We start from the raw sequence: 288,358 nt of genomic DNA on the forward strand, positions 1-288,358 counted from the left end.
GTTTTCACTGTAACCCAAGACCAACTCCTTAAGGCTTTCCTGGAGAAATTTGAGGCTGCAGATGTCACCCATCACTATACTGTACCCCAAAGTGTAAAACATAACATTTCCTGTTCCCACTAGGTGGCGCTGTCCTTGAGGTCAAATATGGCAGTTGAAATATGTTCAGGGGTGGAGCCTTATCATATGTGTTCACTTTGGTCAAGGTCAGAAAATGTATGACAAAATGAGAGGCAATAAGATTTTCATGGCGAGTCATCGAAATTCGCCATGGCGCCACGGCCTCATAGTATTGTGAAAACTCAAAAGCTCCGCAATTTAACATGGCACAAGGGTGTAGTTGACACTGACCAAATATGAAGGTTATGAAATCAAACCCCAAGGAGGAGTTCGCAAAAGTTCGAGGCATGGAAATGGCAAAATTAGAGCCAAAATGTCACCTTCTCTTCCAAATGGCGGACTTCCTGTTGGGTTTGCGTCAATGGGCCCACAGACTTTTTTGTTCGTCTTGGCATGATACACATGTGTGCCAAATTTCATACATGTAGCTCAAACCATGTGGTCGTAGGGCTGCATTTAACAAGGCATAGGTGGCGCTCTAGAGCCATTTCCCAGTGCTCATATGTAAAACCATTAAAATACAAAATTTTTCACCAGACCTGGCATGTGTGCAAAATTTCATGAGTTTTTGAGCATGTTTAGGCCCTCAAAAAGGCCCTTGTTTTGCCTGAATAATAATAATAATAATTAAAGCTGCAAGCAGCGTTATGAGGGCCCTCGCACCCCCGGCGCGTCGAGCCACGCCCAACACCTAAAACCAGCACGTCCGATCTGATGTCACATTGATGGAATTCATGCATTTAACCACCAGCTAACATTTCAACTCATTCATTCATGATTAGTTAGTCGTTCCACTAGGTGGCGCTCTAACCATTATGTACAAATGGCATAACAAACATTTCCGAGCTCGAGTCTCATCACACCTGAGACGTTTGGGAGAGATTGGACATTGTGTTTTTGAGTGACAGCAGATTACTGCTTTTTGGCGAGTGATTCAAACTCTAAGTGCCGCCATAACCACCCCGTTTCCCTGGACGTAAAAAGCTTCGCAATTTAACATCACAAAGGTCTTTAGATTCCACACACTGGAGATTGGTTCAATATGATGAAATCCCTTGGAGGAGTTCGTCAAAGAACGGTGCCTGGAAAGAGGGGAAAATGTCACAAAAATTACACATTAATTTTAAAATGGCTGACTTCCTGTTAGATTTGGGATATTGCTCCAAGAGACTTTTTTGTACATCTTGATATCTCCTATAAGCTTACCAGGTTTCAGACTCATACATAAAACACAGAGCTGGGGCTGATGTTTTGAAATATTGTAGGGGGCGCTGTGGAGCCATTTTGCGCTATTCAATGAAAATGATCACATAACAACAAAGCCTTAAGCACAATGGAGGTGTGTGCCAAATTTCAAGCCTCTATAAACTTTCCAAGCCCCTCAAAAGCCACTTCATTTTTCACGGTGAACAGCGTTGCCACCAGGGTGCGCCGTTCAGTTTAAAGTCACAATTTTTGCACTAAAGCATCATCAAGGACTGATGGTGATATTCACCGCTTTTGAGGTGGCCACTATGAACCTGTGAAAATCAGTACAACAAAGTGTAAGACATGACATTTCCTGTTCCCACTAGGTGGCGCTCTTCATATTCCTGACAATGGGCACATCAATCTGTTCAGGGCGGGTGTGACATCATGCCTGTAAAGTCTGGTACTAATCAGACTGGATTTCATGGAGTTATACTAATTTGTTTCTTCATGGCAAGATATCAAAGTTCGCCATGCTGCTGAGGTCACACCCTTTCGTGAAAAGCCACAGTTTTCACTGTACCCCAAGACCAACTCCTTAAGGCTTTCCTGGAGAAATTTGAGGCTGCAGATGTCACCCATCACTATACTGTACCCCAAAGTGTAAAACATGACATTTCCTGTTCCCACTAGGTGGCGCTGTCCTTGATGTCAAATATGGCAGTTGAAATATGTTCAGGGGTGGAGCCTTATCATATGTGTTCACTTTGGTCAAGGTCAGAAAATGTATGACAAAATGAGAGGCAATAAGATTTTCATGGCGAGTCATCGAAATTCGCCGTGGCGCCACGGCCTCATGGTATTGTGAAAACTCAAAAGCTCCGCAATTTAACATGGCACAAGGGTGTAGTTGGCACTGACCAAATATGAAGGTTATGAAATCAAACCCCAAGGAGGAGTTCGTTAAAGTTCGAGGCATGGAAACGGTAAAATCAGAGCCAAAATGTCACCTTCAATCCAAAATGGCGGACTTCCTGTTGGGTTTAGGACATTGCCATAATAGACTTTTTTGTTCGACTCTGAACGTTATATAGGTGTACCGACTTTCAAACATGTAGGTCATACCCATACCGGGGGCTCGCGTTTTTCATTTTTCTAGGTGGCGCTACTGAGCTAATTTTCCCTGGCCATGTCTGAGAACATTAAAATACGTAAATTTTCACCAGACCTGACGCGTGTGCAAAATTTCATGAGTTTTCGAGCATGTTTAGGCCCTCAAAAGGCCAATTCATTTGCCGAAATAATAATAATAATAATAATAATAATAAACAGAGCAATTACAATAGGGCCTTCGCACTGTCAGTGCTCGGGCCCTAATTAAAGCTGCAAGCAGCGTTATGAGGGCCCTCGCACCCCCGGCGTGTCGAGCCACGCCCAACACCTAAAACCAGCACGTCCGATCTCATGTCACATTGATGGAATTCATGCATTTAACCACCAGCTAACATTTCATTTGGTTCAACCATGAGTATAGTCGTCCCACTAGGTGGCGCTCTAACCATTATAGACAAAGGGCATAACAAACATTTCCGAGCTCGAGTCTCATCACGCCTGCGACCTTTGGGAGAGATTGGACTTTGTGTCTTTGAGTGACAGCAGATTACTGCTTTTTGGCCAGTGATTGAAACTCCACGTGCCGCCATGACCACCCCGTTTCCTTGAACGTAAAAAGCTTCGCAATTTAACATCACAAAGGTCTTTAGATTCCACACACTGGAGAATGGTTCAATATGATGAAATCCCTTGGAGGAGTTCGTCAAAGTATGAAGCCTGAAAAGAGGGGAAAATGTCGCCAAAATTGCACATTAATTTTAAAATGGCTGACTTCCTGTTGGATTTGGGATATTGCACCAAGAGACTTTTTTGTACATCTTGATATTTTCCATAAGCTTACCAGGTTTCAGACTCATAGATGAAACACAGAGCAGGGGCTGTTGTTTTGAAATTTTGTAGGGGGCGCTGTGGAGCAATTTCGCGCTATTCAATGAAAATGATCACATGACAACAAAGCCTTCATCCATTTGGAGGTGTGGGCCAAATTTCAAGCCTCTATAAACTTGCAAGCCCCTCAAAAGCCACTTCATCTTTCATGTTGAACAGCGTTGCCACCAGGGTGCGCCGTTCAGTTTAAAGTCACAATTTTTGCACTGAAGCATCACGAGGGACTGATGTTGATATTCACCGCTTTTGAGGTGGCCACGATGAACCTGTGAAAATCAGTACAACAAAATTAAAGCCATGACATTTCCTGTTGCCACTAGGTGGCGCTGTCCGTATTCCCGACAATGGGCACATCAATCTGTTCAGGGCGGGTCTGACATCATGCCTGTAAAGTCTGGTACTGAACAGACTGGATTTCATTGAGTTATACTAATTTGTTTCTTCATGGCGTGACATCAAAGTTCGCCATGCTGCTGGGGTCACACCCTTTTGCGAAAAGTCACAGTTTTCACTGTAACCCAAGACCAACTCCTTACGCCTTTCCTGGAGAAATTTGAGGCTGCAGGTGTCACCCATCACTATACTGTACCCCAAAGTGTAAAACATGACATTTCCTGTTCCCACTAGGTGGCGCTGTCCCTGGTGTCAAATATGGCAGTTGAAATATGTTCAGGGGTGGAGCCTTATCATATGTGTTCACTTTGGTCAAGGTCAGAAAATGTATGACAAAATGAGAGGCAATAAGATTTTCATGGCGAGTCATCGAAATTCGCCATGGCGCCACGGCCTCATAGTATTGTGAAAACTCAAAAGCTCCGCAATTTAACATGGCACAAGGGTGTAGTTGGCACTGACCAAATATGAAGGTTATGAAATCAAACCCCAAGGAGGAGTTCGTCAAAGTTCGAGGCATGGAAATGGTAAAATCAGAGCCAAAATGTCACCTTCAATCCAAAATGGCGGACTTCCTGTTGGGTTTAGGACATTGCCATAATAGACTTTTTTGTTCGACTCTGAACATTATATAGGTGTACCGACTTTCAAACTTGTAGGCCATACCCATACCGGGGGCTCGCGTTTTTCATTTTTCTAGGTGGCGCTACTGAGCTAATTTTCCCTGGCCATGTCTGAGAACATTAAAATACGTAAATTTTCACCAGACCTGACGCGTGTGCAAAATTTCATGAGTTTTCGAGCATGTTTAGGCCCTCAAACGGCCAATTCATTTGCCGAAATAATAATAATAATAATAATTAAAGCTGCAAGCAGCGTTATGAGGGCCCTCGCACCCCCGGCACGTCGAGCCACTGCCAACACCTAAAACCAGCACGTCCAATCTGATGTCACATTGATGGAATTCATGCATTTAACCACCAGCTAACATTTCAACTCATTCATTCATGATTAGCTAGTCGTTCCACTAGGTGGCACTCTAACCATTATGTACAAATGGCATAACAAACATTTCCGAACTCGAGTCTCATTATGCCTGCGACGTTTGGGTAAGATTGGACATTGTGTTTTTGAGTAACAGCAGATTACTGCGTTTTGGCGAGTGATTGAGAGTCTACGTGCCGCCATAACCACCCCGTTTCCCTGAACGTAAAAAGCTTCGCAATTTAACAACACAAAGGTCTTTGGATTCCACACACTGAAGAATAGTGCAATCTGATGAAATCCCTTGGAGGAGTTCGTCAAAGAACGATGCCTGAAAAGAGGGGAAAATGTTGCCAAAATTGCACATTAATTTTAAAATGGCTGACTTCCTGTTGGATTTGGGATATTGCTCCAAGAGACTTTTTTGTACATCTTGATATCTCCTATAAGCTTACCAGGTTTCAGACTCATAGATGAAACACAGAGCTGGGGCTGTGGTTTTGAAATTTCGTAGGGGGCGCTGTGGAGCCATTTCGCGCTATTCAATGAAAATGATCACATGACAACAAAGCCTTCATCCATTTGGAGGTGTGTGCCAAATTTCAAGCCTCTATAAACTTTCCAAGCCCCTCAAAAGCCACTTCATCTTTCATGATGAACCGCATTGCCACCAGGGTGCGCCGTTCAGTTTAAAGTCACAATTTTTGCACTGAAGCATCACGAGGGACTGATGGGGATATTCACCGCTTTTGAGGTGGCCACGATGAACCTGTGAAAATCAGTACAACAAAATTAAAGCCATGACATTTCCTGTTGCCACTAGGTGGCGCTGTCCGTATTTCCGACAATGGGCACATCAATCTGTTCAGGGCGGGTCTGACATCATGCCTGTAAAGTCTGGTACTGATCAGACTGGATTTCATTGAGTTATACTAATTTGTTTCTTCATGGCGTGACATCAAAGTTCGCCATGCTGCTGGGGTCACACCCTTTCGCGAAAACTCACAGTTTTCACTGTAACCCAAGACCAACTCCTTAAGGCTTTCCTGGAGAAATTTGAGGCTGCAGATGTCACCCATCACTATACTGTACCCCAAAGTGTAAAACATGACATTTCCTGTTCCCACTAGGTGGCGCTGTCCTTGATGTCAAATATGGCAGTTGAAATATGTTCAGGGGTGGAGCCTTATCATATGTGTGCTCTTTGGTCCAGATCGGAACATGTATGACAAAATGAGAGGCAATAAGATTTTCATGGCGAGTCATCGAAATTCGCCATGGCGCCACGGCCTCATAGTATTGTGAAAACTCAAAAGCTCCGCAATTTAACATGGCACAAGGGTATAGTTGACACTGTCCAAATTTGAAGTTTATAGGACCAAATCCCAAGGAGGAGTTCGTTAAAGTACAAGGCATGGAAATGGCAAAATTAGAGCCAAAATGTCACCTTCAATCCAAAATGGCGGACTTCCTGTTGGGTTTAGGACATTGCCATAATAGACTTTTTTGTTCGACTCTCAACGTTATATAGGTGTACCGACTTTCAAACATGTAGGTCATACCCATACCGGGGGCTCGCGTTTTTCATTTTTCTAGGTGGCGCTACTGAGCTAATTTTCCCTGGCCATGTCTGAGAACATTAAAATACGTAAATTTTCACCAGACCTGACGCGTGTGCAAAATTTCATGAGTTTTCGAGCATGTTTAGGCCCTCAAACGGCCAATTCATTTGCCGAAATAATAATAATAATAATAATAATAAACAGAGCAATTACAATAGGGCCTTCGCACTGTCAGTGCTCGGGCCCTAATAATAATTAAAGCTGCAAGCAGCGTTATGAGGGCCCTCGCACCCCCGGCACGTCGAGCCACGCCCAACACCTAAAACCAGCACCTCCGATCTGATGTCACATTGATGGAATTCATGCATTTAACCACCAGCTAACAATTCATCTCATTCAATCATGATTATAGTTGTCCCACTAGGTGGCGCTCTAACCATTACTGACAAATGGCATAACAAACATTTCCTAGCTCGAGTCTCATCACGCCTGTGACCTTTGGGAGAGATTGAACATTTTGATTTTGAGTGACAGCAGATTACTGCTTTTTGGCGAGTGATTGAAACTCCACGTGCCGCCATAACCAACCCATTTCCCTTAATGTAAAAAGCTTCGCAATTTAACATCACAAAGGTCTTTAGATTCCACACACAGGAGATTGCATCAATCTGATGAAATCCCTTGGAGGAGTACGTCAAAGAACGGTGCCTGAAAAGAGGGGAAAATGTTGCCAAAATTGCACATTAATTTTAAAATGGCTGACTTCCTGTTGGATTTGGGATATTGCTCCAAGAGACTTTTTTGTACATCTTGATATCTCCTATAAGCTTACCAGGTTTCAGAATCATACATAAAACACAGAGCAGGGGCTGTGGTTTTGAAATTTTGTAGGGGGCGCTGTGGAGCAATTTCGCGCTATTCAATGAAAATGATCACATGCCAACAAAGCCTTCATCCATTTGGAGGTGTGTGCCAAATTTCAAGCCTCTATAAACTTGCCAAGACCCTCAAAAGCCACTTCATGTTTCATGTTGAACAGCGTTGCCACCAGGGTTCGCCGTTCAGTTTAAAGTCACAATTTTTGCACTGAAGCATCACGAGGGACTGATGGTGATATTCACCGCTTTTGAGGTGGCCACGATGAACCTGTGAAAATCAGTACAACAAAATTAAAGCCATGACATTTCCTGTTGCCACTAGGTGGCGCTGTCCGTATTCCCGACAATGGGCACATCAATCTGTTCAGGGCGGGTCTGACATCATGCCTGTAAAGTCTGGTACTGATCAGACTGGATTTCATTGAGTTATACTAATTTGTTTCTTCATGGCGTGACATCAAAGTTCGCCATGCTGCTGGGGTCACACCCTTTTGCGAAAAGTCACAGTTTTCACTGTAACCCAAGACCAACTCCTTAAGGCTTTCCTGGAGAAATTTGAGGCTGCAGATGTCACCCATCACTATACTGTACCCCAAAGTGTAAAACATGACATTTCCTGTTCCCACTAGGTGGCGCTGTCCTTGATGTCAAATATGGCAGTTGAAATATGTTCAGGGGTGGAGCCTTATCATATGTGTGCTCTTTGGTCCAGATCGGAACATGTATGACAGAATGAGAGGCAATAAGATTTTCATGGCGAGTCATCAAAATTCGCCATGGCGCCACGGCCTCATAGTATTGTGAAAACTCAAAAGCTCCGCAATTTAACATGGCACAAGGGTGTAGTTGACACTGTCCAAATTTGAAGTTTATAGGACCAAATCCCAAGGAGGAGTTCGTTAAAGTACAAGGCATGGAAACGGTAAAATCAGACCCAAAATGTCACCTTCAATCCAAAATGGCTGACTTCCTGTTGGGTTTAGGACATTGCCATAATAGACTTTTTTGTTCGACTCTGAACGTTATATAGGTGTACCAACTTTCAAACATGTAGGTCATACCCATACCGGGGGCTCGCGTTTTTCATTTTTCTAGGTGGCGCTACTGAGCTAATTTTCCCTGGCCATGTCTGAGAACATTAAAATACGTAAATTTTCACCAGACCTGACGCGTGTGCAAAATTTCATGAGTTTTCGAGCATGTTTAGGCCCTCAAACGGCCAATTCATTTGCCGAAATAATAATAATAATAATAATTAAAGCTGCAAGCAGCGTTATGAGGGCCCTCGCACCCCCGGCGTGTCGAGCCATGCCCAACACCTGAAACCAGCATGTCCGATCTGATGTCACATTGATGGAATTCATGCATTTAACCACCAGTTAACATTTCATTTGGTTCAACCATGAGTATAGTCGTCCCACTAGGTGGCTCTCTAACCATTATAGACAAAGGGCATAACAAACATTTCCGAGCTCGAGTCTCATCACGCCTGTGACCTTTGGGAGAGATTGGACTTTGTGTCTTTGAGTGACAGCATATTACTGCTTTTTGGCGAGTGATTGAAACTCCACGTGCCGCCATGACCACCCCGTTTCCTTGAACGTAAAAAGCTTCGCAATTTAACATCACAAAGGTCTTTAGATTCCACACACTGGAGAATGGTTCAATATGATGAAATCCCTTGGAGGAGTTCGTCAAAGTATGAAGCCTGAAAAGAGGGGAAAATGTTGCCAAAATTACACATTAATTTTAAAATGGCTGACTTCCTGTTGGATTTGGGATATTGCTCCAAGAGACTTTTTTGTACATCTTGATATCTCCTATAAGCCTACCAGGTTTCAGATTCATACATAAAACACAGAGCAGGGGCTGTGGTTTTGAAATTTTGTAGGGGGCGCTGTGGAGCAATTTCGCGCTATTCAATGAAAATGATCACATGCCAACAAAGCCTTCATCCATTTGGAGGTGTGTGCCAAATTTCAAGCCTCTATAAACTTGCCAAGACCCTCAAAAGCCACTTCATCTTTCATGTTGAACAGCGTTGCCACCAGGGTGCGCCGTTCAGTTTAAACTCACAATTTTTGCACTGAAGCATCACGAGGGACTGATGGTGATATTCACCGCTTTTGAGGTGGCCAAGATGAACCTGTGAAAATCAGTACAACAAAATTAAAGCCATGACATTTCCTGTTGCCACTAGGTGGCGCTGTCCGTATTTCCGACAATGGGCACATCAATCTGTTCAGGGCGGGTCTGACATCATGCCTGTAAAGTCTGGTACTGATCAGACTGGATTTCATTGAGTTATACTAATTTGTTTCTTCATGGCGTGACATCAAAGTTCGCCATGCTGCTGGGGTCACACCCTTTCGCGAAAACTCACAGTTTTCACTGTTACCCAAGACCAACTCCTTAAGGCTTTCCTGGAGAAATTTGAGGCTGCAGATGTCACCCTTCACTATACTGTACCCCAAAGTGTAAAACATGACATTTCCTGTTCCCACTAGGTGGCGCTGTCCTTGAGGTCAAATATGGCAGTTGAAATATGTTCAGGGGTGGAGCCTTATCATATGTGTGCTCTTTGGTCCAGATTGGAACATGTATGACAGAATGAGAGGCAATAAGATTTTCATGGCGAGTCATCGAAATTCGCCATGGCGCCACGGCCTCATAGTATTGTGAAAACTCAAAAGCTCCGCAATTTAACATGGCACAAGGGTGTAGTTGACACTGTCCAAATTTGAAGCTTATACGACCAAATCCCAAGGAGGAGTTCGTTAAAGTACAAGGCATGGAAACGGTAAAATCAGAGCCAAAATGTCACCTTCAATCCAAAATGGCGGACTTCCTGTTGGGTTTGCGTCAATGGGCCCACAGACTTTTTTGTTCGTCTTGGCATGATACACATGTGTGCCAAATTTCATACATGTAGCTGAAACGATGTGGTCGTAGGGCTGCATTTAACAAGGCATAGGTGGCGCTCTAGAGCCATTTCCCAGTGCTCATATGTAAAACCATTAAAATACGTAAATTTTCACCAGACCTGACGCGTGCGCAAAATTTCCAGAGTTTTCGAGCATGTTTAGGCCCTCAAAAGGCCGATTCATTTGCCGAAATAATAATAATAATAATAATAAACAGAGCAATTACAATAGGGCCTTCGCACTGTCAGTGCTCGGGCCCTAATTAAAGCTGCAAGCAGCGTTATGAGGGCCCTCGCACCCCCGGCGCGTCGAGCCACGCCCAACACCTAAAACCAGCACGTCCGATCTGATGTCACATTGATGGAATTCATGCATTTAACCACCAGCTAACATTTCAACTCATTCATTCATGATTAGTTAGTCGTTCCACTAGGTGGGGCTCTAACCATTATGTACAAATGGCATAACAAACATTTCCGAGCTCGAGTCTCATCCCGCCTATGAGCTTTGGGAGAGATTGGACATTGTGTTTTTGAGTGACAGCAGATTACTGCTTTTTGGCGAGTGATTGAAACTCTACGTGCCGCCATGACCACCCCGTTTCCCTGAACGTAAAAAGCTTCGCAATTTAACATCACAAAGGTCTTTAGATTCCACACACTGGAGAATGGTTCAATATGATGAAATCCCTTGGAGGAGTTCGTCAAAGTATGAAGCCTGAAAAGAGGGGAAAATGTCGCCAAAATTGCACATTAATTTTAAAATGGCTGACTTCCTGTTGGATTTGGGATATTGCTCCAAGAGACTTTTTTGTACATCTTGATATCTCCTATAAGCCTACCAGGTTTCAGATTCATACATAAAACACAGAGCTGGGGCTGTGGTTTTGAAAATTTGTAGGGGGCGCTGTGGAGCCATTTTGGGATATTCAATGAAAATGATCGCATGACAACAAAGCCTTCATCACATTGGAGGTGTGTGCCAAATTTCAAGCCTCTATAAACTTGCCAAGACCCTCAAAAGCCACTTCATCTTTCATGGTGAACAGCGTTGCCACCAGGGTGCGCCGTTCAGTTTAAAGTCACAATTTTTGCACTGAAACATCACGAGGGACTGATGTTGATATTCACCGCTTTTCAGGTGGCCACGATGAACCTGTGAAAATCAGTACAACAAAGTGTAAGACATGACATTTCCTGTTCCCACTAGGTGGCGCTCTTCATATTCCTGAAAATGGGCACATCAATCTGTTCAGGGCGGGTCTGACATCACGCCTGTAAAGTCTGGTACTGATCAGACTGGATTTCATTGAGTTATACTAATTTGTTTCTTCATGGCGAGACATCAAAGTTCGCCATGCTGCTGGGGTCACACCGTTTCGCGAAAACTCACAGTTTTCACTGTACCCCAAGACCAACTCCTTAAGGCTTTCCTGGAGAAATATGAGGCTGCAGATGTCACCCATCACAATACTGTACCCCAAAGTGTAAAACATGACATTTCCTGTTCCCACTAGGTGGCGCTGGCCCTTATGTCAAATATGGCACTTGAAATATGTTCAGGGGTGGAGCCTTATCATATGTGTGCTCTTTGGTCAAGGTCAGAAAATGTATGACAAAATGAGAGGCAATAAGATTTTCATGGCGAGTCATCGAAATTCGCCATGGCGCCACGGCCTCATAGTATTGTGAAAACTCAAAAGCTCCGCAATTTAACATGGCACAAGGGTGTAGTTGACACTGTCCAAATTTGAAGTTTATGAAATGAAACCTCAAGGAGGAGTTCGCAAAAGTTCGAGGCATGGAAATGGCAAAATTAGAGCCAAAATGTCACCTTCTCTTCCAAATGGCGGACTTCCTGTTGGGTTTGCGTCAATGGGCCCACAGACTTTTTTGTTCGTCTTGGCATGATACACATGTGTGCCAAATTTCATACATGTAGCTCAAACGATGTGGTCGTAGGGCTGCATTTAACAAGGCATAGGTGGCGCTGTAGAGCCATTTCCCAGTGCTCATATGTAAAACCATTAAAATACAAAATTTTTCACCAGACCTGGCATGTGTGCAAAATTTCATGAGTTTTTGAGCATGTTTAGGCCCTCAAAAAGGCCCTTGTTTGGGGTGAATAATAATAATAATAATAATTAAAGCTGCAAGCAGCGTTATGAGGGCCCTCGCACCCCCGGCACGTCGAGCCACTGCCAACACCTCAAACCGGCACGTCCGATCTGATGTCACATTGATGGAATTCATGCATTTAACCACCAGCTAACATTTCAACTCATTCATTCATGATTTGTTAGTCGTTCCACTAGGTGGTGCTCTAACCATTATGTACAAATGGCATAACAAACACTTCCAAGCTCGAGTCTCATCACACCTGAGACGTTTGGGAGAGATTGGACATTGTGTTTTTGAGTGACAGCAGATTACTGCTTTTTGGCGAGTGATTCAAACTCTAAGTGCCGCCATAACCACCCCGTTTCCCTGGACGTAAAAAGCTTCGCAATTTAACATCACAAAGGTCTTTAGATTCCACAAACTGCAGATCGGTCCAATCTGATGAAATCCCTTGGAGGAGTTCGTCAAAGTACGGTGCCTGAAAAGATGGGAAAATGTTGCCAAAATTGCACATTAATTTTAAAATGGCTGACTTCCTGTTGGATTTTGGATATTGCTCCAAGAGACTTTTTTGTACATCTTGATATCTCCTATAAGCTTACTAGGTTTCAGACTCATACATAAAACACAGAGCTGGGGCTGTGGTTTTGAAATTTTGTAGGGGGCGCTGTGGAGCCATTTCGCGCTATTCAATAAAAATGATCACATGACAACAAAGCCTTCATCCATTTGGAGGGGTGTGCTAAATTTAAAGCCTCTATATACTATCCAAGCCCCTCAAAAGCCACTTCATCTTTCATGGTGGACCGCGTTGCCACCAGGGTGCGCCGTTCAGTTTAAAGTCACAATTTTTGCACTGAAGCATCACGAGGGACTGATGTTGATATTCACCGCTTTTGAGGTGGCCACGATGAACCTGTGAAAATCAGTACAAATAAATGAAAGCCATGACATTTCCTGTTGCCACTAGGTGGCGCTGTACGTATTCCCGACAATGGGCACATCAATCTGTTCAGGGCGGGTCTGACATCATGCCTGTAAAGTCTGGTACTGAACAGACTGGATTTCATTGAGTTATACTAATTTGTTTCTTCATGGCGTGACATCAAAGTTCGCCATGCTGCTGGGGTCACACCCTTTTGCGAAAAGTCACAGTTTTCACTGTAACCCAAGACCAACTCCTTAAGGCTTTCCTGGAGAAATTTGAGGCTGCAGGTGTCACCCATCACTATACTGTACCCCAAAGTGTAAAACATGACATTTCCTGTTCCCACTAGGTGGCGCTGTCCCTGGTGTCAAATATGGCAGTTGAAATATGTTCAGGGGTGGAGCCTTATCATATGTGTTCACTTTGGTCAAGGTCAGAAAATGTATGACAAAATGAGAGGCAATAAGATTTTCATGGCGAGTCATCGAAATTCGCCATGGCGCCACGGCCTCATAGTATTGTGAAAACTCAAAAGCTCCGCAATTTAACATGGCACAAGGGTGTAGTTGACACTGACCAAATATGAAGGTTATGAAATCAAACCCCAAGGAGGAGTTCGCAAAAGTTCGAGGCATGGAAATGGCAAAATTAGAGCCAAAATGTCACATTCTCTTCCAAATGGCGGACTTCCTGTTGGGTTTGCGTCAATGGGCCCACAGACTTTTTTGTTCGTCTTGGCATGATACACATGTGTGCCAAATTTCATACATGTAGCTCAAACGATGTGGTCGTAGGGATGCATTTAACAAGGCATAGGTGGCGCTCTAGAGCCATTTCCCAGTGCTCATATGTAAAACCATTAAAATACAAAATTTTTCACCAGACCTGGCATGTGTGCAAAATTTCATGAGTTTTTGAGCATGTTTAGGCCCTCAAAAAGGCCCTTGTTTGGGGTGAATAATAATAATAATAAGAAACGGAGCAGATACAATAGGGCCTTCGCACAGTCAGTGCTCGGGCCCTAATTAAAGCTGCAAGCAGCGTTATGAGGGCCCTCGCACCCCCGGCGCGTCGAGCCACGCCCAACACCTAAAACCAGCACCTCCGATCTGATGTCACATTGATGGAATTCATGCATTTAACCACCACCTAACATTTCAACTCATTCATTCATGATTAGTTAGTCGTTCCACTAGGTGGCACTCTAACCATTATGTACAAATGGAATAACAAACATTTCCGAGCTCGAGTCTCATCACGCCTATGAGCTTTGGGAGAGATTGGACATTGTGTCTTTGAGTGACAGCAGATTACTGCTTTTTGGCGAGTGATTGAAACTCTACGTGCCGCCATGACCACCCCGTTTCCCTGAACGTAAAAAGCTTCGCAATTTAACATCACAAAGGTCTTTAGATTCCACAGACTGGAGATTGGTTCAATATGATGAAATCCCTTGGAGGAGTTCGTCAAAGAATCATGCCTGAAAAGCGGGGAAAATGTTGCCAAAATTGCACATTAATTTTAAAATGGCTGACTTCCTGTTGGATTTGGGATATTGCTCCAAGAGACTTTTTTGTACATCTTGATATCTCCTATAAGCTTAGCAGGTTTCAGACTCATACATAAAACACAGAGCAGGGGCTGATATTTTGAAATATTGTAGGGGGCGCTGTGGAGCCATTTCGCGCTATTCAATGAAAATGATCACATGACAGCAAAGCCTTCATCACATTGGAGGTGTGTGCCAAATTTAAAGCCTCTATAAACTTTCCAAGCCCCTCAAAAGCCACTTCATCTTTCATATTGAACCGTGTTGCCACCAGGGTGCGCCGTTCAGTTTAAAGTCACAATTTTTGCACTGAAGCATCACGAGGGACTGATGGTGATATTCACCGCTTTTGAGGTGGCCACGATGAACCTGTGAAAATCAGTACAACAAAATGAAAGCCATGACATTTCCTGTTGCCACTAGGTGGCGCTGTCCGTATTTCCGACAATGGGCACATCAATCTGTTCAGGGCGGGTCTGACATCATGCCTGTAAAGTCTGGTACTGATCAGACTGGATTTCATTGAGTTATACTAATTTGTTTCTTCATGGCGTGACATCAAAGTTCGCCATGCTGCTGGGGTCACACCCTTTCGCGAAAACTCACAGTTTTCACTGTAACCCAAGACCAACTCCTTAAGGCTTTTCTGGAGAAATTTGAGGCTGCAGATGTCACCCATCACTATACTGTACCCCAAAGTGTAAAACATAACATTTCCTGTTCCCACTAGGTGGCGCTGTCCTTGAGGTCAAATATGGCAGTTGAAATATGTTCAGGGGTGGAGCCTTATCATATGTGTTCACTTTGGTCAAGGTCAGAAAATGTATGACAAAATGAGAGGCAATAAGATTTTCATGGCGAGTCATCGAAATTCGCCATGGCGCCACGGCCTCATAGTATTGTGAAAACTCAAAAGCTCCGCAATTTAACATGGCACAAGGGTGTAGTTGACACTGACCAAATATGAAGGTTATGAAATCAAACCCCAAGGAGGAGTTCGCAAAAGTTCGAGGCATGGAAATGGCAAAATTAGAGCCAAAATGTCACCTTCTCTTCCAAATGGCGGACTTCCTGTTGGGTTTGCGTCAATGGGCCCACTGACTTTTTTGTTCGTCTTGGCATGATACACATGTGTGCCAAATTTCATACATGTAGCTCAAACCATGTGGTCGTAGGGCTGCATTTAACAAGGCATAGGTGGCGCTCTAGAGCCATTTCCCAGTGCTCATATGTAAAACCATTAAAATACAAAATTTTTCACCAGACCTGGCATGTGTGCAAAATTTCATGAGTTTTTGAGCATGTTTAGGCCCTCAAAAAGGCCCTTGTTTCGCCTGAATAATAATAATAATAATAATTAAAGCTGCAAGCAGCGTTATGAGGGCCCTCGCACACCCGGCGTGTCAAGCCATGCCCAACACCTGAAACCAGCACGTCCGATCTGATGTCACATTGATGGAATTCATGCATTTAACCACCAGTTAACATTTCATTTGCTTCAACCATGAGTATAGTCGTCCCACTAGGTGGCGCTCTAACCATTATGTACAAATGGCATAACAAACATTTCCGAGCTCGAGTCTCATCACGCCTATGAGCTTTGGGAGAGATTGGACATTGTGTTTTTGAGTGACAGCATATTACTGCTTTTTGGCGAGTGATTCAAACTCTAAGTGCCACCATAACCACCCCGTTTCACTGAACGTAAAAAGCTTTGCAATTTAACATCACAAAGGTCTTTAGATTCCACACACTGGAGATTGGTTCAATATGATGAAATCCCTTGGAGGAGTTCGTCAAAGAACGGTGCCTGGAAAGAGGGGAAAATGTTGCCAAAATTACACATTAATATTAAAATGGCTGACTTCCTGTTGGATTTGGGATATTGCACCAAGAGACTTTTTTGTACATCTTGATATCTCCTATAAGCTTACCAGGTTTCAGAATCATACATAGAACACAGAGCAGGGGCTGTGGTTTTGAAATTTTGTAGGGGGCGCTGTGGAGCAATTTCGCGCTATTCAATGAAAATGATCACATGCCAACAAAGCCTTCATCCATTTGGAGGTGTGTGCCAAATTTCAAGCCTCTATAAACTTGCCAAGACCCTCAAAAGCCACTTCATCTTTCATGTTGAACAGCGTTGCCACCAGGGTGCGCCGTTCAGTTTAAACTCACAATTTTTGCACTGAAGCATCACGAGGGACTGATGGTGATATTCACCGCTTTTGAGGTGGCCAAGATGAACCTGTGAAAATCAGTACAACAAAATTAAAGCCATGACATTTCCTGTTGCCACTAGGTGGCGCTGTCCGTATTTCCGACAATGGGCACATCAATCTGTTCAGGGCGGGTCTGACATCATGCCTGTAAAGTCTGGTACTGATCAGACTGGATTTCATTGAGTTATACTAATTTGTTTCTTCATGGCGTGACATCAAAGTTCGCCATGCTGCTGGGGTCACACCCTTTCGCGAAAACTCACAGTTTTCACTGTAACCCAAGACCAACTCCTTAAGGCTTTCCTGGAGAAATTTGAGGCTGCAGATGTCACCCTTCACTATACTGTACCCCAAAGTGTAAAACATGACATTTCCTGTTCCCACTAGGTGGCGCTGTCCTTGAGGTCAAATATGGCAGTTGAAATATGTTCAGGGGTGGAGCCTTATCATATGTGTGCTCTTTGGTCCAGATTGGAACATGTATGACAGAATGAGAGGCAATAAGATTTTCATGGCGAGTCATCGAAATTCGCCATGGCGCCACGGCCTCATAGTATTGTGAAAACTCAAAAGCTCCGCAATTTAACATGGCACAAGGGTGTAGTTGACACTGTCCAAATATGAAGGTTATGAAATCAAACCCCAAGGAGGAGTTCGTCAAAGTTCGAGGCATGGAAATGGTAAAATCAGAGCCAAAATGTCACCTTCAATCCAAAATGGCGGACTTCCTGTTGGGTTTAGGACATTGCCATAATAGACTTTTTTGTTCGACTCTGAACATTATATAGGTGTACCGACTTTCAAACATGTAGGTCATACCCATACCGGGGGCTCGCGTTTTTCATTTTTCTAGGTGGCGCTACTGAGCTAATTTTCCCTGGCCATGTCTGAGAACATTAAAATACGTAAATTTTCACCAGACCTGAGGCGTGTGCAAAATTTCATGAGTTTTCGAGCATGTTTAGGCCCTCAAACGGCCAATTCATTTGCCGAAATAATAATAATAATAATAATTAAAGCTGCAAGCAGCGTTATGAGGGCCCTCGCACCCCCGGCGTGTCGAGCCATGCCCAACACCTGAAACCAGCATGTCCGATCTGATGTCACATTGATGGAATTCATGCATTTAACCACCAGTTAACATTTCATTTGGTTCAACCATGAGTATAGTCGTCCCACTAGGTGGCTCTCTAACCATTATAGACAAAGGGCATAACAAACATTTCCGAGCTCGAGTCTCATCACGCCTGTGACCTTTGGGAGAGATTGGACTTTGTGTCTTTGAGTGACAGCATATTACTGCTTTTTGGCGAGTGATTGAAACTCCACGTGCCGCCATGACCACCCCGTTTCCTTGAACGTAAAAAGCTTCGCAATTTAACATCACAAAGGTCTTTAGATTCCACACACTGGAGAATGGTTCAATATGATGAAATCCCTTGGAGGAGTTCGTCAAAGTATGAAGCCTGAAAAGAGGGGAAAATGTTGCCAAAATTACACATTAATTTTAAAATGGCTGACTTCCTGTTGGATTTGGGATATTGCTCCAAGAGACTTTTTTGTACATCTTGATATCTCCTATAAGCCTACCAGGTTTCAGATTCATACATAAAACACAGAGCAGGGGCTGTGGTTTTGAAATTTTGTAGGGGGCGCTGTGGAGCAATTTCGCGCTATTCAATGAAAATGATCACATGCCAACAAAGCCTTCATCCATTTGGAGGTGTGTGCCAAATTTCAAGCCTCTATAAACTTGCCAAGACCCTCAAAAGCCACTTCATCTTTCATGTTGAACAGCGTTGCCACCAGGGTGCGCCGTTCAGTTTAAACTCACAATTTTTGCACTGAAGCATCACGAGGGACTGATGGTGATATTCACCGCTTTTGAGGTGGCCAAGATGAACCTGTGAAAATCAGTACAACAAAATTAAAGCCATGACATTTCCTGTTGCCACTAGGTGGCGCTGTCCGTATTTCCGACAATGGGCACATCAATCTGTTCAGGGCGGGTCTGACATCATGCCTGTAAAGTCTGGTACTGATCAGACTGGATTTCATTGAGTTATACTAATTTGTTTCTTCATGGCGTGACATCAAAGTTCGCCATGCTGCTGGGGTCACACCCTTTCGCGAAAACTCACAGTTTTCACTGTTACCCAAGACCAACTCCTTAAGGCTTTCCTGGAGAAATTTGAGGCTGCAGATGTCACCCTTCACTATACTGTACCCCAAAGTGTAAAACATGACATTTCCTGTTCCCACTAGGTGGCGCTGTCCTTGAGGTCAAATATGGCAGTTGAAATATGTTCAGGGGTGGAGCCTTATCATATGTGTGCTCTTTGGTCCAGATTGGAACATGTATGACAGAATGAGAGGCAATAAGATTTTCATGGCGAGTCATCGAAATTCGCCATGGCGCCACGGCCTCATAGTATTGTGAAAACTCAAAAGCTCCGCAATTTAACATGGCACAAGGGTGTAGTTGACACTGTCCAAATTTGAAGCTTATACGACCAAATCCCAAGGAGGAGTTCGTTAAAGTACAAGGCATGGAAACGGTAAAATCAGAGCCAAAATGTCACCTTCAATCCAAAATGGCGGACTTCCTGTTGGGTTTGCGTCAATGGGCCCACAGACTTTTTTGTTCGTCTTGGCATGATACACATGTGTGCCAAATTTCATACATGTAGCTGAAACGATGTGGTCGTAGGGCTGCATTTAACAAGGCATAGGTGGCGCTCTAGAGCCATTTCCCAGTGCTCATATGTAAAACCATTAAAATACGTAAATTTTCACCAGACCTGACGCGTGCGCAAAATTTCCAGAGTTTTCGAGCATGTTTAGGCCCTCAAAAGGCCGATTCATTTGCCGAAATAATAATAATAATAATAATAAACAGAGCAATTACAATAGGGCCTTCGCACTGTCAGTGCTCGGGCCCTAATAATAATAATAAACAGAGCAATTACAATAGGGCCTTCGCACTGTCAGTGCTCGGGCCCTAATTAAAGCTGCAAGCAGCGTTATGAGGGCCCTCGCACCCCCGGCACGTCGAGCCACTGCCAACACCTCAAACCGGCACGTCCGATGTGATGTCACATTGATGGATTTCATGCTTTTAACCACCAGCTAACATTTCATCTTATTCAACCAGGATTATAGTCATGCCACTAGGTGGCGCTCTAACCATTATTGACAAATGGCATAACAAACATTTCCAAGCTCGAGTCTCATCACACCTGCGACCTTTGGGAGAGATTGGACATTTTGTTTTTAGTGACAGCAGATTACTGCTTTTTGCGAGTGATTGAAACTCTACGTGCCGCCATGACCACCCCGTTTCCCTGAACGGAAAAAGCTTCGCAATTTAACATCACAAAGGTCTTTAGATTCTACACACTGAAGAATGCTTCAATATGATGAAATCCCTTGGAGGAGTTCGTCAAAGTATGAGTCCTGAAAAGGGGGGAAAATGTCATCAAAATTACACATTAATTTTAAAATGGCTGACTTCCTGTTGGATTTGGGATATTGCGCCAAGAGACTTTTTTGTACATCTTGATATCTTACACAAGCTTACCAAGTGTCAGACTCATAGATGAAACACAGAGCAGGGGCTGATGTTTTGAAATATTGTAGGGGGCGCTGTGGAGCCATTTTGCGCTATTCAAGGAAAATGGTTACATAACAACAATGCCTTCATCCATTTGGAGGTGTGTGCCAAATTTCAAGCCTCTATAAACTTTCCAAGCCCCTCAAAAGCCACTTCATCTTTCATGATGAACCGCGTTGCCACCAGGGTGCGCCGTTCAGTTTAAAGTCACAATTTTTGCACTGAAGCATCACGAGGGACTGATGGTGATATTCACCGCTTTTGAGGTGGCCACGATCAACCTGTGAAAATCAGTACAACAAAGTTAAAGCCATGACATTTCCTGTTGCCACTAGGTGGCGCTGTCCGTATTTCCGACAATGGGCACATCAATCTGTTCAGGGCGGGTCTGACATCATGCCTGTAAAGTCTGGTACTGATCAGACTGGATTTCATTGAGTTATACTAATTTGTTTCTTCATGGCGTGACATCAAAGTTCGCCATGCTGCTGGGGTCACACCCTTTTGCAAAAAGTCACAGTTTTCACTGTAACCCAAGACCAACTCCTTAAGGCTTTCCTGGAGAAATTTGAGGCTGCAGATGTCACCCATCACTATACTGTACCCCAAAGTGTAAAACATGACATTTCTTGTTCCCACTAGGTGGCGCTGTCCTTGATGTCAAATATGGCAGTTGAAATATGTTCAGGGGTGGAGCCTTATCATATGTGTGCTCTTTGGTCCAGATCGGAACATGTATGACAGAATGAGAGGCAATAAGATTTTCATGGCGAGTCATCGAAATTCGCCGTGGCGCCACGGCCTCATAGTATTGTGAAAACTCAAAAGCTCCGCAATTTAACATGGCACAAGGGTGTAGTTGACACTGTCCAAATTTGAAGTTTATAGGACCAAATCCCAAGGAGGAGTTCGTTAAAGTACAAGGCATGGAAACGGTAAAATCAGACCCAAAATGTCACCTTCAATCCAAAATGGCGGACTTCCTGTTGGGTTTAGGACATTGCCATAATAGACTTTTTTGTTCGACTCTGAACGTTATATAGGTGTACCGACTTTCAAACTTGTAGGTCATACCCATACCGGGGGCTCGTGTTTTTAATTTTTCTAGGTGGCGCTACTGAGCTAATTTTCCCTGGCCATGTCTGGGAACATTAAAATACGTAAATTTTCACCAGACCTGACGCGTGTGCAAAATTTCATGAGTTTTCGAGCATGTTTAGGCCCTCAAACGGCCAATTCATTTGCCGGAATAATAATAATAATAATAATAATAATAATAATAATAAACAGAGCAATTACAATAGGGCCTTCGCACTGTCAGTGCTCGGGCCCTAATTAAAGCTGCAAGCAGCGTTATGAGGGCCCTCGCACCCTGGCGTGTCGAGCCACGCCCAACACCTAAAACCAGCACGTCCGATGTGATGTCACATTGATGGAATTCATGCATTTAATCACCAGCTAACATTTCATCTCATTGAACCATGATTATAGTCGTCCCACTAGGTGGCGCTCTAACTATTACCGACAAATGGCATAACAAACATTTCCGAGCTCGAGTCTCATCACACCTGCGACGTTTGGGAGAGATTGGATATTGTGTTTTTGAGTGACAGCAGATTACTGCTTTTTGGTGAGTGATTGAAACTCTAAGTGCCGCCATGACCACCCCGTTTCCCTGAACGTAAAAAGCTTCGCAATTTAACATCACAAAGGTCTTTAGATTCCACAAACTTCAGATCGGTCCAATCTGATGAAATCCCTTGGAGGAGTTCGTCAAAGTATGAAGCCTGAAAAGAGGGGGAAATGTCGCCAAAATTACACATTAATTTTAAAATGGCTGACTTCCTGTTGGATTTGGGATATTGCTCCAAGAGACTTTTTTGTACATCTTGATATCTCCTATAAGCCTACCAGGTTTCAGATTCATACATAAAACACAGAGCTGGGGCTGTGGTTTTGAAATTTTGTAGGGGGCGCTGTGGAGCCATTTTGGGATATTCAATGACAATTATCACATGACAACAAAGCCTTCGTCACATTGGAGGTGTGTGTCAAATTTCAAGCCTCTATACACTTGCCAAGACCCTCAAAAGCCACTTCATCTTTCATGGTGAACAGCGTTGCCACCAGGGTGCGCCGTTCAGTTTAAAGTCACAATTTTTGCACTGAAGCATCACGAGGGACTGATGGTGATATTCACCGCTTTTCAGGTGGCCACGATGAACCTGTGAAAATCAGTACAACAAAATGAAAGCCATGACATTTCCTGTTCCCACTAGGTGGCGCTGTCCGTATTTCCGACAATGGGCACATCAATCTGTTCAGGGCGGGTCTGACATCATGCCTGTAAAGTCTGGTACTGATCAGACTGGATTTCATTGAGTTATACTAATTTGTTTCTTCATGGCGTGACATCAAAGTTCGCCATGCTGCTGGGGTCACACCCTTTCGCGAAAACTCACAGTTTTCACTGTAACCCAAGACCAACTCCTTAAGGCTTTCCTGGAGAAATTTGAGGCTGCAGATGTCACCCATCACTATACTGTACCCCAAAGTGTAAAACATGACATTTCCTGTTCCCACTAGGTGGCGCTGTCCTTGATGTCAAATATGGCAGTTGAAATATGTTCAGGGGTGGAGCCTTATCATATGTGTTCACTTTGGTCAAGGTCAGAAAATGTATGACAAAATGAGAGGCAATAAGATTTTCATGGCGAGTCATCGAAATTCGCCATGGCGCCACGGCCTCATAGTATTGTGAAAACTCAAAAGCTCCGCAATTTAACATGGCACAAGGGTGTAGTTGACACTGTCCAAATTTGAAGGTTATGAAATGAAACCCCAAGGAGGAGTTCGTTAAAGTTCGAGGCATGGAAATGGCAAAATTAGAGCCAAAATGTCACCTTCTCTTCCAAATGGCGGACTTCCTGTTGGGTTTGCGTCAATGGGCCCACTGACTTTTTTGTTCGTCTTGGCATGATACACATGTGTGCCAAATTTCATACATGTAGCTCAAACGATGTGGTCGTAGGGCTGCATTTAACAAGGCATAGGTGGCGCTGTAGAGCCATTTCCCAGTGCTCATATGTAAAACCATTAAAATACAAAATTTTTCACCAGACCTGGCATGTGTGCAAAATTTCATGAGTTTTTGAGCATGTTTAGGCCCTCAAAAAGGCCCTTGTTTTGCCTGAATAATAATAATAATAATAATTAAAGCTGCAAGCAGCGTTATGAGGGCCCTCGCACCCCCGGCGTGTCGAGCCATGCCCAACACCTGAAACCAGCACGTCCGATCTGATGTCACATTGATGGAATTCATGCATTTAACCACCAGTTAACATTTCATTTGGTTCAACCATGAGTATAGTCGTCCCACTAGGTGGCGCTCTAACCATTATAGACAAAGGGCATAACAAACATTTCCGAGCTCGAGTCTCATCACGCCTGCGACCTTTGGGAGAGATTGGACTTTGTGTCTTTGAGTGACAGCATATTACTGCTTTTTGGCCAGTGATTGAAACTCCACATGCCGCCATGACCACCCCGTTTCCTTGAACGTAAAAAGCTTCGCAATTTAACATCACAAAGGTCTTTAGATTCCACACACTGGAGAATGGTTCAATATGATGAAATCCCTTGGAGGAGTTCGTCAAAGTATGAAGCCTGAAAAGAGGGGAAAATGTCGCCAAAATTACACATTAATTTTAAAATGGCTGACTTCCTGTTGGATTTGGGATATTGCTCCAAGAGACTTTTTTGTACATCTTGATATCTCCTATAAGCTTACCAGGTTTCAGAATCATACATAAAACACAGAGCAGGGGCTGATATTTTGAAATATTGTAGGGGGCGCTGTGGAGCCATTTCGCGCTATTCAATGAAAATGATCACATAACAACAATGCCTTCATCCATTTGGAGGTGTGTGCCAAATTTCAAGCCTCTATAAACTTTCCAAGCCCCTCAAAAGCCACTTCATCTTTCATGGTGGACCGCGTTGCCACCAGGGTGCGCCGTTCAGTTTAAAGTCACAATTTTTACACTGAAGCATCACGAGGGACTGATGGTGATATTCACCGCTTTTGAGGTGGCCACGATGAACCTGTGAAAATCAGTACAACAAAATTAAAGCCATGACATTTCCTGTTGCCACTAGGTGGCGCTCTTCATATTCCTGACAATGGGCACATCAATCTGTTCAGGGCGGGTCTGACATCATGCCTGTAAAGTCTGGTACTGATCAGACTGGATTTCATTGAGTTATACTAATTTGTTTCTTCATGGCGTGACATCAAAGTTCGCCATGCCGCAGGTGTCACACCCTTTTGCGAAAAGTCACAGTTTTCACTGTAACCCAAGACCAACTCCTTAAGGCTTTCCTGGAGAAATTTGAGGCTGCAGATGTCACCCATCACAATACTGTACCCCAAAGTGTAAAACATGACATTTCCTGTTCCCACTAGGTGGCGCTGTCCCTGATGTAAAATATGGCAGTTGAAATATGTTCAGGGATGGAGCCTTATCATATGTGTTCACTTTGGTCAAGGTCAGAAAATCTATGACAGAATGAGAGGCAATAAGATTTTCATGGCGAGTCATCGAAATTCGCCATGGCGCCACGGCCTCATGGTATTGTGAAAACTCAAAAGCTCCGCAATTTAACATGGCATAAGGGTGTAGTTGGCACTGACCAAATATGAAGGTTATGAAATCAAACCCCAAGGAGGAGTTCGTCAAAGTTCGAGGCATGGAAATGGTAAAATCAGACCCAAAATGTCACCTTCAATCCAAATTGGCGGACTTCCTGTTGGGTTTAGGACATTGCCATAATAGACTTTTTTGTTCGACTCTGAACATTATATAGGTGTACCGACTTTCAAACATGTAGGTCATACCCATACCGGGGGCTTGCGTTTTTCATTTTTCTAGGTGGCGCTACTGAGCTAATTTTCCCTGGCCATGTCTGAGAACATTAAAATACGTAAATTTTCACCAGACCTGACGCGTGTGCAAAATTTCATGAGTTTTCGAGCATGTTTAGGCCCTCAAACGGCCAATTCATTTGCCGAAATAATAATAATAATAATAATAATAATAATTAAAGCTGCAAGCAGCGTTATGAGGGCCCTCGCACCCCCGGCGCGTCGAGCCACGCCCAACACCTAAAACCAGCACCTCCGATCTGATGTCACATTGATGGAATTCATGCATTTAACCACCAGCTAACAATTCATCTCATTCAATCATGATTATAGTTGTCCCACTAGGTGGAGCTCTAACCATTACTGACAAATGGCATAACAAACATTTCCTAGCTCGAGTCTCATCACACCTGAGACGTTTGGGAGAGATTGGACATTGTGTTTTTGAGTGACAGCAGATTACTGCTTTTTGGCGAGTGATTCAAACTCTAAGTGCCACCATAACCACCCCGTTTCACTGAACGTAAAAAGCTTCGCAATTTAACATCACAAAGGTGTTTAGATTCCACACACTGGAGATTGGTTCAATATGATGAAATCCCTTGGAGGAGTTCGTCAAAGAACGGTGCCTGGAAAGAGGGGAAAATGTTGCCAAAATTACACATTAATTTTAAAATGGATGACTTCCTGTTGGATTTGGGATATTGCACCAAGAGACTTTTTTGTACATCTTGCTATCTCCTATAAGCTTACCAGGTTTCAGAATCATACATAGAACACAGAGCAGGGGCTGTGGTTTTGAAATTTTGTAGGGGGCGCTGTGGAGCAATTTTGCGCTATTCAATGAAAATGATCACATGCCAACAAAGCCTTCATCCATTTGGAGGTGTGTGCCAAATTTCAAGCCTCTATAAACTTGCCAAGACCCTCAAAAGCCACTTCATCTTTCATGTTGAACAGCGTTGCCACCAGGGTGCGCCGTTCAGTTTAAAGTCACAATTTTTGCACTGAAGCATCACGAGGGACTGATGGTGATATTCACCGCTTTTGAGGTGGCCAAGATGAACCTGTGAAAATCAGTACAACAAAATTAAAGCCATGACATTTCCTGTTGCCACTAGGTGGCGCTGTCCGTATTTCCGACAATGGGCACATCAATCTGTTCAGGGCGGGTCTGACATCATGCCTGTAAAGTCTGGTACTGATCAGACTGGATTTCATTGAGTTATACTAATTTGTTTCTTCATGGCGTGACATCAAAGTTCGCCACGCCGCTGGGGTCACACCCTTTTGCGAAAAGTCACAGTTTTCACTGTAACCCAAGACCAACTCCTTAAGGCTTTCCTGGAGAAATTTGAGGCTGCAGATGTCACCCATCACTATACTGTACCCCAAAGTGTAAAACATGACATTTCCTGTTCCCACTAGGTGGCGCTGTCCTTGATGTCAAATATGGCAGTTGAAATATGTTCAAGGGTGGAGCCTTATCATATGTGTGCTCTTTGGTCCAGATCGGAACATGTATGACAGAATGAGAGGCAATAAGATTTTCATGGCGAGTCATCAAAATTCGCCATGGCGCCACGGCCTCATACTATTGTGAAAACTCAAAAGCTCCGCAATTTAACATGGCACAAGGGTGTAGTTGACACTGTCCAAATTTGAAGTTTATAGGACCAAATCCCAAGGAGGAGTTCGTTAAAGTACAAGGCATGGAAACGGTAAAATCAGAGCCAAAATGTCACCTTCAATCCAAAATGGCGGACTTCCTGTTGGGTTTAGGACATTGCCATAATAGACTTTTTTGTTCGACTCTGAACGTTATATAGGTGTACCGACTTTCAAACATGTAGGTCATACCCATACCGGGGGCTCGCGTTTTTCATTTTTCTAGGTGGCGCTACTGAGCTAATTTTCCCTGGCCATGTCTGAGAACATTAAAATACGTAAATTTTCACCAGACCTGACGCGTGTGCAAAATTTCATGAGTTTTCGAGCATGTTTAGGCCCTCAAACGGCCAATTCATTTGCCGGAATAATAATAATAATAATAATAATAATAATAATAATAATAATAAACAGAGCAATTACAATAGGGCCTTCGCACTCTCAGTGCTCGGGCCCTAATTAAAGCTGCAAGCAGCGTTACGAGGGCCCTCGCACCCCCGGCGCGTCGAGCCAAGCCCAACACCTAAAACCAGCACCTCCGATCTGATGTCACATTGATGGAATTCATGCATTTAACCACCAGCTAACATTTCAAGTCATTCATTCATGATTAGTTAGTCGTTCCACTAGGTGGCGCTCTAACCATTATGTACAAATGGCATAACAATCACTTCCGAGCTCGAGTCTCATCACACCTGAGACGTTTGGGAGAGATTGGACATTGTGTTTTTGAGTGACAGCAGATTACTGCTTTTTGGCGAGTGATTCAAACTCTAAGTGCCACCATAACCACCCCGTTTCACTGAACGTAAAAAGCTTCGCAATTTAACATCACAAAGGTCTTTAGATTCCACACACTGGAGATTGGTTCAATATGATGAAATCCCTTGGAGGAGTTCGTCAAAGTATGAAGCCTGAAAAGAGGGGAAAATGTCGCCAAAATTACACATTAATTTTAAAATGGCTGACTTCCTGTTGGATTTGGGATATTGCTCCAAGAGACTTTTTTCTACATCTTGATATTTTCCATAAGCTTACCAGGTTTCAGACTCATAGATGAAACACAGAGCAGGGGCTGTGGTTTTGAAATTTTGTAGGGGGCGCTGTGGAGCAACTTCGCGCTATTCAATGAAAATGATCACATGCCAACAAAGCGTTCATCCATTTGGAGGTGTGTGCCAAATTTCAAGCCTCTATAAACTTGCCAAGACCCTCAAAAGCCACTTCATCTTTCATGTTGAACAGCGTTGCCACCAGGGTGCGCCGTTCAGTTTAAACTCACAATTTTTGCACTGAAGCATCACGAGGGACTGATGGTGATATTCACCGCTTTTGAGGTGGCCACGATGAACCTGTGAAAATCAGTACAACAAAATTAAAGCCATGACATTTCCTGTTGCCACTAGGTGGCGCTGTCCGTATTTCCGACAATGGGCACATCAATCTGTTCAGGGCGGGTCTGACATCATGCCTGTAAAGTCTGGTACTGATCAGACTGGATTTCATTGAGTTATACTAATTTGTTTCTTCATGGCGTGACATCAAAGTTCGCCATGCCGCTGGTGTCACACCCTTTTGCGAAAAGTCACAGTTTTCACTGTAACCCAAGACCAACTCCTTAAGGCTTTCCTGGAGAAATTTGAGGCTGCAGATGTCACCCATCACCATACTGTACCCCAAAGTGTAAAACATGACATTTCCTGTTCCCACTAGGTGGCGCTGTCCCTGATGTAAAATATGGCAGTTGAAATATGTTCAGGGATGGAGCCTTATCATATGTGTTCACTTTGGTCAAGGTCAGAAAATCTATGACAGAATGAGAGGCAATAAGATTTTCATGGCGAGTCATCGAAATTCGCCATGGCGCCACGGCCTCATGGTATTGTGAAAACTCAAAAGCTCCGCAATTTAACATGGCATAAGGGTGTAGTTGGCACTGACCAAATATGAAGGTTATGAAATCAAACCCCAAGGAGGAGTTCGTCAAAGTTCGAGGCATGGAAATGGTAAAATCAGAGCCAAAATGTCACCTTCAATCCAAAATGGCGGACTTCCTGTTGGGTTTAGGACATTGCCATAATAGACTTTTTTGTTCGACTCTGAACATTATATAGGTGTACCGACTTTCAAACATGTAGGTCATACCCATACCGGGGGCTCGCGTTTTTCATTTTTCTAGGTGGCGCTACTGAGCTAATTTTCCCTGGCCATGTCTGAGAACATTAAAATACGTAAATTTTCATCAGACCTGACGCGTGTGCAAAATTTCATGAGTTTTCGAGCATGTTTAGGCCCTCAAACGGCCAATTCATTTGCCGAAATAATAATAATAATAATAATAATAATAATAAACAGAGCAATTACAATAGGGCCTTCGCACTGTCAGTGCTCGGGCCCTAATAATAATAAGAAACGGAGCAGATACAATAGGGCCTTCGCACTCTCAGTGCTCGGGCCCTAATAATAATAATAATAATAATAATAATAATAATAATAATAAGAAACGGAGCAGATACAATAGGGCCTTCGCACTCTCGGTGCTCGGGCCCTAATTAAAGCTGCAAGCAGCGTTATGAGGGCCCTCGCACCCCCGGCGCGTCGAGCCACGCCCAACACCTAAAACCAGCACGTCCGATCTCATATCACATTGATGGAATTCATGCATTTAACCACCAGCTAACATTTCAACTCATTCATTCATGATTAGTTAGTCGTTCCACTAGGTGGCGCTCTAACCCTTATGCACAAATGGCATAACAAACATTTCCGAGCTCGAGTCTCATCACGCCTATGAGCTTTGGGAGAGATTGGACATTGTGTTTTTGAGTGACAGCAGATTACTGCTTTTTGGCGAGTGATTCAAACTCCACGTGCCGCCATGACCACCCCGTTTCACTGAACGTAAAAAACTTCGCAATTTAACATCACAAAGGTCTTTAGATTCCACACACTGGAGATTGGTTCAATATGATGAAATCCCTTGGAGGAGTTTGTCAAAGAACGGTGCCTGGAAAGAGGGGAAAATGTTGCCAAAATTGCACATTAATTTTAAAATGGCTGACTTCCTGTTGGATTTTGGATATTGCTCCAAGAGACTTTTTTGTACATCTTGATATCTCCTATAAGCTTACCAGGTTTAAGACTCATACATAAAACACAGAGCTGGGGCTGATGTTTTGAAATTTCGTAGGGGGCGCTGTGGAGCCATTTTGCGCTATTCAATGAAAATGATCACATAACAACAAAGCCTTATGCACATTGGAGGTGTGCGCCAAATTTCAAGACTTTTTAAACTTTCCAAGACCCTCAAAAGCCACTTCATCTTTCATGTTGAACAGCGTTGCCACCAGGGTGCGCCGTTCAGTTTAAACTCACAATTTTTGCACTGAAGCATCACGAGGGACTGATGGTGATATTCACCGCTTTTAAGGTGGCCAAGATGAACCTGTGAAAATCAGTACAACAAAATTAAAGCCATGACATTTCCTGTTGCCACTAGGTGGCGCTGTCCGTATTTCCGACAATGGGCACATCAATCTGTTCAGGGCGGGTCTGACATCATGCCTGTAAAGTCTGGTACTGATCAGACTGGATTTCATTGAGTTATACTAATTTGTTTCTTCATGGCGTGACATCAAAGTTCGCCATGCTGCTGGGGTCACACCCTTTTGCGAAAAGTCACAGTTTTCACTGTAACCCAAGACCAACTCCTTAAGGCTTTCCTGGAGAAATTTGAGGCTGCAGATGTCACCCATCACAATACTGTACCCCAAAGTGTAAAACATGACATTTCCTGTTCCCACTAGGTGGCGCTGTCCTTGATGTCAAATATGGCAGTTGAAATATGTTCAGGGGTGGAGCCTTATCATATGTGTGCTGTTTGGTCCAGATCGGAACATGTATGACAGAATGAGAGGCAATAAGATTTTCATGGCGAGTCATCGAAATTCGCCATGGCGCCACGGCCTCATAGTATTGTGAAAACTCAAAAGCTCCGCAATTTAACATGGCACAAGGGTGTAGTTGACACTGTCCAAATATGAAGTTTATAGGACCAAATCCCAAGGAGGAGTTCGTTAAAGTACAAGGCATGGAAACGGTAAAATCAGACCCAAAATGTCACCTTCAATCCAAAATGGCGGACTTCCTGTTGGGTTTAGGACATTGCCATAATAGACTTTTTTGTTCGACTCTGAACGTTATATAGGTGTACCGACTTTCAAACGTGTAGGTCATACCCATATCGGGGGCTCGCGTTTTTCATTTTTCTAGGTGGCGCTACTGAGCTAATTTTCCCTGGCCATGTCTGAGAACATTAAAATACGTAAATTTTCACCAGACCTGACGCGTGTGCAAAATTTCATGAGTTTTCAAGCATGTTTAGGCCCTCAAACGGCCAATTCATTTGCCGGAATAATAATAATAATAATAATTAAAGCTGCAAGCAGCGTTATGAGGGCCCTCGCACCCCCGGCGTGTCGAGCCATGCCCAACACCTGAAACCAGCATGTCCGATCTGATGTCACATTGATGGAATTCATGCATTTAACCACCAGTTAACATTTCATTTGGTTCAACCATGAGTATAGTCGTCCCACTAGGTGGCTCTCTAACCATTATAGACAAAGGGCATAACAAACATTTCCGAGCTCGAGTCTCATCACGCCTGTGACCTTTGGGAGAGATTGGACTTTGTGTCTTTGAGTGACAGCATATTACTGCTTTTTGGCGAGTGATTGAAACTCCACGTGCCGCCATGACCACCCCGTTTCCTTGAACGTAAAAAGCTTCGCAATTTAACATCACAAAGGTCTTTAGATTCCACACACTGGAGAATGGTTCAATATGATGAAATCCCTTGGAGGAGTTCGTCAAAGTATGAAGCCTGAAAAGAGGGGAAAATGTTGCCAAAATTACACATTAATTTTAAAATGGCTGACTTCCTGTTGGATTTGGGATATTGCTCCAAGAGACTTTTTTGTACATCTTGATATCTCCTATAAGCCTACCAGGTTTCAGATTCATACATAAAACACAGAGCAGGGGCTGTGGTTTTGAAATTTTGTAGGGGGCGCTGTGGAGCAATTTCGCGCTATTCAATGAAAATGATCACATGCCAACAAAGCCTTCATCCATTTGGAGGTGTGTGCCAAATTTCAAGCCTCTATAAACTTGCCAAGACCCTCAAAAGCCACTTCATCTTTCATGTTGAACAGCGTTGCCACCAGGGTGCGCCGTTCAGTTTAAACTCACAATTTTTGCACTGAAGCATCACGAGGGACTGATGGTGATATTCACCGCTTTTGAGGTGGCCAAGATGAACCTGTGAAAATCAGTACAACAAAATTAAAGCCATGACATTTCCTGTTGCCACTAGGTGGCGCTGTCCGTATTTCCGACAATGGGCACATCAATCTGTTCAGGGCGGGTCTGACATCATGCCTGTAAAGTCTGGTACTGATCAGACTGGATTTCATTGAGTTATACTAATTTGTTTCTTCATGGCGTGACATCAAAGTTCGCCATGCTGCTGGGGTCACACCCTTTCGCGAAAACTCACAGTTTTCACTGTTACCCAAGACCAACTCCTTAAGGCTTTCCTGGAGAAATTTGAGGCTGCAGATGTCACCCTTCACTATACTGTACCCCAAAGTGTAAAACATGACATTTCCTGTTCCCACTAGGTGGCGCTGTCCTTGAGGTCAAATATGGCAGTTGAAATATGTTCAGGGGTGGAGCCTTATCATATGTGTGCTCTTTGGTCCAGATTGGAACATGTATGACAGAATGAGAGGCAATAAGATTTTCATGGCGAGTCATCGAAATTCGCCATGGCGCCACGGCCTCATAGTATTGTGAAAACTCAAAAGCTCCGCAATTTAACATGGCACAAGGGTGTAGTTGACACTGACCAAATATGAAGGTTATGAAATCAAACCCCAAGGAGGAGTTCGCAAAAGTTCGAGGCATGGAAATGGCAAAATTAGAGCCAAAATGTCACATTCTCTTCCAAATGGCGGACTTCCTGTTGGGTTTGCGTCAATGGGCCCACAGACTTTTTTGTTCGTCTTGGCATGATACACATGTGTGCCAAATTTCATACATGTAGCTCAAACGATGTGGTCGTAGGGATGCATTTAACAAGGCATAGGTGGCGCTCTAGAGCCATTTCCCAGTGCTCATATGTAAAACCATTAAAATACAAAATTTTTCACCAGACCTGGCATGTGTGCAAAATTTCATGAGTTTTTGAGCATGTTTAGGCCCTCAAAAAGGCCCTTGTTTGGGGTGAATAATAATAATAATAAGAAACGGAGCAGATACAATAGGGCCTTCGCACAGTCAGTGCTCGGGCCCTAATTAAAGCTGCAAGCAGCGTTATGAGGGCCCTCGCACCCCCGGCGCGTCGAGCCACGCCCAACACCTAAAACCAGCACCTCCGATCTGATGTCACATTGATGGAATTCATGCATTTAACCACCACCTAACATTTCAACTCATTCATTCATGATTAGTTAGTCGTTCCACTAGGTGGCACTCTAACCATTATGTACAAATGGAATAACAAACATTTCCGAGCTCGAGTCTCATCACGCCTATGAGCTTTGGGAGAGATTGGACATTGTGTCTTTGAGTGACAGCAGATTACTGCTTTTTGGCGAGTGATTGAAACTCTACGTGCCGCCATGACCACCCCGTTTCCCTGAACGTAAAAAGCTTCGCAATTTAACATCACAAAGGTCTTTAGATTCCACAGACTGGAGATTGGTTCAATATGATGAAATCCCTTGGAGGAGTTCGTCAAAGAATCATGCCTGAAAAGCGGGGAAAATGTTGCCAAAATTGCACATTAATTTTAAAATGGCTGACTTCCTGTTGGATTTGGGATATTGCTCCAAGAGACTTTTTTGTACATCTTGATATCTCCTATAAGCTTAGCAGGTTTCAGACTCATACATAAAACACAGAGCAGGGGCTGATATTTTGAAATATTGTAGGGGGCGCTGTGGAGCCATTTCGCGCTATTCAATGAAAATGATCACATGACAGCAAAGCCTTCATCACATTGGAGGTGTGTGCCAAATTTAAAGCCTCTATAAACTTTCCAAGCCCCTCAAAAGCCACTTCATCTTTCATATTGAACCGTGTTGCCACCAGGGTGCGCCGTTCAGTTTAAAGTCACAATTTTTGCACTGAAGCATCACGAGGGACTGATGGTGATATTCACCGCTTTTGAGGTGGCCACGATGAACCTGTGAAAATCAGTACAACAAAATGAAAGCCATGACATTTCCTGTTGCCACTAGGTGGCGCTGTCCGTATTTCCGACAATGGGCACATCAATCTGTTCAGGGCGGGTCTGACATCATGCCTGTAAAGTCTGGTACTGATCAGACTGGATTTCATTGAGTTATACTAATTTGTTTCTTCATGGCGTGACATCAAAGTTCGCCATGCTGCTGGGGTCACACCCTTTCGCGAAAACTCACAGTTTTCACTGTAACCCAAGACCAACTCCTTAAGGCTTTTCTGGAGAAATTTGAGGCTGCAGATGTCACCCATCACTATACTGTACCCCAAAGTGTAAAACATAACATTTCCTGTTCCCACTAGGTGGCGCTGTCCTTGAGGTCAAATATGGCAGTTGAAATATGTTCAGGGGTGGAGCCTTATCATATGTGTTCACTTTGGTCAAGGTCAGAAAATGTATGACAAAATGAGAGGCAATAAGATTTTCATGGCGAGTCATCGAAATTCGCCATGGCGCCACGGCCTCATAGTATTGTGAAAACTCAAAAGCTCCGCAATTTAACATGGCACAAGGGTGTAGTTGACACTGACCAAATATGAAGGTTATGAAATCAAACCCCAAGGAGGAGTTCGCAAAAGTTCGAGGCATGGAAATGGCAAAATTAGAGCCAAAATGTCACCTTCTCTTCCAAATGGCGGACTTCCTGTTGGGTTTGCGTCAATGGGCCCACTGACTTTTTTGTTCGTCTTGGCATGATACACATGTGTGCCAAATTTCATACATGTAGCTCAAACCATGTGGTCGTAGGGCTGCATTTAACAAGGCATAGGTGGCGCTCTAGAGCCATTTCCCAGTGCTCATATGTAAAACCATTAAAATACAAAATTTTTCACCAGACCTGGCATGTGTGCAAAATTTCATGAGTTTTTGAGCATGTTTAGGCCCTCAAAAAGGCCCTTGTTTCGCCTGAATAATAATAATAATAATAATTAAAGCTGCAAGCAGCGTTATGAGGGCCCTCGCACACCCGGCGTGTCAAGCCATGCCCAACACCTGAAACCAGCACGTCCGATCTGATGTCACATTGATGGAATTCATGCATTTAACCACCAGTTAACATTTCATTTGCTTCAACCATGAGTATAGTCGTCCCACTAGGTGGCGCTCTAACCATTATGTACAAATGGCATAACAAACATTTCCGAGCTCGAGTCTCATCACGCCTATGAGCTTTGGGAGAGATTGGACATTGTGTTTTTGAGTGACAGCATATTACTGCTTTTTGGCGAGTGATTCAAACTCTAAGTGCCACCATAACCACCCCGTTTCACTGAACGTAAAAAGCTTTGCAATTTAACATCACAAAGGTCTTTAGATTCCACACACTGGAGATTGGTTCAATATGATGAAATCCCTTGGAGGAGTTCGTCAAAGAACGGTGCCTGGAAAGAGGGGAAAATGTTGCCAAAATTACACATTAATATTAAAATGGCTGACTTCCTGTTGGATTTGGGATATTGCACCAAGAGACTTTTTTGTACATCTTGATATCTCCTATAAGCTTACCAGGTTTCAGAATCATACATAGAACACAGAGCAGGGGCTGTGGTTTTGAAATTTTGTAGGGGGCGCTGTGGAGCAATTTCGCGCTATTCAATGAAAATGATCACATGCCAACAAAGCCTTCATCCATTTGGAGGTGTGTGCCAAATTTCAAGCCTCTATAAACTTGCCAAGACCCTCAAAAGCCACTTCATCTTTCATGTTGAACAGCGTTGCCACCAGGGTGCGCCGTTCAGTTTAAACTCACAATTTTTGCACTGAAGCATCACGAGGGACTGATGGTGATATTCACCGCTTTTGAGGTGGCCAAGATGAACCTGTGAAAATCAGTACAACAAAATTAAAGCCATGACATTTCCTGTTGCCACTAGGTGGCGCTGTCCGTATTTCCGACAATGGGCACATCAATCTGTTCAGGGCGGGTCTGACATCATGCCTGTAAAGTCTGGTACTGATCAGACTGGATTTCATTGAGTTATACTAATTTGTTTCTTCATGGCGTGACATCAAAGTTCGCCATGCTGCTGGGGTCACACCCTTTCGCGAAAACTCACAGTTTTCACTGTAACCCAAGACCAACTCCTTAAGGCTTTCCTGGAGAAATTTGAGGCTGCAGATGTCACCCTTCACTATACTGTACCCCAAAGTGTAAAACATGACATTTCCTGTTCCCACTAGGTGGCGCTGTCCTTGAGGTCAAATATGGCAGTTGAAATATGTTCAGGGGTGGAGCCTTATCATATGTGTGCTCTTTGGTCCAGATTGGAACATGTATGACAGAATGAGAGGCAATAAGATTTTCATGGCGAGTCATCGAAATTCGCCATGGCGCCACGGCCTCATAGTATTGTGAAAACTCAAAAGCTCCGCAATTTAACATGGCACAAGGGTGTAGTTGACACTGTCCAAATATGAAGGTTATGAAATCAAACCCCAAGGAGGAGTTCGTCAAAGTTCGAGGCATGGAAATGGTAAAATCAGAGCCAAAATGTCACCTTCAATCCAAAATGGCGGACTTCCTGTTGGGTTTAGGACATTGCCATAATAGACTTTTTTGTTCGACTCTGAACATTATATAGGTGTACCGACTTTCAAACATGTAGGTCATACCCATACCGGGGGCTCGCGTTTTTCATTTTTCTAGGTGGCGCTACTGAGCTAATTTTCCCTGGCCATGTCTGAGAACATTAAAATACGTAAATTTTCACCAGACCTGAGGCGTGTGCAAAATTTCATGAGTTTTCGAGCATGTTTAGGCCCTCAAACGGCCAATTCATTTGCCGAAATAATAATAATAATAATAATTAAAGCTGCAAGCAGCGTTATGAGGGCCCTCGCACCCCCGGCGTGTCGAGCCATGCCCAACACCTGAAACCAGCATGTCCGATCTGATGTCACATTGATGGAATTCATGCATTTAACCACCAGTTAACATTTCATTTGGTTCAACCATGAGTATAGTCGTCCCACTAGGTGGCTCTCTAACCATTATAGACAAAGGGCATAACAAACATTTCCGAGCTCGAGTCTCATCACGCCTGTGACCTTTGGGAGAGATTGGACTTTGTGTCTTTGAGTGACAGCATATTACTGCTTTTTGGCGAGTGATTGAAACTCCACGTGCCGCCATGACCACCCCGTTTCCTTGAACGTAAAAAGCTTCGCAATTTAACATCACAAAGGTCTTTAGATTCCACACACTGGAGAATGGTTCAATATGATGAAATCCCTTGGAGGAGTTCGTCAAAGTATGAAGCCTGAAAAGAGGGGAAAATGTTGCCAAAATTACACATTAATTTTAAAATGGCTGACTTCCTGTTGGATTTGGGATATTGCTCCAAGAGACTTTTTTGTACATCTTGATATCTCCTATAAGCCTACCAGGTTTCAGATTCATACATAAAACACAGAGCAGGGGCTGTGGTTTTGAAATTTTGTAGGGGGCGCTGTGGAGCAATTTCGCGCTATTCAATGAAAATGATCACATGCCAACAAAGCCTTCATCCATTTGGAGGTGTGTGCCAAATTTCAAGCCTCTATAAACTTGCCAAGACCCTCAAAAGCCACTTCATCTTTCATGTTGAACAGCGTTGCCACCAGGGTGCGCCGTTCAGTTTAAACTCACAATTTTTGCACTGAAGCATCACGAGGGACTGATGGTGATATTCACCGCTTTTGAGGTGGCCAAGATGAACCTGTGAAAATCAGTACAACAAAATTAAAGCCATGACATTTCCTGTTGCCACTAGGTGGCGCTGTCCGTATTTCCGACAATGGGCACATCAATCTGTTCAGGGCGGGTCTGACATCATGCCTGTAAAGTCTGGTACTGATCAGACTGGATTTCATTGAGTTATACTAATTTGTTTCTTCATGGCGTGACATCAAAGTTCGCCATGCTGCTGGGGTCACACCCTTTCGCGAAAACTCACAGTTTTCACTGTTACCCAAGACCAACTCCTTAAGGCTTTCCTGGAGAAATTTGAGGCTGCAGATGTCACCCTTCACTATACTGTACCCCAAAGTGTAAAACATGACATTTCCTGTTCCCACTAGGTGGCGCTGTCCTTGAGGTCAAATATGGCAGTTGAAATATGTTCAGGGGTGGAGCCTTATCATATGTGTGCTCTTTGGTCCAGATTGGAACATGTATGACAGAATGAGAGGCAATAAGATTTTCATGGCGAGTCATCGAAATTCGCCATGGCGCCACGGCCTCATAGTATTGTGAAAACTCAAAAGCTCCGCAATTTAACATGGCACAAGGGTGTAGTTGACACTGTCCAAATTTGAAGCTTATACGACCAAATCCCAAGGAGGAGTTCGTTAAAGTACAAGGCATGGAAACGGTAAAATCAGAGCCAAAATGTCACCTTCAATCCAAAATGGCGGACTTCCTGTTGGGTTTGCGTCAATGGGCCCACAGACTTTTTTGTTCGTCTTGGCATGATACACATGTGTGCCAAATTTCATACATGTAGCTGAAACGATGTGGTCGTAGGGCTGCATTTAACAAGGCATAGGTGGCGCTCTAGAGCCATTTCCCAGTGCTCATATGTAAAACCATTAAAATACGTAAATTTTCACCAGACCTGACGCGTGCGCAAAATTTCCAGAGTTTTCGAGCATGTTTAGGCCCTCAAAAGGCCGATTCATTTGCCGAAATAATAATAATAATAATAATAAACAGAGCAATTACAATAGGGCCTTCGCACTGTCAGTGCTCGGGCCCTAATAATAATAATAAACAGAGCAATTACAATAGGGCCTTCGCACTGTCAGTGCTCGGGCCCTAATTAAAGCTGCAAGCAGCGTTATGAGGGCCCTCGCACCCCCGGCACGTCGAGCCACTGCCAACACCTCAAACCGGCACGTCCGATGTGATGTCACATTGATGGATTTCATGCTTTTAACCACCAGCTAACATTTCATCTTATTCAACCAGGATTATAGTCATGCCACTAGGTGGCGCTCTAACCATTATTGACAAATGGCATAACAAACATTTCCAAGCTCGAGTCTCATCACACCTGCGACCTTTGGGAGAGATTGGACATTTTGTTTTTAGTGACAGCAGATTACTGCTTTTTGCGAGTGATTGAAACTCTACGTGCCGCCATGACCACCCCGTTTCCCTGAACGGAAAAAGCTTCGCAATTTAACATCACAAAGGTCTTTAGATTCTACACACTGAAGAATGCTTCAATATGATGAAATCCCTTGGAGGAGTTCGTCAAAGTATGAGTCCTGAAAAGGGGGGAAAATGTCATCAAAATTACACATTAATTTTAAAATGGCTGACTTCCTGTTGGATTTGGGATATTGCGCCAAGAGACTTTTTTGTACATCTTGATATCTTACACAAGCTTACCAAGTGTCAGACTCATAGATGAAACACAGAGCAGGGGCTGATGTTTTGAAATATTGTAGGGGGCGCTGTGGAGCCATTTTGCGCTATTCAAGGAAAATGGTTACATAACAACAATGCCTTCATCCATTTGGAGGTGTGTGCCAAATTTCAAGCCTCTATAAACTTTCCAAGCCCCTCAAAAGCCACTTCATCTTTCATGATGAACCGCGTTGCCACCAGGGTGCGCCGTTCAGTTTAAAGTCACAATTTTTGCACTGAAGCATCACGAGGGACTGATGGTGATATTCACCGCTTTTGAGGTGGCCACGATCAACCTGTGAAAATCAGTACAACAAAGTTAAAGCCATGACATTTCCTGTTGCCACTAGGTGGCGCTGTCCGTATTTCCGACAATGGGCACATCAATCTGTTCAGGGCGGGTCTGACATCATGCCTGTAAAGTCTGGTACTGATCAGACTGGATTTCATTGAGTTATACTAATTTGTTTCTTCATGGCGTGACATCAAAGTTCGCCATGCTGCTGGGGTCACACCCTTTTGCAAAAAGTCACAGTTTTCACTGTAACCCAAGACCAACTCCTTAAGGCTTTCCTGGAGAAATTTGAGGCTGCAGATGTCACCCATCACTATACTGTACCCCAAAGTGTAAAACATGACATTTCTTGTTCCCACTAGGTGGCGCTGTCCTTGATGTCAAATATGGCAGTTGAAATATGTTCAGGGGTGGAGCCTTATCATATGTGTGCTCTTTGGTCCAGATCGGAACATGTATGACAGAATGAGAGGCAATAAGATTTTCATGGCGAGTCATCGAAATTCGCCGTGGCGCCACGGCCTCATAGTATTGTGAAAACTCAAAAGCTCCGCAATTTAACATGGCACAAGGGTGTAGTTGACACTGTCCAAATTTGAAGTTTATAGGACCAAATCCCAAGGAGGAGTTCGTTAAAGTACAAGGCATGGAAACGGTAAAATCAGACCCAAAATGTCACCTTCAATCCAAAATGGCGGACTTCCTGTTGGGTTTAGGACATTGCCATAATAGACTTTTTTGTTCGACTCTGAACGTTATATAGGTGTACCGACTTTCAAACTTGTAGGTCATACCCATACCGGGGGCTCGTGTTTTTAATTTTTCTAGGTGGCGCTACTGAGCTAATTTTCCCTGGCCATGTCTGGGAACATTAAAATACGTAAATTTTCACCAGACCTGACGCGTGTGCAAAATTTCATGAGTTTTCGAGCATGTTTAGGCCCTCAAACGGCCAATTCATTTGCCGGAATAATAATAATAATAATAATAATAATAATAATAATAAACAGAGCAATTACAATAGGGCCTTCGCACTGTCAGTGCTCGGGCCCTAATTAAAGCTGCAAGCAGCGTTATGAGGGCCCTCGCACCCTGGCGTGTCGAGCCACGCCCAACACCTAAAACCAGCACGTCCGATGTGATGTCACATTGATGGAATTCATGCATTTAATCACCAGCTAACATTTCATCTCATTGAACCATGATTATAGTCGTCCCACTAGGTGGCGCTCTAACTATTACCGACAAATGGCATAACAAACATTTCCGAGCTCGAGTCTCATCACACCTGCGACGTTTGGGAGAGATTGGATATTGTGTTTTTGAGTGACAGCAGATTACTGCTTTTTGGTGAGTGATTGAAACTCTAAGTGCCGCCATGACCACCCCGTTTCCCTGAACGTAAAAAGCTTCGCAATTTAACATCACAAAGGTCTTTAGATTCCACAAACTTCAGATCGGTCCAATCTGATGAAATCCCTTGGAGGAGTTCGTCAAAGTATGAAGCCTGAAAAGAGGGGGAAATGTCGCCAAAATTACACATTAATTTTAAAATGGCTGACTTCCTGTTGGATTTGGGATATTGCTCCAAGAGACTTTTTTGTACATCTTGATATCTCCTATAAGCCTACCAGGTTTCAGATTCATACATAAAACACAGAGCTGGGGCTGTGGTTTTGAAATTTTGTAGGGGGCGCTGTGGAGCCATTTTGGGATATTCAATGACAATTATCACATGACAACAAAGCCTTCGTCACATTGGAGGTGTGTGTCAAATTTCAAGCCTCTATACACTTGCCAAGACCCTCAAAAGCCACTTCATCTTTCATGGTGAACAGCGTTGCCACCAGGGTGCGCCGTTCAGTTTAAAGTCACAATTTTTGCACTGAAGCATCACGAGGGACTGATGGTGATATTCACCGCTTTTCAGGTGGCCACGATGAACCTGTGAAAATCAGTACAACAAAATGAAAGCCATGACATTTCCTGTTCCCACTAGGTGGCGCTGTCCGTATTTCCGACAATGGGCACATCAATCTGTTCAGGGCGGGTCTGACATCATGCCTGTAAAGTCTGGTACTGATCAGACTGGATTTCATTGAGTTATACTAATTTGTTTCTTCATGGCGTGACATCAAAGTTCGCCATGCTGCTGGGGTCACACCCTTTCGCGAAAACTCACAGTTTTCACTGTAACCCAAGACCAACTCCTTAAGGCTTTCCTGGAGAAATTTGAGGCTGCAGATGTCACCCATCACTATACTGTACCCCAAAGTGTAAAACATGACATTTCCTGTTCCCACTAGGTGGCGCTGTCCTTGATGTCAAATATGGCAGTTGAAATATGTTCAGGGGTGGAGCCTTATCATATGTGTTCACTTTGGTCAAGGTCAGAAAATGTATGACAAAATGAGAGGCAATAAGATTTTCATGGCGAGTCATCGAAATTCGCCATGGCGCCACGGCCTCATAGTATTGTGAAAACTCAAAAGCTCCGCAATTTAACATGGCACAAGGGTGTAGTTGACACTGTCCAAATTTGAAGGTTATGAAATGAAACCCCAAGGAGGAGTTCGTTAAAGTTCGAGGCATGGAAATGGCAAAATTAGAGCCAAAATGTCACCTTCTCTTCCAAATGGCGGACTTCCTGTTGGGTTTGCGTCAATGGGCCCACTGACTTTTTTGTTCGTCTTGGCATGATACACATGTGTGCCAAATTTCATACATGTAGCTCAAACGATGTGGTCGTAGGGCTGCATTTAACAAGGCATAGGTGGCGCTGTAGAGCCATTTCCCAGTGCTCATATGTAAAACCATTAAAATACAAAATTTTTCACCAGACCTGGCATGTGTGCAAAATTTCATGAGTTTTTGAGCATGTTTAGGCCCTCAAAAAGGCCCTTGTTTTGCCTGAATAATAATAATAATAATAATTAAAGCTGCAAGCAGCGTTATGAGGGCCCTCGCACCCCCGGCGTGTCGAGCCATGCCCAACACCTGAAACCAGCACGTCCGATCTGATGTCACATTGATGGAATTCATGCATTTAACCACCAGTTAACATTTCATTTGGTTCAACCATGAGTATAGTCGTCCCACTAGGTGGCGCTCTAACCATTATAGACAAAGGGCATAACAAACATTTCCGAGCTCGAGTCTCATCACGCCTGCGACCTTTGGGAGAGATTGGACTTTGTGTCTTTGAGTGACAGCATATTACTGCTTTTTGGCCAGTGATTGAAACTCCACATGCCGCCATGACCACCCCGTTTCCTTGAACGTAAAAAGCTTCGCAATTTAACATCACAAAGGTCTTTAGATTCCACACACTGGAGAATGGTTCAATATGATGAAATCCCTTGGAGGAGTTCGTCAAAGTATGAAGCCTGAAAAGAGGGGAAAATGTCGCCAAAATTACACATTAATTTTAAAATGGCTGACTTCCTGTTGGATTTGGGATATTGCTCCAAGAGACTTTTTTGTACATCTTGATATCTCCTATAAGCTTACCAGGTTTCAGAATCATACATAAAACACAGAGCAGGGGCTGATATTTTGAAATATTGTAGGGGGCGCTGTGGAGCCATTTCGCGCTATTCAATGAAAATGATCACATAACAACAATGCCTTCATCCATTTGGAGGTGTGTGCCAAATTTCAAGCCTCTATAAACTTTCCAAGCCCCTCAAAAGCCACTTCATCTTTCATGGTGGACCGCGTTGCCACCAGGGTGCGCCGTTCAGTTTAAAGTCACAATTTTTACACTGAAGCATCACGAGGGACTGATGGTGATATTCACCGCTTTTGAGGTGGCCACGATGAACCTGTGAAAATCAGTACAACAAAATTAAAGCCATGACATTTCCTGTTGCCACTAGGTGGCGCTCTTCATATTCCTGACAATGGGCACATCAATCTGTTCAGGGCGGGTCTGACATCATGCCTGTAAAGTCTGGTACTGATCAGACTGGATTTCATTGAGTTATACTAATTTGTTTCTTCATGGCGTGACATCAAAGTTCGCCATGCCGCAGGTGTCACACCCTTTTGCGAAAAGTCACAGTTTTCACTGTAACCCAAGACCAACTCCTTAAGGCTTTCCTGGAGAAATTTGAGGCTGCAGATGTCACCCATCACAATACTGTACCCCAAAGTGTAAAACATGACATTTCCTGTTCCCACTAGGTGGCGCTGTCCCTGATGTAAAATATGGCAGTTGAAATATGTTCAGGGATGGAGCCTTATCATATGTGTTCACTTTGGTCAAGGTCAGAAAATCTATGACAGAATGAGAGGCAATAAGATTTTCATGGCGAGTCATCGAAATTCGCCATGGCGCCACGGCCTCATGGTATTGTGAAAACTCAAAAGCTCCGCAATTTAACATGGCATAAGGGTGTAGTTGGCACTGACCAAATATGAAGGTTATGAAATCAAACCCCAAGGAGGAGTTCGTCAAAGTTCGAGGCATGGAAATGGTAAAATCAGACCCAAAATGTCACCTTCAATCCAAATTGGCGGACTTCCTGTTGGGTTTAGGACATTGCCATAATAGACTTTTTTGTTCGACTCTGAACATTATATAGGTGTACCGACTTTCAAACATGTAGGTCATACCCATACCGGGGGCTTGCGTTTTTCATTTTTCTAGGTGGCGCTACTGAGCTAATTTTCCCTGGCCATGTCTGAGAACATTAAAATACGTAAATTTTCACCAGACCTGACGCGTGTGCAAAATTTCATGAGTTTTCGAGCATGTTTAGGCCCTCAAACGGCCAATTCATTTGCCGAAATAATAATAATAATAATAATAATAATAATTAAAGCTGCAAGCAGCGTTATGAGGGCCCTCGCACCCCCGGCGCGTCGAGCCACGCCCAACACCTAAAACCAGCACCTCCGATCTGATGTCACATTGATGGAATTCATGCATTTAACCACCAGCTAACAATTCATCTCATTCAATCATGATTATAGTTGTCCCACTAGGTGGAGCTCTAACCATTACTGACAAATGGCATAACAAACATTTCCTAGCTCGAGTCTCATCACACCTGAGACGTTTGGGAGAGATTGGACATTGTGTTTTTGAGTGACAGCAGATTACTGCTTTTTGGCGAGTGATTCAAACTCTAAGTGCCACCATAACCACCCCGTTTCACTGAACGTAAAAAGCTTCGCAATTTAACATCACAAAGGTGTTTAGATTCCACACACTGGAGATTGGTTCAATATGATGAAATCCCTTGGAGGAGTTCGTCAAAGAACGGTGCCTGGAAAGAGGGGAAAATGTTGCCAAAATTACACATTAATTTTAAAATGGATGACTTCCTGTTGGATTTGGGATATTGCACCAAGAGACTTTTTTGTACATCTTGCTATCTCCTATAAGCTTACCAGGTTTCAGAATCATACATAGAACACAGAGCAGGGGCTGTGGTTTTGAAATTTTGTAGGGGGCGCTGTGGAGCAATTTTGCGCTATTCAATGAAAATGATCACATGCCAACAAAGCCTTCATCCATTTGGAGGTGTGTGCCAAATTTCAAGCCTCTATAAACTTGCCAAGACCCTCAAAAGCCACTTCATCTTTCATGTTGAACAGCGTTGCCACCAGGGTGCGCCGTTCAGTTTAAAGTCACAATTTTTGCACTGAAGCATCACGAGGGACTGATGGTGATATTCACCGCTTTTGAGGTGGCCAAGATGAACCTGTGAAAATCAGTACAACAAAATTAAAGCCATGACATTTCCTGTTGCCACTAGGTGGCGCTGTCCGTATTTCCGACAATGGGCACATCAATCTGTTCAGGGCGGGTCTGACATCATGCCTGTAAAGTCTGGTACTGATCAGACTGGATTTCATTGAGTTATACTAATTTGTTTCTTCATGGCGTGACATCAAAGTTCGCCACGCCGCTGGGGTCACACCCTTTTGCGAAAAGTCACAGTTTTCACTGTAACCCAAGACCAACTCCTTAAGGCTTTCCTGGAGAAATTTGAGGCTGCAGATGTCACCCATCACTATACTGTACCCCAAAGTGTAAAACATGACATTTCCTGTTCCCACTAGGTGGCGCTGTCCTTGATGTCAAATATGGCAGTTGAAATATGTTCAAGGGTGGAGCCTTATCATATGTGTGCTCTTTGGTCCAGATCGGAACATGTATGACAGAATGAGAGGCAATAAGATTTTCATGGCGAGTCATCAAAATTCGCCATGGCGCCACGGCCTCATACTATTGTGAAAACTCAAAAGCTCCGCAATTTAACATGGCACAAGGGTGTAGTTGACACTGTCCAAATTTGAAGTTTATAGGACCAAATCCCAAGGAGGAGTTCGTTAAAGTACAAGGCATGGAAACGGTAAAATCAGAGCCAAAATGTCACCTTCAATCCAAAATGGCGGACTTCCTGTTGGGTTTAGGACATTGCCATAATAGACTTTTTTGTTCGACTCTGAACGTTATATAGGTGTACCGACTTTCAAACATGTAGGTCATACCCATACCGGGGGCTCGCGTTTTTCATTTTTCTAGGTGGCGCTACTGAGCTAATTTTCCCTGGCCATGTCTGAGAACATTAAAATACGTAAATTTTCACCAGACCTGACGCGTGTGCAAAATTTCATGAGTTTTCGAGCATGTTTAGGCCCTCAAACGGCCAATTCATTTGCCGGAATAATAATAATAATAATAATAATAATAATAATAATAATAATAAACAGAGCAATTACAATAGGGCCTTCGCACTCTCAGTGCTCGGGCCCTAATTAAAGCTGCAAGCAGCGTTACGAGGGCCCTCGCACCCCCGGCGCGTCGAGCCAAGCCCAACACCTAAAACCAGCACCTCCGATCTGATGTCACATTGATGGAATTCATGCATTTAACCACCAGCTAACATTTCAAGTCATTCATTCATGATTAGTTAGTCGTTCCACTAGGTGGCGCTCTAACCATTATGTACAAATGGCATAACAATCACTTCCGAGCTCGAGTCTCATCACACCTGAGACGTTTGGGAGAGATTGGACATTGTGTTTTTGAGTGACAGCAGATTACTGCTTTTTGGCGAGTGATTCAAACTCTAAGTGCCACCATAACCACCCCGTTTCACTGAACGTAAAAAGCTTCGCAATTTAACATCACAAAGGTCTTTAGATTCCACACACTGGAGATTGGTTCAATATGATGAAATCCCTTGGAGGAGTTCGTCAAAGTATGAAGCCTGAAAAGAGGGGAAAATGTCGCCAAAATTACACATTAATTTTAAAATGGCTGACTTCCTGTTGGATTTGGGATATTGCTCCAAGAGACTTTTTTCTACATCTTGATATTTTCCATAAGCTTACCAGGTTTCAGACTCATAGATGAAACACAGAGCAGGGGCTGTGGTTTTGAAATTTTGTAGGGGGCGCTGTGGAGCAACTTCGCGCTATTCAATGAAAATGATCACATGCCAACAAAGCGTTCATCCATTTGGAGGTGTGTGCCAAATTTCAAGCCTCTATAAACTTGCCAAGACCCTCAAAAGCCACTTCATCTTTCATGTTGAACAGCGTTGCCACCAGGGTGCGCCGTTCAGTTTAAACTCACAATTTTTGCACTGAAGCATCACGAGGGACTGATGGTGATATTCACCGCTTTTGAGGTGGCCACGATGAACCTGTGAAAATCAGTACAACAAAATTAAAGCCATGACATTTCCTGTTGCCACTAGGTGGCGCTGTCCGTATTTCCGACAATGGGCACATCAATCTGTTCAGGGCGGGTCTGACATCATGCCTGTAAAGTCTGGTACTGATCAGACTGGATTTCATTGAGTTATACTAATTTGTTTCTTCATGGCGTGACATCAAAGTTCGCCATGCCGCTGGTGTCACACCCTTTTGCGAAAAGTCACAGTTTTCACTGTAACCCAAGACCAACTCCTTAAGGCTTTCCTGGAGAAATTTGAGGCTGCAGATGTCACCCATCACCATACTGTACCCCAAAGTGTAAAACATGACATTTCCTGTTCCCACTAGGTGGCGCTGTCCCTGATGTAAAATATGGCAGTTGAAATATGTTCAGGGATGGAGCCTTATCATATGTGTTCACTTTGGTCAAGGTCAGAAAATCTATGACAGAATGAGAGGCAATAAGATTTTCATGGCGAGTCATCGAAATTCGCCATGGCGCCACGGCCTCATGGTATTGTGAAAACTCAAAAGCTCCGCAATTTAACATGGCATAAGGGTGTAGTTGGCACTGACCAAATATGAAGGTTATGAAATCAAACCCCAAGGAGGAGTTCGTCAAAGTTCGAGGCATGGAAATGGTAAAATCAGAGCCAAAATGTCACCTTCAATCCAAAATGGCGGACTTCCTGTTGGGTTTAGGACATTGCCATAATAGACTTTTTTGTTCGACTCTGAACATTATATAGGTGTACCGACTTTCAAACATGTAGGTCATACCCATACCGGGGGCTCGCGTTTTTCATTTTTCTAGGTGGCGCTACTGAGCTAATTTTCCCTGGCCATGTCTGAGAACATTAAAATACGTAAATTTTCATCAGACCTGACGCGTGTGCAAAATTTCATGAGTTTTCGAGCATGTTTAGGCCCTCAAACGGCCAATTCATTTGCCGAAATAATAATAATAATAATAATAATAATAATAAACAGAGCAATTACAATAGGGCCTTCGCACTGTCAGTGCTCGGGCCCTAATAATAATAAGAAACGGAGCAGATACAATAGGGCCTTCGCACTCTCAGTGCTCGGGCCCTAATAATAATAATAATAATAATAATAATAATAATAATAATAAGAAACGGAGCAGATACAATAGGGCCTTCGCACTCTCGGTGCTCGGGCCCTAATTAAAGCTGCAAGCAGCGTTATGAGGGCCCTCGCACCCCCGGCGCGTCGAGCCACGCCCAACACCTAAAACCAGCACGTCCGATCTCATATCACATTGATGGAATTCATGCATTTAACCACCAGCTAACATTTCAACTCATTCATTCATGATTAGTTAGTCGTTCCACTAGGTGGCGCTCTAACCCTTATGCACAAATGGCATAACAAACATTTCCGAGCTCGAGTCTCATCACGCCTATGAGCTTTGGGAGAGATTGGACATTGTGTTTTTGAGTGACAGCAGATTACTGCTTTTTGGCGAGTGATTCAAACTCCACGTGCCGCCATGACCACCCCGTTTCACTGAACGTAAAAAACTTCGCAATTTAACATCACAAAGGTCTTTAGATTCCACACACTGGAGATTGGTTCAATATGATGAAATCCCTTGGAGGAGTTTGTCAAAGAACGGTGCCTGGAAAGAGGGGAAAATGTTGCCAAAATTGCACATTAATTTTAAAATGGCTGACTTCCTGTTGGATTTTGGATATTGCTCCAAGAGACTTTTTTGTACATCTTGATATCTCCTATAAGCTTACCAGGTTTAAGACTCATACATAAAACACAGAGCTGGGGCTGATGTTTTGAAATTTCGTAGGGGGCGCTGTGGAGCCATTTTGCGCTATTCAATGAAAATGATCACATAACAACAAAGCCTTATGCACATTGGAGGTGTGCGCCAAATTTCAAGACTTTTTAAACTTTCCAAGACCCTCAAAAGCCACTTCATCTTTCATGTTGAACAGCGTTGCCACCAGGGTGCGCCGTTCAGTTTAAACTCACAATTTTTGCACTGAAGCATCACGAGGGACTGATGGTGATATTCACCGCTTTTAAGGTGGCCAAGATGAACCTGTGAAAATCAGTACAACAAAATTAAAGCCATGACATTTCCTGTTGCCACTAGGTGGCGCTGTCCGTATTTCCGACAATGGGCACATCAATCTGTTCAGGGCGGGTCTGACATCATGCCTGTAAAGTCTGGTACTGATCAGACTGGATTTCATTGAGTTATACTAATTTGTTTCTTCATGGCGTGACATCAAAGTTCGCCATGCTGCTGGGGTCACACCCTTTTGCGAAAAGTCACAGTTTTCACTGTAACCCAAGACCAACTCCTTAAGGCTTTCCTGGAGAAATTTGAGGCTGCAGATGTCACCCATCACAATACTGTACCCCAAAGTGTAAAACATGACATTTCCTGTTCCCACTAGGTGGCGCTGTCCTTGATGTCAAATATGGCAGTTGAAATATGTTCAGGGGTGGAGCCTTATCATATGTGTGCTGTTTGGTCCAGATCGGAACATGTATGACAGAATGAGAGGCAATAAGATTTTCATGGCGAGTCATCGAAATTCGCCATGGCGCCACGGCCTCATAGTATTGTGAAAACTCAAAAGCTCCGCAATTTAACATGGCACAAGGGTGTAGTTGACACTGTCCAAATATGAAGTTTATAGGACCAAATCCCAAGGAGGAGTTCGTTAAAGTACAAGGCATGGAAACGGTAAAATCAGACCCAAAATGTCACCTTCAATCCAAAATGGCGGACTTCCTGTTGGGTTTAGGACATTGCCATAATAGACTTTTTTGTTCGACTCTGAACGTTATATAGGTGTACCGACTTTCAAACGTGTAGGTCATACCCATATCGGGGGCTCGCGTTTTTCATTTTTCTAGGTGGCGCTACTGAGCTAATTTTCCCTGGCCATGTCTGAGAACATTAAAATACGTAAATTTTCACCAGACCTGACGCGTGTGCAAAATTTCATGAGTTTTCAAGCATGTTTAGGCCCTCAAACGGCCAATTCATTTGCCGGAATAATAATAATAATAATAATTAAAGCTGCAAGCAGCGTTATGAGGGCCCTCGCACCCCCGGCGTGTCGAGCCATGCCCAACACCTGAAACCAGCATGTCCGATCTGATGTCACATTGATGGAATTCATGCATTTAACCACCAGTTAACATTTCATTTGGTTCAACCATGAGTATAGTCGTCCCACTAGGTGGCTCTCTAACCATTATAGACAAAGGGCATAACAAACATTTCCGAGCTCGAGTCTCATCACGCCTGTGACCTTTGGGAGAGATTGGACTTTGTGTCTTTGAGTGACAGCATATTACTGCTTTTTGGCGAGTGATTGAAACTCCACGTGCCGCCATGACCACCCCGTTTCCTTGAACGTAAAAAGCTTCGCAATTTAACATCACAAAGGTCTTTAGATTCCACACACTGGAGAATGGTTCAATATGATGAAATCCCTTGGAGGAGTTCGTCAAAGTATGAAGCCTGAAAAGAGGGGAAAATGTTGCCAAAATTACACATTAATTTTAAAATGGCTGACTTCCTGTTGGATTTGGGATATTGCTCCAAGAGACTTTTTTGTACATCTTGATATCTCCTATAAGCCTACCAGGTTTCAGATTCATACATAAAACACAGAGCAGGGGCTGTGGTTTTGAAATTTTGTAGGGGGCGCTGTGGAGCAATTTCGCGCTATTCAATGAAAATGATCACATGCCAACAAAGCCTTCATCCATTTGGAGGTGTGTGCCAAATTTCAAGCCTCTATAAACTTGCCAAGACCCTCAAAAGCCACTTCATCTTTCATGTTGAACAGCGTTGCCACCAGGGTGCGCCGTTCAGTTTAAACTCACAATTTTTGCACTGAAGCATCACGAGGGACTGATGGTGATATTCACCGCTTTTGAGGTGGCCAAGATGAACCTGTGAAAATCAGTACAACAAAATTAAAGCCATGACATTTCCTGTTGCCACTAGGTGGCGCTGTCCGTATTTCCGACAATGGGCACATCAATCTGTTCAGGGCGGGTCTGACATCATGCCTGTAAAGTCTGGTACTGATCAGACTGGATTTCATTGAGTTATACTAATTTGTTTCTTCATGGCGTGACATCAAAGTTCGCCATGCTGCTGGGGTCACACCCTTTCGCGAAAACTCACAGTTTTCACTGTTACCCAAGACCAACTCCTTAAGGCTTTCCTGGAGAAATTTGAGGCTGCAGATGTCACCCTTCACTATACTGTACCCCAAAGTGTAAAACATGACATTTCCTGTTCCCACTAGGTGGCGCTGTCCTTGAGGTCAAATATGGCAGTTGAAATATGTTCAGGGGTGGAGCCTTATCATATGTGTGCTCTTTGGTCCAGATTGGAACATGTATGACAGAATGAGAGGCAATAAGATTTTCATGGCGAGTCATCGAAATTCGCCATGGCGCCACGGCCTCATAGTATTGTGAAAACTCAAAAGCTCCGCAATTTAACATGGCACAAGGGTGTAGTTGACACTGTCCAAATTTGAAGCTTATACGACCAAATCCCAAGGAGGAGTTCGTTAAAGTACAAGGCATGGAAACGGTAAAATCAGAGCCAAAATGTCACCTTCAATCCAAAATGGCGGACTTCCTGTTGGGTTTGCGTCAATGGGCCCACAGACTTTTTTGTTCGTCTTGGCATGATACACATGTGTGCCAAATTTCATACATGTAGCTGAAACGATGTGGTCGTAGGGCTGCATTTAACAAGGCATAGGTGGCGCTCTAGAGCCATTTCCCAGTGCTCATATGTAAAACCATTAAAATACGTAAATTTTCACCAGACCTGACGCGTGCGCAAAATTTCCAGAGTTTTCGAGCATGTTTAGGCCCTCAAAAGGCCGATTCATTTGCCGAAATAATAATAATAATAATAATAAACAGAGCAATTACAATAGGGCCTTCGCACTGTCAGTGCTCGGGCCCTAATTAAAGCTGCAAGCAGCGTTATGAGGGCCCTCGCACCCTGGCGTGTCGAGCCACGCCCAACACCTAAAACCAGCACGTCCGATGTGATGTCACATTGATGGAATTCATGCATTTAACCACCAGCTAACATTTCATTTGGTTCAACCATGAGTATAGTTGTCCCACTAGGTGGCGCTCTAACCATTATAGACAAAGGGCATAACAAACATTTCCGAGCTCGAGTCTCATCACGCCTGCGACCTTTGGGAGAGATTGGACTTTGTGTCTTTGAGTGACAGCATATTACTGCTTTTTGGCCAGTGATTGAAACTCCACGTGCCGCCATGACCACCCCGTTTCCTTGAACGTAAAAAGCTTCGCAATTTAACATCACAAAGGTCTTTAGATTCCACACACTGGAGAATGGTTCAATATGATGAAATCCCTTGGAGGAGTTCGTCAAAGTATGAAGCCTGAAAAGAGGGGAAAATGTCGCCAAAATTGCACATTAATTTTAAAATGGCTGACTTCCTGTTGGATTTGGGATATTGCTCCAAGAGACTTTTTTGTACATCTTGATATTTTTCATAAGCTTACCAGGTTTCAGACTCATAGATGAAACACAGAGCAGGGGCTGTTGTTTTGAAATTTTGTAGGGGGCGCTGTGGAGCAATTTCGCGCTATTCAATGAAAATGATCACATGACAACAAAGCCTTCATCCATTTGGAGGTGTGGGCCAAATTTCAAGCCTCTATAAACTTGCAAGCCCCTCAAAAGCCACTTCATCTTTCATGTTGAACAGCGTTGCCACCAGGGTGCGCCGTTCAGTTTAAAGTCACAATTTTTGCACTGAAGCATCACGAGGGACTGATGTTGATATTCACCGCTTTTGAGGTGGCCACGATGAACCTGTGAAAATCAGTACAACAAAATTAAAGCCATGACATTTCCTGTTGCCACTAGGTGGCGCTGTACGTATTCCCGACAATGGGCACATCAATCTGTTCAGGGCGGGTCTGACATCATGCCTGTAAAGTCTGGTGCTGAACAGACTGGATTTCATTGAGTTATACTAATTTGTTTCTTCATGGCGTGACATCAAAGTTCGCCATGCTGCTGGGGTCACACCCTTTTGCGAAAAGTCACAGTTTTCACTGTAACCCAAGACCAACTCCTTAAGGCTTTCCTGGAGAAATTTGAGGCTGCAGGTGTCACCCATCACTATACTGTACCCCAAAGTGTAAAACATGACATTTCCTGTTCCCACTAGGTGGCGCTGTCCCTGGTGTCAAATATGGCAGTTGAAATATGTTCAGGGGTGGAGCCTTATCATATGTGTTCACTTTGGTCAAGGTCAGAAAATGTATGACAAAATGAGAGGCAATAAGATTTTCATGGCGAGTCATCGAAATTCGCCATGGCGCCACGGCCTCATAGTATTGTGAAAACTCAAAAGCTCCGCAATTTAACATGGCACAAGGGTGTAGTTGACACTGTCCAAATTTGAAGTTTATAGGACCAAATCCCAAGGAGGAGTTCGTTAAAGTACAAGGCATGGAAACGGTAAAATCAGAGCCAAAATGTCACCTTCAATCCAAAATGGCGGACTTCCTGTTGGGTTTAGGACATTGCCATAATAGACTTTTTTGTTCGACTCTGAACGTTATAACGGTGTACCGACTTTCAAACTTGTAGGCCAAACCCATACCGGGGGCTCGCGTTTTTCAATTTTCTAGGTGGCGCTACTGAGCTAATTTTCCCTGGCCATGTCTGACAACATTAAAATACGTAAATTTTCACCAGACCTGACGCGTGTGCAAAATTTCATGAGTTTTCGAGCATGTTTAGGCCCTCAAACGGCCAATTCATTTGCCGAAATAATAATAATAATAATAATAATAATAATAATAATAATAATAATAAACAGAGCAATTACAATAGGGCCTTCGCACTGTCAGTGCTCGGGCCCTAATTAAAGCTGCAAGCAGCGTTATGAGGGCCCTCGCACCCCGGCGTGTCGAGCCACGCCCAACACCTAAAACCAGCACGTCCGATGTGATGTCACATTGATGGAATTCATGCATTTAACCACCAGCTAACAATTCAACTCATTCATTCATGATTAGTTAGTCGTTCCACTAGGTGGCGCTCTAACCATTATGTACAAATGGCATAACAAACACTTCCAAGCTCGAGTCTCATCACACCTGAGACGTTTGGGAGAGATTGGACATTGTGTTTTTGAGTGACAGCAGATTACTGCTTTTTGGCGAGTGATTCAAACTCTAAGTGCCACCATAACCACCCCGTTTCCCTGGACGTAAAAAGCTTCGCAATTTAACATCACAAAGGTCTTTAGATTCCACACACTGGAGAATGGTTCAATATGATGAAATCCCTTGGAGGAGTTCGTCAAAGTATGAAGCCTGAAAAGAGGGGAAAATGTCGCCAAAATTACACATTAATTTTAAAATGGCTGACTTCCTGTTGGATTTGGGATATTGCTCCAAGAGACTTTTTTGTACATCTTGATATTTTCCATAAGCTTACCAGGTTTCAGACTCATAGATGAAACACAGAGCTGGGGCTGATGTTTTGAAATTTTGTAGGGGGCGCTGTGGAGCAATTTCGCGCTATTCAATGAAAATGATCACATGACAACAAAGCCTACATCCATTTGGAGGTGTGTGCCAAATTTCAAGCCTCTATAAACTTTCCAAGCCCCTCAAAAGCCACTTCATCTTTCATGGTGAACCGCGTTGCCACCAGGGTGCGCCGTTCAGTTTAAAGTCACAATTTTTGCACTGAAGCATCACGAGGGACTGATGGTGATATTCACCGCTTTTGAGGTGGCCAAGATGAATCTGTGAAAATCAGTACAACAAAATTAAAGCCATGACATTTCCTGTTGCCACTAGGTGGCGCTGTCCGTATTTCCGACAATGGGCACATCAATCTGTTCAGGGCGGGTCTGACATCATGCCTGTAAAGTCTGGTACTGATCAGACTGGATTTCATTGAGTTATACTAATTTGTTTCTTCATGGCGTGACATCAAAGTTCGCCATGCTGCTGGGGTCACACCCATTCGCGAAAACTCACAGTTTTCACTGTAACCCAAGACCAACTCCTTAAGGCTTTTCTGGAGAAATTTGAGGCTGCAGATGTCACCCATCACTATACTGTACCCCAAAGTGTAAAACATGACATTTCCTGTTCCCACTAGGTGGCGCTGTCCCTTATGTCAAATATGGCAGTTGAAATATGTTCAGGGGTGGAGCCTTATCATATGTGTTCACTTTGGTCAAGGTCAGAAAATGTATGACAAAATGAGAGGCAATAAGATTTTCATGGCGAGTCATCGAAATTCGCCATGGCGCCACGGCCTCATAGTATTGTGAAAACTCAAAAGCTCCGCAATTTAACATGGCACAAGGGTGTAGTTGACACTGTCCAAATTTGAAGCTTATAGGACCAAATCCCAAGGAGGAGTTCGTTAAAGTTCGAGGCATGGAAACGGTAAAATCAGAGCCAAAATGTCACCTTCAATCCAAAATGGCGGACTTCCTGTTGGGTTTAGGACATTGCCATAATAGACTTTTTTGTTCGACTCTGAAAGTTATATAGGTGTACCGACTTTCAAACATGTAGGTCATACCCATACCGGGGGCTCGCGTTTTTCATTTTTCTAGGTGGCGCTACTGAGCTAATTTTCCCTGGCCATGTCTGAGAACATTAAAATACGTAAATTTTCACCAGACCTGACGCGTGTGCAAAATTTCATGAGTTTTCGAGTATGTTTAGGCCCTCAAACGGCCAATTCATTTGCCGAAATAATAATAATAATAATAATAATAATAATAATAATAATAAACAGAGCAATTACAATAGGGCCTTCGCACTGTCAGTGCTCGGGCCCTAATAATAATAATAATAATAATAATAAACAGAGCAATTACAATAGGGCCTTCGCACTATCAGTGCTCGGGCCCTAATAATAATAAACAGAGCAATTACAATAGGGCCTTCGCACTGTCAGTGCTCGGGCCCTAATAATAATAATAAACAGAGCAATTACAATAGGGCCTTCGCACTATCAGTGCTCGGGCCCTAATTAAAGCTGCAAGCAGCGTTATGAGGGCCCTCGCACCCCATCGCGTCGAGCTACGCCCAACACCTACAACCAGCACGTCCGATCTGATGTCACATTGATGAAATTCATGCATTCAACCACCAGCTAACATTTCATCTCATTCAACCATGATTATAGTCGTCCCACTAGGTGGCGCTCTAACCATTACTGACAAATGGCATAACAAACATTTCCCAGCTCGAGTCTCATCACGCCTGCGACCTTTGGGACATATTGGACATTTTGATTTTGAGTGACAGCAGATTACTGCTTTTTGGCGAGTGACTGAAACTCCACGTGCCGCCATGACCACCCCGTTTCGCTGAACGTAAAAAGCTTCGCAATTTAACATCACAAAGGTCTTTAGATTCCACACACTGGAGATTGGTTCAATATGATGAAATCCCTTGGAGGAGTTCGTCAAAGAACGGTGGCTGGAAAGAGGGGAAAATGTCACAAAAATTACACATTAATTTTAAAATGGCTGACTTCCTGTTGGATTTGGGATATTGCTCCAAGAGACTTTTTTGTACATCTTGATATCTCCTATAAGCTTACCAGGTTTCAGACTCATACATAAAACACAGAGCTGGGGCTTATGTTTTGAAATTTTGTAGGGGGCGCTGTGGAGCCATTTTGCGCTATTCAATGAAAATGATCACATAACAACAAAGCATTCATCACAATGGAGGTGTGCGCCAAATTTCAAGCCTCTATAAACTTTCCAAGCCCCTCAAAAGCCACTTCATTTTTCATGGTGAACAGCGTTGCCACCAGGGTGCGCCGTTCAGTTTAAAGTCACAATTTTTGCACTAAAGCATCATCAAGGACTGATGGTGATATTCACCGCTTTTGAGGTGGCCACTATGAACCTGTGAAAATCAGTACAACAAAGTGTAAGACATGACATTTCCTGTTCCCACTAGGTGGCGCTCTTCATATTCCTGACAATGGGCACATCAATCTGTTCAGGGCGGGTGTGACATCATGCCTGTAAAGTCTGGTACTAATCAGACTGGATTTCATGGAGTTATACTAATTTGTTTCTTCATGGCGAGATATCAAAGTTCGCCATGCTGCTGAGGTCACACCCTTTCGTGAAAAGCCACAGTTTTCACTGTACCCCAAGACCAACTCCTTAAGGCTTTCCTGGAGAAATTTGAGGCTGCAGATGTCACCCATCACTATACTGTACCCCAAAGTGTAAAACATGACATTTCCTGTTCCCACTAGGTGGCGCTGTCCTTGATGTCAAATATGGCAGTTGAAATATGTTCAGGGGTGGAGCCTTATCATATGTGTTCACTTTGGTCAAGGTCAGAAAATGTATGACAAAATGAGAGGCAATAAGATTTTCATGGCGAGTCATCGAAATTCGCCGTGGCGCCACGGCCTCATGGTATTGTGAAAACTCAAAAGCTCCGCAATTTAACATGGCACAAGGGTGTAGTTGGCACTGACCAAATATGAAGGTTATGAAATCAAACCCCAAGGAGGAGTTCGTTAAAGTTCGAGGCATGGAAACGGTAAAATCAGAGCCAAAATGTCACCTTCAATCCAAAATGGCGGACTTCCTGTTGGGTTTAGGACATTGCCATAATAGACTTTTTTGTTCGACTCTGAACGTTATATAGGTGTGCCGACTTTCAAACATGTAGGTCATACCCATATCGGGGGCTCGCGTTTTTCATTTTTCTAGGTGGCGCTACTGAGCTAATTTTCCCTGGCCATGTCTGGGAACATTAAAATACGTAAATTTTCACCAGACCTGACGCGTGTGCAAAATTTCATGAGTTTTCGAGCATGTTTAGGCCCTCAAACGGCCAATTCATTTGCCGAAATAATAATAATAATAATAATAATAATAATAATAATTAAAGCTGCAAGCAGCGTTATGAGGGCCCTCGCACCCCCGGCGCGTCGAGCCACGCCCAACACCTACAACCAGCACCTCCAATCTGATGTCACATTGATGAAATTCATGCATTTAACCACCAGCTAACATTTCAACTCATTCATTCATGATTAGCTAGTCGTTCCACTAGGTGGCACTCTAACCATTATGTACAAATGGCATAACAAACACTTCCGAACTCGAGTCTCATTATGCCTGCGACCTTTGGGTGAGATTGGACATTGTGTTTTTGAGTAACAGCAGATTATTGCGTTTTGGCGAGTGATTGAGAGTCTACGTGCCGCCATAACCACCCCGTTTCCTTGAACGTAAAAAGCTTCGCAATTTAACATCACAAAGGTCTTTAGATTCCACACACTGGAGAATGGTTCAATATGATGAAATCCCTTGGAGGAGTTCGTCAAAGTATGAAGCCTGAAAAGAGGGGAAAATGTCGCCAAAATTACACATTAATTTTAAAATGGCTGACTTCCTGTTGGATTTGGGATATTGCTCCAAGAGACTTTTTTGTACATCTTGATATTTTCCATAAGCTTACCAGGTTTCAGACTCATAGATGAAACACAGAGCTGGGGCTGACTTTTTGAAATTTTGTAGGGGGCGCTGTGGAGCAATTTCGCGCTATTCAATGAAAATGATCACATAACAACAAAGCCTACATCCATTTGGAGGTGTGTGCCAAATTTCAAGCCTCTATAAACTTTCCAAGCCCCTCAAAAGCCACTTCATCTTTCATGGTGAACCGCGTTGCCACCAGGGTGCGCCGTTCAGTTTAAAGTCACAATTTTTGCACTGAAGCATCACGAGGGACTGATGTTGATATTCACCGCTTTTGAGGTGGCCACGATGAACCTGTGAAAATCAGTACAACAAAATTAAAGCCATGACATTTCCTGTTGCCACTAGGTGGCGCTGTCCGTATTTCCGACAATGGGCACATCAATCTGTTCAGGGCGGGTCTGACATCATGCCTGTAAAGTCTGGTACTGATCAGACTGGATTTCATTGAGTTATACTAATTTGTTTCTTCATGGCGTGACATCAAAGTTCGCCATGCTGCTGGGGTCACACCCTTTTGCGAAAACTCACAGTTTTCACTGTAACCCAAGACCAACTCCTTAAGGCTTTTCTGGAGAAATTTGAGGCTGCAGATGTCACCCATCACTATACTGTACCCCAAAGTGTAAAACATGACATTTCCTGTTCCCACTAGGTGGCGCTGTCCTTGATGTCAAATATGGCAGTTGAAATATGTTCAGGGGTGGAGCCTTATCATATGTGTTCACTTTGGTCAAGGTCAGAAAATGTATGACAAAATGAGAGGCAATAAGATTTTCATGGCGAGTCATCGAAATTCGCCGTGGCGCCACGGCCTCATGGTATTGTGAAAACTCAAAAGCTCCGCAATTTAACATGGCACAAGGGTGTAGTTGGCACTGACCAAATATGAAGGTTATGAAATCAAACCCCAAGGAGGAGTTCGTTAAAGTTCGAGGCATGGAAACGGTAAAATCAGAGCCAAAATGTCACCTTCAATCCAAAATGGCGGACTTCCTGTTGGGTTTAGGACATTGCCATAATAGACTTTTTTGTTCGACTCTGAACGTTATATAGGTGTACCGACTTTCAAACATGTAGGTCATACCCATATCGGGGGCTCGCGTTTTTCATTTTTCTAGGTGGCGCTACTGAGCTAATTTTCCCTGGCCATGTCTGGGAACATTAAAATACGTAAATTTTCACCAGACCTGACGCGTGTGCAAAATTTCATGAGTTTTCGAGCATGTTTAGGCCCTCAAACAGCCAATTCATTTGCCGAAATAATAATAATAATAATAATAATAATAATAATAATAATAATAAACAGAGCAATTACAATAGGGCCTTCGCACTATCAGTGCTCGGGCCCTAATTAAAGCTGCAAGCAGCGTTATGAGGGCCCTCGCACCCCGGCGTGTCGAGCCACGCCCAACACCTGAAACCAGCACGTCCGATGTGATGTCACATTGATGGAATTCATGCATTTAACCACCAGCTAACATTTCATTTGGTTCAACCATGAGTATAGTCGTCCCACTAGGTGGCGCTCTAACCATTATAGACAAAGGGCATAACAAACATTTCCGAGCTCGAGTCTCATCACGCCTGCGACCTTTGGGAGAGATTGGACTTTGTGTCTTTGAGTGACAGCATATTACTGCTTTTTGGCGAGTGATTGAAACTCCACGTGCCGCCATGACCACCCCGTTTCCTTGAACGTAAAAAGCTTCGCAATTTAACATCACAAAGGTCTTTAGATTCCACACACTGGAGAATGGTTCAATATGATGAAATCCCTTGGAGGAGTTCGTCAAAGTATGAAGCCTGAAAAGAGGGGAAAATGTCGCCAAAATTGCACATTAATTTTAAAATGGCTGACTTCCTGTTGGATTTGGGATATTGCTCCAAGAGACTTTTTTGTACATCTTGATATTTTCCATAAGCTTACCAGGTTTCAGACTCATAGATGAAACACAGAGCAGGGGCTGTTGTTTTGAAATTTTGAAGGGGGCGCTGTGGAGCAATTTCGCGCTATTCAATGAAAATGATCACATGACAACAAAGCCTACATCCATTTGGAGGTGTGTGCCAAATTTCAAGCCTCTATAAACTTTCCAAGCCCCTCAAAAGCCACTTCATCTTTCATGGTGAACCGCGTTGCCACCAGGGTGCGCCGTTCAGTTTAAAGTCACAATTTTTGCACTGAAGCATCACGAGGGACTGATGTTGATATTCACCGCTTTTGAGGTGGCCACGATGAACCTGTGAAAATCAGTACAACAAAATTAAAGCCATGACATTTCCTGTTGCCACTAGGTGGCGCTGTCCGTATTTCCGACAATGGGCACATCAATCTGTTCAGGGCGGGTCTGACATCATGCCTGTAAAGTCTGGTACTGATCAGACTGGATTTCATTGAGTTAGACTAATTTGTTTCTTCATGGCGTGACATCAAAGTTCGCCATGCCGCTGGGGTCACACCCTTTTGCGAAAACTCACAGTTTTCACTGTAACCCAAGACCAACTCCTTAAGGCTTTCCTGGAGAAATTTGAGGCTGCAGATGTCACCCATCACAATACTGTACCCCAAAGTGTAAAACATGACATTTCCTGTTCCCACTAGGTGGCGCTGTCCCTGATGTAAAATATGGCAGTTGAAATATGTTCATGGGTGGAGCCTTATCATATGTGTTCACTTTGGTCAAGGTCAGAAAATCTATGACAGAATGAGAGGCAATAAGATTTTCATGGCGAGTCATCGAAATTCGCCGTGGCGCCACGGCCTCATGGTATTGTGAAAACTCAAAAGCTCCGCAATTTGACATGGCACAAGGGTGTAGTTGACACTGACCAAATATGAAGGTTATGAAATCAAACCCCAAGGAGGAGTTCGCAAAAGTTCGAGGCATGGAAATGGCAAAATTAGAGCCAAAATGTCACCTTCAATCCAAAATGGCGGACTTCCTGTTGGGTTTAGCACATTGCCATAATAGACTTTTTTGTTCGACTCTGTACGTTATATAGGTGTACCGACTTTCAAACATGTAGGTCATACCCATACCGGGGGCTCGCGTTTTTCATTTTTCTAGGTGGCGCTACTGAGCTAATTTTCCCTGGCCATGTCTGAGAACATTAAAATACGTAAATTTTCACCAGACCTGACGCGTGTGCAAAATTTCATGAGTTTTCGAGCATGTTTAGGCCCTCAAACGGCCAATTCATTTGCCGAAATAATAATAATAATAATAATAATAATAATAAACAGAGCAATTACAATAGGGCCTTCGCACTGTCAGTGCTCGGGCCCTAATAATAATAAACAGAGCAATTACAATAGGGCCTTCGCACTGTCAGTGCTCGGGCCCTAATAAGAAACAGAGCAGATACAATAGGGCCTTCGCACAGTCAGTGCTCGGGCCCTAATAAACAGAGCAATTACAATAGGGCCTTCGCACTGTCAGTGCTCGGGCCCTAAAAATGTTATATTAGGGCAACAATTATTTCAATATGTCAGAGCAGTTTGCACCCCCCCCCCCCCAAAACATGGTTGTTTTCTAAAGCGTCTGGTCAGACGGGTTTTTGAGAAACAACTTGTTCCCTGGCTTAAGAAATGTAAAACGTAATCTATGTGTTTGTAGGAGCTGCGTCAGTACTTATCAGGTTTGGCCGAGCAGTGCAGCAGTGTCTCAGGGGCAGAGAGCCCTCTAGTGGTCATCTTGGACAACCTCCACCATGTCAGCTCCCTGGGAGAAATCTTCAATGGTCTGTTCAACTGCAACTACCAGCACAGGTCAGTTCACTACACATTCCATCTGCACAGTCCTCCTAAAGCTTGAATGGATTTTGTATACATGCTTAGTGTTATTACTCAATAAAGACTAGAAGTATCGCATTTATTTGAAAATGTGTACAGTTGTTCTGTAGAGCAGGTTGGCTTCACTTTACCTCAAATGAACTGAGCTGAAAGAAAACCCCTGTTAGAACAGCTCAGGGAGTTACGTCAGATTAAAGCAGAGTAAATCCCTCTCAACGTGTTTAGTAACTTCATGAAATGATGTACTTTTCTTGCCTTTCAGCCCTTACATTATCGGCACCATGAGCCAAGCCACTTCATCTGCCCCCAACCTGCAGCTTCACCACAACTTCAGGTAAACTGGGGATTTATACCATAGCTACGTAAACCCTACAGCTTAACCTGACATGCACCTCCCTAGAAATGTGACTACAGGTTGGCTCCATGCAACCCACAGCTACAGTGACAGGCCTGTTCAGAACAGTTGATTCTTCTTCTGTTTTTCTGGCTACTTTTCACCCCCGTTTTTGAATTTATCAGTGAGAGAGTAACAATCATCCCCTCAGTATAAAGAATAAATGTCATAGCATCAATATAAGAACTTAGAAATGTCAGCAAATTCCTGGAGGAAGCCTGCTGAAACTGCCAGAATGGACCTGAAGGAATGTAAAAAGAATTGGAACAGCTAGACGGACAAATATGTGTGCACCCGAAAACAAAATGAGCACAACAAAGAGCAAAGACCTGGGGGGGGGGGAAACCCCAGCGTTTTATTTGTTTCTATCGGCTGGCACTGCTTATAAAACACAGAGACCCAACCACACAGTAATTAAAACAAAATGCACCAGCACAAGCATAAATACCAACAACTTATATAACGGTACAGGAAAGACCTACCTGGCCAATCAGCTATTGCATCACCTGCTGCTGCTGGAGGGCCGACCGCTAACTCCAAATGCTGTCGTCACTTTCAACGTGGATCACAAGTCCAGCAAAGTAAACATGCACACAGATTCTCTACATGCTGGTTGTTAAACCCAGCCTGCAAAATGTAACAAGCACAAAAAGCTACATTGCAGAGGAATTCCTCTTTAGTGGGTCGTAGGAGGTAACAGCTGAATTTATCACCTCTAAGAGCTCCGATATTTAATTTTTCTAGGGTTAAGTAAGTGTTGGGTTGACTCTTGAATATATTGAATTTAATTCTTTATGTTTAGTTTGCAGGCAGCACGGTGGCACGGTGGTTAGCACTGTTGCCGCACAGCAAGAAGGTCCTGAGTTCAATTCCAACATCAGGCCAGGGTCTTTCTGTGTGGAGTTTGCATGTTCTCCCCGTGTTTGCGTGGGTTCCCTCCGGGTACTCCAGCTTCCTCCCACCATCCAAAGACATGCAGCTTGTGGGGATAGGTTAATTGGAAAATCCAAATTGCCATTAGGTGTGAATGTGCGAGTGAATGTGAGTGCGAATGGTTGTCTGTCCCTGTGTGTTGGCCCTGCGACAGACTGGCGACCTGTCCAGGGTGTACCCCGCCTCTCGCCCTATGACAGCTGGGATAGGCTCCAGCGTCCCCCGCGACCCTGAAAAGGATAAGCGGAAGCAAATGGATGGATGGATGTTTAGTTTGCAAAACTGTAAACAACAGCTACAAATATAAAACTGTAATATTAGGGCAACAATTATTTATATATGTCAGAGCAGTTTGCACCCCCCCAAAACATGGTTGTTTTCTAAAGCTTCTGGTCAGACGGGTTTTTGAGAAAACCCTGGTTCCCTGGCTTGAGAAATAGATTATGTTGTAGGCTGTCGTTGTAGAGCCTGGCAACTGAATGCTTAGATTCACATGATCATAGTTACAGCTTCTCCCTTCAGGACAGGCGGTAGGATGTTATATTTCTGAGTCCTAATATGCCTGTGTGATCTCTGATCAGGTGGGTGCTGTGTGTCAACCACATGGAGCCAGTGAAAGGTTTCCTTGGCCGCTACCTGAGAAGGAAGCTGATCGAGATGGAGATCAGCAGCCGAACACGCAACGTAGAGCTGGTGAAGATTATTGACTGGGTCCCGCGGGTCTGGCACCACCTCAACCGCTTCCTGGAGACACACAGCTCCTCTGATGTCACTATTGGTGAGAGCACGGGAGAGAACAGGGAGTGCATAGATGCCAGTGTGGAAGCACTATTTATACCTCTGCTCTGTGGTTTGCAGGACCCCGTCTCTTCTTGTCATGTCCCATGGACGTGGAAGGCTCCAGGGTTTGGTTTACTGATCTCTGGAATTACTCCATCATCCCCTACATGCTGGAGGCAGTGCGTGAGGGACTGCAGGTTGGGCTTAGTTTTTGTTTGTAGAGTTATTAAACATATTACCATTCTTCTCTTTCACATTTTTCCCATTTCATCAAAGAATCAGAAGCTGTGTCTTCTTTCATTTCTGTTCACATATGTTCCAGCTTTCACTCTTGTCTGCTGTAACTTTTAGTTATTACTCATAAACCTGAACCTCAGCAACAAACTTTTTTTCAAAACTGTTGTCCTAAATTCTTTGTCCACCTCGAAGCTTCTCTGGGTCACAGTTCTGATGTTCGTCTCTCTCTGTAGCTGTATGGCCGCAGAGCTGCATGGGAAGACCCAGCTGCCTGGGTTATTGACACCTACCCGTGGTCAGCAACCCCCCCTCCAGGTGACTGGCCCCCGCTGCTGCAGCTCCGGCCAGAGGATGTCGGGTTCGATGGCTACTCAGCCCCGAGAGAAGGAGTCAGAAAAGAGCCGCCACAGAGTGACAGTGACGCAGACCCACTGGTGAGTAAAGAGCAGACTGTGATGCCTGTTTCTGTTCTGAGCATTTAAACCATTTAAACCAAATGCACAGTGTCTACTATAACCTGTGTGTGAAAGAAACTGCTTCGTGCATAAAGCTCAGTCGAACTGACACTTAGTTGTGCCGACAGATGAACATGTTGATGCGTCTGAAGGAGGCAGCGACCTCGTCGAGCCCACAGAGCTACGACAGCGACTCCAACAGCAACAGCCACCAGGATGACATCCTGGACTCATCGCTGGAGTCGACCTTGTGATGCTATCTGAAGGCAACACCGGCATCACTTTAAAAAAAAATTTTTTCTTTTAAATAATAAGAACTGTTCTCAGTGTGAGAACTTCCGTTTGAGGGTTGAATTTCATGCTACAAAATCCAGCCACCTTAATTTGGGTGCAGGTAACCCAAATACTTTAAAAAAGGAAAGAAAAAAAAGTGAAATTGCATTTCAGTAAACGGGCAACAGAAGTTTCTACTGCACTGCGCTGTTTGTCCTGTTTTTTGTGTTTTTTTTTTTTTCCCTTCACCACTGTGGCCCGTGGCTCCTCTCTCTGGAGCCTGACATGTATTCCAGACAGACAGAAGAAAAGCACGCAGCCTGTTGCTGTTGGCGAGGCTTCATCATTACCATCATCACCAGCCATCAGTGTACTTAAAACACCAGCCAGGAGTCCTCCATCCTCCACAAGGCTGCAGCATCGGTCCAAGGACACCAGGCTAAGACACTACGGGTCCTGCCAAGCTGTAGTGTGCCAGAGCTGCCTGCAGATGGTGATACAGGCCCTCAGCTCTGGAGCGTGAGTGAACCCTGTACTTCAGCCTTCTGAAAACATATATGCTGCTGTGGGTTGAATGGATGGAGGAACAGCCAGCCACTTTCTTGCTGCTCCTCCTCTTCCATTGCTGAAGTTGCCTGTGTGATCACTGGAGGATGAATCGAGCCAAAGTGAATGTTCAGTCTCATAGCATGCCTGATCTCACTCCAACAGACTTCTCAGAGAGTTCATTAGTTGTCCATCCCAAACTAGCAAAGACAAAAAAAAGAGTCCATCGAAGGACACGTGTCCATTAAAACCAACTAAGCGATGAGTTCCTACCTGCCATAGCCGAGCGTGTTTGTGGACATGAAGGATGGGAACTGATGGCTTTCTATATGGTACCAGAGAAGTAAGCAAATACTGTAGCAAAGCTTTGTCTACACCGTGTTTTAAGAAAGAACCTTATGAAGGCAAGCTTAGTTAGTTGAATCAAAAGTTCTTATCACAAAACCTACTTACACTTTGTTTTGGTATTTTATTATATTGCACTTTTTCTTTAAGGTCCACAGAGGTTATAATATGGCATTATAGCTGAGAAATTATTATTCCAGTAAATCTAGAAGGATAACATGTAGGTTTTACTGGCTAAAGAGACAAATATAAACACTTACTTCCTGAGAAAAGCTTTTTGTTTCTTTTTTTTAATCCACAGCATCTGTAAAGTAACTTTTAAAAAACTGCACAGATGAAAATCTCTTTTACAGAATCCCTTTAAAGTTCTCACAAAAAGATTTTTAAATGGAAAGGGCACTTAATGGGAAGTTATCATCCACCACAGCTAGATTTGTCCTTTTTGAGGCATTCTTCTCCTCTAGCTGTGTTACAACTTCACCGTGCAAGTCTGTGAGCTCATGCTTCAACCCCCTTAGTAAACATTTGAGATCTCCATGCACATTAGCCCCAAGCAGGCGGTTGTAGCACAGAACCCTTTTGGTGCTGGACTGAATTCTAACAAACAATGCCTTACTATTTTCTACGTGCATTAGCGGATTCTTTATTCCTCTAAATGGCTGTAAACTTGACAGGGCTCTGAGTCGACTCTCACCTCGAGCGACTGCGGTTGTCGAGGAGTGATGCTGACCTCTCATCATATTATTCACCAATGCCGCATGATTGAATACACATGAAAGAGAAGTAGTGCTTTTGTATGCATGTGTGAACTGAGAAGATGGTGTAAATATTTGGACCACTATCAAGAAAAAGATTCGGATGTGTTGTGGTGCTCAATACCCGAACTTAACTTATTGATGGTTGATCGGGTGAGGGGAACTTTAAGAAAAAGTCTTTAATTTTTTTTTATACCTCATCCACATCGTTGAACTGTGCTTCTGCCACACTTATTGTCTGTTTTTATGTGATTTGTGATGAACAAAACTGTCATAACTACATATTGAGCTAATTATGGAAAACTAGTGCATATGCTGCTTTGTTTATATTAATATAATTAATCAGAGGTGAGATAAAAGTACTTGTGGTTGAATGATAATGAAAAGTGGTTTGCCATTATTTCAGTAGCTTAAAGAATTACGAATATCATACTTTTGTTTTAAGCCTCCCAGCCTGCCTTCTGGGAGGGGTGCTTAAAGCTGGGGTCATGGAGTCCAGCGCGACTTTCCATGTTTTTCTCACCTATCCTATGCAACATTCATTCTGATCTCCAAATGGAAGCCAAAAGCCGCATGCGTGTTTGTTTTCAGCACTGCCTCGAGATGTACAGCTTGGAACCAGATATGTGAAGACTTTACAGATTTGTGGCCAACGTTCTTTGTCCATTAAGTGTGTCTGTGTATTTCATAAGGCCTCTCCTGCTACTGTCCTCGTAAGCACAAAGAGACTTAATTCTGTTTGCGTGTGTAAACCCACTCTGAGAGGTGTGGATGTCTATCAAGCGTTTGACTCGTCTGTTGATTTATTACTCACAAACTCAATGAATGTTTAGCCTTCTTAGCAATGTATTTTTTTTTTTTTTTACATGTAACATAATTTTGTAAATAGTTTATTATTGTGCAGCATTTTGATGACCTTTTTCTAGACAATTTGTTACAGTACTTGAAAAGGAGTATTTTGTGTACAGTCTCTTTACATCAGAGCAGATTGGTGCAGTTTCTCATCACTGGTTTGTCCAGGGCTCAGAGAATTAAATTTGATATCACTGTACTAGTCTTAAGTTATTGTGTTTCAATAAAATTAATAATTATTTATGATTGAATGGTCAAACTGTTATCTTAAAACTGCACACACATGTGACTTGGAATTGTTTAGTTTTATTTGATTTTTGTACAAAAGGTGAAATAAACATATATACAGCACATAATACAACATAGTTATTAAACAAATTGGTATAAATTAACAAAATAGCTACATTTTTCAATAAACAACTCTATTCATGTCAATGTACAGTAACGCAATATTCTTGGCATAAAACTTCCATACGAACTTGTACAAAATACTGTACAATTCAACAAAGCTGTGCAAAACAAACTGTGTCTCAGTAGCAGATCCTGTCCAGTGCGCATGCACTGATGAAGCCACAAACATGGGTGCAACTTGTTTGAACGGCGACGTTGATGGTTTGTCACAGCGGCAGTTTCCTTCTAATCTGGTCACAGTCTCATAAAAACAGATCATGGGTTATAACTCTATACTCGCTTTTCAAAATAAATTAAGATACTGTTATCTCCTCTTCATCTGACTCCGAGAAATCCGAGTGCTTACTGGAGAGGGAGGGAGAGGAGATGGTGGAACCTGCCGCCCTCATTCTCTCTGTTCCGAACTCCTTTTCTTCCTCCTCTTCCTCTTCAGCTGAGGACTTCTTGCCCACATCGCTGAGGTCCGGGTGCGGGTTGGCTTTGGTGGGCAGCGTCTGCTCGCGGCATCCACCGGAAGACAGCAGCTCTCGTTCCTTGGAATTTCTCCATTTCATCCGTCGGTTCTGAAACCAAATTTTTACCTGCAAGAAGGAGAAAATCATAAGTGGGTAAAGTTGTTTGTCGATAATGGGTTAGTCGCTAGAGGATTACGGAACTGGTTTTTACGCACGGCGTACTGAACATTTTGAGCACTTGCGAGTTTTACCTGCGAGTCTTTTAGGCCAAGTTTAGATGCCAGCTTCTTCCTGTCGGGCTTGCTGATGTATTTCTGTTTCTGAAACATTTTCTCCAAGGCTTTGCGCTGCACGTCGGAGAACACCGCCCTCCTCAGCATCCCTCTCCGGGGTTTTCCTCTGGCTGCCAAGGGCCACGAAAAAGTCCCCGGGATTGGAACAACGGATGAAGATGCTACAGTGCAGGAAAAACAAAACAGAAAATTAAGTGGAAGCAATTAGCATCGTTTTCCGTCATTAAAGACAACCACCATGCCACAAATGTACCGAATTGCTGTACTTAAAACTGCCTGGACATGAGACCATGACATGGCCGCATGAATATAACGATTCTGCGTTAGGACCAGCTTTCAATGGATTATTATTTGAAGTTTCCCTTTTGGAACTGTGCAGTGCTTATGCGTCCTGAGTGAAATGGCACGAGGTGACTAATTAGCACATTGGCCGGTCCCCAACCGCATTGGTATGGTAAAGAGGTAGCATATCCTTTAAGGAACCCTGTGAGGGCGGATAGAGGAGTTAATAAACCGTGAACGGTAATTGTGTAGTAATGAACTAACGGTGAAAAGACTCTGGACAGGCGGCGAAGGCCATATATTATCGCAACAAAAGGAGATTTACACTTTCAAACTAAACACAACTGCATACCAGAATACTGATGCTTGGATGGGGGAGTGAAGAGTGGAGGGGAATGGTGCTTTTTTTCGTGCCCTCAAATCATTTTCATTAAATGAACACGAAAAGCTATTCAGGACGCTGGAGTTGTTTTGTTGAGGCATTCAGCTGAGCCCATGAAAAGACTCCATCTCTATTATGATTTGTCTGAATGAAAGACTAGCGACTTTATAGACTTTTCTAAGAGATTATTCTTTATCTCAAGTCGATGATTGGCCCGCTCGGAGAAAAGAGAAACGTTTAAGGCACAGACAGAGTGGGGATTTGAGGTCAGCGGTAACCTATCCTATGAGTCGCCCAGCATGCAGAAAACTTTCCCCCGACTGCTCCAATTCGAGCACAACTGGGATTTTTTTTTTTTTTTTTTTTTTTTTTTTTTTTTTTTTAAACGTTGGCGTTATTTGAAAATCCCCTCTCCCGGCGAAGGACGGTGTTCCTGTCCGCACACTACTGCCTGGACTCCCCCTGACTGCAGCTGCCCCGCGCTCGCAGTAGCACCAAGAACAACGACGCGCTATGTGGTCTTGTGAGAATATTGAAAACTCTCAATAGCGCCTAATAGGGAAATTAGTGCATGACTGGTTCACGCCTTTGGTCCGACTGGTAAAAGTCACTCTCCGGGGTGTGTGGGTGGTTCACCCGGTGGGAGCTGACCAAATTGGTCACGGTGGTGAGGGCTTTGTTGCCCGCCACAGTGGCCCGCTGGCCCCCCGGACGCTGTGGGAAAACGCGGTGCCGGGGAAATACCAAAACGCCCCCCAATGGGAAGCAAGGGGGACTATAACTCGCCACCCCGCCTCAAATTTGGAGCGTGACGATTTGGGATAATTGGTTAATTAGGGGGTGGGTGTGTGGGTCCACGCAGAGGCCAGAGCCAGCGGTCCCCATTAATGAGACAGTGATTTCTTCTTTTCTGGTTGTTTGTTTCCCTTACTGCTTCTGTTTTGGTTAAAATATATGACAGGAGGGGGTGAAAGTGTTTTACATTTAAATGCAATTAGTACAGACACGACTCTAAAGGCCAAAGAGAGTCGTAGATAAGGAAGAAGCGAGTAAAAAAACCAAATGTTGCGCCTACCTGGTAAATAAGGCGCCCTGAATATGGGGTGAAAGGTTGCGTCAAAGCAGGGGACGGGGAAGGTCTTGGTGTTCAGACTGTGGACTGCAGGGGGTAAGGACGCTGTTGAAGAGCAGAGCATGTTAAAATCATTCCTTCATTTAGAAAAGAAAAAAGTGGCTCTAAATCAAACGCATGCGCGTAAGGAGAAAGCAGAGCGACGCTGTAGTGTCTACTCACCAGTCTTTGGTGAGGGTGCGAGGATGGCGTTCACTCCAAACTTGAGAAAACTCGGATCCTTGCTGTTCGGCACCGATGTTTTAGGTGAGCACGATTCGCGCGTCCCCGTACCCACCGCTACCGTGCGCTCCAGCGCGCCGCCGGTGGACACGGTGGTGGTGGCTGTTGTCACGGAGGCGCTCGCTGACGGGACAGTCCGGTTTATAAAGGCGGCGGGACGGCTTATCCGCAGCAGATCCTCCACCAAGAAGCTGGAGTGGGTCTGGAAGGCCGACGGCAGGGTCTGGTGGAGCGGGAGAGCCGCGGCGGGCCGGTACAGCCCGGGGTAGAAGGCAGGAGGCGCAATAACGCTTGGGATCATCATGGTCCCGGCTTTAAGAAAAATTCAAATACTCCTTGTGTCAGCTGGGAGAGAATCAGTCTTGTGAACGGTTGCTAACTCCTCTGGTTTCCTCACTCTGGGGAGAGAAGTTTTATAGTAGCCTGCCCCCCCTCGGCCCTCCACTCAGGGCTGACAGCCTCAACAATGGTGCTCAACAAAGTTCTCCACATGGGTCGCTTTCATGCAGCATCTCCCGGGCCGCTGATTGGCCGGAGGACGCAATTTATGATTGTATTAGACTTCATAAGCAAGTATCACACAATGTGGGGACCACAAAGGAGGCTCAGTCATCAATTTTGCATGTTGGCTACTTTCCTTTCAGTTTGTTTTGTTTGGCAGAGCCAAGCGCCCTAATTAAAGAGCAATCTTTGTATTCAGGTATTATATTGGGAGATTTAATGACTGCTTAAAAAGATATCATTCCCTTTTAGCTTTAACGCTCCCCTTCTTTAAGTAGAAGGGGAGCGTTAAAGAAAAGCTTAGTTATTATTTTAATCTATTGTCAGTTATGCAAAAAATAAAAATCTTGGGGTGGATTTCTTTTAAAAGAAATCAGGTGAGATTTCTATTTGGCTGTCATTATTAGAATAAACTGCAGTCTGTTTTTGTTGTTAAACCTACACCTTCTACATCAGTTGCAGACATGGGCTGCATCTCAGATGTAAATCACTTTTAGGGTTTCATAGGATTCTCAACACTCAATCTGGCCCTCGTCATGGAATAATGTCTTAAACGGATTTCTGCTATCAAAACGCTTTAACAGATGTGTTAAATATCACTCTTTTTTGCACAGGCTTCATTCATTGCGCACTGAGCTGCGGCTGTGCGCAGAGTAGAAGTGTGCGGCCTGAGCCGTGCGCTCATGATCCTGTTAACCATGAACTAACTGTCACCCTCAGCTGCGGAGGAGGCGCCCCTCGGCCTTTCTCCCCTTCCTTCTCTCGCCTTCAGAAAAAGCCCAGTGGAATAAAAAAAAAAGAAAGAAAAAAAGCCTTATTTCTAAAGACGGTTTTGTTCTGCTATTTTAACTGGCTGAATAAAAGTGCATCTGTGATTTGATTTAAAACGCATTCATATGAGCGGACACTGAAACCCCATATAAAACTCTTATTAAAGCGACTTGGAGCCTGATAGTCGTGTTCTGTCAGCTTTCCCCCCCAGAAAACCCGTTAAAGCAGCGCAATCAGGCGAAAATGCGTTTCAGACTCAAAGAGGGAGGGGGGGGGATCCCAATTGTTGCCAGTATTAAACCCAATTAAAAAACAAACAAACAATTAAAATAAAACCAATCTGGAGGAAATATGTGGCTTTAAAATGTAAACAAAAGCTACAACTTGATTTTATTAAAATATGTAATTTAGCCCCAGATGTTTTTTTCGTTTATATCTTTTCTTTGAGCTCAAGAGTACAACGCTCGGCGCATTTTAGGCCTTAATTACGTTTCTTTACCAAAAATTAATTTCGATCACACTGATTATTTTCATTTACAGATATGAAACTCATTTTGTGCAATTTTTCAGTCTCCTTAAAAAACAACAAAAAAAAAACAACAACTAAAAAATAGAATAGTTACACTCTTTAGACCATATTTTAGTTTGTTTTTGTTTTTGAAGAAAATAGGTTCACTGTTAAGTGGAAGAGCGAGTTAAAATCTGACATAATTAAAAATCAGCCTTCCTTCCCTTCTCTGAGTTGCAAATTTTGTATGAAGCTAAGCTTCATTTGGGATCAGCTCAGATCATGATTAGCACTTCTACGTCAGTCTAATATAAAGTGGCCACAATTCCGATAATTAAAAGGGAACGCCTCCGTGAAATGATCCTTTAAAGAGAGTCAGCGCTTGTAAGAGGTGCGTCTGCGTTATTCACGAGCGCAGGACGCACAAACAGGCGTTAACACAGCGCTCCGTCCCGGCAGCTACACCTCCGCTAAGTAACGAGACCTTCAAAGCTTTTTTATGAGCCTATATTCCTTTACTTGGCCGCCCGAAATCCTTCTTTTGTGAGCGGTAAGCAGATGGTTAGCAGGAAGCATAGGCTTCTCTGGCTGACCGAGACTAATTTCTACGAGCTTTGCAAGCTTGCCACGTCCCCGCTCCTTTACCAGGCCGAGTAAAAACAGCTGGCTGCGGCTGAATTAAAAGCCATTAATAGCGCATCTCTCAAACATTAACACTAACGACCCTCCCTCCCTCCCTCTGTCAGAGCACGATGCAGTCCATCACTTTTATACAATCATCCCGCAGGGATTCAGATACAAGTTAAAGTTTAGGCGGCACCACGTGATACTCTGTAGTACAAGCCCAGAAGTGTTTTATAAATCACTGCGAAAGTGTGGATCGGCGGTGGTATTTACCGTTTAGTTTTTAATGCGTCAGTTTGACATAGCAATATTATTCATATTGCCAGTATTATTTATAGTACTCAGAATATCCTGATAGCCTTTGATAGGCCTGTCTGTATAGGGATTACCATTACAGAGTGGCAGCTGCAGGAGATGCAATTCATTTACACTCCCAGCTATACTGATTACATTAAACACTTTTCCTAAGAGTGTTATAGTTTTTTTTTCCGGCTGGGCCATGCCAGTTTACCAAATAGATGAACTTAACCATTATCTTGGCTCTCTTTCTGCTTCGTTAAGTGAAAGGGGCTGAGTAAATATGTTACCCATGCATGAGAGGCTCTCTATGGGCCGTCCTATTGTGCTGCGGGTCCGACAGGTGGTTGACTGTTTATTATTCCCTCATTATTTATCAGTGACGTGGGCGCATCGAGGAAAGGGAACTCCCCGTCTTTTCACTTAACCGGGACGAACAGATTGTGCTGACTGGTTGCTGCCTGGTTTATGACACCGGCCACCAGTCCATCCATCTCCACCCTGCAGCCGTTTAGCCGGCATCCACCTCCATCAGGGTCTGTTGACTCCGTTAAACGCTTTCTCTGAGTTAACACATCCATCCCGACAACTTCTGTTGTGCCGATTTCAGTGTGGTTTTAGCAACACTGTTTAGCTTTGAATCATTACAACAAAACTGATAAATAAATAAAAATCTGCACGTCGAAAGTTTAACAATTTGTAGCTCTACATACTGCAAAATTCAAATTTACGAGAAAAATGACGCAGTTTGTTTCATTATGTTAAAGAAAAGCCTAATTTTGCACATTTTACATATTTGTACTCGATATTTTCCATTTGAATACAACGCCAAACTCGTTACCCACTAACATTTAAATACAAAAAATGGTGCACTCTGAAATAAAACTAGGCTTTAGTTAAGGGGAAAGGGTAAACTTGAAATGTAAGTTCCGTACTTTTTGTGTTGGGTGTCCAAAATATGAGTCCTCAAACACTACATAGCTCCAGAAGATTTTTTTTACATTTATTTTCACATGCATGAAAAAAAATAAACAGGTAAAAATAAAAATCTGGAAACAGATCATTTGTTTTTTGGATCACGTTTGCATCACTTATTATACTTGCAATAGAAAAAGGAGAAACTAGTTTTGGCTGATTACAAACTACAATTCACATGATGGTGTGCTACACTAATAATCTAAAAAACAAACAAACAAACAAACAAAAAAACTGAATCTTTTTTTACTTGCCAGTGTGGAAGTATTCATACAGTAAATCCAATTTTATTAAAAGAAACAAGTATGCAGGAAAGTAGACAAGCCAGTGGAAGCAAATAGAAGATAAAAAATTAAATAGGATATTCTTTGCATTTTCAATATGAAATGATCTACTGGTACATACATTTATTGAAATCAACTACTTCAGTGAGATCATAGTAAATTACAGCTTCTATAAAGCAATTACTAAAAAGAAGCCTTAAACTCATCTTTCTTTGATAACATTAAAATAATTTATGATAATCTTCATGCCCCCCATCCCCTCCAATTTTTAATGATTTTGGTACTACTTGTTGAAGTTTGTGAGTGCTTGTGCCCTCGCTGTATATCGTTTGTCAGATGACTCCGGCCTTTAGCCCATACAGTTCTTAAAATGTCCCAGTGTGTACAGGTTTCAGATGAAGCTGAAATGGGTCTTTGCTCCTGCCATGTGAAGTTAACCAAACATCTATTTCAATGGATTCAGTTTGTGACCGGGCTTCACCTCAGCAACAGCTCCCACTTGGGGTGTTTTGGCCGCGGCTTCACCTCACCGCTCGCTGCAGCACTGAAGGTCCCTGTGGCATCTGGTGCAGGCGGTGCAAAAGCCCCGCTCAACACTGAGCGAATTAGCGATGCCACAAGATTCAGAAGAACAGTGACAAGCATTAAATTGATATTAACTTTGTATTAAACATGGGCCCCTCCTTCTTCCCCAAATGGACGGGAGCCATATCAGGACACAAAGCGCTCTGTATGAACTCTAGCTGCACCTGTTCCCTCTCACTTGGTCATGGGAGTTCAACTTCTTAGTTTCACCCCAGGCTCCCTTTTTTGTTTGCTTCGCCACACACTGAATTCTTTTAGTTTGGCCTTTTGTTAGAATTTTTTTGATCTCATCTTCACAACCCCAAAGTTACATCTTATCAAATCACAATCCTTAAGAACATCAATTTCACAGCAACCATCCAAACTTTAAATTGCAAGTTCTGCTCTCAGCCGCATAAAGTTTCCAAGCAGAATGGCTCTTTTCGGGCCAGACGGGGGACACTTGCCTCCCCTTTTTGCTGTTCATTTATTAGCAGTTGTTGGTATGGATGTCGAGTGGTGTCCTAATCCTTTTAAAACGCATGTTGGTACAGTTTGCATATCATTTTCTGATCTTGGAGAAAGGCCAGAACCCTCTCTATTCACAGGGATTCCCTGTCCTCTTTCAGTGGAGCCACTGCCAACAGCATTAGCATAATCTGACAACCAATACCATTGTCCGTGACCTTGTATGCAAAGTTAATTGCTCATTAATACCAGACAAAACAGAGGGGTGCAGAGGAAACATAGTAGTGCTTGAAATCCCTGTTTTAGAAGGGATAGTCAGGCAGGTGGAACATCCTTGACTGAGTTATTAAACTCTACCTGAAGTTACTGCAATTACATCATGTCTGAAATATTTTAGTGCTGGCTCCTGGTAAAAAAAAAAAAGACTCCAAAACATTTAAATAAAAAACAAACAAACAAACAAAATCACCTGGTATTTAGACACTTCATTTGATCTGGTTTTAAATAATTGTTGTTTAACTAACCTCTTTAGTTTTCTCAATAATCTGGTGCTGATATTGGAAACACGCACACAAAGGGTCATACACACTCTCTCAAAATTATATACAATTTGTCACAGTGGCTCAGTGCTAATCAATTGCAAATGTATCTCTGTGCATGTTTAATCTCATCTCGACATTAGTTTCATGGATTTGGGGCGATTTATGAGAGGAGACTCCACTCCACCACCCCCTCCCGAGCACCTGGCAGTCTTTTGGGGTAGCGTCATGTAAACACCCACTGCTTCAACGAGTGCCCTGTCTAAGGACCCAAGCGTCATTGCACAGCACGGAAAAGAAGGCCGGGTTGTGTGGTTGTCAAGACCGGTTTAGCTTAGGAGACCCATGGTGACATTAGTGGTGACTCTCCTGGTCAGCCCGACCTGCAGAACTTGTCTGATATAGATATAGCTGCTAATATCTGATTATTATGGAATGAACAGGCACTAGACAGGGCTCAGAAGGATACTGAATGCAGCTGCCTAATGCTGTCTTTGTGCTCTGCAGAGCTGAACGAGAACAAGCTTGACACAATTAAAATAAAACCAAATGCTTGCTTGCATGTTTTCCTGCAATGTGCACAACAAGAAAGCTTGAAATAAACAAAAAGCAACTATTTAGACAGAATGGAAGGTGGAAGAGTTTTCAGAGTTTTAATTAATTATTTCCCCCCCCATCTTTCCAACAAAGTTTTGATCGGGTTTAAATTTGTCAGTTGAAAACTCTTTCCTGGAAGTTTGTTGTTTACTAAGGCCGGAGGCCTCAAGAAGTGTGTGTGAGAGTGTGTTTGGGAGGGGTAGCTGCACAGGGCAGTTGAAGAAGGTGCTATGAATGGGGAAAGAAGGAGCTTGGGTGGAGGAGGGGATGCTTGACGGACTTCACTGCCTGTTGGCCCTGTAGCATTGATGCCGTGTTGGCCATATAATCGGATTGCCAGTGAGTGAAAGTGAGCCTGGGTGCTTATGTCAGTTTGCGTCTCGTCAAGCTGAATAATACGCATGGCCGGGGAGTGAAGCGGACGCTTGCCATTGAGGGCTCTCAGTACTTGTGGCTAAGCATTTCTAAAAGAGAGAAAAAGCCTCATTGGATTCATATATAATTCTCACTCAAGCGTTTTGATGCATTTGCATAACAGGGGGAAACCAGTGATCTTTTCAGTGCTGCTACTGCTCCTGCTGCACAAGTGTGTTTGCATGTAATACTGTGTGTGTCTGTGGGTGTGTGTCGAGCTGAGCCTTGCATAAACAAGGCTGACACGGTTCTTGTACTTGGCCTCATGATTAATCGAAGATCAACAAGAAAACAACAGAACATTTAGCATTTTCCACTTATCTTCTTTTACATTGAGAGAAAAACATTGTCAGAACCAAAGGTTTTATTGTCTATTTATTGTCATTCTAAAGAAAATGTACAAAGATCTTAACATTCAGTTATTTTTGCCTGAAACACTGTTCTATTTATTTATTTATTTAAATTTTCTGTTAAAGTCAATAATGGTACCGAAATGCTCTTTTTTCTCATTGCCTGGGCTGGTGTTGTTTAGCCCACGATTATCATTTTTAAAAATACACTGCTTTGTCCCCATTCTTAAGCTCAATTTATATGATTAAATTGTTAAAATGTTCACTTTCAGGATTTATTTGAGAGTATTGACTAAGTGGAATTCTTGAAAAATGAATGAAAAACAAAATAAAACCAATCTTTCTCCAAAGGCCAATTGAGGCTAGCTTTAAAAACAGCCTCTGTATATTCCCTGTAGGCTACTGAAATGTCAGACCTTACAGTGGAAATAATCTCAAATACTAGCCAAAATATATATTAAAAAAACCCCAACTCATTTTATACAACTCAACAATTCAGATTATTAAGCCATAAAGTTTTGCATTATTAGGGTTGTCGCTACTTTGGCAGATGTTGCTAGCTGCTAACTAGGCCTTGTATCTGCTAATGAACAAATGAACAACCGATCAAAAAGTCTCCATTCCTTTTTTTAAGAGAAATTTATTCATTATTTATAGATTACCACAAAAGTGGCATATATTAAAGTGGAATGATGGGATGGCATTTGCTAAGCAAGCAAGCTAGCTAAATTTAAGCTATATTTAAGTCATTTAAAGCTGGTTGCTCCTTTTATTTCATTCTTTTTTTCATTCATCTTTGGGTTTTTAACTGTTCACTGGGAAACAAAGTTAAAATGTCACATCTGAGAGCTTGTAATGAACAGAATCTATTAAGTCAAAAATAAACAATATGAAAAATACTAACTGAGGACTTTAGCAACATTTAGTTGCAACACAAACTTGGAGCCAAATATGTGTCAGTATTATTGTTTCTTTCTTATTCTGTACTGCCAAAACAAGACCATTTGTAACGGTACCTACCATACTGTACAATATTATCCAATGTCTAGTTTACACTGGTTAATATTCAAAGTATATCACATATCATTATGTTGATATTTGAACCGCATGGTTCTGTGGGACATGATATGAGGTGGTGGTTTGCTAACAAGGGAGCTGCAGTTCCCTTCAACCCGGATGTGAACCTCCCGTCGGTCCATTTAGCCTGTTGAAACTCTGTGAGGCATGATGACCATCGGGGCAGTCAGGGTCTTTAGGTATAACAGTTGGGAGTAATGTGGTCTTTCTGACTTTCCACACAGCGGACCCCCTGCACCTCAGTCTGAGTCCTGGAGCAGTCAAAGTCTTGCATCTCAAAGTCATATGCAGCCATTTGGAACCACTGGCCTGTGCTGGTTCTTATTCTCAGTGTGACTGATAATTTATCCCATCACTGCATTATGGGGGAATCTAATAGGCTCTAGGTGAGCTGACCTCTGCTCCGTAGTTCTTTAACTCCTCTTTTCTGCTTGTCAGTTCACCAAACCATCACTCTTCAGTTCCTTTCAAAATCTCCTTTCTTCTTCACTCTTCCTCTTTCTTCAGGTTTAGCAGCTATGTTGAGCTCTAAGCTGTTTCAACTTAGTGCACAATATACCCAGATTCAAGTTTTTTGTTTTATGCAATTCTCACATCGATTTGTCAGAATTGCATTGTTTAAACTCACGACTAGGATGCGGAGTTAAACAGAGATGAGGTAGAGCTCCTTATTTCTTAAAGCTTTTGCAAACATTATGGGAGACTGCTGAAGTCTCTGGCTTTGTTGCGATTCCTCTGAATCTTCGACATTTCCATTCATCTCCTATTTCAAGTTGTTCAAAGCTGTATTGAGGTATATCTCAGAGTACTTTGTATATTATCTTTAGTTGAAGAGTCTTCCTAGAGACCTCTTGTACGTCTTACACTCTTGTACAATAGTGGAATGAAGGCAGCAGGGGGAAGGGTCACCTATTGCAGAGTGACCTCTGCTCTGCAGTCCCAAACAATAAGACGCTTGAGGTCAAGAAGAGAACAATGGACAGAGAGAGAGTCCACTCCAAAGAAAACAAATTGCAGAGGAGGAATGTGAAACTTTCACTTGCCTTCAAAAATCTCTTGAGGTAAAGCTTGAAGAAGAGATGCCACCCTTTCAAAACTACGCAATAGGTCAAGGATGCAAGGAACTCGACCTGCTCTTACAACTCATCTTCATGTTTAGGCAGCACAGAAGACATAAAAACAGAGAGTGACCTATTGTTTGCCCTGCTCCACACAGGCACAGATTATAGCTTCAGTTGTTCTAATTGGTTTTCATGAGGCAGAGTGTGATTCCAGCTATTATCCATGACCACTGTGTCCTTGAACATTTTCCCACTGTCTTGTCTTTATGTCTACAGTTTGATGGATCTTTACAGACTTTTTACTATAGGGTTGATACAGTGAGACAAGGCAAGAATAATTGATCAAGGGAGCAGCAAATCTCAGTGTCACAGTCGGGGAATCCAGTCGCGTTAGCTTTACGACGTGTGTCCAAAAAGTCCAGCCCAGCCTGATCTCCAATTATATCCAAGATCCAAGCACATGGATGGGAAATTATAGCTACCATTTGTTGTTAGAAGCAGATGCATAGTTTTATACTCATGCAACTCCTTGAATCAGAGCGGCAGTGATAATTCATGGAATCCGAGAAACTGAATTTTCTGCATGTTTGATGAAAAGAAGAAAAGACATTATTTGCAAATGATGACTGCTGCGTGAGACATTTGCAGCTTGTGAGCGATGGCCTGTGAAAACAGGCTGGGATAAAACAACTGACTGGCAATCACAATATAATGAAAGATTTACAGAATAATGACACATATGTTCCAATTTTACACCATTCATTGAACTGGGGACAATAATTCAAGGATTAAAGATGACAGGCTATGATAGGCCATCTCCTGAGTCCAAGGATCACAGCTCTATTCACATGCAAAGAGACTACACACACACACACATACACACACACTTTGAAATTTATTTTTAATGACCAGACAGCACAAAAATTTTCACAGTAAGAAACCGATTCCTTCCAAACATTTCACAAGCTACCAATGACAATGGCACCAATAGTGTGCAAAAAACTAATTAATAAAAGCACAATCAATTCATTCACTGTTGCAACATCAGACAATGACAGCAGAATGAAGAGAGCAAGAGACAGTTGCAAAGGCCAGTTGAGAGAAACTATTCAGTCTTTCCTATGTCCTCCATACTCACAGAGGAGATGACAAAGAGCACCAGTTAATTAGCAAGAAGTAGCATCTCAAGGACCAAAGGAAAAAAAACTCCATTCACTTTCTCCGCTCACCTCTTGCTTATGAGGGAGACTGAAGAGTTCGAAGGAGGGGGGCAATGAGACGAGAGCAGGCTAAGCTCAGACTGAGAGCTGAGCTTCTGGCATGGAGCTGCCTAGCTTGATTTAATCTGGACAGTCATTCCTTTAATTTGCAAGGTCATTGTATCTAATGTGGGGGGGATTTCAATTGAGGCTGGTAAATAAGTGAAAGGCTTGGAGTGCGAGTCAACGATGTCCCCCTTCTGTCTGCTTGGTGAGACGCGGCTGTGGAGGGGGAAAGAGTATGAGAGGAGAAGAATAAAGCAGAGCGCGGGGATTTGGACATTTGGAGGATGAAGTTTTAATTAAGGCAATTCTCCTCTCTCTAAGCAGACTAATTTAGCCATACTTCCTCACAAGTGTATGAGACGATTGAAACAAGAAGCAAAGGAGAGGGCTGAAGGGCAGCCAATATTAGATCTATTGTAAAAGAAGATTTTGAAGTGCTTGAATGTGTCATTCAAGAGAAAAATAACTGTGAGAGGGGGAAAAAAGACAGCCGGACAGTTGGTGTGCTTTCAGAAAAGAAAAAAGGAAATGAATACAATCCTTATTATCAATTTGGAAATATTACTCTTAAAGCACAAAATTTGGTGTTAAAATTTAAAAAGCAGGTAAACTGGATTTTCTTTTACATTCTTTAGTGGTAAACGTGCAGCTTAGGAAACAATCCAATGACCCAAGGAATTAACATTTGCCATCGCACCAGGAGCAGAAGGGTAACAGCTTGCAAATAAATCTTGGATTGAGGGAACCTGGTTGGATTAAATGTTGTTTTTGTTTAACTTGTTTAAATGGAGGCCTGATCAGAGCAAAGAACTCCCTGAGGTGCACAGGCTGAGGTGCAGACAAAGGTAGGCCTGCCTGGGCTAAAGTCTCTGAGGACTCGGGAATATGCAAAGCCCTGCACCTCCACCACCGAGGCTGAATTTGAATGGCTTAAACCAAGCAGCACCATAAGGAGGCAACAATCAGCTCCCCAAGCCACCGGGCTTTACATATAAAGGTTATAAAATGTAAATAGATGACAGTAGCTGGGATGTCAGGGGCTTAAGTAGGGAAATGCAAGTTTGTATAAAGTGTCAGCCAAACAAATAAAATGTATAAATAACTGTAAAGTTAGCCTTGGTGAAACCTGGGCGCGGGAGGGGAGTTAAAAACAACAACAAAACAACTAGAGTAGAGTTCATTGCCTGTGATAGACAGTGTCAATCAAACCAGTGTGTGGAAAGCCTCACCGCCCAGGTCTTTGAGGACACATTGACTCCCTGTTCATCTTCACTGCACCATTCTACACTCCTGAGAGATGGCTACATGGGAACTGAGCAGTAGTTAAAATTATCCATTTGACCTTTTCTTCCATTTGACTCTGCCGAATACAAAACAATAATAGCAATAATAATAATAATTACATTTCATGCCTTATCCCATAGCATTTCTTTCAGCAGCAGTGAAAGTGTACTTTATTAGAAGTAATGCTGAACCATCATCATCATTAACATTTTTCTCCAAAAAAGTCAATATATACTAATATATACTGGTTCATGTAGGCTGTTTCATGAGTTATTATTTACAACTACAGATAAATTATTTAAAAGTTAATAAAAAAAAGCAGATACAATAATAGCTGATGGTTTTCAAATTGCATTTTGCCAAATGCGGTACATCTGCTGATATCCACATCGACTTTTTGCATGCATGCTTGCAAGTAACACCTGTTCAAATGCAACTGCCCACAAGGACTGTGACTAAAGATGGAAGCCTGAAAGGATCAAGTACCTGAATTTGAAGATATAAGTTTATAGAGAATAGAAAATCCACTTTTACGTGCTTGAACCAGTTAATTTAAGAAGGAAAAAAAGGATTCAGTCTTTCCACAAATTTGCATATAACCCCCAAACATGATCTCTTCCTTTAGGAAAATGGATGAGCTAACAAAAATGACCAACAGTTTTCTTAACCATAACCAAGTGATTATAGCATTACTCAACTAACTAGCAGAGTATTTTTTTTTTTTTTAAATCTGACAACGTACTAATGTATTAAGTAAATTCCCACCTACCAGTTGGGGTAAATTAGCCAGCTAATCCTGCTGTGTCAGTAAATGTCAATGTGATACTTCCTGCAGCCAGGAACCTGCTGACAGACACCACAACAGTGCTAACTAGGGCCTTTTAGAGATGCAGGATAATGGTTAGCTTGCCAGTACAACATCAGCATTTCAACATCTGTCTCAAAGGTCAACAGGAAGGAAGATGACAGCTATTTCCTGGTAATGCCAAACCAAGATGCCTGGCTATAGAGCTGCCTACCTGGTGTGATTATTTCATGTTATCAGCGATCTGAAGCTAGTTATGAATCTAAGAGCAATATAAAGTGGATGGTAACAGAATGCCAACAAGCACAACTATCAAAGGCCTAATTTGATATCATCTATATACATGTCAGAGATTAAAAACATAATAGTTTTTGATATGCCTGATGAGTAATGAATATCCAAATAGCAGCATTGTGCTTGCAGTGGTCAATATGGAAATGATGACTTTCCAAACGGCTGTGACTCTTTGTGAGAGTCGTGAACATTTGTAAGCATGAGAAGGTCGGGAGAAAAGACTCTTTTTCTTGGAGAAGTGTGGAAACTTTTTGGAGGGAGGACGGTTTCAGGGGTTGTGCTCAAATCTCTGGAAAATTCAAAGTGGGAGAGTGGAGGGGGTGGATCTGCCAGAACAGAAGGGTGGAGGAGAGGTGGAGGGAGGGGTGATGTATGGATGCGTAAGAGTAAGAGTTTATTCACTGGCGTCTGAGGGAGCCTTTCAGAGCCACTGAGTGAGTGTCTATAGTGGAGCAATCAACCATAGGACTAGAAGGCTTTATCTCTAAAATACAACCCCACCTCCACCACCCCATCCCACCCCACCCTTCAAACACACACACACACACACACACACACACACACACACACACACACACACACACACACACACACACACACACACACACACACACACACACACACAGTCTTTCTGGTACCTGTGAGAGTCTCTCATGTGCGGCTAAGGGTGCCATTGAGGGAGACAGCAGGGAGAATGGCCCATGAGCAACAAACAATTCAGAGGAGTCTATCATTCTGTGTGGTGTTGTCTTAGGGATTGAATAGAACCACTGTGACCCCACCACCACCACCTCCTCCTCCTCTCTTCTATATCAACCCCTCCTATCTGCTGCCAACCACTCCACCATTACTATCTCCAACTTTCACAAGCCGCTCTCTCTTCAGGCATAGGCTGTCATTTTTATGGAACTAGAGTAATGTACGTTTTTAACACATCCCTTTTTTTTTTTAAATGCGTCAGATATGTGCTCTAGTTTTTACTGTCTTGCAAGGCTGAGTTTAACGCCTTGATGCAGAAACATTCACTTGCCTCTGTTCCATATACTGTCTCTAAAAAGTGCACCATAGTTTACATAGCTCTCAGCTCTCAGTTTGCATAGCTCTCAGAGTGCAGGTTTCCAGATGATTCCTGTATAAGGTTGGGATTGGGGTTTTAGGCAAATCCTAAAATCAGGGCTTGGCTTATGATATACTGAACCATTCCTCAGGATGACAGTGGCCCAAAGGCTAACTGCTTTAGCTTTTTTACATTTTTCTTTACATTATTACTGACATTTAATTGTAATTTTTTTTTAGAAGAAGAAGAAACTAAAGTTACATTTCATGATCACACAAACAGTAGGGTAAACTATATATCAAGCCATTCAGCAAAACTGTTCCCAATGTCACCAGACCTTGTATCTGCTAAAAGACATTTGGAAGTAAACAAACTGATGGATGACTGAAGCTCAGAAGTTAAGGACACTTGCTGTATATTCATTTTACAGTAATATGCTGTAATATTTAGCTACATACTTGATACAGTTAAATTAACAGCTTGACATGACAACGTTCATATTGTCATATATTTTTGTACAGCACATGCTTAGAATGCTCTTTTTTTCCTAATTACTGGACTAAAACTTTGGACATGTTTAGATGAGATCATTTGAAATGTGGTGGCAGATATGACTTAGAAAACTGATGAAGCAGTTGAACATTTTTCTGAATGTTCTGAATTAGCTCATAGACTGAAGATTTAACACTTGACAATTCTACAAAACTTTGTTCTAATAAATATTTTAAAAGTAGAAAGTTACACAGTAGAATAAATCAACTTCAATAAAACAAATATAGTATATGAAGTGCCCTGGCTTTTGTGACTTGGCGCTATATCATCTAAACTAAATTAAAAAGAATACCGTACTGTGTGTTGTGCTGAGAGGCCAAAGTGTGACTTGAAAATTAGAAATGTTTGTCTTCACTGGACCTTTGACTCCTAAGTTGAAAAATGGAGTGGAATTACTTTTTAAAATCAAACTTGTTGTCATTTTTTCCTGTAAACTCTGTATGTTAGCTGTATAAATCAACCCCATGGGCCAAAATAGTACTGTTCAATATCAATGTTTTACAGTAATTCATGTAGTATTTCTGCAACAGTCACAGACATGGAAGAACCACTGAGGATAACTTTGGGGAATTATTACTCCTATGCTATGTTTAAAGGATGGTTAAGAGTATAAGGCTGTAACATTAAGTAAGGAAAACTATCACAGTAATATTGCCCCTCACCGTATAAGGCTAGTTGAAATGCTGCTTTGCACAAGCTTGGTGCCTGATAAGCTTTCACACTAGACTGGACTGTTTAAACATTGAAATCTGTTAGCTGTAGCACATCACCCACACAAAAACCCTGGCATCTAGACTTTAAGCTCATGGCTCCACACATAAGAAACTGGGGAGTGAGGGGTAAGCCTTTCCCTGGAACCTACAGGTGGATGCCTGGGCTGAAATAGGCATCAGCACAGACATGTGATGGGAGAGATGGGATCACCAGATTAGGAGGATATGTGGATCTATGGCATAAGTGAGGTGTGTAAGCATGTATGGTGCACTGCAGCTCAAGTCACCTGCCTAAAGTAGCTTTGCTCCATTTCTCCAACTTTCAGTTTATATTGATTGCCTGAATTAAATACAGGAAGAGGAATGCTCTTACCCTGAGTGGGTGAAAACAGCAGTGTATATCCAGAAAACAGGGCTGAAACCCCAGTGTCATCAAAGCTGGTCAGTTTTTGGTACAGTAGAAAGATGAGTATTGACACTGAGTAGAATAAATAATAAGCCAGATATTTGTTTAGTTCCCATTGTTTTTAATAAAAGAACTTTGTACTCTGTTAAGTTTTCACGTTCCATATACCAGAAAGTCCCACTTTCTCTAACACAGCCTCCTCTATCGAGCTCTGGGAAAAGCAGGAGGAGCATCACTTATCCCAACATATGGTCCCGTGATCCCTTCTCCCTGATCTGTCGACAGCATCTGTTGCCAAGTGCATAACACAGACAGAAATTACAAACATTGTGTAGATGACACCAGGAGAAGACCAGGGGAGCACTCAGAGTTGGAAGCAAAGGTACGGAGAGGGCACGGGGCTGGTGGCCACTGGAGTAAGGTGGGGGTGTGTGTGAGGGCACCAGGAGGGCGTAAATAGAAAGGCATAGAATACAGTCATTACCCACCCAGGGCTATTCCTCTCTGGCCCATTAGCTGCTGGCGGCCGTGACCAATTGGGTTTTGTCGCTCCTAGCAGGGTCATCCAGTGGTGGTCTGGGCCTTTTCTATAATGGACGCTCACTCAGCCGTCCTCACACAAAACCTTTAAGAGGGAAAGAAATTCTCTCCCTGACTCCCTCTCCTCTCCCTCTCAGTTTAAAAGGAGCCAGTCAGGCAAGAAAGCGAAAGAGTGAAAAGTGATCATGAAAGGAGATTTGTTACAATGCGAGACGTGCAGGGAAGTGATCGTTTAGCCACACGTGGGTTGAAGGGGGACTCCATGGCGGTGGGTCTTGTTAACCCTCTTGACTTGTATGCCAGAAACCACATCAAATTGCTCTGCGCCTCAAAGTCTGCGGACGGGGTTCCTTGTGGGATAAGCTCACAACTTCACAACCTAGCGGCGTGTGTAATTTTCAAAGAGGAAAGGAGGACTTTGAATAGGTCATTGCAGATTATCCAGTGTGCATGAACACAGCACCTTGAACTTCGATGGTTAAAGCGAAGTTCGGTCTTTAAAAGAATCAGAAAAGATTACGAGTCAGTGGAAGAAACACAAATTCCTAGACATTGCCTTAACAGAATCATTGCCTTGAATTATCTTCATCATCGACACACTGCCATTTGAAAACCTGAAACATCTACTTTGTGGAAATCTGTATGAAACTCTCATCTTCATGGGTGAAAACCCCCCAAAACATCATAAGACTCTCCAGGCAAGATGTGGAAATGGGATATTCACACAGAGTGATATTTAATTGTGTGAACATAAATGCATATTGCATCTCATGGGATGTGCATCTGTCTGTGTGTGGGTGTTTTGGTTTTTTATGTTTTGTTTTTTGTCCAGTCCCAAGCTGAATAAAAGGCCAGTTAGCCACCTAGCGGGCTGCTAATTCTCCATGTCAAATACAATAGCTGCAATTATATGGTAATCAGTGTTGGTGGCTCATACCTTTCTGCTGCTTTTCTGCGAGTGTGTGTCTGGTCGAGCTGCTCCTCAGGGAGACGGTTAGTCACGGCTTATTATTGACCCATTAGACACCCGTCCCACTGCCAGAAAGAAACCAGTCAGCTCACAGGCCGTGCTGCATTTGCGGAACAATAACAGAGGGGAGAGTGAAAATAAAGTTAATCATTTTGTTATCTGTGGACAAATTGAACATGTCGCTGCCAGAGATGATTCTTTTAGAGGCACCATATCCAAAGTTTTGTATGCTTTCATTAAAAACTAACAAACTAATGACTTTAGAAGTCATAATGCTAGACTTTAGGCTCTTTTCCAGCCTGCACTAATGCATAATGAATTATTTGTGCTGGTAAAGTACAGACGAGACTTTTCAAATCAGAACATACTAAAACTCCATGACCATATAGTAATAATGTAGCTTGATAAATCTAAATATATTAGCTGTCTAAAACTTTAGGAACTTTATGAAAAATATTCCCATGAAACATCTTAGTTATAGTTACATTTTACGTACACACCAGTCCTCCAACTCACAGTGTTGCTGCAAATAAAAATGAGCAGTTACTCTGTTTTATTTTGGCACCATTGAGTACATTTTTGCTGCTTTTTTTTGTTGTATACACTGGAGAACAAACTTTACAAGTCAAAAAGAGATTATTATACAAAGGAGACTCATAACATGACACAAGCTTGTGAAGATATTCTCTCTCAAAACACATCCTCGTGTCTTTGTTGCTTCTTCTCTTCGTCCCATAATCGGCAACTGTGTTGTTTTGATATAATCCTCCAGATCTGTCAACTCAAAAGCTTGCCCTCTGCCCCACCCATCCGTCCATCCCCTCACCCCGCAACACACCCACACAGACCCCTCTGCCACCTCCTCAGCGGTCTCCACCCCTCCAAAGCAAAGCTCTCTTTGTTAACCTAATGTGCTTTTACCAGTTGCTTTCTGCCAGGGAGACATCTGCTGTGTGCAACCAGTCAATATTGTGAGGACAGTTCAAAGCAGCCAGTTCATTATCTGTGTCAGCTTAACAACCCGAAGGTAGCGGTCTAAGGGACACAAGGAGGAGGTGGTGGTGGAGGGGGAGGAGGGTGAAGGGTGAAGGGGGGGTACAATGTGTGAGGACACAATAGACTCCTCATTAACCAGTGATTTATCATGATGGGATGCCCGGTTCAACCTTTGCCCCCCCTCCCTCTTCGTGCACACACCTCTAGCACCCCTAGAAAAAGATTCCTATTGTTGGAAAAAGGGAAAAGAGGAATGTGAAAGTTGGGCTGAAAGCAAAATGATACAGTTAAAAAGTCAAATGAAAAGTTAAGGTGGGAAAGCATCCTGCATTGCTAAACTGTGCTCTTTTGAGCATGTCTAAGGTTAAAGAGTCAGAGAAGACCAACAGTCTAACTTATGAGCTTATCACATTTTTTTAAACAAATAAAAACAGACAAAGCCGATAGTTTCTCCGTTACATTTTTCAGTCTTCCCACTTAGATCTGAAACATTTAAACACACTTTAAAGTTTGAGACTTCTTTGATTGCCAAATTCTCTAATCCTGACAACTTAAGAGAGAGCCCAGAGGCCTGAAAAGTCAACTTTATTAAACATCACATGCTATATGACTCACACCGTAAAAAATTTGCCTTGCAACATACACACCCCTCCCTTTTCTGATTTCAGGCTATATGAAAGTCAAATCTCTCGGTCATGATGATATCATACATGTCAGAAAGCCTCTAAAGATGCTCCATGCATGCATATGCAGAGAGATCATAGTCCATCCTCGGCCGCTCTGCCCTCACACAGACGGAGCCTCCCTTTGCACATAAAGGCTGTATAATGAGCGTTTAATGTATGGCTTCTCAAAACGTGAGAGAAAAAGAATATTTAGCGTGGCCCATGTGGTGGTTTTGTAAAGCTGCTGCATGAAGGAACACACCCCTTTTCACTTTCTACTTTTCCATCCTTTCCATGCAAACCCCCTCTCTCTCCACCCCTCCCTCCCTTTCTGAATCCATTTGCCTAAATCAATCCCGCAGGAGGCGGTCGTGGATAATGTACCAGCCAGGGTTTGTAAACCGTTTTGTTAACAATGCATTTTGAAAAGAAAAGAAAAAGGAGGAGAGAGATAAAGCGAGACGGAGAGAGTGAGAGAAGGAGACAGGGGGAAATGGGCAGAAGGGTGCTGAAAAAGGAACAGTTGGGTGGGTGTGGTGCACTGGGCTGCTTCGGACAGGCCCTGCCGACTGGTGACACCCCTGTCCCATCTCCTCCTCCCTCAGCTAAAGCCTGCATCCGCCTAATTCGGCCCCAGTCCTCGCTTTAGTCACACCACCTGCTTTCACCATTCTTCACTAACTACACATCCACCCATCGACTGACGCGTTGAACACACAGAATAAACTCCTGTGAGTCAGCCTAAACCTCCTTTTTTATGTATTTATAACACATGTTACACAAGCAGCAGACTGATAGGCCCAGTGTAATAATAGTGATAAAAAATAAGCTGTGAAAGGTGATCAGCTCCTCAATTCCAGTGCATCATTTTTTGTTCGTTTTTTAGAGGGAACAAGGGAACACCTGAATACTCTGGAAAGTTTCATGTGATCATGCGGACAGTGAGAGGACAATCATACTTTTAAACTCAGCATCTTTTCCATTTTTATATTATCATTTGTGTATATTTATTTATTAAGCCTGCCACATCAAAACTGTCAAGATATTTGACATCCATAATTGAAAGCTTTCAAACTTTCCTTGCAAAAAGCACATGATCTAAACAGTCTGGTTTTGTGTGTGAAATTGTATGTGAGCCACTTTGTCACTTTTTAATGTTGTCTCTGTTCACTGCCACACTGGAGTGTAACATCAAGAAGCCATGGACATCACAAAACATTGCGTTTCCCCCTTGAGTTGCTCTCTTAGGCCTTCACTGCAGCCACCTTCAGTTGCTGCTTGTTTGTGGGTCTCTCTGCATTTGGCTTGATCCTCACTGACTGACTTGAGAGCTGAAGAAAAACACATTTCTTTGCCCTAAGAACTGTTGGGTTACTTTTGCCGTATGCTTAGGGTCAATGACTGGCAGTGGCTCAGGTGCTAGGGTGGGTCATCTGCTTATCAGAAGACAGGTCGATCTCACCCCAGCTTCTCCTGTGCATGTGTTGACATATCCTTGGGCAAGTATCTGAATGCCATGTTGCCCCTGATGCATCCATCGGACTGTGAGTCAGAATGTTAGGTAAAACTGCTTAGGTATAGGCAAAAGCATGTTATGACTCTGTGTGTGATTGGGTGAATGAGACTGTAGTAGAAAGGCACTACATAAGTACCAGTTCATCATTATCCATTTGCACTGTAAATAATGGCAAAATATCGTAATAATATCAAAGTAACATCAAATGAACTGCTAATTAGGATGAAAACAAACCGATCAACACATTTAAGCCCAATCACAAAAGCATCTTGCAAAACAAACAGACAAACCAGAAAGGGAGGCACAATTGTCCTCAAAACTGTACCAATTATATATTTTTGGCAACCGATCAGTACTATTACAGGCTTTGCAACAGTTGAGAGGGGAATGTGGACAAAGCTGCTGAAGCTTTTTCAGTCCCTGCCGCATCAAATTACATATTAGTTAAAAGCTGTTCAAATATCGTGCAAAGCAGATCAGAGTTTTAATTCAGATAACTCCAGGTTTGGCAAACATTCAACATATTATCACTGACAAGACTGAAAGGGTTGTCTCTGTGAGCTGTGTTAGCAAGGGGTCATCTGCTTCAGTACAAGTTAGTAGTGACATATCCTATCAGCTGGGACCTGTTTCTCAATGTTCTCTTTGCCCAACTACTTTGCCTATCAAAGAGCCTTTCAGTCTGAGGACGCCTGAGCCAGTTTAACATCATATTCCCTTAGGATCCCTCAGATACCCACCAAAGCACCCATTACTGGATCATAAGCTTCAGAATCAGGCAACACTGGACAGGAATCCCCAGCAGAGTCCTGTGGATCTGTGCTGATTTGCAACATAAGCCCCCCTGTGATTGCCCATTAGCCCCTGTCCCAACTGACAGTGGCTAGTAGGGTAGCATGTGTAGGTCCAACCAGCTACTGTGCTTTCCCATTGAAGGTTTGCTACCATTACTTCCCCTAATTGGCTGTGAGGGGTATTAGTAGAGGTTGTGCCTTTGGGGAATTGATACTGACATCTGAACTGATGTCCACTTAAAATGAAGATGATGTTGAGTCATAGTGTGCTAACAGAAGAATATTCCCTTGGGATGCAGCTTAGGGTCTGATGATTGATGGGATATTCTAATACAAGCCCCCTTTGTCAAAACTGATTTTATGTTTGCTTCATTTTCCGTGTTCCTTACAAAAGCTAAAATCTTCACTTTACTGTTTTTCTTAGATTACCTCTAACCATATAAAAGTAACCCAGGTGTGTGAGAAATTCTGGACAGATTTAAAAATGTTTCTGCTTAATAAACAGCCATTTGATAAACTCAATTATGATGGATATAAAATATGCACCCAGCATTTGGAACATTTTTTGTGTTTGTGTAGGGACAGCTTTGTCGCAGGAACCAACTATGATGTGTGACATTGCATGCTGGGATACTATGCTAAATTTTACAAACTAGCATAATGTCCTTTTCTTGTGAAATTTAAAATAAGCTCTCTAAATTCAGTAGTAAACAGCTTTATGATGTCATTTCCTATTGCCTCTCTGTTTGCTTGGGAAACTCACATTTTTAAGCAATTAGGTAAAAATAAATACTCCATTATATATCCATCTGATATAAGCAAACTTTTAGATTGTTTTCTTCTTTCTTCTTTTTGATTTGCACAAACATTTTATGGTCCAAAGTTTGAACATATATAATAAATGCTGTGATTTTTTTTTTTTTTTTTTTTTTTTTTTAATTGGCCGTTGACCCATCTTTGGGTCATTTTTTCACACATTGAAATCTGAAGTAATAGTTGAACATGAACATCTCAAAAACTATTAAAGCTAAAAGCCAGAAATTTTCACCGGCCCTTTGTACCATCAAAAGTAGCATCTGAATACTCGAGAAGTTTGTTTAATTTAAATTAGACTATCTGTTAATATTTCCGTTTGCTCAATTCAACATGAAAGTTGAGCAACAATAACATTTTTTTTCCTTCTGTGTTACAAGAATTTCATGTTAAAAATATTGTGTTTTATTTCTGCATTTTTGTGAAATATAATGATTCAGAAATTGTCACTAGTTATTAGTGTATGATCAAACATGGGATTTTATATGAGTGCTGAAAATTATTTTATATTTTAACCTCGGAGGGAGACAGACAAAGTTAGACCAGCCTTTTTACAATGAAGGAGAGTTCTACAACAAAAAAGCTGGACAATTTGTACAAAAAACTCCACTGTCTCAGTATTACTACATGGAAACGTGTCTGGTTTCCTGTGCACACACAGGTCAGGGGATGCACATGATGGTATTGTCCAAAACAGATTTCTCGCAATAATCTTACTCCTGCTTTCTTACAAACTGAAAAGCATGCAAGGCACTTTTTTTTTTATAGGACTTTGGCAGAAGCGTCAGATACCTGATCTGCTAACACTTTGTAAGCGCACCAGAGGCCACAACAGGCCCACTTGGAGCCACCCACAGTCAGAACTAGTATGACACATGAGCCAAGGGGCTCACAGTTTTTCTGCATGATGTCTGCAGATCAGAGGACACCAACACTGAGTGTGGTCCATCAACAGGTCTTCCTAATCAACCTCAGAGACCCCAGTCTTTTAGCCGCCAACTCTCAACATCTCTCGCTGTGTTTACACACACTGATTAGTTTGGTAAGTGCACAGAATGTCCCAAGGATGGTGATCTCTGAATCAATGTGCCCCTCAGTCCCATCCTTTATCTTTGCATCCCTCTGTCACAAAAGCTAGAGATCCTCTTGGAATCGGTGAGAGAAACTAGGGGATCAGAGTCGGCCTACTCTTGGGCAAACAGAGTGAACTAATGGACCAGCCGCTTTCTCCTCCCCTCAAATTATTAGTGCAGTGAGGGAATGTAGCCAGTCCAGTCATGATGTTAATGCTAAAGCTCACTAATCCCTTACACACACATTGGCTTCGCACTTGCCTTGATACACACATGGCTACTGGGTAATCAGCCCACCACCCATGCAGTGGGAGAGGATGGGAGAGTGCAAGACAGCCAAGGAAGCCAAGCGACTGAAAAATGTAGGTTTGAGAGATGTGGGGGAAATTCCCAAAAAAGGGGGATAACTTGTGGTCCACAACATTTTGGGGGTGGGGGACGTCTACAGGAATGCTAAGGTAACCTGTTATTGACCATTTAACATCTTTCCCCTCCTCTTTAGCAGTACATCACTGCTGAAGCTATCTCTTTTGGGTTCAGGTTAGCAACAGCTGGCTTGAGAAGTATATGTTAATGCCACTGTTTGGGAGGAGTACTTTGGGCTTATGAGGGATTAGCACTTGTTGGCCAGCCCTTACTCCCTGCCGAGCGAGCACGCTAATACAGGTGTTAGTAAACTGGCATTAGACTCCAGCTAATTAGCTTCCATTCAGCAAGTGATTGTCCAGCTAGCTCTGCCATTTGTCGTGGTGTTTGCTCATCGGCAGGGAGGTCTCTGTGCTGTGGTGGGTCTGCCATGATCCAGCATGATCTCCCTTTTTCCCTCCCTTTAAACCACCACAAGACAGCATGGCCCATCCAAAGGAGAAATTCAGGCAGTTTTATAAGACGCTAAGATAGAGAAACAGAGGGGAGGACAGAGTTTGACAGCATGAGTTTGGTAAAGCACGAGTTTGACAATGCTTCTTTTTCTTCACATTTTACCTTCCCTTCGCACTATGCCAGCATATCCTACCAGTAAAAACAGAGCATATGAAAATGTATATGAGTCACTTTGAAGACAACTCTGAAGTGAGTGCACCTGGAAAAACCACCAATCACATAGCTTATGCACACTACAGTAACTGCAGTAGGTTAAAGCTGAAACAGGGAACGTGATGGATGCATAGAATTTGGATCATATTTGTAACTTTTACTATTCTAACTTTTTATTTCCAAGTAAGTTTTGTCTAACCTGGAGATTTCTATCATCTTACTACATGACCAGACCCTTAATTTAAATTACAGTACTGATATGTAAAGCAATATATATGCATATAGTCTAGTCTATGAATATAAATGTATGGGAGCAGCCCATTACACATAGTTTTAAATTGTTGTGAATTGTGATTTCGACCCTGAATTGGACAAGCGCTTTGGGTGCCTTGAAAAGCGCTATATAAATGCAATCCATTATTATTATTATTATTATTATTATTATTAAGCGTAATTTTGGGGATGAATGAATTTTTGGATATACGACAGTGTGCAAATACAAGGCTGAATTTCATTCATGGCACTACTTTTAAAAGCATGACTATGTCAAGATAACATGTTTTATTAGTGATCATGTAGTTTAAGCAAATACAATCCTACAAGGTTCAAAAGAAGTTGAAAATCACATCACCTGCAACTATTTGGCGACTTTATATTTTCTCTTCCAAAGATAAAGTTGTAATTTGTACAAAACATTAAAAATGTGGTAGGCTAGCTCAATAGGCTTATTACCATAAAAGCCTCATGTCTGCGTGTGTGATATACAAAATAATTAACTGATTAAGAATACAGGAGAGGGACAGGAATCGAAAGATAGGTATTACGTGCCCTTCACTGTTGCTTCATGTGGGAAAGAGACTAAAGGTTAGTTGGCTGACATTCCCGAATCCAATCTGCCGGGGATGTCGGCAGTTCAAAGGAGTCATTAGGCTTCATCCGTCCTGCCACAAAAGGGAGATTTAAGACAGCAAATAGATCTGATAGTGAAAACTCAAAGCCAAACACAGATATCCTCTAAGAGGCTTTGGTGTATTATGCTATTATTACATACAAGACCAAATAGATTTAACAGTTTCAAGTTTAATTTTCTCCTGGGAAAAATCCCATCCTATGATCATCTGTCTTTTTCATGTTAACTAATATTGAGGAAAAAAAAGGCAAATAGAAAATGTCAGTGACAGTCAATTACAATTTGCTATTTCAGTGAGTTCTGGAGGTTAGACACTCAAATAAATCCACATCTCAATTAATTATACATTTGGAATGCATTAAATATTGGAAAAGGGTTAGTAAACCCTAGCTAATATACGTGCAACAAGGGAAAAGGAAGGCCCTACCAGTTAGCTATCTGACTTTAACAAAGCCAGACTCGTGAAATGGGCTCAAAGGCCAATACACATCCATTCAGACAAAGGCAGCAGAAAACATTTGGTAAGGAAACAACTTTTAGTAAATGGGAATGGAAATGTTGACCAAAAGGCACAATACAGCATATCAGCAGATTACTGACAAAAAAAAATCTGAAATAAATAATATAACCTGAAAATAAAATTGGAAATAAATATAAAAGTGCATTTGGTATCAGCCTTGCTCTTTAAAGTATTGAAAATTATGTCTTTTAAAAAAATCATAGGACTATCTTTCTGCACCTTTCTGCCTTTTTATGTCTCTTTATGACATCTCAATCCCAGCATATGGCAATAGCACCATTTGTTTATTATTTGAAAAATGTTATTATTAATTATTAGCTAAATGAATGCTTACTAGATATACTATATTGTTTCAACTGTATTGTTGAAACAATACAATATAGGCTAAAAACATTATAAAAATGAATGCAATCGCTGCTCATGGTTCTGTTTATGCTACACGCACGCATGCATACAGTCCACTATTTGTTATTTTTTTCCAGCAAACCCTGACAGACAAGCAGATGCAAAACCTCTCAGGTTAATTAGCCAAAAGCTCAGACCCTTTTGGCAGTTACCTCATAACTTCACTGTTAACATTCAGTTTCAGCACTGGCAGACTTGGAAACATGGCCTCGTGCTTCAAGCAATGTGAGACACTTTGATGTTCAAAGGTCCAGATAAATCATGTTGTTGTCTTGTTTAAACCTAGATTTCATACAGTGAAGTCTGTTTTCAGAGAAGATAATAGATTTTGCGATTTGTCTTATTTAAGTGCAAAAAGATGCAAAGTAAAGATATACAGTTTTAAGACAGCAGTAACCAGCAGGTCAGCCAGATGTGCATGGGCAATCTTAACTCTACCTGCTGGGAGCTGCTAGGTCCCCCAGACTCCTTAGGATCATCTATTGAAAAACACAGATAATCTGTTTGCTCTTCTAATGAGCTCATTGTTCCGTAAAGAAGGAAAAAGCAGGTGTCATTGCTGCTTAGCTGTGGCTCTTTGAGCAGGAAAGCTCCTCTGAGTCCAGCTGATACCTTGATTTGGCTCAAACATATTGCTAATGTCTGAGCCTGCAACAAAGCCAAGCCTGAAGAAGACTGGGCCTTTATCTTTCTATGCCATTATTTTTAAAACTTAAAACTGATCAGATGATTTGATGGCAGGTCCAACCTTTTAAGCCTTTAAAGTTAAACCTTCTCTTTTTTAATTTCGATGCACTCTGTAAAATTTGTAAAACATAGGCCGGCTGTTTTTGTGTGACTTGATTTTTGTTATATTTTATATCTTCTCTACATATTTACAGGGATTTTAGTTCAGAAAACACATGCTTTTCTTGCTTAGATGGAACTGCAAAGGGAAAGCTTTTTTGCATTGCACAGAATAACTTCTGCACAATGAGTTCTCTGTACTACATATATGTTTTTATGTTTTTATATATAGTGCAGTGAAGTGTATATGTCTTTATCATGCCAAAGTGCAAAACATGTGTAGTGACAAAACACTGTCGATTAATAAAATCAATGAATCAACTGGGGAGAAAGAAAATCCATATGATTTTTTTAACTAATGACACTGACCAGTAACAAGGTCACTTTAGGCATCCTAAAGTATTCATGGATATATTATCATTTGGACCACAGAACACAGTGGAGATGATTTCCCATTGAAATGCATGGCAACAAATGAATGTAAGGTCAGCAAAAAGACAAAAGACACATTTTTTCACTACTGTTAACATTATTAGACGCCGCAACATCTGATGGCAACAGTCGGCTTTAATGATGGAGCTTCACTCACATTTCTCCCTCACAGACGCACCATATATATCACTGAACCCTCCATCTTGATTAGACAGTGCCTTTCTAATTGAGCTAATCCCCCACTTCAGTTTGAGCGCTGTCCCCTGAGGTCTGACCCTCCACTCTGGCTGCCTCCTGCTCTCACTGTCTCAGCTCTCAGCTTAAAACTCCCATCCCCTCTGAGGCTCATGTGTAAAGCTGTTTATTGAGAGACAATGGGCAGCAGATTGTGCTGTCAGGCTCCATTAATTACCATCATTAGCATCACACTCCAGAGTCTGTGGAACTCGGGCCTTAAGCCTTAAGCCGTGTTGGTGTACAGATTGTGTGTGTGTGTGTGTGTGTCTGTATGTGACATGTATATGCAGGCATGCATGTATGCGCTTTTTATTTGTCTTAATTGGTTGTATCACTTGTTTTATTTGCTTCAAAGAAATATACATTTCAGAAAATACACACACACACACACAAAATCTTAACTATAATTAGATATGTTCATTTTAGTTTGGTGTTCAGGGGTTCAATCATATGTCAGCAGTTAACACTTTGAAATGAAACTTTTAAAACATTGTATTTTCTACAGAAGATTACTTTTTACGATATTTAAATTGCACTCTGAAGCTGAAGTGTTGGCAGACTTCAGATAAGTTCAGTTTGATGTAAGCATTGCAGATGTTTTATGTGACACCTGCAGGCTCAAACAGTTATATTATATCTCATTTTGAACACAAATAAAATGTATATGAGGTGAAAACTGTAGTTTCCTAACTGCATAAGCCAAAAAAGTCTTTAAATATTTCTGGCCAACCAAATTTTCTACCTTCATCTAAAGTCAAAATAAAAAATTGAGAATTTGGGTATTAATTTAAGTACTGACATCAATGGCTAGGGGCCATTATATAACATATAGCATAATAAATCATGATGCTTACCCACCAACTATTGTAAAAGTTAGTTTTGCACAACAATGTTTTTGTTAACATTGCATAACAAACCTGTTATGCACTGTTGGGTAAATGCTATAACTGTAAAGTAAAACAAACAACTGATGGAAAACCAACTCTTTATGATCCATATGTCCTTTTAGAGACTAATCAATGGTCAAATGCAATTGACCACTGACCACCATTGGTATTTTCACCTCCAACGGCGGAGTTCTAAAAGGAAATTGAACCACGTATCTGCCACGCACCCACCGAGGCATAAGCCTTCTTACTCCAACTTCCTGTCTGATCAATGTGAGAGACAATGACTCAACAGGTGCGACAGACAGGAGCCCAGCAGCAGCTTTCTTCCCTGCCGCTAGCTCCAATTAGCACCCGTGGCTAAGGAACAAAGAGGCGACATTTCATTTCAGCAGAGTGCCAGTTTAAGGCCTCTTCTCTCAACCTCAGCCTCTTTTCTTTCTGTCTCTTACTGCTGACATCTTTAAAGGATCATCCCTGGCTCCATCATATTCTATTAGATTGGGTCGATGCCTTGTGTTCAAAGTGGCAGGAGTGTTAAAAACATGGGGTGTTGATGAATTCATTGCATGTGACTGGACTTGCTTTCTTTGTGTGGAGGTTTTGACTAATGAAACCCCCTGAAGATCTGATAAAAGGCAAAGACATTTTTAAGGTTTGGTCCAACTCTGGAACCACGCTGGATTTCTTCACCATAGACTAAAGTGTTGCTTTTCCCTACAACTTCCACTTTTTGGAGAAGAGACCTGGTGTATTATATTTCAGTTACAATTTTTCCCCCTGATTCACAGCACTTGCTGTGTAAATACCTTTGACCGATGTAAGAATACACGTAGTGGAGAAGAGTTTAGCTTTGATGGGTTGAGCAGGTGACCCATATGCTACAAGGCTAATGCAGAGCCTTATAGGTTCAAATCTACCCCAAGGCCCTTTACTGCATATCTTCCCCCTGCCCCTCTTCTTCTGTCTTAACCTCCTAAGACCTGAACTCTTTCTTGGCATGCATTTTTAATTTCTCTTTACTATTTTGGCTGATTGGGAGCTGATGAATGTAAAAACAAAGAATTACCTGATTTTTTTAACCTGATTTTTGTTTCTGAGAAAAATGAGATCCATATATGTGGACATTTGTTTTAAATTTTGATAGAACAGTGGCAGTATAATGTCCTTGTAAGTTGATATCAGGCCCTTGTAGAGCAAAATTTTGTATTTTGGTATAGACAACCCAAAATGTGATGTCCACATATGTGGACGCCAGGTCCTAGGAGGTGAAGGTTTCTTTTAACCTATTTTTCCTCTAAAGCACTGGCACGACATGAGGTTGAACATTTTGTAAGCATATTTTCTATGTAACTTTCTATGCTTTTCAACAGCATGAGCTACTCTAACTGAGCGATTACAAGTGTGTTCAGCTCCAGTTAAATAGTCATTTACCTATGTATAGCTTACTGGTCTAGGGCTAACATAGGTCTAATTGACCGTTTTTGGTCTTTTATGGTGTTCTGTTAATGGGTGGGATATTTTAGAGAGCAAATGAACATTTTGTGCTCAGAGTTGATGTGTTACAAGCATGAAAATGGGGAAGCTGAAGGATTTGAGTGAGTTTGACATGGCTAGCCGACTGGGTCAGAAACTAAATTAAACCTGGGTCTAGCTCAGAGGGATGGTGGGAGTGTCTAAGTGTTTCAAGAATCCCTCTTTGACTCTGAACTACAACAAAACGATCTCATGTGTTTTACAATTGGGTGTAAAGTCTGGAATAACTTTTCCACTGTGATTGATCAGAGAGAAATCCAAAAAGTGGATGAGTTTAAATATCTGGGTGTCATCTTAGGTTCCCATCTTAATTTTAAAACTTTTAAAACAGGAAAGATATCCAGAACCATTAAGATCAACATAAACTGTTCCCGTTGTATAATGCAACGATGGTCTTGTCCTAGAGTTAGTGAGCAGAATGATTCTAAAAGCCAGCAGTAACAAGAAGAGTAGCTCATAGAGACCGCGAACTACCAAAAGAAAACATCATTTGGTCAATCCTCATTCTCACTCAAAGGTCCTCAGATTATTGGAACAGTTTACCATCTGCAATAAAAAATGTTTAACAGATCCTAGAGTTTTTAATTCCCAGGTGAAACAATAGCTGAAACAAAAACAAATCTCTGGACACTGATGTAAACCAGCCTGCTTTGCTGTGGCTGAATAACACGATACATCGCCATGTATCCCCCGTTATTAGGTATAGTAACTCTGAGTGTGTGTGTGTGTGTGTGTGTGTGTGTGTGTGTGTGTGTGTGTGTGTGTGTGTGTGTGTGTGTGTGTGTGTGTGTGTGTGTGTGTGTGTGTGTGTATGTATTTGTGGACAGATTCGTTTTATTTCTGCTGTATTTTAAAAAAAAAAAGTCCAAACACAGACTGGGTTTTCTAGCCTTTAGCTAGAAGACCTTTGTGGAACTCGGGCCACAAACGGTTGGATTGTTTTATCATATAACATTGTCTTATGTGCTGTCCTTAATTAAATAAACTTAACTAACTAACTAGCTGCAGACCAGTCCTTGTTCAGTACATAAAGCAGCAAAAATGGATACATGAGCATCAGAACTGGACCATGGAGCAAAAGAAGGTGGTGGCCTGGTTTGATGAATCATGTTTTCTCTAATGTTACATGGATGGCCGCGTGCATGTATGTCACTTAACTGGGAAACGCCTGGCACCAGGACGCACAATGGGAAGAAGGCATGTTGGCAGAGGCAGGGTGTTGCTTTGGGCAATGTTCTGCTGGGATACCTTGGGTACTGCCATCCATGTGGATGTACTTTGACACGTTGCACCTACCTAAGTCCTGCAGAGCATCTACACCCTTTCATGGAAATGATATTCCTGCCCTTGGCTGTGGCCTCTTTCAGCAGGATACTTCTCTCTGCTACACAGCAAAAATATGATGCTGATGCGATTAACATCAGCATCAACTAATTAACATTAGTTTACCAAGAGCTTGAAAACGTTGAATGTCACACCCTTAAACTGTACACCTCCAGTTTCTGCAGCATAAACCGCTTTACTGTGCGGGGCAATGCAAAGACACACTTTTGTCGCAAAACCAACAACAACAAACAAACACACACACACACACGTCATGGTATAGGAGATATAAAGATTGTGCACAAACTAACAGCTGGATGCATTACAAATCGCTAGAGCGCATGCGCATGCGCTGTCCGTAAAGCGTTGTCTGCGGTGGAGCTGAGCGAGGCGTGTTTATACCACCCCTTTGGTTTGCTTATATATCATGCTACAGTTTAATACAAACATAAAGTTAGTAGTCTAGTGTGAGTTGGTTTCGTGTATTAACCTGTCAGCGGCACGCTGTCGTTTCAAATTTCTTCCTCGGCCTATCAACGAAGCAGGAAGACATCCGTTTGTGTAACTATGAAGCAACCAGGAAGTGTTGCAGCACTTTAATCGTTGCTATCAGCGATGCCTGTTATTAAACTGCTGTGCACCACCCTGGGGAAGACGTTAGGATTTTTCACTGTCCTGGTTGTTTTCATCGCAGCGACCTTAAATTATTTCGAAGATTCCGAAACGGTTAAATACACGAGGTAATGACACGCACTCGTCTTTGTTAACGTTACCGAATTTATACTCAAAACCGAGCTGTACATACATTTTAAATATACCACTGTCAGATCGGTCAAGCCAAACTCCATTTGGGAGTAGATGAATTTAAAGTGATCTTTCCTCTTGGTAGTCGCAGTCCCCTTAACACCGATTTCTGAATTCCGTAAATTTAGCACAAATAATCATAACTGGTAGTCACTATTAACCAGTATTTAATACTTTGTTTCACCCTCGATTATAGCTGTCCACCGAGGTGCTAAACGGTACTGTTCAGATTTACATGTGCATTAAACGCGTGATATTTACATGACTCTGTTGTTAACAGTATGGCTGAGGACATCAAGACCCTAGAGGAAAACTTCAGGCAGCAGAACAAAAGCTGTTTCATCCTAGGCGCTTCAGGGGAAACTGGCAAGCTGTTGCTTCAAGAGCTGCTGGAGCATAATATCTTCTCTAAGATTACTCTTATTGGAAGGAGGCAGCTCACCTTTGAGGGCAAAACTTATGAAAACCTGGTTAGTGGGCTGATCAGTTGACCAAACCTGCAATAATAAGGCCCGTAAAAAAATTTTTTTTTCTTAAGCACTGTTTTCTGTGGCCCCAGGTCCAAGAGGTGGTCGACTTTGAGAAGCTTGATGATTATGCTGCTGCCTTCCAGGGCCATGATGTTGGATACTGCTGTCTGGGAACAACCAGAGCTAAAGCAGGAGCTGTGAGTGGTCTCAATCCAACACGGGAACTTGACAACCAAATGATAAGATTTTACTGTTTCACTGTGGCTGTCGGCCATAGCCAAACCTTAGTTTGTGAACAGTAACTATGACTCAACAGTAACAATAACTGAGCCGTTTCACCCACATTAATTTGGCTAACATTTCCATTAACACAGCTAATAAATTGACAAGGCTCATGGGCTGTTTTATAGACACTAGCTTATTTTGTAATATCTTTTATGCCACTAAGTTATAAAACATTGCTTTGAGGTAATTTAGAAGCAGCAATGTTATTACATATCATGTCTCTCAGAGCACTTCTAAATCATGGAGGTATTATTTGGCTACAATGACTTATTTAAGAGCTCCTAATGAAAAATACTTACCCATATTATACATATGGAAATGATATACATCAGTGACAATCACCAAAGTTAAAATGTAAAAAATGTTGGTCTTTTTTGGGGGTCCTATTTCATTAACTGCATTCTTCTGTTTCAGGAAGGATTCGTCAGAGTTGATCATGACTATGTTCTAAAATCAGCTGAGCTCGCCAAGGCTGGAGGCTGTACACAGTTCCACCTGGAGTCTTCCAGGGGAGCAGATAAAAAAAGCGGCTTCCTTTACCTCAAAGTCAAAGTATGTTATTGACTTAACATCCTGAAATTTCCTTAGCTAAACTTTCTTGGAGTCCTAAAATTAATGACTGTTCTTCCAGGGACAAGTAGAGGCAGACATCGAGGCCCTTGGTTTTGACAGATTCGCCATTTACAGACCAGGGTGAGTGATCTCACTTAGAACCTCTTTTCAAAAAGAAGCAAGACGCTGTGTAAAAAATGTAAACAGGAGCAGGATGGAGTGCTTTTTAAACCATCAATTTATTTGAAAATAGCACATAGCCCCCCAAAATTACACGAGTCATCACAAAACAAACCCTCTTTCTTAGAAACTAGATTGTACTGGCTGTTACAGAGCCTGTAAATATACACTCACAAGACATTTTATTAGGTACATTTAACTGCTCAACTTAGCATCAGAATGAGGACGAAAGGTAAATTGAGTATGAACATGGCTGTTTGTACAAACTCGTCTGAGTATTTCAGAAACTGAGGTCTTAGTTCACACAAGCTCACCAAAGCTGGATAATGGAAGATGGGAAAAATTAGTCTTTATTTCTACTGTGACATTTTTCATCGCATAAACAAGATGAAATCATGGACCCTTCCTGCCTTGTATTAAAAAATAATAACTAAAGGTCTAAAGGCCAAAGCGAGTACAACCAGGTATCAGCGAGGTATACCTAGTAAATAGGCTGCTGCAAATTACATGAATTGAAGGGATGAGGAACACCTACCTAGAAAATATACAGGGCTGTGGCTGCATAGAGTTGATTAGAACAATAAAAAAGTAAAATCTGGGATGATCATTCTCTAAAAGAAGAGTCGTGTGTGACTTCTGCTAATGTGGCAACAACTTAGGGAAACTCACAATGAACATGGCACAGTGTGACTTTTCTGTAATTAAACTCTTGTAAATTCATTCTTCTGAAGTTGAAGTGGCATTTCATCAGTCAGTGTGATCTAACCAAATACAATCTCTCAGTCTCACCTTTTGTACTTCTCCTCCGCAGGGTTTTGTTGGTGGATAGGCAGGAGAGTCGTCCCACTGAGTGGATGGCGAGGAAGTTCTTTAGCGCCGTTTCTGCTGTGGGATATAGATCCATGTCTGTCCCAATCCAAGAGGTGGCCAAAGCAATGGTGTCAAACACTGTGCTTCAGCCCGAGCAGAAGATGGAGATCCTGGAGAATAAAGACATCGCCACTCTGGGGAAAAGTACAGGGAAATAAGAGAGCAGGAAAATTTACAGGGGTGGGAAAAAACATGTTCAGTTTGCACTCAAACTTTCAGAGAGACACATAAACCTTTACATTTGACAGGAGACACCTGTGATGCTGTGAATAACCTAAGTGGGTGGTTATCTATAATTCATCTGTATTTAAAAAAAATCATCTGTGTTTAAAAAATATTTGGGGTGTCTCTATATTTTCAAGTCCTATAAACTTGTAAGAAATTGAAGCCAAGTAACTTTCCAAAAGTATAAAAAACTCAAAGGTGTGTATGAGAAGTTGCTTAAAGATAAATATTAACTTTAGTTTCTTTTTTATTTAAGGAAATGTTATTATATCCTCGAATGCCCATCAAACCAACATCATGGCGTTTTGCAGTTGTCAGAAATCCAAAGGTTTTTGTCTTTAAAAAAGTGAAAAAGAAGTAGTAGTGCCAGGCCTTTCAGTCTTCATCATTTGTGCTCCAACATATTAACCACTGCCTTAAAGTAAACGTTTACTGAACACTAGATTGAGATAATGACATTTAACCTGTTCATTAAATTATAATACAAATGTAACTATGTGTGTTTAATTCAGGGAAATGTTTCCATATCTGCAGGATGAATGTATGGATCAATGTAAAGATATCTTGTGTGCATAGGTTTTACTTTGCACACACCAAGATCCCAATGTGTGATGCATGTATTACAATTTCTGTACTGGAGGTGCTGCATAATTGTCATATTTACAATAAATGTACTCATGACAGTTTATACAACACGTCTCATTTACCTGCTCTCTCAGTTTTTTCTATTTCTAATTTCTTTCTAATATTAGTAGATGACCTGCTCTACTTCCTGAGCCACAGTGACCCCCAGGCAAAAACTGCTTATTAAAAACAAATGATCCGCAAATTGATTTCATGTAATGAATCCACAAAACTCTTTGTGTGCTTTTGTACAACTCCAGGGTTTCTCCACACCTCTATTATTAGTGCAGTGTATTTTCCAAGAAACAGAAAGGTAAAATCTGTGTTTGTTCTTTTTCCTGCATTTTTTTATAGACATTTTCTTTTTGCCGCATAATAAATGTCATATTCTTGATTTTAACAGTACAATGCAATATCACATGTTTATTTTTATATGCAAAGTGATCTTTAACAGATATATTTTGCATACTGAATTTTGTTTCACAAGTGTTAGAATTGAAAGTTGCAGATTTATTTGAAGTTGATAAAGCAGGTGATACCCCCACTTCCCTTTTTAAGAGACACTAACTTCATTTGAACATGCGTGACAGAGCGGTGTCACTGTCACGTCTTAGGTCTATCTCAGTTTTCGGTTTTGCCTCCTCGTTATTTCGTTTTGATGGACTTCAAGCTAAATGCAAATCCAGTGAAACGCTTGTATTTGGGATGAATCGCCCCCTTTTCCTCTTTGTTGCAGCAGCGCCCTCTTGTGACTAAATGCTGTAATACATCTTACAGACAAGGATTTGTTCACTAGAAATATTTGTTGGGATCAGCAGTCGGTGGTCGGTATACATTTTGGTCACAGAAACACAGATGAATACTTTGACATTATTGGCAGCTGAATTAAATTTAGACCGTTTTAGAGTCTTGCTGTTGTGTGCTTTGGCTCACTGTCACATTTGATATGTAATAACTTCAATGTGTACTCAGTATTTTGCTTTTTATATTAATTCCCATAAAGACTTGAATGTTGGGTATTTCTCTTCCTTTCTTTTAATCTAAAAAAACTGCAGTATGGCTACTGCACAAGTGTGCCTTGTAACAAACCACCAAAATGACTAAAAGTAGCCACAAGGTAACATAAAGAAAGGGAATTTACCTCTGAAATTGAGAAACAATCCCTCCTGCACTTTTGTGTGTGTTGCCATCATGACCTTGAAGTAATTAGTCCATAATGACAAACACATGCATCTCTCTATAAACGTTTGGAGTTCAGAATATGTTTATGGGTCTTAAAAGCCTGTTTCATCAGGTTGCTTCCAGCCTAATTTACTCATATGGTGGTGTAAGGTGGTGCTGCTTTTTCTATGCTTCTAGGCCAAACGGGAGTCTAAATACACAGTCTCATATTCTTTTAGAGGCTAAATGTGACTGGACAAAACAACAATCATAATTTAGTTTTCATTTTTAATAGCTCATCTGGACATCACCAGAGAATGGGATTGATTGCCTTTGTCACAGATGTATCTTCAGTTGTTTTTGTGTTTGCGGGTCTCCCTATCTCACTTTAATTTTGTCATCAGCAGGTGAAATGAAGATCAGTCAGACTGATGATGATTGAATCTCGGTATTACAGAACTTTTTACTTTTAAAGTGCAAAAAAACTTTAAACTTTAAAAGTATGTTTTGGGTCACTATTCATAAGGGAGAGTCAACTATTTATTTTTTCTCCATTTGGTTGAATAAGAAGAGACAGTATATCCCCAGCAGTTCAGAATTCCTGGACTCCTGTCTCCTTTAATTTTCTTCTTCTTTTCAGCTCTCCCCTTTAGGAGTCGCCACATCTGCCTTCATCTCACCCCTGCTTAGTATGCAAGAAAAAGCATTTCAAAATATAATGCCCTGTCACCTTTACCAAGCTATCTCTTTCCAATTAACTATTGTCTGCTTACCCACCAGGAACGTTACAGACACGGCTACAAAACCAGGCAATAGCTTGCCATGTTTGGGTGGGCAAATAAAACAAAGACCAGAGCTGAGATAAGCAGAGCAGTAACTTCATATTTTTAGAGATAATTCAGGGGCTATTGTTGTGATTTGGCACTATTTAATAAAACTGAAGTGAATTACACACCCTTACCTCAGAGGTACTCTAAATTGATTGACAATTGATTGAACCAACTTTGATCAGCTGTTCCGGAACAGAAAGCTCAGAGTTGAAAGATTAGACAGCTCTTTCCATCTTCTTTTGTAACTGAAAAAAGGAAAGGAGACGGATCCCCTTTACAGTGATGACCCAAAATATCAGTAAAAGATTTATTGTTGTGGAAATAAAGCCTCCGCTGTTGGGATGTTCATGTTTTTTTCATGTATTGCATTGTGTTTGTTTTTAAAAAATAATTATATAAGTTAGTCAGGCAACAAATCTAAATATGAATCAAGAGAAACAAAAATGTACAGGGAGATACCTTCATTAATGAATCAGACTGAGACAAATCTGATTTATGTCAACATTTCTTCCATTTCGTTCTTCATGAATTGTCATTCCAAGTACACAAAAATGGTTTTATCACAGACACGTTTAAAATGAATTTACTTCTTGAGATCGTCCGTTGTTGTATCAACCTCCAAGTCATCCACAGTTAGGATTACATCAGTACCAACAAGTGTGAGTTATGCTGTGTCATTGTGTTTTAACTTCAGCCTCCTGTGGTAATAACATAATGTACAGAAACCTCCAGCACAGAAAGCAATAAGTATTCTATATGGCTAACATGTGATCATTTATTCTGCAGATAGCAGCTTATTTTTTCAAACAATAATTAAACTGCAGGGATTTTTTTTTTCTGAACTAAAGAGATAAATCAATCGCTGGATTTTGCTTGATATGGGAACCAAATATACGTTTCTCTTGTTAGATGAGCACTCGCTTATGTGTGTTCAGTTAAGGTGCAAACTTTTTTTTAAATATACACAGTTTTCCTTCACCGTGTGTCACCATGAGCAAGAGGAGCGCCTGGGATGTCTTTGCTTCTTGTGGAGTCACAGAAAGGAAGAAAAATTGACAGATGACAGAAATATACAGTGAAAAGAGAAACTAACATTAATGTTAACATAACTGTGAGGAGGGAGGGGGGGGGGGGGGTCCTTTTCCATCGGTAGGAGAGCATCTAAAGAAAAAAAAAAAAGAAAAAAAAAAAAAAGGCAGTGGTAGCCAAGGAGTACAAACCCAAGATTAGCATTTGAAAGTTTACAATAGGACTTCCGGTTTAGGTGAGCATGGAGTATGTCGCATTGAGCGCAGCTCTTGCAGAGTCTAGCTATTATCTAGTATTTCTAAACGTTTACAAGCCAATAAAATACTAAAACTAAACCGAAGGTATTAGTCCCACTTATACAACACATGCCGCAGTCTTGAAACCACCATTACAGAAATCACGTTTCACCAGTTGTGTCTCACTGGGAAAGAGCCTCCTTACTTGGTCCACCTCCTTCATCATATCCAGCAACACTTCCAGGGCAGAGCCCCTTTGCATCCAACTTCACGCTTGTGCACTTCTGCACATGACTGCCACCACCTCCCACCATCTATGCACGAGCAGGTGTGGACAATTTCTTTGATTAAGATGCGGGTAGGAAGTAAAAACCTTTCACAATAAAAGCATGCAAAATCTATAGAAACGTGGATAAAACCAAAACAATAAGCACACAGAATAAAGACATTAAAACTATTCATACCCTGTAACACAACCCCTGGAATCAAATACCATCAAGAAGCATTTGTTCTGTCTCCACCTTGATCTTAAAACAAATGCAATGCCTGAACCATTTCTACATAATTTAGTGAGTCATCGATATGTTTATTTGTAAATTTCTACATTTCTCAGCCCAAATTTGAAAACAACAACAACAAAGCAGAACTGCTGCATCATGGCATTTGACACTGAGGGAAAACTGCTCCATCTGCAGGGTTTGAAGTTCCTTTGATTTTAATATCCAGTCAGGTATTTACTATTGAATTTAATCTACAATCACAAAAGATTAAAAAAAAAAAATCAGTGCATGTCATGATCATTGTCGCCCTCTAGTGGTTGATTAGATTTACTGTCAACAACTTCTGAGGAAAGTCCCATCAGATGTATCCCTGCCATATTTAGAGTTTAGAGTTTCCAGATAAGGTTGATATTTTTGGAAAGTGGGAAAATGTGGGCAACTGGTGAATGAAAAATATTTATGAAATAATTAAAACCAGACTCCTGTATTTGCAAATATATACTGACATTAATTTTTTAAAGTCAAATGCAGGCTACCGCCAACTAACTAACTAACCAACTAACCAACCAACCAACTAACTAACTACTGGATTAAACTTACTTTAACCATACTCAAACCTACATTATAATATTTTGTTCTTATAAACATAAATGAAAAATGCTGACTGTATCTCCATAGTACCATAGCAGTTGGTGTTATTATTATATATAATAATATCAATCCAATCCAATATACAGAATGACAAGTGACCTATAGGTCACTTGTCATTCTTGAGAAACTATTTAAATATCTCAATGTACACAGTGCGATATATCCCCACTTCCTCTGCAAAAAGAAACAGGCAGAATACCAGCTATATAATGTATTTCCCTTCAAAATAAAATCAAAGCGCTCTGTAAGGAGGTCCAAAATTGGTGATTCAAGAAATTCAGATGCACAATGAGATTGTAGAAGATCTGAATGCTTATATGGTAAATTACATGTGACTGAAAGCAGAGAGAAAGTCTCTTATCAACTAAAATACCACTGCAGATGAAGCTTGAGGTGCCGAAGTCAAAGTTCTCAAAAGAGGAAACATTGGAGAAGAGGAAGAATGAAGTTAAAGGAGAAAAGAAGGGCTTCTTTTTCTCATTTAACTTCATTCTTCTTCAGCATGTCAAATCTGGCTCTGCCAGCTGAAGTTACAGAGCTCCGTAAAAAACTCAAAGGGATACCCTTTTTAACCTGATATATTGAAAAGGAGAACATCAGTTGACAAAAGTAACGTAAGGAACTTAAAATGACAAATAAAATAGAAAAGGCTGTGGAGCAGAAGTGTGCAGAAATGAAGGAAGGACAAAATACCCTTAAAAATAATTCAATGATCTGACAAACTCTTAGGGAAACAACTCGAGTTACTAATGAAAGAATCCATTTAGATCTTTGATTTTCTATTTTGGCAACAGAGTAATGTTTTGTGGTGGAAGTGCATCAGCAATGGCTGTGAGTTTCAGTGCAGCAGTGTGTAGTCAATTAGCATCAATCACATATCCCAAACATTCCACAGATGACTGGAAAAACATTTCCCTTCATGGACACTCAAGACATATTCTTTCTTTGTAGGTTCTATCCAAGTTGTGCGGGTGCTGGTCCTCAACTGCTCCAGTGTGCAGAATATTATTGAGATAACTCTACACTGTTAATAACTCACTCAGGATTTGATCCATTGTTCACTGGAACAGTGCTGACAGAGCTCAGCAGAACTGCTACAAGGCAGTGTCTAAAAAAAGCCCTTTATGTGTGATACTAGTCAGCATTTCACACGACTGCTCTTCTACATGGATCTATAAGTAAGCTTGACAGAGAAAAATTTTGAATTCTGAATTTCAGTCCTCCATTCATTCAAGCAAACAAATCATCAATCTGGGGGTACTGCCCTGCTGCCAACACTGTAGTTAGTGTTACTAAAGAGTCTCCACAGATTCAGACTCCACGGTCCTTTTTTAGTGCTGGAACAATGGGTGTGTCCCATGGCAAACCAAAATAGCATCCTTAATAGTGGTGTCCCAGTTGCTTTCAAAGGGGCCTACTCTTCCAGCAAGATGGTCCTCTACCTCACTAAGACTGAAAACTAAACAAAAACAAAAGATTACCTTTAATGCATAAAAAAAAAAAAAATCAGGCAATTCAGTAAGCTAAAATACCGAGCACCTAGTCTTATGCTGCAACCTTGGGATGATTGTAACCCTCTAAACAGCCCAGATGGGGTCCAAAAACATAATAACACTACGTCTGTGAAGGTTCTCAGTCATCCAGGTCATCATAGTCAAATGAGCTTGCAAAGAAAAGCGTCAGGACTTCTTTAAGTTGCTTGAAGACATTTCACCTCTCATCCGAGAAGCTTCTTCAGTTCTAAGGTCAAATGGTGGGAAGTCCCAGATTTAAACCTAGTGGGAGTATCCCCCCACAGAGGGACAAAAGGACCCCCTGATGATCCTCTAATCGCCTGAGCCAAGGTGTGAAACTGGGTGTGGGTCCCAATCAGCCAGGGTTTCAGGTGAGCTCATTGTGAAACCTGGCCCCACCTTTGACATAATAACACTACCCTAATAGTTTGATTTTGTTATCACTCTGCCTATTGTCATGTTTTAATGTTTAGAGAGGTCACACTGTTTATGGTAAAAAAAACACCCATGTGTGTAATAATGCTGCCATAATCACTCCTGCAGTTATATACCTTGAATTTAAATGGATAAAAAAGGAAAAAAAACGGATATTTTGACATTAGAAAGTACCTCAAAAGTTTCAGATAACTATAATCTGACCGCTTTGGTAGCACCCACAGCTAAAACTAACCTAAACCAGTGCATGTACCTGTTTGTAATGTACCTGCAAACACCCAACAAAACATTATACAAACCACGTTATTTACGTGTTACCTTAGTTAAACGTTGGCGACATCTGGTGGTTTGTATGTGGAAGTGCTTCTTTGGAATGGGCCCGTCCCATTTATTACGTCACTAAACGTCACCAGGAAGTCCTCCGGACTCAAAGCGACATCATGGCAGAGTACACAGACCCACGTGAGTGAGAAATAACTGTATTAATCAAACACACATACTCTTCTTTGAGCTAGCTCATTTGTGTTATTGACTTTGGTGAAGAATAGTGTTTCTAGTTTCGTCACACAGCTGCTTTTACATCTGCGTTTACACTCATGAGATTTAACTTTGGCAGACGTCGATGGAGCTGCTGAGGATATGCCTGAGCTCTCAGACGGTGATGATGATGATGACGTTGATGATGAAGAGCAGTGGCAGTGGATGGAGGAGGACAGTCAGCCGGTTACCTGTTTGTTCTGTGACAGGTGAGATCACCCTGCTCTGGACCTGTCTGTCACTGCTTTTCTTAGAATGATTGGCGACACGTTTACACGCATTTTGAGTTTCTCAGATCTGAAGATGCTTTACCTAAAAGAGATCGTGTAACAAAACATACAGATATAACTTTCACACACTAAGTGGCCCTAAACTTTCAATTCATGTGTAATAATTGTACTTTTGTGTCAGTGCAAATAACTCATGGTCAGAATAAAGACAAGTTCCTTTGACATTATGCAAACCTCAGCAAGCTTCACCATCAAAAGAGCTGTTTTTGAGTACTACCTCAGCTGTGCAACATATGATGTCCTTCCATCACCTGAAATCTTAAACCTTTGAGTAGGGGAGGGTGCAGCCTGTCAGCTATGTTCAGCTTCAGTCAGTCTTAAGCACATACTCGTTACTTGTAGTACCAGTGTAACGCGTGGCAGATACACCTGGAGACACAACCAGGTACTCAAGTTCCCAGCACCTGCACTAGCAGACAAAAGAAGAACCACTAACATATTGCTGCATATCTCCAAGGCTACCCTACTACATTGTAGAGGTGGAAATCACAAGATGCCCCATAATACAATAGTATTGTTTTTTTTAAGTATTTAAGATTTATCACCCTTTTCTAATGCAAAATTATGGCCTCTGCTTTGTCCAATAAGATGACGTTATCTCACATACTGCAACTTTTTTTTGTTCAGTGCAAAACGAGATTGTCAAGCACATCAACACTGTCACTAAATCCTGCCATAAATTGTGCCATAAGATACTCAGTCGACAATTGAATAGGGTCAAGTTGGCAACTACATGCAGTCTGTTTCTGACAATACATCAATTAACTGTGATAAATCAACGGAAGTCGTATATCTGTTGTGGTATGCATAGACAGAAATTCACATTTAACAGAAATTTGCATTTAATAATTATGTTTGCGCTCAGCAGCCTTCCTGTTCTGTAGGAATATGACCAGCTGAGTTGTGTTGTGTCCCCTCGAGTTGTGCTCATTGACCAAGACTCATTCAGATGGAAACATATTGGCAATCTGTCTGCATTTGTAAATTACACAGCAATTATTTGACAACACTCGACAATCTCTCTGAGAGTGACTACAGTCAGTCTGAGTCAGACCATAACTATTTGCAGAAAGGTTGCCTCCTAGCAGACGAGATGAGCCCCTTTGTTCTTATTATTCCCAGTATTTAATTTAATTTAATACAGTAATGATATTTGGTGTCTATGTATTGATATAGTATTGACACGACAAATATCGTAATATTATGCTGATTGTTGTAAAAGTAATGTATGTACTGGTTCCAGCGTTTAAGGTAGTTATTGACGCAAATCTCCACCCCGTGTCTTCTGTGTTTTTTGCTTTTTCAGTCAGGTTTGTTTGCTGTTATGTAAAATAACTGGATACCCAAGTTACTACTCTACTATGAAAGAAAAAAAACAATCAAAGATTCAGTTTTTGATTTTTATGGCTTATAACTAAACAAGTCTTCCTGTCTGTCTTATTTTTTTCAGGTTGCTAAGTTCTGTAAATGCCACCCTGCAGCACTGTACAGCTGAGCACCAGGTCAACATTGTAGATCTAATAAGAAATTACAGTAAGTAGATATTGATTTTTTTCCTGCATCACCAAAGGAGCAGATGGCTGTTCTGTTCTCATGAAATGTCTCAACTTTCTGTCCCTCATTAGATTTAGATGACTACGGATACATAAAAATGATCAACTTTATACGGTCAACAGTGAGTGCTGTTTTCAAACTGAATTGAACATCATGCTGTGAAATATCAGGATGTGAATGTTTCTACTGTTTATGTGTGAAGAATGAATATCTAAAAAAAAAATTGAGAGTTTTCAGATTTATGAAAACATACATTTTTTGTGTGTATAGAAATGTAAAGCATCCAGTCTGAATGGGTTGCCAGATGCTCCTTTACCCTGGGAGAGCGAAGACTTCCTGCAGCCAGTCCTTCAGGATGACCCGCTGCTGCAAACAGGTACAGAAGCAGTTTTAAAACACAGATCTTAGTTTTTGATTTTTGAGTAGCTGCATTTTCTATCAACAGATCTCTGTTCTGTTAGCGCGGCTTTTATGCACAGGTCAGAGAACATGTCTGGCTGTTTCTGCTGTTTTGATATTCAGTTGAGTGGAGAATCGGCTGGTCACTGTTCATACCGCAACACCAGCAACGAAAATATAAAATATTTGTGATTATCATGATTGCATGATAGGGCATAAGGCTACTGGAAACTGCTGGAATAACCATTGCACATCAATAACATGCCATTTCCAGAAGGTTTGCTGTGTCTCCCAGCACAGTATCAACATATTCAGTTTCATCTGCTGGTTCTCATCTTTTAGGACTGCTTCTTCTGCATGATTAACAGTATTACACAGAAGACTGTGTAATGTCAGCTCTATTGCAAAGTCCTGACTTGCTTATGTTAATGCTTATTTTAATAGTTGCACTTATGCTCTATTTCTGCCTGTATCATCAATGCAAGAAAAACACATAAATACATAAAATGCACACTCTAAGCCAAAACAACAGCCATGTCCTGCATACTTCTTATTGTATGCCACAGGCTTGATCACTACGTGTTGTCGCTCATGTTTTCACTCAGTTGTCCTTAAAAGGAAAACTTTTTCCCCATTTAACATCCAAACATATCTATCTCTCTGTCTGTGTTTTTGTCAGACCCCGAGGAGCTCTGTGGCAGCGAGAGGTCATGCCTGGCATCTGGGGCCGATCCCCATAATGCACTTGTGCACAGGGCGCAGGCTGCGGAGGAGAGAGCCCGCTCCTCGGAGGAGGCACTGGCCAGAGCCATGGATGACCTGCACAAACTCAAGTCAGTGACTTTTCTGCAGTTTCATCTTCATTGATGTCAGGGTGATTGTGTTAGGTTTTAAATTGTGGCCTTTTATTTATTTATTTTTTAATACATTATTCAGAACTTGCAGTTTAGTCAGTGTAATACGTTGCATTTGCACTGCTCTCTGAGCTCCAGCAGGGGGACACAGTGAACGCAGTATTGCAGAAACATTAACTAGAGTACCTTGTGGAAGAAGTTTGGAGGAAGGGAAAATTCCACTGCAGCATGGAGGTTAAAGTGAGGAGGAAAGGTAGGTAGGGGAGCAATAAGGGAATATTGCAGAAAGGGTGAGCTGTGGGGGAGGAGGGGTTTGGAGGGGAGGGGGGGGGGATTTGGGTGAGAGGTAGAAAGATGAATGCTCCATCTCCTCCATTTACTGCTTCGTCCTGCATGAAGGCTGTGTGTGCGTTCTCCTTTCTGGTCGCTGTTCTTGTCCCTTGTGCTAATAAGAGAAGTTAAATGGCGATCTGTGCGATGTTCTTTCAGGGTGCTGGCTCAGGGGTTGGTGCTGAATGCGGAAACAAGCAGGTCTGGCACCCTGGGCGCTGTGGCGGAGCTCCGTGAGGACGAGGACGAGGCCTACTTCAGCTCCTATGGACATTACAGCATCCACGAAGAGATGCTGAAGGTCTGAGTTGTGTAAACACACACAGACACACACACACACACACAGTGACCAGGCCTGCAGGTCTCTTTGCAGTCTTTGGAATAATTTCCCCTGGGCACAGAAATGAAGCTGGGTTCATTGGCGTGCATCTTGGCTAAAAGATTTTCATATAGCTTATAAATGAAAGCGATCATCTTCATGTATGAATTAATACTGAGGACGACACAAGCGCTCCAAAGTGACAAATCAGCAGTACGTGCTGATCTCTTATGTGAAGCAGCGCTCATGCCTCTGCATAGCGGAGCTTTAAGTGTGCAAATTAATTTTTACACTCCTGAAGTGCTGAAACCTGAAAGCAAGCTCTGTGTGTGTGTGTGTGTGTGTGTGTGTGTGTGTGTGTGTGTGTGTGTGTGTGTGTGTGTGTGTGTGTGTGTGTGTGTGTGTGAGAGAGAGAGTTCTCCCTCTCCTCAAGTCCTGTTCTACTTACCGCAGTGCTTACATATCCTTTTGGCTGTCCTGATTGGTGCTAAGCACGGTTAAGTTTTGCGTCATGTTTTTGCGTCAAGCTTTAAAGTCCATCAAAGCGTCAGGAGGGGCCAGGAGCACGTGATGGGGGGCTTTGCAGTAGAATGTTTCACAGGTTGGCATGAATTGAATTACCTATGACGCAGTCTGTGTGTGTGTGTGTGTGTGTGTGTGTGTGTGTGTGTGTGTGTGTGTGTGTGTGTGAGTGTGTAAGAGAGACAGAGAGTGAGAGATGTCATGTAAAAGAGAATGACATGTTTCATGAGTGTCAGGGTTTAATTTTTAAAACAACTTTTAATTGGCCACAGACAACATTAGCCTGGATTGCTTTTCAAAAAAGCTGAATGATTAAAATCTTCAGTATTTCTTGATCATTTTAGTTTTTCATTTAATTTTGGTTTTGAAAGGGCATTATCTTAAATCTATCTTAAATATCTTAAAGTAATCAGGCATGAAATGCTAACTTTGTTGTGTTGATTGGGATATTTTTAGCCCTTCTCCATTATTACCTACTTGGCTTGGCTCAACTTAACTCGCTTTTTAGAGTTATTCATTAGGTTTGATTGGCCGGTCCGTGATGTCACTCGGCAAGTCACCAGAGCCACTTCTTCACCAAATTAATAAAATATATTTTTGAAACCTGGTAATGAGGGAAATGGCTGCACAAAAGCCAGTTTTGTAGTATTGTTTTCATGATAAACGGGGAGCATGGGAGCTAGTTGTACAACTTAATTAGATCTGATTGGATCTCATCTCTCCAGAACATTTTCATCAAATGTACTGATTCAAGTGTCAGTACATTTCATCATAGTTTTCATCCTTATGCATTAGTTGTTATTTAATTATTGTCTTGTTTTCTTCAGGAGACAAAATCAGAGTTACTATTACCGATATACCCTTCCGATTTTTCCTGTTTCCATTAGCAAAAATGGAAACAGGAAAAATCGGAAGTGTATATCGGTACTTGGGGACCGCTTAACTTCTGCCAAACTCCATGAACTGAAGGTTCTAAAATCTGTTTCTTGTAATCTTTCAAAGTCAAAAGTCCAGATTCATATCTGTTCTAACATGTATTAAGCCGTGTTACTGTATTTCGTTTATAGCTTTTCCCTCAGAGCGAAGGTGCTTGGATTTGTGGGCAGATATGATTGGCAGATTAATCAGCGAGTCCTGACCTGACCTCCAGTGTCCTTCCAGTTGTTATTATCCCAGCGTTTTGCTCATAAATGTTCAGGAAACCAACACAGACTGTTGTAACCTGCTGTTATATACCCCTATATGGAAAAAGCTTTACTTGCCTGGATTTACTTATTTTTTAAGTTTGTAGACAACCTTGAATTCAAAGCTTTGTTACAACATAAACATGACTGTAGATTACAAGCAATCCTTTCTTTAATTCAAGAGCAGCTTGTATATTCTATCCACAGGATAAAGTACGCACGGAGAGTTACCGAGACTTCATGTACAGCAACCCTGAAGTGTTCAGAGATAAGGTGAGTCATCCAAGCAAATGAAATTGCGTGTGTACACATTAATGTGTGTTTACATGTATGAGTTAGCCAGTTTAATGTTCACTCAAGCCTGTAAACAGGAATGTGCATTTTCCAGAAAAAGACATTAATAATGCGCCGCGGTGTCCGATTTAAAACACATCATGACTTTATTAGCATGTCTAAATATGGACTGCACAGTCCTGATAACAGACACATGCAATCCACCACCAACCCCATAGCACAAACCCTTCCAACTAACCGCCCCACCCCCCCCACCCTATCCGTCTCTTTTCCATTGCTTTTAGCTGTGGGAAGCAGTGGCCTGTATCATGACCATCCATTATATGGGTCGCTGCTGGTTAGTGCTGTGATGAGGCGGTAGAGGGGGGGAGGAAGGATGTGTTGATGGGAACGTCCATTATCCCTGTCAGGCTGAAGCAGTCGGCAGAGAGTTGAAGCGTCTCCTTCTTCAGTAACCGGTAACAGAACCAAGCAGGATATTTTTGTTGCAGATCAAGCGAGGAGTTGCGTTCTGTTGTGTTAGCGCTATGTTGGCGACCCTCTGTGAACCCATAAAGACAGCAGGATTGTAACCAGGGAGTTTCCTTAAATAGAGACACAGAGTCACACAGTGTTATACATTTGGGGCATGTAGTCGCTGCGTCCATGTCTCAGTCATTTAACTCAGTTGGTGATGAACAAGAACAAATTAAGTGAAAGCAATGGGAACCTGAAATAGAGGTGATTAAAAAATGCAAAGAGCGAAAAAGCTGAGAGAAAATAAGGGTTTAAACAGCAGTTTGAGCAAGTTCTTTAGAACATGCTTAACATGAATTCATTAAGTAATCCAGATGTTGATGCGGTCTTTGAAGTTGAAACAGCAAGACATCAGCGAAAGAAAAAACCCAACTTTTGTTTCTTTGTTTCTTTTTTTAATAATCGTTTGATTATTAGTAGCCATGTAATGTAATATCAGTTCCTATCTGATTATAGTTTGCCAATAGAAGAGCCTGTGTGACATCACTGTCAAATGTGGTTAAAGTGAGCTCACTTCTGACCACACTGGCCAAAACTGGTGGGTAGGTGTCCTAAAATTCCCTGAAAAGTCTTCAGTTGATCCAAAATGATGCAGTGAGAGTACTGACAGGGACTAGAGAGAGAGAGAGAGCATATTTTGCCCAGGTGAGCATATTACTGCCTTCTCATTATTAGCTCCATGTTAAAAATCCTTCTCCTCACATACAAGGTCTTGAATAATCAGGCCCCATCATATTTTAAAGACCTCATAGTTCCATTTCACCACAATAGAGCATGTTGGTCTCAGAGTGCTGGTTTACTTGTTGTAACGTGGGTATTAAAAAGTAGAATGTGAGGCAGATGCTTCAGCTTTCAGGTCCCTCTTCTGTGAAAGCAGCTGCCAGTTTGAATTCAGGAGACAGACACCTTCTCTACTTTTAAGATTAGGCTTCAAACGTTCCTTTTTGATATAACATTTAGTTCGTTACACTGCTATAGGCCGAGGCTGCTCAGAGTTCTCATGATGCAATGTTTCTTTTCACACTTTAATCATTAGTTATTATTCATCTCTGGCTCTCTTCCACTGCCTGTCTTTTGTCCTGGTCTCCTCCCCTCACCTTCTACTGGTCACAGCAGATGGCCGTCTCCCTGAGCCTGATTCTGCTGGATGTTTCTTCCTGTTAAAAAGTAGTTTCTCCTTCCCTCTGTTGCCAGGTGTTTGCTCATAGGGGGTTGGTTGATTGCTGGGGTTTTCTCTGTATCATTTTAGGGTCTTTACCGTATAATAAAAAGCATCTTGAGATGACTGTTGTTGCTGTTTGGCTCTATATGAACAAAATTGAATTGAAAATTTGATGAGGTTAAATGTTAAAACTGAAAATTTCAATAAGTGAGTGTAAAGTCTTTTGTTAAGTTATTACAGAGCCATAGACTGGACGTGGTTGACTTATCTGTTCCCTGGAAGTGTAGAAAAACATTCTCAGAAATGTGCAAGTGGCATTGCCAGCAAAATATGGCAGCTGTCATTTTAGCAGTTATTTGGGTTGTCAAAGAAAATCCAAATAAGAATCATGTCTTTATTTCCTCCAGTTATATTTGATTTTTTCTTTTGTAATAACTTGCATAGGCTAGAATCTTTTATCCTTAAAGCTGTAACGTGATCGCGTTTCCCTTCGTGATCTCTGTTGTTATTGTGTTGGATGACCTTTTGGGGTCAGCAGCGCATGGACATGACAAGAATTATGAAGAAATCAATCGTAAACACTGTTAAATGCTCCTGTTTAAGTGTTTGTTTTTGAACCCCTTGACTGTGAAGAGCTTTCCATGTTTGTGGGTAATTTCTCATTTTGACTCCATCGCATCCTTTAGGTGGTGCTTGATGTGGGCTGTGGCACTGGCATATTATCAATGTTTGCTGCACAAGCTGGGGCCAAAAAGGTTATAGCGGTGGATCAGTCCGAAATCATCTACCAGGCCATGGACATAGTCAGGTGAGACTCTTCCTGTGCACTCTGTTTCTGTTCAGCTCCACCAAAACACATGAGCTGTCAGCAGAATTTCCTTTGCGGTGCTCACAGCAATGAAAAATTACATTTTTTACAACTTAAGTGCAAATAGTCAGTCAGTACTAATCAGATTTGGTACAAGCCCCTGTGAGTCGTGTGACCCTCACCTCATATCGGCCCCTGTGGAGCCAAGAGAGTACGCAGATCTTCTTCCCTTTGTGTGCAGCAGAAGATGGTGAGAGTGGAGGTTTGTGTGACCTCCAGCTACCTTTTATTTGTTTCAGCTGGTTGACTTCAATAGAGCTGCTGTCAGCTGCCTGGCCATAATGTACATAATTTACACCTGTGATCTGACTCGTTCACTCCTCTCCTCTGCAGTATCTCCAGTCTGAAGTCTAGAGTCACCCCCAACACTGCCCCAACACACAGAGATACACAGATGAACATGCAGATGAACCCCCTGTTGATTCCCTTTTAATAAAGTCCTCGGTCCAATTTCATGTGCCGCGTGTTTCCTGTATTTCTGCAGCTGATACTCCACAGTGGAGTCCATTTACCTCAACAACAGCTTCTGCTCTCCTTCCGTCTACCTGCAGCCACTATCATACCCCTGCCTCCTAAATGGTTTTTTGAGTTGGGGGCCATTATGACAGCTATTATTTCCGTTATGTAAGACAGTGCAGTATAAGCAAAACAACAGGGTTTTCTAAGGGAAGAGGACGTTTTAATTTTACAGCCCACTGAATAGCTGTTGGAGTGTGTGTTGGCATGCAGGCTGCATTGCAGGTTTGCCAGCGGTGAGGATTCAACTAAAGAAAGATGTTGTACATCCTCCAGCACTCCACCCTTTTTTTTTCTTCTTTTTTAAAAAAAAAAAAAGCATACATCCACACATGTGCACACACACGTAAATACAGCAATGCATACAAAAATCCACCCATGGCTTCTTTGGGTTGTGATTTTATTTCTGTGTGCGTGTGTGTGTGTATATGCACGTAGAGCTGGCCCCTGTGTGTGTCCGTCACTTCCTCCTGATGTTAATATCGGGATTGTAATTAAAGTGGCTCCTGTTGGTTGGGCAGGAGCATCCATCTCCTGTTTCCACTCCATCGCCAAAGTTTAAATGAAAAGCTCTACGTGACTTCCTCCCTTCACAGTCACGTCCTTAATAGATACTGTCTAAATACTTTTAAAAAATGGATGGAATTGATGGATTAGCTGATAAGACGTAATTTATTCTGACAATAAAGCATAAAAATGTGAGACGCTGTTTTTTCTGAGTGAGCAAAGTTAATGGCGGCATGAACTGAAGGCATGGATGATTTTTTAGCAAGTATTTGCCTGTGGTTTGCCCAGAAATGCAGCATTAACGAAAGTAAATCGGGGTGTTTTAGCCACGTTTGGTCTGTGCTATTCTTTAAAAAAATTACTAGGTTCACTGTCATGTAAAGCCTCTCTTTTTCCTTTTCCTCACTTCCTCTTTCTCTCCAACACACGCACACACACACGCACACACATACACCTACAAAGCTGCGCAGACACGACTCTCTCCCCAGAGTCCTGACATTGTCCTCTAAATTACCCCAATAATGAGATTACAGTGTTTCCTTCTTGTGAAAGGGTGGTGGTGGGCGGGTGGGGTGTAGGGTGTAGGTGGGGGCCATTGCATTCTGGAAGAAGGTGATAGCAGCAGTAGAAGAGCAGCTGAGAGGGGAGAGACAGTTCAAGATAAGGATCGCTGCTACAGAAATGCACTCTGGGCCGCTGTGAGTAATTGTTCTGTCCTCTGTAACATTAGCTGTCATGATAATGGAATATTCACAGAGATTGATGCCCAAACTGGCTGGTCTGAAAGGAAGGATCATTTAAACAGCAGCACTGATCTCACAGTGCTTACCTGAACCTGACACATCGCCGGTCCACAGGCTGGAAATACACAGAACAGCGAATATGCCCCTGCACAAACCACGACAAGTTTTGATGTTACTCAAAAAAGGGGAAATAGTCGACCATAGTTTTATTAACTTTAGCTGGTGCTGTTTGTTTTGCATCTGTGATTATGTAAGGGGTCACTGGGGTCTAAGCAAGAATGGTAAAAGAGCGATAAATCTTCCAGATTTATAGCTAATATATGGAATGTGCCTCCACCTGGTCCAGAAGCTTGTATAATAGTAACAGTTAAATATTTGTGGTGTCTTCAGCTGTCTGAACCTACAGGGGACTATAATCTATGGCTTAGGGCACTTTTTATGTCTGCATTTTGGTTTATTTGATCCAGACCAGACCAGGGAGAACAGATTGTTCCAGTGGTCAAACTTTACACGTTGCAGTTTTCACCGGACTAGCGTGCTTTAACCTGCCATTAACTGCTCTGCAGAGCTATCACGGTACAGGAAAATGGAGTTGTAGTATGATGTTGCAGATCTTTGTAATGCGGTTTGTGGTCTCTGTTTCAGAATGGTTACAAACCTAATCAAAGTTAACTTGAAGTGACAGTGGGAGTGCTGTGTAATATTAAAATGTGACTCCTCGGGTTTAATACCATAAAATAAAATATTATAGACAGAATTATTCTTATTTTTTATTTAATTTAAAAATACTAGGAATAACCTTTGCCTTGGTTTTTAGATGCCACGTTGAAGAAGTGCTCACTGACAAACACGTAACAGTTGACTTATTTATTTATTTATTGCCAGTTATATTGGTGCAGCAGTAGGAAATATTCTGTCAGCATCAGCAGAAACTTAAAATTTAGATCCAAGGTTTTTCATGCTGTGCAAGGAATTTTTCTTCCCTCAAAATCCCTTTTCCCCTTAATTTCATGAAGATTTAATCTTTAAGACCATTAATTTCGGGGTGTTGGGTGTTGTTAGGGTTTCAGAATTCTGTGGAAAATGTTTAATTTGTTTAATGTAGGTTGATATAAAATTAATATTAGACATATGTCTGTATTTTCTACAGGTCCAACCAGCTGGAGGATAAAATTACACTGATCAAAGGTCGCATAGAAGATATCAAGCTCCCTGTAGAGAAGGTTGACATCATCATCTCAGAATGGATGGTCAGTACATATTTACACATAAATCCACAAGTGACAGTTTGTAACTAGCTGATCTTCATATTCAGTTTCCTGAGGTCTTGACAAAATGCACTAGTTTAATGGAGACTGCCTCTCTGTCTAAGCTCTTGCAGTATGTATTGGCATTTACTTAGCTACACTAGCAAACCAGACAACAATTGCAGGGAGCACTGTACTGGGTCTATTTCACTTTGGGGGTGCTGTCTACCTGGTTTTTGATCTACTCTTAAATCAATAGTTGACAATAATCGTACCTTACATAAATAAGTACATGTAAGCTGTATAACTTGCTGCAGCATGTTGGATCAACTGAAGCCTTTTCAGGCAGTTTTTAGGATAATCGGATAATAATGGATTACAATAGACCAGAAATGTGTGAACTAGTTTTTCAACATCACTCTGAGACAGGGCGATATTGCACAAATGCAAGAAAGCAGTCGTATTTATTTGTTAAATTATAAATATCCTACATACAGTGGGGCAAAAAAGTATTTAGTCAGCCACCGATTGTGCAAGTTCCCCCACCTAAAATGATGACAGAGGTCAGTAATTTGCACCAGAGGTACACTTCAACTGTGAGAGACAGAATGTGAAAAAAAAATCCATGAATCCACATGGTAGGATTTGTAAAGAATTTATTTGTAAATCAGGGTGGAAAATAAGTATTTGGTCAATAACAAAAATACAACTCAATACTTTGCCAACAAAGGTTATGTTACAATAACAGAGGTCAAACGTTTACTATAGGTCTTTACCAGGTTTGCACACACAGTAGCTGGTATTTTGGCCCATTCCTCCATGCAGATCTTCTCGAGAGCAGTGATGTTTTGGGGCTGTCGCCGAGCAACACGGACTTTCAACTCCCGCCACAGATTTTCTATGGGGTTGAGGTCTGGAGACTGGCTAGGCCACTCCAGGACTTTCAAATGCTTCTTACGGAGCCACTCCTTTGTTGCCCGGGCGGTGTGTTTTGGATCATTGTCATGTTGGAAGACCCAGCCGCGTTTCATCTTCAAAGTTCTCACTGATGGAAGGAGGTTTTGGCTCAAAATCTCACGATACATGGCCCCATTCATTCTGTCCTTAACACGGATCAGTCGTCCTGTCCCCTTGGCAGGAAAACAGCCCCATAGCATGATGTTTCCACCCCCATGCTTCACAGTAGGTATGGTGTTCATGGGATGCAACTCAGTATTCTTCTTCCTCCAAACACGACGAGTTGAGTTTATACCAAAAAGTTCTACTTTGGTTTCATCTGACCACATGACATTCTCCCAATCCTCTGCTGTATCATCCATGTGCTCTCTGGCAAACTTCAGACGGGCCTGGACATGCACTGGCTTCAGCAGTGGAACACGTCTGGCACTGCGGGATTTGATTCCCTGCCGTTGTAGTGTGTTACTGATGGTGACCTTTGTTACTTTGGTCCCAGCTCTCTGCAGGTCATTCACCAGGTCCCCCCGTGTGGTTCTGGGATCTTTGCTCACCGTTCTCATGATCATTTTGACCCCACGGGATGAGATCTTGCGTGGAGCCCCAGATCGAGGGAGATTATCAGTGGTCTTGTATGTCTTCCATTTTCTGATGATTGCTCCCACAGTTGATTTTTTCACACCAAGCTGCTTGCCTATTGTAGATTCACTCTTCCCAGTCTGGTGCAGGTCTACAATACTTTTCCTGGTGTCCTTCGAAAGCTCTTTGGTCTTGGCCATGGCGGAGTTTGGAGTCTGACTGTTTGAGGCTATGGACAGGTGTCTTTTATACAGATGATGAGTTCAAACAGGTGCCATTCATACAGGTAACGAGTGGGGGACAGAAAAGCTTCTTACAGAAGACGTTACAGGTCTGTGAGAGCCAGAGATTTTCCTTGTTTGAGGTGACCAAATACTTATTTTCCACCCTGATTTACGAATAAATTCTTTACAAATCCTACCATGTGAATTCATGGATTTTTTTTTCACATTCTGTCTCTCACAGTTGAAGTGTACCTCTGGTGAAAATTACTGACCTCTGTCATCATTTTAGGTGGGGGAACTTGCACAATCGGTGGCTGACTAAATACTTTTTTGCCCCACTGTATATGAGCACTGAAAAGCAAATCCTGCTAAAAAGTGACTCCAAGATTTCTTACAGTGTTACTGGAGGCCAATGTGATGCCATCCAGAGGAATTATCTCCTTAGACACCATGTTTCTAAGATTTGTGGGTCCATCATAGGTCATAAACTCATTTTCCGCCCGAGAAATGGAACTCTTTTAACAGATCTCTTCTAAAAAAATACACTCATAATATGAGGTTAATTTTTGAGTGAGTGTTTACAGGCTAATAAGGATTCAGAATCCAAGGTAGCAGCAGGATGGATTTATGTTTTAAATACGGCTCGGGCAGCCTAAATTCGGCCATGAGCTTCTCTGAATATCTTACCTGGAGCTGGAGGAGCAGTCTTCCTTCGCTGTGATGGCCATTTATCAGACAGATTCTGCTCAGCGATACATGCGGGACAGCCAAAGTTGAATGCACTGCTGAAGTCATACCTAATTCATGAGCATCCCGTATCTGTCCCCCCTCCACTACCTCCTCCATCCACTGTGAAACCCCAGGGTCACAAGCAGGGGTCGCCACGCAGAGCCTTCCTATCCTCTAAAGGGGGAAATTGAAATTCGGTGGCTGACATGCCAGTGGACCGTTGAAGGATAGGGGGCGTAATCTCTGATGACACTGGCTCACAGACTGATAATAAATCTAAGAATTCTCCAGTCACTTCTCATCAGGGCAGCGATGGTAGACATTTCTCAGAGTGGCTTGGACTTGAGAAGCTGCCCTCCGATCTGCCTGTATAAAAAGGAAAAATGACAGTTGTCAAAGGAAGTAGGCTCTGTGGCTAGGGTAAACGGTCTTATATCCAGGTCGTGCCTTAATGTCTGAGAGAGTGTGTGGAGATGTGGTGGATGCATTTTTCATTTGAATTCTTTTATTCACCCACATCTTTAAAAAAAGAAAAAATAATGAAGCTGGCATTACGGTTGGAGGGTTTCACTGTAATACTGTACATGTAATATGCCTCAACAGTTAATCAAGTGAATTATATTGCACCAAGTTACAGGTTTTTATCATAGTTGCTATATTTTCATAGTTATTAATAATTTGAGAGAACACAGTGAATTAATAGTTCAGACCTTTCAAACTGAAGTAACTTGCTGATAGATTCAGATAGATGTGTGTCTTCATATCAGAGATGTTTATTTGATTGATTAATGGAGTGACCGCTCTTGTGCTGTCTGTGTAAATGCACACAATTCTCACTGTGATGAGGCTCGTGAGAGGCTCCTGCTGCTGTGTGACACTGCAGATGTAATAACAGCCAGAAGCAACAAACTGACTTCATCTGATATTTTATCAAATCACAGATTACAGTCATGTATTGTAGTCACATTGTAGACAGATGGCGTGAATTGTTAATCTGACATTGAATTCACCATTGAAAAGCCAGAGAGGGTTGTGTTTTGGGCACTGAGTGAGAAGGAGCTCAAGAACACAAAAAGGTTTCAAAGCTTTTTCAAAGCTTTTAGTGAGGTCATTTTGTGCAGCATGAGACTGAGACAGAACAATCACAACTTTAGTGAATCGAGTGACTCAAGAAGACAAATTAAGATGTTCTCTGTTAATGAGTTCAGACTTGTGTTATGTTTAAAGTCAGTTGTAAATGTTACTACTTTTGATGTGATAAGACTAAAGTCTCAACTTCTGTGGAAATGTGACCAGGCCACTTATTCAGGAATGAAGCCCACATCAGAATCTGTATGTGTTGGGCATTTTTTTGGTAATGCCCTGTTCTAGCAAGGTCTTAATGCTTACCACTGGTGTTGTCTGACCCAACTCAATACACACACATTAGTGCAGAATAGGCTCTCGGGGTATACTACAGAGAGTGCCCTAATTGGGTCAAAGCAAAGGCAGACATGCACAGGAGGGAATTTAGTAACTAAGAATAGATTAGCAACTAACATCTCTGTAGTGCAGAGAATCTGCAAGCTTTTTGTTCTTTCCTGTGGTGTGTTGTTTTTATTCAACAAAAGTTGAATAAAAAGATCAGAATTAAAAACAGAGTAGTAGCGTAGAGCAGCCACACCACAGTAAGTTTCTGTGGCACGCTCTAATTGTAATTTGTAGACTAAATAGGCTTAACTAGGCTAAATGCAAGCTTTGTAGATCAAGAGAACGTATTGTGGTTGATGTGGCAAAGGAACCATGTCATATTTGAATAACCTCAAAACATGTTTTTCCTAACCTGGATTTTGTGATGATGAATTTTACATTAAAAGAAAAGATTTGTCTATTTTTATCTATCTGAAGCATATTTAATGAAAGAGCTTCACTAAGCTAAGGTTAAAGTTCGAGTAATTATGGTTGAAGAGAGACAAAGTTATGTCCAGCTGTTAGAGTTTATCGAGCAGATAGTGGTTGCAGGGCTAATAGACGGAGATGGGTGATGAATGTGGAGTATCTGTAGTGGTGGTGGTGGTGAAGGGGGCAAATGAGTGCCTTGTCTACTGTGGCAGTGTTTGAGAGACTGCCTTCAGCAACACCACTGTCATTTCATAACTCAGAGCATTGATCGGTCGTGTTTGTCAGCACACCAAAAAACAAACAGTGCCGAGCAGATAAGAGACCAGTGAGCTGATGGGGGGGAGGACAGCTGAGTTTCTCTAAGGCTAAGTGAAGATTGTTAGTCAGAGATCAATCAAAGATGATGATTGATAGTGTTTAATGGCACAGACATGCAGACTTGTAAGGAGACAGGAGAGTTGGCTTTAACAAACTTTTCTTGTATAATACTTGAATCTCGCTTAAAAAGTCTTAAAATACGTATTTAAATCTTCATATTAGTAATAAACCACAACAAGGATAATTTTGTTCTATGATCTGCATTTGTCTGCCTGTATATGCGACAGTGTGAAAGTCATGAACTCTCTTCTTCTGGTTATAAACATGTTTCATACAAGAACCTACTGTGATGGCTCTTACAGTCGCTGGTATATATGGTCTGTTAGAAGTGGTATGTAAAGGTCTCCTCTTTATATTAATAAATGAGGAACACATTCAAAATAGACTTTACAGTCTCTGACCGGGAGTGATTACTCGTTATGTGCAGGATACAAACAATAAGTGCATCTGCTTTCGTTAGATTGTGTTTTTCTGTGATTGAGACTTAAAAGATGACCACATTTTGGGAAATCAGTTGATTGCTATTAACTCTATTGAATAAATTCTACCAACTTTTTCCGGTCTAAACAATAATCAGGTCTGAGTCGCTGTGTGGGGGTAAAGTCAAATTAAAGGCAGTTCTTCCTCTTTAGCCTCATTATCAGTGCTGGCAGCCTCACCTGCCCAAGAAAAGGGTGGTAGTCATCAGTCATCCTGTCCTTTAGTCTGTCAGTCAGTCCCAGACACACACTTACACAAAAACGCAACAGAAACACACACAGACACTCACAGAAGGACTGAGATGCAGCAAAATTGTCACACGCACAAACAAGCAGACACACACAACAGTGTAAGTGGCACAGGTGTGTCCGCGCTCTAATGAGGATTTATTGGCCGCGCTTACTTCCACAAGACCTTCAAATACTTCAGGTGGTTTTCAGCCAGCTGTAAAAACTAAAAACTTCTGCTCCTTGTTATATAACAGGCCATTGGTGGTGTGGCATGTCCACATGCTCATAGAAGTTACTGCTTGCTGCTGCAAAAACATACCAACTAGTTTTCTTTACTGTAAATTATGTCCTCAGTAGGGTCACGATAATAGAGTTTCAAACTCGATAACAATACCTGGGAAAGTGTGTGATGCTGTTTTAAGTTGTCTGATGTAATGCAAAAACAAGATTTACAAGATTTCTAAGATTGTTTCAGATACACAAACTGGTTTTGCTTATTTGTAGTTATTCCAACCTGAAATAATCTTAGAGTAATGTTAATGTTTTTTTCATTACATCTGACATTATAGATTATATTATAGTATATTATATAATAATAACAATATATTATATTATAGAATATTATATTAAAAAATACTGCTGACTTGATAAAGATTCTCTTCTCAGCAGCTGATAGCACCTTATAAAACTGAAGTTAAAAGTCTTGTATTATACATTAAAACACTAAACTTTAAAATATTTTGCAAACTTAATAAAACAGTTCTAGTTGGTTGTGTGAAACTCTTACCACCATCTAAAAACCTAATTGATTTCAGTCTCTAATACGGCCTCTAATAACCTTGTACCTGCACTGCAAATACACTATCTTCCATCTCTATCTCTCATTTGCATGTCTTTAAATGGAAATTATACTGCATTCGCCAAGCGTTAACACCCTAAAAATCTATTACAGGGATTTGTGTGTGTGATATGTTGATGATAATTCAGTGTCATCCAATCCTGGATGGTACAGAAGAGGCTCATTGATGTAGAGGTGCTGCCTTGAGTGTTCAGTGAAGCATGGACCTATTCCCCCACACATGCATTCATTCATGCACACCATCTCCTTTATTTTGCCTTGGCCCTCCTGGGACTGGAAGCGATGATGATCTGCAGTAATTGAGGAAAACATGTTGTGAGTGCAGAAGGAGAGAGGAGGTACTGAGGAGCGGAGGAAAGTGTAAATTGCTGATGCAGATTTTGTACCAAAATTCTTCATGCTAGCAATAACAGAAAGCAACTCAATCTCCAAAGGGTTGATAGGCACAAAATGTGTAGCTATTAGATACAAAGTTTTCAATACGTCTTCACCAAGTACATACATGAAGACACAGTAATTATAAAAGTTTTCTTTGTAGAGTTTCTAAAGAATACTTATGCTTAAGAGATAATAACCCAGTGAAATATCTAAATATCTAATCTATTCTTGACAGATGTAAAACTGAAAAAGAAAGGAAAAAAGAAATACATATTTTTTTCCTTTATGTAGATCTATCTATCTATCTATCTATCTATCTATCTATCTATCTATCTATCTATCTATCTATCTATCTATCTATCTATCTATCTATCTATCTATCTATCTATCTATCTATCTGTGTGTGTGTGTGTGTGTGTGTGTGTGTATATATATATGTGTGTGTGTATATATATGTGTGTGTGTGTATATATATGTATGTGTGTGTGTGTGTGTATATATGTATATATGTGTGTGTGTATATATGTATATATGTATATGTATATACAACGAACATCCAAGAATACATTGGGAAGATGGCCCCAACTGACCGAGTGCTCAGTGAATACCTCAGGCAGCAGAAACCCAAGAAAGAGGAGGGAGACGAGGAACCATCATGGAAGGACAGGCCCCTGCACGGTATGTACCACCGGCAGATAGAGGAGGTGGCTGATATCCAGAAATCCTACCAGTGGCTGGACAAAGCTGGACTGAAAGACAGCACAGAGGCACTAATCATGGCAGCACAAAAACAAGCTCTGAGTACAAGATCCATAGAGGCTGGGGTCTATCACACCAGGCAAGACCCCAGGTGCAGGCTGTGTAAAGATGCCCCAGAGACAATCCAGCACATAACAGCAGGGTGCAAGATGCTAGCAGGCAAGGCATACATGGAACGCCATAACCAAGTGGCCGGCATAGTGTACAGGAACATCTGTGCCGAGTATAAACTGGAAGTCCTGAGGTCAAAATGGGAGATGCCCCCAAGGGTGGTGGAGAATGACCGAGCTAAGATCCTGTGGGACTTCCAGATACAGACGGACAAAATGTTGGTGGCTAACCAACCGGACATAGTGGTGGTAGACAAACAGAAGAAGACGGCCGTAGTGATCGATGTAGCGGTTCCGAATGACAGCAATATCAGGAAGAAGGAACACGAGAAGCTGGAGAAATACCAAGGGCTCAGAGAAGAGCTTGAGAGGATGTGGAGGGTGAAGGTAACGGTGGTCCCCGTGGTAATCGGAGCACTAGGTGCGGTGACTCCCAAGCTAGGCGAGTGGCTCCAGCAGATCCCGGGAATAACATCGGAGATCTCTGTCCAGAAGAGCGCAGTCCTGGGAACAGCTAAGATACTGCGCAGGACCCTCAAGCTCCCAGGCCTCTGGTAGAGGACCCGAGCTTGAAGGATAAACCGCCCGCAGGGGCGTGCTGGGTGTTTTATATATATATATACAGTGGGGCAAAAAAGTATTTAGTCAGCCACCGATTGTGCAAGTTCCCCCACCTAAAATGATGACAGAGGTCAGTAATTTGCACCAGAGGTATACTTCAACTGTGAGAGACAGAATGTGAAAAAAAAATCCATGAATCCACATGGTAGGATTTGTAAAGAATTTATTCGTAAATCAGGGTGGAAAATAAGTATTTGGTCAATAGCAAAAATACAACTCAATACTTTGTAACATAACCTTTGTTGGCAATAACAGAGGTCAAACGTTTACTATAGGTCTTTACCAGGTTTGCACACACAGTAGCTGGTATTTTGGCCCATTCCTCCATGCAGATCTTCTCGAGAGCAGTGATGTTTTGGGGCTGTCGCCGAGCAACATGGACTTTCAACTCCCGCCACAGATTTTCTATGGGGTTGAGGTCTGGAGACTGGCTAGGCCACTCCAGGACTTTCAGATGCTTCTTACGGAGCCACTCCTTTGTTGCCCGGGTGGTGTGTTTTGGATCATTGTCATGTTGGAAGACCCAGCCGCGTTTCATCTTCAAAGTTCTCACTGATGGAAGGAGGTTTTGGCTCAAAATCTCACGATACATGGCCCCATTCATTCTGTCCTTAACACGGATCAGTCGTCCTGTCCCCTTGGCAGAAAAACAGCCCCATAGCATGATGTTTCCACCCCCATGCTTCACAGTAGGTATGGTGTTCTTGGGATGCAACTCAGTATTCTTCTTCCTCCAAACACGACGAGTTGAGTTTATACCAAAAAGTTCTACTTTGGTTTCATCTGACCACATGACATTCTCCCAATCCTCTGCTGTATCATCCATGTGCTCTCTGGCAAACTTCAGACGGGCCTGGACATGCACTGGCTTCAGCAGCGGAACACGTCTGGCACTGCGGGATTTGATTCCCTGCCGTTGTAGTGTGTTACTGATGGTGACCTTTGTTACTTTGGTCCCAGCTCTCTGCAGGTCATTCACCAGGTCCCCCCGTGTGGTTCTGGGATCTTTGCTCACCGTTCTCATGATCATTTTGACCCCACGGGATGAGATCTTGCGTGGAGCCCCAGATCGAGGGAGATTATCAGTGGTCTTCTATGTCTTCCATTTTCTGATGATTGCTCCCACAGTTGATTTTTTCACACCAAGCTGCTTGCCTATTGTAGATTCACTCTTCCCAGTCTGGTGCAGGTCTACAATACTATTCCTGGTGTCCTTCGAAAGCTCTTTGGTCTTGGCCATGGCGGAGTTTGGAGTCTGACTGTTTGAGGCTATGGACAGGTGTCTTTTATACAGATGATGAGTTCAAACAGGTGCCATTCATACAGGTAACGAGTGGGGGACAGAAAAGCTTCTTACAGAAGACGTTACAGGTCTGTGAGAGCCAGAGATTTTCCTTGTTTGAAGTGACCAAATACTTATTTTCCACCCTAATTTACGAATAAATTCTTTGCAAATCCTACCATGTGAATTCATGGATTTTTTTTTCACATTCTGTCTCTCACAGTTGAAGTGTACCTCTGGTGCAAATTACTGACCTCTGTCATCATTTTAGGTGGGGGAACTTGCACAATCGGTGGCTGACTAAATACTTTTTGTCAGGTGCGCATTCGCTGTCAAAATAAAATACGCGAACAAGGGTTAGGGTTAAATTTAAAAACTGTACTTTTGAGTTAAAATATATATTTATAATTTTAATAAATGACAAATTAAAAATGCATGAACATTTTTTGTATCGAAAAAATATCGAACCGTGACACAAAAGTATCGAACCGAACCGAACCGTGAATTTTGTGTATCGTTGCACCCCTAATATATATATATATATATATATATATATGTATGTATGTATGTATGTATGTATGTGTGTGTGTGTGTGTGTGTGTGTGTGTGTGTGTGTGTGTGTGTGTGTGTGTGTGTGTGTGTGTGTGTGTGTGTGTGTGTGTGTGTGTGTGTATAGATGCATGTGTATTATCCCACTCAGGGCGATTGTGTTTTATATGCTAATTTGGTTAATGGGTATAAGCTGCTCCAGCCCATTCTCATTAGGTTTTCATTAGTCTCTTTTATGGAAATGCACAGTGACTATAGTGTCAAGTATCCAAACAGCCTGACTGTCTGAAAGGAAGTCAAGGGAGCTGTTTCCTCGCACTTAGCTTGCCTGTCTGTGGTACTGAGCCCTTCAGGCAGGTGGATCAATATGTGGAAATGGTATAAAAAAAGTTAGTAAGTCACTGTAGTGGTGAGATTTAATCTTGTTTTTCTTAACACAAGTCAATACATATAAAGTGCAGTTCAAAAAATGAAGAGGGGAAAAATAAACTCTTTCTTGGTTTACTTTTCATGGAACTATTAAAAAAACAAAACAACTCAGGCTCATCCCTCTATTATTATTCACTGGTATTGATTAACCAACTTGTCAGGGACAGTGTATACAGCTGGTAAAATAAGTACTGAAGTAAATATATTGCTAAAGTTGCCATTGACATGAACTTCTTACCAGATGTCGGTAACAACCCATCCAATCTGCAAATGCAAAGAGATCAAAACATAGATGTCCATAAATTAGGTTATATTTAAGTTGTGTGTAATGATGAAATATGAACCAGGGAAAATGTATTGAACATATGAAGAAAGGGGGTGCAAAAAGACATGGAAAGTCATAACACCAGCATAAATCTATCAGTAATTAGAAAGCAATCCTGCCACTTAGTGCAAATTAATATCAGCTGTTTCAGTCCCATCTGATGGCCTATAAAAAGGTGTCTCATTACCAAGATGTCACATAAGAAACACCTCACGAGGTCTCTCATGACCTTTACAACCTTATTGTTGCAAAACATACTAATGGCACTGGTTACAGAAGAATTTCAAAACTACTGAAGGTTCCAGTGAGCACTTTTGGCACTATCATCCGGAAGTGGAAAGAACATAATTTCACCATGAACCGTCCACGACCAGGTGCTCCCGCAAGATTTTAGACAGAGGAGTAGAAATAACAATCAGAACAGTTGTCCAAGACCCAAGGATCACTTGTGGAGAGCTACAGAAACAAGACTGAAGACTGGATTGCTAAAGAAAAAACACGTTGAAGCACATTTAAAGTTTACTGAAGAACATTTAGACAAACCTGTGAAATACTGGGAGACTATAGTCTGGTCAGATGAGACCAAAATTCGATGCTCTTTGGATGCTGTAATACACACCATGTTAGTTGGAGGTGGGAACATAATGGTGAGGGGCTCTTTTTTCCAGCATACGGCACTGGCAAGCTTCATTTAATTGAGGAAAGAATAATTGGAAAAGTGAACAGAGACATTCTTGATAAAAAAAGAAAAAAGAAATTGCTGCCATCTACCAGGATGATAAAGACGGGTGGACTTTTCAGCTAGACACTGATCCCAAACACACATTCCAGGAAACTCTCAGTTGGTTTGAAAGAAAGAAAAAGCTGCTAGAATGGCCCTACCAATCACCAGACCTGAATCCGACTGAAAATCTATAGAAATAACTAAAGTTCACAGAAGGGCCCCCATAATAATAATGATAATAATAATAATAATAATAATAATAATAATAACTTTATTTATAAAGCGCTTTCAAACAAAGTGCTGTACAGCTATCTGAAACTAAAAACATAAATAAATAAAAGCGATACATAGCAATACAAATAAAAAACACAATACAAGTTAAAAACAAGTCTTAGAATTAAGACATGTAAGATAGGGTGAACAAATGTGTCTTCAACTTAGTTTTAAAAACCTCCACAGAGCATTCCTGCCTAATATCTTGAGGGAGGGTGTTCCACAGAAACGGGGCACGAAAAGAAAAAGCACGCTCTCCAGTTGTCTTTTTTCTGGCTCTAGGAACCTTTAGAAGGCCAGAGTCCTGAGATCATAGAGCACGGGATGAAACATAAAGGTGTAAAAGGTCGGAGAGGTATGAAGGTGCCAATCATTTAAAGCCTTATAGGTGAGCAGCAGGACCTTAAAATCTGCTGGAACCTGACAAGATAGCCAATGAAGAGATCTCATTACAGGGGTGTGGTGGGGCGTGGTCTGCGGTGTCGTGCAGAGGAGGCGGACGCACCTGCACGGCATCCGCAATCACACCCCACCGAATTAAATATTGTACTGGGTCCTGTGGTTGGCGTTGTTGTTGTGGTCGTTATGTTGAGCTGGCAGCGGGAGAGCTGAGCTCTGGGTGCGGATGTACAGCAACCCTGAAAGTGTTAATAAAGTATGCTGCAAAGCATGAACGTGCACCAGGGTCTGCCGTGGTCGTTTACAGTGGTGCCGAAACCCAGGAAGGGAGGCACGGCGGGTCCAGGGATCAGTGTTTTGAGACATTTTTTTTACATCACCTCACACCACAACCCCCCACCAACCCCTGAGTCCCCGTGTTTTAACACGGCGGGCGTGATTGCGGATGCCGTGCAGGTGCATCTGCACGGCACCGCAGACCACGCCCCACCACAAGGGGTAATGTGCCAAATTTCCCAAGCAGCTGCATTTTGCACCATCTGTAGACCTCTAAAACTTTTCTTTAGTAGCCCAGAAAGAAGAGCATTACAATAATCAATACGTGAAGACACAAATGCATGGACAAGAACCTCTGCATTGTCGCTTGACAAAACTTGTCTGATTTTGGCTATGCTCCACAAATGATAAAAGGTGGTCTTTGTTATCTCTTTTACATGAGACTCGAAGGAGAGCACCATGTCAAACCACACGCCCAAGTTTTTTTTACCTTGTCCCTGCAATTTATGACATTGTCATCAATTTTCAAGATGAAACTTTGGGACAAGTGCTGAAATTTTTGTGGTCCAATGACCATCAACTCTGTCTTATCAGTATTTAGTAGCAAGAAGTTATCCGATAACCAGCCCCTAATTGCACATAGACAAGGTTCTAGTTTAGAGACTTCAGCACAATTTCCAATGGTTAGAGGAACATAAAGCTGCAGGTCATCAGTGTAACAATGAAAGGTTACATTAAAAGAACGTAAAAGAAGACCAAGAGGCAGCAGATACATAGCAAACAGCAATAAACGGCAAAAGAGCAAAACGGGACAGGCAAAAAAAAAAAAAACAGCAATAGAAAACAGAACCTTCAGGATTTGAAGACTGGAAGAAATCACACCTGAGCAATGCATGCAACTACTTTCTCCAGGTGTTTTAAAGCTGTCATTACCAACAAAGGCTTTTGTAGCACTTTAAAAAATATATTTACTTAGAAAATTGGAGATGTGTTCAATACTCATTTTATGTGCTGTAAATAAAGATAATAGAACTTTGGCTGTAAAAGAAAACTTGTTTTGAGATCATGTCAATTTCATCTGTTTTTAGTACAGAGATGGTCTCCAGCCTGGTTTGTAAACCGTGAGGTAACTGAAAGAAAATGAGAAGCAGCTGAATAGGAAAGAACATGCATAGATTCCAGTCGTGATACATATTAACATGCGTGTTTAGTATAAAAGTATGAAATGCAAGTTGCCTAAATTTTTTAACCACAGTCACACAGACCTAATGCAGACTTAATGTAGCATTAATTTGTGTGTGTTTGTGTGTGTAAAATAATGGATGTAGCTTCCAGGTACAAAGAAAAACCCCAAAACTAACCAAATGTGAAGTGCCTAAAGCCTGTATTCAATCTGAAGGCCACCAGATGGCATTAGCTGTGGTTACAAAAAGAATTTGGGTACTATAGAAGTCTACGAGAAAACAGCTTTCTGACTTTACCACTGTAAACACCTTTCTGCTACGTTTATGGTCTCAGTCACTCGCTTTTGGTTATTGAATAAAAAATTAAGTCTATTTTGTAAGTCTTGGTCATCGGTCACCTCAAGACGCTTTATATTGTAAGGCAAAGACCCTACAATATTACAGAGAACCCCCCCCCCCCCCCCCCCAAACAATTAGACGGCCTCCTATGAGCAAGCACTTTGTGACAGTGGGAAGGAAAAACTCCCTTTTAATACGAAGAAACTGCCAACAGAACCAGGCTCAGGGAGCAGCAGCCACCTGCTGCAACCAGTTGGAGGTAAGGTGAGGGGAGTCATGTCATTACAAATTATACAGTTTTCAGTTTTCAGTTTTATTTGTCATATGCAAGTTAGCACAGGGTCAACATTGCAATGAAATGTGTTTGACGAGCAGCAGTCACTCAGCAGCATGGTACAGTAGGAGAAAATATAATAAAATATAATAAAATAAAATAATAAAAAAAATAGAAAAATAGTAAGGAGCAAAATATTAGAGAGACATGGTAAAAGAGAAAAGATGACTAAATATATATGTATCTATAAATATAAATATATGTACACTGGTGATTAAATAAGAAAATCTTGAAAAGAAATATGACGGGAGGGCAGATGGGATATTGCACAGGAATGAGCAGCAGAAAATTACAGTATTGCACTTTTAAATATAAATATCAATAACTTAAATATAAATATCAATAACCTACACCTAGAGTGAAGCATTTCCAGAAAGAAGTGAAATGCCATCATTTGTACTTGGTGTGGATACACTGCTCTGTCATCACAAACAGAGTGAATCGTGTTGCTCTTGGAGCTATTAAATCCTGACCAACTGTTACCACTGTAATCTAGGAAAGAGAATGTTTCAGAGTTGGTTGACTCTATACAGTGTTTGTTAGAGCTGTGAAAACAAGAGAAACAGCATTTACTGCAAGATTACTAGCTATTGCATTAGCTTTTTGAGCAAGCTGCAGCCTATTAAAAGTCACTTAACTGAGGCATTATCCTTACTTAGTGGACCAGGGACATGTAGTTACTTCTCTGGGAAGGTAAACGCTAAGTTAGTGTGCAGATTACAGTGAATAATCTTCACTGACTGGCTTTTAACTTGTTATAGGCCCATCATATGCTGCATAATACAATTTTATTGTCTTACTAATAGCCCGGGATAACTTTTAACACATGTTCACCGATGGCTTCTTGTTGCTTAAAGTTTTCTTGTCAGGCAAACCTAAATACTGAAGCCTTATTGTCCTGTGTGAACTGAAATAGACCAGTGTCTCCATGTATTTTTTATTATTTGGTCATTAACATCGCACACAGCAAAATCTCCAGTGTTAAATTAACACTGGAGAGTGTCTATATGGGTCCACACCTCTGAGTGTTAAATACAACACTGTTGACAGTGTTATATGTTTAAAAGTAACCTAGTCAGTTTTGAAGATTAACAAAGACTAACACTGAGCAGTGCTGATTTTCTAACACTGGAAAATAACTCAAAATGTTAGAAATATTCCAGTGTTAGAAAATCAGCACTGCTCAGTGTTAGCCATTGTTAATCTTCAAAACTGACTAGGTTACTTTTAAACATATAACACTGTCAAACGTGTTAATTTAACACTCAACAGTGTTGTATTTAACACTCAGAGGTGTGGACCCATATAGACACTCTCCAGTGTTAATTTAACACTGGAGATTTTGCTGTGCAGATGTATAAGTTAGGGAGGTGTGGTAGTTGATGTTGGAAGGACATGCAAAGCGGCCAGCGGTGTGGCAGTGGTGTTGGTGTGGGGGTCAGTAATTTTGGAGCATTGTTGATGATAAAAACAAGGTGTGACTGCTTTCAGGCATCTCTCTCTTATGTCCTCCTTCCTTCAAGTGAACCAGTGTCCCGTGAAATTGGGCTCTAAATTACAAGACTAGTGTGCTCTGTGCAAGGGGTTTAAAAACGACTCGCTCTGCAGCTAAGGACATTGACTGGACCACAACAGTCAGCAAACAGGCGATCCGCAGGCCTGACTTTGGTTTGAGACTGGTGTAGTGTTGATAAAGGGAAACAATCTCTCTGTTTATCTCCTTGTGGAGGATGTGACGGTTATATCTGTTTCATCACTGTCATCATTATCAGCGTCAGCCCATGACAGAGATGGTGACGATTTTGGAGTTCCAGTTATAAATCAGAGCTGTTTCCCTGTTTGTCCCCCCCCCCCCCCCCCCCCCCCCCCCCTCTCTTCTACCTCCAGCGAGAGATTGTCTTTATTTGAATAATAAGGCTCTTATCTCAGTGAGTTGCTAATGTGCCGGCCACTGCATTTCCTCAGTATCACTCTGTCTTCTTCCCCTCTGTTTTGTCCTTAATCATACATGCCTACTAACCCACACACCGCTCATTCACTTTTTATCTTCTGTCCTGGACCTCACCTCTCCTTGTCCCTCTTTCCCTCCACTGAAGGTAATATAGAGATACTGGATTCTTAAACATAAATCAGTCTGTTTTTTCCAGAAGTTTTTCCATCATATTGAGTTCACACTACAGATTTAATCAGCTGTCTCACTTGTAGAGGACTCTTCACTATAGTGCTAGCAAGCCATTTCTGAAATATTAAACTGCCCATCAGTTAAATCACAGCACAATTGAACTTGGTAAAAGACAAACTCAGGCATGTAAGCCTTAAAATGTTGAGCTTAAAATACAGATCTGAAAGCAGTCATGGGCGTCTTCATTCCTGAGAAAGTCAGTCAATGCTTTGACAGCTTTGAAAAGACTGTCGTGGATCATCAGTTACAGGATGTGCATGTACTGATTTGTCTCTGCCTCAACATCCCAGATGGAGATGTAACCTCCCCATATGTTTGAACCCGCCCAAATCATATGCTGAAAAATAACATACCGAAGTGGCCAGGCTTTTCTGATTGGTTGATCCTTTGGTTGGACTGGCAGTAGGTGGAAAAGGCCATTTGTCAGCAGTATCTGCCACTCAGGTCGAAGCCAATAAGATGTGGACAAAAATCTATTTCAGCATTAATGGAATAATACCACGGTTAATGTGCCACCTACTGGAGCAGAACACAAGGTCAACCCGAGGTCAGATCCATGGATGCTGGGTTGCAGATATCCCTTGATTCACAGTCATGGCCATGTCAGATTAAAAAAAATAACCCTGCCATGAACTCCTTGAGAAACATGTTCTAACCTCTTTTTTTGTTCATTAACCCCTAACTCTAACTTTAAGATGTTGGGATAGTGATGTGTATTTCCTCTCCTCCTAGGGTTACTTCTTGCTGTTTGAATCCATGTTGGACTCTGTCCTGTATGCCAGAGACCTCTACTTGGCTGACGGGGGCTCGGGTACGTCACATCTTCTGTTGCGTTAAGTCATCATTACAAGATCAAGACAGCAGAAAGGATGGTTACATCACAGCCAGTTGTTAGGCTAATGATAGGATTACATTGAGAAATGTTCTTCAGAGAAATGGGAGTGCATGCGAATGTGTTAATCACTCAAAACTGAGTGTGTGTGTGTGTGTGTGTGTGTGTGTGTGTGTGTGTGTGTGTGTGTGTGTGTGTGTGTGTGTGTGTGTGTGTGTGTGTGTGTGTGTGTGTGTGTGTGTAACTTTGTAATTCCTGTTTCAGACTGAGACCAAAGGGATGCAATTGAATTCACAGGCCAGTTTAATTTTACTGTGGACGTATCAGTGTCAGCCAGTTAATGGAAGTCATCAGTGGCTATTATATTAACAGGGATTGTTTGGATTGGTTTCCTTCTATTTTTTACTTATGTCAGATGGTACACATTGATGCAGAGTTTGGCCTCCAAACTTTCGATTTTTGCCTCAGTAGCAACTTGGTTAGGTGTTTTTAGGATATTTGGGTCAAAATGATTGGACCTTATAATGGAAACTACAGCCTGACACACATGGAAAGACCTCTCTCTCAGGTCACCCCACCCCTGCCAAAGTCCCAATTTAATGACATGTGCCAAATGTGAGGGAGCTAAAGAACGGTTCCACCACAGTGCCTTTAGTGGCTCTTGGGGAAATGAGAGCGAGGTCTCACATGCACACACATGTACACACATGTACACACACAGAGGGACAGCCAGAATGCGTATAGAGACAGATCTGTTAGTGAGAGAAATCAGACAAGTGAACGTTTGAAGTACGTGAAGCAAAGCTTAAAGGTCAAGATAACGTATGGTTCATCATGAGCCTTATGGTCATAGCACAAGCTGCTCTCATTGCCTCTACTGAACCGTCGCTCCACCAGAACTGCAGAATGTCAAATGAAAACACTCAAAAACAAGAAAAACATCTGACAGCAACATGGACTTAAAGCAGTGGAGCATTTGAGTGTCTGTCTGTAATGTTATCAACAGGATATAAAATCCAAAGTTAACCCGAGGTACCCTCATTTAGATTACTTGCATGTAACAGCAGCGTGATTAAGTGACTTTTGTTTTCCCATAAATGCACTTCTCATAGTTCATTATCTTCTACACTTACCTACAGACAGCTCAATCAAGTTATTGCATGTTACTTTTGACAAAGTAATTCCAGCAGCATGTTCCTCCCTGCTCCCATTGTGGCTTCACTATTCCCAAAGGAGTTTTTAGGAGTTCATTGCTTAGATATAATAATAATGAATAATAAAACACGCTAGGAGGGACAAATGATGGTAATTATTTTTGTGTTATAAAAGTATTTCATGCTTTTTCATTTTTGGCTCTCTCAGATATGTTTGATTTGATAAACTACAGTCTGATCAGCCTGGACAAGATTGTGAGCTAATGATTTACTCGGCTTTCTGCCTTTATGAAGCCGGCTAATTTGGTATGCAGGGTGCCAGACACTAAAAAGAAGTTAGTTACCTGTGACAGTAATATGAGTGGAGGCTTCCCTCTGTGGTAAACATCCCCAAGGCAGTATTTGTGCAAATAAACACTGCAAATATTCTGTATAAGTACAGCTAGACAGCACCTTAAGCTGTTCAAATTTACCAGTATTTGGCAATAGTAAAGTTGTTGTGTCACCTTAAATTGATCAACTTCTGTTCTCGAGTTTGTTTTAAGATTTTCAGTGTGTGTGCACGTCTTAGCTGAGTTATTAGTCCAGCCCTGCAGCACTGCTGCTGTATGTGTGTTTAAGCTACATTAGAAGAGAGTTACAGCAGCTCTCTCATTCTCCCCACTACATTAACCTCCCCTTCATCCTTAAATGTGTCCCTGCTTGCCTGGCGCAGCACAGCGTCCAGGGAAAAGGGATCTGTTTTGTCCCATGCTCCCTCCCACACCGTCTTTCCCTCATTCACAGCCGACCAATGGGGGAGATGGTGAGAGAAGGAGAGAGAGGTGGGGGGGTAGGCATGGAGGGGGCATGAGAAATGGGCTGCGAGCAGTGAGTCGAGAAGGACGCAGATGTCAAAGCCATGAATCTGGGGACGCCCCCCCCCGGCACGTTTCTTTCTCAGCTATTCAACAATACCCCCTCCTTTGCCCATTCATCTCTCAGTCTTCATTTCTTTTTCAGTCTTTCTCTCAGACCATCAGTCCAGATTCTGCCCAATCAGCACCTCTCCCCTCACCTGGCCCTAACTCGGTTCAGTAATCAGAGTAAAATGAAGTGACAAGTCCAATGTTTACGTGCCTATGTGTTGGTGAAAATGTGTGTGCACAGTCATTAGGTATAGTGACACTCACAGGGTCACAGGCAGGCTTCAGCTAATAATGAGAAGCCATGAGATACCCATCACTGAGCTGTCACTATCCATTCACGCATTTTATAGCCTGGTGGGTCGAAGGTCATGTGAGACTGAACACAAACACGTATGCCAGCAACAATGATTCAAATGTGATAATTTTAAATCTATAAATATCTTCTGTGCAAAAGTTTATGATATGCTTCACAGGAAAAACAAGGCCAGGTTTGTCACATTACACGTATATTACAATTAAACAATCCATTGCTTATAATATTTTATTCTTTACCCTTTTCTTTATTACATAAAGTACTTGATAAATTGATTTTGTTTCATGTTGTTTTTATGTTAAAAAAAAATCTCAAAATATTGTCCTTTTTCCATCATTTCCAAGTGTTGCTTCATTCTAGGGTTTTGCATATTGGGACATAATAACAAAAATATTGTCATTACTAGGGATGGGTACCGGTGCCCGGTTCTGACATAAACGGTAGTAACCAGACCGAAAAGCAGCGCACATTTCGGTGCTTTATTTCGGTGCTTTTTTTTCCTGAGCTGTGATACACTTCTAGCCAATCATTTTACGTTTCCGAGGATAGTAGGCGGGGCCAGGTACGTACGTTCTTTTAGAGCAGAGCTAGAGATTAAAAATGCCCAAGGAGGACCAGTCAAAGTCTGGCTGTACTTCACAGCAAAAGATGCAAACTCAGCAGCAACAAGTGCTTTAAGCTGATACTGTGATACTGTCAAAGGAGGTAACACCTCAAATCCGATGAAACACCTGGAGACGCATAGCGTGTTTTTTTTAAAAGCCCAGAAATGCGCCGTATTTTATAGCTTGCTGCGAGACCTCACACCGTGCACATCTACTGCGGGTGGGTTGCCTGTTAGCAACATCCCCCAAAAACACGAAGAGGAGAGTCCTGGCCCCTAGCCCTGCCAGTGTAGCAGAAATGATGACGGATGATGATGCAGCAGCAGCCGTTCTTCTCTGGGCGAGTAGCTTAATGTTGTTCGTGTGTAATTTACGTTGAGTAGGCTAACCACGTTATTACATTAATGCATGTAAGGTGAACTAGCAAACATCATCATAGCTACATGCGGCTGTCTTCTTGTTTGATGGCAGATACTCCCTTCACCCTGGCCAAAAAGGCTAAAATGACCAAAGAAAAAGTGGAAAACAGTTAAACATGAGAGGTTTAGGACAAAGTTTGTGTTTTTTCCATTGTTTAAGCACTGCTTCCAGCCAAGAGTTATGCCATAAATCCCCTATAGCTGCAGAAGAGGCTAACATTGTTATCTTTTTACAAAAACCAGCTGAACATGAGAGGTTTTTGGACCAATTTTGTGTTCTCCATTCTTTAAGCACCGGTTTGAGCACCGTTTGAGCACTGGCACCGTTTCAAAAGTACCGATTTGGCACCGGTATCGGATAAAACCTAAACGATACCCATCCCTACTCATTACAGGTTCTAAAATGAGATACATCCTGAGATGAACAGCAGCACAGGATATTGCATGATTGTTGCGGTTACCCTGTTTCATCCAAGTTCAGCTGTCCGACAGATGGCTTCAAATTTAATACTAGTACTGGTATACAGTGGAGTTCATGGTCTAGTCACTGATTGCGTAGTTCCTGTGGCTGCAAACAAGCCCAAATCATCACCTCTCCACCACCATGCATGTATGAGGTGTTTGTGTTGATATGCTGTGTTTGGTTTTCCCCAAATGTGGCGATGTGCATTTTGGCCAAACATCGTCACTTTGATCTCGTCTGTTCAAAGGACTTTGTTCTTGAAATCTTGTGGTTTGTTCAGATGCAAACCTAAGCTGTGCTACCATGTAGTTTTCAGAGAGAAGAGAAGTTTCTCTAAGAATTGCTCAGTTTGACCTTGGGGAGAATTTGGTGGGATGTCCACTCATGGCAAGAGAGGAACACATCTTGAATGTTTTTCAGTTGGGAATAATCTTTCTCACTATAAAACGATGGACTTGAAATTGTTTGTAAATGGCCTTATAGCCCCATTTGCTTCTCTAAGATCATTGCACTACATTTTTCCTCCTTGGCATTGTGTTGAATACTTCAGACGCACAAACCGAAAAACACCAAAAGTTTGCTTTCAAAGAGCTGCTCACACTTGCCTATGATCAGTTAATCAAGTGCATTTGATTGCGGCACCTCTCCATGTAGAAATGATTCCTATAGAAATTGTGAAATAAAGAATACGTGATGTAATTCATGTTTTGCAGGCCATCTGAAGTCGTATTTATCTGATTTTAAGACCTGTTAAGAACCAGATTATTTTTTATTATGTCGTGACATATAAAATCTTAGAACTCAAAGAGTTTGTTTTTCCTGTGATTGTTCATCATACAAATTTTTTTTAATCACTTTGTATTTGTTGCAGAGGAGAAATAAGTGACATGAAGATAATGTTAGTGTGACCTTTGTGTCCTTGGACGTGCGTTTGTGTGTCTGTGCGTGTGTGTCCCCTTGGCAAAGTCTAGTGCTGGACACGCCTACTGTAGCAGGGATTACCTCAAAGGTGACTTTGAGTACTTTGGCAGGCATTAATATGTCTGTCTGTGGAACAGCTATCCTGTACCAAAAACTCTTTACGGGTATATAGTTGACATCAAAACAAACCCCAGATGTATGTCCATCATGGCTTGAGTCACAAGGTGGTCTCTAGTTAGGTACTAAACATTGTTTATTTTTTGGTTGTTTGTTATAGATGTCTTTAGCACAGGGGCTGATACTTGCATTACTAGTAGCAGGAGTAGTTTTATATCCTCATGAGTGTTTTGAACTCTAGTTTAGGCCCTAGGCCTCAGTGTTGACTAATGTTGCTTCACAGTAGGAACAGCAATGGCTTCAAGCATCTCAGCTCTAACTTAATCACCAAGCATATTAGTCATCCAAAGAAATTTATTCAGATGTGAAAATACAATGACAAGACATTAACTCATGTTTAATGCTCATTTTGTGATGCAGATAGTTCATTTGATAGACAGTGTTATATAATTATAATACATCTTATAAGAGTTTTTTTCCTATGAGGCGGCAGGATATTGTAAAAAAATTTGGAAAATAATTTTAAAAATGTGCTTATTTTTTATCAGTAATTATTTTGTGTCAGTTAAAGTTTTGGGGTCACACCACAATCTTAAATTGCCTCAAAAGGCTACCATTTCATATGTTTCTGTAACAATCCTCAATCTGCTTTTCCACAAGTAATGAATCAGTCGTAGTCTGGGATCACACCGATTTTAGCTTTTTCTCCCTCATTCTTTATCACACAGCATAGTTATCAGTGTTGCTGCTGAATGAGAGAGAGAGAGCGAGAGCAGGCAAGTGCAGGCAGACTAACACTGTTATTGATGCTGTGGAACTTTCATTAGCACCTAAAGTAATGAAAGGGATAATGGACAGAAGGAAGTTGTTGGTTGTGTTTTTTTGTTGTTGTGTTTTTAGGGCCCGAGCACCGAGAGTGCGAAGGCCCTATTGTATCTGCTCCGTTTCTTATTATTATTATTATTAGGGCCCGAGCACTGACTGTGCGAAGGCCCTATTGTATCTGCTCCGTTTCTTATTAGGGCCCGAGCACTGACAGTGCGAAGGCCCTATTGTAATTGCTCTGTTTATTATTATTATTATTATTAGGGCCCGAGCACTGACAGTGCGAAGGCCCTATTGTAATTGCTCTGTTTATTATTAGGGCCCGAGCACTGACAGTGCGAAGGCCCTATTGTAATTGCTCTGTTTATTATTATTATTATTATTATTTCGGCAAATGAATCGGCCTTTTGAGGGCCTAAACATGCTCGAAAACTCTGGAAATTTTGCGCACGCGTCAGGTCTGGTGAAAATTTACGTATTTTAATGGTTTTACATATGAGCACTGGGAAATGGCTCTAGAGCGCCACCTATGCCTTGTTAAATGCAGCCCTACGACCACATCGTTTCAGCTACATGTATGAAATTTGGCACACATGTGTATCATGCCAAGACGAACAAAAAAGTCTGTGGGCCCATTGACGCAAACCCAACAGGAAGTCCGCCATTTTGGATTGAAGGTGACATTTTGGCTCTGATTTTACCGTTTCCATGCCTTGTACTTTAACGAACTCCTCCTTGGGATTTGGTCGTATAAGCTTCAAATTTGGACAGTGTCAACTACACCCTTGTGCCATGTTAAATTGCGGAGCTTTTGAGTTTTCACAATACTATGAGGCCGTGGCGCCATGGCGAATTTCGATGACTCGCCATGAAAATCTTATTGCCTCTCATTCTGTCATACATGTTCCAATCTGGACCAAAGAGCACACATATGATAAGGCTCCACCCCTGAACATATTTCAACTGCCATATTTGACCTCAAGGACAGCGCCACCTAGTGGGAACAGGAAATGTCATGTTTTACACTTTGGGGTACAGTATAGTGAAGGGTGACATCTGCAGCCTCAAATTTCTCCAGGAAAGCCTTAAGGAGTTGGTCTTGGGTAACAGTGAAAACTGTGAGTTTTCGCGAAAGGGTGTGACCCCAGCAGCATGGCGAACTTTGATGTCACGCCATGAAGAAACAAATTAGTATAACTCAATGAAATCCAGTCTGATCAGTACCAGACTTTACAGGCATGATGTCAGACCCGCCCTGAACAGATTGATGTGCCCATTGTCGGAAATACGGACAGCGCCACCTAGTGGCAACAGGAAATGTCATGGCTTTAATTTTGTTGTACTGATTTTCACAGGTTCATCTTGGCCACCTCAAAAGCGGTGAATATCACCATCAGTCCCTCGTGATGCTTCAGTGCAAAAATTGTGAGTTTAAACTGAACGGCGCACCCTGGTGGCAACGCTGTTCAACATGAAAGATGAAGTGGCTTTTGAGGGTCTTGGCAAGTTTATAGAGGCTTGAAATTTGGCACACACCTCCAAATGGATGAAGGCTTTGTTGGCATGTGATCATTTTCATTGAATAGCGCGAAATTGCTCCACAGCGCCCCCTACAAAATTTCAAAACCACAGCCCCTGCTCTGTGTTTTATGTATGAATCTGAAACCTGGTAGGCTTATAGGAGATATCAAGATGTACAAAAAAGTCTCTTGGAGCAATATCCCAAATCCAACAGGAAGTCAGCCATTTTAAAATTAATGTGTAATTTTGGCAACATTTTCCCCTCTTTTCAGGCTTCATACTTTGACGAACTCCTCCAAGGGATTTCATCATATTGAACCATTCTCCAGTGTGTGGAATCTAAAGACCTTTGTGATGTTAAATTGCGAAGCTTTTTACGTTCAAGGAAACGGGGTGGTCATGGCGGCACGTGGAGTTTCAATCACTCGCCAAAAAGCAGTAATATGCTGTCACTCAAAGACACAAAGTCCAATCTCTCCCAAAGGTCACAGGCGTGATGAGACTCGAGCTCGGAAATGTTTGTTATGCCCTTTGTCTATAATGGTTAGAGAGCCACCTAGTGGGACGACTATACTCATGGTTGAACCAAATGAAATGTTAACTGGTGGTTAAATGCATGAATTCCATCAATGTGACATCAGATCGGACATGCTGGTTTCAGGTGTTGGGCATGGCTCGACACGCCGGGGGTGCGAGGGCCCTCATAACGCTGCTTGCAGCTTTAATTATTATTATTATTATTATTTCGGCAAATGAATTGGCCGTTTGAGGGCCTAAACATGCTCGAAAACTCATGAAATTTTGCACACGCGTCAGGTCTGGTGAAAATTTACGTATTTTAATGTTCTCAGACATGGCCTGGGAAAATTAGCTCAGTAGCGCCACCTAGAAAAATGAAAAACGCGAGCCCCCGGTATGGGTATGACCTACATGTTTGAAAGTCGGTACACCTATATAACGTTCAGAGTCGAACAAAAAAGTCTATTATGGCAATGTCCTAAACCCAACAGGAAGTCCGCCATTTTGGATTGAATGTGACATTTTGGCTCTGATTTTACCGTTTCGATGCCTCGAACTTTAACGAACTCCTCCTTGGCATTTGGTTCTATAAGCTTCAAATTTGGACAGTGTCAACTACACCCTTGTGCCATGTTAAATTGCGGAGCTTTTGAGTTTTCACAATACTATGAGGCCGTGGCGCCATGGCGAATTTCGATGACTCGCCATGAAAATCTTATTGCCTCTCATTTTGTCAAACATTTTCTGACCTTGACCAAAGTGAACACATATGATAAGGCTCCACCCCTGAACATATTTCAACTGCCATATTTGACATCAAGGACAGCGCCACCTAGTGGGAACAGGAAATGTCATGTTTTACACTTTGGGGTACAGTATTGTGATGGGTGACATCTGCAGCCTCAAATTTCTCCAGGAAAGCCTTAAGGAGTTGGTCTTGGGTTACAGTGAAAACTGTGACTTTTCGCCAAAGGGTGTGACACCAGCAGCATGGCGAACTTTGATGTCACGCCATGAAGAAACAAATTAGTATAACTCAATGAAATCCAGTCTGATTAGTACCAGACTTTACAGGCATGATGTCACACCCGCCCTGAACAGATTGATGTGCCCATTGTCAGGAATATGAAGAGCGCCACCTAGTGGGAAGAGGAAATGTCATGTCTTACACTTTGTTGTACTGATTTTCACAGGTTCATCGTGGCCACCTCAAAAGCGGTGAATATCACCATCAGTCCTTGATGATGCTTTAGTGCAAAAATTTTGACTTTAAACTGAACGGCGCACCCTGGTGGCAACGCTGTTCACCGTGAAAAATGAAGTGGCTTTTGAGGGGCTTGGAAAGTTTATAGAGGCTTGAAATTTGGCGCACACCTCCATTGTGCGTAAGGCTTTGTTGTTATGTGATCATTTTCATTGAATAGCGCAAAATGGCTCCACAGCGCCCCCTACAAAATTTCAAAACAACAGCCCCAGCTCTGTGTTTTATCTATGAGTCTGAAACCTGGTAAGCTTATAGGAGATATCAAGATGTACAAAAAAGTCTCTTGGAGCAATATCCCAAATCCAACAGGAAGTCAGCCATTTTAAAATTAATGTGTAATTTTTGTGATATTTTCCACTCTTTCCAGGCACCGTTCTTTGACGAACTCCTCCAAGGGATTTCATCATATTGAAGCATTCTTCAGTGTGTAGAATCTAAAGACCTTTGTGATGTTAAATTGCGAAGCTTTTTCCGTTCAGGGAAACGGGGTTGTCATGGCGGCACGTAGAGTTTCAATCACTCGCAAAAAGCAGTAATCTGCTGTCACTAAAAAACACAATGTCCAATCTCTCCCAAAGGTCGCAGGTGTGATGAGACTCGAGCTTGGAAATGTTTGTTATGCTATTTGTCAATAATGGTTAGAGCGCCACCTAGTGGCATGACTATAATCCTGGTTGAATAAGATGAAATGTTAGCTGGTGATTAAAAGCATGAAATCCATCAATGTGACATCACATCGGACGTGCCGGTTTGAGGTGTTGGCAGTGGCTCGACGTGCCGGGGGTGCGAGGGCCCTCATAACGCTGCTTGCAGCTTTAATTATTATTATTATTATTATTATTATTATTATTATTATTATTCCGGCAAATGAATTGGCCTTTTGAGGGCCTAAACATGCTCGAAAACTCATGAAATTTTGCACACGCGTCAGGTCTGGTGAAAATTTACGTATTTTAATGTTCTCAGACATGGCCAGGGAAAATTAGCTCAGTAGCGCCACCTAGAAAAATGAAAAATGCGAGCCCCCGGTATGGGTATGACCTACATATTTGAAAGTCAGTACACCTATATAACGTTGCGAGTCGAACAAAAAAGTCTATTATGGCAATGTCCTAAACCCAACAGGAAGTCCGCCATTTTGGATTGAAGGTGACATTTTGGGTCTGATTTTACCGTTTCCATGCCTTGTACTTTAACGAACTCCTCCTTGGGATTTGGTCCTATAAACTTCAAATTTGGACAGTGTCAACTACACCCTTGTGCCATGTTAAATTGCGGAGCTTTTGAGTTTTCACAATAGTATGAGGCCGTGGCGCCATGGCGAATTTTGATGACTCGCCATGAAAATCTTATTGCCTCTCATTCTGTCATACATGTTCCGATCTGGACCAAACAGCACACATATGATAAGGCTCCACCCCTGAACATATTTCAACTGCCATATTTGACATAAGGGCCAGCGCCACCTAGTGGGAACAGGAAATGTCATGTTTTACACTTTGGGGTACAGTATAGTGATGGGTGACATCTGCAGCCTCAAATTTCTCCAGGAAAGCCTTAAGGAGTTGGTCTTGGGTTACAGTGAAAACTGTGACTTTTCGCAAAAGGGTGTGACCCCAGCAGCATGGCGAATTTTGATGTCACGCCATGAAGAAACAAATTAGTATAACTCAATGAAATCCAGTCTGATCAGTACCAGACTTTACAGGCATGATGTCAGACCCGCCCTGAACAGATTGATGTGCCCATTGTCAGGAATATGAAGAGCGCCACCTAGTGGGAACAGGAAATGTCATGTCTTACACTTTGTTGTACTGATTTTCACAGGTTCATAGTGGCCACCTCAAAAGCGGTGAATATCACCATCAGTCCTTGATGATGCTTTAGTGCAAAAATTGTGACTTTAAACTGAACGGCGCACCCTGGTGGCAACGCTGTTCACCATGAAAAATGAAGTGGCTTTTGAGGGGCTTGGAAAGTTTATAGAGGCTTGAAATTTGGCACACACCTCCATTGTGCTTAAGGCTTTGTTGTTATGTGATCATTTTCATTGAATAGCGCAAAATGGCTCCACAGCGCCCCCTACAAAATTTCAAAACGTCAGCCCCAGCTCTGTGTTTTATGTATGAGTCTGAAACCTGGTAAGCTTATAGGAGATATCAAGATGTACAAAAAAGTCTCTTGGAGCAATATCCCAAATCTAACAGGAAGTCAGCCATTTTAAAATTAATGTGTAATTTTTGTGACATTTTCCCCTCTTTCCAGGCACCGTTCTTTGACGAACTCCTCCAAGGGATTTCATCATATTGAACCAATCTCCAGTGTGTGGAATCTAAAGACCTTTGTGATGTTAAATTGCGAAGGTTTTTACATTCAGGAAACGGGGTGGTCATGGCGGCATGTGGAGTTTCAGTCACTCGCCAAAAAGCAGTAATCTGCTGTCACTCAAAATCAAAATGTCCAATATGTCCCAAAGGTCGCAGGCGTGATGAGACTCGAGCTCGGAAATGTTTGTTATGCCATTTGTCAGTAATGGTTAGAGCGCCATCTAGTGGGACTACTATAATCATGATTGAATGAGATGAAATGTTAGCTGGTGGTTGAATGCATGAATTCCATCAATGTGACATCAGATCGGAGGTGCTGGTTGTAGGTGTTGGGTGTAGCTCGACGCGATGGGGTGCGAGGGCCCTCATAACGCTGCTTGCAGCTTTAATTATTATTATTATTCACCCCAAACAAGGGCCTTTTTGAGGGCCTAAACATGCTCAAAAACTCATGAAATTTTGCAGACATGCCAGGTCTGGTGAAAAATTTTGTATTTTAATGGTTTTACTTATGAGCACTGGGAAATGGCTCTAGAGCGCCACCTATGCCTTGTTAAATGCAGCCCTACGACCACATAGTTTGAGCTACATGTATGAAATTTGGCACACATGTGTATCATGACGAGCCGAACAAAAAAGTCAGTGGGCCCATTGATGCAAACCCAACAGGAAGTCCGCAATTTAGAAGTGAAGGTGACATTTTGGCTCTAATTTTGTCGTTTCCATGCCTCGAACTTTAACGAACTCCTCCTTGGAAATTGGTCGTATAAGCTTCATATTTGGTCAGTGCCAACTACACCCTTGTGCCATGTTAAATTGCGGAGCTTTTGAGTTTTCACAATACCATGAGGCCGTGGCGCCACGGCGAATTTCGATGACTCGCCATGAAAATCTTATTGCCTCTCATTCTGTCATACATTGTCCGATCTGGACCAAAGAGCACACATATGATAAGGCTCCAGCCCTGAACATATTTCAACTGCCATATTTGACGTGAGCGACAGCGCCACCTAGTGGGAACAGGAAATGTCATGTTTTACACTTTGGGGTACAGTATTGTGATGGGTGACATCTGCAGCCTCAAATTTCTCCAGGAAAGGCGTAAGGAGTTGGTCTTGGGGTACAGTGAAAACTGTGACTTTTCACGAAAGGGTGTGACCTCAGCAGCATGGCGAACTTTGATATCTCGCCATGAAGAAACAAATTAGTATAACTCCATGAAATCCAGTCTGATTAGTACCAGACTTTACAGGCATGATATCAGACCCGCCCTGAACAAATTGATGTGCCCATTGTCAGGAATATGAAGAGCGCCACCTAGTGGGAACAGGAAATGTCATGTCTTACACTTTGTTGTACTGATTTTCACAGGTTCATTGTGGATACCTCAAAAGCGGTGAATGTCACCGTCAGTCCTTCATGATGCTGCAGTGCGAAAATTGTGACTTTATACTGAACGGTGCACCCTGGTGGCAACGCTGTTCACCATGAAAAATGAAGTGGTTTTTGAGGGGCTTGGAAAGTTTAAAAAGTCTTGAAATTTGGCCCACACCTCCAATGTGACGAAGGCTTTGTTGTTATGTGATCATTTTCATTGAATATCCCAAAATGGCTCCACAGCGCCCCCTACAAAATTTCAAAACCACAGCCCCAGCTCTGTGTTTTATGTATGAGTCTGAAACCTGGTAAGCTTATAGGAGATATCAAGATGTACAAAAAAGTCTCTTGGAGCAATATCCCAAATCCAACAGGAAGTCAGCCATTTTAAAATTAATGTGCAATTTTGGCAACATTTTCCCCTCTTTCCAGGCACCGTTCTTTGACGAACTCCTCCAAGGGATTTCATCAGATTGGACCGATCTGCAGTTTGTGGAATCTAAAGACCTTTGTGATGTTAAATTGCGAAGCTTTTTACGTCCAGGGAAACGGGGTGGTTATGGCGGCACGTGGAGTTTCAATCACTCGCCAAAAAGCAGTAATCTGCTGTCACTCAAAAACACAATGTCCAATCTCTCCCAAACGTCTCAGGTGTGATGAGACTCGAGCTTGGAAGTGTTTGTTATGCCATTTGTACATAATGGTTAGAGCGCCACCTAGTGGAACGACTAACTAATCATGAATGAATGAGTTGAAATGTTAGCTGATGGTTAAATGCATGAATTCCATCAATGTGACATCAGATCGGAGGTGCTGGTTGTAGGTGTTGGGCGTGGCTCGACGCGATGGGGTGCGAGGGCCCTCATAACGCTGCTTGCAGCTTTAATTATTATTAGGGCCCGAGCACTGACAGTGCGAAGGCCCTATTGTAATTGCTCTGTTTATTATTATTATTATTATTATTATTATTATTTCGGCAAATGAATTGGCCGTTTGAGGGCCTAAACATGCTCGAAAACTCATGAAATTTTGCACACGCGTCAGGTCTGGTGAAAATTTACGTATTTTAATGTTCTCAGACATGGCCAGGGAAAATTAGCTCAGTAGCGCCACCTAGAAAAATGAAAAACGCGAGCCCCCGGTATGGGTATGACCTACATGTTTGAAAGTCGGTACACCTATATAACTTTCAGAGTCGAACAAAAAAGTCTATTATGGCAATGTCCTAAACCCAACAGGAAGTCCGCCATTTTGGATTGAAGGTGACATTTTGGCTCTGATTTTACCGTTTCCATGCCTCGAACTTTAACGAACTCCTCCTTGGGATTTGGTCCTATAAGCTTCAAATTTGGACAGTGTCAACTACACCCTTGTGCCATGTTAAATTGCGGAGCTTTTGAGTTTTCACAATACTATGAGGCCGTGGCGCCATGGCGAATTTCGATGACTCGCCATGAAAATCTTATTGCCTCTCATTTTGTCATACATTTTCTGACCTTGACCAAAGAGCACACATATGATAAGGCTCCACCCCTGAACATATTTCAACTGCCATATTTGACATAAGGGACAGCGCCACCTAGTGGGAACAGGAAATGTCATGTTTTACACTTTGGGGTACAGTATAGTGATGGGTGACATCTGCAGCCTCAAATTTCTCCAGAAAAGCCTTAAGCAGTTGGTCTTGGGTTACAGTGAAAACTGTGACTTTTCGCAAAAGGGTGTGACCCCAGCGGCGTGGCGAACTTTAATGTCACGCCATGAAGAAACAAATTAGTATAACTCAATGAAATCCAGTCTGATCAGTACCAGACTTTACAGGCATGATGTCAGACACGCCCTGAACAGATTGATGTGCCCATTGTCGGAAATACAGATAGCGCCACCTAGTGGCAACAGGAAATGTCATGGCTTTAATTTTGTTGTACTGATTTTCACAGATTCATCTTGGCCACCTCAAAAGCGGTGAATATCACCATCAGTCCCTCGTGATGCTTCAGTGCAAAAATTGTGACTTTAAACTGAACGGCGCACCCTGGTGGCAACGCGGTTCACCATGAAAGATGAAGTGGCTTTTGAGGGGCTTGGAAAGTTTATAGAGGCTTGAAATTTGGCACACACCTCCAAATGGATGTAGGCTTTGTTGTCATGTGATCATTTTCATTGAATAGCGCGAAATTGCTCCACAGCGCCCCCTACAAAATTTCAAAACATCAGCCCCAGCTCTGTGTTTCATCTATGAGTCTGAAACCTGGTAAGCTTATGGAAAATATCAAGATGTACAAAAAAGTCTCTTGGAGCAATATCCCAAATCCAACAGGAAGTCAGCCATTTTAAAATTAATGTGTAATTTTGGCGACATTTTCCCCTCTTTTCAGGCTTCATACTTTGACGAACTCCTCCAAGGGATTTCATCATATTGAACCATTCTCCAGTGTGTGGAATCTAAAGACCTTTGTGATGTTAAATTGCGAAGCTTTTTACGTCCAGGGAAACGGGGTGGTTATGGTGGCACTTAGAGTTTGAATCACTCGCCAAAAAGCAGTAATCTGCTGTCACTCAAAAACACAATGTCCAATCTCTCCCAAACGTCTCAGGTGTGATGAGACTCGAGCTTGGAAGTGTTTGTTATGCCATTTGTACATAATGGTTAGAGCGCCACCTAGTGGAACGACTAACTAATCATGAATGAATGAGTTGAATTGTTAGCTGGTGGTTAAATGCATGAATTCCATCAATGTGACATCACATCGGACGTGCTGGTTTTAGGTGTTGGGCGTGGCTCGACACGCCGGGGTGCGAGGGCCCTCATAACGCTGCTTGCAGCTTTAATTAGGGCCCGAGCACTGATAGTGCGAAGGCCCTATTGTAATTGCTCTGTTTATTATTATTATTATTATTATTATTAGGGCCCGAGCACTGATAGTGCGAAGGCCCTATTGTAATTGCTCTGTTTATTATTATTATTATTATTATTATTATTTCGGCAAATGAATTGGCCGTTTGAGGGCCTAAACATGCTCGAAAACTCATGAAATTTTGCACATGCGTCAGGTCTGGTGAAAATTTACGTATTTTAATGTTCTCAGACATGGCCAGGGAAAATTAGCTCAGTAGCGCCACCTAGAAAAATGAAAAAGGCGAGCCCCCGGTATGAGTATGGCCTACATGTTTGAAAGTCGGTACACTTATATAACGTTCAGAGTCGAACAAAAAAGTCTATTATGGCAATGTCCTAAACCCAACAGGAAGTCCGCCATTTGGAAGAGAAGGTGACATTTTGGCTCTAATTTTGCCATTTCCATGCCTCGAACTTTAACGAACTCCTCCTTGGGATTTGGTCCTATAAACTTCAAATTTGGACAGTGTCAACTACACCCTTGTGCCATGTTAAATTGCGGAGCTTTTGAGTTTTCACAATACTATGAGGCCGTGGCGCCATGGCGAATTTCGATGACTCGCCATGAAAATCTTATTGCCTCTCATTTTGTCATACATTTTCTGACCTTGACCAAAGTGAACACATATGATAAGGCTCCACCCCTGAACATATTTCAACTGCCATATTTGACCTCAAGGACAGCGCCACCTAGTGGGAACAGGAAATGTTATGTTTTACACTTTGGGGTACAGTATAGTGATGGGTGACATCTGCAGCCTCAAATTTCTCCAGAAAAGCCTTAAGGAGTTGGTCTTGGGTTACAGTGAAAACTGTGACTTTTCGCAAAAGGGTGTGACCCCAGCAGCATGGCGAACTTTGATGTCACGCCATGAAGAAACAAATTAGTATAACTCAATGAAATCCAGTCTGATCAGTACCAGACTTTACAGGCATGATGTCAGACCCGCCCTGAACAGATTGATGTGCCCATTGTCGGGAATACGGACAGCGCCACCTAGTGGGAACAGGAATTGTCATGGCTTTAATTTTGTTGTACTGATTTTCACAGGTTCATCGTGGCCACCTGAAAAGCGGTGAATATCACCATCAGTCCCTCGTGATGCTTCAGTGCAAAAATTGTGACTTTAAACTGAACGGCGCACCCTGGTGGCAACACGGTTCAACATGAAAGATGAAGTGGCTTTTGAGGGGCTTGCAAAGTTTATAGAGGCTTGGAATTTGGCACACACCTCCAAATGGATGAAGGCTTTGTTGTCATGTGATCATTTTCATTGAATAGGGCAAAATGGCTCTTCAGCGCCCCCTACAAAATTTCAAAACCACAGCCCCAGCTCTGTGTTTTATGTATGAGTCTGAATCCTGGTAAGCTTATAGGAGATATCAAGATGTACAAAAAAGTCTCTTGGAGCAATATCCCAAATCCAACAGGAAGTCAGCCATTTTAAAATTAATGTGTAATTTTGATGACATTTTCTCCCCTTTTCAGGCCTCATACTTTGACGAACTCCTCCAAGGGATTTCATCATATTGAAGCATTCTTCAGTGTGTAGAATCTAAAGACCTTTGTGATGTTAAATTGCGAAGCTTTTTCCGTTCAGGGAAACGGGGTGGTCATGGCGGCACGTAGAGTTTCAATCACTCGCAAAAAGCAGTAATCTGCTGTCACTAAAAAACACAATGTCCAATCTCTCCCAAAGGTCGCAGGTGTGATGAGACTCGAGCTTGGAAATGTTTGTTATGCTATTTGTCAATAATGGTTAGAGCGCCACCTAGTGGCATGACTATAATCCTGGTTGAATAAGATGAATTGTTAGCTGGTGGTTAAATGCATGAATTCCATCAATGTGACATGAGATCGGACGTGCTGGTTTTAGGTGTTGGGCGTGGCTCGACACGCCAGGGTGCGAGGGCCCTCATAACGCTGCTTGCAGCTTTAATTATTAGGGCCCGAGCACTGACAGTGCGAAGGCCCTATTGTAATTGCTCTGTTTATTATTATTATTATTATTATTATTTCGGCAAATGAATTGGCCGTTTGAGGGCCTAAACATGCTCGAAAACTCATGAAATTTTGCACACGCGTCAGGTCTGGTGAAAATTTACGTATTTTAATGTTCTCAGACATGGCCTGGGAAAATTAGCTCAGTAGCGCCACCTAGAAAAATGAAAAACGCGAGCCCCCGGTATGGGTATGACCTACATGTTTGAAAGTCGGTACACCTATATAACGTTCAGAGTCGAACAAAAAAGTCTATTATGGCAATGTCCTAAACCCAACAGGAAGTCCGCCATTTTGGATTGAATGTGACATTTTGGCTCTGATTTTACCGTTTCGATGCCTCGAACTTTAACGAACTCCTCCTTGGCATTTGGTTCTATAAGCTTCAAATTTGGACAGTGTCAACTACACCCTTGTGCCATGTTAAATTGCGGAGCTTTTGAGTTTTCACAATACTATGAGGCCGTGGCGCCATGGCGAATTTCGATGACTCGCCATGAAAATCTTATTGCCTCTCATTTTGTCAAACATTTTCTGACCTTGACCAAAGTGAACACATATGATAAGGCTCCACCCCTGAACATATTTCAACTGCCATATTCTACATCAAGGACAGCGCCACCTAGTGGGAACAGGAAATGTCATGTTTTACACTTTGGGGTACAGTATTGTGATGGGTGACATCTGCAGCCTCAAATTTCTCCAGGAAAGCCTTAAGGAGGTGGTCTTGGGTTACAGTGAAAACTGTGACTTTTCGCCAAAGGGTGTGACACCAGCAGCATGGCGAACTTTGATGTCACGCCATGAAGAAACAAATTAGTATAACTCAATGAAATCCAGTCTGATTAGTACCAGACTTTACAGGCATGATGTCACACCCGCCCTGAACAGATTGATGTGCCCATTGTCAGGAATATGAAGAGCGCCACCTAGTGGGAAGAGGAAATGTCATGTCTTACACTTTGTTGTACTGATTTTCACAGGTTCATCGTGGCCACCTCAAAAGCGGTGAATATCACCATCAGTCCTTGATGATGCTTTAGTGCAAAAATTTTGACTTTAAACTGAACGGCGCACCCTGGTGGCAACGCTGTTCACCGTGAAAAATGAAGTGGCTTTTGAGGGGCTTGGAAAGTTTATAGAGGCTTGAAATTTGGCGCACACCTCCATTGTGCGTAAGGCTTTGTTGTTATGTGATCATTTTCATTGAATAGCGCAAAATGGCTCCACAGCGCCCCCTACAAAATTTCAAAACAACAGCCCCAGCTCTGTGTTTTATCTATGAGTCTGAAACCTGGTAAGCTTATAGGAGATATCAAGATGTACAAAAAAGTCTCTTGGAGCAATATCCCAAATCCAACAGGAAGTCAGCCATTTTAAAATTAATGTGTAATTTTTGTGATATTTTCCACTCTTTCCAGGCACCGTTCTTTGACGAACTCCTCCAAGGGATTTCATCATATTGAAGCATTCTTCAGTGTGTAGAATCTAAAGACCTTTGTGATGTTAAATTGCGAAGCTTTTTCCGTTCAGGGAAACGGGGTTGTCATGGCGGCACGTAGAGTTTCAATCACTCGCAAAAAGCAGTAATCTGCTGTCACTAAAAAACACAATGTCCAATCTCTCCCAAAGGTCGCAGGTGTGATGAGACTCGAGCTTGGAAATGTTTGTTATGCTATTTGTCAATAATGGTTAGAGCGCCACCTAGTGGCATGACTATAATCCTGGTTGAATAAGATGAAATGTTAGCTGGTGATTAAAAGCATGAAATCCATCAATGTGACATCACATCGGACGTGCCGGTTTGAGGTGTTGGCAGTGGCTCGACGTGCCGGGGGTGCGAGGGCCCTCATAACGCTGCTTGCAGCTTTAATTATTATTATTATTATTCCGGCAAATGAATTGGCCGTTTGAGGGCCTAAACATGCTCGAAAACTCATGAAATTTTGCACACGCGTCAGGTCTGGTGAAAATTTACGTATTTTAATGTTCTCAGACATGGCCAGGGAAAATTAGCTCAGTAGCGCCACCTAGAAAAATGAAAAACGCGAGCCCCCGGTATGGGTATGACCTACACGTTTGAAAGTCGGTACACCTATATAACGTTCAGAGTCGAACAAAAAAGTCTATTATGGCAATGTCCTAAACCCAACAGGAAGTCCGCCATTTTGGATTGAAGGTGACATTTTGGGTCTGATTTTACCGTTTCCATGCCTTGTACTTTAACGAACTCCTCCTTGGGATTTGGTCCTATAAACTTCATATTTGGACAGTGTCAACTACACCCTTGTGCCATGTTAAATTGCGGAGCTTTTGAGTTTTCACAATACTATGAGGCCGTGGCGCCATGGCAAATTTCGATGACTCGCCATGAAAATCTTATTGCCTCTCATTCTGTCATACATGTTCCGATCTGGACCAAAGAGCACACATATGATAAGGCTCCACCCCTGAACATATTTCAACTGCCATATTTGACATCAAGGACAGCGCCACCTAGTGGGAACAGGAAATGTCATGTTTTACACTTTGGGGTACAGTATTGTGATGGGTGACATCTGCAGCCTCAAATTTCTCCAGGAAACCCTTAAGGAGTTGGTCTTGGGTTACAGTGAAAACTGTGACTTTTCGCAAAAGGGTGTGACCCCAGCAGCATGGCGAACTTTGATGTCACGCCATGAAGAAACAAATTAGTATAACTCAATGAAATCCAGTCTGATCAGTACCAGACTTTACAGGCATGATGTCAGACCCGCCCTGAACAGATTGATGTGCCCATTGTCGGAAATACGGACAGCGCCACCTAGTGGCAACAGGAAATGTCATGGCTTTAATTTTGTTGTACTGATTTTCACAGGTTCATCTTGGCCACCTCAAAAGCGGTGAATATCACCATCAGTCCCTCGTGATGCTTCAGTGCAAAAATTGTGACTTTAAACTGAACGGCGCACCCTGGTGGCAACGCTGTTCAACATGAAAGATGAAGTGGCTTTTGAGGATCTTTGCAAGTTTATAGAGGCTTGAAATTTGGCACACACCTCCAAATGGATGAACGCTTTGTTGGCATGTGATCATTTTCATTGAATAGCGCGAAGTGGCTCCACAGCGCCCCCTACAAAATTTCAAAACCACAGCCCCAGCTCTGTGTTCTATGTATGATTCTGAAACCTGGTAAGCTTATAGGAGATATCAAGATGTACAAAAAAGTCTCTTGGTGCAATATCCCAAATCCAACAGGAAGTCAGCCATTTTAAAATTAATGTGTAATTTTGGCAACATTTTCCCCTCTTTCCAGGCACCGTTCTTTGACGAACTCCTCCAAGGGATTTCATCATATTGAACCAATCTCCAGTGTGTGGAATCTAAAGACCTTTGTGATGTTAAATTGCGAAGCTTTTTACGTTAAGTGAAACGGGGTGGTTATGGTGGCACTTAGAGTTTGAATCACTCGCCAAAAAGCAGTAATCTGCTGTCACTCAAAAACACAATGTCCAATCTCCCCCAAACGTCTCAGGTGTGATGAGACTCGAGCTCGGAAGTGATTGTTATGCCATTTGTACATAATGGTTAGAGCGCCACCTAGTGGAACGACTAACTAATCATGAATGAATGAGTTGAAATGTTAGCTGGTGGTTAAATGCATGAATTCCATCAATGTGACATCAGATCGGAGGTGCTGGTTTTAGGTGTTGGGCTTGGCTCGACGCGCTGGGGGTGCGAGGGCCCTCGTAACGCTGCTTGCAGCTTTAATTATTATTATTATTATTATTTCGGCAAATGAATTGGCCGTTTGAGGGCCTAAACATACTCGAAAACTCATGAAATTTTGCACACGCGTCAGGTCTGGTGAAAATTTACGTATTTTAATGTTCTCAGACATGGCCAGGGAAAATTAGCTCAGTAGCGCCACCTAGAAAAATGAAAAACGCGAGCCCCCGGTATGGGTATGACCTACATGTTTGAAAGTCGGTACACCTATATAACTTTCAGAGTCGAACAAAAAAGTCTATTATGGCAATGTCCTAAACCCAACAGGAAGTCCGCCATTTTGGATTGAAGGTGACATTTTGGCTCTGATTTTACCGTTTCCATGCCTCGAACTTTAACGAACTCCTCCTTGGGATTTGGTCCTATAAGCTTCAAATTTGGACAGTGTCAACTACACCCTTGTGCCATGTTAAATTGCGGAGCTTTTGAGTTTTCACAATACTATGAGGCCGTGGCGCCATGGCGAATTTCGATGACTCGCCATGAAAATCTTATTGCCTCTCATTTTGTCATACATTTTCTGACCTTGACCAAAGTGAACACATATGATAAGGCTCCACCCCTGAACATATTTCAACTGCCATATTTGACATAAGGGACAGCGCCACCTAGTGGGAACAGGAAATGTCATGTTTTACACTTTGGGGTACAGTATAGTGATGGGTGACATCTGCAGCCTCAAATTTCTCCAGAAAAGCCTTAAGGAGTTGGTCTTGGGTTACAGTGAAAACTGTGAGTTTTCGCGAATGGGTGTGACCCCAGCAGCATGGCGAACTTTGATGTCACGCCATGAAGAAACAAATTAGTATAACTCAATGAAATCCAGTCTGATCAGTACCAGACTTTACAGGCATGATGTCAGACCCGCCCTGAACAGATTGATGTGCCCATTGTCGGAAATACGGACAGCGCCACCTAGTGGCAACAGGAAATGTCATGGCTTTAATTTTGTTGTACTGATTTTCACAGATTCATCTTGGCCACCTCAAAAGCGGTGAATATCACCATCAGTCCCTCGTGATGCTTCAGTGCAAAAATTGTGACTTTAAACTGAACGGCGCACCCTGGTGGCAACGCGGTTCACCATGAAAGATGAAGTGGCTTTTGAGGGGCTTGGAAAGTTTATAGAGGCTTGAAATTTGGCACACACCTCCAAATGGATGTAGGCTTTGTTGTCATGTGATCATTTTCATTGAATAGCGCGAAATTGCTCCACAGCGCCCCCTACAAAATTTCAAAACATCAGCCCCAGCTCTGTGTTTCATCTATGAGTCTGAAACCTGGTAAGCTTATGGAAAATATCAAGATGTACAAAAAAGTCTCTTGGAGCAATATCCCAAATCCAACAGGAAGTCAGCCATTTTAAAATTAATGTGTAATTTTGGCGACATTTTCCCCTCTTTTCAGGCTTCATACTTTGACGAACTCCTCCAAGGGATTTCATCATATTGAACCATTCTCCAGTGTGTGGAATCTAAAGACCTTTGTGATGTTAAATTGCGAAGCTTTTTACGTCCAGGGAAACGGGGTGGTTATGGTGGCACTTAGAGTTTGAATCACTCGCCAAAAAGCAGTAATCTGCTGTCACTCAAAAACACAATGTCCAATCTCTCCCAAACGTCTCAGGTGTGATGAGACTCGAGCTTGGAAGTGTTTGTTATGCCATTTGTACATAATGGTTAGAGCGCCACCTAGTGGAACGACTAACTAATCATGAATGAATGAGTTGAATTGTTAGCTGGTGGTTAAATGCATGAATTCCATCAATGTGACATCACATCGGACGTGCTGGTTTTAGGTGTTGGGCGTGGCTCGACACGCCGGGGTGCGAGGGCCCTCATAACGCTGCTTGCAGCTTTAATTATTATTATTATTATTATTATTCACCCCAAACAAGGGCCTTTTTGAGGGCCTAAACATGCTCAAAAACTCATGAAATTTTGCACACATGCCAGGTCTGGTGAAAAATTTTGTATTTTAATGGTTTTACATATGAGCACTGGGAAATGGCTCTACAGCGCCACCTATGCCTTGTTAAATGCAGCCCTACGACCACATCGTTTCAGCTACATGTATGAAATTTGGCACACATGTGTATCATGCCGAGTCGAACAAAAAAGTCTGTGGGCCCATTGATGCAAACCCAACAGGAAGTCCGCCATTTGGAAGAGAAGGTGACATTTTGGCTCTAATTTTGCCATTTCCATGCCTCGAACTTTTGCGAACTCCTCCTTGGGATTTGGTTGTATAAGCTTCATCTTTGGTCAGTGTCAACTACACACCTGGGCCATGTTAAATTGCGGAGCTTTTGAGTTTTCACAATACTATGAGGCCGTGGCGCCATGGCGAATTTCGATGACTCGCCATGAAAATCTTATTGCCTCTCATTTTGTCATACATTTTCTGACCTTGACCAAAGTGAACACATATGATAAGGCTCCACCCCTGAACATATTTCAACTGCCATATTTGACACCAGGGACAGCGCCACCTAGTGGGAACAGGAAATGTCATGTTTTACACTTTGGGGTACAGTATAGTGATGGGTGACACCTGCAGCCTCAAATTTCTCCAGGAAAGCCTTAAGGAGTTGGTCTTGGGTTACAGTGAAAACTGTGACTTTTCGCAAAAGGGTGTGACCCCAGCAGCATGGCGAACTTTGATGTCACGCCATGAAGAAACAAATTAGTATAACTCAATGAAATCCAGTCTGTTCAGTACCAGACTTTACAGGCATGATGTCAGACCCGCCCTGAACAGATTGATGTGCCCATTGTCGGGAATACGTACAGCGCCACCTAGTGGCAACAGGAAATGTCATGTCTTACACTTTGTTGTACTGATTTTCACAGGTTCATTGTGGACACCTCAAAAGCGGTGAATATCACCGTCAGTCCTTCATGATGCTGCAGTGCGAATATTGTGACTTTATACTGAACGGCGCACCCTGGTGGCAACGCTGTTCACCATGAAAAATGAAGTGGCCTTTGAGGGGCTTGGAAAGTTTAAAAAGTCTTGAAATTTGGCGCACACCTCCAATGTGCATAAGGCTTTGTTGTTATGTGATCATTTTCATTGAATAGCGCAAAATGGCTCCACAGCGCCCCCTACGAAATTTCAAAACATCAGCCCCAGCTCTGTGTTTTATGTATGAGTCTTAAACCTGGTAAGCTTATAGGAGATATCAAGATGTACAAAAAAGTCTCTTGGAGCAATATCCCAAATCCAACAGGAAGTCAGCCATTTTAAAATTAATGTGTAATTTTTGTGACATTTTCCCCTCTTTCCAGGTACCGTTGTTTGACGTACTCCTCCAAGGGATTTCATCATATTGAACCAATCTCCAGTGTGTGGAATCTAAAGACCTTTGTGATGTTAAATTGCGAAGCTTTTTACGTTCAGGGAAACGGGGTTGTCATGGTGGCACGTGGAGTTTCAATCACTCGCCAAAAAGCAGTAATCTGCTGTCACTCAAAATCTAAATGTCCAAATTCTCCCAAAGGTCGCAGGCGTGATGAGACTCGAGCTTGGAAATGTTTGTTATGCCATTTGTCAGTAATGGTTAGAGCGCCACCTAGTGGGACGACTATAATGATGATTGAATGAGATGAAATGTTAGCTGGTGGTTAAATGCATGAATTCCATCAATGTGACATGAGATCGGAGGTGCTGGTTTTAGGTGTTGGGCGTGGCTCGACGCGCCGGGGGTGCGAGGGCCCTCATAACGCTGCTTGCAGCTTTAATTTTGTCTTTGTGTCTGCTTGAAGGGGAAAATTAGTTAACTATTTTTTCCCTCTTCTTTTGTAAAGTAATTTGTGCAGTAGAGAAACTTGACTCATTAAAACTTGGACTGTCAGGAGAGTGTCTCAAATCTCACAAGTTTAAGTCTTTTTGGATGCTCATGCTTCCTATGCAGTTTCTTGGTGGACAGCAGTAATATTTAGATGTTGGTGGACAGAAGTTATCCAGTGCACAATGCTAACTTCTTGACAAGATATTTCTTAGGGAACTCTGTGCACAGAACTGTGAGTGCAGTTTGAGTGCTGCTACTTAATGGAGATAAAGCATTAGTACTTGACTTCTTTTATGCTTTCAAACTGAAAGTTTGAGTGAATTTCATTTTTGTGGGAAACGTTTCTGAAGAGTGGAGGCTAGCCATGATTTTGGAATTGGATGTGTGTCCACACCCTTTGTCTTGAGCCATTTAGTATTAAAGTAAAGTGTGAAGAATGAAAGTAGGACAAAGTGGTAATCAGGCCAGTGTTTTGTGCACATGTGATGGATACAGTCATTAAAGGAGCTTCATGAAATTGATGCAAAACTCCACACCCCCAGGATCTTAAGGCGTTCTCTGATTAAATTTGTTGAATAGTTTGTGAGTTATTAAATTTGCTGACATTAAGGATGTCTCATCACTGAGAACAGACATTTATGGGAGCAGATTTTTTCACTCTCTCCTTTAGTTGTGATTAATGATCTTTTGAGTGGAGTAAATAAAATCCCAGAATATTCTCTCATTGTTGTCTGGGCAGCCTTCCAAGTGTTCAGGATACAGATTCAGTGTCCTTCAAAACTGTGGACAGTGATACATATGTTTGATGCTGTTATTTTACTGGAGTGTGTTTTGTATTGTTCGGAAAATTAGAGCAACAGTTAAATTCAATTTAAATGCATTACCAACTGAGGAGGGGCATATCACTGTTTAAAATGCTTTTGGGGGATTTATCCTGTTTTTTTTTTTTACCACATGGGGATCCAGTACGGACTCTTTATGCCGGCGAGGCGTGATTGCGAATGTCGCTCAGGTGCATCTGTCTCCCCTGCAGCTGGCGCGCAGATCATGCCCCACCACAGACTCCTATGAGCAAGTGCTTAGGTGACAGTGGGAAGGAAAAACTGCCCTTTAACAGAAAGAAATGTCCAGCAGAACCAGGCTCAGGGAGTGGAGCCCATCTGCTGGAACCAGTTGGGGGTGAGGGGAGGAAGACAGGGCAAAGACACACTATGAAAGAGAGCCAGAGATTAATAATAACTAATAACTGAATACAGCGAGGTGTATAAACACATAGTGAGCGAAAAAGGTGACTGAAATAGACTGCAAACAGGGTGTAGCATCAGCAGACAGGGTGCCGCAGTCAACTTTAGTTGGAAGATGCTGACTTGTCTACAAACACTTGTTAACTACTACAGGGAGTGCAGAATTATTGTATATACATATACATATATACATATATACATATATATACATATACATATATATACATACATACACACACACACATATATACAGGGAGTGCAGAATTATTAGGCAAATGAGTATTTTGTCCACATCATCCTCTTCATGCATGTTGTCTTACTCCAAGCTGTATAGGCTCGAAAGCCTACTACCAATTAAGCATATTAGGTGATGTGCATCTCTGTAATGAGAAGGGGTGTGGTCTAATGACATCAACACCCTATATCAGGTGTGCATAATTATTAGGCAACGTCCTTTCCTTTGGCAAATTGGGTCAAAAGAAGGACATGACAGGCTCAGAAAAGTCAAAAATAGTGAGATATCTTGCAGAGGGATGCAGCAGTCTCAAAATTGCAAAGCTTCTGAAGCGTGATCATCAAACAATCAAGCGTTTCATTCAAAATAGTCAACAGGGTCGCAAGAAGCGTGTGGAAAAACCAAGGCGCAAAATAACTGCCCATGAACTGAGAAAAGTCAAGCGTGCAGCTGCCAAGATGCCACTTGCCACCAGGTTGGCCATATTTCAGAGCTGCAACATCACTGGAGTGCCCAAAAGCACAAGGTGTGCAATACTCAGAGACATGGCCAAGGTAAGAAAGGCTGAAAGACGACCACCACTGAACAAGACACACAAGCTGAAACGTCAAGACTGGGCCAAGAAATATCTCAAGACTGATTTTTCTAAGGTTTTATGGACTGATGAAATGAGAGTGAGTCTTGATGGGCCAGAAGGATGGGCCCGTGGCTGGATTGGTAAAGGTCAGAGAGCTCCAGTCCGACTCAGACGCCAGCAAGGTGGAGGTGGAGTACTGGTTTGGGCTGGTATCATCAAAGATGAGCTTGTGGGGCCTTTTCGGGTTGAGGATGGAGTCAAGCTCAACTCCCAGTCCTACTGCCAGTTTCTGGAAGACACCTTCTTCAAGCAGTGGTACAGGAAGAAGTCTGCATCCTTCAAGAAAAACACGATTTTCATGCAGGACAATGCTCCATCACACGCGTCCAAGTACTCCACAGCGTGGCTGGCAAGAAAGGGTATAAAAGAAGAAAAACTAATGACATTGCCACCTTGTTCACCTGATCTGAACCCCATTGAGAACCTGTGGTCCATCATCAAATGTGAGATTTACAAGGAGGGAAAACAGTACACCTCTCTGAACAGTGTCTGGGAGGCCGTGGTTGCTGCTGCACGCAATGTTGATGGTGAACAGATCAAAACACTGACAGAATCCATGGATGGCAGGCTTTTGAGTGTCCTTGCAAAGAAAGGTGGCTATATTGGTCGCTGATTTGTTTTTGTTTTGTTTTTGAATGTCAGAAATGTATATTTGTGAATGTGGAGATGTTATATCAGAATCAGAATCAGAATACTTTATTGATCCCTGGGGGAAATTATTTTTTGTTACAGTGCTCCATTTTAAACCAACATTAAGACAAGACAGACAATACGCTAACTAAGAATAGTACAATATATACATATATATATATACATACATACATACATACATACATAAGTCACTTATAAATAAATATTTGGAAAAGAAACATGTGTAGCTGTAGCAGCAAACAGTGTGTTAAGTGGATGCGTTGTACAGGGAGATGGCCACAGGCAGGAATGATTTCCTGTGTCGTTCAGTGGTGCTTTTCGGTAATCTCAGTCTCTCACTGAACGTGCTCCTGTGGCTGACCAACATGTCATGGAGTGGGTGGGAGGTGTTATCCAACATTGTCTTTATCTTGGACAGCATCCGCCTCTCCGACACCACCTTGAGGGAGTCCAGCTCCATCCCCACAACATTGCTGGCCTTACGGATCAGTTTATTAAGTCTGTTGGCATCTGCGACCCTCAGCCTGCTCCCCCAGCATGCAACAGCATAGAGGATCGCACTGGCCACAACAGACTCATAGAAAATCCTCAGCATTTTCTGGCAGATGTTGAAGGACCTCAGTCGCCTCAAAAAATAGAGACGACTCTGGCCCTTCCTGTAAAGTGCTGTGGTGTTTTTAGCCCAGTCCAGTTTATTGTCAATGTGTACTCCAAGGTATTTATAGTCCTCCACAATGTCAACACTGACCCCCTGGATTGAAACAGGGGTCAAGTGTTTCCTGGTCTTCCTGAAGTCCACGATCAGTTCCTTGGTCTTTGCCACGTTGAGCTGCAGATGATTCTGCTCACACCACGTGACAAAGGAGTCGACCACAGCCCGGTACTCTGTCTCATCATCCCTGCTGATGCATCCAACCACCGCAGAGTCATCAGAAAACTTCTGAAGATGGCAGGTCTCTGTGCAGTGGCTGAAGTCTGTGGTGTAGAGGGTGAAGAGGAAGGGGGAGAGGACAGTCCCCTGTGGTGCCCCTGTGTTGCTAATCACCTTGTCAGACACACACTGTGGGAGACGTACATATTGTGGTCTTCCTGTCAGGTAATCAACAATCCAGGACACCAGAGAAGCATCCACCTGCATTGCTGCTAACTTATCACCCAGGAGGGTCGGCCTGATGGTGTTGAAAGCACTGGAAAAGTCAAAAAACATGACCCTCACAGTGCTCGCCGGCTGGTCCAGATGGGTGTAGACACGATTGAGCAGGTAGATGATGGCGTCCTCTGTTCCGAGACGAGGCTGATAAGCGAACTGAAGGGGATCCAGATGTGGTCTTACTATGGGTCGCAGCTGGTCCAGGATGAGCCTTTCCAGGGTCTTCATGATGTGGGAGGTCAGTGCCACAGGCCTGTAATCCTGGGGGCCACTGGGACGAGGCGTCTTTGGTACAGGGACGAGGCATGATGTCTTCCACATCACCGGGACCCTCTGCAGACTCAGACTCAGCATAAACAGTTTATGAAAGACTCCACACAGCTGGGGGGCACAGGTCTTGAGGACAAGGGGACTCACTCCGTCTGGTCCAGCAGACTTGCCTGAGTGAAGTCTCCTCATTTGCATCTCAACCTGGTATTGAGTGAAGGTGATGGGTGGGGGAGGGGTGTCAGGAATCTCACAGGAGGCAACATGTGAAGAGAGAGGCTGGCACAGTGGTGTGGCTCTGGATTCCAGGCTGACTGCAGGTGAGGTTGTGGGGGTGGGAGCAGACACTGTGGTGTCGAATCTATTGAAAAACAGATTCAACTCATTGGCTCTATTCTCACCTCCCTCAGTTCCCCTGCTGTTGGTTGGCCTGAATCCAGTGATGGTCTTCATGCCCCTCCACACCTCTCTCATGCTGTTCTGCTGGAGTTTCCACTCCAGCTTCCTCCTGTAATTTTCCTTAGCCTCTCTGATCTTGTCCTTTAGTAACACCTGGATCTTCCTCACCTCCTCTTTGTTGCCCCCTCTGAAAGCCCTCTTCTTGTTGTTGAGGAGGGCTTTGATGTCCTTAGTCACCCACGGCTTGTTATTTGGGTAAGAATGAACAGTCTGAGCTGGAACAATGGAGTCGGTGCAGATTATATTGGTTTCACTGGTGAAAATAAATGATTGAAATGGGTATATATTTGTTTTTTGTTAAGTTGCCTAATAATTATGCACAGTAATAGTCACCTGCACACACAGATATCCCCCTAAAATAGCTAAAACTAAAAACAAACTAAAAACTACTTCCAAAAACATTCAGCTTTGATATTAATGAGTTTTTGGGTTCATTGAGAACATGGTTGTTGTTCAATAATAAAATTATTCCTCAAAAATACAACTTGCCTAATAATTCTGCACTCCCTGTATTTATGCATACAAATAACCAAACATCAAGGCAAGCTGTGTAGCCACACAATGCACAATTGCATCAAACTGACATTGAAGTATGTCAACTAAAGTTGCTGCCTGAACAAAAATAAAGTGAAACACTGAAAGTAGTAACTTTTATAAGAAATAAATAAAAACTAGTAGGCCCAAGTCCCATACAATCTCAAAATGGCTCAACAAAACATGGTTCCTGCAACCTCTCAAAGGTTTTTAGCCAAAAACACCAGCCTATTGACATGATCAGGCTTCAGGGATGCACGCAGGCAGTTGACAACATTTCCACCAGTGCTGAAGACCCTTTCTGATGAGGCACTTGTGGCTGGGATGCAAAGATATTTCTTTGCCAGGATGGAGAGTCGTGGGAAGTCGTGCATCATATTCAGTAGGAATTAGGCCTACTCACCTATGGCCAAATGGGTTCTTTTTTGGGTTCATTGAGAACATGGTTGTTGTTCAATAATAAAATTATTCCTCAAAAATACAACTTGCCTAATAATTCTGCACTCCCTGTAGCCGAGCAGGAGTAAAACTTGGAAGTAGTGCAATTGAGACCAGAAATGGAGAACATCCGCCTTCAAAGTAAAAGTTGCATGTATTACTGTAGCCAACAACTTTTTAGAGATTTTACTTTGAAGGTAGACGGTCTCCATTTCTGGTTGTTATCGTACTTTTCATACTTTCACTACTGGTGAAAGAGTCATTTAGGAGTGCTTGCAGACAAGTCTTCATCTTCCACAAAAACTCTGAGCAACCACAGCAATCTGCTTGCAAATAAAGTATTTGCAAAGAGGTTTTCAGTCCAGCACTGTGTTGCTCTTTGTGAATGCCATCATTCCAGCAACGACTCACGAACTAGTTGTGGGAATACTCAAAAAGATCTAAGTGGCAACCATGATAAGAATTTGGGGAATTTCTATTTGTTTGCTCTCTTATACCAAATGTTATCAATTCCGCTGACTCCACCCACAACTATAAGTGCAAGTGGTCAATTCAGCTGCATCTCATAGGGTACACAGCACCATCCCTTACCAAAGCGATGCACCACCCATCACAGGAAGATCCTCACACATTGATGTTGTGTTTTGTATTTTAAAGTATTACATCGTGGTATGTTGTATATTGTGAATGCACTATTACAATATTCATAGTTCAGTATTTATGAGATTGTGCCTTCTGTAAAGCAGTATGTATGATGAGTAAACAAAGATCAATAGCTACATTAAAAAACTAAAAGCGAGAAAGAATATTTTATTTAATCTCTATTTGACGTAGTTGTCTCCTCATTTTTAGTGTTGCTCTATTGCGTGCCTTTATCATCATCCTTAAGCAATATTACATCAGTCAAAGAGACTGAAAGCTGAAATATAGGCAAGATTTAAAGTAAATATTAATAGATCGATGAAAAAGCTCAAAGTGGGCAGGAAGAGAAAGTATGCATGTGCTGAAGGATGAGCAACTGTTGTCAATCTTTACAAGGTCAAGAAAGGATTTGAAGGAATATTCATGTTATGGAAAAGAGATATAAGTTAAGTGTCTTTTGTTTTGGTTTTTGGCTATTTGACTTTAGCCCAAATTTGGCAGTTTCTCTGCTGGATGTGAGTGTTGAGGCTTACTGATCAAACAGTGGTGATGCTGTTTTACTAATTTTGTTCATTTGTTTGTTTCGCTTCCTCACAGTGTACCCAGACCTTTGTAACATCAGCCTGGCAGCTGTGGGTGATGTACAGAAGCATCAAGACCGCATTGCATTCTGGGATGATGTATATGGCTTTAACATGACATGCATGAAGAAGGCTGTGGTGCCAGAGGCTGTGGTGGAAGTGTTGAAAGCAGACACACTCATCTCTGAACCTACAGTCATACAGGTAAACATTCAACCTTCTGTGTAGCTCCTTTGCAAATCCAGTGGCAAGGCTGATATTTAAAAGTAAAAGTAATGTCCTTTACCAAATAAAATGACAATACAACCTGAATGGTTGGCTTGTCTCTGTATTTATTTGGGGTTGTTTTTGGCTGGACACACAGTAGATAATTAAACGTGACTTGTCAACCAAAATAACTACTAGAAACTTTTTGTCTCTTTAAGTTAAACTCTATTTTTTCTCTTTATCTGACTTTGCACAGATATTTTTGATCAAGCTTACAACTTTGACTTTTTTTATTGTTCTGCCTTATTTGTGTTGCAGTGATTAGAGATCAGATATTCAATTTTGTCTTCGTTTGATGACACGAACAAGTAAAAATGTTCTGCAGCAATACACCTGTACACACAAATGGGAGAAATAGAGTCTTCAGGGCTCAGGCAGTTAAAAAATCGACAGAGAACGAGAGCTGCAGTTAGCTGTATAGAGAGATAGGGCCTTATAGCTTGTGTGTGTATGTGCATGTGTGTGTGTGTGGTGATGCTGTAGAGCTGGGTGATTGATCTGTCTAATCCTTGTTTAAGTTCTTCTTAAGGAAACTTCATTACTCTCAGCACACTGAGGACAGAGTAGTTTTAGCTGTGCTGGTGGGAGAGTGGTATACAGAGAATATGCAGATAAAGACACAAGGAGTCTCATATCTAAGAACACCTTTTGTGGATATATCTCAGAAGGATTGCTCTTTCCTCTTTTCTCTAATACCTTTTATATGTGGGATTTTTTTTTGCCAGTTGGCCTGTTTGCTAAGTACCGTGTCCTCCACCCATCTCAGAATGTGATGAATGAGGGTAGAACTTGATGTAATGGAATTTGAAACCTCTAATCGATAGTTTCTCCCCTCCAGTGACAAATAGACAGCCCCTCTGCCCAAATTACAAGGACTCCCATCTATTGCCTCCCTTTGATACGATCCAATAACATTCCATTAAAGCTGGCTGCTACTCCGGAAAATTGAGAGCCCTTTCATGGAATTATATATTCCAGCTAAGCAGATAAGTTTTTTTTTACTCACAGTGAGAAGAGATAGCAATGTTCAATCTGAGCAATGTTTAATTTGCTCCCTTTAAACCTGCCTTATGTTATGCAGTTGTTTCCAATCATAAATAGCTTAAGAAGTCATTTTGCTCCTTGGTATTCCAAATTGTTTCTTAAGAAAAGCACAATGTTTGCTACATACAATAGGGGAAATCATTATTCGATTCCCTGCTAAATTTGTAAGTTTGCTCATTTACAAAGAAATTAACAGTCTCTCTAATTTTTATGATAGTTTAATTTTAATAGAGAGAGAGAAAAAATGCAAACAACATAAACAAACAAACAAATCAAAAAACACATTACATAAAAGTTACTACCCAGCCAGAATTCTGGCTTCCACAGATTGGCTGTGTACCCAAAGGTTACAATTAATCACTTAACTACAGATACTACAGATCTCAACTCGTATGCTTAAAGCACTGTCCACAGTTTCTTCCATGCCAACATCTCCACCACCATTGCCAAGAACACAGAGCTGTCAAAGGGCCAGGGACAAGGTTGTAGAGCTACACTAGGCTGGAATGGGCTACAAGACTATCAGCAAGAAGCTTGATTAGACAAATATTGGTGCAGCCTTTTGGAAATAGAAGAAATATAAACAATTTCAGTCTCCCTGCCTCATGGCGTGAGGATGATCATGAGAAAGGTGATGGATCAGCTCAGAACTACACGGGAGAAGTTTGTTAATGATCTGAAGGCAGTTGAGACCACAGGCACCAACTACACCATCAGAAACACTACACTGTAATGGATTGTAATCTTGCAGCGTCTGCAAGGTCCTTCTGCTCAAGAAGGCACATGTACAGGCCTGTCTCAAGTTTGTCAGTGAATATCTAGATGAGTCATAGAAGGCTTGTGAGACAGTGCTGTGATCACAGGAAACCAAAATCAAGCTCTTTGGCATGAACTTGACCCGCTAAGTTTAGAGGGAGAGAAATGTACGACCCAAAGAACACTATCCCCAAAGTCAAGCATGGAGGTGGAAACATTATGTCATGGGGCTGTTTTTCTGCTAAGGATACAGGATTACTTCACTGCCAATAGATGGGACCATGTCTTGGAAGAGAACCTCCTTTCCACAGCCTAAACAGTGCTGATTGGTCTTCCGGTGTGATAATGACCCAAAACATACTGCCAAGGCAACAAAGGAGTTGTTAAAGAAGAAGCACATCCAGGCCATGGAGTGGCCTAGCCAGTCTCCAGACCTCAGTCCTGTAGAAAATCTGGAGAAGGAACTGAAACTTCAAGTTGCCAAGTGGCAGCCAAGATATTCTGCCTCTCTCATTTCTTTTTGAGAGAGCAAACTTACAAATTCAGCAGAAGACCAAATAATTATTTTCCCCACTATAGCAGTACAACTTGTTGGGTCTGCGCTTCCACAGGCCCGGCTGGTTTAGAAACTTATTCCCTTTAACGAAGCAAGGAAGCAAGATGAACAGCTTTAGCTGGTTTTTACTTGCTAGCAAGGGAGGCTGGTTGGAACCAGGCTCTTGGAGCTAACCGCTCCTCACCTGTCTCCTAGCCAACTTCAAATAAACAGCCTTCCTTGCAGCCTTTTATTCTGAGAACACAAGCATTACTAAACAACAAAACAGAACCCTCACATAGGATGTCCCATAATAAAACACTATAGCCTCCCCCACCAGCAGACTGGCTGGGGAGGTGGTCAGAAACAAAGGAATGTCTTTGATCCTACAGTTTGAACCAAGACTTACAAATTTAAGTACAATAATGGCAACATTTAACAATTTGACTCCAACACAACTGTATTCCTCCACTACCAGTAAGATTCTATCCAAAATCACTCTATATTTAAATCTATATTTTACTTTTTAGTCTGATCTAATTCTAGTATCTGATTGATGAATGTAAAAACAATATCCTCTATGTTTGAGTCCTCGCAATCGCTAAAATGAACAAAGAGAAGTGTTCTTGGCATGTACTCAATTTTCTGCTTTTGGCTCTCAGCTTCCAGTTACTACTGAAAGCTGTAGTAAGTAAATTGTCACAGCCCTAATTAGTCACCATAACTGTTATAAAGTAACATGATTCATTTAACTGATCTGGGTGCTCAGTGGGAGAGTGTATCTAATTAGAGTTGCTATATAAATAATGTCGGATGATTGTCAGAATGCTGTAGAGGAAAGTCATTTTTCCCACCCTTGATAGGATAATAGACAGGTGCAGGATATGATTTAGGAATCATTTCCTCTTTTGTGACAATTGTAGGGGATAGTACCCTTTAAAGCGCCCTTTAACTGGGCTGCAGTCAGCTATTTGTCTCCAGTAGGGAGACATTTTTTGTTTTTTTCGGCCAGCTCGAGTTAGTCAAAATATAATTACTTTCCAACTTTTTTCTAAGCATATATTTGCATGAGATTCCTAACAGAAATGCAATTTATTTAAAAAAATCACCATTTATAGTGAGTGAAATCATAGCTTTGTACCAAAAAAACACAGTGATGGCAGGAAAATATGCCAGTTTTCAATTTGCCAGGCAGTACCTGAACAAAGCACTGATGTTAACATGTTCGCATTGACTTCTAAAACACAACATAGATTAACAAAGGCATCCTGTACAGCACATTTAATTTTCTCAGTAAACAATTCTGTGTACAGGTATGTTATTTCCAACATGTCAGCATTGGTTCTCTCAGACATAGTGACAATAGAGAACTACTGGGGAGATTTTGTAAGATTAGCCACTGTGATTGTGGTTCTGTTATTCCTCTGGTTAGTGTTTACTCTGTTCTGCCCGTGTGTTCCTGTATCTAGTCCGCGTTTCTTAGTTTGTGTCTTTTCTTGTGTAAGTTCCTGTTTTATTGTGAAGGTCTGTGTCTTATGTGAGTGTTTTCAGTTTGCCTCCCTAGTCTCGTCATGTTAATTACTCCCAGCTGTGTTCCCACCTGTATGTAATCCCCCTGTGTTCTCTGAGTGTATTTAAGTTGTGTCTTCTGTCATAGTAGTTGCTGGTTCGTCTGTGTTGTTTCCCCTCGGTCTCCCTGCGTCTCCCCGTATGTATTTCTCCGGACCTCCCTGCATCCTCATTCTGGTTTGTCTTATTAGTTTACCCAGTTTAGGTTTCCGGTTTCATGTTTTGTCGCCACTGCTGTTTGTACTAACACCCCTGTAAAGAAACACTCACCTGCACCAGAGCTGCTGCCTTTTGGGTCCTTTTCTACATTCCACACGGCTTGCCCCGGCAATCCGTGACAGCCACACTATTATAAGAAATCTCTACTTGCCCAAACTTGGTGAAGAGCTTTGATTTGACCAACTCTGCTGTTATGAACAAACAAACTCTGTCACAGACTCTATGTAAAATTCAAAAGCAAAGTATACCAACAAGTTTTTTCTGTTATTCTTTGAATTACTTCACAGTTCACACTGTCATTATTATTATTATTATTAATCTTTTTTTAAATGCAGTTTTGCCTTTTCCCTACAGACAATTGACTGTAACAGAGTGTGTCTGTCTGAGCTGGAGTTTTCATCAGATTTCCACTTGAAGATAACAAACACCACAGACTGCACGGTAAGTCAGATATATACGTACTGGCTTTTGTTCATTTGTAGTCTGTCCACATGCTACACAAAAAGCCCCTGAAACAACATTGTACATCCGCAACCATTTATCAGAAATACTGCGTGAAAGGAACAAGGTGGTACAAACAGAAGAGATATCTGTCAGCACGTGCTGATATATTATGTCTCTGTATTGTCTCTCAGTTGGATGTTGAATAGAGTTTCAGCTTGAATTGGAGACACCAGGCTGTGATTTTTGTATTGCATGCCATACAACATAGTCAGTGTACATGGCCTGCTTTGCTTTCCATGTCATACATAATTATTTCATCACCCACAAATACTTTGTGGGTTAAAAACACGTAAGCACATATTAAAAGAAAGGATTTCAAAGCTAATCCAGCCTTGTTAACTGGTAATATTCAAACCACATTCGTGCATGTCCTTCCAAAAGTTTGCTCAACCTGTTAATTTTATTTATTTTTAGCACTCAAAGCACATGTGGAATGATGAGAACAACTGTAGTCCTGTGTGAGGCATTATCTGACTCCTAGTTGAACCTGTGAGTAGGTCAGCTTGACCAAAAACTTCAGTACAAAATTGAAGTGCATGGCACCAAAGCATGAAGAATGCTTTATGAGTCCATTTGGACTGGCTCTGGCAGCCACCATCAGCCCCTCCAGTCATGCCACCCAATTCCATGAACTTCCTACAGCATCACAGACACATTTCTCTCTGCAACACCAATAATAACCACCCAGCTAAAGAAGAGCCTCACTACTGTGGGCTTGGAGAGAAGTGATTTGTCCATAACAAGGCCTATTGTGTTGAAGCAGCTTTGTACTATGCTGCAGTGTTACCGCACTGGTGTATGGGTTTAATGGATAATCAATAGGTGGTTATTATCTGGCTTGTGCTCCCTGGGTAAGGCTGGTGGATTTAATGGGATTTGTAAACATCCTTTCATTTTTCCTGTCTTCTCTGCTCTGTAATTGAAAACATCCCGTTTCTATTTCTGGATTGTAAGTCCAGTCATGTTAGAGGTAACAGATGATAGGATCATACATTACGGAAGTGGTTTTTCAGTTTATTGTTATTTTTTGGCAATACTTTGTCCTGCTTTCTTCCTGTTGTTTCACATGTCTTATTATTCTCAGTTGCTGTGATGTATGTAGGAGGACAGATACTGTATGTGTGTGTACGTCTGACGTGTACAATTTATCGTTCAGTCATGCTTGTTTCATGTAGGGTTGTTTTGGTTTTTTTGCATTTATAATGCAAGTACTCTAAGTGTCACTCGTGTAAATTGTAAATACCTGCCTTGAGTATCCAGCCTGCTTGTCTCAGGATTTACAGACGGACTGTTGCCCTGTGGGAGTAGCATGTTGTTACCATAAAGACACTGACCTGTAGTCAGTATTGGCCACAGCTCCTCAGTAGTAGTTAAGATTGGGGTGTGTGAAGGGTAAACTGCTCCTGGACCAGTGCTCAGGGATTGGTGAGGGAGAGCTGCTTCTCCTGTCCTGTGATGGAGCGCCTGCTTTTGTTCTCCTGTCGACAGTCCATTCATCAGCTCAGCCTGCCTAACCTTGCATTAAATGAACAGCACAACCCCTGCATCTGCGCCGCTCACGCACAAGACAAATCCTTTCACTCTTGCTGTTTTTTCCCAGTCCCTTTTTCCTTTCCTCCCTCTTGAATTCCACACACTTTGCACCCTGTTTACATGCAAACGTTGAAATCTACCTGCTGCATACAAACTATATGTGCTGAAATTTTCATTAAAACTCTGACTGGTCTGGCATCTGTATCTTTTTTTTTTTTTTTTTTTGGCTTAACCCTCTAAAGCATTGCTGCCATCATGATCCATTTACCTAAACTGTAGAGTGAGTAGCAAAATATCTCACCCCCTCTCCTAAGGGTGGAAAAGATGAATGCTGATGGCATAGCAGGAGAGAATAAGTTTCTGTCTGTAATTAATTTTAACACTGCTGTCTCGGTGCTGCTGACATAGCTACTGTAGCGCTACAGAGAAAAAAAAGTGAGCAATCCATCTCTTACCTGCTTTCCATCAAATTTGAATTGGGTGTATAAGGGAGGGGGGAGGGGGGGGGGGGGTGGCCTTCTGGACTGACAGGACAGGTACTCTTCAACTTCAAGGACAATTTTCAGAAATCCACTCTAACTCTTAACAATGCAGCACTATGCAGCATTTTGAGTTAAGCTATCAGTTGATTGTCAGAAAAAAACTGCCTTGGCAGGTTATTTCCACTTACAAATCATCATCAGCACACTGATTTATGCAAATGTCCTGAAAGTTACAGAGGAAGTGTTCTGAGTTTAAACTTAAAAGTCTGCATGTCTGTCTACAGAAGGGTAATACACGCAGCACTTTAATTGGCTAGATTATATTTGATTGAGGAAAAAAATGTGCTTAGAATGTGTTTTCCCTTCAAATAGCATTGTCTAACATCGATACAGTTCACTATTACTACTGTTATTATTATTATTATTATATGTGATCACAAAGTTGTATAAAGCTTGTTCTGGGCTCCCTCAAGTTAGGTCAAAGGAAACTGATATCCACCAGGTCCTTAACACTGATTAGTAGCCATAGTGATTCTAACAGTGGTAATTCTAGTATGTATTTATGAATAGTGGTTGTAACATTCAGCACTGACAGCATATAATGGCACTATTTCCGGTTCAGTATTTAAAAAGGGCATTTGCTGACCAATGCAATACCAATCTACTAAATTTGGTAAACCTGTTAATTAAACAAAATTGTGACCTGTATAAAATTAGTCAGTAAATACAGGATGTAGATAATTAAAAGAGCCTTTGGCCTGATTAGTGATTTAGAGCAGCCATTCCCAAAGTCAAGAGCGCTGCGGCCCTTCCAAGATATACTTAATTTCAAACTGAATTTCTCTTATTACTTGTTACTGTGTCCCACACTTTGGGACAAACAAATTAACAGTGACCAACGCCCAAAGGTAAAGGCTTTAAAGTGACAAAGCTGGAGTTTGTCTTCATGCCGTGTGACTATGCTATTTTAACATGCCCTCCACTCGTGCATTCATCAAGCACTCAGGAGCAAAGCTCAGCAGTGGAGCAAACAGTCGGTTTTGCACAGCTTGCCTCTCGACCTTCTCTAACTGTTACTGTAGAGCATCACGAATGAGGAACACCACCTGCAGGTGTGCTGACTCGTGCTCCACCTGAGCCTCACGGCTGCAGTTGAATGGCGAGGCTGAGAGGAGAAACGTAGGGGGAAGGGGGGAGGAATTCACAACATCTTGCTCGTGAGGTGGTCGTGCTTGAAGCCTCCACGCCTGGATAAACCCCATCAAAAGCGCATTAGCCCTCTATTCTCCCGCCCCCTCCCTCCCTCCACCTCACCGCCCCTTCCTTTCCGTCCTTTTAACCCACCCTCTCTTTTCATGCATCCCCCTCCCCACCACCGTATAATAGTATCTGGACGGGCCACGCGGCTCGCTGACACATAGCCAGGCGAAAGAGGAGCGATGATGAATTGCTCCCTGTTGGTGTTATCCATGATGATAATTATTAATTTTCCCCCTGTTCTTCCTGGAGAATGGGGGCCGGAGAGCTGCAGTCTTGCAGAGCCTCCTCTGTGGGCCGCCAAGAATCCCACTGTCATCACTTATCACAGACAGAGCCGGGGCCCAAGGCTAAACGCTGATGAAAATGAAAAGCGCTCGTTCTGATTTGTCCTGTTTTTGGTGTGTGGTTGTGTTTGTATGTGGCTCTGTGCTTCCTCTCCTCTGTCTTATGTTTTTGATCCCTTTTTGTCTTCATCCCCTATATGGTAGGAAACATAGGCTTTTATCTGATTTCATAAGATGTCAGGTATGACACAAAATTTTTTTTGTTTAACGCCAAACAGGACAGCTTTTTTCCAGCAAACACCTACTATTTGCTACCTGCTTAGTAGATGGAGCAGTCCATCTACTGGTGAAGAAAATTGTAACATTTAGCATAGAGATCACTGTTTAGCATTGGCGGCGGTCTTATATCGGTCGTTATTAGCTATTTGCTCGTTGCCAGTACTGGTACCATTAACTGTCGATAAATGTAAAGTAAAAAAGCAAAGAAGTGTGAGAAACGCCATTCAATCATGTTATGAGTGTTGATGGTGTATAGTTTGTGCACATGAGCGTACTCTTTAGTGTCCCTGATGACCACACACGTGTTTGGAATCTGAGCAAAGTCAGGAAGTGTGTGTGAGCAAGTTATCGGTGACAGCATTGTCACATTATAAGCTCATAAAACTGACATAAATGCTGAGACCAATACTTTTATCAAAATATCGGCATTAGTATTTGTCTTAAAAACGCTATATGCCGTGCTGTAATTTAGTATCCTTCCCAGTTTTTGGAGAAACTGAGGAATAAAGAGAGAGATTACCATGCTTAAATTCATCAGGTGGACAGAGACAAGGCTCAAAATAAATATGGGAGTACATGGGCAAATATTTGCCCTCTGGCTAGCTATAACAACTCTGTAATCTGTGACATGATGCCTGTTGTCTGTTTAAATACTAAAATAATTTCCATTTCAGGGAATTCACCTTTTTTTTTTCCATGCGAAAATAAACAAACTTCTTTTTACTGTTTTCAATACCCATCTGAAGTTGAACTTTCAAGCTTTTACTAAGTCATTTCGGACACCCGGATAAGTTTGATAAGTTCTTCGCTTCCTCTTTAATTAAAAAAGTGCTAAAACATGTACAAATCAGGTGAGAGTCATCCAGACCTCATTTGATCTTCTTCTGTTTTATTTATGAGGCTGTTACATCCTGTTTTTTCAGTTGCGATTTTAATGGGGCTCTGAGCTGCTAAGCTGTTTGTGTATTTGAAAGTTTCTCTGGCCTAAATTTTAATTGCCCGTCTCGCTGGCTGTGTGAAAGTTGCACAACGCAAGAAGTGACAATCAATCTCGCTTATGAGGCATTGTCATCGACGAGGCGTGATGAGGATGATCTCTGCCTCTCTGGCTGAGAGAGGTGAATCTGCTCTGCCTGACGAGTAATTACAGCTAATTTCCTAATTACCTGAGCAGCGAGCTTTTCTGTAGCGTTCATTAAAAGCCATAATTGCATTGGGTTGACATGCTCTTTTATCCACTTTGGGTTCTTTTCTCACGGTTTAGCTGCGACTTGCGGTGCTGCCCCTGCCTGTCTCAGTCGATAAAGGTTGATTGAAGCCTCGGTGCTTGGAGTTTATTGAACGCAGCTTCTGACAGCAGCATGATTTATCAGGGTTGCGTATGTGTATTTTTGAGTGTGCTGCAAATACTTTTAGTATTGCAAAAAAATCTGAAATTGTTTGGAGAGTTTTACAGAAGCTGTGAACAGATGGTACTGTATTTTATGTCTTGAAAGAAGAAGCAGCATTCCCTCTGGCATTTAAATGGTTTCCCCATCCTCCATTCCCCATCTTCCATTACCTTGCAGTTTTTGTCTCCCTACCTTTTGTCTGTTTTCCTACCTTTACAGCTTCCTTTCCTCTCTTCTGTATACTATTTTCCTCTCTTGCATTGATTCAGCTCTTCTTTGTCTCAGAGAGCCGGCCTCCAAGTTGTCAGCTGCATCAGGATTAAAAGCTATTAGTTCTGCATCATTGCCACTACAAGTGCGCTCCTGAGATTGATAGAGTGGCTTTGTTCCTCCAGTGGGGGCAGATATGAGAGGAAAACAAACCTGGGGGGGGGGTTACACCTCATATTTGACAATGGTCACCTAAAGACTTTCCCTCAGTTTGTTTTTCAGTCAAATGTGTTTATGGCGCTGCAGGACTACAGAGCATGTTTTGGAGCAAAAACCACACTTCCTTGCTGGTTTTTAGTGAATTTACACAACTGTAAGACATGTTAAAAGCTCATTATTGGACCAGAGATTTTTCAGATGTCCGATTTCCCTTTTCCTTGTGGGAATTGTTGATTTAAATTCAAATGTATGGAGTAAAGCGTCATTCATTTTCCTTAACCTTTCCTTTTCTTCTTTTCCTGACTTTTGAGATTTTTTTTTTTTTTTTTACATTATTGGAACACTGCCACCAAAATAGCCACCTTTGATAATTTCATATAACAATCTAAGGTATATATTTTTGTTACTGTCAGCAAATTTCGCCCAGTGTTGCCTCATGCGGTAATTTGTTTCTTTTGTCCAGTGACAAGTCTCAAGCGAGGTGAGAGGGAGCACGCGGGGACATGTTGTTGACTCAGCCTAAATGAGAAAGCAAGTTGTTTTTGAGAAGAAGTGGGGCTGAAGAAAATAGAATGCAGTTCCCATACAACTCATTTTGATATCTACTATATGTAAGCTGGCATTGCCACTGTGGCTCTACAGACCACACACTAGGGCTGTGCAATACTGCACACTGGCCCTGTAAATAGAGGGCCAGTACTGCCGATACCAATACCAGTGGAGAGCAGTGTGTCGTGATTCATGAGATGAATCATGTTCAGTTTTCAAATTCTGAACATATTTTAATGACCACCAAGTTTGGAGGCCTGGAATGTAAATATCCATCTGATCATGTCTCTGTCAATGTCTGTGCTTTAAATGTTCTATAGGCTAGAAACAAAACAGAAAGTCAACACAAAAAGGTTCAAACATTTTTCATTGTGCATGTTTAAGGTTTATTTTATATTATTTTTTTAAATTAATGCAGTTTAGTTGGCTTCCTACTAAACTTAGTGGCAGTATTGATCAAAGTATCGATCCTATCATGCTAGTATTGATCCAATAGCAATACCAGCCTTGATATCAATACTATTGATACTATTGATATTGGCATCAATATGCCCAACTCTCACACGTAAGAATAACATGACAAAGCTGAATTGCGCTTTCTCCTTTAAGGAGCACTTTAAACACAAAGATAAGGGTGCATATCGAAAGTTTTTTTTTTTCTCCCAGTTTGTTTTTACTGTCTTGTTCTTGAACACAGTCCTTATCATGTGGCTCATATTGCTCATTAATATCTCGAGACATGGTCTGCCTCCAGCCTCGTGCGCACTCGCTCTCTCAGCTCTGCATGTCACCGTTGCAGTGTAGTCAAACAAATCCAGGGGTTTATTGTACTGTCACATTCTAACACACCCCTCATATTTCATTGCAGGCAATTGTGGGCTACTTTGACATTTTCTTCGACAAAGGCTGCAGCAACAAGGTAAGCAGCGACCGAGCCATTTAACGGAAACTCAATTATGTTCACGCTTTAGCGTGTTCCTCCTCCCTGAGGCATTCGCTGGCAATCGACGGGCGTCCTAGCCGACTGCTGATACAAGCACTTACCCAGCAGAGCCGGCCAGTTGGAACAGGCGATGCCAAGCTGTGTGAGCAGCACAGACACGCCTTCTGATTGCACTTCCTCTTTTACCTGAAACTCAAGTTGCATTCTATTGATTTGAATTTCAGTAAGATTCTGTTTATTGTACATACTCAGCTATAAATGATTCAGAGACCAATAGCTGTAAGAGTGGGTCAGCTTTAACAGAAACTCACCTCACCTTTTTTTTCTGCTTTCTGTGGCATATTTGACAGGAATCAAAAAAACATGGTTTCCTCTTTTGAAATAGTTTCACATTAATGCTAATTTCTTTCACAAAAATCTGGCCCTATAAATAGATTTGAAGTCCTTAAGCATTCAAATGTTTTGTTTTTTTGCACAATAATACAAAATGACAAAGTGATCCTCCTTTATAGAAACTCAGTACTGACTTTAGGATGCTCTGCTAATGTTTTTTCCCTCTCCACATTACTAGGTGATGTTCTCCACTGGTCCTCAGGTCACAAAGACACACTGGAAACAGACCGTGTTCCTGTTGGAGAAACCTGTGTCTGTCCAAGCCGGTGAGTCAACACTTCCCTGAGAAACACTCTACGACACTGTGCAACGTTTAGTGCTACTGTCTACTCAGTTCAGTTTAATTTTTTTTACTCTTATTTACATATTTTATAGGCAGGTTTGCATTTAATATTCAGGTGTGGTAATTCTCATGATATCATTTCACTCTTCTGGACCCTTTGGGGTGCGTCATAGCGTGTTGCAGTCAGTAATCTGTCTGTGGTGGAGATGTAGTGAGGCTGGTTGACACCCATTATCCGTCAAACACAGTGACAGCGAGGGATCAAAACAAATCGCATTCAGCCATCAGAGGCACCATGTAAAACTTCATCTGATAGCCAGCTGCAGGCCTCTGAATCATGATATGTTACAAGGGAGGCGTTTTGTAACTGGCCAGTCAAATATCTGCGGAATCGCTGTATCAGCACGTTAAAAGACAGTTAACTGATAGAGCTTGATGTGAGTCGTATTTGTATGATTGTTTATGGAAATGACTTTCTTTAAGCCCAATCTCCACCAAACTGAACTGGACGTCTTGTCCTGTGTCTTGTGTTCACTAACAGCATCATACAGTGATTCATCTAATAGCTATATTTTTTTAAATATTACAGATTTCACTTCATTGTGAGGACACTGACGCAGAAGTACATTATTAGAAGACATTTTGTTTTATGGTGTCATGTGTGTCCATTAGAATCACAAGCAGATGCCCACGGCAGGGTACTCAGAGCCATTATGCTATCATGTCAAGGCCCCTTGTGGTGTGGCTCTCACACTTTACAAAATGCCATCAGTTACTAAACCCTCATATAAGCACAAAAGTGTGACACAAGCGTGACACAAGTGTGTCAGTGTGTTTGTTGTTGTGAGGACATTTATTTCACCATTTATTTTATTATATTCACTTAAACATTTCCAAGTTTAACGATCACAAGTAACCGTACAACTCTTAACCTAATTCTAACTATATCCCTAAAACTAAATCTTAAGCCTCAACTAGGTTTAAAAGGTGTTTCAAAAATTGAGGGCTGGCTAAACCTAAAATTTCATCCCTCAGATAAAGCTGGCTCTCCAGTGGCTGGCAGTAAAGGCATTCTTCCTCAGTTTAACACACAGGGGTTTTGCTGTTAGAAAACAAAAAGGAAAAACAAAGTCAGATCACCTTATTAAAAAGTCTTTTCATCTCAGAAATGGTTGAAGAATTTGAAGGTTCCAGCATGTTTTCCTTTTCAGACATGGTGCTGATTCTCAAACTCAACCAGCCAGTTCTTTTCTCTTTATTGTAAAAGAAACGATTATTGCTGCTAGTGTTGCATTCAAAAATGGTATTCCCGTCACAGTATATCAGTTTATATACAGTGGTGTGAAAAAGTATTTGCCCCTTCCTAATTTCCTGTTTTTTTTTGTTTTTGTTTTTTTTTTTGTATGTTTGTCACACTAAATACCAGACAAAGATAACACAAGTAAACACAAAATGCAGTTTCTAAATGAAGGTGTGTTATAATATAAACTAAGTGTGGTATATCACATCTTGGGACAGCTGAGTTTAATTTCTCTAGCCACACCCACACCTGATTACTGCCACACCTGTTCTTAATCAAGAAATCGCTTAAGTAGGACCTGCCTGACAAAGTGAAGTAGACCAAAAGATCCTCAAAAGCCCGACAACATACCAAGGAAATTCAGGAAAAAATGAACAACAAAATAAATGAGATATCTTAGCTTGGAAAAGGTTATAAAGCTGTTTCTAAAGCCGTGGGACTCCAGCCTACCACATTGAGAGCCATTATCCACAAATGGCAAAAACATGGAACTTTACCGGGGTGGCTGGCCAGCCAAAATTCACCCAAGAGCACAGCAACAATTCACCCAAGGGGTCATAAAATATCCCAGAAAACATCCAGAGAACTGCAGGCCTCACTTAAGGTTAAGGTCAGTGTTCATGTCTCTACCATAAGAAAGAGACTGGGCAAAAGTGGCCTGCATGGCAGAGTACCAAGACAAAACCACTGCTGAGCAAAAGGAATGTAATGGCTTGTCTCAGTTTTGCCAAAAAACATGTTCATGATCCCCAAGACTCCCCAATATTCTGTCAACTGACAAGACAAAAGTTTAATTTTTTGGAAGGTGTGTGTCCCATTACATCTGACGTAAAAGTATCACAGCATTCCAGAAAAGGAACATCATACCAACAGAAAATATGGTGGTCATATAATGGTTTGGGGCTGTTTCGCTGCCTCAGGATGTTGAAGACTTGCTGTGGTAAATGGAACTGTGAATTTTGCTGTCACCAAAACATCCTTAAGGAAAATATTTGGCCATCTGTTTGTGACCTCAAGCGGATTTGAGTTCTGCAACAGGAAAATGATCTAAAACACACCAGCAAGTCCACCTCTGACTAGGCCACTCCAAAGTCTTCATTTGTTTTTCTTAAACCATCAAAATCCTGATCTAAATCCGATTGAGATGCTGCGGCACGACCTTAAGAAAGGTGGTTCATGCTCGAAAACCTTCCACCGTGGCTGAATTACAACAATTCTGCAAACATGAGTGGGCCAAAATTCCTCCACAGCCATGTAAAAGGTTCATTGTCAGTTATCGCAAACGCTTGTTTGCAGTTGTTGCTGCGAAGGTTGGCCCAAACAGTTATTAGGTTTATGGGGGAAATCGCCTTTTCACACAGGGCCGTGTAGGTTTGGATTTTTTCCCCTTTAATAATAAACACTTTCATTTGGAAAAAACATTTTGTGTTTACTTGTGTTATCTTTGTCTAGTATTTAAATTTGTTTGACAATATGAAACATTTAGATGTGAAAAACATAAAGGGAAATCAGGAGGGGGGTAAACACTTTTTCACACCACTGTAATACATAATGTCTGGATGATTTCACATTTATTACTGCTGTAAACTCTTTCTCTCTATGTTATCATAATGGGAATCATGGATATGTCTGCTGAAGTGGGAATGGATGAGCTTTGAGACTGGCTGTCCACTCAGTGGCCAGATATCAGACTTAGTCTGCTGTAATAAATGACCTGTGTGGGGACAGAGCCGCTTGATGTCCAGCTACTCCTAGCCGTGCTCAGCCTGCGAGGCCAGCACCCAGGGTGATAAGAATGTCAAAACTTCTGATGCTGCACAGACGCTATCACGGGCTTTGCATTATCCTAGGGAAGATAAATGCATCAGAGAGAGAGCAGAGAAGAATAGTATGCTAAAACAGAACAGAACTAGGAAGCTGCACAGTGATACCAAGAAGCATTATGCACCAGATTTTTTCACATAATAGTGCATGACATGGTCATGTGAAAAAGAATAGTGTGAAAAACACAAAAAGTTCAACCCACGATTTAGTAGTCTGTGGAACCTTTAGCAGTAATAATTTTAAGTTTTACTTTTCTGTTTAATTTTGTCAGTCTAATACATTGTTGAGCAATGCTGACCACACTTTTTTTTTACAGTGTTTTCTCATTTCATTGATGTTTGTTGTCATTAATTTATGTACAGCTCTCTTACAGACCTACTACAGCATTTCAATTATGTTACAGTTAGCATTTTGACTGGGCCACCTTGATTTTGTTTTTTCCTTCTTCAGCCAGAGATTTGTTGCTATGCTAAAGATCATAGTCCTGTTGCAGCAAGGCTGTAGCTCTCAGACAGATGGCCTGACATTAGACTGAAAAATATCTTAATCAGGGGGAGTTCATGGTAGGTGCAATCACTCCATGTTAACCAGATCCTGTGGCTACAAAACAAGCCCAAATCATCACCCCTCCTCTATCGTGCTTAACAGTTTGTATGAAATGTTTGTGGTGATATGCTCTGCTCTTTTTTTAGAGAGAAGAGATTTTGTCCTGTAGTATGCACTGCAAGGCATATAACACCGCAGATCATTTTTACCATCTGAAGCAGTGCCATCCTTTAGAGCATGCACAATGCTAGACTTTACTGTCCCATCCCTCTCCTTATGCCAAAAAATGAAGAGCGACAGCGATAATATGAATGCATCAGCCTATTTTTTGGTAAAAGACATGTTGGTAATAAGAATAGTCAAAAATTAGGTCTAAGGTCCATCTCAGGTGAAATCTCAGGGCACAAAGTGAAATTCATCAGAAATGGTCCACCAGAGAGTGACCTCAGACTAGCAATATGATCATGAACAGGAGATCATTTAAATCAGGTCAAGTTTTTTTTTTGAGGCAGAATTCTGTTTATTTCAAGTTCAAAGATTTAAGGAGCACCAAAACTGTTCTATGGGCTTATGACAAAACAGGGCTTCATTATTATTATTATTATTAGTAGTAGTAGTAGTAGTAGTAGTAGTAGTAGTAGTAGTATTATTATTATTTGTGTGCATTTTTGTAGATTTCTAGATTTCAGGAAACTAAAGAGCCGATTTCCTTTAAATATGCGGTGTACATTAATGCTTATTATCATGTGTGTTATCATGTTTTCGGGACCTCCAATAAACAACTATCCTGTACACAACCGGTGAACACCAAAAATGTAAAAAACCTCATGTGCCAATGGCCAGTCTGTTCACAGACTGGCCATTGGCAGTCTGAGCATATTAATGTCAGAAAATCAAACAGTAACATCTACAAGCTGACAGTTATAGTTTTTGCTAATTTGGGTTAAAAAAATTACAATTTAAAACGAAACAGCAGATTTGAATATAAGTCTGGAAGGCAGCTGGCTGGTGGTGTGTCTAGGTATACTCCTCTTTTGCATGTGCTGCCATCAGCTTCTGGCTCTGGTAATCCTTCATAGGATGTTACCTTTCCTGTAGAAACTTCTGAGCTCTGGTTATTTTTGGAGTGTAATGGATATGACTACCTCTAGAGGCCACTAGACCTCAGTTTGTAGACTTAAACTTGTTCATTCCTCCCACCTCTACACATGTTCTGTCTCACTCTGGTCTTCTTTGATCAGTGCCTATTTTACCTAGTCCTGCATTATCTAGAAGGCATAATGTCATGTTGCACCATTAAACACACAGACACAGATGTGTTTGTAGCCTGAGCTTTTTCAGCCTAGAAGATTCTGCCTCAAATTGGACAGATTAAGTCCATAAAGATCCATCAGTTTGTGCATGCGTCTCAAGCTTGAACCGAGCAGTGCAAGCAGAAAAAGTTAAATGGAAGAATAAAATGAAGGGAGAAGCAGGTTATTGATGTGCTTCCTCTACCCCAGCACCCTAACGGTCTCCAGCCTCCTCCAGGGGCTGTAAACCAGAAATGGAGTTTTTAACAGCATTCACCGGCTGCCTGCTAGGCTCCCATGGTGTACTTTTACAACACCCATATACACACATTCTTCTTTACACACTGAAATGCACAATTGTTTTTGCATAGTTCTGTACTAAACTTCTCCTTAGCTGTAAGAGAAAACTTTCTAAAGTCACCTTGAAGATGATAAAAGTCTCTGTTACACACACACACACACACACACACACACACACACACACACACACACACACACACACACACACACACACACACACACAATGGCCTCTCCTCTCGGGTTATGACTGAGAAGCACTTTTAGCTCTGATTGGCCGAAGTAAGGGCTGAGCATAAACAGCCAGTGGTTGTGTTTCATATTGGCTCAGGCTGTGGTGATTTATCGTGGCGGGACCAAATCTTATTTGATGTGTTTGTACGAGGTGCAGCAGTAATTAACTCTAAGGCCGCACTTCTGTGGGAGGCCCTTGCTCAAGAGAGAGTAGGCACGCAGCAGCCTGGAACAAAACATCGCTGCAAATCCTCCCGACTGGCAGCGTAATAAATTAAACAGAAAATCATTTGTCATGCTCTGGTGTGTTTGTGTAGCTCTAGTATTGAAGAGGAGGGTCTGTTTTTCACAGTTTTACCTGCTTAATGTTCACTGGAGAAAGGTCACATTTTCTTCTTTGCCTTTTTTTTTGTTTCGGTCCAAGAAAGTACCTTGAGCTGAAGCAGTGCCCTGGTTACGTGCTCAGAGCTAGTCAGAGCAGCTAAAACATGGGCGTGCATCATCATCCAGGCTTTCATTGGTCAGTCAGGTAGTCTTTATTCCTGCCCCCATTTTCATGACTCACCTCGTGTGTCCTGAGTGGAACCGTAGCTCTTCCAAATATCCTCACCCCTCCCTCCCTGCCTCACCTCTCCAGGCACAGTTTAAACACCTCTTTACCTCCTCAACCCTCCCCCTCTATCCTGTTTGAACTCTGAGGGTCCTTGAGCTGTCGAGCAGCAGTGGCCGAGCTAAGCTTAAAGTTCTTCAGGGTTGTAATTCAACACATGGATCAGTTGTGAGTGCAGACCGGTGCTCGGGATATACAATCCATCATCTCTGCACCTCTGCCTCTTCGCTGTGCGCTGAACGAGACCTGAGAAGCAGAAAAGGATTAGATGAAAGCAGATTGGAGCATAAGGGAGTATGCCAGAGAATTGTGAGTGAAATGTAGCTATGAGCATCACATCAGTGTCAGGTGAAGTCAGCTGCTGTGGCTTGCCCTTTTGTATAAAAATATACATCAGGATGACAGAAGGATCCCCAGAAGCTTTAAGAGTGAACATGTGCTTGAAATGAACTATTTTTAGCTCTGTTGTGTTGCTAAATTAACTGTGCGCGCGTCCCCCTTTATACTCTCTGCGACTTTCCCTCCTCTCCTTGTATTCCCTTTCTTTACACTTTTAGAAAAAGATTTTTAGAGGGAGATGGTGGTACTAGTTCTACAGGAGACTACAGGAGTGCTAAGTGAAATGTGAATGACAACAGTTTAAATGAATCACATATAACTCTGGTGTAATTTCATGGAGAAACGCTGCACTGGGCTGACATGGGCGCTTTCTGTGGGCCTGGTGGTGCTTAATGATACTGGCACGGTGATGTATGACATCGCAGTGAAAGCCCGACACCGTTCCCCGACTCATTTCCACACATGGTTAACTCTTTCTCCAAGGTTCTGAACGGCCAGTTTACTGAAAGCACGAGGCCCTCTTCCACTGGGAGTTTGCACTGACTGATTACAGCAGAGCTGCTTGCATACACCATGACTGAAAAGACACTCTGTCATGGGTTGTTTGTATGCTGCAATACACAGCTGACATTAGACGGACAGCTTAGAGAGCATAAGTCTTTGGTCACAAGACATTTTTATTTTCCTTTCAGTGCTGTTTTAACAAAAGGTTACCAAAGGTCAAGCAATTATTTCTTTGGCCTTTATCAACCTCTTATCAAGTGAAGTTTGACTGCAGCCTCCCAAAACCACCACACTCCATCACAAGACTACCAGTAAGGCAAAACCCAGTCCTCTAGAAACTTATGGCTTAGGTATATTCAGTTCCTAAAAAACAAGGATAAGGAAAGAGAGTTTGTTTCATAGCTATCATTGACTGATTTCTAATGGTTTTCTTTATCAGCTTTAGATTGTGGAAATTGTCTCATTTTATAAGTCAAATGCACAGAGACCAGACTTCAGCCTTTGTAGAGACACAGGAAAAGACAAACTAGGCATGTGTGTCAGTGACCTTTTCCTTCACGGTTGGGTAGTTTTGCTTCTATATTGTTGACCGATGACCAAGTTTATTAAGTTGGGGGTGGAGTCGGGGGCAGAATGGTGTCTTTCAGTTTATTACTATGGGATGTATCTTGTTTTCAGGTTTGCAACATTTCTGTGTATTGTCTTTTGTAGAAATCTTTTGGTAAAGTTTTATTAGTTATAAAAAAACAAACTGGATGATTGGCATGAAAAAAGAACATTACAAAAGTTATTAACCAGTGTAGTAATTCAATTTTATTTTATTTTTATACCACCAAATCTAAATAACGGTTGCCTCAAGGCGCTTGATATTGTAAGGTAAAGAACCTACAATAATACAAAGAAGACAGAGAAAACCCGAGCAATCATATGTGACCCGCTATGAGTAAGTGCTACAGGCAACGGTGAGAAGGAAAAACTCCCTTTTAACAGGAAGAAATCTCCAGCAGATCCAGGCTCAGGGAGGAGCGGCCATCTGCTGCGACCGGTTGGGAGTGAGGGAAGGAAGATGTGCTATGGAAGAGAGCCAGAGATTAATAATAAATGATTAACTAACTAGTACAACTTTATTTCCTAAAAAGGTTGCGATGCTGTGTAAACCCTTTTTTTTCTGCCATTCACAAATTAGAAACAGATCAAGGACAACAAAAGACTGGACAAGCTGCTGAAAAATACCTGTTGGAACATCTGAAAATTAATTTGGTTATTTGTTGATGATTTTTGGGTCCTTAAAGGAGCAGCTTTAATAAAACAATTGGTGCCTAGCTCAGCTACCATAGGGTGAGATGCGGGGTAAACCCTGGAGAGGCCACCAACCTGGCGCAGGGCTAACACAGAGAGACACTCACACCTATGGGCAATTTTAATATATAAACATATGCTATCAACGCACAGTTAAAAAGAGAGCATTTCCAGTAGGATCAGTGTGCACTATTGCACATGGCATGGGTAACTTTACCATCTGTGAGTGCTGGTGTGTTAATGCTGAATGATATATGCAGGTCTTGGAACAGCATCACTCCCTTCAAGTGACTGCTTTGCTTATTTTAGTAAGACAGCACCAAACAATATTCTCCTCTAAGATTTCTTGTCATGTGTACTTTTGGTTTGGTTACTTGTTTTTAAATACTCTTTCTGAAAGTGATTCAGTAATAAGGTTGTAATAAACTAGAAAGTTTTCACCACTGTTCTCTCCCAACATAGCAGTGGCCCCCACTTTCCACACCCAAATATGGAATATTCTTATGTTCCATTACAATTTGTCACACAGTGGTTTTTGTTTTTGTAAAAGCCCCCACAGAGAAACGCCACGGCTGTTTGCCCTCCTTGTAGTGAAGTGACAGCCCCAGAGCACAGCACCAGCAGCAGATTCTGTGACAGCACCGTTGGCATGGAAACGAGTAAGACATGACAGCAGCGATGGCGGACAGTTTGCTGGAGAAAGCTCCACTGTCAGCATTTTCTCTCGTCGTCCTCCTCTAACCTCCAGCTATGTGGAGCGCGCAGCATGCGGAGAGGAGGCAGGCCGGGGATGGAGAGCGTGAGAGGATGCTTGTTTGCCATTTGGGTAAACATTCATTTACCTCCAGCAGTCAAACGTGAAGTTAATCAGAGTGATTATGCGTCATAATCAGCAGCGCCTTCTCACAGCCTCACCGATCACTCGTGCATCGCACTGTAGACGCGCTGCCTCCTTGCTGCCATCTGGGGATCGCGACACATCTGCATTCATACACGCACGCTCACAGACAATCTTGCTTATTAACATACATTAAACCACATTGCCTTTACACACATCATCATTTCTGTAAGCGACAGTGCGTTCAACTCATACTGCAAAGGCCTGAGCTCAGCAGCACTGTAGTGCTGCAAGGCATCAGGAAGACTTGTTTTTATGAGCAGTTACTCATTTCTGGTTTACTATGGACACACGGATTGATTTCAGTCTAATTGTTTTCTGTCTTTTGATTTATTCATTCATTTATTTATTTTTTATCAGTGCATGATATGTCCAGTTTTATTTCCCTGAAATTTCTATAAGGTGAATAAAAACAAAATCCACACACATCAGTAGTGCACTTGAGCAAATATGACATATGTAGCTGCATGTATACTTTATAGCATTTTGGTGTTTTGGTGTTTCTTTGTTGTTTGCTAACACTATAGAATGTAGAAAATACTGAAACACTGTCCCTCTTTTACAAAAAATGCTCTTTTTTTTCCTCTCAGTTTTGGTTCAGTGCTTTGGGACTTCCTGCCTTTGTTAGTAATCCTACCTGACTAGAATATATTAAGACAAACTGATGGTAAAAATCTTGTCTTTCTTTAAACTCTGAGTTTCATTTGCAGATTTTTACGTGGTTTTTGGCTGTAACTGTTTATATTTGATTTCTTTTAATTCATATTACTTCAAAACTGATGATTTACTGTAATGTGTCTTATTAACAGCCTTTATATTTTGAGCAAAGTTCTACTTCTTGTGGAAAGTTATCCCTCAGGGGTAGATTTCAGCTCACAGATGAGTTAATGATGACGCATCCCTTCAAAGAGAAAGAGGGAGAGACCCTCCAGTTAAATGTAATGTGACTTCAGTATAAAAAGGTGTACTGTACTCATATTTCGCTGTCTTTGATATTTTCTTTAGGGGAAGAGCTTCAGGGAAAGATCACTGTGCGCAAAAACAAGAAGGATCCACGCTCACTGTGGGTTACCTTTGAACTCCGAGACAGGAAGCAGACTTATAGCCTCCAATAAGGACAACCATCACATGGTCCTTGCCACGAGTAGTTCGAAAGAATTAATACCTTAAGTGTTTTAAATGTTGGTATTGTTCTTGGCTTTTGAAATAAAACATACTGTAATATGAGATTTCCTCCTTGTCAGTGTCTTTTTGTGCACATTCAGTGTAACTACACAAAAATGCACATTCAGCGTGACTGTGTTTATTTTTACACATACTGCCAAATGCATGCTGTTGAAATAGTAACTGCAAATGGTTAACAAAGGATCAAGGCTTCTTTGCTCTTTGTGCACTTAATTGTTTTATTTATTTAATTTTACCTTGATAAAATTGACATTTTCCCATTAGAGTAAAAAATGTTCATTTTCCACCTTTAATGTCCATCTTTTTTTTTTTTTTTTTTCCCCTCAGTTATAGCTTCAAGTCTGTCATACTGAAACAGGAGCCATCACACCAGCCACAGGTTCTGTGGACATTTAGCGCAGGTTTATCTGGGTTAGGTTTATGCCTGAATTTACTCTTCTCTCGGTTAGGATGAGTGTCACTGTCCCTGCTGCCAAGAATCAAGCCCGTAGCATCATATTACCACCAGGAACCATGTTTTACAGATAGCTATAGACACTTTTTGAGTTCATCACTGCATCAGACCTGTTGCCACAGATTTCCATTCCAGTTTTGGTGTAATTTGGTATACTTCAGCCTTTTCCCCTCCCTTTCTTAATGATGGCTTCTTGATGGCCATCCTTCCACTGAGACCATTTCTGATGAAGTTTTGGCCGTTTTGGCCTGAACATACCATTTAAAATTTGTTCTTTACTAAGTTGTCTGTTATTTGCGAACACAGCATTGGTTCATGCCTTAAGTTATCTTTGTCAATAAGTCAATAAAACGAATTACAAGTCTGAAGCCCAGAAATCAAGATGTAAAGAAAAAATGAGTGACTCAAAGTTGCTTGAGTTCTACCCAAAAGAGTTTTTAAGATTTATCTTATAATATAATTAGAATCTTTTTTTCCTGGGGTAATCTTGGGTAATCACTGTGCTTGTGGAAACCATCACAGTCATCTTGTAGTTCTACGGTGTTCCATAGACATCATGACTCAGTGTGCACAAGCAGTGTGAATGTTTGCTGCCTTTAAAATACATCCAGACTTTTATGTGTCACAGAGGGTCTCAAATCAAATTCAGTCAATGTTAATCAAGAAGCACAAAGTGGAGCACCAAAGGCAGAGCATATTTTTATAAAGAAAAGATTTCCATTGGGGATCATTAAGTAGAGGATATCAGCTGGCCAAACTCTTGTCTAAACCATTTAAAGTCAGTTCAGCAATCAGAGAGGCTGGATATTTTTCTGAAGCCACTATACATGCAACCTTGATGTCTGAAGATTGTTTAACAGTTAAAGACAGCGTCAGGTGCAACCTTAAGTCTTTCTCTTCAAATCCGCAATTTTACTAATTTCACTAATTCTTCAAATCATCACTCACATGCATCTCTGCCTCATCCAAAGGAGGCTGCTCTTTGTTACAGATTGTGTGCGCTTGCCAGGTATCCCTCCTTATTGTCCTACTTTGAGCTGTGTGATACCTCAGCAGGGGCATCATCCATCTTCCGTGAGTTTACTGGGACAATGCAAAAATGAATTTAAGCTTTAAAAAGGCTGACTGAAGCCTCTTTACATACTCCACCGAGCAGGTCTGCTTACAATTACCCCCCCCCCCCCCCCCCCCCCCCCCCCCCGAGAAAGAGGAGTCATCTGTGAGGGGAGCAGCGGACTCTGGGCCTGGCTCCCTGTCTTAATGATGATTTGACGGTCACATTTCTACCGCTTCCCTGTCGTCTCTGGCATTCTATTCCTACAGTGTGCTGTACAAGGTGACATCAAACAGGGCGAATGCTTTTTTTGTGTACATGTTTTATTTTTTCTTGCAAAGTTGGATTCGTGGGATTTTGGTTGCGTGGAGTCAGCTCTTTAACTACGCTCCATTCAGTAGTGTCATTTTTGGCTGGACTGCGAGGGACCTGCATCTAGAGACTTTTACGGAAATCGTTCAGCATCATTCCCACATTTTCTGCGGTGTTGTTTCATAATAAACAAGCACTGATGTGTCCTTTGATAAAACTGACGAAAAAAAGAATTCACAAAGCTGGCACCGCCGTGATTAAAAGCCTTAAAAGAGCCTAATAACGCGCCTTTGTTCACAATTGATTATGTTTATTGTCTCACAGCCTGTGCCATTCGTTTTCTCCACATTATTCTGTAAAAAATGACGCTCATTCTGAGAGGTAATCAATTTTGTAAATCTATTGCACTTAAACGCTCAATTACAAAGCAACATATTTATGACACATTCATTGCTTTGGGTTGGATCACTGTGTCTGAAATAATAATGAAAACGAACGTCAAACAGAAGGAGAAAACAATCCTGAAGCTCAAAGAATTTTCTTTACTTACAACGAAATAGCTCCTTAAATGAAACGAACCCAATTTATTTATAAACACCTTGGGGTCTTTGTCACTGGACGAACTTGAACTGCAGTGTGTGAAGGCTCTGTCAGGGCCGACTGATGAGGATGCTGATAATGGGAGTCGTGCGCCTCGGCATGACCCCCCCCCCCCCCCCCCCCCCCCCAGCTAACCCCCCTCCGCTGAATCACGGCTTCCCAGGCGTTAGAATTGGTGCGGCTTCTTATCGCTCAGGCGACAGGGGGAGTGATCAATTAATTACAAGAGCTCACATAATTAACGAGCACGAGGAGACACTCGGCGAGAGGCAGTTCACATCCTCCGTTAGGATGCAGTCCGCTCAAAGTAATGAAAAAACACACACACATATATATGTGTGTGTGTGTGTGTGTATATATATATATATATATATATATATATATATATATATATATATATATATATATATATATATATGCTGACACAGTAGAATTTAAACAGTTGCAGGATGTGACGCATCTAATGCGCACTTTCTTCACTTTGGTGCGCGTGTGCAAGTAGTGTAAACCACGCTGTTTCTAAAGAAAATACAACAAACCGGGGTCTTTTTGGCAGTGGGCGTGTATGTGCGCGCGCGTGTGTATGTGTGTCAGTCCGCGCGCACAGCGGTCTCTGGAAGAGGAGCAGAAATCAATTACAATTATTCTCTGTTGACAGTATAATTAAACTCAAGGCTGTGGCTAATACAGCCGCTCCAGACTCTTATCTGGAACGGACGGAGATTTACAAGCGCAAGCAGCCCGGCGTGCATAGCAAGCGAAAGGCCCCGAGTGAGACCCTCGCGTGTCCTGCTGGTACCACACCGATCACAGCGGGCGAGCAGAAACTGCCCCAAACTTCCCCAGCTGTCCAAAATACATAAATAAATTAATAACTTAAAAAGAAAAAGAATCAGGGCATTAAACGGACATTTAATGTACTAGTTTATTACAGCGGTTCAGATGACGTTTTTAAAAGCGCTCCGAGTGCTTAGAGAAGAAAAACGCCATAACGACCAGTTCACAGTATAGCAAGTTAGTTTAAAACATAAATTATTATTTTCGTTTATTTATTTTATTGTTTTTAGAGGCTCTTTGAGATTTATATCGCATGTTAGTGAACGCTACCTGGTTAAACAACGTACTTGACTGGCAGCGACGCACTAATTATTTTTCCGTTCACTGGGATTGACCTGACTTGACTTCACTCTTGTGAGCAAACTTATGTCCACGTTGCCGGAAAGGATCAAGAGGAGCCAGTTTGGCTTGTTTCCGACACAGTTTACCACCCGTCCCGTGGCCTTTGTTTTCATTTAAGCTCATAATTAACGCTCCATTCTTAAATCATCAGTTCACCAGTGGGGTTTTAGTTTGGGGGGTAAAACACAACTCACGGGACACGTGTACAGCGAGATTCGGAGAATACGCAATGCAGTGTTTTAGACTGTACAGTATGCCCCCCTCCGCCTCTTTGGGGTGTCACTGCTTCCAGTGCAGGCTCCAGTGGTTGGCTCCGGCTCCCCTTAAAACACGTGACTTTAACTTAAAAAAAAAAACAGAAATCTTCTTGCGTAAGACTTTAACAAATGAGTAGCTTTGTCAAGACCTCGCCCACTTTTTTTTCTCTGTATTTGATCAGTTTCCTATTGGTGACGCACGAAGGAACGTATAGAGCCCAGAGCTTTGTGCGTAAAACCCGCCAAGTGGAAAAACTATTTATAGTTCAGGCCATTTTTAGCACATGGTGTATTCCACCCATACAACTTCTGAAAATGTGTGTGTGTGTGTCTAATTGTAATTGTTGAATGTGAATTTATGAGAATAACTATAAAGAACTCCCTCATCTTTGATTGTCAGCTTAAGGCACAGTCTTAGTTTCTTTTCTGTAAAATAAAGTATTTGATGTTGCTACGCTAATTGGAACTACTGGCTTATCCTGGCTCAGCACAATGCAAACATTACTTAGGCCTCGGTGCGCTCCAGTCTATTCAAATTCCCCCCAATAATTACCCAAAACTGGAAATCTTTATCCAGACAAGCCACGTGAGATCAAGTGGGACGCTCCCCTGCATGCGTGTAAACATCCCACACTTCCTTAGAGACAAGTGTATTAATCAGGTTTTGGAAGGCTCTGTCCGGCGCTCACGCATTCAACGTGCGTAACCAGACAATTCACGCACGCACACACGCGCCCCCGTCGTCTTGTTCTCCTGTTGTCCCTTTAAAAATCCGAATCCAAGGCCAATGATTTATCAAACTCCTATTATCAAGAAAATGTCACAGGAAGGGCACCTTGCTCTGCACTGACGCAAACCCCACTCTTTCCCACGGAGCTATAGAAAAGCTTTGCAGTTGGTACTTTGCGGAGCTACAACCAGTCCGCTTCTAGTCGTCTCCTCATCGGGTTTTTTTTCCTTTACAGCTGTTTCCAGCCTGCTGGCAGAGCTCTGAAAAAAATGGTAAGTGTTCCAAACTAATTCGTGTAACTATTCTCCTGCAGTTTCATCTATCTATCCTCTGTCATCTGAGTGTATTCTCTTCTGTTTTTATGCTAATCTGGCACTTTTCTTGCAGGGGGGCACTGTTTAACGCTTTCAGGCGCTCGAGCTGTCCGTGGTGCTGAAATGCAGCTGTGGTTTCACACTGAAAAACTTTAACCGCCTTTTCTCTTCTGTGTCACCTAACCTTTTTATTTCTTTATTTCCGTTTTTAGAGAAAAATTTCAATGGGAAAGTTAACATTTGGTTGATCATGTCTATTTTTGTAACCTTTTTTTTTCTCAATTTACTCGCTTTCTACAGACTTAAACGGAAGCCAGGTAGTTAGTCCCCCGCTAAAAACACAACTAAGAAAACAACAAACCGGTCAGTAATTTTTCTTTTCTTTTAAGGATTTATTCCTGTTGGCCCCCCCCCCCCCCCCCCCCAAGTTACATTTCAGGGGATTCATTTGTAATTCCACGCCCGTGGTCTGCTCACCGCTGGTAACGCCGGCGATCTTGCATGCCTGCGGGGAGAGCGAAGCCACCGAGAGACCCGCAGCAGCTTGTCTATTGCCCATAAAAATCAGTGGATGTGTGTGGCTGAATGACATGAGGGGGGAAATGGGGCGTAAAATTAAAGAATCTTGCAGAAAGCGAGAACCGGAGAAGCAAAAGCAACCCCCTCCCTCCAACAAGCACAAGAAGCACTTTCTCCACACACACACACACACACACACACACACACACACACACACACACACACACACACACACACACACACACACACACACACTCGGCAGACATTGAGCTGAAACTATGGAGCGACCAGAGCCACAGCATACAACAGAAAAGGGAAAGAGCGTAATTTTTATTATGATTTTTTGTTTGTTTGTTTGTTTTTAGTCCCAGAGCAGCGATGGCCTGCAAACGCCTGCTGGTTTCATGGTTTCTGCCCTGCTTTTTCCTTTTATCTCGCTGATCTGTCGCTCCCATATTCCAGGATCTGTCTGACCACAGAGACATGGCCAAACAACCGGCCAGCGCTCCCACCGGCTACATCCCTGCGCAGCAGTCCGACGGAGCCGCGGGACTTACAGGAAACAAACCGGACAACACGGCAGCGTGCCCGCCGTCCACTCCTCGCCATCACCCGGCGCCTCAGCCGCCGCCTCCTTGTAACGAGCGCAACACTTTTTGTCCCGCGGAAAATAAACCGGGGGAACCGGACAGCAATAAAGAATACGGGACGTTTAAAAACACCCCGCCGGCCGTCCCCGGATCCGTTGCCGTTAATTCGGCCTTGAGGAAGGATTCCATCGGTTCGGCCCGCGGGGGGTCCGCCCAGTACGGCGACCCGCTCCGGGCCACCGCTGAGCAGAACAACACCGCAGGCAACTGGACGTCTATGAGCCAGACCACCATCATACTGGGAACAGATGGGAACACGTCTGTTCAGCCTGGAACCGTGGCGGGGGTAAGTCAGCTAAATGAACCGTTACCTTAACGGAGGGCGGCCGCTGTGGAGGCAGGTGCGGTGTGGATGTGTTTCCGCTCGTGGCTGATCGGAGAGCTGACTGGATTAACCTGCTGCCTCCAAACAGGGGGACAGTGCCACGCAGACCTTTAGTAATATCTCTGCTGTGAATAACAATCTGTGGAACTCTAAAAAAATGTGGTAGCTACCCCAGGCATTGATTTGTGACGGACGTGTTAAGCTGTTCATTTGTAGCCCCAGAACTTCTGAGCTGAATCAGAGGATTCTTTAAAAGTGGATCTTAAGAGGGAACCGTCATTGTGAGGACAGACCGTGGGTTCGTTGTCGGGATGCTTAAACAGTATTGTCTGATACATAGTTCGTGGTCTTTATTTAGTTATTTTTCTTTCATGCACCGGTTCGGGAAAGCCTGTATTGGGAGTGAGAGTGGTTCATTCAGCGTATGCAAAGATTGTAAGCGCGCGGAACGCCCACAGGTGTAACAGACTATGGTGAACCTCTTCGCAGTGATACCGGGTTGAATCACGCATGTGTTGTAATTTGGGTGGACCCTGAGCTATTTGCTGTCCTTGATTTGCGCAGCGTCTGTTCTGATGCTCTGCAGCAGTCTGCGGTGTCTGATCAAAACTTTAAAAACCGCTTATGTCAGCTAAACATGAGGAAAACAAAGCGCGCACACTGGGCTGTTTTGTTTATTCACGATTAGATCGCCCCTTTAGACATAAACCTATGGCTGTTTCCGGTGTTTTTTATTTTTCTTATTATTTTAGTTACAATTCTAAACTTGATTTGTGCTTGGTGGTGATAACATGGTTAATGAAAAAAAGAGAACTGAATCATACTCTCGCGGTATTCTCGGTGTTCCCTGCCCACACTTGGTATGGCCCAAAAGCCCAGGTGTTATCCGGCTGATAGACAGCGCTGTATTACAGGAGACTGCGGATTGTTTCCAATCCCCAGGAGGGCATCCCCCACCACCCCTACCATTTCACACGCTCACACTTACAGAAGCAGACACACAGACACATTCCCATGCAGCGCAATGTTTGTGAATCGGAATCTATATATTCAACACAGTCTATTTCCTGAATCTGATAAATGAGGTTCTGCTGTGTAAAAAAAAAAAAAAAAGTTCTCCTGAATCGATCCTCAGGAAATGTTTTTAATCTCCGCATGAAATTCCACGAAGATTTCCAGCGGTTTGGTGGAGGTAACGGCCCTTAAGCGTAGCAGAGGATGAGACGAGTTACGTGTGTAAGCTTTGAGAGCCGCTATGGAATTCTGATTGTCGTGTGTAAAACGGAACAAAATTAAAACATAACGAACACAGTGAACAAAATGTAGATGGCCCAAAAAAAAAGTGTTTTGGATCGGATTCGTCAACATTTTGTAAATAAAAATGTTCCAGATTTTCAGTCAGCATGATGAATGTGGAAAAAACGCGCTTTGATCAGTGAGCATGTAATATTATTGTCTGTAAAGGACAATTCCCACCAGAATGATGAGTTACTCTTTTTAATTATGTATTTATAATTTGTTTTTAAACTAGAGAATGCTTTTTGTTGATGGGAGATGAGTTAGCCTGAGTGCTTCTTCTTGTGGTTACACTTAGCTTTAAAAAAAAAAAAAAAGATTATTATTACTTTTTCAAAACATTTTAGAGACTCAGTGTTTTCCCCCCTCAGGTTAACGAAGATGATGACGAAGGGGGAGATGAGAATAAGGCCAGAGGAAACTGGTCTAATAAACTGGATTTTATTCTGTCCATGGTTGGCTATGCAGTGGGACTGGGAAACGTGTGGAGGTTTCCTTATCTTGCCTTCCAAAACGGGGGAGGTAAGACTTTATGTGTGTGTGTGTGTGTGTGTGTGTGTGTGTGTGTGTGTGTGTGTGTGTGTGTGTGTGTGTGTGTGTGTTTTAAATAATAAAATAAAAATTTCAGTCAAGGCCGGAATTAGCCCCATTCATTCCTTTATCCTGTTAGGCCTGTAAGCATGCGAATGCTAAGAGAACTATGTTGAAAATGAATTAAAAAAATAGGTTATAGTGCTGGGATTTCCTCTGGTGGTGCGCAGATATAATGTGCTTACATCGCAAGCAAAATCGACTCTCATTATTTTAACTGGCATTCTTGTCCTTGTTATAACTGCTTTATATAGGAGTTATTATCAAATAATATCCTTAAATGTTGCAGAAGTCATTAAAAGCTGCCGTATGTTTTTCCCCATATGCCGAATGTTTTTTTTTTAGAAGCAGCCAAGTACACACTTCACGTTTGATGATTTTCACTTTATTCCATAGTTAGGTTCAGACTTTGGTGCTTCTGAAACTCCGCTCTGTAGCCTGGTCTTTAATTCCCCGCAGGAGCTTTTTTGATCCCCTACCTGACCATGCTGGGCATCGCTGGGATCCCAATCTTTTTGTTGGAGGTTTCCCTCGGCCAGTTTGCAAGCCAAGGGCCAGTGTCAGTGTGGAAATGCATCCCCGCTCTGCAAGGTAAACTGGCCCATCTCCTCATCTTTAAGAAATATAATTTTAAAAAAAGAAATAAAAAAGAAATAAACATATAAAACCCAAATAAAAAATAAATACATTTTATAATCACGAGTTCTCCACTTTCCTTAAGAGTAATTTATCTATTTCGTCTCATTTATTTATTTTAGGTTGCGGGATTGCCATGTTGATAATATCTGTCTTGATAGCCATATACTATAATATTATAATGTGCTGGACACTGTACTACCTGTTCGCTTCGTTGAAGGGCTCACTGCCATGGGCTAACTGTAGGAATGAGTGGAACACGGTGGAATGTAAGGACAAAGACATGCTGCTGTTAGGTAAGACACACACCTTCACACACACATACACACACACACACACTAGAAAAGCACCCCACTCTCCACAATACGCAATGCGTCATGCCTCCCTCAGCTAAGGTGTCCTGCAGTATAATGAATACTGACCTGTGATCTCTGCGGCGTTTCACTCTGAAAAATACTTAAACTTAAGAGCACCCAGTTTGTTTTCTATATGATCCGGTTGGATTGTTAGAGACCAGTAAAGTAGGGGATGAAGGCCCCAGGGAGATAAAATCCCACCTGAAACACGCTATATTTATATCTTCGATTATTCTTTTGTGTGATTCTGTCAGATTAAAGCATTGCTTCATGTTTTAAAGCTGCAGCATGGGGCAGAAGCAGCCTGTTAGTGGTCTGACACTGAATTAAACTGTGGATAAAATTATGTTTTAGCAAAGAAAACATAAAAGCGGAGAATCGAAGGCGTCTTGGCGTCGATTTGCATCGAATAAAAGTCGAAAGAGGCTTCACTTTGTGTAATATTTGCCTTTAGCGATTCTGTGAATTCAGCACAAAAACTGCTTGCTTGACAAATTTACTGTACAGGCTGAGCTGCTGCAGTGCTGCAGTGAGCCCGAGACTGACCCCTGCTGGATGAAACGGGAAGGCCTATTCGGGTCTGCATGTCTGCGTCTTTTGAATAATGAAGCAGACAAGAGGGAGCAAAAACGTGAACTATGTAGCCTGACGTATGTTAATGTGTTTACATATATGATTTTATCGTGTGGGTGAGCGAGGTCTGAACAGGTTTGCAATGCAATGCACAAGCTCTGCAAAAATAATCTGTTATATGCATACTTTAATGTTTCCCTGAGATGTGGATATATTAAAATATGTATATGGAGTAATATTACACTACAATGTAATTTTTAAAGCTATATTTGTGGCCTAGGGTCATAAAGGATTCATGTCATGTCATCGCATGTTGTCCACTGAGTGCCCCCCTCCAAAAAACGAACAAACAACAACAACAACAACAACAACAACAAAAACAACAACGAGTTGCACAAGTGTGCAAAGCGCAATTAAAAAAACGTCCTGAATCATTAAGGCCCAGTTAATATAAGCTTGAAATGACTGAAAATAGAGTCATATAAAAAGCTTAAACCTACTTCTGTCTACCTTGTTTGCATGAAAAAAATATATAAATAGTGAGAACAGGGCTCAGAAACATTTATTTAATCATATTCAGCAGTGCAGGATTTTAACAAATACAAGTGGAAGAAGTTTCCAGTGAGGCTACACTACACTGTACACTGTATCCATCTGGCCGTTTCCTCCCACTTCTTACTCACATCCATCTCTTCACCCCAATTCAGAGTGTGTACCTGAGCGGGCAGTAAGTTGTGTCCCACAGCAGCTCTCTGCCAGCCTCTCCAAGCTGACGTGTATTGATTTCTGATTGGAACAGACTCATGCATCCTGCGGGACAGAAACATCACGTCCATCAAGAACTCCACTTTCTGCACGTTGGCAAACACAGCGGGAAACCTGACAAAGCTGCTAAACATGAGTATGGATGGAAACAAGACATATGTCAGCCCCAGCGAGGAATACTTCAAGTGAGTGAATCCTCTGGCCAAAATAAAATGTTGTTTTCAATTCCTGAAAAAAAGATCTATACACTTTTAGCCAGATTTAAAAAAAAAAATACATTTATGACTGGATGAAAGACAGAATCTGATATTTTTTTAAAACCATTCTCTGCAGTCCTCAAGCCATCAAAAAAGTGATCATTTTGCTTCAGTAAAAAGTTCATGGACACTTAGATAAGGTTTATTCCTAATAATTCTAGTTTTATATCTTCTTGTTTTATATTTTGCATTTCCTTTTAATGTGACAACACACAAGTACATGTCCAGATAGTTGCCTGAAGCCACAAATTAATCTTTTAATTTCATACCCCACAAAATCACCCACATAGGAGATATTCACGTAAAACACTGCAAAAATAATCTCAAAAATGTACAAAAAAGTACAGCACAATAATAATAAAAAAAAGTCCTGCAGCATTTTATGAAAACATGTTTATGTACACTTTAACAACAATATAAAGACAGAAAAAGCAGAAGGAAAGAAATCAAGTCCGGAGTGGGGTAATCGTACTGTTTTCCATATACAAGGAAAAAACTGTACAGAGACTTTGTAGTTCTCTCTTATTGCACTCATTCAGCTTAATATCTTTAAACACAACGAGGCTATCCTCGCAATATATAATTAATGATGATTTATGGAGATTTGTGTCAAAAGTTGGGCAAAAAAAAACAACTTACATAAATCTTACATCTCTGGCAGACCCTCTGACATGTTTGGGACTCTGTAATAAATGACTCGGCAAAATGAAAAAACAAACAAACAAACAAACAAAAACAAAAAGTGTCAGCATGAACTTTTGATCTGCATTGTTTTTTGTTTTTTAGACTTAACCTTTCTGTTTGAATAACACCTGCAGGTACAATGTGCTGCACATTTCCAAAGGGATTGAATATCCAGGAGACATCCGCTGGCCTCTGGCCGGCTGTCTCTTCTTGGCCTGGCTCATTGTCTACGCCTCTTTAGCCAAAGGAATCAAGTCATCGGGAAAGGTAACAAACTAAAAACAAAACTAAAACCTGCCTTCCGATGTCTTTCTGCTTGAAGTTTGAAGCTCAGAAGACATGCTGCTATTAGTTTTCCTTTGATTGCGTTCCCTTTAATGATAATATCGCCACCTAGTGATGAAGTATGTGACACACAACCTTTTATGAGGAAAAACTGTCATTTCCAAAAATGTAAAAATAACGCAGATCTGAGTTTATTTCCAAGAAAAATTTCATATGCAAATACCCAGAGTCTAGAGAAACGCAAAACAAGTGCATTATATTGTGTTTAATAAATTATCTACTTCACAGCGATTCTTTTAAACTCCGTGTTTGAGTTTTTTTCTCTCGTAAGAAATACTTAAATGTTACTTAAAATAACTGAAAGCTATTTTCTTAGTTTAAAGAAAGCAAAAGAAGGAAAAAATAAATACATAAATATATAATTTATAAATATATAAAATGCTGTTCAAGCCCAGGTGAATGTTAGAGCTGCTTTAAAAAGACAGTCTTATGGTCTCAGACCAAAACAACACCCAGAAACTGAATAAAGTTGCGATTGTTGTATTGTGGTGCCCTCTGGTGGACATAGAGATGAGCTGCAGCACACATAAGCCTGTCACTGTGGAGTGGAGCTTCAGGCCTGTGTCAGAGGTTTTTCTGTAATAATTGTAAACTTGGGATTTTTTTAGTGTACAAATTCCTGTTTGCACCACAATCTGGATCAAAAGTGATCCTAATATAATCCTAATATATATGTTAATAATAGTGTTTTTTTTTGATGAGAAACAGCTAACTCTTGAAAAACTAAATGTTTAAAAGTCCACACACAAAGAGAGGGATATAAATGATCTTACAAAGTTTACTGACTTTGACCGTTTTATGAAAAAAACTGTTTTATCTTTGCATGTGTGTGTGTGTGCTGATGTTGCTCATTTCTTTTCTTTTCTCATTAGGTGGTGTATTTCACCGCCACGTTCCCTTACGTGGTGCTCGTCATCCTCCTGATCAGAGGAGTGACCCTTCCTGGTGCCGCTGACGGCATCCTCTACTTTATCACACCAAAATGGGAGAAACTAAATGATGCAAAGGTAACCAGAATTTCCTCACTGAATTCTACAAACACTAAAGTACAGACAGAAAAGAGGCCTTCCAGTTCTTGCCCTTCTCCTGCAGCTGCTCCTCTCTCCCTCAGGTGTGGAAAGACGCTGCCACTCAGATCTTCTTCTCCCTGTCGGCTGCTTGGGGCGGCCTCATCACGCTGTCTTCTTACAATAAGTTCCACAATAACTGCTACAGGTAAACACATAAAAGGTAAACTATGCTTCTGGCAGACAAATTCCACCTGTCACCACAGATGCATGACGCTATGTCTGAATGTGTCTGAATGTCTGGTAGGATGAAATGTCAGTAATAAATGTGACTTTTTGCAGCAAGCTGTTTCTTTCATTTTCTCTCAATTTGTTCTTCCTGTGCTATGTTTTATCGCTAAAGTAATCCACAGCATTTGAAGCCAAAAAATGCAAAAGCCTAAATGTGTGAAACTCTTTTGATTCACAAGAAATATATCTATCTATCTATCTATCTATCTATCTATCTATCTATCTATCTATCTATCTATCTATCTATCTATCTATCTATCTATATATATATATATATATATATATATATATATATATATATATTACTCCATGCAGTCACAATATCTGCACATTAACTGAATATACACATGGTTCATTACTATAAATGAAAGCTTAGTAGTATTATCCACTATTATATATTTGCCAATTGTGTTTTTTAAATGTTGTACACAAGACAGGGCTCTAAGTATGAGAGCATCAGAGACATTATCAGAGGGATGTGACACTCAGATCGATGAAATGTTTGAGAATTCAGTTGCCGTAAAGATGGTGAAAGAAGTTTGACTTCTTATGAAAAGCTTTTCAAATCATTACTCTGTGGCAAAGTTGGCAAACATTAATAAACAAAAAATCCAATTTGACTCGATGGTAATGAGATTTTTATGTTCCAGTGATCATTTTAATTCAAATGAATTTAGGCAATGCTTCAAAATAACCGCCCAAATAAGTGCCAAGAGACGTTGCAAGATGGCTTCCTCATCCCGAGACCTGGTTCTAGAAGGACTTTGGCACCACTGGACAGTTTTCATATTCATATTTCTATGTTTTAAATACTTAAAAACTCTTGAAGTCACAACAAATATATTTGCTCACTTCACGTTTCTCCTTTCTCTTCTTGTTTTCCTTTTCATTGCAGGGACACTATCATAGTGACATGCACAAACAGCGCCACCAGTATATTTGCTGGGTTTGTCATCTTCTCTGTCATTGGTTTTATGGCACATGAGTTAAAGGTGCCAATAGAGAAGGTGGCTGATGAAGGTAAGCTCCCAAACTGGCCGGCAGTAGCATGAGGTCAGCACCGCTTTTATCTGCACTTGAGACAGTGTCTATGTATTCCTATTGAAATACCATACATGTAGTATATATGTTTGTCTGTGTGTGTGTGTGTGTGTGTGTTAGGTCCAGGTATAGCTTTCGTGGTGTATCCAGAGGCTCTGACCAGACTTCCCCTGTCTCCTTTCTGGGCAATCATCTTTTTCCTTATGCTCCTGACCCTTGGCCTGGATACTATGGTAACCTTTACATCCTCTTAATACTAATGAAAAAAAAATCAAGTTCCAAGTTTAAATATGAGCTATGGCATTTGGAAGTTATAGCTGGAAACAGGCAAACAATTTGCCCATAAAATGACTTTTAAGTAACTCTATTTGAACTTACATGTTAAAGAACATGAAACATCACTTTTAGTCTTTGCTCTACTGCTGGAGTAAAATCCTGCACAAGCTCTCCATCTGCTAAAGATGATGTCAGTCTTCTTACCCGAATCTGAGCAAGACATGCAAACAAGAAAAGAGTTTCCTTTTTTTTTTAGCCAGTTGGTGGCAGAAGAGCTCCACACTACCTATGAAACCAATCATCACCCTCTTGTCCACCACAGTGTTTGCGTAGAGGATGAGATGATCTTGTTCTTGTGCTTGAGAGAAACATCTCTCACCTCATCTCTCAGTGTGTTCGTCTTTGATTGTCTTCCTTGCCCTGTTTCCTCACTTCTTAGTGCGTCCCAACTGAGATGGAGGCAAGAAGGAGAAATGAGGAGAAAAGGCTTGAGGGCAACACGTATTTAAGAAAAAGTGACACTCTCACTTCTGAGCAAGATTACAAGAATGTTAAAATATTCGTTTTTTTTTAAATTACAAGCACAAACGAGGAGCACAAAGTTTGATTTTCTTTATTAACGAATATAACTTATAAATACAAAAGGAATATTTAGTAGTCTCTTTCTGCCAAAGCTTGTATAGTCCAGTTGTGTGTCACTTAAAACATAAAATGAAAAAATGAGCTGATAATGGCTAAAAAGCTCTGTGAAGTGCAGAGTTGGGGATAATTGTAAACATTTTCAAGCAATAATTAATATAAAAAATATGAATAAAAAGCGCAGTGAGGGGAGGTTGTTTCGTTCAAGGGTCAAGATTAGGGAAACCAATCTCGACCTTGATGCCAGTGTTCATTTTTAATGTGTAATGTGTTTGTAAACGAGGTGTCGTGAGACGTTGGTCTGTCAGGTAAATGATCTGTTTCTGCTGTGGTAGGTATTCAGGCCCACTTTGTTTTAATTTTGCTGAAGATCTCAAAGTTTGTGACAGTCAGAAACACGAGTCTCTTGACTTTTGTTTGCTCCGAGGTTAACATTTGGGTTTGGTAGCTGATGTATAAACACTGCACACTGCACACATTGACCCAATTAACATAATTACAAATGCACAGCACCCGCTGTGACTGATTTCACCTGAAGTGCCTGAGCTCTCCAGGTACTTGAACAGAGGGGAGTCTGTGTGATTGGAGTGAGTGAAACTAGGTTGACCTTAAAGTCTTGGAGCAACATCAGGAAGTAAAAACAACAATCAAATGTGATATGTGAACACAGTGCTTTACACTGTGGGTGATAAGAATTCATTTTGTTAACCATTCCATCACAGAAATGATGGAAAGATCAATCGTAATATTAATAAAACCACTCCAGCTGCAGTTTGAGCATATGGAGTGTGGAGAATACCAACAATAACTGCACAGATTTAAGATATAATTCATTTTCAGGAAGCTATTCTACACTAAAAATGTTTATGTCCAAAATTCTCAGTGGATAATGTAAAACATTACATTTAATGGAAGCTGACCAAATAATACTGAATTGATTAGTATACTTTCAGTTCATACCAAGCTTATTTTCCTTAATGATTAATTAAGCGTGTAAATAAACCATTGTTTTTATATTTTTCATTTGCATTTTACTCAAAATGCAGTACATCAGTTTTGGGCCCCTTTTCCCTTCAGGACTGCTTTAATTTTTCATGAATTCAACAAGTTGCTGGAAACATTTCTCAGAGATTTTAACATGACAGCTTCATTCAGCGTCAGCATCACTAGGTTTGAACTTCCGCAGGTTGTTTTGAACAGTTGTTGCCACATGATTGGATGGTTAGATTTTTGTGTCAAAAAGCAATAGCTTACAAAGTGGCCTGTGCCTTTACATTTTAAAAAGGAATTACAGTAAACAAAAAACCTATAAGGTTTTCATTTTAAACTATATATCTGTCTATGATATTGATCTATTGTAACATTTACTTACTTTAGATATCATTTACAATTTGTATTTGGAAATTGTTTTAATTCTTCTAATGTCAAAACAATAATTCCACTAGCAGATCCATAAATGTAAAAGTGAAAGACAAGTATACTGAAAAACTTCAAACTGACTATATTATTGCTCCATGTCAGCACTATGTTTTCCTAAAAGAACCCAAAACGGTTTCATTTGGACCCACTAGCCATGATATCGGTTACTGCGCTGAGTTATGCCTCACGCAGCTTCAGCGAACAAACACTTTTCGTCTTCGGGATGTTTTTAAAGTCCAGAGCACCTCCCGCCATGATCCTGGGTAAACAGTTCCTGATAAAACACAAACTCCTTCAAGTGCATTGTGATGCTCCTGAGCTGAGCAGAGGAGCAGAGGGCACAGTGGTGCATTAAGACACAAGTAAACAGTAACAGTAAATGATGATGTTACTTTGCCTTGGCAGCAGCAGCACAGAGGAGAGTGCTGCTGCTGTGGTTTTGTTGTGGAACGCAGCTCAGCAGTAATAGGCTTGGGATGTTGACGGGAAATTAGTTTTGGGAGCTCAGGAGGAAAAGGAAGAAGTGGGGAAGTGACAGATAGCTTGATGGCAGCGCCATTTCTACAATAAACTTATGCATACGCACACACTATACAACCCTCGCTCAATTTTCATGTTTATGTATTCATCCGCTGCTGTCCTCTGGGTTCCGAGTCCCTTTTACCATCATGTTACATTTGCAATTCTCTAGACAGGCTCATCCTATCAAAGTCTATCCATTGTAAACTAAATCCTTCATACTTATTTGTTTTCAGAAGTTCTTCTGCTCAGGGTTAGAATAATGTTCTTTATTTGTTTGCGAAATAAATGAAATTATGTGTTTATTGGATGAACCGAAGACAAATGCTGGATGCTAAAGTTATGACAGCAGCGGCCGCTTGGATTCAGATGAGGTAAACTTGCTGACTTGAGGCTTTTTATTTAGTGGAATTGCTGCTACGCCCTGGCCTGGGTGGACAATTGTTAGTGATTCTGTAGTGGAGCCAAGCAGGATTACTGTAAGCTGTTGCCAAAAGTATTAATATTAAATAGGAATCATAAAGAGTTGGCGATTGTTTTCAGCAAATGCAATGTTTGAACAACGTGTTTATTAAACATCTGCCATGGTTAAACACATTTCCTCCCTAGTTCTCTTTAATATTCCCCCCTTCTCATCTCCATCCCAGTTTGCCACCATCGAGACCATAGTCACCTCTGTGTCAGATGAGTACCCCAAATACCTGAGGAAACACAAGCCGATCTTCACCCTGGTCTGCTGCGTCTCTTTCTTCATCCTGGGATTTCCCATGATCACAGAGGTATGTGCTCTGCTGCACTCTGGGTTCACAGTGGATACTTGAGCATTCTCCTTGCACCCTCTGACTCTGACTTTGAATACAATGCCAATTTTTCTGCATGTCAAGCAAAGTTCTGGCCTTCAGATGTCAGGTGCAATGATTGGAACAGTAGGCTGAGTCTTATTAAAAGGAAGTTGTGACCGTGGACAAATCCAAGTGTCGGGTGACAGGAGGGATGACATTGCAGGATGAAGGCTGAATAGATTTTGTAATATTTTCTGTGTGTGTGTGTGTGTTTGTTACAGAGTGGGATGTACATGCTCCAGTTGGTGGACACGTTTGCGGCCTCCTATTCTTTGGTCATCATTGCTATCTTTGAGCTGGTGGGGATTTCGTACCTCTATGGTAAGTACACGAGCTGCCATGAAAGCTCACTTTAAGGCCACTCTAGGTTCAGCATGTGAAGTCACAGCTGTGATTTTTTCTTTCCACAGACAGTACCTTTAATCTGCATTCTGTTTAATGGTCAATAGGGGGCGACTGCTCTGGTTGCAAATGTAGACAGATAAGATCATAAGGACAGATTAAATTTGATCTAGTGAATACTTCTCTGATGATTTCATGGCCTTTTGGGCAAACTTACGGTTGCCAAGTTGTTATTTTATAAGTCTGTTGTTTTTTCAGTCAAACCAATAGGTGACATACCTATACCCACTTTTTTTTCATTTGTATTTCTTACATAAAAAGCCAGTGCCAGTTTGATTGTGTGTTCAGAGAGGCATATGCATATAATAGAATAATAAATGCAAGAATACCTTTCTCTTCTGAAAATCTAGATATCTGATATTGTGTGTGTAATTTCTTTGCTTTGACTTTGCTTCTGTGACACATTTCCACAGACAGCAGGGCCAAACTGTATAATCAGCCGAGAGACCCTAAAATATTACTGTCAGTGCAGGGTGCAGCAGAGAATGTTGGTGGTTTTTGAGGCATTTCTATTCCTGAACTTAAAATCCTTTGTCATAGTAAAACAGATAAAATCAAAATATCTTCAGGCTGTAGCAGTTTTAACAAGAAAAAAAAAAATCAAACTGAAAAGAACAGCATAGTTAAAATAACGGGTTTCTGCATCTCAATTATGCGTATCTGCAAAAGGGGACAATCGTCCAAAGCTCCTTTGTGCTGGAAACGAATTCTCACTTGTTAATCCTGCGGTGACCACTAGGAGTCTCTGTTGTAATGCACAAGTCTCTGTCACACACACAGGCAGAGAGCTCAGGTGTGTATCAGAAGGCTGTTACCAAGAAGCAAAGCTCGCCTCCAGTTTGTCATCAGTGCAGGTGACATATTGAAATGATTGTGTGACTCTGCCACTTCATGTCACTCACAGTTATCCGTCAATAAAGGCAGAGGAATGAAGCCATCTGCTCACTCACTTTTTCCAGGGACCACAGAAACGCATTCACATGTGCTCATAAGGACAGATTGAATTTACCGATCCTTTTTTTTAAAGGGACGTTATCAAACCCAGGTCACACTCCATGCCTTCTCTCTGGAAACCACCCATTTCTCTTCTTTTATTTCTTCTCTTTTTTCTTCTTCCTTTGCAGGCCTACAGAGGTTTTGTGAGGACATTGAAATGATGATTGGTTTCCAGCCAAACCGATTCTGGAGACTGTGCTGGGCCTTTGTGACTCCAACCATTCTGACGGTATGTTTGTTTTTGCTCATCTCATTCCCTGGTATGCGCATACACGCACACTCACTCACACACACACACACACACACACACGCTCACACACACACACACACGCACACAGACACTCGTACACATGGGCACATATGAACATGTGCAGCCCAAAATGCCTCTATTTTCACTGTCTTCTTTCAAGTTCATTGATTTGCAATCATAAAGGAACAGAGGAGAAATTGCTCCTGTACTCAGAAATCGAAAAATTATTTCCTCCTTCACATTCCCGTCATGTCACAGGTTCTCACGTTGATTGTCATTTCAAAACTGAAGCTGCCAAATTCCAAATGTGTCAGCGTTTGATCTGCACTGAACATGTACATGATCAGTAGAGAGTATACACATATCTCCAAAGAAACCTGTCTCTGTAAAGCTGAGAGTCTTTACGTAGAATTCTGTGTAGTCGAAGTTCACTACAAAGGCACGTAAGAGCTGGACACTGGCCAGCATTAATGTTAGTAGTCGTAATGGAAACTACTGTGCCTCCAAAGCAGAGGTGACGATGACAAATGGAGCAGCAGTCGAGGCGGCTGGCCATCTTGCTGCTCTCTCTCTCTCGAGATCACATTTCCTCCGGGAGCTCATTGATGCACAGCCTCCGGCTAACCTAGTTCTGTCTGCCATCTTTTCTCTGTTTGTATTCCTTTTGGTCTTATTCTAATCCTTTCAAACCAAATTCACTTTTTTATACTTTTTCCACCCCCCCGACCCACTCCTGCCTTTCCTGTTTTTGTACTCTCTGCATATAATACAACTAAAGATCTAATTTTCTCATTGATATAGAACAGCAGACAAAGTTTTAGCCTTGGACCCTGAGGTCAGTGCAGTTAAGCTACTACACAGTCCATACCAGTCAGTGCTGACAATCACTGCACAGTTGAGCAGCATCAGGTAACAGCAGTTGAAATACCGTGCTGTGACATTTCATCTAACAAATGTTTCTCGGATTTCCGGGCGTGTGCAGGGCATCCTGGGGCTGAGTCTCTACCAGTGGAAGGTGATGACATATGAGGACTACACCTACCCCACCTGGTCCATGGTTATGGGCTGGCTCATGGTCATCTGCTCTGTAATCTGGATCCCCATCATGTTCGTCATTAAGATGCACCTGGCCCCCGGCACCATCATCGAGGTAATAATTGTGATAAAACTGTCACGTAATGTTTTGGGTTTGTCTGCTACGCACACACTGTCCCACATGCATCTTTGTCTCTTTCTCTTTCTCTCTCACGCCCACACACACACACACACACACACACACACACACACACACACACACACACACACACACACACACACACACACACACACACACACACACACACACACAGGCGCGCGCACTGTCGAGGAAATCAATAGTCTCATCCTTCGCTCATTAGCAGAGAGAGGAAGGCTGCAGGCTGAGTATTAATTTGAACATTTTTTCTGGGAGTCTTGTGGGTCTCTTTAAAATGCTTTGATTAATGGATGATGATGATGACGAACGGGCCTTTCTGGTCTAACATCTTTGTGCGCTCTGTATCTGACAGCAGCCTCTATCACACACCTCTAACGCTACATTTGATTTGCTTTGCTTTTCTTGATCATAATTAGCGCGTAATCATCACAGTGTCAAATCCTTTTTCACCTCGAAATTCTGCACACAATGCCCCATAGTGACAAAGTCAAAAAGTTTGCTTGAAATTTTTGCAAATTTATTAAAAATCAAACAAAATGAAGCACATACACAAATCTTCACAGCCTTTGCCATGACACTCAAAATTGAGCTCGGGTCCTTCCTGTTTCCACCGCTGATCTTTCAGATGTTTCTACAACTTAACTGAAGTCCAGCTGTGGTAATTCAGTTGATTGGACATGATTTGGAAAGGTACACACCTGTCCACATGTAGTTCTTGGTCCCATCTCATTAACTGAGGCGAAGGCTCATTTTCCAAAATAATAGTGAACCCCAACACGCAGCCAAGATAACAAAAGATTGGCTTCAGGACCACTCTATGAATGTCTTTGAATGAACACCTCTTGAGAGATCAGAAAATGGCTGTGCACCGATGCTCCCCCATTCAACCAGGTTCTGCAAAGAAGAAGAACAAAAAATATGTGTGCAAAGCTTTTAGAATCATACTCAGAAAAATTTGAGGCTGTACTTCCTGCCAAAGGTGCATCAACAAAGTATTGAGCAAAGGCTGTGAATATTTATGGACATGTTAAATGTGCAAGAAGTAGCTTTATCAATGTGTTAAAAGTCAGGGCAAAAGCCAAATAAAATGTAATTTAACAAGAGGCCAGCATTTGTTAAAGAGAGCAGTTCATGTATTATCGCTACCTGTAAGTGCTCTGTGTTTCCTGTTGTCATGCAGCGCCTGAAGCTGGTCTGCTCCCCTCAGCCTGACTGGGGTCCTTTCCTGATGAAGCACCGTGGAGAACGCTACCAGAACATGATCGACCCACTGGGAACCAGCTCCCTGGGCCTCAAGCTGCCCCCCAAGGACTTCCAGCTTGGTTCTTACCAGTAGCAGCCATCCTGACAGCACCACATCCACCACTTCCAAGCCCTGTAGGAGGCACTGGTGGGTGGTGGGAATCGTCTCCATCCCCACGTCTTCTCCCTTCTCTCTCTCTCCTGCTCTGTACTTAAGCCTTCTTTGCTTCTTGTCTTCTTTGCTTTATCGTGGATGTGGAAACAAGCTCCTTCTCTTCTTCCTTTATGTCTGCATCATGTCCTTTCTTCTCTCAGGGAGGAGTAGCTGCCCAAGTGGAGTCTACTCTTCCACTGCTGCTTTGTACACTCTTAATGGGCTACCATTGCCTCCCACACATGACCGCTGATTACTCCAGAACCCTTCCCAGGGATCTTTATTCCAAGAGAAAAATTGTGTCATAAAATGACACAGCTCAGACTGCACTTGCAATATTAGACTCACCCTAGTTGCTCCCTATGGAGTTGTGTGTATTTCTCTGTGTGTGCGCGCGTGAGTTTAAGTGTATGTGCGTGCCATCAAATTCGTGTGTACAGATAATGAATCATCTTGGTGCAAGCAGACACAGGAAAACAAAAAGAAAATTGAGCGACAGAGAAAAAAAACCCCCAAAAACAAAAAATGGCACAACGAGCTCAGTGGGGATCTTTGTTTGGTTCCATCTGTGTACAAAATTCCATCGGCAATACAAATAATATCAACTGCCTGGAAAGAAAAAAAAACACAATTTGCTCTGTTATCACATTTTGTTCCTATCCAGCAGTATATATGTATATTCATATGGGCTTCCACTCAGTCGCTATTGCTTTGTCAAAAATAGATTATAAGATCTGCAATTTGTGCCTCTTACATCCCGGTAGAGTAGCGAATGCATCCTGATTACTACTTTCCGTAGATACACTTTGGCCTCAGATGACTCTACAGTATGGTACAAACTTGGGTTTATTTTTCATTCTGAACCCGAGGGACCATTTGTGATACCCTCTCTCTTTGTCTATTTATTAAGTTGTATTCCTGCTGTATTGTCCTAGAATTTAAAGTAGCACATTCCTAACGTAGGAGTAGTCTAGCCTTCCTCTAGAAGGTGATAACGTGGCCATTTAACCTTCTAAGGTCTGAAAACCTAGTAGTCGGTATTTGTGCATATATTTTAGACGTGTATTTGTGAAAGTGCTAAGCCAGCTGACGAAACCTTCTTTCCAATATACATCGCATCAGTAGAGTAACAGTGTAATATATATATATATCTATCTATATATATATATATATATATATAGCAGTGATAGAGGTAGCAAGACAGGGACTCGCATTTGTGTGTCTGCGTGTGTGTGGGAGGGGCAGTAATGCCTCTCTGAACCCTAGTTGTGGAATATTTTGTACAAAAAAAAGACTTTCTTCAAGTAGTAAGCGTGTGTTGTTGTCCTGTCCTCAAAAAATTAGGAACTGCTGCTATATGTGAGCAGATGAAGATTAGAAAATGGCCTCCTTCTATCCTGGAAGTGTACTTTGTCTCTTGTTGTTTGTGGTAGAGCTCTTGAGACCTCTTTGTCATTTCAGACGTATGCCTCGCTTCTACGTGTGTCCTCATGAAAACAGGGTCTCAGGTATACTCGATCCCTTCAGACTACTCTGGTAGCTGTGGGAACAGTAGCAGCCAGTGCACAGAAAACAGCAGAGCCACCCCAGTGCTTAATTATAATGGGAACGGTGTGGAAGTGTGTTGCAAAAGGTCAGATAATCTCAATGCAGCACTGCTTTGGTTTTGCTTGCTGTTGCTTCGGTGCAATGAATATAAAAGATACACAAGTGATTTAGCCTGTTTTGACCAACCCTGTGCACTGCTAAAGGAGGGTCATTATGAGTCAAATTAATTAAAAAGAAAGTCACATTTCAAAACTGGAACTTTAATTAGCTCTTGAAACAGTTTTGTTGATCATCAATGCACTGATTAGTTTCATTCGAAAAGGCAGAAAATTCTGAGCTCTCACCAACTTCTACTCACACTGTGATCCTGTAGAATTAGCCATAATGCTGTAATTTAGCACATATTTCCCTTTAACTCATCCTGTTAAGATATCCTCAGCACAAATGAGCCACTGTTTCTGGGGGCGTAAAAGTCATCTCCTTATGTAACGCCACAGCAACTTGAAGAACAGTTCAGTAAAGCTCAGCAGGTAGACAGACAGGCTTTGCACCCTCTTGAAATGTCACATGTGTGGCAGCCAACTTTTACTTTGTGGGCTGCCAACCAATTACCTTCAAAGTAACACCATGTATCCACTCGAAAGCAATTAGTACTTTCCACAATTTGACCAGTTGGATATGCATTTTCATGCTGACAAAATTCCTAATTGGCTTTACTATGCTTTTAACACTGCAGGTGATGAATTGTGGAATGGCGTAAGCGTTCTTAATGGAGGCTGCAGGTATAGATTCTATAACAGTAGACAAGAGTTTAAATGTCTCCTTAACTATTTCTCTAAGCCATGTATTTTCAAGAACTTGACATGTACATAGCACAGATTGTGATCAAAGAGGTTTTATGGTTTGAAAACAAAACGCGATCAATGTTAAATAGTGTGCTTGCTAGGCAGTGTTGCTTTGGGTAATATGTAGTGCATTTAGCTCTATTTGTTCCAATGTGATAATAATGTATGTCTGTGTATGCTTGTATGTGTGTGTTTGTCTATATATTAGTTCACATGAACTTCCACTTACCTGTCAATCAGATGTTTGCATGGTCAGTCTTACAGTAGATTGCTGAAACAGGCAGAGGAGATTTACAGGATGTTTGATGCACCTAGTTCTCATTTCTGATGATGTGGGGATCTTGGCGAACAAATTATTAACTCGAGCTGGGTAAAGCAGACTATGAACACTAATCTGCTCCAAAAAAACCATTGAACTCTATGGCTTTCATGCAAATTAGAGCAGGGCTGGCCAAATGAGCAGGTTGGCATTTTAAATCATGTTGGATGTAGTAGACCGTTTGCGTATTGCTATAAGACTTGAATGATTAAAGCCTTTTTTGCCCTGAGAGAGATTTTAATGCTTTCACTCGGGGCCTTGTTCTGTGCCCTGTTATGTTCAATTTCTATAGAGATTCTCTGCCTTTATTTTTCAGAAAAAAACAAACAAAACTAAATTAGGGTTTAGTTGAAACCACATGGAGCCATATAATGTAATGAAGAGCTTGCATGTGCAGTTTGTGTTGCTGTAACTTGATGTCCATGTATAATAATCTTTGTCCTTTTCCTCCCGATAGTATAATACAGTGCATGTTTACTTTAGGTAACTTTATGTTCTACATAAAGAAACAGAAGGTTGCTGTTGTCCTTTTACATAGGTGAAAGAATCAAAACAACAACAACAGCAACCAAAAAGAACTGCTAATTTGCTTAGCCTGCAAGTCAACTTTGGGCAGTATAAGTAACCAAAGAAAGAGCAATTTATATAAGGGTTGTAGTGAAAACAGAAAGCAATCTTTAAAAGAAAAAAGGAATGTGTCATCTGCGTATAGGAGGTCGAGATACTGCCATTCATATAACATGTAGTGTTCTTTGATGTTTGCCAATATGTTACAAAACATCTTCAGGTAACCATTGGCCTTATAGATGTCCTCTTATGGTAGAATATTATATGTATTTCAGAAATAACATCACACAATAGCTGTCTGTCTCATATGGTACCAGTATTCCTATTGTTACGTCTGTTGTGTCTTTTTGGCACTTTATTGTGTGACCTATGAATGCATAGGTTAAATTTCTAATTACTTGAGTAATGTCATATATTTCTGTGTGTTCTATGCGAGGTACTGCTGCCTATGGATATAGATATGTGCCTCCAAAAGCCCATGACATCAATTTAATTTTAAAATTAAGAGTAGATATACACTATAACAATTATGTTTTAAAATGTGTGTGATGTGTGTAAACCCCCCAAAACAAAACAAAACAAAAAAACAAGAAAGAAAATATATATAATATATGTGAAATGCATTTATTTATTTTCAACTTCATCAATCTTTGAGGCTCTACCTCAGATTTTGTATTTATGTATAGAAATGCTATTGGATTATAGTATCTTTGCCAATTATAATATATCGCTATTATATCATGAAATATATACCCTATGAATCAATAAATAAATGTTATTGTTTTCCTTGTTGTCACTGGCTTCTTTTCAGACAGCACACATGCTGAGCTTGCAGAGCTATGAACAATAACAAAACGGAAATTTGGCTGAGACAATAAATCCCCTCTGCAAATCAGTCTGTCAGTCTGCTCTTACATTGAGCCGCTAAAGTACTGAAGGCATCATAGCCATATGAAAATATATCATACTGTTTGCTGTCGACTGAGAAATCACAGAAGAAGTGGAAAGTATAATGATAATAATTTAAAAGCTCCTGCAAGCATGTCACTCTTTGACCTACATTGAATACCCTCAACTGACTGAATGGCCATTCAGTGATTCTTGAGATGAGGGACAAAACATGTCCGGCAGATAAAACCCAATTTTGTGGTTAAAAATATGCATACAAGTGTTAACCCAACTGCCTAAAAGACAAACCAAGGCAATGTTTATACAACAAAAGTATGATTTTGCATTTTTTATAAATATATATTTATTTTAAATGGTAAATATATATTACCAGTACCTTAAAAATCCATTGTCCAGAAGCAGGTGTGATAATATTAAAATACAGAAATTTTTTTTAAAGTAATGTAAAATTAAACATCATGGCTCTCGTCACTAAGTATTTAAGTCAATACCTTATATAATATCAAAATATGCAATTGAAAATTTATTTTTAAATATTTTTTAAGTGATTAAAATCGTGTCCAGAGTTTTTGTCAACACCATCAGATTTTTTTTAAAGTACAAAAAAATCAGGAATTAATGTTGGGTAGCTTACACTCTGAAGACCCCTTTACCACTTCCTGTTTGATAGACATGCCATGAGGTCACTGCTGTGATAATTTATTTGTTTTTATTTCATTTATTGCACACCTTTCTGATAAAACTCTGTGTCACAACCATAGCGCGTCAACACCAAAGTCGATGTAATCCAAGATTTTATTTTATTTTTTTGTAAAAAGAGCTTAATTTAGGTAGAATGTAGAGGCCATAAGCAACTGATGAAAAACAAGATGGCTTTTGTCAGAAAAACATGTGTTATGAGAGAAAGTAGGGTATTTTGTCAACACCATCAGATGTCAACACCATCAGGTGTTGACCCTTTTTCTAATGGTGTTGACAAATTCCACAAAAGTGTGCTATTCACCATTTATGTTAAGTTATTTTTTACTAATATTTCAGATATATTACTTCCTGTGTAATTTACTGATATTTCTGCTTCACAGATGTGTCAAATATTATCAAATTTGCCTTATCTTGAATCTCATTGTTTATGTATACATTATTAATCCTGTAGGAAAATGCTTAGTTCTCTGCATTTAACCCATTCACTCAGTGATGCAGTGGGCAGCTACCAATCTAGGATAGCCGCTGTTCGTTGGATTTGAATGCCCAACCTTCCGATCATGTGGCATCTACTGAGCTAGCTGTGCCCCGAGAGCTGTTCTTTAAGTGATGATGTATGAATCCTGCTTCCAGGCCTAAACTACTCTGTGTTTATTAAGCCTGTTGTGCTGTTAAAATGTTTTAATGCTTTTTATCTTGTTCTATTACATCTGAACAAGCCGCTAAAAACAGTCAGTGATCACTGTCAGCCTAACCATCGGGAACCCTCACGTTAACTTTTATCAAGTGGAAAAAAGTTAGCATTCATCCTCCAGCTTCACTGTGTTTATATTATGCTAACATACAGTGGCTTGCAAAAGTATTCGGCCCCCTTGAACTTTTTCACATTTTGTCACATTACAGCCACAAACATGAATCAATTTTATTGGAATTCCACGTGAAAGACCAATACAAAGTGGTGTACACGTGACAAGTGGAACGAAAATCATACATGATTCCAAACATTTTTTACAAATAAATAACTGAAAAGTGGGGTGTGCGTAATTATTCAGCCCCTTGAGTCAATACTTTGTAGAACCACCTTTTGCTGCAATTACAGCTGCCAGTCTTTTAGGGTATGTCTCTACCAGCTTTGCACATGTAGAGACTGAAGTCCTTGCCCATTCTTCTTTGCAAAACAGCTCCAGCTCAGTCAGATTAGATGGACAGCGTTTGTGAACAGCAGTTTTCAGATCTTGCCACAGATTCTCGATTGGATTTAGACACCAGACAGGTCAGGGATAAAGTTATTGAGAAATTTAAAGCAGGCTTAGGCTACAAAAAGATTTCCCAAGCCTTGAACATCCCACGGAGCACTGTTCAAGCGATCATTCAGAAATGGAAGGAGTATGGCACAACTGTAAACCTACCAAGACAAGGCCGTCCACCTAAACTCACAGGCCGAACAAGGAGAGCGCTGATCAGAAATGCAGCCAAGAGGCCCATGGTGACTCTGGGCGAGCTGCAGAGATCTACAGCTCAGGTGGGGGAATCTGTCCATAGAACAACTATTAGTCGTGCACTGCACAAAGTTGGCCTTTATGGAAGAGTGGCAAGAAGAAAGCCATTGTTAACAGAAAACCATAAGAAGTCCCGTTTGCAGTTTGCCACAAGCCATGTGGGGGACACAGCAAACATGTGGAAGAAGCTGCTCTGGTCAGATGAGACCAAAATGGAACTTTCTGGCCAAAATGCAAAACGCTATGTGTGGCCGAAAACTAGCACTGCACATCACTCTGAACACACCATCCCCACTGTCAAATATGGTGGTGGCAGCATCATGCTCTGGGGGTGCTTCTCTTCAGCAGGGACAGGGAAGCTGGTCAGAGTTGATGGGAAGATGGATGGAGCCAAATACAGGGCAATGTTGGAAGAAAACCTCTTGGAGTCTGCAAAAGACTTGAGACTGGGGCGGAGGTTCGCCTTCCAGCAGGACAACGACCCTAAACATAAAGCCAGGGCAACAATGGAATGGTTGAAAACAAAACATATCCATGTGTTAGAATGGCCCAGTCAAAGTCCAGATCTAAATCCAATCGAGAATCTGTGGCAAGATCTGAAAACTGCTGTTCACAAACGCTGTCCATCTAATCTGACTGAGCTGGAGCTGTTTTGCAAAGAAGAATGGGCAAGAATTTCAGTCTCTAGATGTGCAAAGCTGGTAGAGACATACCCTAAAAGACTGGCAGCTGTAATTGCAGCAAAAGGTGGTTCTACAAAGTATTGACTCAGGGGGCTGAATAATTACACACACCCCACTTTTCAGTTATTTATTTGTAAAAAATGTTTGGAATCATGTATGATTTTCGTTCCACTTGTCACATGTACACCACTTTGTATTGGTCTTTCACGTGGAATTCCAATAAAATTGATTCATGTTTGTGGCTGTAATGTGACAAAATGTGGAAAAGTTCAAGGGGGCCGAATACTTTTGCAAGCCACTGTAGCTGTGTCGCTAGTGATCACATAGCACATTACTATATACCAGCTAGCCCAACTTTAGCAACCCTACAGAAGTCACTGCTGTTTAGTTTTCTGTCTTCATTTATGTTGGAAGTAATAGCAGAGCTGGTATATCATGTTTAGGTGGAAACAAGCAATTTATTATAACTCTATTAAATTTCATATATTCTGTTTTCATGGATGCCTGGATGTTCCACCTGGTAGAGCAGCCACACTGATCTTTTTATTAAAGATGAAAGAATTTAGACAGTTTGTAACTCTCAGTGATGCCGCAGAGTTCCTTTGACTTTGGGATCTGCAGCGGAGCTTGGACCTGGAAACGGCTAATGACATCAGACTTAAAGACTGGATAGCATTTCTATTGCTTAATATATAATTGTGTTGTGAATATTCATCCTTAATCTGTATAAATGCATATGGGTCAGAAAAATTATATTAATTACAAGATGGTACATTTCAGGCTAGAATGGCAAAGGGGAACCTGTCAGTAGAGAAATGAAAGAGAAGGAACAGGGATGATCAAAAAAGAAGGAGAGAGAAGATTAACAGCCAGCCTGAGTTGAAGAAAGAGTTTCTCATAAAGGAAAGGGAAAGATGGAGAAATGGAGTGAAAGAGGGAAAAATAAAGAACACCAGGAAGAGAAAAAAGGCAGAAGAGAAGGTTTTGGAAACAAGCACAGAGAGACAAAAGGAGAGAAAGTACAGGGGGGTCTAAACACACAACCACAGAGTACTTTAGGAATCAAGGAGTATTAGGTAGCTACTTGCTGGTGAACTATTAAGATGTTGAACTTGACATGTGCAAAAACAGAATTGTTATGATGTGTCTTGTGATATTACATAAGTTGTTAAGGTTTAATGGTCATTTTGAAAGAAATAATATCTTGTTTTCTACTAGTGTGTCACCACCGTCAGATTTGTGTCACCACCGTCAGCACCTTGTCAACTCCATAATATGGAGTTTTTGTTTATTTTTCTCTTTTGGAGAACCATATATTTTCCTCCCTCATGATCTTCCAATAAAAATACGTAATTTTCTCAATAAAAATGTGTAATTTGCATGCTGCTTAATATGATTGTTTCTTATACAGATTAAATATAAGCTTCTGAAAATATGTATGACTGTAACTCTAATAATAAAAAGCCAAAACAATCTTACTTTTAAATGCGGTATAATTACTTTGAAAACATATGTGCATAAACAATAGAATAGAGAAGCTGCTAATAGTCAAAATAGCTGAAACAACTTAATTTAAAATATATATTTTTGCATTTCTTTGTGTCTGATGGTGTTGACAAAAACCTTGCACTGCTCCAGCAAAAACGTAAATTATTACACCTGGGAGATTGTACCAGAACATGGTGAGACAGCCAAAACTTTGTGTAACAATTATATGTAAATGTTTTTTTTTTAAAAATCTAAAAATATATTTTAGAAAATTAAAACCTGTTTTGTCCCTAATGTCAGGAATCACTGCATTATCTGATGTAATCACTTAGGTGTGGTTAATAGGCATCCTCTTGTACCCTACTAGTATTTTAATAGGTGATTCATCTTCCATCATGCTCATTCTCGAGTATCCCTGATTATATAACAGGCTGCTGTTAGTTCAGTAAAACTCTGATTGGTTTTGTAAATGTAAATACACAAATTCTCCAGTGGATGTCAACTGTTCTGACATGTTGCTAATGTTGTGCAAGGATCATTTTAACCCTGACACATTATCTTTATTCTGACCCCAAACAATTACTATGGTGCCAAAACTTTATCAAGAAATGGGTCAGTCAAAACAAAATTTAAAACAGAGGACACATCTTGAACTCGGCTAATTTATAGTGGAACCCTATATAGTGTAACACTTTCGGCATCAGTGAGTACACAAGGGTCTGCTGGGGTCAAAAATGACCCACGGAAAGTATAATATATGGACTTTGGCTGCTCTTTTAAAGTGGAAACAAGCCATCCATTATTTCTCTTCAGCAACATGACATGACCACTGTTAAATGAGGCAATAACAACTTACTGAGTCTGTTAGGGAGTAAATGAGGTTGCCTACGGGTGATACTTGGTGTGATAAAAAACTGATAATAGCCGTTCACTGGGTCAGGCTGATAACACTCTACAACTTTGATGATACAAATGCTGCTCACTATAGCAGATAATCTGCATATTTTCACATCCAACACATTTGCAGTTCCTGTTCAGTTTAACACAACACACTGATTATTATAGTGCATTATTATGTATCACACATACAATTAAGAGGACCTTAGCAATGTTGAGCAAGACTAGACTACAAGTTAATGCTCAACTGTCTTTGTTTATACATTTATATAGTTCAGTATTGCCAAAACTATCATTGACGCAAACACTTTATATGTGTGAACAAAATTCATTTAAATTGCATTTCAAATATATTTTCTTCCAAAAAAAAGAAAACCATATTTGATTATGTTTGGCTAAAACTAAAACGAATGCAAACTTAGGTGATAGAAGCAGTTTGAGGTGATTGCTGACCTGCTCATGTTTAGCTGGTAGAATTGTCAGGCTCACCATCAAACTGAACATGCTAACACCTAAGCATGAATTAGGGCTAAATACAAGAAGAGCTGTGAGCACAGCATGTTTTTTTTTGCAGGCTTTTACAAGTATACTATATTGCTAAAATATGCTCCTCTGCCTTTATATGGACTTGAACTTGAGTGAACCCATAGGGTTTCATATAAAATCAGGTTGCCCTTTGCAGTTATGAATTTCAACTCTTCTGGGAGGCCATTCCACATGGTTTAGGAGTGTGTTTATGGGAATTTTTGGCCATTCTTCCAGAAGAGCATTTGTGAGGTCAGACACTGATGTTGGACGAGAAGGTCAACATCAGTTATTAGAACAGTCTCTGCTCTAATTCATAACAAAGATGTTCGGTTGGGTTAAGGTCAGGACTCTGTGCAGGCCAGTTATTTTCTTCCACACCAAACTTGCTCATCCGTGTCTTTATGGACCTTGCTTTATTCACTAGTGGGGAGTCATTATAACAGGAAGGGGCCATCCCCAAACTGTTCCCACAAAGTTGGACCGAGCCCAACTCCTGAGAAACAACCCCACGCTATAATTTTCCTCTACCAAATTTTACACTTGGTGCAGTACAGTCAGACAAGTACTGTTCCTCTTGCAACCTCCAAGTCCAGACTCATCCATTGGATTGCCAGATCCAATCACGCCAGAAGGGTGATTCTCCACTGCTCTAGAGTCCAGTGGTGGTGTGCTTTACACTGAATCCAATACTTTTAATTGCAGTTGGTAATGTAAGGCTTGGACATGGCAGCTGCTTGGTCATGGATATCAATTCTATGGTCTGTAGCAGTTGGCTCTGCAGAAAGTTTAGCATCCACTTAGTCTGCTCTGGCCATGGAAGTGATTGGAACACCTGAATTCAATGATTTGGATGGGTGAGTGAATAATTCTGGAACTATAATGTAAAACAAATGTAGAGGCAAATGACCGGATAGATTTTTTTTTTTTAAGCAAAATCATAGGGAAATACAAAAGTGTTACTAACACATTTATTGTAATAACCAGTTTAAATATATTTTACATGCTTCCTTTGATGCTGTACTGCAGCATGAAAAGTCCAGCATCAAGCACAGAGGAAAAAAAATCAACATCTGCCTCATTACCTTTAATGTTTTTCTCTTTGAAAGTGCTTTGTTTCAAAAACTGCCAGCAGTCACTCAGCAGGAGCAAAGAGGGAATTTAAAAAGTAAAGAAAACGAGAAACTTTTGCACAGTTAGTTCAACTGTTTTACTACAGAATGCTTTGATTTTTCTGCATGTGAATGTTATCTCTCTTGTCTTTTGATATTCTGCACTTTTAATAGATTTTTATGATTTTTCTCCAAAATGTTTAATCACTCTGAGTAATAACTGATAGTATAAACAGAGGATACAGAAGTACAAGTCTGGAATAAGTTTGCATTAAAAACCCCACAAAATTAATAACATAAAGTACACACATTTTTCTAAATTGCACAACCTGGCCAGATTTACTAAACTAAATTCATCAGATGTCACTGGCTGTGGAATTTTGTACTTCACTATCCAATGAGAGATTCACATTAACAACAACAAACAAACAAACAAACAGACTAATTATTGCAAACTGGGGCCTGTTCTTCGTACCTCGCTAAGTAAGTTAGCTGGATTTGATTGTTGACGATTTCGCGTGATCTTGGATCGTTCGGTTCTCCGAAGCTCATCCGGGACTTGCTGTCATAGCAACAGATCCGTAAGCGTAAATCTGCTCGGGAGCAGGTTTACTTTATGTAAACAAGATTAGATCGCGTACACTCAGGTATGTCCGCTTCATGTATACGAAAGCAACAGCGATATTTTACCACTGTTTTTCCACAAATAAATATTATCAATGTAACTAAAGATAATGCAGTACTTGATTCTTTTATTGATTCCATACAGATACATACAGGTCATTTCCTAAAAAAAGGGAAATGTACTATTAATCATTCTATTTCATGTATTTGATTATTTCAGATGTAAGTCATATTTTAGAGTTGTAATTGTAAATTACTTCGTGTAATCAAGATGAGAGACCACGGCTATAAAAGCGAAGGTGGATTTGGGAAGTCTGTCGCAGCCATGTCCTGTCTGTATACGCGAGCAACCCATTGCGGAAGGTGCAAGATTGATAAGGAGAGTTTTCAGAACTCAGCGTATATTGCGGGATAGACAGGATCCTTTAGCTCAGCGCAACAGTGTGCTCATAGAGAGATATCGATTTTCCCGTGAGGGTATTATTTACTTAACCAACTTGTTGACGAGGGGGTGCAGGACCACCACCTGTCTTCTTCTGCTCTGCCCTTTTCTTGGTTGCTGTTATAAACAAACAAACAGATTATTTCAGGGTCTCTTTTCAAGAGACTAAAAGCAATATAAGTGATAAATTGTCATGGTCCTGCGGCCATGACTCAGTGACTTTGTGTTTGTGTTCCTTATTGTTATTATTCTCTTTATTATTCTTGGGCTGTTTTGGGATGGTTTGTGTTTTGGGATTTTAGATACTGGGTTTTGGGTTTGTGCTCCCTCTATTGGTCCCTGGTGTTAGTGTTCCCCTGTCTCGTCAGGTTAATCAGGTCCAGCTGTGTCTCCCACCTGTGTGTGATTTCCCAGTGTCTCTCTGTGTACTTATAGTGTGTGTTTGCCTCTGTTCCTCGTCACGTCGTCTGTATTCATACCTTGTGAAATCCCCTGCGTGCTCTCCCTGCTGTTCTCCCTTCATGTTCAGGTTTGCCACTCCTTTGTGTAGTTTATCCCAGTTTAGTTCGTCCTTAGTTCTGTTTGCCATCTCCACTTTATGTCTGGTATTGTTAATAAATCACCCTTCACATCTGAATAAGTGCTGCATTTGAGTCCTCCTTTCACTCTTCACACGGCCGCTGCCCCGAACCGTGACAGTACGACGCGACCACAAGATGGACCCAGCAGCGCTTAATCCGTCTAAGGAGCTACGGGAGAATCTCATCGATGCCACACAGGAGCTCATCGACCTGTGGCTGGAAAACCCGGGCGGGGAGTCCCAGCGCGCTATAGAGAGGCGGCTACAGCGTCTGGTGACCGGTCTCCCATGGCTTCTAGGCTCGCTTTGTTCGTGGGAGCGGGAGTTTCTCCTTTTGGACCTTGGACTACGCCCCCCGTCTGCATTCACTTTCGAGCAGCCCGATGCGGTGAGTGAGCGGGATGCATTGCCTTCCCCAGATTCCGGGACTTTGTTTTCTGGGGCTAGTTCTCAGTTCTGTGTCCAGCCACAAGCCTCCCAGTCTGTAGCTCAACCGCTAGCCTCCCCAAGGACACAATTACCTGTTCTGCCGCCGCTCCAGTTAGCCACTCAGCCACCACCACCGCTTGCATCACCGCAACCCGTAGTTCAGTTAATGGCTGAGTCACAATATTCACACTGTTTTTCCACCGCTGTTTCTAAGCAGGGAGATGAACTGTTTTACAACGGACCTGTTCCTCAAAAGCTGGCAACATTAGAGACTGTTGCTCACTCCGGGGCTTCCCCAGAGGCTGGGTTACTGCCCTCAGCTTACTCTGGACCCCTGGAGGCCAAGATGCCAGCTGTGAACTGCACCGGGCTGTCACTGCCTGAGCAGGGTCAGTGCTCTGCGCAGCTGCAGCCCTCTGTACGTGCGCCAGAGGCCCACGTGCCTACTGGTTTTGTTTCACGTGCGCCAGAGGCCCACGTGCCTCCTAGTTTTGTTTCATGTGTGCCAGAGGCCCACGTGCCCGCTGGTTCTGCGGCTGTTTTCGCTGGGGGGCCCAAGGAGCCCGTCCAGCCTCCTGCTTCGCCTGCTGGGGGGCCCGAGGAGCCCGTCCAGCCTCCTGCTTCGCCTGCTGGGGGGCCCGAGGAGCCCGTCCGGCCTCATGCCACACCGGCTGCCACGTCGGCTGGGGGGCCCGAGGAGCCTGTCCGGCCTCCTGTGGCTGCTTCACCACCCGTGGCTGCAGCGCCGCCTCCTGCAGTACCACCACCTGCAGCGCTACCACCTGCTACTGCCACGCCTCAGCCTGAGGACGCAGCCTCGCCTGGCCCGGCTTCATCCACGCCTGGCCCGGCTTCATCCACGCCTGGCCCGGTTTCATCCACGCCTGGTCCAGCTTCATCCTCGCCTTCATCCTCGCCTGGCCCGGCTTCATCCACGCCTGGTCCGGCTTCATCCTCGCCTTCATCCTCGCCTGACCCGGCTTCATCCTCGCCTTCATCCTCGCCTGGCCCGGCTTCATCCTCGCCTTCATCCTCGCCTGGCCCGGCTTCATCCTCGCCTGGCCCGGCTTCATCCACGCCTGGCCCGGTTTCATCCACGCCTGGCCCAGCTTCAGCCTCGCCTGGTCCAGCTTCAGCTTCATCCTCGTCTGGTCCAGCCTTCGTGTCTGCATCTTCGTCTGGTCCAGCCTTCGTGTCTGCATCTTCGCCTGCAGCAGCGTCTTCAGCATCCGCACCATCGCCTGCAGCAGCGTCTTCAGCATCCGCATCATCGCCTGCAGCAGCGTCTTCAGCATGTTCGCCCGCTGCGGCCCCGGCTTCCGTGCCTTCAGCCTCGCCTGGCCCAGCCTCGTTTGGGTCTGGAGCTAAACGGCCGTTTTCTAGACCGCTGGCTAGGCTACTGGCCGGGCGCCGTCGCCTGACTGGCCGCCGTTGCCTTCCGCACGGCCGGCCCCCGGACCGCCTTTGCCTGAGCGGCCGCCGTTGCCTTCCGCACGGCCGGCCCCCGGACCGCCTCAGCCTGAGCGGCCGCCGTTGCCTTCCGCACGGCCGGCCCCCGGACCGCCATCGCCTGAGCGGCCGCCGTTGCCTTCCGCACGGCCGGCCCCCGGACCCTCTTCGCCTGAGCGGCCGCCGTTGCCTTCCGCACGGCCGGCCCCCGGACCGCCATCGCCTGAGCGGCCGCCGTTGCCTTCCGCACGGTCGGCCCCCTGAACTTTTTGCGCGCCGTCACGGCCTTCTTCGTGGACGGCCTCCCGAACTCTTTACGCGCCGCCATGGCCTTCTTCGTGGCCGGCCGCCTGAACTGTGCTTCGGACTCGGCTCCCCTGTGAGTTTTGTGAACGTTTGTTTGGGACTCTGGGGCCTTCGTTTTGGTCATGGCCCGGTCCCTCCGTCCTGGGCCCCCTGCCACCCGCCCGGGTCTGGTGGTGTGTTTCTGTGGCTGTCAGGGGCCAGCCCTTGAGGGGGGGTACTGTCATGGTCCTGCGGCCATGACTCAGTGACTTTGTGTTTGTGTTCCTTATTGTTATTATTCTCTTTATTATTCTTGGGCTGTTTTGGGATGGTTTGTGTTTTGGGATTTTAGATACTGGGTTTTGGGTTTGTGCTCCCTCTATTGGTCCCTGGTGTTAGTGTTCCCCTGTCTCGTCAGGTTAATCAGGTCCAGCTGTGTCTCCCACCTGTGTGTGATTTCCCAGTGTCTCTCTGTGTACTTATAGTGTGTGTTTGCCTCTGTTCCTCGTCGCGTCGTCTGTATTCATACCTTGTGAAATCCCCTGCGTGCTCTCCCTGCTGTTCTCCCTTCATGTTCAGGTTTGCCACTCCTTTGTGTAGTTTATCCCAGTTTAGTTCGTCCTTAGTTCTGTTTGCCATCTCCACTTTATGTCTGGTATTGTTAATAAATCACCCTTCACATCTGAATAAGTGCTGCATTTGAGTCCTCCTTCCACTCTTCACACGGCCGCTGCCCCGAACCGTGACATAAATATTACCATTCTGTAGAATATTCTTATATTTCACTTTTACTTGTTCCCATGTTCTGGTGGGTCCTGTCGTGGCTCTAATGTGAATGAGGATATAATGTAATATAATATAATATGATATAATATAATATAATATAATATAGTGTAATATAATAAATTTACCCTACCGCCTACTGGTGTTGGCCAGAGGGGCCGATGGCGCGATATGGCAGCCTGGCTTCTGTCAGTCTGCCCCAGGGCAGCTGTGGCTACAACCGTAGCTTGCCTCCACCAGTGTGTGAATGTGAGAGTGAATGAATAGTGGCATTGTAAAGCGCTTTGGGTGCCTTGAAAAGCGCTATATAAATCCAATCCATTATTATTATTATTATTAAATTACTTACGAGTAGGGATGGGTACCGGTGTCCGGTGCCATGATGGCACCGGTTCTGACATAAACGGTAGTAACCAGACCGAAAAGCAGCGCACATTTCGGTGCTTTATTTCGGTGCTTTTTTTTTCCTGAGCTGTGATACACTTCCAGCCAATCATTTTACATTTCCGAGGATAGTAGGCGGGTCCAGGTACGTACGTTCTTTTAGAGCAGAGCTACAGATTAAAAATGCCTAAGGCGAAGCGGTCAAAAGTCTGGCTGTACTTCACAGCAAAATATGCAAACTCAGCAGCCTGCAACAAGTGCTTTAAGCTGATACTGTGATACTGTCAAAGGAGGTAACACCTCGAATCCGATGAAACACCTGGCGACGCATAGCGTTTTTTTTTAAAAGCCAAGAAATGCGCTGTATTTGATAGCTTGCTGCGAGACCTCACACCGTGCACATCTACCTCGGGTGTGGTGCCTGTTATCAGACCCGGAGTTAGCAACATCCCCAAAAACACGAAGAATAGAGTCCTGGCCCCTAGCCCTGCCAGTGTAGCAGAAATGATGACGGATGATGATGCAGCAGCAGCCGTTCTTCTCTGCGTGAGTAGCTTAATGTTGTTCGTGTGTAATTTACGTTGAGTAGGCTAACCACGTTATTACATTAATGCAGGTAAGGTGAACTAGCAAACATCATCATAGCTACATGCGGCTGTCTTCTTGTTTGATGGCAGATACTCCCTTCACCCTGGCCAAAAAGGCTAAAATGACCAAAGAAAAAGAGGGAAACGGCTAAACATGAGAGGTTTTTGGATAAAGTTTGTGTTTTTTCCATTGTTTAAGCACTGCTTCCAGCCAAGAGTGATCCCATATATGCCCTATAGCTGCAGAAAAGGCTAACATTGTTATCTTTTTACAAAAACCAGCTGAACATGAGAGGTTTTTGGACCAATTTTGTGTTCTCCATTCTTTAAGCACCGGTTTGAGCACCGTTTGAGCACCGGCACCGTTTCAAAAGTACCGATTTGGCACCGGTATCGGATAAAACCTAAACGATACCCATCCCTACTTACGAGTTTAATTTGTCAGCAACTTTCTGCCAGCCCTCTCTCCTTGCTTTTGCAGCCTTTGCAGTGTTCCCTTGCGTTTTAATGAAACTCTGAAACTCCTGAAATCCCTCAATCAAGAGTTCTTGCTCTGCTGCTGAAAAATACCGAGCGCGGTCCTTCGACATTTTCGCCGACCAGTCAAAGGGTTGCCCATCAATGTTTCTACTATCGATGCGTAGCCCCTGTTAAGCCACCCAGTGATCTCACATTACTTCATCCAGCTATACTAATCGTCAACAACACGTGTGTTCGAAGAACCGGAATAGCGAGCTCAAAGTTAGCGCGATGATTTGATCTTGGATGTGTCATTTGATCTTGGATGTGTCATTTGATCTTGGATGTAGTAAGCGAGGTACGAAGAACGGACCCCAGTTAAAAGTAACATAACCATAAACAATAAAACAAGAACATCTAAACAGTAGCACATGTGCCAAGGCATGATGGGAGAAAACTAGCTGGAATTTATATCCAAAAACATCTAAACCTCTAAAGTTTCACACAAAATTATGGCTAATTTGAGGTATTACATTAGCAAATGTTACAAATGTTTGAGCTTTAATTAGCAACTACCTGCAAATGCTGTGTTTCATGTAATTACTGCTTTGACTTAATTAATTTACATGCTTTAGAAACTTATAAATGAAAGTAGCTCAGTCTGGTTACCAGGCAACTGGAAACAGATTAAGTTACCAACATAAAAAGTAAAGTGTCTCATCCAGTACACAGTCTTAAAGAGGAGTACAAAAATATGGCAATACTATATTTAGGCAAAGATTACGTCAGGAACTTGAACATGGAGCTAGCTAAACATGCAACTTTGTCCAAGTTGACTAAGCTTAAGCTTTTATGATTTAGATATGACCCACATATATAGCCTAAAACTTTTCATTTATACTATAATATGTGTGTGCTTACTGTGTATCTATACAATATATAGAGCTATTATTACACCATTTCTTAATGTAAGATTGTTATTCCCTTGTAACTACCTACATGCTTACGAAGCTAGCACTAAACTTGTAAGCCAGAAAACCATGTAAATTGAGCAGAGTTATCCTATCTTTTAGATTGAAATGTAATGCTTCTTGTGTATAATGCTAATCACAGGGAGAGGGTAAAGAAAGAAAGCTGATTAAGGCACTGATTAACAATAGCATTAGCTTGAATAATAAGTGTTTTTTTTTCTGCTGTCCACCTGTTAAGTGTTATATCCAGACTCATTTTGGTTCTGATTTGGTCTCCAAAATCACTAGTTTAGATTTGTAGAAAAAGAGATGCTTTGGGCTAAACTACACTCATTCAGACAATACTTGCTATGTGCAAGAAAATTCTAGTAAAAATCCCTGAAAGATAAGTTTTCCCACGTACACAATGACTCCTGAGTCTTAAACCTGGCTCGCTTCTGTACTAAAAATAATTTTACAAACTTCAGGATGTATTAAAGTACTTGAAAAAAGTATCACAAATACATGACATATCCACAAAATATTTCTGGTAACTATTGCAAGTTGAAGCAGACGATGCATTTAACCAGAATTGTATTGTGAATGTCACAGAGGCATAGCTGGACTGGTCATTGGGTATACCGGGCAAATGCCCGGTAGGCCGATGTGATTTTTTGTTTTTATCGGCCAATGGTTTGTTTTTTTGTTTGTTTGTTGTTTTGTTTTTTCTTGTAACAGCATAAACAATGAAAGGTGGTGGATTGGCCAGATGCTGGCCGATGTGTAAAAATAACTCAGTTGTTTGGTGGTGGCTATGGCAGAGCTTTCGCAGAGGCCAGCAGGTGGATGAGGGAAAGGGGAGGCAGGAGGAGGAGAGACCCGAGGCGGCCGCTGGTCCGAGTGTCAGGTGAACTGAACTTCAGGTAAGAAGTTATGACCTGCAGTCTATCTGGGTCAGATATAAACCAAGTTTAGGTGGAGTTTATTTTCGTTGTGCTGACTTTTTACAGTCAGTTACAATAACTCGTACTGCCTACTAGCTAGCATGATGGAGTTTCTATACAGCTGGGTGGGTGCTATGATGTTACTGATAGTGAACTTTATTTTATTCCTGAGGTTAGTTAATAGAGTTGCCAACCGTCCCGTAAGAAAAGGAATCGTCCCGTATTCAGAGAAAATATTACGCGTTTCATATTTTGTCCAGGACTTCAGCTAGAATGGAAAAAGACACAAAGCTGGAGTTATTCTGTCTTCACGCTGCGCAGCTCTCCCCCTCCCTCTGCTGTTGCTGCTTCAATCATGAAACTGATCAATGATCAGCTGATCGGCTTTTCTCTCACACACCAGCAGATGTCGCGCTAAACAACAGCAGCATGTTTAAGCTTGATCAGCTGTTGTTAGAATTTATTTAATATTAATTTCTAGTATCAGCTGATGTTTGCTTGAGCCACAGCTGTAAAAGCTGCTGGTCATGATATCGGTTCGGATATGTGGTGAGAGGGAAACATGAAGATGAAACCAGGAGATGTCCTTACTGAATCATCAGAGCTGAACATGTGATGGAGAAACAGGTTTACCTTTTAGGTGACATGAATGAGTTGAAGGGAAGTTATGAACTGTGCATGAAGTTTGTTTTCATTCAAAGGCTTTATGGCTTTAATACCTGGTGGGCCGGTTTCTAGTCAAAATGCCCGGGCCCATTTTATGTCCCAGCACAATGGTACTTTCAAATGTCATCCTCCATACACTGTAATTATTTTTGTTTACTGTGCAGAGGTTAACTTGTAAATAGAAAAATGATGCAACCAACTCATTTTACACCAGAAGTAGCTTTTCTTTTCTCTTTGTACTGCTTCTGTTACTCATGGCACCATATGTGTAATCTTCTCAATGATCACATTTTCTAATGTGTAGCCCTGCAGGTATGATAACCCAAGCTAGATTTACTCTGCTAAATGATAAATTGCTTCGCTAATATTTAGATACACCTGATTAAATTAGAGCATAATGGAAAAGAAACTGCAAAATAGATCTGATAAGTCTTAACATAAAAAAAAAGCATTGTTGCTCTTAAAATATAATTAAAATATTATTAATTTGACAGCATGGTTGGAATAGTATCTTTTTAAACTGCTCCCAACTGATATTTCAACTGATATTTAAGTTTATCACACTTTGTGTCAAATTTAATATGGATTCTCCTCATTTTATTCTAATTAATCTACCCACTATACTACAAAACTATGAAAAAAACGCAAGGCGGAGAAATAGCCAGGCCCTTCGGGAAGGTGCTGTGACACTTTTGCTGCTGTTTATTCTCTAGAACCTTGAGGCTGATTATGGGGTGAGGCCACAGATGATAGGAAGATAAGGAAGGGTAGACGGGTTAGCGTGCTTCATTAGGCTGGAGTGAACGGTGCTCTTATGGGACTGGAAAAAAAGACATGCTTTTGTGTATTTTATAGTTTATCCTTAGAATTCATTCAGGCGGTACATCAGAGTACACCCAAATCTGGAAAAACACCAGTCTTCAAATGATTATACTTTTGGCACACACACACACACACACACACACACACACACACACACACACACACACACACACGTGTCATTCATTAGTATTCATTGAAGTATTCATTGAAAATATAATTTCTCAATCTTAATTTCTTCGACTCTTACTCATAGCAGGACTTTTATGGGAGTTGTGGATTTGTTATTGTAGAGCAAAGTGTGCAAATTGAAAAGAAAAAAAAAACCCATTTGATTCTAAAAAAAAACCACACACAAAAAAAACAAAAAACAAAATGTGGCAAAGTTGAAAGGGTCTGAAAACTTTACAAACACACTCTTAACAGCTTCATAAAACACCTTGATGAAGGCCTTGTGCTGAAATGTTCTGGCTGAACAAAGTGCAGACACTTCCATTAAGTAGGACACTTACATGCCTGTTTTTCTTATTACTTGGGGGACAAGTCCTGTTGTAATGAACATACAGTCATTTTATATGTTTCACGGCAGCCTGAAGCAGTGCAGGACTTTAAAGCCACCAATAAACTGATACTCTTTACAGCAGTTATTTTGACACATCAATGGAGAGTAAATACAGGTGTGATTAGTAACATTTGTAGCATTAACATTTAATTATGGCCTGTTCCACTTAAATAGGCCCATTCCCAGGTTCATGCTTATTTGTGGGAGGGGCACCTCAAAACAAATGGAAGCAGTTTTTAATTTTATTACTTACATCTGTGGTTGCCCTGCAATTGCAAAATAGTTTGTGCCAACCTGGTTGCCATTAAAAAGGGCCTATTATCTTGGGCTTTAAGTTATTATATAGTGAAAAAGGGCATATTTACAATGTCTGCATGTAATAAATTTTTTAGTGTATCAAATAATAATGTGACAAGTTGAGAATTTGTGGTAGCGATAACATATAGAGAACTATCAGTCAAAATTAGAGGTATGTTTAGCCCGAATGAACTTTACAGTAGGGCTGCTTGATTATGGCAAAAATAATAACCATGATTATTTTCACTGAAATTGAGATCTTGATTATTTGACGATATTTATTTAACGATAACAATGTATTGAATAATGGCTTTAAAGATTGTCAAAAAAATAATATAAAATAGTGTGGAAATACTGATAACAGTGCAAATGTTTGCAATATAAAAAATAAATGAAAAATGTAAACATCTATGTTTAGTGAACTTCAAAATACTGCATAATACAGGGAGTGCAGAATTATTAGGCAAATGAGTATTTTGTCCACATCATCCTCTTCATGCATGTTGTCTTACTCCAAGCTGTATAGGCTCGAAAGCCTACTACCAATTAAGCATATTAGGCGATGCGCATCTCTGTAATGAGAAGGGGTGTGGTCTAATGACATCAACACCCTATATCAGGTGTGCATAATTATTAGGCAACGTCCTTTCCTTTGGCAAAATGGATCAAAAGAAGGACTTGACAGGCTCAGAAAAGTCAAAAATAGTGAGATATCTTGCAGAGGGATGCAGCAGTCTCAAAATTGCAAAGCTTCTGAAGCGTGATCATCGAACAATCAAGCGTTTCATTCAAAATAGTCAACAGGGTCGCAAGAAGCGTGTGGAAAAACCAAGGCGCAAAATAACTGCCCATGAACTGAGAAAAGTCAAGCGTGCAGCTGCCAAGATGCCACTTGCCACCAGTTTGGCCATATTTCAGAGCTGCAACATCACTGGAGTGCCCAAAAGCACAAGGTGTGCAATACTCAGAGACATGGCCAGGGTAAGAAAGGCTGAAAGACGACCACCACTGAACAAGACACACAAGCTGAAACGTCAAGACTGGGCCAAGAAATATCTCAAGACTGATTTTCCTAAGGTTTTATGGACTGATGAAATGAGAGTGAGTATTGATGGGCCAGATGGATGGGCCCGTGGCTGGATTGGTAAAGGGCAGAGAGCTCCAGTCCGACTCAGACGCCAGCAAGGTGGAGGCGGAGTACTGGTTTGGGCTGGTATCATCAAAGATGAGCTTGTGGGGCCTTTTCAGGTTGAGGATGGAGTCAAGCTCAACTCCCAGTCCTACTGCCAGTTTCTGGAAGACACCTTCTTCAAGCAGTGGTACAGGAAGAAGTCTGCATCCTTCAAGAAAAACATGATTTTCATGCAGGACAATGCTCCATCACACGCGTCCAAGTACTCCACAGCGTGGCTGGCAAGAAAGGGTATAAAAGAAGAAAAACTAATGACATGGCCACCTTGTTCACCTGATCTGAACCCCATTGAGAACCTGTGGTGCATCATCAAATGTGAGATTTACAAGGAGGGAAAACAGTACACCTCTCTGAACAGTGTCTGGGAGGCTGTGGTTGCTGCTGCACGCAATGTTGATGGTGAACAGATCAAAACACTGACAGAATCCATGGATGGCAGGCTTTTGAGTGTCCTTGCAAAGAAAGGTGGCTATATTGGTCGCTGATTTGTTTTTGTTTTGTTTTTGAATGTCAGAAATGTATATTTGTGAATGTGGAGATGTTATATTGGTTTCACTGGTGAAAATAAATTATTGAAATGGGTATATATTTGTTTTTTGTTAAGTTGCCTAATAATTATGCACAGTAATAGTCACCTGCACACACAGATATCCCCCTAAAATAGCTAAAACTAAAAACAAACTAAAAACTACTTCCAAAAACATTCAGCTTTGATATTAATGAGTTTTTGGGTTCATTGAGAACATGGTTGTTGTTCAATAATAAAATTATTCCTCAAAAATACAACTTGCCTAATAATTCTGCACTCCCTGTATTTATGCATACAAATAACCAAACATCAAGGCAAGCTGTGTAGCCACACAATGCACAATTGCATCAAACTGACATTGAGGTATGTCAACTAAAGTTGCTGCCTGAACAAAAATAAAATGAAACACTGAAAGTAATAACTTTTATAAGAAATAAAAACTAGTAGGCCCAAGTCCCATACAATCTCAAAATGGCTCAACAAAACATGGTTCCTGCAACCTCTCAAAGGTTTTTAGCCAAAAACACCAGCCTATTGATATGATCAGGCTTCAGGGATGCACGCAGGCAGTTAACAACATTTCCACCAGTGCTGAAGGCCCTTTCTGATGAGGCACTTGTGGCTGGGATGCAAAGATATTTCTTTGCCAGGATGGAGAGTCGTGGGAAGTCGTGCATCATATTCAGTAGGAATTAGGCCTACTCACCTATGGCCAAATGTAATCTGTGCCCAAAGCACTGGAGCCTCATCCAGCCATTCAGTTGTGCAGCCAGCATGACATTTGCAGCATTGTCTGTGGTTATACATACGAGTTTACTCTCCTCCAGATCCCACGTATCCAGTGCTTGTTTCAGACCTGCAGCTATGTTTTGCCCTGTGTGGTCTTCTGGGAAAAATGATGTCTGGAGACATTTCGTTCTCATGTTGAAATCCATGTTAATGAAATGTAGCGTGAGGCTCAAATATGGCTCCATGGTGCGGCTTGACCACAAGTCCGTTGTGATGGCAAAATATCGGGCTGTAGCCACTTCCTTTGCGACACCATCATGACACTCATCATATAAAGCGGGAATCGCCACTCGACTAAAATAGTGACGAGATGGCAAGTTATACCGTTTGTTGTCCAAAGTGTTGATTAGTTTCTTAAAGCCGGGGTTGTTCACTGTGTTAATTGAGTCTTTGGCGAGGAAAAACTTTACCGCGTTATCTCTTTGCGTCTTTGGGAGCTGGTGGGATATTTAATCGCGTTGTGCAGGGTAGCGTGAATGGAGGTCTGTGAGGATGAAGAAGGTGTTGTCGAGGGTTTTTCTCTTTCTCTTTGTGAACGGTCTTCAAATGATTGAAAAAATTTGTAGTGTTGCTCTGTGGTGCAGCTACGACACTGTAGCAAAGTTTACACACTATGTCTACTTGATCCACGTCTGACTCCGCGAACCCATAATGTTTCCACACCACTGAAGTCGTTTTACGTCTCTTTTCAACCAATGGCATTCTTTCTTCAGCAGCCATTATCCTCTCCTCTCCAAATAACTTCTGCTTAGCTTTCCGAGCTTCCCTCGGGTCCTCTTAATTGTTGTGACGTGTGTTCAAAACGCAGAGAGGTGCGCTCGATTTGCCACACGGAGCAGCGCGAGAGCAAAGCACGAGGGAGGTGCTAATAATTGGCTCAGTCACTTTTAATGATCGTTGAAAGCCCAGATCGTAAAAGTGATTAAAATTCCATTAATTGAGCCGCCCTACTTTACAGTCAGTTTCAGCTAATTGTTTAGTTGTCTGGTTTATTAATCAATCATTCTGGTTCAATATTCTGGTTCTCACAACAATATTTTCATCAGCTGTTTTGAGCTAAAAGCTGTAATAACCAAAATTAACAGTACTGCCCTTTCTAGCTCCAAAGCAGACTCGCCAAGTTAGCAAGTTGTTGAGGAACGCATTTAACAGTGCAAAATTTGGGTATCTTAAAAGATGATTTGATGCATAAATGAAAATATTAACTATAAATTAAGTTAAAAATATTGCACTGACAGAAACATGCCTCCACATTAAAGCTAATCTTAATCTGTAATTGCTGTGTGTGTAAATAACTATGTTTTGGCATATCATTCTTAAAAAGCAATGTTAGTGTTACAGCATGTTATTGCCTCCCAGTTTCCAAAAACAGTTATAAATATTCCATCTGAGATAGGGCTGGGCCATATCATACCGTTCATGGTAATACCGGTATAATGTTGGGCAATGATAAGAAAATGAAATATTGCGATAGAATATGGGTAAAACGCGCATGCGCAGTTCCTTTGTTTTCATACACACAGATGGAGAATGAGAAGGTCGAAAGCAGATCGTTGAATGAAACAGATGAACCAGAACTGGTTTGTAAGAAATGCTACAACTTCAGTGGTGTGGAACTGGTTTGGCATTTGTCCGTCAGATACACAACAAAGCACTATTTTTGGTAGAGCATGCTAGCGGGCCGTCGTTATTACCGTGTTTTTTGGAAAATACGGCACACTTAAAATCAATCCTTTGATTTTTCTGAAAATCGATAGTGCCCCTTATAATCCCGTGTGCCTTATGTATGAATTCTGGTTGTGTTTACTGACCTCGAAACAATTTTATGTGGTACACGGCGCTCGAAAATCTGTCAAATGTTTATGTATGACTATGACAAGCTATGAAGCCGCACCGCTTGATGGATTGTCGGAGCATTACGGCTATCGTAGACAAGAGCCTCGCGGAGTGATACGTACTGTGCTTAAACATAATATTACCGTATTGTGTGTATAATCTCTTTTTAAGTTTTGTGGATATTATACATGGTTATGCTGAGGATGTGTCGGCCAATTTCCACTGGAAATGGCTTTTGGTTAAACTGTCAGCAAGGAATTTGCATTTGCACTGTAAAATTTTTATATAACTTTAATGCACATAAAAAACAGCTGCTTGTTTAAGTGAAAATACATTGATGTTTGGGTTTGTTTTTGCACTAATAAAGTTGTGGAGTTGTAAAGTATTTTGTCTAGTGTCAATTATATCGTCAGTTATCATTATCGCAAATTTTCAAATGTATATCGTGATAAATATTTTTGGTCATATCGCCCTGCTCTAATATGAGATGTAATATTTATCAAGATTTAAATATAAAATTTGCACTTTCATCAATTTCATTCGAGGAACTGAACTATGTGGAACTGCGAGTGAACCTGCAGTTCCACAAATGTTTGATCTCAGTGCAGACATGAACTCTTAAGTTAAACAGAGGGTGTGCTCAAAAGCTGCCACATGTGTACAATTATTGGACTGCACTCTGCATTCTCTTGGAGAGGTGGCTAATAACCTGGAAAGGTCTTGGGTTTGTCCTTTATAGCGTGTGCTTGTCTTTTCAAAGATTTACCAATTTTAAGACCCTAACCTAACCACAGGAAATTACAAGTACACTGCCATGTGAACAAGCAATAGACATTCCCATTTCCTGCTGCTGAAATTTCATGTCGCTCACTTTTCACTTGATTCTGAGTTTTTTTCCTTACCACTGTAGCATCCTACTGATGACTGCTTGTCGGCTCTTTCTGATGCTTCCGACAATAGCACTCAACTACTGCGAGATTAACGTTCGTGCTTTAACTGAAATGTGAATTCAATGATGAAATTCGTGAAACGATAATTCATTTGTCATTACTCAATATGACAGCTTTGAGAATAGAGAACTGTGCAGACATTGGCCTGTAAAGACTAAAATGCATAACAAAAGCTGTATTAAATTGTGTTTTGATGGATGGAAAATAGCGTTCCGAACAATTGCCGGGAACCAGTACAATATTTCAAAATACTCCAAAGCCCTTTTTCCATCATCTATATTTTGTTAAATCCTGAGCTGCTTAAAGTGACCTAAAGAAAGCAGAGCAGAGCTAAAAATATGTGTTTGCTACCAATCCATACGACCGCAGAGACAAAACATCTGAGGTGTGCCACGGTGTGTAATACAGCTCTTCAACAAACTGCACCTGCTCAGCTGACAAGAGGATATTAAATCTCCAATAGTCTCCTTTAGTAACGAGAACAGAGAGAGCAGATGTGCCCATCTTGGCATGCCGAGTTTGAGCTGTTACAGAGGTCAAAGCTACTCTTCACATTGTTGATGTCTTGTGAACTGTGTGCTGTGCAGAGATACAGAAAGTCTACTGAGACTAGTGCTAGTCCACGACCAAAATACCGTAATACATCACATTCTTCCTTCATAACTAATACGTCAGAATTTTCCAGCAACATTCTGAAAATTGAAGAAGTTATGCTCAATGCAAATGCAGATTAAAAGATTCCTCCACCAAGCAAAACCAAATTATGTTGACCAAATTATTGAAGGTGCTTGTCCAACTTAAAATTGGCTGGCAGAGTTCCAAACATTGCCAAAGGTGGCAAATCATGCCTTATTTATTTATTTTAGATTTGAAAGATTCTCATTTTTAAGATGTTGATGACTAGTATACAACACTGAGTTGGATAAGCACTAGAGGGATGAATGGATGGACGATTGCTATGGCACATTTTTTAATATTTTATAAATTCTGTTAGCTTGTTTAAATCGAGATCAGTATCACCACAAAGGATTAGAAAGCCTCATCTCTGAATTGTCCGTAGCTCTTTGTAATGTAAGTCATGACTTTAAATCTGAAATACTGCACAACTGGGAAAACAGCATGGGCAACAGAACGTGATAATTGGATGAAATTGGCATCAACATGAAGTCTGACCAGATTAGCAGGCTAATTTGACTCAGTTAACATTTCACTTTAATCAGTTTGACATCATGTTTATGTTGGCCTTTTCTTTGTCTAAGATTGAAGTATTATTTGTTGGCCATCGCACATTACATTGGTAACATGTTCAGGTGATTATTCGCAAAGAAAGGCTTTGATTTGCTGCAGCCCTATGTGGCTGTGCCAGGTTTGTTACATGTACTTTACCTGAGCCTGAAAAGTGAAACCATTGAGGAATGGTCAGCAGGGTTAAAGTTACTGCTGACCATTCTTTCTAATGGTCAGCATGGGACATCCTCTAGTTCCAAATAGAAGACCGAATATTAGAAGTCAATAGGAATGGTTCACTTGATGTATGACTCAAAAAATGTTGTAGCGATCAATTTATAGTCTCAATTGCTAGTTTCGAGTCTTACTGGATAAAATGTGGCATTGATTTTGTAAATTGTGAGCTCTGTTAGCATGCAGTGCTCCTTGTTTCTCACTCATTTTCTTGCCACGTGTAGATTTAAAACAGGAATTTATAGCAAAGGCTGTTTCTTTAGTTCTGGCCCTAGACAGTCAGGCCACCATTAATCCTATAAAGCTGTGACTGGTTAAATGTATTTGTTAGTTAGTTATCCTTCAACTGTAGCATACTTTCATAACAAACAGATGGTGAAAATGGCAAACACAGATATTTTTCATTTTCTATCAGCATATTTTCTTGGATTTGGATTTCGCAGTTGTTTGGATTAAATTAGTATTAAATACTGGCTTTGTGATTGACTTCTGTCTCCTGCTTTCTACTCTTCAGTCTTCAAAATATAACTACATTCCACACAGCTGAATATGACAGAAAATACTGCAGTCTGCATTACATTTTTGGCAAACTATTGCCGTTTGTTTGATGCAGTGTCATTTAATTTATGAATAATTTACATGAGTGTTCTGTGGTGTGAAAAATTGTTTGTCCCCTTCCTGATTTCATATTTTTTATATGTTCGTCACACTTACAGTAAATGTTTCAGATCATCAGATAAATTTAAATATTAGACAAAGATAACAGAAGTAAACAGAAAATGCAGTTTCTTTGTCTTTATTTGATAGGTACGGTGAGGGTAGACAAGAAAACATATGGGCACCTGCTTATCCCACTAAGCTAAACTGGAAAATGCAGTTTCCAAATGAAGGTATTTATTATTAAGGGAAAACCAACCACCATTAATAAATGAACTACGGTGTATCACATCTTTAGAACACTGAGTTCAATTTCTCCAGTCACACCCAGGTCTGATTACTGCCACATCTGTTCTTAATCAAGAAATCACTTAAATAGACTCTCACAGCAAAAAGAAAATCCAAAGAACTGCAGGCCTCATTTGCCTCAATTAAGGTCAGTGTTCATGACTCCACCATAAAAAAGAGACAGGAAAAAAAACGGCCAGCATGGCAGAGTTCTAAGACGAAAATCACTGCTGAGCAAAGAGCCATAATGGCTCATCTCAGTTTTGCTAGAAAACATCTTGATGATCCCCAAGACTTTTGGGAAAATTGTCTTTGGACTGATGAGACAAAAGTAAAAATTTTTGGAAGGTGTGTGTCATTGTGGCATTTTAGAAAATGCACATCATACCAACAGCAAAATATGGTTGTGGTCGCATGATCATGTGGGGCTGTTTTGGTGCCTCAGGAGCTGGAAGACTTGCTGTGGTAAATGGAACCGTGAATTTTGCTGTCTACCAAAACATCTTGAAAGAGAACGTCGGGCCATCTGTTCATGACCTCAAGCTGAAGCGCACTTGGGTTCTGCAGCAGGACAATGATCCAAAACATACCAGCAAGTCCACCTCTGATGGTTTAAGAAAAATAAAATGAAGACTTTGGAGTGGCCTAGTCAAAGTCCTGACCTGAACCTGACTGAAATGCTGTGGCACAACCTCAAAAAGGTGGTTCATGCTCAAAAACCCTCTAGTGTAGCTGAATTATAACAATTCTAAAAGACAAGAGGGCCAAAATTCCTCCACGGCGATGTGAAAGACTCATTGCCAGTTACTGCAAATGCTTGATTGAGTTGTTGCCGCTAAGGGTGCAGGGCTCTACGACGCGAGCCGGCTCCTTATCGCGAGCTGTGGGTTTTTTTTTTCCGCTTCACTCATGTGAGCCTTGTGCTTTGCGCTGGATAGAGGGGGGAGGGGCGGTAGTTACACTGGCAGTAGCACCGGAACAGAGCGGGAGGGAGACAGAGAAAGCAGAGTTGCCAACTTAGCGACTTTGTCAAGTTCAAGTTCAAGTTCAAAGTTTATTCGCCACATGCAGTGGCAGGTTGCCCTGCAGTGGAATGAACCCGCCCCCCGACCTTACACATACAACACAGACATGACATCACTGAAATGTACACTACAGCAGGAAAGGTACAAGAGGAAAAAAAGAGACCTCTACTCATGCTGGGCTACAGGAGGACAGCATGAGAACAGGAAACAAAAAAAACTCCTCTGCACAGAAAAGCACATAAATGTCCACAGTACAACATTATAGAGCACATGACCAGCAACAGGGTTGGGTAGGGGATAAGGAGTTCTCCCAGGCAACACAGCAGCCAACCTGCCACTGCGCCGACTCTCCAGCGCGGGCCCAGACCCGCCTCGTGTTCCCAGGAGGCAACAAGCATCGAAGGCGTTGGAAGGGGACGGGGGATGTGTGAGTGCCTATCAGTGTAAGTGTATGTGTGTGCGTGTCCATAGTTCAGCTGAGACAGTGTCCTTCACCCTATCAGGCTAAGTAAACAGTCTGCTAGCCAATCCAGGTGGCCTTGCATGGGATGGGAAGAATAGTCATCACACAGTCGTTATCAGGGAGTTGTTGATCGGCTCCAGCCTTGGGCCTGAGCAGCTGGCGCCGTGGTGTCCATATGCTGAATATTGTTGATTTCTCCTTTATGCGAGCAGCTCCAAATTTCAAGCTACTCTTTAACACTGTCATGATCCTGGGTCGTTGACCCAGCGTTTTGTGTTTCTTTTTGGGTTCATCTTGTGTTTGGTGTTTATTCTGATTCTGTATTAATTCTTTGGGTTGGTTGTCGTGCTTATTATCCCTACCTGTGTCTCCCCTCTGTGCTCCGTTCAGGTCCCTGTGTTTTTGTTGCAAAACAGTCTGGGTGTTTCCGGTTTTACTTTGTAGGTCTGCCTCTCATCATGTCCATTAGTGTCAGCTGTGTCCACCCCTGCATGTCATCTCCTCATTACCTAGTGTGTATTTATAGTGTGTGTTGGCTTCTGTTCATCGTCGGATCGTCTGTGTTTCTCGGTGTAACTATGTCTCTCTGCATTCTCCGCTCCCCGTTTCATGCTTAGGTTTGTTATTTAGTTTTCCCAGTCTAGGTTTTTTCAGTCATTCGTCTTGTCTCACTACCTGTTCAGTCGCTCCACTTCTGCAAATAAAACTTCATTCTCATCACCAGTCAACTGCCTGCATTTTGGGTCCTTTTCCTCCTACACCACACGGCTCACGCCGCCAGCCGTGACAGCACGATCCAACCATACTATGGACCCCGCAGGCTCCGCCCGTGAGGAAGATATTCTCCGCGTACAGTGTCTGATGAGCCGAATAACCCGCGCCACGGACCCACGGACAATTTCTGTTGGACTAAACGCTATTAAGGCGATCGTCGAAGGAAATCCTTACCTTCGTGAGCTTTCCTGCTATGGAGATTTCATGGGAGAATTAGGCCGAGGCCAGGAGGCGTGGCGGGCTCGGGAGCGGTCAGAGCGCGTCGATTCCCGGAAGGCCTTGCTGCAGTCGCAGCCGATGGAGATCTCCTCCGGACAGTCGCGGCAGCAGCAGACGGAGCTCTCTGCAACGCAGCAGCAGACTTTACCGCGGAAAGTTGTATCCGTGCCGGTGCCAAGGAATTCTTCAGCCTCCGCGTCCCGCTCTGATCACTACACACCTGCCTCTTTCCTCGCAGCTATGTGGTCAGACGATGAGGAGCCAGCTTCCTTTTCCCCATCATCACTAGCCTCCTCTGTCGTCTTCTCCGCCTCCTCCTCCCGCAAGAAATGGCGTATGCGCCGCCAGCGCTCCTCTCCTCAGCTGGACTCTGAGATTATGACACAGCCAGCTGTGGTGAGTGGTAAAGACTGTCTTTCTGCTTTCTCCGAACTGCAAAGTGTTACCCCAGAGACTGAATCCAAAGTTTCTATGGGCTCAGGATCAGATATCACTGTCTCAGTTAATGCTGAAGCGGCAAAATTAAAGACTGTGGTTTCGGAGACCATTTTTTCCAGTCCCAGGGATTTAAGGGGCTCTCTTCATGCACCCTCTGAATCCAGGGATGCTTTAAAGGGTACGGTTAATACTGACTCCAGGATTGGAGATGCTAGCCCTGTTTTTCAAGGGACTGCGACCCCCTCCGGGGCCTCCCCAGAAGCTGAGCCACCTTCCTCAGCTGATTCTGGACCCCTGGAGGTTAAGGAGCCAGGGCAGGTCGTTCAGGAGCAGTCGCCTTTCCCACTGTTAGCACAGCCGTTAGCTCAGTCTCCAGCATCAGCTGCTCACTTGCCCTTAGCTCAGTTACCAGCTCAGGTTGCAGGTCAGCAATTAGTTCCACCACCTGTTCAGCCTTCACTTTCACCTACTCCTCCTGTACATGCAAGCCAACCCATAACGGACAGTTCAGCAACTTCTTACTCTAAGCAGAGAGACAAACCCAATAACAATGGAAACATTCCTCAAGAGCTGGCCAGTTCTGAGACTGAGACACACTCCAGGGCCTCCCCAGAGGCTGGGTTTCAGCCCCCAGCTGACTCTGGACCCCTGGAGGTTAAGAAGCCAGCTGAGGACTGCACCGGACTGTCGCTGCCTGAGCTGAGTCACTGCTCAGTGCAGCTGCAGTCTGCTTTATGTTTGCCAGAGGCCCGTGTGCCTGCTGGTTCTGTTGCGTCCCTGCCAGAGGCCCGTGTGCCTGCTGGTTCTGTTGCGTTCCTGCCAGAGGCCCGTGGGCCTGCTGGTTCTGTTCCGTCTCTGCCAGAGGTCTCCGCACCTGCTGGTTCTATTCTGTGTGTGCCAGGGGCTCCGGTGCCCACTGGTTCTGAGACTGTTTTTGCTGGGGGGCCCGAGGGGCCCGTCCAGCGTCCTGCCTCGTCAGCTGGAGGGCCCCAGGAGCCCGTCCAGCCCCAAGACTCGTCAGCTGGGGGGCCCGAGGAGCCCGACCAGCCCCAAGACTCGTCAGCTGGGGGGCCCGAGTTGCCCGTCCAGCCCCAAGACTCGTCAGCTGGGGGGCCCGAGGAGCCCGTCCAGCCCCAAGACTCGTCAGCTGGGGGGCCCGAGGGGCCCGTCCAGCGTCCTGCCTCGTCAGCTGGAGGGCCCGAGGAGCCCGTCCAGCCGCCAGCTGCAGCCTCATCATCCTCGCCACCTGCAGCTTCATCCACGCCGCGGGCAGCAGCAGCTTCTTCCACGCCTGCAGCGCTACAGTCTCCGGCTTCCACGCCGTCGCCTGCTGCAGCCTCATCATCCTCGCCAGCTGCAGCCTCCGAGTCTTCATCCTCGCCCGGTCCAGCTTCGGCTTCAGCGTCGCCCGGTCCGGCCTCCTCATCCGCTTCAGCTTCGTCCTCATCTGGTGCAGCCTCCGTGTCTTCACCTACGCCAGCTGCAGCCTCCCTGTCTTCACCCACACAGTCGCCTGGTCCAGCCTCCCTGTCTTCACCCACACAGTCGCCTGGTCCAGCCTCCCTGTCTTCACCCACACCGTCGCCTGGTCCAGCTTCAGCTTCATCAGCTTCGCCGTCGCCTGGTCCAGCTTCAGCTTCATCAGCTCCGCCTGGTCCGGCCTCCTCATCAGTGTCATCAGCTTTGCCTGGTCCGGTATCTGCTTCAGCATCCTCCTCGCCTGGTCCAGCGTCTGCTTTGGCTTCATCCGCTTCGCCTGGTCCAGCCACTGCTTCATCCTCGTCTGGTCCAGCCACTGCTTCATCCTCGTCTGGTCCAGCCTCCGTATCATCCTCGTCTGGTCCAGCCTCCGTGTCATCCTCGTCTGGTCCAGCCTCCGTGTCATCAGCATCGCCTGGTCCGGCTCCAGCCTCCGTGTCTTCAGCATCGCCTGGTCCGGCTCCAGCCTCCGTGTCTTCAGCTTCGCCTGGTCCGGCCTCTGCTTCAGCCTCCTCATCAGCTGCTGCCTCGCCTGGTCCAGCTTCCGCATCCTCATCATCCTCATCAGCCTCGCCTGGTCCAGCCTCCGCATCCTCATCATCCTCATCAGCATCGCCTGGTCCAACTTCAGCGTCCTCATCAGCTTCGTCTGGTCCAGCCTCCGCTTCCGCCTCGTCTGGTCCAGCCTCCGCTTCGCCTGGGGCTGCAGGGGCCACGCAGCCTTCAGGTCCCCTACTACCACCTCCACATCGTCGGTCATCTGCCAGGCCGCTTGTTGGGCATCTCCGCCACCGTGGACGCCCTCCTGAACGCCGCCACTGCCTTCCGCGTGGCCGGCCCCCGGATCTGCTCTGTCGTCGCCACTGCCTTCCGCGTGGCCGGCCCCCGGATCTGCTCGGTCACCGCCACTGCCTTCCGCGTGGCCGGCCCCCAGAACTGTTTGCCCGTCGCCGCAGTTGCCGTCCACACGGTCGGCCCCCAGAACTGAACTGTTTTGGCCTCCTGCGCCGTCGGCCTCCGGGTCGGCCCCCTGAACTTGACCTTCTGGGTCTTTCTGGGCTCTGTCCCTCCTTCCTGGTCCCCCGCCGCCCGCCCTGGTTGGGTTGTTTTCTGTTTTTGGCCATTTTTTGTGCTTCTGTTGGGCAGTCTGGGGCCCGCCCTTGAGGGGGGGGGGGGGTACTGTCATGATCCTGGGTCATTGACCCAGCGTTTTGTGTTTCTTTTTGGGTTCATCTTGTGTTTGGTGTTTATTCTGATTCTGTATTAATTCTTTGGGTTGGTTGTCGTGTTTATTATCCCTACCTGTGTCTCCCCTCTGTGCTCCGTTCAGGTCCCTGTGTTTTTGTTGCAAAACAGTCTGGGTGTTTCCGGTTTTACTTTGTAGGTCTGCCTCTCATCATGTCCATTAGTGTCAGCTGTGTCCACCCCTGCATGTCATCTCCTCATTACCTAGTGTGTATTTATAGTGTGTGTTGGCTTCTGTTCATCGTCGGATCGTCTGTGTTTCTCGGTGTAACTATGTCTCTCTGCATTCTCCGCTCCCCGTTTCATGCTTAGGTTTGTTATTTAGTTTTCCCAGTCTAGGTTTTTTCAGTCATTCGTCTTGTCTCACTACCTGTTCAGTCGCTCCACTTCTGCAAATAAAACTTCATTCTCATCACCAGTCAACTGCCTGCATTTTGGGTCCTTTTCCTCCTACACCACACGGCTCACGCCGCCAGCCGTGACAAACACTCTGACACTGGTCTCTCGATCTCCCGTTGGAGAGCCGCGAGCCTCCCCATGATGGTATCAAACTTCTGTTCCGTGGTGTGGTCATTCTTTTGATTCTGAGACCCCACAACTGCAGTGAGCCATTCTGCGATGTGATCCAATTTGAGCAGGCCTCTCTCTGAGCGTATGATGGGATACATCAATGTTGTTATTTTGAGTCTTCACGGCAGCCGTAAGCGTCTCCAAGGTGTTAACCATGCTGCGTTCGTTGTGAGAGGTCGCGCCTCGTCCCATCGCTTCAATTCCAGCGGTCAGCCTTGGGGGGGTTTGAACAGCTGGTTCCGCTCTCTTATTTCTCCGATAAGTCAGGGCCAAGCCAGCTCCGATCAGCAAGAATCCTGTTATCATGGTTCCGAATAGGTAGGTATCTTCAGCGTCCTCGATCGACAGTCCCGCCAGGCACATGACCCTCCAGCCACCCGTCCATCGTGTATCCGGCAGGGAAAGTCCCTCCAGAGCACTTGGGCTCTCCCGAGCCCAGACTTCTCGTTGAGAAAAGGGTGTCAATAGCATTCAGAGACCAGTTGATCAAATAATTCTCTTTTAGGTTTTAGAGAACGACAGTGAGAGACTGTTCGAGGGAAAGTAATGCACACGAGACGAGACAAGACAAGGACACAAGAGGCTAAGCAGGTAAGATAAGGGTAAGGAGGAGAGGAGAAAAAGTGCGACCGCCTTCGCTGAGAGCCAAACGAGAAGGCGGTCATGCGCGGTTCATTTGCCGATTCATCCACAAAACAGCATAACAGTAAAAGAACTGACTGCGTTACAGTCAGTGCGGGAGCAGCGGCTTCGCTCATGCGCGATTTATTTGCCGTTTGGACGCACAGGTGTGAACGTCTCCTGCTGCTATATTTAGCGAGTTTTCAGACCCCCTTAGCGACTTTTTTTCTAAAAAGTGACTAGCGACAAATCTGGCGACTTTTTCTGGTATTACTGGAGACTTATTTATGATGACTTTTTGACGTGAAAACGTGTATCGCTCTTACTCTCAACAGGCATCGGTGCTGTCTTGGGCACCTCACCCATGCCAAAGCGCTCCCAGGCGGAGGATAGTCCTCACCCAGCTGCGTTCAGGGCAGGAGACGTTCACACCTGTGCATCCAAACGGCAAATGAATCGCGCATGAGCGAAGCCGCTGCTCCCGCACTGACTGTATCGCAGTCAGTTCTTTTACTGTTATGCTGTTTTGTGGATCACAAGGTTTAAAACTACTTATAAGCACACACTCTCACACACAAAGTAACTCCACCAGAGTGCCAATTTCGGGTCACTTTTGCCGGTCCAGGCCCGGATAAAGGAGCAGGGTTGGAATTGTGACATTAAAAAACAATAATTGCTAAAATAAATTTAATTTGTAGTTCTAAATAAATTCTAACTGCATTTAGGACGTTTTTGACTCACTTTATGTGTCTTCCACGATGTTATTTCTCTCTCCAACAATATAGGTTACAATTACATTAGCATGACCAATTATGCAAATTAGGCGATGATGTCATTTGGCGACTTCTAGCGACTTTTAGGACAGCCAATAGCGATTTTCCTTACTGAGGAGCTGGCAACTCTGAGAGAAAGAGCCAGGGACAACAACTTCACATTAGAAAGGTATAGTAATCATCCACAACTATTTTCAGTTGCGGATGATAAAGGATTCAGAAAGTTTATTCATGCAAGCCCATATGACAGAGAATATGCATGTTGTTTTTGTTTTCATATTGTAATTTATATTTAATTGTGTTGTGGTTTGCAGTGTTTTGTGTTGTTTCATTTTAAATTTGTTTAAAACGAAAAAGCTGAAAATTTTAAATAGTTAAAAGTTGAAATGTGAATAGTTGATTTTTGTATTATATGATTTATTTATTACATTTTTTACGGTGGCCCCTACAGACAAAGCACATACAAACTCCAAAACACGTAAAAACTCAGAAGCACGTAAAAACTCCAAAACACGTACAAAACACAAAACACAGAAGTGCTCCAGGATGCTAGGCGCAGTGTTGAGCTTTTGTTTCCTAGTGGCTACACAAGCCAGGACGTACGAACGACTAGATTTGGTTTGTGGTAGTAACAGGTAAATGAACTTTTTTTTTTAAATTATTTGAATATATATGAGTGCTTGTGTATAAATACACAAACCATACACATATGCTTTCAATTGTGTAATTTAAGTGATCTAGGTAGCTCTGTTTTGGAAGTTCAGTTAAAGCTAGAAATGTGCTTTGGAATTTGTACGTGCTTTTTGGAGTTTGTATGTGCTTTGCCTCTAGGGGCCACCACATATATTTATATATAAACATATATAAATAAAACCACTTTTTTTTACATTAGTAATTCCTTTTGTGCATAATTTTATGTTATTGTTAATAATAAATTAATTAAAGCAACAAAACAACCTGAAGAGCCAGTTCGGAGCCAAAAGAGCCGGAAATCCTATCACTACTCTAGAGTGCGACCAATTTGGTCACAAATGCTACCAAATTTCTCAATGGTGCAACTAGAAAAAATCCTAGGTGCAACCAGCCACTCAAGTAAAAAAAAAAAAAGTCTCTGCAACTCTGAAAGCCTCTGTGTGGCCAACAGCAGAAAACATTATGCCCATATAGTGGCCTAAACCAATCATGAAGGTGCTGCTTAGAGTAGCTGGACGCGCTGCTGAAGTGCTGCAGCACCGACTCCGTGCTGCTGCTGTTCGATCGATTTGTTTGTCATACGTGTCTCTGCACAGACGCGCAGAAAGGGGAAATGATGTAGGGACATTCCACCAATGTGCCAATGTTCCGCCAAAAAACAATCCTAGGTCGCACTATAGTCAGGAGCCTCACGTATCGTGCTTCAACATAATATTATCGCATTGTGTGTATATAAGCACCCCAGAATGGCACCTGTTAAGAGACATGCTTACGGAGGGGATTTCAAACTCTATCAGTGATGCAGTCGAACATGGGAATAGAGCAGCTGCGAGATAATTCAACACTAATGAATCAATGGTACGGAAGTGGAGGAAGCAAGAAGAATGAGTTTAGTAAAGTTTGACTTATCTGGCTGTTTGGTTTCGCTTAATGCGCCTTATAATCCGGAGCGCCTTATGGTCTTTGTGTTGACAAGATTGTTAGTTAATCATTTACAATATCAATATTGTCTATATGGAAAACAATAAAAAAAAAGAAGATGTAAAGCTGCGGTGTTAAGCGATGTTTAGCTAAGAAAAAAACGTTAGGCACACCAGTGCAACCGTGGCAAAAAGTTAGTCTAGAGCCCTGGGGTGGCCCAACCAATTATTAGGTTTATGGGGGCAATCACTTTTTCACAAAGGCCCATGTAGGTTTGGATTTTTTCCCCCTTAATAATAACCACCTTCCTTTAGAAACTCCATTTTGTGTTAACTTTACTTCTATTTACTACCTATTTTTTGATTGTCTTTAACATTTAAGTGTGAAAAACATAAAAAAAAATAGGCAAACACTTTTTCACACAACTGTAGTTTGTTCCTCTCATTGCTAAAAGTAGTTATGTGAACTTTTCTCTTTATTAAAAAATGGGTATGATAGTACATCCCTTTTAATCTAAGCTGTGTTAGTCATAAAGGAATATAGACATTAAATTAGCATTAGTTACTAAAACTTTGACTGGCCAAATGAATTACAGGTTATATCTTGTAAATTGATGCACTCTTTCCAATGGAATGATGATTTAGTAGTACAGCAAGCCTGGGGTGTTTAGTAAAAATATGCTTGGGAAATTAACAATGTTATCCTGGAATGAGTCTTTCAAAAATAAATTGCCTTGGCAAAACAAGAGTGTTGCCTCTCTGGATATGGCATTTTTGCCAGTACTTGAAAAGCCTTGGCAGAAATCTAGTGAGTGCTTGTGTTTGGAAGTAAACAATAGTTAATTAACACACGATGGTCTGAACAGTTGGTAGGAAATGAGTTAACGGTGGGATTCCATCAACTGTCTTTAGCTTCCTGTGGGAAGTGAAAGAATGAAGCACATAATAATTTAAACTCTTATTACTGCTACAGGTCAAAAATGAAAATACACTATAGTGGAAAATCAAATTTGAAATATTCTTTAATGTTTGTCATTAGATATTGACAAAACACTGAAGCTGACAATATTTGGAGAAACATTTTAGCATCCTGTTATTATATATGGCCACACAACAGAAAAGCAGCTTCAGTTTGCATTGATTCTCCAAGTTTGAGCACTGTATTAGAAAAAAAAAACCCCACACACACACTTTCAAGAGACGGTCTCTATGTGGTGGGAGTGGAAACAGCTGTCAAACATGTCTCCCATGTTCAACTGGGTCGAGATCTAATGATTGCAAAGCCAGACATTATTTGTCATAAAACTATTCACTGGGGATATTGTCAGCCTGAAATAGAGCACTCCAATCAGGATGGTATTGTTTCATCAAAGGATAATCACTCAGAAGAACTTTATATTGATTGGCAGTGACCTTTCTGTCTAGGGTTCAAGTGGACCTTAAAAAGTTGCACCATGCTACACTCGAAAATCAAACAATAAATCAGCTTGCTTGGTTTAAGCACCAGCTTATGGAAACAAACACCATGTTGGAAATAATTGATAAATAATCTTCTTTTTTCTTGTTCTGCAACAAATAAAAGGGTTTCAGCTATAAGTCATCATCATCATTGGGTGCAACACACATGGGATTAACATGTTAATCACATCACATTTTTTAGTAACACAGTAATGTAACACATTGCTGTATTTAATTCACTAATCTCATTGCGGGTACACTTAGGTTGTTACTTGCATTACAGAGGTTCTTCAGTTTTCCACAAGATGGGCATATAGAAAGAAAAAAATAATAATCAATAAACAACTTTTTCTGCCTGTTCATCTACACTACAATCAGGTGATTTCAGGTGGTGTGCAGGGAGGGGGAAAAGCAGAACTGGAGATATAAACATTGCTTCTATTTTTACTGCACAAAACAGGAACACAATAGTAAAGCGCTAGTCCATCCAGAACAAAAAAACAGAAAACTACCTCGGGTTAGATGGAAAAACACAGACTTGGAAGAATGGATTTGTACAAAATGAAATGTCTGCCACTGGTTATTGATAGTTATACCCTTGTGTATACCCAAAATAAAAACTTTTAGACTGTAGCCTATGGTTTATATTGTTAACATATAATAATGTGACAGTGCTTTTAAAGCCATGCTAGAGAGTAACACAAAAGTAATATATCTCCAGGGAGCAATTATTTAACGTAATGCATTACTTTAAAAAAAAGTCACAAGTAATGTGTAATACATTGTTTTTTCAGTAATTACTCCAACATCATTATCATAAATGTGAAAATTACATTGATGCAATAAGTTATTTTTTTTAATATGTTACCTGTCAAGACAAACCAGCTTTTTCTTTTACAAGTAAGCATGGACAGGACCGATAGTTTTATTATAGCTATATCCCCTTTTAAACTGCCTGTTTATGAAATTTATATTTGTGTCTAACAGACAAATTTCATTTTCCACATTTATCCCAGCAATTTGTGAAGGAATTATACCTTCATCATAAAATTGCAGTTTTGAAGTTGACCTGTTTACACCATGGTGGGCAGATTGATCCAAATATCGATTGTATCGACACCAAGTGGACATTGGTATTGGATCGATACTAGCCTGGTGAGATCGATTCTTTACTTTAAGTTCCACTCTTGTTTGCAATGCTCAGCGCAGAGCAGGCACACTTTGCTTCCCCCCTCTTGTGTTTAGATGTTGTACCGTCAAGTGACATGACTTAAGCTGGGCATACACGATTTTTTTCAGTCGCATTATTCAGCTTCTGCTCAAACTGCACGATTGATTCGCAGGGGTTAGAAGTTCGCAGATCACGATGCAGGGTCTCACACTATACGGCCCGATGCTCTGATGCGACCTGAGTGCTCACACTGTGCGTCCATAACATGAAGTTTATAACGGAAAATCTGTCGCTCGCTCTCCCTTTCTCTCCCTCTCTGTCTTTCACTCACACCGCCACCATCAACTTTGCTAAATTGCTAATGAAAAGCATTGATCAGGCAGCTGTGATTGAGCAGCAATGTCCATCCAATTATTTTCACAGTTGTTGTGGTCATGATAATTTTGTGAGGCCACATGGAAAAGACTCAAACTTTGCAAGGCTTGCCAAAGTTCTACAAGTTGTGCCTCCATTGCTTGTGTCCAGATCACATGCTGCACTGCCATGCTGCTCTGTCTTTTCACTTTAGTTTCTGTGTTTGCGCGTGCGCAGTGTGAAAGGCTTCGGTGACACCCTCACGACGGCCGACAGGATTTCAAACAGGTTTGATTTTCTTATGGCCAAGGGATTGATGATCGGGAGCTGGTCGTGAGGTGTTAATCGCTTCTCGTTACCCCATGTATACTACACAATGCACGACACACGATGAAGGTGAAACTTGGGCCGATCCCCAAAACGGTCGCACGACTGAAAAATCGTCTCAAAATGAGCCAAAAATCGCACAGTGTGTATGCCCAGTATTAGACGCTTGTTAAGTTGTTTACATATTATTTATATTTTCACCAGTTGTTGTTTTTGTTGTTGAGAATTTTAATTGTAATTTTTGTTTTATAGTTTCTGTTTAATTTGTTTTGGTTTGCGTGTTTTGGTTTTCTAAAAAAAATTGGTAATAAAGGATTTTCTATTTAATTACAAACTTTGTCCTAATTATGTCCTGGGTTTTAACTATTTAATAATAAAAGGAAACTTAAAATTAATTAAGGAAAATTTATTGAAATTTAGCAATTCAATGACGCATCCACCTTATTTATTGAAAAATATCGGTATCAGTATCGGCGATACTGGCCTGTATTTGCTTGGTATCGGCTCGATACCAAAATATGCAGTATTGCACACCACTAATTTCTAGCGGTACTTTGACAATGTGTTTCAAGAACAACTGAAACCATTTTATGTGCTGATGCAAGGATCGTGTTCTCCACTAGAGACGGTTTTAACTGGAGAACAAAAAGAAATGAATATTTCAAAGAATATATATTTTTAAAAGAAAAAAACAAAACAATTGCAAATAATCTGTGTGAGGTAGCTCTGGAGTAGGTCCTCTTGGGGAAGCAGATGTAGATGCTTGAACTTCCAGTAACTGACGCTCACGGTTCTCCTGCTGCACCTGCTGTTGAAGTTGGGGAAACTGATAAACTGATCCCGGATTTGCTTCCATCTATCTTCCTGGAGCTTGTGCTCCTCCTCCAGTTTAGCATCACGTTCAGCCTGTTGTTGCATCAGAGATTGCAAAGGTCTGGTCAGTATAGCTGAGTGCACTTGACATTAAATTTGGTTGGTTCAAGTTCAATTATGTTTATTTGTACCAACTTAACTTTGGAGTTTTTTTGATTTTTGTAAATATTTTTGGTCACAATGATTATGAAATAAATCCCCTGCTACACTGGACAGTAACTGTCTCCTGCCCTTCTTCAGCCACTTGGGGCAAGTTATCTCACAATCTGCAATTGTAAAATTCTGAACATAATCAAGTAGTTTTTATCGTGTTTTTGCAAATTACAGATGTGTTTATATGCAGTGTCCAAAAACTATTCTGTAATAACCCAAGGGGAGAAAAGGCACATAAGCATATAAACAGATGCATAGTGCAGGCCTTGTGTGTATGTCTGTTTTTGTGTCTCTACAGCAGTCAGTGAGTGGATTCACTGACAGATGAGCTGAATAACTGTTAGGAAGGCGTGTAGGAAACTAATTAGCCCAGACACAGTCATTATTTCACTTTCTGCTCTACACCATTAGCTTCATGGTAGAAAATCAGTTGAAGACAAAGTTGTTTTTTGCTTTTGCGTTTTGTTATTAGGCTTCTTCATTGCACTTCATTGCAATCTTTCATGTTGCTGCTATGAAAAAATAAAGCAACTATGAAACTAATGCTTCAGTGGAGAAAGAAACAATTAACAGATTGATTTGCCATTTAGTTTGAGATACTACATTATTTTCCTGTTTATCATAATGGTTAGATGATTTGAGAAAGATAACAATATATGACTATTTGCATGAAATCACATGATTGAAGCTACAGTGAATAGCTGTTGACTTTATGGTTAAAGCAGTGAAACCTTCATTTTTCTGCAATGTGGCCCAAGGCTAGAAGGCAAGCACATCCAATATCCAAATCCCTCTGAACATAGAGTTTTACTTAAATGTGCATGCACTTTTCTTTAGAGTTAGCACGCACAAGTTATGGGCCGGTACTTTGCAGCAACAATGTCCAAGAGAAATCAAATGTCATTTCCCTTGTATAAGAAGTGATTGAGGGTACTCATCACAGAACTATATCAAGAGGAATTATCACTGTTGCTCCAAACCTTGCGTTTTTATAGGAGGTGTGGATAACACTCAGCAAACCTTTGATTTAAACTCATGGCAGCCTTATGGTACAGTGTCTCTACATTCTGCCTTACAGCAAGAAGGTTACAGGTTTGAAACTTGGGATCTTTCCATGTGGAGTTTGCATGTTGGTGTGCCTGCTGTGGTTTTCTTTCACAGCCCAAAAAGTGAGAGAGGAACGGACTAATGATTCTAAATTGGCTCTTGGTGTAGATGTGGCACTGGCAACCCTGTCCAGGATGTACTCCACCTCTGGCCCTATGTTAGCTGGCAAAGGACACCTTTCAGTATAAACTCTTGTACTAAAATGTTGAAACTCTTAACCTTCCTACCCCATTAAATTCAGTTTTTGGTGTGATTATTTCATAGTTATATAATCTTCTTTTTGTGTATAGAAAAGTATACTACTAATTATGCTTGACCTCAAAGGGATGCTCAGGGATCTACTTTTGCAGCCTGTGTTTTAAGCTGCAGCCTGTGTTTTAAGCAGCGACAGCTGTCATCTGAAGGACGGCTACCAATAGCCTGAAGCACAGAGATTCTCTGGTTACGTGAAGAGATGTTATTGATATTATGTATTGAGAGACAGTGCCAGAGCTTAAAAATGATCTTTGTGGCAGGTTTCATGTCATCAAAAGTAAAACGGTTTTAATTCGGATTCTTAATATTCAATTTTCTAAGTATTATGAATATATATCTCTAAATGTCTTCAGATGGAACTGTGGCTAAAGCATTCACATTCAGATGTCTCTCTTAAAATTAGTGTCATAAACTATAATATGTTCATTTAGTTTCAGGTCTTTACACTGGCTGCCTGTCCGTCAGAGGATAGACTTTAAAGTTCTGATGCTGGTCTATAAAGCTCTGAATGGTTTAGGACCAAAATACATCAGTGACCTCTAGGGATGGGTATTGATAAGATTTTAACGATTCCGATTCCATTTTCGATTCTGTTTAACGATTCGATTCCTTATCGATTCTCTTATCGATTCTTTTTTTTTAAAAAGGAGAACACTAAAGTCGATTAGCTTAGAACTGTGTTTTATATCTTCTCTTTGAACAAGATAGAATATCTTGTTCAAAGAGAAGAGTAACATGGCCTTACAAACCCAACAGTGAGATCTTAAGAGATCCACAGCCTACGGCTCTTCAATGGGGTGTCACAGGGTCCCCAGGAAAAAAAATGTATATGTAAAATAATAAAATAAATATTCTCCTGTAGCAATAACAAAGTTTAACATAAATTATTCTGTAGCAACTACACAAGAATATCCAGTAATGTCCCTGCCTACAATTAAACACATTCACTTACCAAAGTGAAATCGGGGGCATCTGCTGTGGCAAATGGGTGGAAGCCTTTGACCACAAACTTAGACACTGCTGGGTGACATTCGTCTATCCTGGCCTGAAAGGAGACGCTACCGGTAGACTGCAGCGAGAACTGCCAGCATCTGAGCCAGCCAGACTCTGTCTCTCTCATCATGGTTATCTAAATGCAACGCACAGTAATAGCAGGTTTTGTAATAAGGTAAATCGCGCTAACATAATATGCAATGCTAATTGATTAGTTACCTGCAGTATTAACGGGAGAGGACGTGGAAACGCTACCGCTGCTGCTGGGTTGAGCTTCGCTAGTCCGGGGCGGATCAAAAACACGACATTCGTTGAAAGCAATCGCGTGTTTTTTGAGCAAATGCTTTTGCATATTCGTAGTGTTTCCTCCCTTTGATGAAATCTCTACTTTGCAAGTATTGCACGTTGCCCTGTTGTCATCCTTTCTCATAAAGTGTAACCAAACTTTTGAGCGTTTGTGCCGCTCAGGCGCCGTGTTTCCTACTGGGTAAAAGACGCTACTCAACGTGATGACGTCATTCGGGGCGACTGGAATCGATAAGGGAATTTATCTCTGAATGACAGTACTTTCTGAGAAAAACTGCAGTTCTGTGTGGTTGCCTGTTGCGTACCAGTGATAATTACTCAGATGTATGCACAATTCTTCTTCCAGTATTTCTCTACCTTGCACATTTATCTTGTGGCCCTTACCAAAATTTTATATATACGTAGTTTTAATTGGATTTTTGACACTGGCTGATTCATAGTTCTACCACAGATATTGAATAAGTCAGTGCATGCTCTTTAACTTCTCCTTAATAAAGAGTCTTGGACTTGTAAAATTGTGAATATGATAGTCCATATTTCAACTGCAACCCCTTCACTGATAAATGGCACATATATTTTTAAACTGTTTCTCATCATTTTCAAAATCCTTTCAGGAAATTACTTTACTTACTCACCTTAGCTCAGGAGAATGAACAGGTCATCTGCTAATCGGAAGGTTGGTGGTTCGATATATATGGCTGCTCCAGTCTGCATGCCAAATATCCTTGGGCAATATACTAACCCCAGGTTGCTCTCCAATGTATCCATCGAATTATGAATCTGTGTGAATGTTAGCCAGAAAGCACTGAAAAAGAAAACGCATGTGAAAAGTGCTTGTGTAAATGAGTGTGAATGCCTGTATGAGGCGAGTTACAGTATATAATGTGCTTTGAGTGCTCAGATAGAGTAGAACTGCTATATAAAAGAACCAGGTGATTTGAAATGACAGATCTTTTGAACATGTAATCTCCACTATTCCTTTGTTTGTCTGAAATGCAGACAATTTATTTCTTTTTAACACAAAGATTGCACGGTATTTTTAATTTGCATAGTAAACAACAGCTGTTTTAATATACTGCAGGAATGCACAGGAATCAGTCAGAATGTGTGTGTATCAGAATTGAGGCAGGTTTGCCCTGGTCTTTAAATTCATTCACAAACTCTTGAAATGAAATAAAAAACAGTTAAATAAAGCTTCCTGATTTGTTTCTGCAGATTGAATAATTTGAGAAGGACGACTTCTAAAAGTAGTTATCAAAACACGAATACAAAATTGTGCTTTGACTGCTTAGCTGTATTTAATGAATAGAATGGGACTTCCAGTGCCACTTGTTTTGTGTTATTTTTCCACTATAGATTTTGGATTATACCTAAATTTAATTTGACTCTATTATAACTGAGATAGAAATATAATCAACATTATTGGCTCTGAGTCTAGTGTGTAAAATTTGCCAATTACATTAACAATTTTAACCTTGTCTGAGAACAAAATATGTCCCTGTCATAGTCTGAATATGTGAATGGAATCAAATATTTGTCCACATCAGCATAGAAAGGCGCATGGGCAAACAGAGGACAACATCTGTCTACTGTATTATGGGCTCTTTGATTTGTGCTCAGTCCAGATGGGCTGTCACGCTTCATGGTTTCACACAGCAAACACTACAGTAACAAATGACTCGGGCTGTGATCCAATGACAGGGAGTTTCAGTAGGACAAACGAAAGGCCAGATGAATGGACATCTGTGCCTACAGCATCAGTACAGCAGTAGATTTTCCCTCCCATCCTGTGAAGCCTGGTTATGACAAACTTTAAATGTCAGAGCATGAATTATGAACACTAAGTGATGACAAAGTACCAGAAATATACCCTATTTTGCAATAACAATAAACAATAACTATTAATAAGCACCGATCCTCATAGCTATTGTTAACATAAAGTTCATTAATTAACAACAAAAGCCCGACAGCATTTGTTGCGATTGTATAAAATTTTAGTTGAAGTCTAAGGTGAGTTTTCTGAAAGCGCTTTCATGCAGCCCGACATGGTCACTGCATCTGTGAATGTTGTCTCTCCCTTGAAAGTGAAGAAAATCTCAAAACATAAGCCAAGCAAAGTGCTTTATGCTTTGCCAGAAAGAGACTGGTTCATAAAAACTAATGATTTCTCTTCTTCATCACTGTCAGATGTCTGGCCCAATCATTCAGACTTGGAGTGTCTGGCCAAAAAAGTAGGTGTGGTGCGAATAAAACTCCAAAGAATTTGAGATGATTGAACTGTTGTTGGTTCATTCAGGTTAGAATGGATTTGATATGTTTTTTCTCCTTGTTCACATATGTCAGTTTTAATAGTTGCTTTTTGTAAGCACTGTGCATTTCCAATACTTATACTTATTTCCAGTACTAATTTTGCAGAACTTGTACTTACTATACTGTACTATACTACGTGCTTTTAAAAGTATTTTACAGAGGCAACAGCGGGAAATCTTACATTTATCTATAGCACTGAGTAGCAGTGGTTGGGATAGCGGGTGGACATACAGTACAACGTGCAGGACACTGACTGCAGAACCATGTTGAGACACTTTTGTTAAAGTTAGGAAAAGGTTATGACTCGGGTTAAATGTTAATTCAAGGTAATGTGAGCTTTTTCTGTTTCAAATTAACACCAAAGGTATTGTCATTTTACATTTATTTTGTTTATAAAGTTTGGGTAATTGAAAGAAAATGAATATGCTTGTCCAGGCAAGGATTTTAGTTGCAGGTTTATTATCAAAGCTCTTGAGGCATGCCTGCCATGTTACTAAAACACTTGTTTTTGGAGTCTTTACAGTTTTACTTTTCATGCATAATGTATATGATCTCAAAAATTTGTTCTATTTTAAGATTAGTATATATCCTAGCTTTCCATTTGAGCATTTTTAGTGATATGGCTCACACACTAGAATGTGGTTTGTGGTTTCTTGGCCTTCACTACAATAATAGCTGTCTCCTGCATTGTGTTCTTCTGCCAGTTGTTATGGAGTGGGTTGTTGCTGTGGCCTCCCAGCACTGTGTTTAGCTGTGTTCAGCCCACCAGTGGCACTGCAAACCCAGCTTGACAATAGCAGGAGGCCAGGGGGGAGCATCTCAGAAAGGAGACGCTCCAACTCCTCCAACTGGGACTAATGTTCATCTTCAGGCAAGAGAGAGCATCTGATATGCTTGTATATTATTCTAGCTACACGAGCTATAATGATGTAAGATGGGGAAGCAATTTCATCAACGTCATATTTTGAACAAGATTAAATTTTACAAAAAAACTGGAGGGGAGCTGAGAATTTGCCACCCGAGGAAGGGGGAGCATGTTATTTAAAATTAATTACAGGCAGTCTTTCTCATATGTTCGTTAAATTAAATATTTAATTACTGACATAATCAGTATTGTCTTGTATATGTATTTGAAAATGCTGTGTGCATGGCAACACTTTTTACTGTGAAATCAGTATGGATAATCCTCTGAATCCCATTCTAGGACTTTATTTCATTTATGAGATCTGCTGATACATTTTCAGGCTTGGATGGAAACATGAGAATCTAATTGGTGTCTTTTCTCTTGCTGAAAATTGATCAGTGCCACTGCACATATGGGCCATAGTCATGTTTCAAACTGCCTGTTTTGGCTTTGCTTGAGCAGAGATCTTCATTTCCTTTTTCCACTTCTTTTTCTTGCTTCTAATGCATGTCTCTTGTTTGATGCATTTTTGCTTCCTGCCTCTGGAATATTCATCACTTTTTATTTTTGTTTCCTTCCTTTTCTTTTCTTTTTTGCCTGACCTGACTGAAAAGCTTCGACATTTAGATCCAAGGCGTTAAAAGTCTAGTGTGACGTTTCCACAGTCTATAGTGATTTGAGGTGCTATGTCTGGTGTTAATAGCATTTGGTTGTCTGTGGTTGTCAACTGTGTTCAAAGTCAATTCTGCTGTCTTCCCTGAGATTTTAGAGCAATTATGCATGTGTCAGGCTGATAAGCTTTGCAAAGATGCAATTTCCTTTTCTACAGCGCCCTTACTAGTAACAAATAGTTTGCTGACGATGATGCTACTCGGTGATTTTAATATACATGTCTGTTGCCCAGGGAAGCCCCTGGCTAAAGAATTCATGGACCTGGTGAACTCTTTTATTCTTGTTCAATCTGTTAAATGTGCCACTCAAGAACGTGGTCACACATTGGATTTGGTGTTATCATATGGGTTATCTGTCTGTAACTTACATGTGGAGGATGCTGTATTCTCTGACCATATGCCCATTTTATTTGACGTTGTTCCTCTTAGTCCTGTTGTTAAACGGGCTGCACCTACGCGATGCTATCGTGCCTTCGGCTCAGATACTGCTGAGCATTTTTCAACACTATTTGAACAACTTGTGTCCAGTCCCTCTGAGTTGTCCTCCGTAGATGGATTACTATCTCATCTGGACTCTGTTTGTAAATCTGCCCTTGATGTTGTTGCACCTCTAAGGCAGTGTAAACCCAAGGCCAGTCCTTGGCTAGCCGATTTTACTTGAGCCATTAAAAGAGAATGTAGGAGATGTGAAAGACGATGGAAAAAGGACAGGCTGTACGTTTCTCTGGAAGCTCTTAAGATGAGCTGGAAAGCTTATCAGAGGGCAGTAAAGACCGCCAAAAACTCCTATTTTTCACAACTTATTGCTGTTAATTCACATAACCCTCGTGTTTTGTATAATACCATTAATTCTGTACTGAATGCAGAGGATCATGTTCTTTTGCAATCTTCTGAGGTTATGTGTAATAAGTTTCTTAATTTCTTTGTGGATAAGGTTGCCAGTTTGAGACCCTCCACTTTATCTTCTGTTGGCCTGGCTGTGCATGTTCCCTGTTTAAATTTGCTTATTGCTTTCCAACCAATTGTTCTACCTGAACTAGAGAAGCTTGTGTTAACTGCTAACCCGTGTGGTTCTCCGAATGATGTCGCTCATCCCGGTTTTCACACACAGGGCTGAACCAGCAGGCACGGAGGCCTCTGGCAAACACAAAGCCGAACCAGCAGGCACGTGGGCCTCTGGAAAACACAGAGCAGAACCAGTAGGCGGGCGGGCCTCTGGCAGGGACAAAATAGAATCAGCAGGCGCGCGGGCCTCTGTCATGATCCTGGGTCATTTTGACCTAGCGTTTGTGTTGTCCCTGCCAGTGTGGGCATTTCTGGCTTGGCACTCCTGTGGATGAAATCATACTGTATCTCTCAAACAGCAGCTTCTGTGTTAAGTTGGGCTCGTCATCGTCCTCTGTGGCCCCTCTGCCATGGGGTGTACCACAGGGATCTATTCTTGGGCCACTGGGTGCGACCTTTCGTAAACACAAAGTTTCATTTCATCTATATGCTGATGATTGCCAGCTTTTCCTTTCAGTCATTCTGATAGCTCCCCAATTGGACTCCTGCTTGATTGTCTTAGTGATGTTAAGTCATGGATGGCTCAAAACTTTTTAAATTTTAATTAATGTAAAACGGAAGCAATTCTGTTTGGCCCGAATCGTTCCTCTGATATCCCTGATGTTGACCTTGCTGCCCTGACCCCTCACCTGAAGAGCTCGATTACCAATCTTGGGTTAAAGATCGACTCTGCTCTTACCTTTGATGGCCACGTGAATGGGGTGGTGAAATCGTCATTCTATCAACTCAGGTGTCTGTCGAAGGTTAAATCTTTTCTTTCAAGGCGTGACTTGGAGACTGTTATCCATGCTTTTATAACCTCACGCTTGGATTGGCCTCTCTGCACTGGCTTCCAATTGAATTTAGGATTCATTTTAAAGTTCTTTATTGGTTTTTAAATCTTTAAATGGTCTGGCACCTGCATATTTGTTTGATTTGCTGAAGCCCTATGTCCCCACTCGTTCGCTCCGGTCAGTTGAGCAGCCGTTGCTCTCAGTCCCCAAATCATGGCTGAAACTGAGAGGAGACAGAGCGTTCTCTATCGTGGCTCCTAAGCTTTGGAGTAATCTTCCTCTTCACATTAGGCAATCGACATCAGTGCTGGTTTTTAAATCCAGATTGAAAACGCATTTTCATTCACTGGCTTTTGACTCAGTGGTTAACTGACTTGTATTTACCTATATTTTATTGTTTTCGCAATGTTTATTATTTTATCGGATTTATTATTCTACACTACACTACACACCATCTACACTGCAGACTTCTCCCACAATTCCACCCAGTGCTTCCTGCAGAAGTTCTCTGATGACTCTGCAATAGTCGGCCTCATCACTGATGGGGACGACAAGGAGTACAGAGGTCTGACCCAAGACTTTGTGGACTGGTGCCAGCTGAACTACCTCCAGATCAACGCCAGTAAAACCAAGGAACTGGTGGTAGACTTCCGCAGGCACAAGCATTCTCCACTGCAACCACTGAACATCCAAGGTATGGACATTGAGGCTGTGGACAGCTACAGGTACCTTGGTGTTCATCTGAACAATAGACTGGACTGGACTCATAACTCAGACGCCCTCTACAGGAAAGGGCAGAGCAGGCTGTACCTGCTGCGGAGACTCAGGTCGTTTGGAGTGGAGGGCCCACTCCTGAAGACCTTCTATGACTCTGTTGTGGCTTCTGCTATCTTTTATGGCGTGGTCTGCTGGGGCGGCAGCATCTCTACTGGGGACAGGAAGAGACTGAACAGGGTGATCCGAAGGGCCAGCTCTGTTCTAGGATGCCCTCTGGACCCAGTGGAGGTGGTGAGTGACAGGAGAACGGCGGCTAAGCTGTCATCCCTGATGGACAACATCTCCCACCCCATGCAGCAGACTGTGACAGCACTGAGCAGCTCCTTCAGTGGGAGACTGCGGCACCCACGGTGTGGGACGGAGAGATTTCGCAGGTCTTTCCTCCCCACTGCTGTCAGACTCCATAATAAAGACTTTAACTGATCAAGCACACACATCCATACATATGCAATAATACTAAGTGCAATAATCCTTTCTGTCATCGTTGTATTTTTACTCAGTTGTATATAGTATTTGTATTTGTATTCTATTTTTATCTTATTGTATATTTATTTTATTCTACTGTATATAGTATTTTATTTTATTCTATTCTGTACAGTTGTGTACTGTATTTATTCTTATTGTATTCTAATTTTTGCCTCATAACTTTTGCACTGTCCACTCCTGCTGTGACAAAACAAATTTCCCACGTGTGGGACTAATAAAGGTTATCTTATCTTATCTTATCTTATTCTTATGGTATCTATTATGTTTCTATTGTTCAGCACTTTGGTCACCCTTGTGTGTTTTTAAAGTGCTATATAAAATAAACTATGATGATGGTGTTGATGATGTAATACTGTGGTTGACTGTGATGAAAACACGGTAAGGACTTATCTGACTGATAGGAAAATTTAAAATGGTGAAGTGCACTTTTGATAATGTTCTCACAACAGCACCATAGAACATAGTGGCTCAACCAACAGTACAGTAACTGGTGATAAATGGTGAGTGGAGCACCTGCCCAAAAGCACTATGAGAGCTATAGATGAACTCTTAGGCCCAGTACAACTTAATGGACTTGCTTCAGTTCGGACTGAGATATCATTTGTGGGTTGGATAACTTACTGGGTCAAAGGACTCTAATGATGGTTTTCTAGTGCCTGTATTTGTTTCAAATTATCTGAATGTGGCAGATGATCTTATCATTGGTTTTAATGTAGTAGGGGAAGTGATCAATGCAAAACATAAAGAGAAGCAGGATATTATTGCTAAAATAACGCTTTTTAGTGTTGACTCTTGTACTGCAAAAACCTTTATCCAGACAATGCACACTCACCATTCTAGTGATGATGAGTGAGAACAGATAATGGCAATTACAGGACCTGATTGTCTGCCTGATCCCTGGCTGAAACATATCCACTTTGAAAAAGAGTTTTATTTTAAAAACTAATTTTCTGCATCTGCTGTCGTGCTTGTTAATTAAATCCAAAAAGCAAATTTTCACTTCTCTCATGATAATCAAACTCATGCTTAATTTCTTCTTCCGTAGTGCCAATATTTACACTTTTGTCTGTTGTTCAAAGGTATACATAAAAAATTATGTGCTTGCAAACAAGACTAAAGATTCAGTGCTGAAGTTCAACCTGGCTTAGTGCAGACCTGAGAAGAGGGAAGAAATGACAAGGATACTCTCAAGGGACTACTACAGCCTGCGAGGCAATGGGTACATGACAGGTGGAGAAAGCTGAAGGTATTGGCAGGGCATTCTCTTGCAGTGTTCTGGCTGGCTGGGCCACAGATATTTTAAACCTTGTTTTTTGCGACCACAGGTAAAGCCGGGGGTTGAATTTCTGACTTCCCGTTTCACTATAAAACAGTTTTTTCCGTGTGAGCCAGCTTTTTATTTATACCATGTACGTGCACCAGGATGTGTGATTTTTTGTGTCTCTCTCCCACTCATCCATAGGTGGTGGCAACATAAGATACCAATACTGCACGAGCCACAGCGAGAAAACTATGACACAATGTTTTGAGGAAGGAATTACACTCAGGATAAGAATACACAGTTTTGGTGAGTAAGTTATGTCCAAAAGAAAACACTGGGGCACCTGAAGCCTGCACTGATGAAATTATAATAAATAATACTATAGTTCCTTCCATTTTTGGCCCACTAGAAATTAGAATGCTGGCTTCTCATGCACAAATTTTAACAAAATGCTATAAAACACGAAATACAATTTTCTTCAAATTGCAATCATGACACTGGGGATCCAAAAGGAGGACTTTCGGGCCAGTTTTTTTGGTCCCAAAACATAGAAATAGAATTGAATGGTGTATGAGTCAGTGAACTGAGTTCTCTCTTGGTATTCGGTTTTTAATACCATACATGCCTGTTTGTCTCCCTTATCCATGTAACCAGTGTTGATTGTAGTCAGAGGCGGAGCCAGACATTTGAAACACCCGGGGCTTAGCCCAAAGAGTAGTATGCATGTGGGATTTTTTTTTTATTTTTTTTTTTGGGGGGGGGGGGGGGGGTGTAGAAATGACTGAAAGATTAATAGGCTCTGTTCAAAAAAGAATGACTTCATATAGGGAAAAATATATATCACATGTGCAGGACACCTTAAACTAGTTTTTTAATTAAGCAGCAAGGCAGAACAAGGTCAGGGCTGTATCAAGACACGAGGACTAAACCCCAATTCAACCAGACCCAGAACTGATCCAGAATTAAAACAGGACTACAACAGTTCAAAATCAGGACTACTGAGGACTTAACCAAGACAGAACCAGAATCAGAACTAGATGATAGCACTAAAAATCATCATAGACCTGCACTACACTTATTTTTTAATTCTACCAAAGTACAATATTTAGATTGAGAAAAGTTTATATAATTATTTAGCCTTGTTGTGCAAACAAGCCTGCAGAACTTAATAAATACAGAATTTGAAAAATAACAAACCTAAAAAGAAACACTAGGTACGAGATACATGAGGACCTATGATACGGTGATACTTTTGGTAAACAACCATTTGACTAACATGTGTGTCTCACCTGCTCTTGTTCATCTGTTCTGTCCTCGTTCTCCTCTCTCTCCCTCTTTGTGCTGACAATCATCAAATATACAGTTGAAACCAGATATTTACTCTTCAGATAAAAACACTTTTTTAATTGTAACATCAAATCAGACTAAATGTTTATTTTTTTAGATTGATAAATATAAAAAACATATTTGTTAACTTTAAGAGTAAAGAGAGAAACTATCTGTATTTCTTAATTGCAAATGGCACCAAATTGTATTCAAACTTGAGCCACATTTATGGAGCTCCACAGTTCTTTTTCTGGTGTTTTGGTTGACATCTCTTGGTTTTCCCATGTCACAGAAACAGGCTCTGTGTTTTGCCTTATATGCATCCACAGCTGTGCCACCAGTTTACTCACATGGACTCTACTAACCTATCAGAAGCTTCTTCAGCTCAGAATGGAATCGTCTGGAGTTTTCTTATTAATTAACAATAAATTTAGTGTACATGTACTCCTAAATTTGATGAAAGTGATAAAAATAGCTCTGTCTCTCTTTATTCTGAAATTTAACTAATTCAAAATATATTTCAATATTTATCTAAAACAAAAATTTACTCTAAATTGATGTTGTACAGTAAAAATGTTTTATGTTTTCTCCCTAAAGTGTATGTAAATATCTGGTTACAAATGTGAATATCCTGCTGTGTACTGAAACCCCTCTTGTTTTGCATAGAAATATACTGAACAACATACAAAGCATAATATATAAAATAACATTTACCTGAGTTTTTTCTTTGAAAGAACCCTCGAATGTCCATTCTTATGTTTCAGTACATAACTGAAACCGATTTAGTCGGGGAGGGTAAGAACTGAAAATATGAAATAAACACACGTAAGCTAAGACTCTAAAAAAAATAGCATTTGTTCGGCTTTTCATTTCGCCATTTGTTGATTCACTTGAAGAGCAAGTAAGGTAATATTGGTCAAGTGATCAGTTTCATATCAATCTTTCGTGATGCACCGTCATATTTACATTATTTGTACGGTACGAATGATTTGCTTTGGTACCTGGTCAAACTTAAGCTCTCCTTAGTATGGCTGGCTCCGTCTCTCCAACAGCGCACTCACGGGCAGCAGCTGCCCCGCCCCCTCGCTCAGTCGCTTAGTGCCTGAGCTTGGATCATACCAATATCAGGGGGGGATTCACGCACAGTCGTAAATTCCCACAGTGTGCACTATGTGCTTCGAATATTGTGTGTACTTTTTGTTTTATACAGTTGTCAGCCAGGCATCTAACTATGAAAAAATTACACTCCAAAATACCCCGGGCTTCTGACAAAACAACCCGGGCTTAAGCCCCGTAAGCCACCCCCCCGCTCCGCCCCTGATTGTAGTGGTCCCTCTGCAATCACTGGCCAATCTTAGAACAAAGAGAATAACATTGATCTTCTCATCTAATTCCCTGTAAATCTTGCTTATTTCGCCAAAATGTCAGAGTATTCCTTTAAGGGTTTACTTTTCTTTTTTTGTCTTGGTCTCATTATCTAGAACATTATTTCTAAAAATCAAATTTTCTGTGTATTGATTGAATAGAAAGCAGGTGGGGGAAATAAATCAGTCCTCTATTATGCAGCTGATTTCGTCTGTTGAGTCATCAATGCAAAAATAACCCTGAGAAGAAAGAGAGAGAGAGAGAGAGAGAGAGAGAGAGAGAGAGAGAGATACCATTACTGTCCATCTACTTTTTTCAGACCAAACAGTGAAAGTGTGAAAGTGTTATTATTGCTGACTTCATCATCCCAGACATTTTTTCATTTTATTTCCTCTGATTGTTTCCAACCCAATTCCTGACTGCCCCACCACCTCAAACCCAAAGTGAGCTCTTGATTTTATCTGGTCCTCAGTCCAGTGAATGCCAGTGTCAGCTGGATTAGGAGCCTAATTGGTATGGAGTAAGGAATCCTTTGCACAGCCAAGAGGTAGACCGAGAGTAGAGATGTAATTCACAAAACCCATAGCTAAACCAGGTGGAGCAGTGAGGGGGAGAAATCCTTCTTTTCTCTTCCCAGGCTTATATCTTCCACACACAGATGCACATCACTAGTTTGCACATGCAAGAAGTGATACAGGAAATGACACCTAGGATATAAAACTCACATTTGACTAGGCGTACCTTCCCACAGGTAAGCCCTCATGTGCATAAAATAGGAATTGCATTTTAAAAATGTCAGCACAAGTGCATATCAAAGCAGAGAGGACAGAACATTTTACGGCTTGAACCATGCATTAGGTTAAAATCCATTTTCCAAGGTAATTGTTTCCATAAGTAAGAGAAAATGTTTCAGTTAACTCATTCACTGCCAGCCATTTTCAAATCAGGTAACTCCCCACTGCCAGGGTTTTTGAGCATTTTTACTCATTTTTGAAGAGCCACAGAAAACTGTGTGTTATGATCATATAAACGCTGAACCTACCAAAATGAAGAACAGACTCTCTTTTTTCATCCAAAAGAAAAAGCTTGTTTCTACCATTTTCCATTCTTTAGTAATCAGCTGTAGAAGAGAGGTGGGTTCCACCAAAAATGCCTGTTTTGACCAAAAAAAGGGAGAAAACGAGCTTTCTGTGAAAAATACATTTCAAGCAGAAAAGTGCCTTTGACACTAACATTTCTTGCTTTGTGACACCTCTAACATATAAAATAGTTTTTCACTTCTATAAAACAGAAATAACACTGAGAAAGGTTATGTTTTATCAAAACAATTTATTTACAAATATATGAAAAAATAAAATGTACATAGTGAAACATTTATTCACAATGAATAATTCACTTTTGTGTGGTAATCATTATAACACTTTCCGGGATGCATTATAACACTTTCCGGGATGCATTATAACACTTTCCGGGATGCAAATCGCACTACTGCCACTTGCAGGTCGATTTTGTCATTACATACCATGAATGCAAGTCTGATATTCACTGACAAGCTGCCCGAGGTTGTATTCTAGCCCCTCCCATTGAAAAACGTAATTGACGTCTATAGACGTCAATGGCAGTCAACGTAAGTTTTTCAATTGACATCTATAGACGTCAATGGCAGTGAATGAGTTAATATATTGTTAAACAAAAACACAGGGAATATTAAGTTCAAAGTTCATCTGGTGTTTTTCATTTTAAGCAGTTTAATCACTTTTTAATTCACCTATTAATTTCATACAAGTTATTGTTAAGTAGTAAAAATAAGGTCAAACCAATATTTGATGTGACCAGGGAGGTCAGGGAGGGGCAGCCATCTGCTGCAATTGGTTGGGGGTGAGGAGAGGGAGACAGGACACATTGTGGAAGAGAGCCAGATTAATAATAACTAATAACTAATTTTTAAATGCAAAGTAGTGTATATACACATAGAGTGAAAAGACATGAGAGAAGAAACACCCAGTGCGTTATGGGAACTCCCTAGCAGCCTAGGCCTATTATGGCATAACTAAGGAAGAATTCAGGGTCACCTTATCCAGCCCTATCTAGCCCTAACTATGGTTTATCAAACAGGAATCTAATCGAGAAGGTAAAGAGGGTGTCTTTGTCCCAAATTTAAACTGGGAGCACACTCCATAGAAGAATGGACTGAAAGCTGAAGCTCTGCCTCTCATTCTCCTTTTAAATGCTCAAGCAACTACAACTAAGTCATCAGTCTGAGAGTAAAGTGCTCTATTGGGGTCATATGGTACTATGAGTTCTTAAAGATAAGGTAGGCCCTGATTATTTAAGACCTTGTGTGTGAGGAGAAGGATTTCAGATTCAATTCTGGAAGGAAGCCAGTGAAGAGAAGCCAGTATGGGATAAATATACTCTCTTTCTCTCACGGCAGCATTTTGGCTCATCAGCTGACTGTTGTAATCAGGGCTCTGGGGAGCCATACCATATTTTGCACCAATCAGCAAACAGGCAAATATACTCTAAGTGACTAGCTTTTGATGATGGTAGATTATTTACTTGCTCCAGATATATATCCTTAATCCATTTATTAACAGACATGAAACAAAAGTTAAAAGGAGACTCCTTTGCATTTGCATTTTTCATTTATGTAGACATATAACTTCAATTTTGCGTTAACTAACATTTACAAAAACACAGGGTATAAGCAAAAGATTAACAAGAACTTTTTAGCCCAATACACAACTTGTTTTGCTACATGAAAACAGCTGTTCCTGTGAATTTTATCTCCCTCTGTGCAAGTCAACACCTGATTCTTTTATATGTGTGACTCTAACTCCTGAAACAATAAACTTGTTCAGCCAGCGGCTGAACAACAACAACAAACTATAAGTCCCATCAGTCTCGTTGCTTGAATGTAAACAAATGTAGAGTGTATGTGAGGAAAATGGCCTTACTAATGCATAACAGTTTGCATGTAAACAGACTGGCAGGTGTAATAGGAGGCAACACTTCAGTGTAAGGCTTTCCTCAACACTGAGGAAGGCCTGGTGCTTAAGAGCGTCTGTGTTTTTCTTACTTGTCATATGAAACAGTTTATGTGCTGAAGTTCTCTTTCACAAGTGTGTAATTACATTTCAGTCACTACAGGCCTCAGTCAGAATGTTAAATATTAAAGTTTATGACAGTATATTTAGAAATAGACTGAACAAGTACTCCTCTGTAAGTTTTCCATCTCAAACAACCTGAATTATATTCATGATTACACTTTTTCAAAAGTAGTGGTTTGGGTTAAAATACAAGACTTATTACCAGCTGTGAATCTGTGCATGACATTTTTTTGTCTGTGTGTATTGTGGCAAAATGTGCTGATCCTAGAAACACTTATCATATCCAGAACTAACAAGAAGGTATATTAATTCCACATGACAGTGTGACAACTGTGGCAGTATCTTTTGATAAACTTAGGTATGTAGTTGAATTCAAATGATGGTAAATTTGGAAATGCATATTATCCGACCCATGGAATAAGCATGTAACTAGAGACCCTTTTGCAATGCAGTTGTACAGGTTCAGTGCCTCTAAAGGTGTTTATGCTATAACTCACGAGTAATTTGTACTTATGAGCTGGACTGCACTGCGTTTTACACAACTTAGATGTTTATTGTCACAGAGACCACTTGACAAGAAGCAGATAAATTCAAGTGAGACTAATCAGGGATAACAAGACAAGGCAGTAAAACTAAGGATGAAGAACAAGAGACAAAAGACTGGCACAAAAACCCCCACAGTAAAGAACTAAATAAAGAGAAAAATACACAATACAATTTAACATAGAAGAAGGGAAGAGGGGACTTGGAAAAATAACTAGTGCTGTCAGTGTTAATGCGTTGATACAGCCTCATCACGATTAACGTGATTAAAAAACGCACTCAACCTGTCTGGAGCACAGAATGGACAAACGTCGGACAAACTGCCCAAAAATGTGTTGACAGAGACATTCCAGGGATTTTGAGTCAGTCTGCGCTCCAGATGAGTTAATTGTTAATCGCGTTAGTCACGATGACAGCGTTAACACGCTTAAGATGCATTAATGCGTTAATGCCGAGTAACCCCTCACACGCACTAATCTGCGTTAACTCTTTAACGGGGATTTGCCAATTTTGATGCGTTAATGCATTAACATTGACAGCACTAAAAATAACACACAACATACAATTCAATTCAATTTTATTTATATAGCGCCAAATCACAACAACAGTCGCCTCAAGGCACTTTATATTGTACAGTATTATACAAATGAAAGAAACTGAAAGTAAGAACTAAAAGCTAAAGCAACCAAGAATGAATATTAAAGGAACTAAATAGAACATGCAATAACACAACACCAGTCAAAAAAACTCTTGGTCAAAGATGGTTTGTGATATGCATGTATGTACTAGTCGGCATTTCAATACAATTGCCAGAGAAAACATTTGTTCCATTCACACACAGAGAGCTTAGAGTACACTTGGAACTTGAGAAAAAAGTAAGATTCACCTGCTATAAAATAATAGTTTTTTTCACTCTATAAAAAGACACTAATTTCCTTCACTGACTTTAACGTTCTGCACTTGGCATGATTATAGTAGCCCATAGAGAGAGCAGACAATATTTCTTTGCTTTAACAACTGAATTTCCCATTTTAATATGGAATTATAGTGGTAAATGTCACATTTAGCACTAAACTGTTCTTCTCGGCTGTTGTGTCCTTGGGCAAGTCACTTCACCCGTTGCCTACTGGTGGTGGTCAGAGGGCCCAGTGGCGCCAGTGTCTGGCAGCCTCGCCTCTGTCAGTGCGCCCCAGGGCAGCTGTGACTACAATGTAGCTTGCCATCACCAGTGTGTGAATGTGTGTGTGAATGGGTGAATGACTGATTGAAGTGTAAAGCACTTTGGGGTCCTTAGGGAATAAGTAAAACGCTATACAAATACAGGCCATTTACAGGCCATTCTTTGAATGTCTATGACAGAATTGATTTAAATTCATAGGCAGATGACAGCCTTGTGTGACATCAGTAAGTACGAATTATGACCAGCTGTATGGATTAAATTTAGCTGAAAGTCTTGTTGTGCTGATTGTTTTACTTATTTTGCCACAAATCAATCAGGAATTGAGGCAGGTAAACTGAATTTGAGAAATTTTCTGTTTGCTGTAAGTTTGTAATTACTGAAAAAGACGAGCCCTACATCACAGATGACTTGCAATCCATGATTGGTGACAAGTTAATTAAAGAGAACACAACAAATGCAAATGCTTTCACAACCAGGCAAAAGAGATTATTGATTAGTTTAAAAAAATCATTGATAGCGTACTTATGCTAACACATTCCACTTCACCAATCCCAAACTGGATGAATACCTATGGAAGACTTAAAGATGATACAATAAAGCGAGCGCCTTTCAGACATGCAGACATTTCTATGAATCATTTCTATTAATAAGCACCCATTTCTATGAAAAATTAGTTTATGTATGCAATAAAAATTAGTGTTTTGGAGAATTTTCCAAACACGAGTAAAATGAGACACCATGCCCTAACCATTTTCTAAGAATTATCAGAGCAGCTTTGTAATGAAAAAATTAGGTTATATGGCAAATAGGTTGTTTTCTGCTTTTCAAATCATGTCTGAAATGTTACATTGTTTTTCTTTCAAGCACCAATGCTGGACCAAAAAAATGACATGGGCCTAAAACACAAAATTCACAATTTGGGTGCTTTAGTTGCCTGCGGAACACTGTCCACAGACCTCTCCAAAAACCTAACATTCATTTCACGTATTTGGATTTTGCTTCATTTACCTTTCTCTACAGTTTCCCAGCTGTAACATGTAAAACATTTTCCTGATGTTTTTTTTTCTTAATAAAATTAGATGGTTACCATGATGGGGACAGAGTATGTGACAGGCCAGATTAACTACACTCGCCGGTAATGACTATAATCCAAGTTCTGAAGATTATTGTATCCTGCTGTTTTAATAAGCCTTTCTTTAGAGTTTGTTATAGCAAATTGCTTATTTCATTTCAGACTAGCTAGCTATCAGAGTCACACTTAATAAGATGCAATTCAATAATTGCCTGATGGGATTAATATGGTTTTCTAAAGTGTGTATGGAAGCATTCCAATAACTTCTTATATGAGGTTTCCTCTAATTATTAAAATAAATCAAAATAGTGTCATGCTAAGATAGCTCATACTATGCATTACATGTAATGATGCACAGCCAGATCTTGCATATTCTATTCAGTTCAGTTTAATTTATATAGCACCAAATTGTAACAACAGTCACATCAATGGACATCAAGACCCTACAGCTGGCGACAGTGGGAAGGAAAAAGTCAAAAACAGGCTCAGAGGGGGGCAGCCATCTGTCATGATAGGCATAAGGGGAGGGAGATAGGAAAAAAGGCAGTGAAAGAGAAGCAGAGTTTAATAATAATAACTAATGATTGAATGCAAAGTGCTTTATAAACAAAGAGAGTAAAAAAAAGAGGTGAGTGAAAAAAAGGAAGGTTTTAGGCCTAATTTCAGAGTAGAGCACTTGTCTGTCTCCCAGATTCTCTCTATATATTAAATAATTTCACTCAGGAACGATACCTCATTTCATTAATGTTGTGCGAATGTCTGATTGAAGCCGTAAGAAAGATGAACTGTGTGACGAAGGTTCTCAATGTAACAGACTGATGAAATGTTACATAAGCCCATTTCTTGTCTAAAGGCACTGTCTGTGGTCATCAAAACACCAAACAGCTCAATAGTTACTTGATGGTAAAAACCCGTCATAGCTCATATAACATAACAAAAAATAGATCATTTAGTACATGCAATAAATTAAATTAAAACATTTTAAAATTAAATTAAATTTAAAAAGTAAAATAAAATGAATGAAAATATAACAAACAATTTCATTGCATTTGAATTAATCATTTATATATTGAATTAATTATTCCTTATTTTAATTAATTAATAAAAAATTTAATTACTTGTTAACTGATATATTTATTTAATTCATTTTGGCACTCATGGCCCTCCATATATCCAAGCACAGTGGAAAGATCATAATTTCTTGAGAAAAAAGTCATCACTCCAGTATTAATTAGCACAATCACTGTCCTATCTTTTGAAAACACTGCAACAGTCTTAAGATAAGATGTCCTATGTGCTTTATTTAAACATTGCCTGAAATCATACTGACAAGTTTTTTGATACTGATAAACTTCTATTACGATTTGTCAGGGTTTCTAGGTCGTTGACCCAGTATTTTCAGTTCATGTTCACCGTTTATCCTCTGTACATTCCACTTCCTGTTTTGTGTTACGTTACTCTGTGTGCATTATGTTCTAGTTCTTATTCCATGCATCGTTAGTTCAATTGTGTTCAGCTGCTCACTCACCTGTCACCTATCAGTCATTGTTCAGCCAGTGTATTTAAGTCCTCAGGTCTCTCCTGGTCAGCGTCGCGTCATTAATGGTCAAAGGAGCTTGCAAAGAAAAGCGTCTGGACTTCTTTAAGTTGCTTGAAGACGTTTCACCTCTCATCCGAGAAGCTTCTTCAGTTCTAAGGTCAAATGGTGGAGAGTCCCAGATATAAACCTAGTGGGAGTAACCCCCCACAGAGGGACAAAAGGACCCCCTGATGATCCTCTAATCGCCTGAGCCAAGGTGTGAAACTGGGTGTGGGTCCCAATCAGGGTGAGAACCTTCACAGTCATTAATGTTGTCACTGCTGTCTATGCCCCATGTTCAGATCAGTCAGCCGTTCATTCAGTTAGTTATTCAGTCAGCCAGCCATCTCCTGTTTTCGTCATTCGTCCCTCACAATAAACACCCTGCATCTTCACCGTGAGTCGTGCGTTTGAGTCCTTTTCTCCACATCCACTCAGCAACCCCTGACAGAATGACGCGACCCGCGTTACGAAGACACGCTTGGGACTCAGTGGACTCGGACCTGTTCGAGCGGCAGGAGGCAGCGCTCTCCCACTGGGCGGAGGAGCTCAGGAGGAAACAGCGGCTCTTCGCCGAAAGAGAGCGCGTCTTTGAGGGGACCCGCCTGGCTCTGGGCGGGCCTCGGAGACGCCGCGGTCCTCCACCCGCTGCCTCACCTGCATTGGAGCATTCGCCGTGGAGAGTGGGCGTCACAGGCCGAGCTTCGGCTGCTCGCCCTCCCGCCGCTCCGCTCCTCGCTCGCCCGCCAGCCGTTTTACTTTCCGGCCCTTCTACTTCTACTGGTGGTGGTCAGAGGGCCCGGTGGCGCCTGTGTCCGGCAGCCTCGCCTCTGTCAGTGCGCCCCAGGGCAGCTGTGGCTACAATGTAGCTTGCTATCGCCAGTGTGTGAATGTGTGTGTGAATGGGTGGATGACTGAATGTAGTGTAAAGCGCTTTGGGGTCCTATGGACTAGAAAAGCGCTATACAAATGAAGGCCATTTACCATTTTACTTCGCCAGGCCGCAGCGACGCTGCCTCCCACCTCGGCTCAGGGGAGGCTTTCTCGCTTGGCGGCTCAGCTGTTTCCGCTAGGGAGAAGCAAGGCTCACGCCGCCGTCGCTCTTCCTGTTTGGAGCAGCAGGATCAGTCGGCGAGCAAAATGGACTTTTTCCTTTCACCTAATCCAGAAACTGTTCACCACCCACCTAAGCCAAAGACTGTTTACTGTGACTACATCCTGGACTACCCCACTAATACTCACCATCCTACCTCCGAAGAAACTGTTTTTCTACCATCACAGGCCACTGCTAGAGACCTTAACCCTACTGAACCTAGTGATTTCTCCCACTCAATCACCATTTCCTCGCCTGTCACTCACCCTCTTGCTGCTAACAGGGCAGCTCAGAGCCTGCCTTCCCCTCCATCTGCTCAGCCTATCCCTGTAGCACCCCCTCGGGTGGCTAGGGTCCAGCTAGCACCCACACCGGTGCCGGCTCCCAGGACGAGAGCAGCGGTGACCCAGTCTACCTCCACACCCGTTCCTGTTTCTCGGGTGGGGGTGACTGGTGTCCAGCCACCTCCCGCGCCTGTCCCAGCGCCCAGGCTGAGGGCGGCCAGGTTCCGGCCTGACCCCCCTAGAGACTCAGCTGAGGCTCTCCAGCCAGTGCCCTCACGCTCTGGAGGCACGGAAGTGCTAACTTGTCCACCTGCTAGTTCGCCACCCCATCTATCTCCTCACTCAGCTTTCCACGCACTAGCACTGTCTCTAGTTAGGCTAGCTGACCTGTCCCCTGCTCAGGCACCAGCCTTACTAGCCCAAGCTGCAGCTTTATCCCCCTCACTAGCTCAGTCTTTAGCTCAGCCATTAGCCGTACCAACCGCAGCTCAGCCATTAGCCTCACCGACCTCTGTTTATCCATTAGCCTCCTCAGTCCAATCAGTTCACACCCCTGCTCCAGTCCAGCCTGTAGTCCAGCCCGCTCCAGTCCAGTCCCCTGTAGTTCAGTCTCCTCCTGCCCTCCAGTCAGTCCAGTCGCCTCCCGTCCGGCCATCTGTAGTTCAGTCTCCTCCTGTCCTCCAGTCTACTCTAGTTCAGTCTCCTGTCCTCCAGGCCCCTGTCCAGTCTGCCCCTGTCCAGTCTGCCCCTGTCCAGTCAGTCCAGTCGCCTCCTGTCTCCCAGTCGCCCGTCCACCATCCTGTTCAGTTCCCGGACCTGCAGCCACAGCACCCAGAGCCAGCTGTGAGCTCTCCTGCTCCTCAGCCAGAGGCTTCCGCACCCGCTGGCCCTGCCTGTCTCCAGCCAGAGGCTTCCGCGCCTACTGGCTCACAATAAACACCCTGCATCTTCACCGTGAATCCTGCGTTTGAGTCCTTTTCTCCACATCCACTCAGCAACCCCTGACACAATTGCCCTAATCTAATCTGGGTAAATGAACTACACAAAATGAAATTAAGGTGTTTTTTTTTCCTATTCATGGCAACGATTAGTCCTGCACACCCAAGAGGCCATCAGAAATAGTTGAAATGACAAAGGTTTTGACCAACAGAAAGATAAACCTTATTTTGAAAGAATTGGATGAAAACGTTTAAGGCTTTATGAGGCGTCATCTGGCCATCACTAGTAGCCCCATTGCTCAGCATGTTTTCATATCTTGCATGCTGTCTGATTATGTTTTGTTCTGTGTCAGCGTCAGCGTCAATGTCAATTTTATTTCTATAGCACATTTAAAAGCAAGAAAGTCAGCCAACGTGCTTCACAAGTAAGTGTCTTGTGTTAAAGTGCTAAATGTTATCAAAGTGGATTAGTGGATACACTAATGCAGTGGTTCCCAAACTTTTTTTGCTGTGCCCCCCTTTGTTTTATACGGAGCCCCCCAGGGGACATGGGAGAAAAAAAAATTACGGAGGAAAAAAAAAAAATTAGGGAGAAAAAAAAAAATTAAGACGGACTTTTGCGAGATCTCGCAAAAGTATTGCGAGCGCTCGCAAAAGTATTGCGAGATCTCGCAATAAGTATTGCGAGCGCTCGCAAAAGTATTGCGAGATCTCGCAAAACTCCAACAATGGCGGCAGCTACTTAGTTGTAATATTACTCTTTCTGGGTCACAAAATACACTTTTAAGATATTTTGAGGCGTGAATGTAGTTGTGTAAACGTCAGATACCTGCTCGGTTTACAAGACATCACATATTTGCAAAAGAGCTCCGACGTTTTTGGAGATCTGACACCCACTAGCTCGAAGCTAACGGGCGGTCGAGACCTACTACAGCCGGGAGGAACACCGCTTTCCCGGCACATCGTGCCTCGACCTCCCGGTCGGCTTCGAGCTGGCGGCCTCCGAAGAATGCGGCTAAAACTTTTGCGAGATCTCGCAATACTTTTGCAAGCGCTCGCAATACTTATTGCGAGATCTCGCAATACTTTTGCGAGCGCTCGCAAAAAGTCCGTCTTAATTTTTTTTTTCCTCCCTAATTTTTTTTTTTTCCTCCCTAATTTTTTTTTTTCCTCCCTAATTTTTTTTTTCTCCCATGTCCCCTGGGGGGCTCCGTAGTTTTACAAGAATCATGTTCATGTTTGTGAACTAAAAATTAAGAATGTGGGATACTGTTTGTCAGTGATTTGAAGAGCCCAGCGCATGCTCCCGACGAAGGGAAAACCAATTCTGCAGGGGCGACCTACCTTGGCACTTGTGCAGGTGAAGTCAAAGGGAAGACATGCTTCACCAGATTTTCTAGTCTTTGGCTTAGAATGAAGTTGGTTTGGAAACATATTCAACGATGCTTCATATCCTGCTTTGCGCTTGTGTGGGCGCCCAAAAAATCTGTCCATTATGCTAGCAGTGTCCAAGTTTGTTTTTGTTTTTTTCCTTTTCATACTGCGCCCCCCCTGCAATGGCTCTGCGCCCCCCCCTAGGGGGCGGGCCCCACACTTTGGGAAGCTCTGCACTAAAGGAATAAATTTGTCACACTAAGCTAAATAAATAGTATGGGCAGTTGCAGCTTGAATTTTCATGTACTAAATACATTTAAATGTAAGTAAAAAATATCCCTTGTAAATCAAGTGGTTTTATTCACTGTGTTGTTTTTTTTGTTGCTTAAGTACTTAACAATAGTTAACTAGTTAATGTGAAACTGATCACAGACTGCTGTATCAAAAATATGTAACTCTCCATTAAGAGCCACTTGTACTGGGTGTTAGTGTAGGAAACAGGTCAAAGACCTTGAATTCTATGTTGGCATAATTACAAGTTTCATTGTGGCCACAACAGACCCATTTCAGCCTTAAGCCCCTTGTTCATCTGATTGGGGTTGATTACGAGTTTGCTGTAATCATGAGCGTTATGAAGTCGTGGCTCTTATTTGAACTGATTTCTTTTTCTGAACCCACAGATGTGTGTTGACATGGATTATGTAATGTAAGATAGTAAGTTTAGTTTGTTCTTTTTAAATGGTCAGGCATATATCTGGTCCTGGCTTACACATTAGCACAAACAAACAACAATGAAACAACTTAAACATCACAGTAAAATCACATCTCTTAATGTTAAAAAAAAAGTAATTACAAATTAGTTATGAAACATTTACAAAACTTTGAGTTCACATGTCAGACAATCTGAGACCTGAGCATTACATTAGCATGCTAATATTGCTAAGGTATTCATGATTAGCAAGTTGAATGTTTATAGTGTAGTTTGTCTTGTTAGCAAGCTACTATTTGCTAAGTATTGCTCAACACTTAATAAAGTTCTAACTGATGAAATGATTTGTTTGTTTAAACAAAATTAAGTTCAAACAAATGTAATGGAGTTGAAATTGACCTGCCTTTCCAGTCAATAGATATGTTGACAGATGTAGATAAATGGAAAGTTCACAGTAAGGCAACTAATAGTAGAAAAGAAAGGGTCCAAACAACATGGTCAGGATTTATTAAAAGGACACCGTGAATGTCTGTATCTAATCTCATAGTAACCAAGTCAGGAGGACTCCAAAACCATCACAATACATTTTGGGAACATAAAAGCCAATGGTTAAGGTTGTTCAAATAGATCAAATTGGTGGAACAACAGACCATACAGTCCCTATTCATTCCACAGTGACACCAACATAATTGGTAAGAATTGCTATGCCTCAATTTTGGATTCTTACTCTTTGTGTCTCAATCTGGTTTTAGTGTGGCACCAGATAAGTTTCCTTTC

General features: G+C 41.9%; 5 protein-coding genes across 8 annotated transcripts in view; 4 read left to right on the forward strand and 1 right to left on the reverse strand.

Moving 5' to 3' along the window:
- The window catches only part of nav2a (neuron navigator 2a), a 319,405-nt gene extending 250,461 nt beyond the window's left edge, over positions 1–68,944 (forward strand). For all 4 annotated transcript variants that reach the window (XM_080885572.1, XM_080885574.1, XM_080885571.1 and 1 more), the window contains 6 exons: positions 62,953–63,104; positions 63,391–63,462; positions 65,037–65,233; positions 65,314–65,432; positions 65,706–65,906; positions 66,056–68,944. In XM_080885572.1, the coding sequence (XP_080741698.1) occupies positions 62,953–63,104; positions 63,391–63,462; positions 65,037–65,233; positions 65,314–65,432; positions 65,706–65,906; positions 66,056–66,181 (867 nt within the window). In that variant the 3' untranslated portion in view covers positions 66,182–68,944. The remainder of the gene's footprint in view (positions 1–62,952; positions 63,105–63,390; positions 63,463–65,036; positions 65,234–65,313; positions 65,433–65,705; positions 65,907–66,055) is intronic.
- A 40-nt stretch (positions 68,945–68,984) lies between these two features.
- On the reverse strand, positions 68,985–72,270 carry dbx1a (developing brain homeobox 1a). The gene is made up of 4 exons (XM_080885575.1): positions 71,816–72,270; positions 71,597–71,698; positions 69,816–70,018; positions 68,985–69,690 (listed from the first exon to the last, which is right to left on the reverse strand). Exons 1-4 carry the CDS (start codon positions 72,177–72,179, stop codon positions 69,403–69,405), a joined length of 957 nt encoding a protein of 318 aa, XP_080741701.1. The 5' UTR covers positions 72,180–72,270; the 3' UTR covers positions 68,985–69,402.
- Positions 72,271–103,085: 30,815 nt separating this feature from the next.
- Positions 103,086–106,785, forward strand: htatip2 (HIV-1 Tat interactive protein 2). Its single transcript, XM_080884935.1, has 6 exons — positions 103,086–103,459; positions 103,804–103,993; positions 104,083–104,190; positions 104,693–104,830; positions 104,910–104,971; positions 105,822–106,785. The coding sequence occupies exons 1-6, from the start codon at positions 103,335–103,337 to the stop codon at positions 106,036–106,038; spliced, it is 840 nt and encodes a 279-aa protein (XP_080741061.1). The 5' UTR covers positions 103,086–103,334; the 3' UTR covers positions 106,039–106,785.
- Positions 106,786–113,495: 6,710 nt separating this feature from the next.
- On the forward strand, positions 113,496–197,362 carry prmt3 (protein arginine methyltransferase 3). Its single transcript, XM_080884734.1, has 16 exons — positions 113,496–113,547; positions 113,702–113,831; positions 115,363–115,445; positions 115,538–115,587; positions 115,737–115,842; positions 116,545–116,698; positions 117,209–117,350; positions 119,282–119,347; positions 121,733–121,854; positions 124,831–124,930; positions 142,138–142,216; positions 174,287–174,474; positions 179,015–179,101; positions 186,240–186,290; positions 186,886–186,973; positions 197,139–197,362. The coding sequence occupies exons 1-16, from the start codon at positions 113,526–113,528 to the stop codon at positions 197,246–197,248; spliced, it is 1,578 nt and encodes a 525-aa protein (XP_080740860.1). The 5' UTR covers positions 113,496–113,525; the 3' UTR covers positions 197,249–197,362.
- Positions 197,363–201,881: 4,519 nt separating this feature from the next.
- On the forward strand, positions 201,882–220,628 carry slc6a5 (solute carrier family 6 member 5). Its single transcript, XM_080885364.1, has 16 exons — positions 201,882–202,176; positions 203,200–203,673; positions 205,380–205,530; positions 206,059–206,190; positions 206,358–206,531; positions 207,964–208,114; positions 209,005–209,137; positions 210,088–210,222; positions 210,327–210,430; positions 211,409–211,533; positions 211,675–211,787; positions 215,055–215,186; positions 215,471–215,570; positions 216,776–216,876; positions 217,880–218,047; positions 219,273–220,628. The coding sequence occupies exons 1-16, from the start codon at positions 202,174–202,176 to the stop codon at positions 219,426–219,428; spliced, it is 2,352 nt and encodes a 783-aa protein (XP_080741490.1). The 5' UTR covers positions 201,882–202,173; the 3' UTR covers positions 219,429–220,628.
- The last annotated feature ends 67,730 nt before the right edge of the window (positions 220,629–288,358 follow it).

The sequence above is a fragment of the Rhamphochromis sp. 'chilingali' genome (assembly GCF_963969265.1).
Source record: "Rhamphochromis sp. 'chilingali' genome assembly, chromosome: 6".
Classification (NCBI taxonomy): Eukaryota; Metazoa; Chordata; class Actinopteri; order Cichliformes; family Cichlidae; genus Rhamphochromis; species Rhamphochromis sp. 'chilingali'.

Excerpts from the sequence above, each read along its gene's own strand:
- prmt3 (XM_080884734.1), top strand. The coding sequence starts at position 113,526 with ATGGCAGAGTACACAGACCCAC. Across the intron at positions 113,832-115,362 it reads ACCTGTTTGTTCTGTGACAG|GTTGCTAAGTTCTGTAAATG; the intron begins GTGAGATCACCC and ends TATTTTTTTCAG. Across the intron at positions 186,974-197,138 it reads ACCTGTGTCTGTCCAAGCCG|GGGAAGAGCTTCAGGGAAAG; the intron begins GTGAGTCAACAC and ends TATTTTCTTTAG.
- dbx1a (XM_080885575.1), bottom strand. The coding sequence starts at position 72,179 with ATGATGATCCCAAGCGTTATTGCGCCTCCTGCCTTCTACCCCGGGCTG. Across the intron at positions 70,019-71,596 it reads CAGGGCGCCTTATTTACCAG|CATCTTCATCCGTTGTTCCA; the intron begins GTAGGCGCAACA and ends CCTGCACTGTAG. Across the intron at positions 69,691-69,815 it reads TTGGCCTAAAAGACTCGCAG|GTAAAAATTTGGTTTCAGAA; the intron begins GTAAAACTCGCA and ends TCCTTCTTGCAG.
- htatip2 (XM_080884935.1), top strand. The coding sequence starts at position 103,335 with ATGCCTGTTATTAAACTGCTGTGCACCACCCTGGGGAAGACGTTAGGA. Across the intron at positions 103,460-103,803 it reads GAAACGGTTAAATACACGAG|TATGGCTGAGGACATCAAGA; the intron begins GTAATGACACGC and ends TGTTGTTAACAG. Across the intron at positions 103,994-104,082 it reads GCAAAACTTATGAAAACCTG|GTCCAAGAGGTGGTCGACTT; the intron begins GTTAGTGGGCTG and ends CTGTGGCCCCAG.
- slc6a5 (XM_080885364.1), top strand. Across the intron at positions 205,531-206,058 it reads TGCCTTCCAAAACGGGGGAG|GAGCTTTTTTGATCCCCTAC; the intron begins GTAAGACTTTAT and ends AATTCCCCGCAG. Across the intron at positions 210,223-210,326 it reads AGAAACTAAATGATGCAAAG|GTGTGGAAAGACGCTGCCAC; the intron begins GTAACCAGAATT and ends TCTCTCCCTCAG.